The sequence below is a fragment of the Trichogramma pretiosum genome, unplaced genomic scaffold (genome assembly GCF_000599845.2).
Source record: "Trichogramma pretiosum strain Unisexual culture from Peru unplaced genomic scaffold, Tpre_2.0 scaffold32, whole genome shotgun sequence".
NCBI lineage: Eukaryota > Metazoa > Arthropoda > Insecta > Hymenoptera > Trichogrammatidae > Trichogramma > Trichogramma pretiosum.
The window spans coordinates 651,342-915,786 of record NW_019641641.1 but is presented as its reverse complement, the minus strand read 5'-3'; the positions used below and the strand labels follow the sequence as shown (position 1 = coordinate 915,786).

Here is a 264,445-nt window from a genome sequence, read left to right as displayed (position 1 = left end):
ATTTCATGACACCGTAATCATCGTTAAATATTACTTTGGTGGGCTTCTTTTTACTTGGACTGTTAACTTACAATTGCATCTGCCTTAATCATACACCCTCCATCCAACAATTGGCGATTGGGGATTTATAGGAGGGTCTTCAAAATTAATTCATGATTCTCAAAGCCCTATTTATGACTCAGGTTGGGGAATATTACTCTCCCTTTTATCTTCGGCGAGATCATCCTTTTTCTTAGAGCAAATTCTTGAATTAAACAAAAAACATATTCAAGGGTCCAAATGTATGCATTTATTCAGAAGGCCTGCTTTGAGGCTGAGTCTTATGATTCACCATAAACGAAGTGGAAGAAGTTACAGCTACCCAGATTTTGCCTGAGCAAAGTTTCTCCTGTCAATGACAGCTTACGTTCTAGAAACATTCACACTCATACGCAAACCTAGCCCAGAAAGGGACAGATTTTTTTCTTTGATCGGACAGGATGGGAAGTCCACAGATCATAGCGTCCAATTCATTGCAAGTAAAACTTGAATGATCCATAAATCCATTTCCTGGATAAAGCTGATTGGGATAAATACTTTACCTCATAGTGCTCCCGCTAATCTATAATCAGGTAGCAATTTTGCTGTCCACATTCAATTTTTAGCCTAGGAAAATCTCTGCAATTCACCAACGAGAGAGACTACGCCATATTTCTGCTCAATTTTGTTTGTTCTTACGTTTTTTTTTTTCAATTTTCCAGGCTCGTCCATTAATACAGATCCGGGGTACTGTACTCGCAAGGTAATATTATCATTCAAGAAGAATGCGAGTAAATGCAAATTATTTGTTTGAGTAAACAATATTATCTCCAAAATAGGGGAGTTGATTAACCAGAAACGTGTAAATTTGATTTAGCTGTTAATTAAACTTGTTTGGGTATATCAAATATCAAAAACAGGTAATCATTGTTATTTACGGCTCTGAAAATTGAAATAACCCTTGATCGTGGATCGTAACGTATGCACTCGGAATCACTATTTGTTTTAGTTTAAATATGGCTTGAAATAATTTTTTCAAAAGTAATGACTGACGTAAAGAGATGGGGGCACTAAAGATTGTCTTGATTTATGTAATCATCTTCAAAGAACTGTCCTGTTTAACTATATTTATATTCCTGCAAATTTGTTTAGTGGCGCAGTATAGAGCATCTAAGCTACCAGATAAACTAAGGGAAAAAACAAATGTAGCAGTAATGAATTTATATACGGTAAACGTTATGCTGCACGTACTATGACCATAACTGAGATGGTGTGAAAGGCATACAATAAGTGAATGACGCGTTGACCCGAAGCAGAGACTATTCTTAGATCAGCCACCCCAAACAACCGATAATATGTAAGAATGTATATGAATGAATACCTAAAGGGGCGAAAGCAGGAGTCCTTATGTGACCTGAGAACACAATCGACAAAACGGGATGGAAGTATGTTAACATATTTCTCTTCCAGTAATTAGAAAATGTTACGTGTGAGGCGTAATCAGTAATGCAGAAGAAGAAATTTAGCAGGCTGTTGGGTAATTTTTTCCTCGTGAAAAAAAATTAAAAAAAATTTTTATTCATTTAAATCATCTTCAGTGATTTATGGGTTCATAGGATTTTTTTTTTAGTAACTTCAGTTGGTTCGATCAATAATACGATCAAAATTGTAATAAATGAATATTGTCAATTAAAATTGCGTTTGATTTTTTGTACAAATTCAATAAATCCTATACAATACAGTTAGAGAAATTATCAGTATTGTTCGAGCTCAATAATTTGAATTGAATTTTTAAATCTAAATAATTTAAAGTTACTGCCGCAATGAGTGAAATATTTTTTGCCTATGTATAAATTTGATCGTTGGAAAATAAGAAAATAAAAAACTCGAGGCTTAATTAATTTTCTTATAAAAAAGTCATTGATATATTTCGCCTAGATAAACTTTTCAATATTTGATGACCGAATTCTCTATATCTACACGCATTTTCCTTTGTAAATATTAGCTACTTCTCTAATGTCTTGGAAGCTACTTTGACAATACGAAAAAAGTTACGCACTCTCATCGACTCGCGTATCATAAATATAATAGTTTCTTTGCATGCAGCCTCCAGGTCAGTAGTATGTACGAGAAGTAATACTAAACTCTAATTGGGGTGGTGGTGGTGCACGTCGATGAGGTATGATATGCATAAAACACTGGCGCTTGCGCGTTACTTGACTATCCGGGCGTGCGACTTGCACTAAGCGCCACTCCCGAGCGCGGATTTGCGCGGGTGGGACCGTCTGGTGAGAAACTTCTCGTTGACTCTCACACACTTTCGGTCAATACGTCATTTTTTGCACTTAGATAACGCATCATTTATCTTTATTAAATAAGGGTGAGGATAGGGAAACGTGATTACTAATCAACATTATGTAACTGTAAGTGTGGAATGATTTTAACAGTGTGTTATGAAGAGATTTGCCAGAAGTGACCGGGTAATCAGAGACCAGCCGAAAGAAGATGCTGCTACTATGCGATTGTTGCGCAAGAACGAAAAGTCGTAACGGATAGCCGAGGCCTCGTAAAAATTAGTCGGGGCTAGTGTATGTCCTATTATTGATTTCCTGTTAACATTTTCACTATAACTGATAATATTAGTCCTGGTTGAAAGTTTTTTTTTAATTTATCCGATAGCTTTTTGGTATGTTCATGATAATTTAAAAAAAAATCAATTGATTCAAGCTTGAATTTCTTTATAAATCAGACCGAGTTCTAGATTAAATTGCCACTATTTTTTCGAGGGTTAACATTCTCGTAGAATCACTACTAACTGACGAGAAAGAATAATTGAAAGCATATCAATTTTTTACAGAATTTTTATTTACATTTAGTGCCAAGAAAAGTAGAATTGACCCATGATAACGAGAAATCGCTCGGATTGTATAAATAAGATGTGCGGTTGATTACGAAAAGTGGAAAATAAAAATGGTTAGTGATTAATGAAAAAGAGTGGCTGGCCAATAACCCACTCTTCGCCAAGTGGCAAAGTGCAAAAATACAAAACAGAAACTTAAATTAACGTCATTAAAATAAAACTTCATGGGAGATTGCACGAACTGTGAACTGTTTGTCGCAGCCTCTGGTGAGATGATTAAATATCCTTCGCTGTCTGGGCCATTAAGGCTCGCATTTATTGCAGCTGCTGTCATCCTAATCCCACAACGCGTAACCTTTGCACAAACTGCGTAAGTACAGCTTTTATGTTTATAATAATCTTTTCTGATACATTTTTCGGGATCTATAACGTTTATATACATGCTCCATGAAAAGACTCGGTACAATGGCGATCGTCCTATTAGTGGTTATCAAGGCTTTCCCAGCCATTATTGAAGCTAAAAAGTCCGAAAATCCTTTCTCATCATTTCGCGCATTTTTTTTCCTCATCTTGCTTCAGTTATTGCGTTTTCCAAAAGGTGACCGTGCTGTTAATGTACGTTACTGTGGAATTGGTTTCGCATGAATGAGAAGGGGTGACAAGAAGTAGGTCAATCACTGCATAGAGATACCAAGTGCACGAGAACAATAATAACGATCGCCTAAAGCTTATCTTCCTATTAGTCAGGTGTTACTTAAACAAATTTTTATTTTTTTCCCATGAAAAAAATTAATAACAATTTTTTGCCGTAAGTACTTCATCATTTACTTTATGTTACTGCCACCTAGTCCCAGATACACTATTTTTCGTATCTTTCGAGTCCGAATTAGTGAAAGAATAGAAATTGAGTAGACTGTTTACAAACGTATAAAAACAACTTTTACATAATTAGAAAAAAATAATTGGTTCATCTGCAATTTTCTAGAAAATGTAGCATCAAGGGTAAAAAGTAATAATATAATATCCCAGTCTCACGCATGCGCAGTAATTCAAATTTCAACAAAAATACAGCGTTTTCAAGTGACCAGAATAAATATATACTATTATGTTATTTAAAAAAAGTAGTTTTTCATTCAAAAAATGCTAATAATAATAAATACTGAATTTCGTAATAGATGAGAAAATTTTTCATCTTGTATTTTTCAATACAGGTCGTTGTTATTCCAAAAATATTATGAATGATTAATGTTTTGAAAGTAACAAAAATACTTATTTTTTGACTCCTCACATGAACTATTTCCATAAAAAAAGAGCCACTGCAATTTATAAATCGAATTCAACCCTCTTGAAGCAGCTTTCATGGAATAACATTTAATTTTCTAACCTAACAACCATCTGAATTTACTTTCACCCTAATAATAATTCTCTGCACGAGGTACGCATGCAAATAGTTTCCTAGTAAATTATAAAATTAACATTTCAGTTTGCATTATTGAAATAAATATTCATTATAAGTTATTCACTTTCAAAATATTGTGTTTTAGTACATTTTAATTAATTAAGAGCAAAGGTAATTGCAAACAAGAGCAATGACTGTATTTTCAAAATACTTATTTCACCCTAAATAAATTGAATTAATTCTGTAATAATTAAGTCTATGCCCCAGTGGCAATATAAAAATACATTTATTTGAAGAATTTAATTTTTTTTGCAATAGTTTTCTATTGCAAAAAAATATTGCCACTGAAGTGTAACCTTTGTTATTGTATTGTTCGTAAACTACTACATAAACTACGTACATAGAGTAACTTAGAAGGGATATTTCTAATTAGTTTAACGTGCTTCAAATTTATTCACTTCATCACAATGAATAATAAATTTCTGAAATTTTTTAAAACGACTTTCGGATTTTTAAAACTAATGCTTGAATCTGAAATGCGTATAAATTAGATGCAAAAAATGCCCCGAGAATAAGGATCCTAAAGAGAATTGAATTTAAACAAATTTGATTGAAGTAATTTCTTCTTACTACACCTAAAATACACAAATTTGTCACTAATTTTAGGATTTCGTGTAAAAAAATGGTATCATCAACTCGTAATAAAAGGCTTGTATAATGTATATAATCCCTCGTTTTGCTAAAAAAATATAACTGCACCCGTTAGAAAATATAATAATTTTCTGGCCCGCTTTTAAAGCTACTATTTACATATACTATTTGAGCACTCCATGGATAAGACATAGTTTTTCTAACCTCTTAGTGACACAAAAACTATGTTTTACGCACGGAATGTTAAAAAATATCGTATGCAGCTAGTGCGTGAGGAGGATGGCTCATCCAGGAGTCATTTTCTGTTACATAATATAGTACTATGTGATGAACGTTCAGTTGAATGAAATTCCAAATAGCCCTCACAAATATAGTTTTTTTATTCATAAAAGTAGTATTTATTTTTACTACGTTATTTTCACGTGATAAGAAATTGAGCAAAAAGTATTTAGGATTAATCAATGAAAGTACATCAATTATTTCAGAATTCTAAAGATGATTTTCGATTAGTCATAACTAATTATACACCGCAAAAACGAACATTGAAAGTTGAGGTGAAATTATGATTTTTTTGGAATACTGCATTTAGATTAGTTTCTCATCCGTGTTTTATAAGAATATATGGAATTTATCAGTTCTCAGTTTTAAAATTGAATTTAAAGTCACTTTGATGAGCTAAACACGATTTTTTTCAAACTCTTCGCAAATCATACCAAATTATACAGTATGCATTTTGATGTGAAGTAGAACGTTTAAAATTATTTTATTTTGTTTTAGTGCTGGCGGTGGAAGCATGCTAGGTGACGTCAACATCTCAGCAATTCTAGATTCTTTTTCAATCAGCTATGATAAAAGAATAAGGCCAAACTATGGAGGTTTGTACACTAACCTTTAACTATTCAATGATTTAAAAAAGTAAAATCAATAAATGATACGCATTTTTAAATTACGTATTGTACTTTAATTTCTAAGTATTTATACGTAATTGAACGCTTATCGACCGTCCTTCGTTCTAATTACACTTCGAGTATCCGTATGTAGCATTTTATCGAGTTAAATAATTTTAATTTAAAATTCATTTAAAGATTATAACAACAAAGAAATAAAAATAATCGAAACTTATGTTATAGTTTACCATAATAATTGTTCAATTAGAAACCATATTCGATGGCTTATGCCCTACTAGGTAGACAAAATTTACTCTTAGAATATAAAAGTTGTTTATGAAATGAAGTGTAAAATATTTTTAATGCGTGATAAAAAAGATTTAACTAAAATGTTTTTCTGTAAATTCTTTAAGAATTTAAATCCAATTCCATTAAATTAATTTTCTCGATGCAATGATTTTGGATTGAAAAAACTAAAAAATGTGATACCCTGTTCTACCGTAAATATGCCGTACGCTAAAAATAAGACGTGATCGAATTTTCGAGTCTCAAAAGAATATAAGGCGTATTCCTAAAATGAGGCATACTTGTAAACATAATGTCTGATCAAAATGTAAACAAGATCTTATGACATTGGGTTTAAAAAAGAAAATCGTTTAAGAAACGAAAGGAAAAAATATTTTAGCAATTTGCAATAAAAAGATGATGTTTTAACAGTATACGAATAAATATTTTTTAGGAAAACTAATTATAATAAAAATATAAGTCATGTTCCAAAAATAAGGCGTATGTGCTTTTTACAAAAAAATTAATTGAGGGCGTGGCATATTTTAGGAACACGGTACAATCATCACAACATCATGGATATAATAAATTAGAATTAAAAATATTTATATTATCAATCAATTCATACAATTGTTTCAACCATTTTTTACTATTTTTTGGACATTTCGCAGTATGAAATAATTTGAAACTTTTGCAAAATCCTAGTGGACATAATAAAGGTCGTATTTATAAAAATTTAAATCAATTTCATTGACGTATCTTTGGGGCCAAAACATGGCTCGTACTAAAACAGCCATGCTGAACGGTTATTTCTATGAAATCTCTATAAGCACCATTCGATGATATCCCCACTTCAAACACTGTTGTGTAGGAATTGATAACGTTTCTTAAAAAATCGTGAGATGACATAAGATTTGAATATTGTTGTATTACCTAATAAAATAATCAAAACTCGGGATAATTTTTGATAAAAATTTTATTTAATTTATAATTTTTATCGGTAGCTGACTCATGTTTATCAAAAAATATGAAATTTTATTTCTCTTTTTTAAATCGATTGTAAATTTTATTACAAAAATGATAACTTAGTCATTAAAAACTCGATAAAATGCTCTATTGTACATACTAACAAACTCATACACATAAATATATTGAAATTTTTAGACTTCCAAGTGTAAAAAAATGTATTTTAGACTGACAAAATTACTAAAACTGACTATGCTTTCCATCTTTTGATGGGGTTTTTTAAATTCTTTCAAGTCACTTTTGCAAATACTTAAATATGTTATTTTTAATAATTTTTGGCAAAAAAAAAAGAATTGCACTAGTAAATTATCATAAATATTTTTCATTAAAAATTATTTCGACAAAATAGTTTTTAGTTCAGACTTAGATCAACTTTAAATCGAAAGAAAACTACAGAATTACTCTTATTTATGTATATTAAAAAAAGTATTCAACCATAGCTAGTAATAGGAGTTTTTTTTTAATTTTATCAAGTACTTGCATAATATCGATAACAATAAAACTAGAAACTCGCCAATTTCAGCTAACTGTGTAAGTGACTCTAGAGAGTTTAAAAAATGTGCCCAAATTAAGAGAAGCATGTTATTAATTGTTTCTCATCAGTTAGTCTGAAAATACGTTTGCAATTTCGACTCCTCTGAGAGTTACCAATTTACATATGACCATGTATGCGCACCAAATCAATTTTTATTTTTTCGTTATTTGGACTTTGGCATATAGGTTGGTTTGAAAGTCGCAGTATATATAGTGTGTAAATATCATGTCAAAAAATCACAAAATTATAATGCTAATAATTTCAGAAGTGTAAGACTGTGTTTTTAAACATTAGAATTGCAAAGCAGGTAATAAATTATCATTTTCATTATCTTCCATAAGACAAGCAAGTACATTTATTTACATCTATCAATATTTTAATAAGTATAGAATGCAAATCATGTAGAATATTTTTGTTTCTTGCAATTCATATTGAAGCGAAGCTAAAAGTGATTTGAAATATGTATTTGTAACCATCATCATTGCATTTTGTATACACAACCTGTACCTTCCGTTCTTAAAACCATTTTTTGCAAAATAAACAAGACAACAGCATTTTTACAATAATGAGAAAGTAGTTAATTTATGTTGAGAAGAATATCTATTACTCCAAAAGGTCTAATAACTATAATCTACGATCGTAAGATATAAATGAAATTTTTGGATAAAATTAAAACTTATATTAAGTCAGCATATTATAATACAAAGCCATGCCAAGTTATAAGAGTTCTACAGACAATTTAATAGACAATAATTGTTTAGGTCATTTTTTTTTTATTAAAAAATATAATTAAAGTAACATGAAAAATTAGTTTTATGTTCATGTTTACGCAAAGCTTTAAATTTTTTATTGACTTTTATTTGCATAAAAAACATTAAATTGCCATAATTTTTTTTCAAAATTAAGCCGCTCATTAGTGTATAATCCTTTTATATCGATGTTTAGTACATAATCGACATACGCAGTTGTTGGTTTTCCATTGCCTGGGTGGGGTTCGTCCGCTTTTACTAAAGACCCTGCATACAAACTTATTCTTGCGGATCGATGCTGGGAACGTACCCGTTGCTAGGGAAACCATCCTCAGCACCGGTTCCTGTATACATCTGTAAAGTTGCTTTGTGATATTGCTACACGCATGTGCTACCTGAAAACTCTTGGAAATAGCAAAAATATATTTTTTTAATTATAATAAATAAGTTTACATTGGTTTAAAGAAATTATATAATTATAAAATAAATGGTGCTTGTAAAGCGAACTAGATTACATATTATTTGAAAAATCGTCTGGTAGCTACTGCTTTGAACATATAAATATAGAAACTTAAATTAATTTGACAAAATTATAGCTAATAAATGGAAAAATGTGTCAATTATTTCGATCTATTTATTTGAAAAGTCATTTTATCTCTGCGACAACTCGTACAGTATAAACTTCTTTCAAATCATACAATTGAAACTAGAACTCGGCAATTGTTGACTTATAGAATTGAATTTCGATTGAACGAATATGACTACCAAAATGACTCTAGATAGAAAATAAAAACTGAATGAGCTTTATTGAAAACCAATCGATGCATTAAAAATATTTTAGTAAATTAAAAAATAACACGAGGTTTTTAATAATTTTATCAAGAGTAAAAGTAGTTAAACAAAGCTAAAAAAAATTATCGTTTTGGAAAATGCTTTGAGGGTAATTTTTTCGCAATATACGGATAAATTTAAAAACGTATGTTTACAATTAAAAAAATAAACAAGGCGTATTAATTTTTTTTCTATACTAATTTATGGAAAATGGCATGGCTTTGAGGCGGAAGGTACAAATATAAATACTGTCTTGACGCAAAAATAAATGAAGCTTCGAATAGCTTTTTTACATCAAATAGTGAAATAACCATCATTAGTTTCATCATCGAATTCACTGTCAGAAAAGTTGAAATTTGCATAACAAAACGGCCATTAAGGCCGCTTCTGTGAACTTAAACTTACATTTCAGGTCCTCCTGTTGAAGTTGGTGTCACCATGTACGTCTTGAGTATCAGCTCGCTTTCAGAAGTCAAAATGGTACTATAATTAAGGCCTTTTGAAGTTATTTATTTTAGTTAGACGATAAATTTCAAAGCAAATAATAAAAATTTTAAATAATCATAAAAGATGCAAGGATTCATTGTAGTAATGATATGATGAAAAATTCTAATTATCAAAAAATATTAAATAATAAAAAAAACATCTATTAGAGAAGATTGTTAACTTTGCAAGAAAATGCCAAATCTTATTGTAAACTTTGCAGTTTTTAAAGAATATGATGATATGATGATCATAATATAAATGAAATATATTATGAATGAAAAATTATAACGTTCAAAATGAATGCAAAGAATGAAAAAATTTGACTTACTTTTATTTGCATGCATTTTTAAATGTTTCAAATAAATAATACAATTCCGAAAAAATAATTGCATTTATTATTTATAATTAATATTATTAAAAAATGGTATTATTTTGCAGTAACCCCTTGTCTTAATAAAAAATTTGTATGGCATATTATTCGAATTTTTTAAATTTATCTCTTCTTATCACGGAAGAATGGTCAAATTATTGACGTAAAAGCTGATATTTATTTATAGAAAGCAATCTAAATTTATACCTTCAAACCTCGAACAAATTTTCTTATTGACTATCCCATGAAAAAAGCATCGATGCACCTCGAGTTCATTTATAAATTAATTTTTTCAATATTAAAAAAACCGTGTTTTCAACTAAACCGGTAATGCATGAGGTGTGTGTATTAATATTTTTTTGATACGCATATAATTATTACATGATTTATATTCATTAAATTTCTATTGAAAAAGCTATACTTTTGCCGTAACTTTAATTTTTCTTTGCAATTTTTAAAAAAATAATGAAGTTAATGCAATTATTTTTTTTTAAATTTATGTAGTTTAATACTAGATTTGGCATTTCCTTGGATCGATTGTGTGAGGGTTGTCATTATAATCCACCAATTGCTATCAATGCAACCATTTACTCGAACAATTAGAAACTAGTAGAAATCTTACTTTTTCTTCAAATATTAGTATATTAAAGAAATTTTGAATTTGTATATAAATAATGTGAAAATAATGAATTTTAATTAATTGTTTGAGCTTCTACCAGTTCAAAAGTTTATATTATCACATATTTGTTTTTTTTACATAATAAGAAAATCAGAATTTTCTGCATGCATCTGTTCACATTATATAGTTAAGTTAAAGTCAAATGTACCCAACACTTTCACTTACTCAAGTATGACTTATTACAAGTGTAGAAAAAGATTTACAATCATAATAATCGGGATGGGTCTTTATGACTCTTAAAAATGCAGTTTCTACATTATGTCATATGCGTACTTTTTTCTAAGTACTACTCATAAATTTTATAAAACGTAACCGTCAACTCATACGGCACTGAAATAAATTCGAAAAATGTTCTCCGTCTTCTATATTTGAAGATCCTCAACGTATTATTCAATTTTTCATGATATTCGGAGTATCTTAATTAGTTCAGTATTTAGAGAATCTTAAAAATTCAGGGTATTTAGATTTTCAGAAATTTATCACACCTCCCGTGATGTAACTCGAAAAATGAATGTAAACTAGATAGTCAACTAAAATTTGAGACTCTAGGTCATGTCCTTAAGGATGCACAGTAGGTCACAGTTAATGTTTTTAAATTATAAATATCTTAGAAGACTCTTGGGGAAAAGTTGAAAGAATAACGAAAAATTAGCTTTTATTGTAGAGCGTTCTCAGAAACAAGAATTCACAGGGAAATTAATGATTAAAAAATGCATGATATGAAATTAATTTACATGCATTTTTAATTACCCTTTTCACACAGTAATATGAAAAATATTTCTCTTGGTTTCGTTATCTCGGTGATCATCACATTATTTAATTAAATAAGACAATAATTTATATCTAAGATAAATAATTTTATTAATTTAGACGTTTTAGGGCTAATTTTATATCGCCACTGCATGCAAAACTAATATTAGTACATTTTAGATATACTTTTTGAATAGAATCATTAATTCATACCTTCAACTTGAAATCAAAAATATACCCAAAATAAAATTTTCCCTAACTATATTTTAGTCGTCGTCGATGACGTTGTATTCTTTATTTAAAATTTAATGATGAGGTTAAGCTTATAGTAGTGATTTCTGAATAAACAAACATTTTTATAAAAGAGATTTTAAAACCATACATAAAAAAATTGTTTTAAATGCATTCTCTAAACTATCTATCCACCGTTTTCATATTTTGATTATGTCAGTCTTCTAAATTGTATCAATTTTTACAGAGAGGAAACGTTTTTTTCTGAACATTCATTTTATTTGGATTAGGATTTTAGAATGATTTCACTATTATTACACAAATCTTTTAAATAATTGCTATAGTCACTTCTGAAAATAATGATATCACATAAATTTATATAAAATATTTTGCTCTCAATTCAATTGAAAATATTTGATAAAAATAAATCAATTCATTCATAATTAATAGAGTTTAAGTATTTTTGAGACACGTATATAATACGAATTTCAGTACAGTTATCAGGTTTAAATCGATATTCAATACATTTTTGAAATATTTTGTTTTGTAAAGGATTTTTAAATAATTATACTAAAAATAAGTGATACAATTAAATGAAAATTAACTATGAAAGATTAATTTTGTTTTGATTTTTATGAATTACATTTTAATTAATAATTATAAATTGCATTTTAAACTTTCTAAGAAAAAAGATTGACCAAATTTTTACTTGAACACTGAATTCTCATGATGTTGTAAAAATTTGTAGAATAATAAAAAACCCAACACGTCAAAAAATGAAGTAATTTTAAATACCCTTTCATTTGAAATACATTGAATTCCTGTGTTTTACCGTCAGACAATCAAGATTATGTAATATTTTTCAAGCAAAATATAAATCTAAGAAAATTTTTTCGATTCTCGAATTTATTTGAAATTTGAGATGAATTGCTTCTTCTATATATAATAAATGCAAAACAATGAATGATTTCATTGTAAAGTGCGAAAATAAAATGATTAATTGATTAAAAATCTCCAAAGGCACCTGCTTTGAAATGGTGCAAAATACAATGAAGGTTGTCAGAGTTACGTTGATTTGGTTCCGTGCGCAGGGTGATACAGATTGCGAACGTCTTCATGCACATATCCTTATAAATAGCAACTATAATAAATTATAGCGTACAGGACTATAATATCCAACATCATGTTTACAATTATAAAGAAATTTTCTTATGTTAGAAAATGTTATTTAAGAAATTATGTTCTCGGCAAAATTATCACACACAAAAATAAATATTATCTGCCCCCGTTCTCATCAGAATGAAGACAATTTAAATTTTATTTTTAAAATAGTCATTGATACCTTCATACCACACGAATTTTTGAAAAAATTTCTTTTGCTAAATTTAAACCCTCATTATGGCAGTCGATGTTTTAATAACAAAAATAACAAGAATGTTTTAAATTCCATAAGAGGCTATTTTAATTGGATCGAGGCGTACTCCAGTGCGCCTTTATTGGCAAGCACAATGAACTTGCAGGGCTGCACATCAATACCTGACAGTTGGGTTTTACTATGAATATTTATTTTTCTCTTTAATTTGACCAGTTCCTGTTCATGTTTCAAGTTTTTAATCCTGATACCTAAGATGGTTATTTATTAATAACGAGTAATTATAATTTGAAACAATTTTTGCTTCAAGTCAAGTGAAACTATCCTTCGAGTATGACGGTTTTTTCTACATTTATAAAATCAACAATTTTTACTATATTTAATCTATAATTTATTTTTTTCTCTATTTTTTATAGTTATCATAGATTGTAAAGAAATTAAATAAAGTGATCCATTTTAGATCAAATAAGTATGTTTAAAAACATGTTTTTAACAATCGTAAATCTTTCATTTAAAAATTTTTATGATCATTTTCATGATAAATTAAAAAAAACTTGAATCTTTAAGTTATTATGAAGAATCTGGAAACTTTAAGTTAACGCGGTACTGCTTGGAAGAATTTAGGTGTGCGAGTAGGTGTGTGTATATTATACGGCAAATGCTTTGATGAATGTTTCTTGTGGACTATCGAATAAATATAAAAATCTACACTCCGTTCATACACGTTTGGTACAACTTGATGGATTAAAGGCTCGACATGAAGAAGTATGGTATTTTCGACTGATTACAGGTCCACCAGTTGAGGTCGGGGTCACCATGTATGTTCTCAGCATCAGTTCCGTATCTGAAGTGCTAATGGTACAGTGTATCCTAACTTCAAAACGCTCATTACAATATTTCGCTCGTCCGTGCGTTACCTATTGTGTGTGTTTGTTAACCTATGATTGTTTCATTTCTACTATGCATTCTATTTTTTATGAAATAATTTTTTAATCGCCTATGAAGCAATACTTTTTTTCTCCGGGGTTTGACTGATTTTTCTCGTTTTAATGTTACATCTCACATGATACTTTGATACGTAAAGCATTCATGAAACATGCTCTATCAGCTTTTGTACATTAATTTTATTGCTGTACTTCAAAAATATAAATCAATGTGTATTGATGTTTTTTTTTAAATCGAAAATTACTACTTTCTATTATATCATGGCAATTATTATGTACTAGCAGTAATTTTGTATTTTCAAAATTATACCAGCATATCAATGTAATATATCATGACAAATATATGACACGTTATGACTTGGCTTAAATAATTTCACAAATGAAAACATACTACACGATTAATAAATTTGAATAATTATTTGAATAAAGTATAATACTTTTTCGATACGATTTAAATTTATAATACTTCCTGTACAATTTTAGAAAAGACATTATTGAGAATTCACAAATAACGTAAATAATCTCGTTTAATAAACAGCCATCATAGTTCGATAATGATCATTTTTTGATTTCTCTAATTTAACTTTTTTCCATGGATAAAGAGTGCACGCTTCGGGCCTTAACTTAAGATCGGCATTAAAGTTCATCTAGATTAGAACTTTCATATAAACTTAGTAAATCGAACTTTTAGATGTAATACAATTTTATTTTATAGCAGCGTGATACATTTCAGAAAAAATCACTCACTTGTATTGCAAAGAAAGAAAAAAGACTTTGGTGAGTGCAAATCAAAATATTTTAATGAGACTTGATATCACCAATCATGTGACCGATGTGTCATTTTTTCTTATACATTTTTTTTTGTACAAAAAATGTAGAATTATACAACATTTCTCATGTTCAAGTTGATATTAAGTACAGTTTAAAGTACTAAAAACTCATGTATCATGTACAAAGGTGCAGATAATAAGATGCAGAAAAGTAATTTCACTCGTACAAATATAAGATTCAGTTTTCAGGTTATTCATCAGTATTACTAAAAGTGTAGCTTTAATTTTTCATAATCATTTTTGACGGTTTTCTACGTAAATACAATCAGTCAACGTATTCTTTCAATTGTATGAAAATTTTGAAAGGTATAAAAAAAATGTAAAGGCTGAATATGCAAGTCTGAACCCCAGGTGTTGAGCCCTGTGCGGGAACCGAATCAAATCGACACTGTCACCTAGAACGTGACTCAAATTATACTTAAATTTCATATATTTTAATCGATGCATTTCTTACATTTATATAAGCAGGTTAAATGTATAAACCCTTCAGCAGGACATTTATGTAATACTGTAAAATACAAAAACATGTAAAATAAAATTTATAATTTTTTAAGGAATTTCTAATAGTATTTTTAATATTTATGATTTTTATAACAGCGAACTTTTTTAAATATAATCCATTCATGTACAACTAACATCAAAGTTTTTTATGACTAACATTTTCACTGCAACTGAATGTAATCATAAAAGCTCAAAGGATTACCTTCGTAAACAAAATAATAGTATTTATAATATTATGATGATAATAGTGATAACAATAATAATGATAATAATAATAATATTAATAATAATGATGATGATGATAATAACTCCGTAACTTATTAACTTTATAAGCGTTAAACACGTAGAATAATTTTTTCCGCTTACCTTAGTTTCAATTCGACCTATCGATCATTTTCTATGCCAACTTTAACATATTTTTCTATACTACACAATAAAATTTTCTATCTCAATAAATTCGTATATTATAACATATTTCAGATATCTTAATAGCAAGTGTGAAATCTAAGAATTATAGCTAACACTTTCAGAATTATTCGATATAGTAAATGAATTTTTAATCTTACATTACGAGTAAATACGGTGTTCAGTTAATCGTGAATTTTTGGTTTTATTAATAACTTTCCAAAAAAATGTGAAAACTCTAACATTTCAGAATCAACAAAATGACTAAATTACTGATAATTAACGGGTGATAATTCCAATTTGATACCCCCCATTAATTATGTATCGAATGATTTTGCATTCTAATTTTGTAATAGAAACCACGAATGTTTCAGGTTCAAGAATTAAATTATCACTAAAAAATTATGCAAGATTACAATGTTTTTGTTGCTGTTCCGATTTTTTCTCGCCTTTGCAACTCATTTCCAAAAATGGTGATTGCTTATTGCTGAGATTTGGTTTTTTGCGTGAAATTTGTTTGTATTAGATAGTGAAAACATCTTTTCTTTTTTCTACTTTCTCGCAGTTCATATTTATGCTCAAATTCATGAACTTGGTACACTTTTTCTAAAAAATATTTGAACTTCAAATTTACAAGTACACGATATTTTAGGAAATAATAAGATTCAAGGTTTAGGTTTTGTGATTAAACCTTCATATTCCTGCAAAAAATACTTAACGAAAGCTAACGGGAGCGCAGTTTACTATTTTAAATTTTATCTAATAAATCTACTTAAACATTTTTGAACAAACCTCAAGCAGCTTAAAAAAATGTTGAAAATTCATTTTTGTCAAAATTTTGAAAATGAGCTGGGAAGTAAAAACTGGTTCTTGACCTTTAGATGCCCAACACTGTACTACTTTGCGTAGTACATAATTAATGTAGAGTACCTACATTTTCTATGATCTTTGTGCATAAATATATTCTTGTAAAGTATCAAAAAATTTTAAATACCAAGAGTAAACTCTAGAGTACATACATCAGTTTTCTTCTAAGCAGTAAAAGCCGCACTGCGCATTGGAGCAGTGCCAAACGAACAAAACGACTCTTTCGTTTTAAGACACACCATCAAAATGATTCACTCTTTCTTCCTAGCACTCTGAATTATTAAAGCAATAGCTTTACCATACTGTCTGTTGAAAGAAAAAAGGTAGCATCAAGAATGCGCTCGGTGTGTTCATTTTTCACTGCCTCAGTACTTGATTCAGTCTCATCATTTGTTGATTAAAATGCGAATTTTCGATTTTCGATAAAAAAATTCGAATTATTTATGATTTGTTTTTTTTTATCATTTGCGTGCTCTTGATTAAAATAAAAATATATGGTCAATAAGTAAATAAATAAAATTAATAAATGCAAGATAGTAAATGATGAGTACAATTTGATACGAAAAAGGAAATTCTACATACTAACACCATAAATGATGGTTTATTCAAAATATCATTTCTATTTGTAATGTAGTAGATGACTAACGAAGCCATTCCGCATTCAAACAACTGAAAAATTTGATTCGCAAAATATTAGAGGAACAACGTTTTCTTGATACAGACAAATAGAAATATTAAAAAAATAATATTAGAATAGCAGACACATTTTTTCAGTACAATACTAGACTTTACGTTCTTTTTTAAAAATAATTGATTGGCACATTTTAAAATAAAGCAAGGAAAAAAAAATTTCTAATAAAGATTCAAGTTTCCCTACGATCATACACCACTACAGTTATATGAAAAGCAAATTCAGTGCTATTTTAGATGCTGTTATACCATAAAATTCATTGTTAGCAAATAGGATAAATGTTCGAAATTCGAGCAATCACCTGCGGTTTGTGCAACTGATCCCGATCGTTTTAAGTTAAATAATCTACATCCGAATCCGGTGCATTTTGAACTATCAATCACACAGACAGAAGTGATTTAGAAAAATAATTAAATGTTTTTCTTGATCGAAATTCGCTTCCACTCAATTTTCCAATTGAGTGTCTCGACTTTGTTTTTACGAGCTATTTGGAAGTATTTATCACATTGGCTCTTGTAAAAATGCACGTAATATCATTTCTAAGGCGTATATATTTTTATTTACGTTTAATTTTACATCTGTATACGTTGGAAAATAAACTCTCCTGGGAAAGAGAAAATACTAATACTTCAAAAGCAAACAACAAGAAGTATCATTTCAAAGAATTTTTATAACAATTCCTTATATCATAGCATTAAAGTGAAATTAAATAAATTAACGATGCTGTAAAATAAATTTACGAAATAAATAAATGTGAAGCTCGATTAAAAGTAAAATTTATCGTAGCATCATTGATTTATTGTGTCAGTTTCACAAAATAATAAATTGAACAAATGAGTTGACAATAAATTCGTTAATGCTTTTAATAATAAATGTTTGATGTTTTATAGAAATAATCCATTCTTCAAATTTACGTTATGTACTTTTGTAGTAATTTTTAAGAAATTTAGTAATGTGAATACTATATATGAGTAATAATTTAATGAAAGTATTCTCTATTTATTAATATTAAAATAAGCATAACGTAAGTTTGGAAAAATGCACATTAAAATCAAATTTTTCCTAACATTTATTTCTTTTTTCATCAATCAATCTGCTGCCAATTAGGATTTTACCTTGGATTTTTACTTTCGTCAATTTTGGACGGATCCGCGGTTATCCTTTAAAAAGCGACCAGGAGTTGAGATTTTAAAGGTTGGATCAGAATTTATCAAAAATATTTGGGTACCAGACACATTTTTCGTCAATGAAAAGCAGTCATACTTCCACGTTGCCACCACCAGCAATGAGTTCATTCGTATACATCACAGTGGTAGCATTACACGAAGCATACGGTAAGTCGCGAATGATTTTGTCTTCCGTTTCAAAATATAGTAAAAATCCTATTTGAAAAAAAAATTTTAAGATATTTTTCAAGGGAGAAAACAAATTATATATTAGATTATTATCATTACATCATTTTGATGAATGAAAGCCTTTTTTGATATTATTTATTAAAAAATTTTACGTTATTATTGTTGATCTAAAACGTACACATACTAGAATTAAATAGTGTAATTTATCAACAGACTAACAATCACAGCTTCGTGCCCCATGAATCTACAATACTTCCCAATGGATCGACAGTTATGTAACATAGAAATCGAGAGTTGTGAGTATTCATTTTTATAAAATTAAAATCACAACATTTGAAAGTTGAAGTAGCTTTTAATTTATCGAAGGGCGTTCCACTAGTTTTAAAGCGAATAAGTACTGGGATCTCAATTTGTCAATTTTTTGTATCCATTTTCAAATGTTCATGATTTATTATAACTGCAGCATGCTTGAGAGTTCGTTTAATTTACAGTATCTTATATTGAACAATTTCTGAATTTCCAGTCGGCTATACAATGAGGGATATTCGCTACAAATGGAACGAAGGGTTATCTAGCGTTGGCGTCAGTAACGACGTCAGTCTCCCTCAATTTAAAGTTCTTGGTCATAGACAACGAGCTATGGAAATTAGCCTTACTACTGGTAATATAACACTTTTATCCTAATGAGAATAAAATATAAATATGAGTAATTAATCGTCTAAACTGTAATCATTTGATAAATAATCAAGACCATGCATCAAAAAAAATCTATGATGAAATCTTTTTTTAAAACTTGATAGGATTTAAATTCGGTTTAACATATTCTTTTGTAGGTAATTATTCACGTTTGGCGTGTGAAATCCAGTTCGTTAGGTCGATGGGATACTATCTCATCCAAATTTACATACCGTCAGGACTGATCGTCATCATATCGTGGGTGAGCTTTTGGTTAAACCGAAATGCAACCCCCGCTCGGGTCGCCCTCGGAGTAACCACTGTGCTTACCATGACGACACTCATGTCCTCAACAAATGCGGCGCTACCAAAGATCTCCTACGTTAAATCTATTGACGTTTACCTTGGCACCTGTTTCGTGATGGTCTTCGCATCGTTGCTCGGTCAGTAACGACAATGACGTCAGCAATTCCAACTACCTTTTGCACAATTATGAAAAATTATGACCTATAAATTATAACTGTTATTTTACAGAATACGCAACGGTCGGATATATGGCGAAAAGAATTCAAATGAGAAAAAATCGTTTTGCTAAAATAGCAGAAAGTATGAAAGCAGCTCGGGAGACACCTGGTCCACCTGGACCACCGGGTGATCACGGTGATCTGATTCCGAAGCAGACCGTGAGTGAAATTATAACTCTAGTTTACTTAGTTTGCTCGGCTTTAGAGTTTCTGCCTCGCATTTTTAATACTTCAATATGAATTCATCTTCTATTGAAATTATTTATTACACAATTTATAGATAATGCTCATTTCAAGTAACATAATTAATGAGCATAAATGTGTATTACATGGAAGATTAATTGATTTTGAGGTACGATTAAATTCAAGGAAGCATTTTTTTTCTTGATCTGCAAAAACGCTCTGCTTTATGATGCTTGGCGTTACAGAGTAAATTCTTAAATCATCAAGTATTCTATCATTTTAACGTGGAAGTAACTAGAAATGTTTTTCTTGCAGAAATTGATAATAATTACTACACGAATCATCTTTATAATCCAAATTTCGCAATCCCTAATTTATTGAACAATAATAATTTTTTAATCGTATGAATAATTGAAAAATATATATATTTATAAATTGTTGTCAATACTAATTTCAGCATTATGCACAACCAAGTTTAAAATATTTGTTGAGTTCAAAAAAACTTTTTAAATATCGCGCTATTCGTTTCTATTACGTGTGGAATATTGTTTAGTAATATTTTCGCGAGAATTATTATATTTTTACTTTGCGCTTTTAAATTCAAAAAAAGTGTCAAAGGTACAAGAAATTCTATTCCACCTTCATTTTCACAACTTTCTTGTCATTCAGCGAAATCATCTGAATAGAAATATGCTTGGTAGATAGAAAACTCATAAAAAACGAAATAGTGAAATTGATAGAAGTAGTGCCACATATATTATAAAAAAATACAAGATCTAGCATTGCTGCATTGGCTGAAGTTTGGCACGTATTTCGACGCGCTTCAATTGCTCCGTTAGACACGCGCGTACTGCATTTCGCCCATGCTTACTCTGAATCACTGCAAAGACAAACGCTCTGTCTCTCTTGCTCCAACCGCTACAATGGCACGTGTTATAATTTGCATGAAATTTCTGGAAACTTACATACAATTTTTTTCTTGAATAGAACTTAAAACTTCGTGCTTAAAATATCGAAAAGATGTGGATAAATTTCTTTGAATTTTTACCCTGAATAACACGGTTAAATAACTGTTCAAATTCTCTTAAAAATATGGTAGAATGAAAAAATTTGGAAATTTTTATATTTTCTGAAAACAAATGCTTCTAAACAGTCTTCATTCAGTGGAAGTGCAGATTGTGGTTTTTCTATTTAGTTATGAAATTATTTTAAAAATCATTAAATTTCATAATTGAATTATAACTCCAAGAAGTGTTACTTCCATTTAATTAAAAGTCAAATTAAAAAATGTCAATGTCACTCTCTTTCTCTCTCTATCTTTATTCAATATATGTTGTGCACATCTTGTCAATAAAAGTAAGGGTAAACCGACGCATGTCGGTTAAACCCTACGCTAACTGCCGTGTCTCTTGTAAGTGGCCCCGTGTTGTCCAGGAGGTGCGTTTTACGGTCCGGGATCACAAGGCTCACAGCAAAGGTGGCACACTTGAAAATACAATTAATGGACGAGCCGACGAAGAAGCTCCTCCACCACCCCAACATCATATTCATCCTAGCAAAGACATCAGCAAGCTATATGGTGAGTTTGGCATATAAGGGAAACTGTTCATTTATTTTAAACATAAATATGGAATAATTTAAAAAAACAAAAATCATAATTGAGAGTAAAACATTGTATTTTCATGGTTACAATTGATAAAGCAGGAATATTAAGGACCAAACGTGTTTAGCAACGTTTTGAGCGATCCATTTCATAATATTACGTTTAATGGTTCACAATTTAAAGGTGATTATTTCAAACACTTGTATTTTTAGCTCAAGATGATGCCCATGCTGCTCTTCAATCATTGCCAAAGTTACCCAAGCACACAATATTAGGTAAAGTATTCATATCATATTTTTAGATATATTTTTATAGTTGAAAATTGATATTTTCTTATAACAAATGATCAAATTTACATCGTTCATTTTATCTCATTTCAATCGAGGAGCGCGACCGGCGCTCCCGCGTGTCCAAAAACTTTATAGAACATTTCGTTCACAAACGGTACACAAGTAATCGTTGAAAGCCGTAAAAGTAACTCAGAGTCTGACATTTAAAATCGACTTGGATTAATATAATAGAATCTGATCGTTATCTTTACTGAATAATGATTTTCTTTGATTGAATTTCAAAAAAAGGTTCATGCGTGTGTTAGTTTTATATTAAAATATAAGTTATTTAAAAACGTCCAAAAACAAATATGATGTAATTGAAAAGTGTCTTCATTACAGGTTGCTTATCCAGTAAAAAAACATATTCTCGCGAATATTTTTCTTATGCGTCTCATTCGTATAGACCTGCAGTTAATTATATTCACATTACCGTGTTCATCATGCCACAGTTTGCGCATCTACATGCACGGCTATTGTACGAGTTTGCGTAGCAGGGCTTCTGTGAATTCTACCTCCGTCATCGCTGTCTCGCAATCTCGAAGGACTTTTATTTGAAATTCTCTACTTGTCTTGTTTTGGCAAGTTATCTCTGCGATTATCGCTCTTCTCTCCTTTGCACGAGGGAAGGTATTGAAGCTTCCTGTTTTCTTTTGTACTCTGCCACTTTCAAGGTTCAATCTCCTACTATTTTCAGCCCTTTCTTGCTGTTTTCTAAAATGAAATTTTCTAACATTCTCAACGCTATCACTTCTTTTCGGTATGCGTCGTAGGCCTTCTAGTGGGCCAGAAGCAGTGAACTTTCTATTTTCCGCCAGTTCTCGTCCATTGTGAACTAAGCCGAATTTTGTGTTTGGCCCTTCGGTCTGATCTACTTTCAAGAGATCCGATCTTACTAAATGGATTTCTATGATTCTTTCAATTGTGATATTGGCCATTCACCTCTTCAAATTTTTATTGGTTTCACATTTTTCTGGTCAGATCAGCTTCGCTTGCTAAGGCCGAGTGCTCAATTGACTCAAGCATGTTGACGTTCCCTGAAGTTTTCACAGGCAGTAGCTGTTAATACTAACTGCTTGACGTTTTTTACCAAGACTTTCATCATTCCCACCACTTTTAGCATTGGAGACCAAAGACAAACCCCACCAAGTTTCCAGTCAAGTTTATTTTTCTGTTGTAAAATTTTTGTTTATGACCCTTGTACAAGTGCAACATTTTTTTAATTTATTAATAAATTTCTCTTTTCTTTCAAAATCAATGGCCCACTGAAAGGACCATGAAAATTATTGGTAGCTCCTGATCACTCGTTCATTCATAATCTACAAATTGTTTTTGAAAATGAAAATTTTGAATTATCAATAAAATTTATTTTAAGACTCAAATCGAAGTTCTTTAATAAAAATTTTTTTTACAGGAATAACGCCATCAGACATCGACAAGTATTCACGTATTGTATTTCCAGTCTGTTTCGTATGTTTTAATTTGATGTACTGGATAATTTATTTGCACATAAGTGACGTTGTTGCCGATGATCTTGTTCTCCTTGAAGAAGCCAAGTAAAGAAACAATGTCTATTAAATCTTCTTTGGATAAACATTCGCACTTGACTAAAATAAGAAAACTATTTTTGCGTGGAATAATTTGTGCAAGACTATAACTTCCTTAACAAAAACAAAATCTCGATGCCTCAGAGGTATATAAAAGCATGATTTACATTTGGAAGAACAGCGTTCGATTAAGAGTACATAACCTTTCAAGAAAAATTCTCTACTCTAGTTCCGAACACGAAACAAAATTATAAAATAGTGTTAAAAATAAAAGTTTCCTGTGCACGTATCAAAGACTGAATATATGCTACAGGTGCATATATGCTGAAACAGTATGTATAAAGAGCATACAAATGCATGAAGACTCAAATGTTATTCTAAATCATTAAGGTCGCCAAGGAAAGGAGATCACAGAAATTGTAGTATACATTAGTGTCTACAACAAGCGTGATCATGAAATCAAGCAAATAATCGATAACCAAAATGCGTTTATTAGATAAAATATAAAAAAATTAATTAAATTATTCACAAGCCACACATTCAAACATAATCCAGATAAAACCCATACCCATGAAATGGTAGTTATATAAAAAATGTTCAAAAACTTAGCAAATACGATGTAAAACGTCAATTTCGCTGAATTAAAAATAATTTATTTTTAGGGAGATACAACAATGACGGAAAGTTACTACTTATAATTTTCAACTTAAACGAAATATGAAAAAAATTCGCCTTTCGGTACGAAATAAAATAATCATATTAAAATTAAAAAAAAAAACAGCAACAGGTTGTAACTATTAAAAAACATTAAGTAGTAAAATTTTAAGTGCTTTCAAGCGTTTTTTTACTAACTTTTTAACAAAAAAAGAGTGGCGAAAGCATTTAACGAAGCACAATACATTTTAAATATTGATAAAAAAATGATTGTAATACCTGAATTCTTTAAAAAAAAAAATAATAATAATAACTCTTTTTTTTATCGCGTATCTAATATTAACAACATAAAAACTTATGAAAACCCAATAAATAGATATCATCTCAGGCCGTTTCCTAGGATATAATTTTTAAATTTTCAATTAGAACTTTTTTTTGACGAATTGCAATCATCGTTCTTTAAAAAAAAAGATTTATTAAGTTGTTATGTATAATAAACTAAAATTGAATGCACAAGTGAACCAAACAAACGCTTACCTATATTCACCTATCAAAAAAATGTTTAACATTGGTTTAAAAATATAGGTTTGGAAATTTTGATTCAAGTTCAAATTTGAGCTGATTAGGATAACTTGTAAAATAATCATATAAATTAATTAGTTCCAAGCAGGATGTGAGATTTTTAGGTACCTGATTTTATTAGTCCTATAACGATAATTATATTAAAATATTAAGCAATTCTATATAAAATCATTCGTTCTGCAATCAATCAAAGTATAACATTTTTAGCACAAATCTAAAACGTTGAAGTACAATGATAGTTTTTGATTCTATCTTCATAATTTCATGTTTTATATTTAATTCAACAAAGTTACTTTAATTTCGTAAAAGATTAATGATCTAGTATAATTGCTGTAATGTACTTAAAATATATGAAAATATCGTGAACCAAAATACAAATGAAATAATCATACTAATAAAAAAATATATTATTATGAATTCGTAATATATATTGTTATTATTGTAAATATTTTATTATTGCAATGACATGTTCACGTGGAGATATGTTCACACACTAATTACTGCAAATACCAAAGGGTTCGAATATATTACGCAGGTATAAAAGAATGATGTTTTTTTGATAAAACCAAATTAAGTTTTCAGGATTTAAACTTTTTAATTCCTATCCATTCATTAAAAAGTTTTTTTCACTCTATTTCAGATTTCATTATTTATAAAGTCATTAGGAAAATCCGAAATAATATAAATTTTGTTGGGAAATTTTTACAATCAATTTCGTAAAATTGTTTAATTAATCTAAGTTATCCACAGCTATTCTCAAGTCATAATCATAATAAATTTCTTCAAGAATGAATTTTCCATGAAATTAATTATTATTCGAATGCCCCGATTTTTACCACGAAAAAAACTAACGTTACTGAGCCTCAGATGGTTTGTCATGCTAAAACACATTTCTTCAAAAGCCTGTGTAATTATTTTCAAACATAGAAAATATGATTATTATAAACTTAAAAAGAACATCATAACTTTGATTATGAGTATGTTTTTTATTGACATATTTCATGTTTATGTGATACATTTTTTGCCATAAATAAGTTTGAGAGTCAATAAATATATATTAATTTTAGATGACAAAAGAATAAAAAAAATTAATTTATCTTACAATAAATTGCCACATGTTGCACACATTTATAAGTTCGATCAAGAGTTCAGTTAACAGAATATTAACTATCATCAATATCTAATCAATATGTAACAAATAATGTTGAATTTGATTTACAATATAAATATATGTTTTGTATTGTCAATTGACAAAAAAACCTAGGAATGAATATATATTATTATAAAATTGATAAAAACGTTAACAGCATTCAAATTATTGATACTATGTGAATTTTATAAATGAATGTGTACATTTTGTTATTAAATTCGTAAGGTACGTGAAACGTTATTCAAAATCTTTAGTCACAATAGAATTCATACATTATATGACTCAAAAATAAAAGATGCACTGTACAAGTTTGCTAAGCCATTGATAACTAAGCTTAGCACATAAATTAAATAAAAACTCAATGACACTTAGAAGATAGGATTTGAAAAATACATTATTTAAAAATAGAGAGTTATACAAAAAAAAACTTATAAACAAAGAAAGAAAATTGTGGATGAAAGATAGAAAAAATGAATCAATCATCTTGTACATACAAGTTTTATACAGAAATCATATATGTACTTAAATAAATAATATATGGTACATCAAATGGAATAAATGAGTATAATGAAAATAACCAGAAATTAATACAGTTAAAAAACTATGCGCATTGAAAGTCGATGCGTAAACTATTTTAAAATATTAAGGTCCGTAATAGTAGAAAAAGCGCTCCTCGGTTGCAAAATACTATGGATACTCCAAAAACTTATTTAAAATATACAATATTATTGTAAGAGTTTGATTAGCTGCCGAAACGAAATATTGTGATGCAATACGTTTTTAAACAATCGGTGCAAAAAATTATAAATTATGTCAGGTTGATATAATAAAAATAGTTTTTACAATGAAGTTATTCAATTAATTATTTTTAAAGTTGTATTAAGTTGTTACGAAAGTTGGTTATTGTGAATAAAAGGGATTGTTTGCTTTCATTGATTTATGAGAGACCTAATAAAAATAATTCAGAGTAAATTGGAATTTTCTCGTGGATTTTACAGCACATAATATTCACAATAAGTATGCTAAAATATAAACACACATCGATGTGACTAAGGATATATTATTTTACGTTATGAAAAATTTTTTACTATTACTAGGGATATAATTGAACAGTACGTAAAGGGAAAATTTAATAATAATCTATCGTGTATATTTCATACATAAACATAATTATCGCAGAAATTTAATTTTCTCGACACTTTACCACACTTTCATGGTACTTTTTGTAATGAATCTTTTCGATTGCGACACGTAGGAAATTTTTACTCAGAAAAAGTGCACGAAATCTTACATTAATATTATTATTTGTAAGAAATCGATTTATATTTTTTAAAGGTTATCAAAAAGTTCAATTCATTATAGTAATCAAAAAATTTGACGCCAATTCTGCTTAGAATTAGAGGTATTTGTAAACTCTAATAATCTTCTTAAAATAAATAACAACAAACTTGGATTATTGAAAAAAAGAAACTGAAAAAGACAGAAGTGATGCTTGCATTCCATAATCTTTAAAAGTTTCTGCATTGTTTATGTTGCGCACTTGCAGGCCTCAAGTGCTAAAAAAGTGTACATAAATTCGGTGACTATTTTTAGGAAAATCTTTTCGGTCTATTAATATATTAATAATAGTGACAACATATTCTAGTCTCATAATAACGATTAATTTTTACTCGTGAAAATTCATTTTTTTAGTACATATTTAAAATGCCATTTGAAGAAAAAATGTGTTCAATTAATCATCATTCAATTTAATTGATTAATTAATGACTATTATTAATTGATTATACGTCACCATAACAAGTATTGCACAAATCGACCCTAGACAGGCAATCTTAATTCACTTTCTTAATTTCGAAAGGTTTTCTCTCAGGCGTCAAATTTTATAGTACGATGGCCGATAAAATATTGTTTTTAGTGAAAAAAAAAATTGCTAAAAAATATCTTTCTCACTTGCAATAGGTAATTTATGGCAGACCTTCTAATGCAGCCATAAAACATCTAGAAAAATGAATCTGTAGATATATTTTACTCCCATTAACAATATTTTTCTGAATGATGTATATTAATCTTCATAGAGCAAAGCTCATGATTATTACTAGCAAAATTTCAATCAGTTTTGTAAGATTGAGACTGATATAATGGATAGATCCGAATAAACAATTTGAAACAAAAAAAATCAGATAACATGAACGATGCTCACCTAAGTCCCTGTTAGAGGAATTGCAAACCGTTTAGAAAGCAGGAACCGAATTTTGCCGATACATGACTGCGTGTAAGAAAGTATTGAGTTAAAGTCAAATAACTTTCTGAGCTAAAAAGTAAAACAACCGATGTGCGTCTTTTTCCAATTATTTACACGTAATATTTAATGACGATTTAGTGCACAAGATACGTGATTGTTCCACAAATTAATACAATAAAAACTTAGATTTGATATATGCAAGTTCATTTTGGACTACAACTTTAAATATGACTTTATAAACTTCGGGTATGCAATGACTTGAACAATTATAAATACTTCTTTGCAGTGGAAATTCATAACACATTAATGAGATTAATAAGATGGTCATTCATTAAACATTTAACTTCAAATGAAATTGAGGTAATCATACCATCATTAATCACCTAAAAAGTATTAATTTGTAGCAAAAGTTTTTAAATCAGATGACTCACATAAACTGTATTATTAGTATTACATCGATGAAAAGTCGTATAACAAATCCACCGATCAATTCCACATATATATAGGCAAAAATAATTTTTATAGTAAAACGTGTACTTCAAACGAATAAAAATAATTGAAATGGGTTTAATATGGCAAGTTATCATTTCATATTTTGAGCTGCTGCAAAATATTATTATTTTTTGCACTTACTAATCATTCACAATACTGTTTATAAGAAAAGTGAAAACAATGGTAAAAAAAGGAAAGGACTAACTGCCAATTATATAAATTATTATTAACCTGAATATTTTACCTGCTCTAATATTAAGGAGCAAACAATGAAAGATGACCTTCAATTGATTGATCACTATGATTGTTATTGTATAGCTGTTATGATAAATATTGATTTTATAAAAAAAAAGTTATAGTTACACGTTGAATTACTTGTTTCAGCATTAAACTCATTATCGATAAAATCGAATTCACTATTTTATCATTCAACACTAGTTTCGTTAATCAAAGATGACTTTCATAGAAAGAATCTTTTTATTTATATATTATTGCAAAGATTAATTTTTATGACAGTATTTAAAATTTTGTCATAGAAATTTTTTTTTATGCATATATTTAAGTAGTGCATCTACATAAAAATGAAAAAATCTTTTGCACTTTCTTTAATCAAAAAAATGAACACCTTAAATATTATCCAGTTAAAACTTAAATTTTGCTTCATAAATAACTTTTTCCCACAATTAATTGCACTATCTACAGTAATAATTTGTTATTTTTAAATTGTCAGGCAGCAGGAATGAAAAAAGAATAAAAGTAGAAAAATAGTTATCAAATTAAATCGTTCTAATTTAATTGATTACAAAGATATTCCTTTAAATTTGTGTAAATTTTAGTAGAAAAGCTGTTAAAAATCTCTAAGTATGAGCCAATACAACGAGTTTGAAAACCAAAATTATTAGTTCTATAATAAAAACTGAAGAATTATATTTTCAAAAGTAACCTTCCAAAATTTGTTTCAGCATTAATTAATAATGCTAGGTTTAAAATAGTTTATACGCTGTTAAAAGCAAAAATTCTCATCAATAAAATAATCACATTGAGCGATTATAAAATCGACAAATGAAGTTAAAAAATTTTGCATAATTACTCGCACGAAAATTTATATCTTAAATGTAAATAATACCTAACAACAAAATTTTATTAATAAATCATTTAAGCACTTGAAAATATCATTTCACCATAGCCCATAATACAATCAAGCTCATTACGCGTAAATATTAAATATATGTTTATGACGGGTAACTTAAATTAGTAAAACATTAAATGAGAACAAATTAAAATATGTTCAATAATATCAGTATTACCAGCGAAACACGTTAGATTAATTTAAGTAATTTAGGAAAAAGCTTGAAATCATTGAGGGGAGTTTTCACTTTCAGATAGAAGTATTTCTAACATTTTTACACGTAATGAAAAAAGTTTTAGTTTTTAAAATATTTTAACATCTTTTTAAACGGTTTTAATAGGGTATTAAAAAATTTTTACTTATGCAGGTAATTAACTTTAAAATTTATTGCATGAAAAAGTTATAATTCAAAATGTATATTTTCCAATTTCATAAAAGATTTAAAACTTCCATTTCTAATCTTGACCGAAAAATCAAAAAACTATTAAATATTTTTGTTTTAAACTTCGAGAAACATTTAAAAATATGTCACTATTGCTTCTCTGCAGAAGAAGCTCTGTGACAGGCTCTAAATCGAAATTTTGAATCAGGCTTCGTGGGACAATTTTGTTTACATATTTATAAACTGGATTGAATTCCTAACAAATGTGAATAAAAATGAAATGTACTCTTAGTATTTCAATTTTAATTAAAGATTCATAATTAATTTATCAATAATACAGGTTTAGTTTGTTTATATTAGTGGTAATACAAAAAAATAGCTTTTTTTATAAGGAAACTCTTTGCCAATGAATTGGCAGCGGTTTCTTAACTTTTTTCGTTGCATTAAAAAATGCTGAAATATAATTGTTTTCTGTCTGAATGTGAGAACTTCCTGTGGAAAAGATATGGTTTTATACAAATCGGAAATAAATAAAAAAATACCATTCTTTTAAATATAAAATATAAGTACAATTGCGATGCGTGCAATTTTTACTCTGATAATTCGTCAAAGCAATGTCATGGTTATTGCCAAAGTGCCGAAAGGAAGTCATTTGAAACTCATTTTTTTACTCTATTTATAGACAGTTTTTTTATTCATTTTTACAATCATTGAAACAAACAGATTCGTTTTTCTCAGGGCTTCCATTTACTATAAAGTTAATTTAATACGATATGTCATCGTCTACTGATGAGGCGACTGATAACAGATTTCCTTTCTTCATTTTGCAATCCTGTCAAGATTTGACAATTTTATTCTCAGAAAACAACTGAATATGTAATTCAGAAATTTAATTTTACATAAACACTGAGTAATTCGTTTTCGAATTAATATTGAATGATGATTATAATTTTTATGTAATAACTGTTCATTGAATAATATCTTTTAATTGATAATTGATTAATTGAATATATGTCAAAAGTTCCAACAAAGGAATAATTCATTAAATGTTCAGACTGTTACCCCTTGTGATCTTGTTTAATTGTTCAGAGTTAATTTAAAAGTTAGAAATATTAAATTGATAGTGATGGATTTCACTGTACGTGAAAAAAAATGAGCTGCGATTTTTTCTATTATGTCTATGAATAATTATTGATAAACAATCAAATTAACGTTTCTGTAAAAATACATTACTTATATTTGTAATTTACTTTTAAATAATGCTGATACTTATTTATATGAGTTAGCAAATATTTTGAAAGTTCCTTGTTCTTATTTACAAGCAAGAAATAAGCGAATTTTGCTATAAGAAAAAGATTTTATTTATAATTAAGAAAAGTGAAATGTATTGAAATTAACTAAAAATTCTTCAAAAATGAGTCATCATGATTTTTTAATAATTTTTGGTTAATTTTAAATCACCTATGTATTTTTTAACAAGAAAAATGTGTAATATCACGATAAAACTGATTTCATGTAGACTATAACTCAACTACTCTTAAGATAATCTGCACAGTTTTGAAAAAAAAAGCACTCAACCATAACGATGCCATGAAAATACATGTTTTACTATGTGTTGGCACGATCGAGAAATGTACACTGCTCATAACATAATAAACGAAAATTTGTTAAAAAATATTAAATTGTCCCGTTTATTTATGCTGCTTCCTACACGAGGAAGCTCTATGATGCTCTCGAAATTTTTGAACCAGGTGTCGTAGGAAAATGGGTTTACATATTTGTAAACTCGATTGGATTCCCAATTAATGTCTATACGTGTGTGGCTACAACTAACGTCCCTATCATGGCCCAGCGTCCGACAGCTACCAACTTGAGTAGACCATCTGCGTGGGACACTTTGATCACCAAGGAGTCGGGCAAGTTTGGTCATAGTTATAGGAGAAATTTATCCTCATCATTTGATCATCCTTTTTCCGCCCTCAGGAAGCATGATGGAAGAAAGTTGTTTTTCATGTCATAAGCCGACCAAGCTACTTCAAGACACGAAGTAACTTAAGTTTTTGTTGTGTCTTTAATAAGTTTGTTGAATATTTTTCGTGCAAGGAATTATGACTTTTTTCTATTTGTTTTTATTTTCATTAATTATAATTATTAAAAAGAAAAAATTAAATGAAAACTATTTTTGGAGAAAGCTCTTGGTTAATAATTTAGCAGCGGTTTTTTACTTATTAATGAAAAATTGCTTTATTTTTCGCTGAGGACCCGAAACCGTGCCGTGTCGTAAAGTTTTACTAATGGCACTTGTATCATAAAGTACTATTATCACTACTACTCAACGATTCTCAAAACCATCTATTTTTTTATTAACGCTATTATCCGCACGAACTTTTGATAATGATAGGATGAATAGTTTAAAAAAACAGAAACTTTCTGAATTTTGAATTTTAGTTTAAAAAAATTTAAGTTTAAATATATTTTTTTTTTAGCTTTTTTCCTTTTTTATTTACAATCTGTCGTTTTACATAAAAGGGACAATAAGTAAATAGAGTACAGCGAGTTTTCATAAGTAATCGGGAGTCAGAACGGTGGGCCAATACACACCGGTCTGTCTTTAGTTTAAATATATGATCATATACTTCATTTAAATTATTCACAATAGTAGTTGACAATAGTTATGTCCTTTTTCATATATTACTTAACAGTATAGATTCATACGTATCAGTTATTTTAAAATGTTGAGCATTATAAATATTAAGTATATATGCATCAAATTGAAAAATGAAATAATGAGCTTTGTGGATCCAATATTCGTTGTATAAGAAATAAAAAACGACGTTGGCAGCTCTTTAGAATAATTATGTAATATACAAGAATAACACACTTCTATATGTTTTAACATGCATCGGTTTGTCATGAAGATATAAAGTTTTATAAAAATAAACTACTCGCGTATAGCAAAATGGCACATATCAATTGATCCTGTAATGATTTATAAGTATTACGAATAAAATGCACTATTTATCGGAAACTTGACATAATTCGTACTAGCATTTATAAATTAAAACTTATATCAACTGGAATTAAAAAATTAAACTAACACATAAATTGACTCAACAATTCGTCGATTTTTATATTTTCAATCATTTCATCTTGCATAAGTGATTCTGCTAATTCGATATCTTCTAGATCAACGTCAACTTGTTCTATATAACTCAAATCGTTAAATATGAGTGTCAATTCATCTGCGTTTGTTGATGTATCGTTTCCTAAGTTAGAAATGGTCTTCAATCCATGTCTTTTCAAAAATCCCATTAACCAGTCACGTCCTGCCATATAATCTTTTTTCCAGTTGGTCGGTAAATTTAGTCCAAGAGCAGTGGCATATTCATAAGCTAATCTACGAATTTTCACAGATGATAATCGGGATTGTACTCTCAATGACTTTTTGACGTGCTGAGCTAAATTGGACTCTTGTACCATTGAAAACACCTGAAAAGTATATTGAAATTTGTTTACGCATTGAATATTATTTTTATTATACAGGTAAAACAATTTTACATTTGTCACAAACGTCATAAAGTAGTGGACAAGTAATCGGAAGAAAAATAAAAAATGTTCAAAGCCCTTTCAAATTCTTTTTAATTCATTGTTTTATTACGAAAAGGTTTTCTAGAGAACTGTGCTGTTTTGTTGCTATGTTTCCGCTAATACTATGAAACGTATATATAATATAAATAAAGTACATACCGCTCTCGGTCTGCAATATCCAATAGTGATTTCATTTTCTGGAATTTCTTTTTGAGATTTAATATTCATTTGAGCGCAATATCTACTCAAACTACTCAAGGGAATACCAAATTCCGCAGCAGCATGGCGCATAGTGCACCCTTCGAATTTTACTTGCTTCATGGCAAGCACTATAATATTCCGAGGCGTGGAGACCCGATTTGTTTTTCTTTTATACGATCTAACCATTTTATTATGCCACTTGCGCCCGCAAAAAAAATCGAAGTCGTTGTTTTCCGAAAACTTTTTTTAAAACTTTTTTTTTTCAATTTATACATCAAATGCGGGGATTTTAACGTTTTTTCCTCCCGCGAGTGTCCACGCTACTGCTCACAACTGAAACTCTTTTACTCATTATCACTAGAGCTCGAGCTTGTACTAAACATTTTTTGTATAAGAAGTACCTGCTTGGAGCTTATGCCGTGTACTAACGAAACATGTCATCCCTACCATGTATACGACAGTGCTGAGGTAACAACATCACCTACATCCTAGAAAATCAACAAGTCTATCTTTTTATTGTAAAAACGTGCCTCGCCATTAGCACAATGGTGTGTATATCTATTTATACCGGTATTACGAACGAAACGTTAATGAAAAAATGAAATACCGCCGCTGCAATAATCAGTACGTATCTTGCATCTGAATGGCATGACAAAACACTCACACGGTTGAATATTATTATGTACGCGACTTTTCCCACGAGCTATTTGCGTTCCACTTGTATGTTGCATATGCGGCTCACGCTTGCTTTCTAATTCTGCCTTCATTATTACGCAGAAATAAGTCACAAAGTAATAAATGAATAGGTTTTTTTTTGCCTTCTTGTCCAGAGTCAACAGGTGGCAGAAGGATTCATGAAATTTGTAATTTATTCATCTTTTCAAACTTGTCAATGCGCAAATGTCATAACAATAAATAAGTTGCTGATTTTGTTGACTGTTTCTAAGTTGAAAACACTAAAGCATTTGTCCTTTTGTTATCGGTCATTCTCAATTTCAGAAAAATGTTTAACAAATGTAAATGATATTACAAAAAAGATTATTTCCGTCCATACTTTATAATTTTGTACTATTACATGACCGTTTGAAAAAAAGTAAACTCTGAATCAACTAATAGGTTCAAGAATACGCGCTTGTTGGGTGTGTCAACAGAACATTGAACGACTTCAAATACTTCAAATCTCTATTTAATCACAAATAATTTTAAATTAGCAATTTCATTTATTTATTGATTTTGCGTTACAATTGAAATGTAATTAACTTTTCCGTGAAATTGAAACTTTTTGAGATGTTATATACATCGCGTATTTATTTGTGTCTGGCGCTTTTTTTGTATAATTCTTCGGGTGTACAATTTATTTCGTACTTTCAGAAAATGTATTTTTTCAATCGAATTTATTTACTAGTAATTTTTGTTGAGAACCACGATAACAGAATAAAAATATTAATATCCAAAACATAAAAGAAATTCAAGAATAATCTGTAACGATAAAGTTTTAAGCTCAATTGGTAACTATTAGGCTTTGATATCTGCTATTGGTAAAAATTTATGATTTTGTTTGATAAGCTGAACATTAGAGATTTTTAACGTGTACCATTTTTCGTATTAGCCTCATTTTACTCATTCTAAATTTCATGATTTTTATAAACTTACCGTTTGGTTAATAGACACAAAGACACAATTTATATAATCTTTTCTTTTTGTGTTTAAATGTGGCATACAATTAAGAAAGTGCTCATTTCTTACGATAGATGTCTCTTGCAGAGCAACAAAGCAGCATCGGTACTACCAAGGCTATGTGTAAAAATCCATAAATTTTAGTTTTACATTTGCTCATTTATTTTAAAATGTTACATTACCTATGAAAATTTTTATATTATCGATGAATGTTTTTTTCTTTACTCAAAATTTTGTTGCATTGAAATTTTCTGCAGATGTCTTTGGCTGTAAGCCTAAAAATGTTTGTACTAAAAAGTTTTTCAATTTCTATTGAAAATGCTTCAAAATCGTATATACTGAAACTAGGTCGAAACATGCTCGAAAATGAAGAAATCTGTAAAACTGAATATTGATCTATGATTGAGTACTTTCTATAATTTCCAAAATTGTAGGCTTCGTATCAGCAAGGTAATATTAGATCTAAATTGTAAAAGTTTTTCGTTCTCTAAAAAAATGACCTATATGTAAAATTTCAAACATATCTGACCAGAATGTTGCAAGTGAAATATAAAAGGTATGAAATATTTTCTTCATTGGGCGTGAGCCTATTGTATCAACTACGAACCGCTACAGTACTAAAGTGGAATTGTGTCTATGTTTTCTGGATACAATTCATATTTATCGTGCCGTTATAACGGGGTCAACTCTCAAAAATCATTCGAAACGAGAGCTCACTTGCTGGAAATTTAAAAGAGAGCAGATCGGAGCTGAAAAAATAACTCAATATTAAGTAGCTACTAAAATATACTAATATTGATAATTATGTACTCGAGTTCGTCACATTTAGTTCAAAATAACGCAGAAAATTTGAAAAAAAATGTTTTCTTCTCATTTCTGAGATGGCCTCCACCATAATAATTGAAACATTTATTTTATATTAATATAAAAAAATGTATAAAATTGTAGATCGTAAGAATTAATTGCGTTAGACGCAATAAATGCTTAAAAAAATTAAGAGTAAACATTCAAATTAAAAAAAAAAAGTCATCCATGTTCACATTGTTACTATTACATCTATTTGAATATTGATTCCTTCTGTTCTACGCATTACTCTTAGCCAAAATCATTTATAATGAAATAAATAAAAATCTATATTATTGCTAAGTTAAGCTTTCAACAGGTTTTTATATTGAAAAATAAAATCGATATTAATTTTTGATAATTTTGACAGGGTATGAATTAATGAAATGATAAAAAATATCTTTTTACACAAGTTTGCCAATTTAGAGCTCAAGAAGAGTGAAAGTTGCACAGTTATGACTATGAAATCACTTTCCACATAAGTTGCATACAGTTTCTTTTTACAATAGTCTGTAGAAAGTAAAATGTAAATTTCTCATGCATGGGAAAATTCTACATAGAGCAGTAGTATAATGTGAAATAAGTTATTGAGTAAAAATATATCATATACATTTAGTATGTGTACAGTTATGATTCTTCGCTTCCTCTCTTCATGCTGTATTTTGCTATAATTGAAGCAATTTTTCATAAAAGACCGAAAAATGATTTTTTACGAAAATAACGGGAATGATTCCAAAAATATATACTGTATGAGTATGAAGATAAAAACTACATGAAAAAGTATGTTCCTACGGTGTAAGTCACATGATTCAGCGTAATTAGTAAAAATATTTTTTATAGCTCAATCGAAATATCTATTTGGACAGAATAGACCATGAAACAGACACTTACCATTAAATAATAAGCATATAGACACGAGAGGTAATTTATTCGATTAGTATATTATCAGTTTCAATTATTAAACTCGAATCAGACTAATAATATGTCAAATTTTAGAAGTTATTTCGCGGAAGTAGATCAAATATCAACGACGATATAGTTACGTGATAATATAACGCCGAAGAAAACTAGGACAAACGTGTAAGCGTAGTTTTTCGTTAATTTTTTTCGATGATTTTTACGTATCTCAACGATACCTTTTGAAAGATGTATCGTGGCGAAAACATGAAAAAGGTATAAAGCACAGTCGGTGCACTGCAGTTGCGTGTACAATTTTTTTATTTTCATAAAATTTATTTGAAACATTTTCAAACGGATCTTTGTAATCATGCTATGTAGCGTTTAGTTTCGTACCCTCCCCGCCTGTTCTCTCTCTCTCTTTCTGCCACTTTTTTACGCACACAGTCGCATGATCGCGCAGGCATGTACACATTCATATTCGCGTACTCATGGTTGGTACACGCACACATCGAGGCAGGCTACGTGGATGTGCACGAGTGTGCGTGCGTATTCTCATCTATACACGTAAATAAATACCTACATACCCTGCGCAGAAAATAAAGTGGGACAAACTCGTAACGACGTCGACGACGACGACGACGACGTAGCGTCGGGCGTCGAACGGCAACGGCAACGACGACGAGGCTCGCGCGAGCAGTTCGGAGCAGCAGCAGCGGCAGTGCTGCGCACAAAGCTGGGAGAAGCGCAGGCGCTGTCGCGAGCTAACGCGCAGCGCAGCAGCAGCAGCAGCAGCAGAGCAGAGCAAAGCAGCAGCAGCTCTGCAGAGTAGAGTCTCTCAATGTGAGTCAAGGACGACACGTGTGCGCGCGCGCCTCGACCTACATAAACTATTACCGACTGCCTGGCTTGTGTGTACTGTACGTGTACACCGCGCCGCCACCGCCTCATGCTGCTGCTGCTGCTGCTGCGCTATGCCGAGCTGCGAGCGAGCCGAGCTCTCTGGGCTGGTGCTTCCTGCTACCGACCGTCCGACCGACCGACCGACGGACGGACGGACCGATATATATCTACACCTAGCATGAGCTCATGCTGGAAAACAAACGAAAGACTCGGAGCTAGAGGCCTCACTCCAACATTATCTGTCACATAACTCTATTCTCTCGCCAGCGCATACACAACACACGTTTATTAGTATACACGCAGAGAGAACCACTGTGTGTAATACCCATTCTCGGCGCAGCCACCATTTTCTATATAGCTATATATGCGATTTTACGATTCTAAGCAACATTGCTGTGCTCGAAGCTTCGAATGATTGTCGTGCGGCTGAAGGTCTCGTAATTCATAAAAATCCCAGCTCCGCTCGTTGCAGTTTTTTATTCAGCTTTTTTTCCTCCACATTTCTATTGCAATTGAAGCACTCGCGACCTTTAATGTGCGCGAGCTGCATTGATAGTGATTCTATGCGATGAGAGACCAGCTATGCAATTGTCTACTACGTTGAGATACGCAGAAAAATAATTATTTAACGTTGAATTTACGTTGACTCAAAGTTTTGCTGCATTTGAAAGAGACAAATTCAAAGGGAGTTCCAAGTAGTGAAATTAATTCACGATTTGATGTCAAATAGAGCGTGAAATTCGGAGCTAGTGAGCAGCAAAATTTGCGTTTTTCATCCGAGGCAAGTGTATTTATTTTTCACGGAGCAAGGCCATTGCGAAATATCATGGAAAAATGACAAAACTCTCTCGCTCGACGGATAGAAGATGAAGAAAAAAAAAAAGAATCAGAGTCTCGATTTCGTAAAGCAAAATTGTCTACGTAGCGCCGACTCTCCATGCGTATACGCGCGCCCGATGAAAGTGAGAAAACGTTACCTTCTTTAGCGAAATAAATAGTTCAAGCTGGTGAAAGTTAAGAACCGGCCTTTCATATACACATACATCCAATCGTATTTAAATTTTATACTGTTAATTCTCTCATTTCTTTGACGCGTCAACCAAGTAACAGTATTTTTTTTTAATAGAAATTTATTCTTCGTTGCGAAAGAAGAGAGATTTTTTTCTATCGCATCTTAGAAGGCTCTGTTGTTCAACGAAGAAGAAGAAGAAGCAAAAAAGAAAAAATCGCAAGTGAGGCCATTTTTTTGTCGTATAGTATCAGCGATTAGAATTCTGAAAATCTATACTGATATCTTTTACATTGTACATGCGCAATGAGGCACAGTTCGTCGGCAGTTGTAGAGAAGTGTCCTAGTAACGCGGGTAAGCGAAAAATCAATAAAAGAGAAGTAGGTCGCAATGTTGCAGATTTGGCGATTCCTACGTTTCGTTTCGTGAAATTTTACGCGCGACGCGCATCGCTGTGGAGTAAAAAAATTTTTTTTCACGCGCTCGACAGGCGAAAATTTCAAAGAGGCGCAAGAAAATGAAATTATTAGATGTCTAATGAATTAGCCTGAGACCCGTGCGTAATGCGTATGTGTCGTTAAACTAACATTCAAGGGACCCAGTCGCTGTTCGTTGGCACGAGAGATGGGAGAATCACTAGATAAGATACCTTTGTGCAAAGATATAAAAAAAAAGTATATCGCGACGCTTGTCGGGCTGCAGCACGCACTGCCTATGAATGCCGTGAATTCGTATTAACACGAAGCGTTTATCATTTCTCCTTTGCTGGTATACGTGACTTTTTTTTGACAAAATGAAAAAACCATCAAGGTGTATCTCCCAATTCATAATAAAATTTTTCCAATTGTGTGTATAGTACGCGCCACGTTGTCGATGTATGTATAATAATATATATATATATCGACGTTTGTACGTTTATGTATGTGTGTGTGTGTGTGTTTTATCCACACTCCCATTCTGTCCAATACGAGTGGTATATCCACGTTATATGTGCCGTAGGTGGGTATGGGTCTGTGCCTTGTGTGTAATAAGTAGCGCGTTTTAACACAAAGCACAGCCAGTAGGTGTTCAACCACCGGATCGTCTACATCGTGCTCCGAAGTCTCTCTCGCAGTTGTCGCACAGTTACTCTCACACGCTAGCACGCCCTGATATCGGCGGCGCAGCGCAATATATATATCGTGCAGCATACACACACTCACAGTCATCGTTGTCGTCGTCGTCATTCGTTGCCATCCAGCGCGCAGAGTCGTATAGTTGTGCCCCACATAGTGTCGCGCTGGAGAGTACAGTAATATCCCCTTCTCCGCGCCACCGAGCTGCTGCTGCTGCTTTTCTGTGGCTCTCTGCGCCGTGCAGCAGTGTGCAGTACTGTACCGTGTGGCGTTGCCTCTCCTTGGTGCGCGACATCGCCTGCGCAACAAAAAGCAGAGGGAGTAGGTAACTGCTGCCGCTCGGTCAAGAGGCTAAGCAGTAAGCATTAACGTCCTCGTTTTTCTCGAACCATCGTCGGAGTTGGTCGCGCGCAGGTCGTGCTTCACGGATCATCGTGTTCGTGCTCAGCTGCTGCTCTGCTCTGCTCTGCTGCTTACACTTCTACTGCTGCTGCTGTTCCTGTTACTGCTGCTGCTGCTGCTGCTACTACTGCTGCTACTACTTCTACTTCTTCTTTTTCGCCACGGAACGATTCAAGATAGTCGCGAGTGTGGTGACAACTCTGCAGAACTCGGATCTTGATCGTCAGGTTCGAATGGAAAATACTTTCATCTGTTACTTTGTCAAAATTCTATTGATTTTTTTTCGTATGTAGTCTTTGTTGTCCAGTGACGTACGGTTAAAAAAAATATCTCTGCGGCCATATTGAATCGGTCTCGCGCTCGCAACTAGGCCAGCCTTTCTTTCGCTCTTTATTCGCGCCGTACGCTCGTTTTCCGCGATCAATAATACGTTGTTTCGATATCTTATCAGCTGGAAATATTCAGCTTTGAACAACGCGCGTCGTGCGCCCTTTACTTTTCCATTGAATTATTTTCGCTGCTCCGAATTTACTGTGTACACCGAGTCGCGCGGGGCTATATCGATTAAACATTTCGCCACTTCCACATTAATTTCTCGGCTTGTACGCGAAACGCAGAAAAAATGTTTGCCAAACCGAGTGGCAAGCTCTAGGCACCGGAAGTGTGTCTCCTTCTCTTTTCGGGCCGCTTTCCAGATGGAAAGAGAAAGGCAATACTCTATCTACAACTCCACCGACTGAGCTGATCAGAACTCGCGCTTAGGACCGTTCTCAAGATGGCCGAGGCGCGCGCAACCATTGCTGCTGCTGCTGTTGCTGCTGCTGCTGCTGCTGCTGCTACTGCTAATGCTCTAGTGTGGGTACCCGCTAAATGTGACGCAACCATCACGTGACCCGATCGTGCTGGTACTCTCTCGTTGTGTGTTGCCCTGTTGGCGATTCATTCGCATTTCGTGTGCGTGATCGTAGATCTCGTATAAAGGCGAGCTAGCAGCAGCGCACGTCGTCGTCGCCCGTCGTCGTCTCGTCATCATCATCATCATCGTCATCGTCATCGTCGTTGTACTCTCTGTGTGTTCAATTTTTCATTTTCACAATGCGAAAATGTTATAGCTGTTCTATCGTTTGGCCAGTGGGGGTGAGAAACTGACTTAGACTCGTAAATTTCATTGAAGGCCAGTCAGTCTTTTTCTCTCTCCTATTGGCTCTACGAGAATTATTCAACGATATCATCACGAACACACACGAATGAAGCTCATTTTTATATTTATAATATTGATGTGCCTATGCTAAGCGTCGTCGTGTCTACACACTTTACTCCAAAACCAGACTTAGCAGTGAAAATTTGTGTTCCCTTTGACCGTTTTCTTATGAGAAAATTCTTTCATGCAATTTTTCTCATTCGAAATTTCAAATGACAGGCTTTGGGTTCATGGTCGACACTGCGGCGAGTTTGACTGGTTGTTCGACCATATATATGATATATACACACGACTAACTTTCTGTATTTACAGCATTTTCCATGTAAAATTTTATGGTGTCTTTTCTTATGAATTTCCTTTTTATAATGTAATACCCATGTTAAAATATGACTTTCTTATTGTTATGCTCTATGTTTGAATATTTAGATGTGCCATCTTATGAAATTATTTATGTGCATTCTGTCTTTCTATCTACTTATAAAATATTTTTAAATGCTTGGTTCATAATTTTTGGAATTCTTTAAATTTTTAACATAAACATTATGTATTCATCGTCAATAAAATTGTGCAGCATACATCAAATGTCTCCATTCACTCGTTTTCTTTTTTTCCGACGAGAAAAAAAAGCTCTTTTTACCTCCTTTCTCTTTTGCATGAAAGTATATTAATCATCATACATATACGCAGCATACGAATTTTGCGCATATTAGCACGGAGCGCAAAGAGTACCATGTGTAAGAAAAGAAGCTACGAGAAGTTTTAGGTTAATCCTAGTAGGCTCTCTACGATATGTAGAAGTAGAATGTTCCTTTCATTTGGCCTCGCATGCGCGCAACGAGTATACGTTGTTATATACGTGCATATACGAGAGCGAATGGAATATATGCTCGCCAATGAGACACACACGAACACGTATCAATTTGTACAGTAATACGTGTGTGTGTGCGTGAAACTCGTATTACAACTGCACAGCCAGCCGTGGCAGCATTAGATTTATCATCTAACGTTCGCAGATGGATAGATAAATAGCTAGGCGCAGCGATACCAAAGATGAGCTTGACTGATAGATAAATAAATAGATGAGCTCGCGAGAGGAGAGGTGTATATTATTAATGTTTGCGGCCGCGGAGATGAAGACGATGACGACATGAGTTTGCGCTTTCTAAATTCATATATGACTTTCGTAAGAATTTAAGTAAATGCGCGCGTGCGAGTTTGTTATATGCATACGCCGCGCAAATTCCTACATGAATGTGCAATATTTTTAGTCCAGATCAGTTTTGAATCATAGTTGCAAATAGGGAAAAAAAACGCATTAATTGACGCGTCCTTCGACAGCATCCTCGATTCGATAAATACTTTCGGTGGCAATCTCAAAAACACGGGGTTCAATGAAGTTTCGCAAGCTGCTTGAATTTTCCGTTTGGCTAAAGCTTCTGAAAATATTGAATAGACGTTTTTAAAAACTGAAAATTCATCTCTCCGAGAAACCGTTTTCTACGCGAAATTACTAGTACTCGCGCGTTCGCTGACTTATGCTGCGCTCAAAACTCATACAAATGTCATAGTGTTTCTTGTGATGCGCGGACAGGGCCGGTCTGATTACTTTATTGTTCACTAGCGAAATGAGGCTCACATGAACATGTTGAGCATACATATAAATAAATTGGCCACATAATGTGACAACGTTGTAGCATTGAAAAATTGCAAAACTTAAAGGCTAGCCGAATGCTCAGGCATGATCGAGATTTTTGTTTTTCAAAATTTTATATAATAAAAAAATTCATCCGATATGATCTGCCTCAAATTTATAAATAATTCGTAACTCGTGAAAAAACCAACTTTTCATTATGTTTTCGAGCACATTTTGTGTATTTAGTTTTTCGTTTTCCAATATTTTTGTTCATGACGTGAGATTTGAACTAGCCAATTGAGCTACAAATAGTACTTTAAATAAACCCGTAGGTCAATGAAAATATTCTTGGATTTAAATAGTTCACGAAGCAAAGATGTTATTTGAACAGAACGAGAAATAGCATCGTTTTTCATTAGAAAATTTGAACACTTTCCCAACATAAGGGCGTTGTACTACGCGATATGTAAAAACGTCATCGTCCCCTAAATCTTATTGATCAAGTTATTACATCAAAACTAAAATTTATATTACATAATTCGTATTAAAAATTAAATGGTATGATATTCAAGTGAATGTAAAGTTGACAAGAAGACAAATAAAAAATTTATAACATCCTTGATGAATTACTAGATAATGAATTTAAAAAAAAATAAACATTTATGCATCGAGTTATTTACATAGATTATTACACAAATTTACTTGTAAGATCCTAAAGGAAAAAATAAAATTTAAATGACCGTAGCAAATTATAATTTAATATAAAAAAATAAACATGATTATAGTTTTCACTGTAACTCAATTAACCAAAGCTAGAACAGTACAGATTAAAATTGCAAATAACTTAAATTTCGATCCGCTCTATTGTAAACTTATTTCTAATTAAATGTGAAATGTTAAATCATTGCGTTATTTCACGTGACTTTTTTATTTATTATATTTGGATTTCCCTTCAAACAATAAAAAGTATTGAATATTGAAATAAAATCTAGAATTACACTGGGCATTCAGTTTATTCTGTTGTTACCTACAATGCATTTTCATGTAAATGAAAAACCTCATTTTTCATGTCACCTTGAGTGTCATCCTTCAAGCTATAATTATTTTCAATCTTGAGACTAAAGTATCAGTTTGTTTACAAACGAAGGATTTATAAAACGTGTCGTATAAATGATGAATCTATTTCCACAAATATTTGATTTTATTCTATAAGCTGATGTAGCTCATTTTACGGTCACACCTTATTTGAAAAATAATCTGTAGTATTTTTCACAAAATTACTGCGTCAAAACACTTTGCCTTTCACTGAAAGAAATCTTGGTATTCTAAGAACAGGCTTGAACTCATATGTACTCCATCTAGCCTTTAATATTAATTTTTTAATACCACACAAGCATTTTACGGAACAATAAAAAATTGAAATAATTTCTATGATTGTTTCACATACGTGTTTCTCTACAAAAAACTATAATAACATTCGCGTTCATTTATCTAGATTTTTTCACTTCAATTCTGAAAAACTCCCACGCAAACGTGCAAATAATAAACCAGGGATAACTTTAAAAAAGTGGTTTTCTGATTACGCGAGATACTAAAGTAGTCATGGTACAATGAAAATTTTCAAACCCGCTGTCTGAGATTTCTACTGAATATTTTACAATTATTAGATACTAAGATGCTTCCATTTTATTGTTCTCTGCAGCGTAACTTCTTAGAATAACGTTCAGTGGAAATCTCACAAAAAGTGTTTGGAAATTTTCATTTTACCATGATCCGGTATCTCCTCAAGTCATTAAACAATTTTTTCCCATCGTGTTCCAAAATTTTCCTGAAAAATGTTTCGTGCTTATTATTTAAGCTCTTGGTATCCGTTATTTTAGGTATTCTCGTAATTTATTTGATAAATTGAGAAGTTTCAGAAAGTAGGCTTGCATATTTTAAATTTTATCTTGGCTTGGGAATACACTAAATTTCAATAATAAAATGATACAAATAAGCAAGACTTGACAAACTATCGAAAAAGTATTAAAATTGATACATAATTTGACTTATAGTTAAATTCACTATTTATTCTAAGGCTTATAATGCGAAAAATTTGTGAAATATCGTCATGGTACGAATAAAAATTTTAGGTGTATGATTTTCCTAGATGTTATTTTTTGTACAATGTAAAATATAAAGAACAAAACTCGGAAATGGATGCGCATATTAATTTCAAATGTAACGAATTGACAGAGTGCTCGTTATTTTCTAAAATAAGTGCAGCAAATGCTAAAATGTTCTTGCGGCCGTTGCTACGTGCTGAGTGCAGCTCGTCGTTCGCTTGGGCGTATCGTCGTGCTTATTGTCATGCAGTATCAGCAACGAAAGAAAGTCTTGGTCAGCACAATGAACCAACGATATGGCAAAATTAAAACGCGATGCATTATTTCGCATGTTTGATTACGAAAAAAAAAATTATTCAGTTTGTAAGCTGCTGTAAAAGTGGACACCGACATAATTAAAAGCAACTTCAGAGTTGGCAATTTTCGGATCGGTATAAGTCACGATGTATGCGCAACAAAAATGCCACGATACGAGAAAGAAAATTTTTCATCGTAGCATGCAAGAACTTTTAGGCATGATGAGAGACCGAAGGTTTATTGTTTATTAAAATGTAATGAAAATTACGGCGCTTACTTGCACTGAAAAAATAAGTTCAAATAAGAATGGAAAATATGCTGTATAATAATCATTTAATAGAAAAAAAATCGTTGGCTTTCAAAAAGTTTCGCTTTAGTTCCATACCTATAATGCGGATATAATAATAAAATAACCATGACTTATAATTCATAAAGCTTAGGCGAACGGCTCACGCATTCGGATATAGAGAACAATGCAAAATGTAAATAACGAGGCAGCAGCAGCAGCAGCAGCAGTAGTAGCGTCGGAGAGAAAGAAAGAAAAGTAGAGAAACAGAGTGATAGCAAAGGGAGCATTATAAATGCATAGCATGTGCATCTCGCTACAAGTTGAATTGTGTACGAGGCACACACACACGTACACACACGCACATACACACGCACATACACACACACACACATAAATACACAAGCTGCACACTGCACACTGCGCACACATGCAGAGAGCTAGAGCACGAAGCGCAAAGCTCTATATTGATCGCGATTTATCGCGCTCTATAGGGGGGCGACCTATTTAAAAAGAGCGTAGTAGAGTCTCGTATGTAGGTCAGCAGTTGCGGCTACTGCAGCCCTACTGCGACACTTGTGATTTTCACGTAGTGCACTTGTGCACCGCGCACCGAGCTCGAGCTATATCCCAAAAAACTTTTTCCTCGCTTCTCGCGCAAAGATATTATATATTCTGTGGGCCAATCAACGCTTATGTATGTGGAACGCCAGATTTTTCGGCTTGCTTGTACCATTATTAATTTACTTGACTTTTCTCGCTTATTTTACCTTCGCGCGATTTTTGACATCAAATCGAATTTTTTTCGTTCTCTCGATAATTCGCGTTCGTTAATGTGACGATACTCTCTTTTCTTAGAGATATTTATTCAATTTTTATCAAAACGCTTGTAGAGCATTTCACTCTCTCGTTTGTCACTTGCTTCAGTAACTTCATCTTCGCCTGTTTCAAATCTAAACATCAGCTTAGATTCGTGAATATTCATACTTGAATGGATTTAACAAACATAAGATTCACAAAAAACTAATTCAAATTATTCTAACAGCTGTGCTGTTTCTGAAATTGTTCATAAAAGTTTAAAAATTAGATTGAGTTAAAACAGCTACTAAAAGCTCGAAAGCTCTAAGATGCTGACTTCTATATTTAACAATTTTATTTTCATTTCGATATGTGAAAACTAAAGTTTGTCTCAGTCTAAATATTAATATTCATTTTCAAAGATTAGACATTTATCAAAAAACCTTATGCATAATTTCTCTTTAAATTGACTTTTATTAATTAGAATGCGACATTGATGAAATAGTACATGTTTTTATTACTTTAATTTTACGTTTGACAACAAATAACAGTTCATTGACAGTTTCTATAAGTTTTTATTAATAAAATATGAAATTTCCTCGAAAATGAAATAATCAATGGTACATTTTTTCAAGTTTATACAAATTCAAAGCTACAAACGATTTCCAACCCTTATGCAAATAAAATGAATCTCAAAGTTCATCATTCTTAAGTGATTTTAGAATCCGTAATAAATCTATCCTGTGCGTGAAAAATCATTAATATCACGAATGCTTATTGATTTTATTATTAATATCTCTATTCTTTAACTTCTAAAATCTAACAGTAAATGTCAACCAAATTACGATGAAAATATTTATGTTAAAATCGTAGGTAATACCCAGTTCCTCATTAGTTTGTAAAACAGTTCAGTTTATCATCTTTTTATTTTCGATGCAATTGTAAATGGTTTTTACTTACGAAATATTACCTTCCAATACCATAAAAAGTGAGAGATAAATTTATACATTTTATAAATAACATGAATTTTGTTTAATAATCAAAGTAGTTTTTACTACATTATAGAATAATCTGGATTACCTCAAATATTTTTTATAAGAATAACTAGTGTCAAATTTTTTTCAAACCCTGCGGTTTGAAAAAAATATTTTACACTTGAATGGCAATAAAAAAATCATATGAAATTATCTTTAATTTGACAATGAACTGAAACGTAAATTAAAATAAGTAAGAATAATATCTAAGTGAGTTAGTAGAGTTTGTGCTATATTGCAGATTTTTGTGTATGTCTATGTGATTGCTATTACTGGTGATATTAAATTTTGACAGGTGCTTCATAAATTTTAAAATAATTATTGATAAGTCAAATAAAATTCATGAAATGAAGCATAAAATTTAAAATTTATGTAAACTGAAATCTTCTGATATTAAGGGGAGGCTCTCATGAGACTCGATCAAAAAATCGATTTTTTTTTTTGCTTACTTAGATAGCAAATGTCCCGTAGAATACACCCCCGAAACCCATTTTATCAAAATCGATTTAGTTAAAAAATTATAGGCAAAAAACCGAAGCTGTCTTTTTACGAGGGAACGATGTATGTATGTATGTACATTCACTTTCTAAAACTTTAAACGCGTTTTTCTCGAAACTATGTTTTCTGAATCGGGCGGCAACATATCTCGAAAAGTACTGCACTTAGAGATACGCTTTCTTTTTTATTTTAAAGCTAATTAAATTGTCTGGAGGTTGAACCTATAAAATTTAAAATTTTTTCATTATTATTACTTTTTACAGCCCTTAAAAGAGCCAAAAAAGGGCAAAAAAAAGAAATTTTTTTCTGAAGTCCGCCATTTTATTAATTTTTAATTTTTTTGCAATTATTTAGGTTCAACCTCCAGCAAATGTCATCTAGTTTAAGAGGAACTTCGCATTTTTAGTTTCGGGCAAAAACTGAAGGCGCTAGCTTGCCGCCCGTTGAGGTACCTTTTTTTAACATGACCTCCATCAAACGCTGCTAGGCGATAAATAATTCGATATTTTGGTCTGAAAAAATTTGTAAATATAGTTGAATACATACTTTATAAGTACAAAAAAAAATTTGACTGCATTATTCACTTCCTTCCACGAAAAAAAAAATCACGAAAAACATGTCATTTTTGAGGCGCTAGATGAGAGCCTCCCCTTAAATAAAAATCCATTCATAAAATTTAATAAATATAAACCCAACATTCGAGCCAACTTAGTACGTAGCACCAAACTAGGCTTCGCATTGACCTCTAAGAATTTTCGTAAATTGTTCACAGAAACGATAAAATATCGTTAAAAAATAAACTTTGTTACTAGGGATTTGAATTTCTCTTATTCATATTTTCTCATTACCTAATTATCTTGAATAAATTATTTCAATTTTTATAATATCATTTGCCTATTATTGTATTAATCAATTTGTAGAACATTTTTCATTTCAGATAAAAATAATAACTCATAGAGACAATGAAGCATGAATGTAAACGAAAAATGTTCAACTTATTCTCTGAAATTTCTTTTAAATGCTTTGATTTTTTTAACTTTTAAAAATTCTCATAGCTTTCCAAACAAATATTTTCGTGTGTTTGAAAATTTTTCAATTTATTATAACTTTGGTATTTTTATGATAGATGCATTAATTTAATTATAAATTCAATTATAGGCAGAAATTCGCGTGATCCAAACAAATGATGCAAACGGAAAATGGAGATAGCATCAAGTAGCTACTTGGGTTGTGCATTAGTTTCCGAAATTTTATCGTTTTTCGATGCTTTATCGTATTTATATACTCTGGATTATATGGATATTACGAAAGCGTACAAATGCTCGTGCCGCGTGGACACATATATACACATACCATACATATTAGATGTTTATATCTATATGTGTGTATAGGGTCGTGTGCTCATTTGGGGCGAAACGAAAGTATATGAGCGCGTCCAGCATAAGTCGGCCACCCCGCGCGATTACGGCATTTTTGGCCGAAAGTGTCGTATGTTTAGCTCGCTCGGAAACGTTTACCAAGGGTCAGAAAAAAAATCCAAACTCATGGATCGATAGATTTTTTCCTCTTCTTTCTAGTGGTGTAACTCAAAAAATTCTTAAAAATTGATTTTGAGGTTAAAACTCGATTTGAATGTTTAAGTCGATTTATCCAAAAAATGTATCTTCCGATTTCAAAATAAACTGCACCAATGGAAAGAAGAGGCAAAAATCTATCGAAAACCATGTTTTCCAGGATGGAGAAATGATAAGAAGTATTAAAGATATCGAGATGAATAGCGCGGGGTGGCGCGCGCGGACCTGTTTTCCTGCCTATGTCTTTTCGACTCGCTAAAAAAATGCTGAAAAAATGATTTAAACACGTAAATCGATAGATTTTTTCCTCTTGTTTCGATTGGTAATGTTAATTTTGAGGTCAAAATTGAAATACTAGAAGAAATATTGACTTAAAAATTCAAGTCAAGTTTTGACTATGAAAAAATTTTTTAGGAATTTTTTCAATAACACCATCAGAAAGAGGAGAAAAAAATCTATCGAATTACGTGTTGACATTATTTTTCCAGCATTTTTTAAGCGATTACGAGCGAGTCGAAAAGACAAAGACACGGCGCCGCGCGTGTGCCGCCGCTGGTGCACGGAAAACAGGTCCGCGCGCGCCGTCCCGCGCTATTCTTCTCAATATCTTTAATAGTTCTTATCATTTCTCCATCCTGGAAAACATGGTTTTCGATAGATTTTTGCCTCCTCTTTCGATTGGTGCGGTTTAAATTGAAATCGGAGGATACATTTTTTGGATAATTCAACTTAAACATTCAAGTCGAGTTTTAACCTCAAAATCAATTTTTAAGAATTTTTTGAGTTACACCACTAGAAAGAGGAGGAAAAAATCTATCGATCCATGGGTTTGGATTTTTTTTCTGACCCTTGGTAAACGTTTCCGAGCGAGCTAAACATACGACACTTTCGGCCAAAAATGCCGTAATCGCGCGGGGTGGCCGACTTATGCTGGACGCGCTCATATATACTTGATACTGCAGTACGCTGCTCCAAATAAATTTAATAGGACATCTCTTCAAAGGAAAACCTGTATTTTTCAACTTTTATTCTTGGACGAGACTAATTTGCGTAAATATTTTCGGAATGTCAGTTGATTGAAACAAAATTATTTGAAATGGTTTAGTTGAATTATATGAAAAAATATCGATTCCCTTGCGAAATGCAGTCATTTATTGCCTCTAAGAGAAGATTAATAGGACAAATAAAAAACCATACTTTGTAATTTATAAATTTTCCTGATGATGAATCGTATTTTAATCAAAGCAATCGTGTTCGAGTTTTTGTATATTTGTGAATTAATCTGCTTTGAACTTTTTTTTACTTTATATTTTACATAATTCAAAAGAAAAGTGTAAATTTTAAATATCATTTTCTTTGATGAACTTCTTTTTTACCCTGTTGAAAAGTATATATTTTGAATTTGAACATTGAGGCCATAATCCATATATGTTTTAGGCACATGAAAACATGCTTAAGATAATAAATCTACTTTTTCAACCGACTTGGATTGAAATATGACTTTTCCGTTTGTACTTTTTTTTCTTTATACAGGTCTATGTTTTCCAACTAAATTTGTTGAATTTACTTACAAGTAACAACTTTTCAACGAATAATTTAAAAATAACACACGAAGAGAATGAAATGAGTTGAATGTTTTATTTAAATGAAATGTCAAAAGTGGTTAACGAATTAAAATTTTCTGACGCAGTTTCTGAAATGTTCCCTTAATAAAATCCTCCCTCCTCCTTTGTTTCACTTATCTTCACGTCAGCGCAGTAAATCTCTAAAATGCGTTTAAAAACTTCCATTCCGACCCTGATTTCGCCTCCTTCCTTTTTGAAAAAAAAAAATTGCCCGCAATGCAGCACAAAGAGGGATTGAATAATTTTGAATTTCGGCCGAGCTTTGCTGCTATATACGCGTTATGCTCGGCATAAGAAAGTTCAAAGGACGAGGCAGACAGACGCGTTTGCGAGTATACATCGATGCGCCTGTGCACGACATCGTCGTTTCTCTGTGTGCAAGCATTACTGATAAATGATATTGTAACTAGGAAATAAGTAGTGCAAGAGCGACGTGTGTGCATGTATCATGGACAGCAGTAGCAGTAACAGCGGCAGCAGCAGCAGCAGCAGTGGCAGCGGCGGCGTCGGAACGGCATACGCAAGCAGGGTTGGCCATTATAGGGATCGATTTGGTTGCCATGACGACTAGTGTGCGTTATTGGCAAATATATGTGCCATCCTACATTCAGGCACACACAAACTGGCACACAGAGTCGAGCTTTCTCAACTTCTTGTGCTTATTCTCCTTCTTTTTTTTTCTCTTGTCAAAAATACTACTAGTTCGCTGTTTTTGCAGATAAATTCGCTTCTATGCGGCTATGCGCGATGCAGCGCACGAGGCACTTATTATTTGTGTCAAGGATATTTCGCCCACCGCTGCGCTCGGCAGCAGGGAAGACAGAGCTTGCGTTTCGGGACTAAATTTACCGAGAGCTCGGAGCTATGTGCTCCGATAATACGCATTATTATGGCCCAATTATCAATTTAATGCGAATACTCTATCGCGAACAATGAAAGTTATGACGTTTGCCGCGTTATGTTCATTCACTTCATATTTTATAATCCTTAAGCTCCGCGTACAGCCGAGCAGAAAGCTCGATGTCTCCATGAAATTAAATGAAAAAACAAAGGAGCATCTGATATAAGCGCTCAAAACGTGAAAAGCTCGCAAGATTTTTTTGTAGGCTTTTCCTAAACTGCCAGAAATCTAAAAAGCATCGTGAACGCGACACACAGAAGCAGCAGCAGCAGCAGCAGCAGTAATGCCATCGCGAGGGGTAACGCGCCCAATGCGGCTACAGGGCAAGTAATGTCTACATGTATATAACGGCGGAGGCTTTCGACCTAGTTTCTCCCCACCCCGGCTTATCTGGCCTCGACTTTTCAGCAATCAATACTTGGTGCAAGCTACAACTTCAATCTCATCTTCTCTCTTTCTCTCTCTCTCTCTTGCATACACATAGACGCAGACAGCAGCGTACACGGAGTTTGCGAGCGAGCTTTCGTATCCCGACAGCTTTTTAAACTACAGCAACGAACTTACATGTTTTAGGTTAGCCACTGCAGAGATCATCGCTTTGAGTTTATTTATAATTTTTTCAAATGCACGTTTTCAACTGAAAATCTGGGTGTGATACTTTCAATTTTCGGTTAAAAAAAATTCAAATGAACTTATTTATACTCAAAGCTGCAAGTGACTCGATTGTTTTGTTCATTGAGAGATGAGACAAAATAAAGCTTTTGCGACAATAACGTTTGGCGTTTACTAACATAAAATATTTACCCAGTTTGGCAATTTTACTATTTATTCAAAAATCAGAGCTAAACTAAGAGATACTTTTTTACATTTCAAAAATAACTCGGAATAGACTTTGCTGTTAAAAGCATCGTTTTTCGAAACTATAATATGTTATAGTAAATTGTTAATTGTACTTGAGGATTTTTCTGTGACCTGAAAGCCATGTGAAAAATTTGCACGGCCCACTTTTATCTAGCCCATTAACCAAAATCACAACTTATTTAATATTTTGCGTATTTTCAATATATGACAGTTGAGAAATGAATGAACCAAGAAAACGTGACCCACAATACTCGATAGCTGATTTGAATGCATGTCAAACCTGTGCTTGCAACAAATCTGCAAGTCTAACTACTTCTGTAGGTGAAAAATATGAATGATTTTTCCATTTCCTGACTTCAAACCAAGACTGGCTTTACTTTTCAAATTTAGTCAGAAAACTTCTGTTTACTATTATTCAATGCAGAATGGAATAATTATGGTTTAAAATGTATTTTCAGACAAGTTTGCATATTTGTTTAATTACAGCGAAAGAAAATTTATTGAAACAGTAAGTATTAAAATTGGCAGCTTACGAGAAATTATGAATGAAAATTATTTAAACCAAATTTTTTGTGACAAATGAAGGAAATCGTCAATTGCTTTGATCCATCGCTCAAGGTATAAAAAATTATTAGCTCTTATCAATAAATATTAGGTATCAAATTTTCTTACCCTCATCTATTTTTCACGAACCGTTCTTGAAAAATTCATAAAACGAGTCTACGAAAAAAATGTAGCTGTAATTGAATATGGGTTAAAAAACTAGCCGAATTACCTGAAAAATTCTGAAAACCACTTCCAATAGGATTCATGCGTACCAATCTAGAATTCTAGTGAATTGCCCTGAGTGAAAACTTACTTCATTTTTTACGCATAGAATAAGCAACAGAATGAAAATTTGACTTGTGTAAGATATTCGTAATGTCTCATTAATTAAAACATAAAACTTTATCTCATTAAATAAAGAAAAAAGTTATTAAATTTTTTTTTAATTATTAACTAACATATTTCGTTTTTGGGTAAATATGTTTCTTACACTATAATATACAAGGTGAAATAATTGAAAATGATACTTAAGATAATGCATTGTTTTTTTACCATATATCTTTATTTTTTAATTTTAAATACTCATTGTACAATCAAGATGTAATTCTTCTTACATTCTCAATTCATCTTAGTTAACTAATAAATATAAACAAAATTAATGTAGGTTCTACTAAGAATTATATTTAATCAGTTATATGTACAAGGGTAATTCTGAACGTTTAGTACTATTTATACAATTATGGGGGTTTTAACTTAAACAACTCGTGCTCTCGCGCTAAAAAGCAATTTTACGAAATTGCACCCATTGGAATTGATGCATTCTTTGCGTTTCAAAAAAGCAATAACTATTTAGAATTATAAATCAGCATCTCTGCTGGAAAATCTCAACCATACAAGAAAACTTAAGTTTTCAATAAGTCATAGAAACTTTTAGTTAGATCAAAATCATCACATTGTGATTGTGTACATACATGAATAATAATGAAAACATTAGTTTAGCAGAAGTTTAGACTCAGTCTTTCCTTCAAAAAATCATCAAAGCATGAAAATTGATAGCATGTTCATGGTCATTCTAAAAATAGCAATATCATTCTCTTAAAAGACATGTAACTGTCGATTGTCGATATAATTGGCTTTATAACACTAGTGCTTTATTTGCAATATGACAACAGATGCAAAATTTATCTACGTAATTCAAAATTTCGCATAGTTACTTTCAAGAAAATATCCTAATTATGAACTAATTTAAATAGTAATTAGAGACTTATCTTCCTTCTTTTTTTAACGTGATTATATGGATAGATGCATTTCATACATAAAATATACATACATGATAGTTAAGGAAAAAAAGATAAGAAAAAAAATACTAGACAGATAGAGATAGTGAGTGAAGGAAGACCATATGAGCCCACAAAACTCATTTTACTGGTATTGAAAAACTATATCTGACATAGATTATGAGGTATGCGCATTATTGTGACCACCAGCTTTGTCAATAGCGGCAATGTGATCAGGAGATTCTCCTCGCGCATATCGCTCCCACATTTTTCTGTACAACATTTCCATGCCTGTCGCATACATTTTGCAGTTGAAAAGTGGACTGTCAGAGCGGGCTTTCCACACCTTAGCCCGAATGGCTTTCAAGCTGAAATGAATAATTGATTTATTAAAAAATGTGAAAATTAATTACTAGATAAAAAATTATAGTTTTTAATTTTTTAAATCATAGCTTACAATTCTTTATCGGTGCCGAGTCTAATAGCTATATCTTGATATTCTTGTCTAGTTCTAGCAACTAATTCTGAACAACCTAATGTATTAAGTTGACTTGCAGCAACTCTCGATGCGAGAGTTTCTCCTGGCAAAGTAACAACTGGGGTACCAGTCCATAGTACATCCATACTCGTAGTGTGTCCATTGCAAAGAGGGGTATCAAGGCATACATCCGCTAATTGACCTCTTCTTACGTGTTCCTCTTTAGCAGCGACATTACTGAAAAGTATACGTCCAGGTGCTAAGCCCAATTGTTGAGCTGTCGCTTGAAGATTTGGTTCACCAACTGCTGGGAAACGCAGCAGCCATAGTACACTGTTCGGAACGTTCTTGAGGATCTGAAATTTTTTGAAATAGAAAATGAAATCATTGTTATTTGCTTAATTGTATTTGACTAAAAAATATTTGTGTACTAATTTTAGATCAAGGACAAAACTGTCTGACTCATGACTATTATCAATACATAGTTAAATTGATAAAATAACTAGAGTCAATAATAATTTAGCACAGCTTTATAACAAAATGTCGAGTGAAAGATAATTTCTAGACAGCTGTTGATCAAACTGTGCATATTTTGTTAAAAAATTTTAATGCATTAAAGAAACTTACATGAGCCCACATGAGTAAGGTAATTGGATCAATTTTATAAAGCTGATTAAAGTTGCAATAAACAACAGCATCTTCTGGCAATCCGTATTGTTGCCTCGTTGTTATAACAATATTTTGTGGCACTTCTTCGCCAGTAGCTGTTTTATTATTGACTTGTGTTGTGGCCATTCCATTCTGTACAACAACGCCGTTAACAGACATTTGGCACTGTCCAGATGCAATCATTGTTTCTATGGGCGTAGTCGTAGGTAATTCTGCTACTTTCATAGATATCTCTAACGGTTTTATTTTGTTAGCACCTTCGGGTACAATTACTTCTTTAATCTCTTTAATTAAAGTATTCTCAATCATTGGTGAAAGATCTGTTGCGTTAATGACAGCTACATTGTCCGCTAGCTTACTGCCTTTTCCTTTGTCCGTAAGTATTAAGCGTTCTTTAAGATGTGGGAACATTTGTCTGTAAAAATAAAAGATGAAATTATTTTTTGCAAGATTCTTACATTTTAAAACATATGAACGGTCGAGCTTTGTTTTACCTGTGATCTCCAATGAAATATGTATGTGGCATATAAGCTAATTTTTCGCTGTACTGACTGGCAAGTTCAATTGGCGATGTTACTTCGTCTGTAATTAGATAATCCATGAAGCTTGCTCCAGATGTACCAGGGTATCCAAGCCACATTACTTGAATTGGAGCAGGTTTTAGAGCGAAGATTTCATTTCTAGCTCCCTTAGTGTATCCATTCATATTTACTAGAATGTGAATGCCATCCGCATTAATACGATCAGCGGCTTTCCCATTACATGGCAACTGAGAAAGATCTATGAAATGTTCGGCTTCACGAGCTATTTTGCTGCGGAAAGCGGTACCGTCGTCGGCGCTAAGAGCATAACAAAATACTTCGACTGCATTTCGATCGTGTAAACCTGGGATCGATTGCATCAAATGTGATGTGGGATGATTGCCATAATCAGATGATACATAACCAATTCTAAGACGAGGGTTTACTTCTCTTGGGTATTGGTATGGGAGTTTGTGCAAAACCATAATCTGTAAAGCAAATTTCATTGATAAAATTTTAATTCATGTTTATAATTATTGCAATAAATAATAATTTGAGAAATGTATGTAAAATCTTACTTTTTCAATGCATAAATTAGCATGTCTCGCAGCGATAGCTTTCCTAAATTCATGTGATAAAGGATATAGCATTGAATGATGCGGGTGTACACTAGGTAATCTATTTTTATCTAGTTGTTCAGCGACTATCGAAACCAATTTTTTCATTCTGGCTTCATAGTCTGTCCAGTCACATACTATTTGAAGACAATGTGCCAAATTACAGTAAGCATCTGGAAAGTCAGGTTTTAGTTTCAATGCAGTCCTATAACTTTGTATAGCTTCAGGTATATTGCCGGAATCTTTATGAATAGATGCTAAGTTGGAATGAGCATCGGCGAAAGCTGGATTGATTTGAATAGCTCTGGTATAACATTGCAGAGCTCCTTGTACATCTTGCATTTCTTTAAGAGTGTTACCCATGTTCGAATAAGCATCCGCAAATGTTGGTTGTATTCTAATTGCTTCTTTATAATGCATGAGTGCTTCATTAAGTTTTCCTTGCTGTTGAAGAACTGAAGCCAAATTACTATGAGCTGCTGCAAATTCTGGAAATACTTCCAGAGCTTTGAGGTATAGACGCGTAGCTTCTTCAATAAATCCTTGTTCTCGTTTGATGTTAGCCTGATAAGAAAAAACGTTTTATGTTCATTAATTTCAAAAGTTCAATTATTTCATAATATTGTAAAAAGTTCTTGTAATTATAAAATTCAATCACTTCCGATGAGTTCGTTACAGAGTATACATAAGGTATTAAAATTTGAAGTGAAAAAATCTGTACACGACTTTTATAAGTAAAAAATTCTAAAAGATTTCCCCATCCCAAAACCAATACGGTGAACTTATGTTTCAAGAATGTTTTGAAAAAATTATGAAAAAATTTACACGTTTTCATTGACAAATTTTGAGACTCTTTTGTTTTTTTCATTTTTGCAATAAAGTCGTGTTTATTCAGATGAAAAAAATTGCGAAAATTTAAAACGTGATAATAAAATATAATGAAAAACCTTTCGAGAAAATTCGAGCGTAAAAACCATGTTTTTAATTTTGAAAAATTATTTTACAAGAGTTCACAAAAGAGTTGTAGCTACAGCTTTTTCCTGCTTAGATCCTAACAAACATTTAAAATCTCAAGACCGAGATTCCACGCAACTTGGAAATAAGGGAACTTCAATATATTTTAAAAATAAAACTTACCAAACTAAATAAACTTACCAAATTGTTAAGGGAGTCTGCATGTGTGGGACAAAGACGGAGCGCTGTGTTGTAGCACTCTTCTGCCTCCGCCACCTGACCCTTTTCTTTGAGCGCATTTGCCAAATTACAATATGCATCGGGGAAATTTGGTTGCAATTCAATTGCTCTTCGGTAGGTATCGATGGCCAAATCAATAAGCCTACGAAAGATATAATTATTATTATTATACAACTTTTTTCTCAACTAATTATTTGATTTCGCTGGTCTACTCAAAATAGAAAAATAAAAATGTACGTACCCTTGTTCATAGTAGACACAAGCAAGATTACCATGCACAACTGCATTATTTGGGCTAAGATTGAGAGCTCGTAAGTATGCCGCAACAGCCCTGTACATACATTTAAATAACATATGAATACATATAATGGAAGAAAACAATTTTTTTTAATCTAAAATTTACAAGTAGTTGCAACAGAGCAAGATCTATTTTTATTGAAGTCCGAAATTGATATAAATCTTAAAAATTAAGGCAACTATTAAAATAATAATAATAAAAAACTAATGTAAGTTTTATCGTATTTTCATAAACATACGAAAACCTATTTCATAGATTTTACGAGAAAATAGTTAAAAAATTTAAATCGATTATAATTCAATTTTTCGAAAAAAACTGTCTGACTCATGACTATTATCAATACGTAGTTAAATTGATAAAATAACTAGAGTCAAATATAATTTGGCACAGGTTTATAACAAGTTGTCGAATGAAAGATAATTTCTGGACAGCCGTTGATCAAACTGTGCACTTTTTGTAAAAAAAAAAAATTAACTTTCCAAAGGTTTGAATCGCGTATAAAAACTATTATCTTCAAAGATTTTGATTTCGATATGAAAACCATTATTGCATTGATAATTAAGTAAACTTCTTTATACGTGTTTATTGCAATTCATTGAATAGTGTTAATTTGAATTATTATTGACCTGTCGAAGATGCGTGCTTCTTTAAGAACATTTCCCAAGTTTATGTATGCATCAAGGAAGTTTGGATCCAAAGCTACAGCTTTTTCGAAGTGATGAATAGCCAGCCAAATTTCTCCTTGTGCGTTGAATACACAGCCTAGATTGCTCCAAGCAACAGCAAAGTCCGGTCGAGTTTCGATTGCTTTCAAATAACATGCCTAATCGTTGTACGAATGGAAAGTAACGAAAAAAAAAAAACGAAAATTGATAAAGATTAGTTAAAATTTCGTACGAGGTTTTCATATTTTCATTAATCATATCTGTGTATGAATTATCAATATTGTATTTTTCGTGATTATCAAATGATTATTTTAATTTAATTCAGCTCAGTTAGTTTCATATAATATACAACATTTTAAATCTTTGTTACCTCAATTATTAATAACAGTCAAACAATAAAATAAAAATCATTATCTTTATCACTTAAAATTATATATGATCAAAGTTATCCTTTTAAGAACTATTGTTAATTGAGAGATTCAAAGATTTAAAATGTTTGTGATCGAAGGAAAAAAATTATTGATTGCAGCTCCTGTTAATCCTTGAATCAATAAGAAATATTGTGTAACAAAAATGTTTTTACATCGAATCATCAACACTGACCGTGAATGTATTTCTGGAAAGAAAAATTGTTCATTAGTGGTTACGCTACGATCAATAATGTTCTTTCCCACGAAATTAAAAAGCGAAATGAATATATATATAAGCAGAGAATACGATAATAAATAAAATTAAAAAAATGTTCCGAAAATCTGGAAAAGTCGTGAGAGAGAAAGAAGAAAGAAAATATTGATGTAATTTTTATTCTTCGTGTGTTGTAGCGTTCACTAATTCAATGGGATCATCAGCACCAAATTTTGGTAATTCTCGTACGTTTGCTTTTGCCAGACAATAGTTCTAGTTTTACTTTTTCTTTAGATTATTGTATATAAAAATACATTTTTGGTCCAAATATTAATCCGGCGAATATAAATAAACCTAAATGAATTTTTCTTTTGTGAAAATTAAGGCGTTTGATCTTTGATAAAATATTCAATATTGAATTGAAGTATTCTTGACGTCATTAAAATTGAATTACATTTTAACAAAAATTAGAAAAAAGTCAAGGCAATCACAAATGTAACGAATGCAAGCGGATATATTTTGATTGTTTTTATCAGTCAGTATTTTAATACTTAAGAAAGATAAAAAATTTTAACAATCGTTCAAGTCCATTCATGAACAGAACTATTCATCTTTCTGAAAAGTGATCTCTCTTTTCGATGTCGACTTCTCTCCAACATAAAAAAATATTATAATCTTCAATTATTTAGGTAATTTTTAATTATTAGTCTGCCTCGGTGAAAACAGACACCTCTCAGGTTCGTCACACGTACGTTGAAATGCTGAGAATTTTGTCAATTAAGAACAAAAATTTCCCAGCATGTGCCTTGATATCCTCATTTAGTGTAATGCTATCTAAATTTCGAATCATTAGTAAAAAAAGAGAAAAAAACGGTGACGATCCTGTAAAGGATGTTTGTTCGACTCTGCTTAGAATTGCCAAATGGACGCTGTAATGTATAAAAGTTTCAGTGTAATCCGTACCTAAAACATGAAAATAATTTTGGGAGTCTTGGTTGGCCGATCTCTAAGTAATCGAAATTGAATTTCAATTATTTCAGCAAGCCAATCGCGCTATATTGTTCATACAAAGTTATCGTAATGGACGTTTGCACATTGTTTAACAAAAAATGAAAATTTTTTGCCGATGATAACTTAATTCAACGAGACTTGTTGTTCTTATCTACAATGTAGATACGAATAAACCTGTCATCTCGAGGTTGCTCGAAAAATTAAAATTACCAACCATTAACAATTCACAGTTTAAAAACAAAAAAAATAAAAGCCTTAATAATAAAAAAAGGATTATCAAAAATTCTGACTGTAGGAGTCATGAAGAAAGACTAGAGACCGGCCTCGGGTAACTACTTTACCTTCAAAGTACCAGAAGATTGACAGTAGGCACGGCTCTAGATCTGGACTCGAACATACTTAAGCTCTGGATTATTAATCTTTATCGATAATCATGTGTACGAACGCTCACATAATGCGGCTTTAACTGCACCTCGATTCATCTCGAGGAAACAACCGTTGTTCTCAGCCCTGCAGTCGAATTTCTTGAAAATTCCTAGATAGACGTTTGTTGAACCGTCCACAAAAGACAATAAGACACAAACTTGATTAATATTAATTTGATTCAAATCTTTATGTCATTTCTTATTTTCCAGTCTACGATTTCATGTTTAAATAATTGTTATATACCGACGTGCACTTTAAGCAAAGTACTTGAAGGTCCATGACATTTTCAAATCCAAAATTAAGCAAAACTGACTAACAATTTTCTTTATTTGAAGGTACGAAGTTCGCGATGAACGTATCTGAATAAACATTATAAATTCGGAGAAATTTAACCGATTAACAATTGCATTCTATGGGTACTTTTTTGAAACTTTACTATTTCATACAAGAAAAGAAAGAAATTTACATCATATATCAATTACATGGCTGAAAAGTTTAAAAAAATGGATTACGATTAAGAACTAGCTAGCCCAAAGGAATGACTCGAAGAGTAGCAGAAAACTTCCTTCGTCACTGTAGATGCTGAGCCTAAGGATGAAAAATACCCCAAATGCGCCCACGCATCAATCTTAATACAATCAATAACATTTTATTGACTGCCTTTCGAATATTCATTCCCGCTCAAACTTTTTTCAATTTTATCATTGTTCTACAATGAAAAGATACCTGGGACGCATTCGATTTACGATTTCACGACTAAATAGACTACTTGACTACAATCATGACATAAATTTCATCGATTTCTTTTTAAAAAGTTTATTTATTCATTTAAAAAATAGTTTCACTCAAATTTCCTTGTTCAAGATAAAATCCTATCGTATTTAAAAAAAAAGTATGCAATTCAACTTCAATTATTCAAAAATTACACCATCTGCATTTTTTCATTATTCTCAAAAAACAAACATAAGTTTGAAAGTTAAAAACAAAAATACAAGATTAATGGAATTCTTTAAACTAAATTTAATGATGATTAATTTTTATAACTAATTCCTCAAAATAGCCAAATAGTCTTGCATTAATTAAATATTTATGATTTAAAGAACTATAACCTTGGGAATTACAAAAAGGATAAAGGTGCTGTAAAAACTGTCAATGAGAAATGAAAGGGGGTAGCCTACGTGAACTTAAAAGCTATAGCACGTGGCCGATCCTATTTTAGACTAAACAATTCAGCATATTATGAATTTCTTTTTAGCTCAATGCTTGTACCGTTTAAGGTTACAGAAAATTTAAATTATCAAAAAATTTGAGTAAATAAGATCGGCGGAACGTTAATTCGAAAAGCTTGCAACAGGTCAACAATTTTAACAATAAAAAGGACACTGAAGCAAGCTACCCGTAATGCCATTAATGGTTTTTTTGCTGTTTTTAAAATTCATACAGCTTCAAAACCTTATAATTCATTTCCACTATTATGTAAAAGATCAACTTATAAATTTCAAGTGGTTTTATAATGTTAAAAAACCGATTTTGTAAAAACTAAAATTTCAATAGTAAACAAACATTGTAAACTAACAAGTAATGTTAAATAGGCCCACAAATCAGTTGTGGTATTCAAAGAAGAGTTATAAACAACATAAATTAGTTGATCTTTATGCCAAAATAGTGGTAATGAAGTCTAAATCAAGTATTGCATATGATTTTGAATGGTTAAAATTAATAATTTTCTTGTATCTTACTGGATTTACATTGAAATTTAATCCATTAAGTTTTGTTGAATGTTTGTTATATGCAATATACTTGAATATATTCAGAAGAAAAGTTTGATTCTGCAACCCAGAATCAATATCAATGCTGGAATATTATAAATCATTATGGGTATATAATGGCATTAATCACGAGACTGAATGAAAATGATTGTTCGCTACACGTGCTTTAAAAAGTTAACAAAAGGAGCTTTCTGCAGGAACATATTTCATGAACTTTCATACTCTATTCATTCCTTTGAATTATCCCAGTTGTATTACACGATTAGTATGCATCAACATTTTTTAACTCATTTCATTTTGGAAGTACATGAATTTACATATCTAAAAACTTTCAATTGAAAGTACAAAAATTGGCTTTAATTTTTAGAGTTTCAATGTTCATGCATGAATTGATTTGTAGTAAAATATATTTGATATCACTTATATATGATAAAGACATACCTTTGCTTCGTCGAGTCTTGCTAATGCTTTCAAAAGATTACCCAGATCACTTCTGACACAGTAGAGTTCCTAAAAAAAATTAATATCGTTAAGTAAAGTTGAATAACTTTTGAAATTCTAAATAAGTTAAAAAAAATTTAAGTGAAATTTTATTAATGTATTTAATTTTTTGTAGTATTAAAAAAATAAATTTTGAATGCTACTTGATTTGAGTTATAAAAAATATTTTAATATTCCAATATTCTTTTCTTCTAAATAATTTACTTAAGTGAATAATTTAATAATTGTATACTTACTGGATTGTACTGCAATGCAGTAACGTATGCCTGAACTGCTTGTTCCATGTCTCCAGCCGCTACCAATGCTGCAGCCAAGTTAATGTATCCATCAATAAAATCAGGTTTCAATCGTACAGCATGTCGATAATTTTCTAAAGCTTCTGGTAATTGTCCTTTTTCTTTATATACATTTCCCAAGTTGCTATATGCTTCGGCTAGCAATGGATTTTGTTTTATCGCTAAACTACTATAATGAGCAGACCTTTAAGAAAAAAGAAAAATAGTTTTTAATTTGTTTTGACAATAATAAACAATTTGCAATAAAAATTGTTGAATAATTTAACTCACTTATCTAATCTACGACATTGGAAATGTATAGAAGATAGTAAAAGTAACACTCCAGTGTTGTTACTTTCTTGTCTCCATAACTGCATGCAATGCCTTTCGGCATTGTCATAATCTCCGGCTTGATATTCTCTGTGTGCAAGTTCTAGTAACCCTGAAATTTCATGTAATTATTAATAAACAAATCTTAGATAAAACATGTTTAATTTTTGTTGTAGCATAAAAAAGTATCAATAGATTTTGTTTCTGATACTTAAATTTATACAAGTATTTAAAAAGAAAAAAAATTATTACTTGAATAATATTTAATGTCATGTTAACTTTTTTGTAAATGAATTATAAGATATGTATAAAAGATTTTATATATATCATTTGATTAATTTCCTAGCAATAGTTCTATAGTAAGATGAAAAATAACGTTGAAAACTAACAATATGAATCAAGGACAACGTTGACACCATTAACTGACTGCTCATCAGTGACAGTAATAAGTTCTTTCCCCTGGGCATCTTGAGAAACGAGCATGAGATTTTGGGACACCCCATTGGCCGATTGCAATTGGGAGGGTTGCTGGGGCTGCAATTGCTGATGATGGTGATTGGGCTGCTGATGCTGCCAATCAGCGGGACTGTGGTGCTGGTGTTGTTGCTGCTGCTGCTGGTGTTGCAGCGGGGTGGCCGTAGCCTCGACGACCTGGCGGCCGGATGCACCGGCCGTCGTCTTCATGAGACCGTTCGTCTTGTCCATGACGCGTGCGCTCATGCCGCCGTTGCCACTCCTAACCTCGCTCGGCACCGTTGCATACACGACAGCGACCATTCAGCACGGTCGTACGATCGAGCTGTCAAGTTTAAAAAACTTGGATAAACAATATACTAGTCCTTTTGTCACTGCTCGATCCGTCTAGGGAAAATCACTGATAACTGTCTGCCATGCAATCGTTACCGAATGCAATCTCATAAAGACGTTGTTGAACGACCACTGCAACGGTCGGAAGACCAGTGACGGCGGGCTCCCCACGTAGAAGTACTTTACCACGATCCGGGTGAGCGTCAGCGAAAAATCTCACAAAAACACAGACTGTCCAAGGGCGTTCGACTGTTACGGTTGAGCGGGCAGCAGAAAACAGCGTCTCCTTTTCGGAGTCTCTTGCACTCGGGTATAAAAATGCTAATGAGTTCGGAGCGGAGATTGCTCAGCGCGCGCGCGATCAACGTTCAACTCGAACACTGGCGGGACTGGAAATTATACAGCTTTTAACAGCTATACGCTCTGATGAGACTGTAGTCGGAGCGAAGAAAGAACACACGCATTCGGAGCGTATTGCGGCGGCGACCATCGATGCTACGTACTGCTCGCACAGGCACTGTACCGCACAGACACGCATATATATCGTACGTACGGGGGAACGTGAAATAAGGGGAGGGCCAATAGTCGCGGGGCAGAGGCAGCGGCAGCGGTGTACTTCTTTGTGAAGCGCGTCGAGGCAGCAGCAGCTCCGGCTGCTCGCGGCTTTGAGGGGAGAAAGGAGTCGTTTTGTAAGCGAAACTTCTAGAGTATATATGTATTCGTAAGCCCGGTTTTCGTTCTTGTACCAAATACATTTATGCTATACCAGGAACACACACACACACACACACACTCATACAATCAAATGCATAGGTACGGTAGTATCCTTGCCAAGGGGTGGCCATGAGCATCAAAATTCAAGAGCGATAAAATTTATTCTACGGCCATTGCGTCTATGCTACAATTGTTTAAACGTTAATAGAACATAACTCGAAGGACTTGAAAATGTTTAATAAAAAAAAAGAGAGGTACACCCCCAAGGTCTTTGTAGGAATCGATTCAAATCCAACAAAGGACTTTTCGGTGATTTGAATACAGAATCCCACTACCAACTTTGAAACGAGACTATACAGATCAGTACTTTTCCATAGCAGATGCTACGATTTCTAATACCCGTAAGCTAGTACATCAGTTCGCTTCCACACATCATTCTATAAAAATAGTACTGACATGAAAATGAATTGTCTAGGAATGCCAAAAAACTGCTCAACTAAATTACTTAAATTATGGTACAAGCATTCAAATAAGAAAAATTTATCATGATTTTAATTAAAATTCATTGCATTGAAAAGTGGTTAAACGTTTAATTCAAATACAATTTTAGCAGTATCAACGTGAATAAGTAATGTAAGATGAAACTCTTATTTTGAAAAGTTAATTTTCATTCAATGCAAGGACATTCGCGAAAAAATAATATCAATTATTTGTTAGCCTGGCATCGTGCTCAATAATTTTCATTGATGAATTCGAAAATCATAGATTAATGAGATGACTCACAGTTACGATAATATTATATGAAAAATAAAGTGTCTGTAAAGTAAAGGATTGTAGTAACACATATTGTTACAATATACAACAGGTATGTTTTTTCGATAAAACGACGAATCGTGGTTTTTAAAATATTCCCATTTTTTTAAATTTAAAATATCGTTCTTTAATGCATGTCATTTATTATACCGATATTTGTACACTGAAAATATTAAATAAAAACTTTGTGTGGGGATATAAAGAAATTCATTTCTTTCGAACTTGAAGCCTACATTGCGCGCGTGATTTGTGACAAAAATGTGATTTAATCATTCATGCTTATATATTTTTTGTAAAAACTTAATGTCAAATTGAGATGCGTTTGCATAGATACGGAGTTCGAATGACTACGCCAAGAGAACGAATCGATTTTGTTTCAAGTACTCGATTGTTTTTTATTTAATCTAACTTGTCTAAAAAAAGACCACAGGTGATAAATATGTTATTATTATTAATTCAATTGCAATTTTAATTCGACAGTAAATAAAAAACTGGATATAGAAAAATCTAAAAACTTGACCTTACAAAATTTAATATGATGTGTAAGCGCAAACGAAAAATATCGTAGTTGTCACTTTCATACAAATAATTGTCTGGGTATTACCATATTTTTGTTGATGTTAAACTCACGAACGATGCCTTTTTTTATTTCACAAATACGCTATATATCAAGGGGTGTTACATCATGAAAAATAACACTTCAGATCAACAGGTATCAATATGGAAGTAAGCCTAATAAATCATAGTACTTGTTTTGATGCGGTTCGCGAAGTACAATGAAAGAAAATCGTATTTGTAAAATATACTAACTTGACATGAATAATCAAGCTATTTGAGCACATTTGACGAGTTTAAGAGAAACAAAAACTATTCGATTCATCGTCGTCCCGAATTATTTAGCAATTATACGCCATCATGCACATGTAACCGTATGCGTTGATATTGATAAAGTTGAAGAGCAAATAAAAAATGATCGACGAAAGGTTATGTTTTGCTATATTACATCTTGATGCGCAAATGCATAATACAAAAAGTAGGTAGCATATCGATCGCTTAACTATTATTTGTTACTCGAGGGGGGTTTTGTAATTAACGAAACTCATATACGTGCAGGTGAACAAAAAAAAAAACAATGTCAACGCTCGTTATGCAAAGAAGGGTCGAAAATACACTGGAAAAAAACATTCGTGTACGTTCTGGTGCAACAGCGAGTCATGAATTTCATCAGCGAGAAACAATTATTGTGCATAAGTGTAAGGGTTGTTTTTTTACCGCTTATGGTTTTGCTCTTTGGTGGTTTACTATCTTCCGTCTGCTGCTTTTCCCCCATCGGCACGAAGGCTAATAATACCAGCAGCGGTTCATATAGCAAAATTTTGCCGTAAAAGCTCAAGTCGCGAGCTTAAACACAATGAGTTTATCGAGCTTCATTACACACTTTGGGTTGTCTGGTCGCGCGATACGCTGTGCTCGACGTGCGACTATAATGAATTCACTGCGGACACACGGAGCCGAGCACTATGAGCGAGCTGCGAAGTGCAGCAGTGCAGTGTGTATGCGAGTCGCCCTATCTTTTGTCACTTATAAGCAGAAATGCATGTGTAATACATGCACCTATCTATACATACGTAAACACTCCGACACGCATATGCATTCGTATATGTTTACTTATGCATGCACTCGTATGTGTGGCTGCATGATGTAAGTGTATAACATGTCTATATGACTTGTACGTCGACAACACGGTGGTGCGCAATCTCCGCATGAGTCAGTATTGAAAAGAGATAGCCCATCAAGAGCAACCGAACGTTAAATTAGAAAATAAAATCGATCGATGAGATGCAGCGTAGACCTTTTTAACATTATCTCGCTCTATGCAGTTGGGCATCGACTGCATTTTCCATCTGTACCTATCGGAATCATATTTTTGAAATCGACCTCGTTATTAGAGATCGACGAGCGGAAATTTCGAAAGTGATGCGCGTAAAAGTCGTAGAAAAAATTGTATCTTATTCTACAAGCTTCGATGCACGATCAAAGATTTCTCCTTTTTCGCTCCTCAAAAACTTCCACAGAATTCGGGCTACTCATGTCTCGAAGCATATTATACGATCAGCTGATCATACACGTATGTATTACGATACACCTAAGTGCAGACGCACACTGCTCTCTTGGATCGCACATCCGTACGGTACACACACACACACACTTGCGCAGTGCACACGTATTCCCTCTCACACAGAGACGAGGCTCGAGCACACAGCCACAAGGCGATGAGCGGATTGCGCGCATGGAAAAATTTCAAGCGCCGCAGAGCAGCACCGAAATAAGAACGGCGCGAGGCAGAGACGTCGAAGCTCAAGGCAGGCGTGTTACACAAATATATACAGGTCGCGATGATTTTTGGCCATTTTATGAGACGACAATAACAAAGACTCACCGATCGTTGATAATTGTTGCACGACCGTGTCGTTCATTTTGATGACGACACCGGTATCGGTCACGGCGATTTGTTGCATCTGTCCTGTCGAAAGCTGCTGCTGCTGCGACTGCATATTGACTTCCTTGAAGTTGCACTCGATCGCGCACAGCGAGTCCTCTCGTTACTTTTATGCAAAAAGTCCCGTCAAATGGAGGTTATAGTGAATCGACACAGATGTACTCTCCCGTCAGTTTTCCAATGATCAACTCGAGAAGCTTCGAGCTTTTTATAGAAAAAAAAATCACTCGCTCGGAAACTATTATAATAATCCTTACTTTGTAATTCAGACTCGCTCAGAGGACGAGGCGAGCTAGCGCTAACGAGCGAGACAACTGTTTACTACTGAATCTCTTCTCTCTCGCTCACATCGTGTGCTGCGATTGTTATCGCGTGCGGAGTTCAACGTGGGTCGCGCATCTAGTCAGTTGCACGGACTCTCGCGTGTGGTGGTGGACCTTACTTTGCGACGGCGGTGCGATCGCAAATTGTGCGATTTCTCGCTAAGCGGTAAGAGAGGAGCCTATGATATTCTGCAAGAATTCGCTCGAGAGAGGCAAGACGCGCACGCGTGATTCTAAACAGTTCGCTTTTGACTCGCCGCCTGACCGATGGCACTAGTCGTCGGCAAAGCTCGTCGATCGAGTGGAAATTTACCAGAAACAAATGCGATAATGTTATGCGGGGTTTTCTACAAAACAATACTTCAAGTTAACGTGTAAAAATAAATTTGTGACATCTAATTGAGAGGTCGCAATAAATGAAGAATATGATTTTTTTAAGGCGAGATTTACGCCAATTCTGACCGAAACCGGACTTTTTTGTAATCAGTTTTGATTGCTTGACGAGTCAAGACTGAAATGAAAATTTTTAAGCACGTTTCCCAATATTTCCTTTCAATAATTTCTAAAAAATGTGTAAATATCTGGAAAATCATAAAATAAAGACATTTGCGTTGTTTCTACGACAATTATTCAGTGACAGTCCTGGTAAACGTGATTGAACACTTCCGATTTAACTTTGGTTTCGGTATTTAATGCAAATTTCTTATTTTGTTGATTTTGGAAATTTTAGTATTCACCACATTTTCTTTTACTGTATTCTCACGGTATTTCGAAACCTCTGAAAAAATAGCTTAATTCTCCGTTCTTTATGAGTAAAACATCAGTTTAGCATAGGAAAATCTTTATAGACGTTTTTAAATAACTTTTATGAGTAATTTTCGTTGGGAGGTGGAAGTTTTTTCGTCGAAATCGGAAGAGAAAATATAGCTCATAATGGTCAAACAACGTTGCTGATGAGTATGACAAAGAGCTTTGATTGGTCTAAGATAAATCTTATTTATCCAAGTTTCAGATACTCGATATATCTGACTTTGATAGATTATTTACTACAAGCTCGATTCATATCGTTTTCTATGTGTCAATGGAAAGATTTCAAAGAAAATTTTGGCTTTTTCTAATTTTTCAAACTCTTCAATATGAAATTCTTTAATAATTTAAATTATTAAAATGTTATTTTCCTAAATCTTAAATATACGCTTTAGTGAATAATTTGAAATATTATTGTTTTTTATGAGTTCAAATTGCTATTTTAGTTTCTCCTTCGACAATCAGTAATTTTGTTCGTGTTACAGCATTTTATTACGGATAGATACACTCGATGCGTTATCTGCACTACTTGCAGTAAAGCTAATTCAATATAATTGGATATTCGAGTTATGCAGCTCCCCAGGGACTAGAGAGAGCAGATATAGACCGACATTTTACGCGCCATGTCTAAGAAACGAAAACCTTCGTCACGAAACGTGACCGCACGTGCTGTAAATGTAATATTACTTGCAGAGCCACGCTCAGCGAACTAACATACTTTTCCGTTTCCGTTTGCTTCTTCGGCCAGTTCACGCTAGCCGGCATCTGCTAACGCATCTCCTCAATCTAACTTGTCACAAGTAAAAATCCTTAATTTTCCAAAATGACTGACAACAAAGAGCGTACCTTCATCATGATCAAGCCTGATGGCGTCCAACGTGGACTCGTTGGTCAAATTATCCAAAGATTTGAAAATAAAGGCTTCAAGCTCGTCGCCATGAAGATGGTTTGGGTACGTACCGAAATGAACTCCCTACCCCCATGAAAACCATTGCCACGTATCTGGACGTAAATGTTCATAAATATGCACTATTCTCTTTTCGGCGGTTTTTTCAGTTTATCTATATAAGACTGGTGTTTATTTCAGAAATTGAAGTATTCATAGACAAGACCCTTCAATATGCTTTTCAATAAATAATCATTATTTATAAATTTTGTTTATATTTTAGCCAACTGAATCCCTTCTGAAAGAGCACTATGCTGATCTTTCTTCAAAACCATTCTTCGGAGGTCTCATCAAGTACATGAGCTCTGGTCCAGTCGTACCCATGGTAAGAAAATGTTTAAGTATTTAAAAACGAAGCTCTCACACTCATTTACAATGTATATTTTCTCAAGGTAAACTTGAATTGATCTTCAATGTTGAGAAGAAGCCCTTTAAAAATCTCTGTTATGTAATAGCCTATCAAATGTACTGAATTTAAAATCAATGTTATTGTATACACGTATACAAATTTTTTCCAAGTAATGTTATTTGAGTGCTGAGATATGTTGAAACTAATACTTAATCAAATACTAATTCTTTAAAAATAATTTGTTTTACAGGTTTGGGAAGGTTTGAACGCTGTCAAAACTGGCCGTGTTATGCTTGGTGAAACCAACCCTAAAGACTCAGCTCCAGGTACCATCCGTGGAGATTTCTGCATCCAGGTTGGACGCAACATTATTCATGGATCAGACTCTGTTGATTCAGCAAACAAGGAAATCAAATTGTGGTTCGGTGATGAGAAGAAGAAGGAGGTTGTTGACTGGGCTTCGTGGGCCGAGAAATGGATCTACGAATAAGCAAAAGATCGAATATTAATTTTTCATTCCATTTTAAAAAAATGAATTGATCAAAGATCATTTATACTGCCTTTGAGGTGGTTAGTGATAAATGTACATACTCAAACCATGTGGCAAATAAAAAATGTTCAATTTTATTCCATGGCTACTTTGAGTTTTATTTACTTTAAACAAAGAGTTGAATTAATTTTTATAAGCCAATAAGTTAAAGTTAATTGTGAAATTTTCCTTACTTTGGTCATAAATAATTCTGGAGTATAGAAATAATCTATATAAAAGAGTCCTTTAATAATTTCAAAGTTTTCACCAATTGCAGAAAGACGTCTTCAACTAATTAGTTAATGATCTGTAGTAACATTACATTGTTGCTTTATTAAGTTCATTTTTACAAATCTTATCTTAAAATAGTTTCTCACAAGTAATCACAGATTCAAAAATACATAAATTTCTGATTTTGCGTAGGTGTTGCGAATGTTTTATTATTTTATTGTAATCACAAGTAGAGAGTAAGAAAAAGAAGCGAAACACAAGTTTATTGTCTTAACGATTATTCACTATCGCGTAACCGGCTTATCGGATGCCGTGATTGAATTATGATTTTGACGCAGGTGAAAAGTGAACGAAGTTCGTAGATGCAATTTCCATTAGATAATTGTCTAGAACTCTAATGTGTTAACAAAAAATTATTTTAAAACGCTAGTACTAATTGATAGATGAAATCGTTGTAATTTTAAGTAGTATTACTGAAGTTAAGTGCGCCTTTAAATCTTGCTATAAATTTTAATTGAAGCAAAAGGTTGTTTTATTATTTAATTAAAAAGTGTAAACAATGTGGAAATTAGGAGCATCCATTCAAATTTTAATCGGAGTTAGTACTGGTGTTGTTCTGGGATTCACGCTCAAAATGTTTACAGCACAACCTTGGACGGAACGAAATATGATGTATTTACTATTTCCTGGGGAACTTTTTTTAAGAATTGTCAATTGTCTTATATTACCACTGGTTTTATCGAGTATCATAAGTGCAAGTTCAAATTTGGAACAATCCGGAGGTATGCATGAAATTAAAGTGTATATTATCTGTTAAAAAAAAACGTACTATAATTGCAGGGAAAATTGGCTCAAAAACATTGCTCTATTACATCGTCACCTCCACAGTAGGAATACTTCTGAGCATTACTTTAACTTTGTCAATTCGGCCGGGTGAATGGGGCTCCGAAATCGATTACCTGGGCAACTTTGATTATACGGACGATGACGAAGAGCAAGAAAATTCGTTCGTCCGGGTCAATTTTACAACTGCGGATGCATTTCTTGATTTGGCAAGGTCCTTTTGACTGAATACCTAAAATTAATTTTTTACACTGATATGAGAACTTAATTTTTTTTAGAAATTTGTTACCAGAAAATTTAATTCAAGCGTGCTTATATCAAGTGAGTATCGATCTGTAGAAATTCTGACAACCGAAAATCACAGCTAAAAGTTTATTATTTCATTCAGTTTCAAACAGTTTTGATTGATCTCAAGAAAAACACAACTGATCAAAATGGTAAAATAGTTACATGAATTTTTGAATTTTTTTATTGCCATCTGCAATTCGCAACTTTCAGAATAAAAAATAAATAATTGCATTTTTTACCAAACACGTAAAATATTTATGAGCTTTTATTATGGCAATCTGAAAATTCAAATTTATTACAAAGGATGGACATAATAAATCCCATAGAATTGAAAATTGTTTGAATTTTAAATTCTTATGTTATATTTATTATTATAAAAACGGCATTGCAGTATACGATTTGCCCATATCTCACGAATATACATCGGGCACGAATGTCTTGGGTTTGGTATTCTTCAGCTTAGTATTCGGATTGGCCTTGAGCAAAATGCCGGCCGAACAAAAGCTACCCTTGCAAAACTTCTTCCAAAGCTTAGCGGCCGCCACAGGCGAAATCGTCGATGCCGTCATCAAGTATGTTCAATAAATTTTCATCTCGTCCGACAAAAAGCGGAGCATAAATGAAAAATCGGCCAACGTCTTGCAGAAGCGCACCAATCGCCGTTGTGTTCCTGATCTCGAGCAAATTGTTACGCACCGAAGAAACTCAAACGGAATTGACGCGGTTGCTCGTGTTCGTGGCGACGGTCCTGCTGGGCCTCGCCATACAGGCCCTGCTACTTTTGCCGCTGATTTACTTCATCTGGATGGCGCGCTGGCCTTACAAAATTATAAAGAACCTTGGCCCGGCCCTCGTTACGGCCTTTGGTACTTCTTCGAGGTATACGTCATAGTTTAGGAGAATAATGACCCATATGTAATATTATGTTGATGAAAATGTCATTTTTCAGCACTGCGACGGTTCCTACTACAATAAGATGCTTGGACAAACTTGGAGTCGATCCGAAAGTCTCGCGCTTCGTTGCTCCGATCGGTGCTTCCATAAACTTGGATGGCATAGCTTTATACGAGACCGTTGGTGCTATTTTCATCATGCAGATGAGAGGGTTTCATTTATCGCTAATTCAAACTGCAGCCGTCAGGTATGCATCGTCAAAATTAATTTTTTATTAATGTTACAAGTGTATCGAACTCTTGACAAATGTTGGAAAGCATTTTTTGAAATTTTTAAGTAACGATTTTCTCGAAAATTTTCCCACTTGACGTTTTATCGTCATTCCTTAAACGTAGAAAAACTACTTTAGAAAATTATTGTCAATAATTTCAGAAAACACGATTAATACAAATAATTTTATTTCATTTTTAGTATTACTTGCACATTGTCATGTATTGGTGCTGCAGGAATACCTAGTGGTGGTTATCCAATGCTAATTATGGTATTAAATGCTTATGGAATACCTGCTGAAGATGTTGCACTCATAATTGCAGTTGATAGCTTCATGTAGAGTGCTTTTTTAATATTAAATAATTTCCTACTATTTTTAAAATATGAAAAAATAATTATAAACTATTTTGTAGCGATCGGTTTAGAACTATGGTAAATATTATAGCTGACAGTCTAGGATCAGCAATCATCAGTCGTTTGATCAGAAAAGAGAAGATAGATGCAGAGCATGCCTTCCAAGATTTTGATGAAATAATTTCTTAAAAATTATTATTAATTTGAATAATTTTTATTTTACAACAATGCAATGTATCAAAAAAGTTAGATACAAAAATTATTTGATAAATCTCTTACCAGTAAGAGAATATTATTACAAATTTACAATAGATTAAAAGTATTTATATTTCTAAAAATATATCTAGCTTATAGTGTAACCAGTTAATATGTACCCTCCACAATTATTTGTGTTTATTTCTGGATGTGTCCTTTCTTCTAAAACTTGATAGGAGCGCAAAAAGCTTGAAAATAATCTTAAATTAATAGTACTGCTATTTTGTTTCAAAGCAATGTATGTTTCTTGCAATGGTTCTCGACTAGCATGATAAATTATAAAAGGTCTTGAAGACTTGACAAATGGTAATAGTTTAGTTACAATGTTCAATGGATGTTCTTTGGCAATAACAACCAAACTATCAGCTTTGGATTTTGATATAAGATCCATAGATTGCTCTAAGTCAAGAATTTTTTTAGATTTTTTCAAAACTGGTTCTTCACTTGATAAATTATCCTCATTTTTTCTTTTCAAATCATTGATGTTTTCCGTATTAACTTTGTCTTGTTCACTTTCAACTTTATTTTCACTTTTCAATATTGGTGTTTCAGTCATTTCAACTTCATTGTTACCGTTACTACAATTTTCATGAATTGTATCATTTATCACAATAGGATTTTTGGATTCATTATTTCCAAAAGTTCTTAAAAAGTCAAATATGCTCACTGTCGTCATTCTGTCAGACTGTTCTTGAGGAAAATTCATGGCTCTGATAATTGGCATTTGCGGAAGATGATCTCCAGAATGAAGATAAATTAAATTACCAGATGTGTTCTGACCGATTCTTGATAACATACCAGCAGGTACAAGACCAGCTGTTCCACTGTCATATAACATGTACATACCATCAGCCTGGATATTGCAGTATGAAAAAATCTGGGCTAGTGTATCCATTCGGAGATGGTAAATTTTTTGTGGATCTTGCCTTTGATATATTTCTTGAAGAGCAGCTAATGTGGGCCTATGAACAGACAAAAATTGACAATACTTTTTTTCTTTTTTCTTAATATATTTTTCTTGTGAGTATTCTGTTTTTTCTGCAAACGATGCATTATTTTCAATCAAGGAGCTAACAATTTCTCGTCCGGATTTGCCGGCGTCTTTCAATTCGAGGATGTCACATTTCGAAAGCTTTTGTGACTTGCCATCATCATTAATCGATCTATTATCTCTACCACTTTCTATGGCATTTTTCAAATCATGAAGGGAATCTGATTTTTCTGCAAGTTCCAAGTAGCACACCGTCCTTTTTGCCTTTTTAAATTGTTTATCTTCTTCAATAATTTTGAAAGTACTCCAGTACGGTTTGCCAATGATAGCATTCATCTTGATTTCTTCTCTGCCTAAAGCTAACGAGCCGGTTTCCGTAACTCGATAAACTTTTTTAAAATTTAACTTTTGAATGATGACATGGCTTCCCACTGTCACTGTGTAATTAGGTCCTGCTAACTCCTTCATGATTGTTGCAAAACTGGCACGAAAAACAAGTGAAACTGACAATAACTAATTTTGAGGTTAATGAAAATAATACACATACACCACACGTGCTTAAGTTTACAACGACTCGACAGTCGGTAGACGCTGCACGTTCACCAACACTGTGGCAACTGGCAGACGTCAAGCAAGTCCACCATGAATTTGGATAACCGCAGAAGGTGGTGTCGCCATCTACATTAGGAGACTCGAATGCGGGCAATCTACGAAATGATAGTTTTTAATGTGGTTTACACTTCCAAGGTTTGAAGATGACGAATTTGACCTGTGTTTTTTTTACTCGAGTCTAAAAGTAGAAGTTAATGGATTTATATACCTTTAGTTGTAAGTATATTTATTAATAAGAAATATATTGATTCTACTTTTTAAACATTTTTTTTATTTTAACGTTTATTGTATCATTAAGATTGTTGTGGGTCCTGACGTTGGGGCATTTAATTACCAATTGTAAAAAAGAGCTTAATCGGAAAAATTCTTTGTTCAGTAACGAAATTTACTCAATTCATATCGGAGCGTCACAGTGGCCACTATATGACTACCAATAAATTTTCTGTCTGAAGGACTAATTTTAGCTGATAACCATTAGGACTTTTCGATTGCCTCAAACTATTCATTTCAACCCGAAGGAATTTCAAGGTAATATTTAGAAAGATATTTTAGATTATACTCGACGAAAAACGCATTTGAAAGTCTTATGTGTTAATCAAATGAGTTTAAATTTTAGAATATTGTCAGTAAATCATTAAATAAATAAAAAATTGTGCGAGTTCTCTTTTCAAAAATAAAATAATATCGCGTTAAACTCGTTATAAGGTTCATAAACTGTTAAAGTAAAATGTATATTTACATTCCATGTACGTAACAAGTTGAGCTGTAAGCGAGTTTTTAGAATTTACTGCACTAGTTCATTCGCGAATGATGACAGTAAATGAGAAAAACGTTATTTGAGTGCAATATAGTTGCACGTCCATCAGTGCAGCTAAGACAAGACATTGCGAAATTCTAAAAAAAATGACGAGCATTTTTTCACCAAACTTGCTTCACAGTCGGCGCTTCATTCCAAATGTGGTAAAAAACACGATCTAATCGCCATTCACGAGAACGTTAAGGTTTTCAAAAATATTTAAAAAACAAGTAATTTGATTCAGGAGTTGGGAGTTTTAAAAAAGTTATATAAATACCGGTGATTTGTCATAATGATAGGCCAAAGTTAAAAAGGATGATAAGTACAAGTCTCATGGAGGACGCTTTCTAAACAAGCTCGCGTAAAGCTCATGGCGATCGGCGAATTAGACGTTTCAGCTGAGTCAGTTAATTATATAGCCATTCTCTCTCTCCTGATGAATTATGAATGTATCCGCGAGGATCGTCGCCGGCGCTCGTTTCCGAGTCATGGCATTCGTCGCGAGTTGCACAAACTACGCCCGAGTCTCCGATTCGCGCGTGGGTCGCTGCTCGCAATTCGACCTTGCTTGTCGCCAGCAGCGGCGCATATCCTCGCTCCATAATTCAAAATATGTTAATGCAAAAAAAAAAGAGAAAAAGACGCTTATGTAAGATATTCGCGCAGCGACTGTGTGTTGGTACATCCGCGCGACAATCGCCTACTTTTTCCAACATCCACAACTCCGCAGCGAGCGAGTGTACATTTACGATATATAGTCTGCGAGTTCCGAATGAAGCACTCGGCAGGTATTTCGTAACGAGCGCTCCATTTGTTTTCACGTGCCGCTCGAAATTCCGGTCACGCCTCGCTCTCGAGTCTCTCTCGACTTTGTTCAACCACGACGTTTTGTCCTTTAGCTTGTATTCTTTCGTTTTTATACGCGCAAATATAAAGCGGACCGAAACCTTTTCGAATCTTACAACTTGGTATTTTGTCTATACTGAATCTTTCCCCGACTTCCTGCAGATTATTTTATTTATTCGCTCATCCTTCTACTCCGGAGGTTCCAATAGTATAAGACTAGATAAAAATACAATGTATTTGACGATGCAGATTGCAGTACACGCGATGCGCTTACCAGCCGTGAAATCGTTCGGCGGAAATCACACGCGCGCACACAATGGCTCACGAGGATACGAATTAGCGGCTAGTGTATAGTAAAGTCGTTATCGGCAGCGGCTCGCGATCGCTCGAAAAATATGACAATCATCGATGCGCGCTGTAAGTGCGCATTTTTACATGCAAAAAAAGGCAGTCGCTAAGTATAAGTAGCGACTGCGAAATGGGTCGTGCTCGCGCGCAGCCGCCTTCTCGTTAATTGTACACTGTGTACACACGGAGCGAGCGCATATTATACGATGTCGCATAGCGCGCCTGCGAGAGAGAGACACGCGTGATTGCCATCGCTCCTTCTTCTCGCCACATAGCAACGCAGGCAGTTGTCGCATTTGCTGCAGTGTATACGCATCGCTATACATAGAAATCAAAAAGGACCTTGGTCGAGTGAAACAGCGACTTTTCATTAGTAATTTTTCTCGTCGGCTTGATCGATCGGCGATTAAATCGACGATCAGTCCGACGAAACGATTCCGACAGCGAGATCGGTACTACAAAAGAGAGCTTTTTTTGTCAAGACTCTATTTACTCTTTTATTTGTTCGACTCGACCGCGCGTTTGTTTGAATTTCGCTGCGTGTTTTTTGCGAGCTATATGTATACTCGAGTACGTCGGATTCGCTGGATAATGTGTCAGCAGGACGAGGGTAATCGAGGCGAACGAATAATTGAAACGTTATCCAGGGCAGGGAAAATTGAAAACGTTATCAATTGGTCGTACGTATATATATGGGATTAGGCGCTCGAGTCGGAGAAGCCGATAAGAGCTGGTTGTTGCTCGAGTCGAGATTACACAAATTATAAACTTTCACGTTAAGCGCCGAGGTGGATGCACAAGGATAGAGGCTCGGGCTGCTGCACCGGAAGGGAGCCATCAATGGCTGCGCTCTATTATATACATATCGTGCGCGCAACGAGCTCGCGCTAGCGTTTATCAGCTCGGTATTTCGTAAGAATGCGCGCGTTTATGTGTACTGCATATATACACGGTGCAGTGCGCGGAGCGGCCGTAACGGTACCCATAAACCGCCGCCGCCGCCGCCGTTGCAGTCGACGATCCTTGCACACTTACTCGTGGAGCGAAAATATATACAAGTCGCGCAGGACGACGATCGGGGGACGACGCATGGCCATGATATAATATCGTCACGCCACCAAGAACGTAGTGTGTAAAAATAGCAGGCTCGCCGACTTGCAGCTAACGAGGCTCAATTTGGCCAAATAATAAAAGCGTTCGGTATCGCAGCTGTAGTGCACGCGAGCCGCTGGTATATACTAAGGGCCGGCCCGCGTGCAGTACCGTCCGCGAGGAAGAGATTAGCGCGAGTGTCAGCGGTACGTATGGTAGCGAGTCGAATAGCAGAGCGGCTATTATATGGTTTAGCTGGGCCTACGGGGCAGCCGTGTAGAGTGCAGTAGCGAGACGCACGAGAGCTGGACGGAACGCCGTACAGGTATATAGGATATAGCATACTAGGCGCTTAGCAGCAGCAGCAACACAGGCTCGCGGAGGAATGGAGAAATCGGTTGGAGGTGGGAGCTCCTCCACCGCGTAGCCGTAGTCGTAGTATATTCGCGCGCGGCGCGCCTTCTCTCCCCGTCCCATGCCTTATGCTCTGTTCTGTGTGTTATATGCCAGATAGAAGCGCGAGGCCCTCGAGGCGCACCAGTCGGCGTTCGCTCTCCTGCACGCTACATATATTCGCACTGCCACCGTCGAGCCAGCAGCACCGCAAGGACTATACACTTTCGTGCGCGCCTGTGTGTGTTTTTGTTTCTCCAAGTGCATACGAGTGTGCAAGTGTGTGTGTTGTGCACGAATATACATAGCAAAATACATAGACGAGATCGCAGTTAGCACGCGCTGCAGCTGCGCGCACCAGAGAGCCAGCCAGCCAGCCACCAGTCGCAAGATCGCCGTTATGGCCTCTGCATGTCTCGCGATCGCGAGCAGCGCTGCACATTGTTGTTTCGCGACCGTAGAGTGCTAGTGTAAGCGGTGTCTTTCGTTATACCTGTATAACGAGCTCGCTCGCTTGGACTCGAGTTCCTCGCGCTGTGTCCAGTGACAAAATGTGATCGGTGCCTCTCTGCTGCTGTCTCGTATAATTTACAATCGACTCCGAATCTGAAAGACCTGTCAGAGCCGCAGACGCGCAGACATCGTCTCGGAAAATAAAAGCAACGAGGATCACATCGGCGAGTCCTTGACTCGTCTTCTCTCTCTCTCTCTCGTTCTCCTCTTTCTCGGCGGCCGCCCGTATATACGTATACGCACGTCTCTCTCTCTCTCTCGCTGCCGCTGCAACAGCGAAATTCCCGAGCCTCTAAATGGTGAGTAATCGTGCGGGACCATTTACCATGGTGGTGCACACGGCACGGCGTGGCTGGCTCGCAGCTGCCGATTGCGATACGCATCGCTTCTCTCTCTCTCTCTCTCTCTCTTCTCCTCTCTCGCCAGCGAATAACTCCGAGGATCGCGAGGATCGTTCCGTATATTGTATATAATATATATTTGCTAAAAGGCAGATCGGAGAAGGCGCGAGCCTCCGTACCGTTTGGCTTATACCGTAAGCGTTTACTTGACGCCTCCTTTCTGCATGGCCAGTGCGCCAGCGCGTCACGCCGCATTAAATTGCCACTTTTCAACATCGCAGCCGATGTACGTGTATGAAAAGTCTCCGATTCGCATGGACCATATAGCTCTCGAGCCCATACATATACCGCGGTACCTGTGTATGTATGAATACCGATCTTGAACTTGGCATGTCGCTCGCGTTGCAACACATTGTCTTGTACATGCCTACATCTATATAGACAAGCTGAAAAAGTCTGAGAGGGACTGAGAGAGGGAAAAAGAGAGAGCTACAATCGAGCTTATTGTCAGTCTCTCTCTCTTTCGAGCAGCTCGGGCTATGTGCATCATGCGTGTATATGCGCGACTATCCTGTATATATACCTTGTGTGCGTATCTCTACGTATATAACATGCGCTCGCCAACTACATGTATATGTGCGTATGTGTGGGTGAATATGTGCGAGTGTGTAGGGGGCGCGCCAAATAAAAATCATCGTCCTGCTCTACTGCTGCGTGTACGTACGTATGTACCGCGGATCGTGCAGCAGGCTGCAACGCGTACCGAGAGCCGCGCGCTGCAGCGAGGATGACGTTGAATTTACGCATCGAAAATCTCCTTATCTCGAATCTTCGCGCATACCCATTATACCTTTTTTGCTAAAAACTTGTACGTATTTTGCTGCTCTCCGCGCGAGGCGGCTCTTTCTTTTTTTTCTTCGTGCCTGTTCTTCCTCTCGTTCGGGGCTATCTCAAGCTGTGAAGAATTATAATATTTTTACCGTTCTTTGGGTGGTTTTTTTTTTTTTTTGGAGTAAATGTTGGTGCTTCGGAGATAAAACTGCATTCCGATCGCTTGTGAGCCTCCTAGTTTCATGAAAAATATACCTTCGATTAATTCATTTGTTTATTAATCGATTTTCTTTTCGTTGCTACTCCTTTAATTGGAAAGGCGATTTTGTGGAAAATTTCTCAAATTCAATTCAAACATTAGCCTAATGTTTACTTTTTATTTTATACAATTACTGGACATTTCTCTTTCTCTCGGTGAATAGAGAAAACAATGCACCTCGATAGCATCACGATGAAAGTCGTGTACTTTTTCCTACTTTTATCTTAATTCGCATCATATACATTAGCGCTGTTTCTTTCAATTCAACAGGTTCCATTGATTTCTTTCGCTGTAAAAGTTATTTGTTACGAATACCGCGAGTTGATTGGAATTTCACGAAGGTCGTCGCGATCAAATTTTGCATTCATTCGTTATTCCTTTGAAACTGTCTTACCAGTACTACAGTTTAAAAGTATTCGGAACACTGTTATACTCATTTAAATAATATTATTCACGGCGAGTTGTTATCGTACAGTCGTAATTTGCACAAAAGGAGGGCGTTGTTAATGGCTAGAAATAACTGGAAACTAAAAAAAACATCGATTCAAGGATTCAAATCGATATATTTTTTGAAAAGATGAAGAATGGCTTGTCGCTATTGTAGCACAATCACCAACGCTTTAAAAATAACTTTACAGCGTACAATAACGCACGTGTGTTTTTTTTTCTTTTTCGTTCAAAATATATCTTTCGAAAATGACGTTTACGAGCGATTTTAAAAAAGCGAAAGGGAGAGAAGAGAACGGATCATAATTCATATGCTCGCAACTAACGCGAGAATGTATTTTTCATTTGTATTTTTTAGGTTTTATGGTCGAGATACTGTGACCGAAGTCAGAGTCAGTGAGACAAAGGGAAAAAGAAATAGGAGATAAAAGGGCCGAGGAGAAGCAGGATGGCGACGATGACGAACAGAATGTTACCCTGGAGGATAACGATGCTGAACTTGGATAAATTATGGCTGCTATACGGCTGCATATTTCTCGTGGCTTTTGGAATTCAAGAGGTAAGTCGAATCTTCGCTTATTATAACTACGAGTATATATACATTTTGTAATTTTCAACCGAACAGACCTCTCTAATCCCAGTGGCATTAAAATAAAAGCAAATAAAACGAGCGAATAATTGCGAAAATTGCCAAGTAGCCTGTATGCTCTCGGATCCGAGAATTAATTTCTTCGGCATACTTCGATACACTTCTTTATGCATACACGCCGCAGTGTTTCACAAGCGCAATTCAAGAGACTCATCAAGAGACTCTCTTGGAGGTAGGCCGAAACCTTCGCGACACCTTCTCGACGTATTAAGCTAACGAAGGTTAACTGCGAAGTCGCGCGCGTTCATTGTGCCAACTAGTGTACTAATTATGAGCGAGTAGAGAAAAGAGCGTGCGAGCAAATTCGTGCTTATAAAAAAGAATAAATACGCATCTCCGCTGCGGAATCGCATACTTTGCATGAAAGTTTTTTTCTTTCTTCTCATTTCTAAAATGCCTCGAGGCGTATTATAATGCCGCCTCCGCTCGTAAATACGTTTTGCATGTTGAAATCATTCTCGCGAATCCACCTAGAATCTTTTTTTATATAGTGATAATTGACTCGATCGAAAGCTCTCTTCGCTTTTCAACCGAATAACTCAAAGCCAGTCGATTCGCGACGAGCTCTATTAATTTACTTTTCGGCTATGATTCGATGCAATAAATTAATCAAAGAAACTGGATTTCATTTATCCTTATCTCAATTTGCTAAAACGGCCCAAGCCTCGTGACTAGCTACGAAAAATGTACGAAACATTTGTTCTCGTTTAATTTTCATGAATGCGATATCGTTGCCACACATAAATGCATAATATACGCGCCGGCTTCATTGCTGCGAAACTGTTTTCCTCGAGGCGTACGTCCATAAATGGGCCCTGCAGCAGTCGTCGCTTTTAGACATATGTACATGCAGGTTATCGTGAACCTATATACATATATACATTCACGACGAAGTCACAATTTGCGTAACCCATGTCTCTGCTCTCCTGCACACGCAGCTGAAGAGAAAGTTATTTGCGTTGCTTACAAACATTCACGCGTATTATATACTTACATATGTATAAAACAAGCCGGTTTCCGACCAGTTTTTCTCTCGCTCCTCTACATCTTCTAATACGTTATAATGTCGTGACCCGATAGCGAGTTTCGATTAACTCGTAAATAACGACGCATATTGAGATAATAGTCACATGTTACAATGACATCGACTGCAACTGGTATATTTGAACGAAATACGCAGTCTTTTATTGATACACGGGGTATATATAATGTATGTGTGTGATACATTTGCAGACAAAGTCACAGCTGCTGGAATCGGAGTTCCAGCCGACGGTCACAGCCATGTGCAAGCCCGGCTTCATGAACATCCGCGTGAACTTCAATCAGAGCTTCGTGGGGACGGTGCACTCGCGCGGCTACAACAAGGATTACCGCAGGCCGCCCTGCATGGCCACGGGCAACGCCTCCAACTCCATCAATCTCAAGATCGATCTTTTCGCCATACCGGATTCACCCGAGTACTGCGGCATCGTCGTTAACAACGTAAGCCACCTGAATATTTTCTCGGGATGATTCACTTTTTGTAACGATATTACACGAGCTTGTACAACGCGGCCTGTGCTCTTATATAGTCGCTATTGCGACAACAATTTTTTTTTCGCTCACCATCTCTTTTTATCCGATCGTTACTTCGATTTGTGAATTTTAAAACTTCCGCTTACTTCCGCTCAATGACACGAACCGAATTGCCAAATCGATTTCAGTCAGATATGCTTTTGTAATTTCCTCGATCGCATTCGATTATTAAATCGGAAACGTTCTACATCGGTAAAAATAAATCATATTTTCATAGAATAACATTAATTCATTATTCAGGTAACATAGTCATGAATGTGTAATATTTATGTTTTTACTAACATATTTTTATCGTATTTTCTTCATTAGAGAACAGACGAGAGATCTATCTCGTTGGCGGTGAGAATACACAAAACTCTAGAGCTCGCAGATGACAAATTTTACGTGATAACGTGTGGAAATACCAAGTACAGAAATGCAAGGTAAATTTTTTATGATTATTATTGTTTTTGTCTTGTGTCTTTTGTTTTTCAAAATAAAAAAAAATATACAAAAGAATATTGGATCGCTAGACTATAGCATTCAGAAACCAATACTATATTAAATAATGTACTCATCGAATGTCTTTCAAGTAAATTATGAAATTATGCTATAAGTTGAAGAAATCTGCAAGCTTATTGACTAAGTAAACGCCTGTGTCAAGAATAATTTAAAAGATATTCTTCATTTTTGAGCTTAAAGTTTTTTTATTAGTATGCTTTAAAACATAAATCGCTGTGATGCAACAGCAAATATTTAATACGTTTTAGTTTTTTTTTTATTTTAATATAAATTCTAAATTTTTATTGCAATTGAGCGTACTTTTTTTTTTAATTTATTTCTATGTAGGAACGAGACGTCTTTGGTGTCCTTACGACTTTTGGATAGTGCAACCAATAGGCGAGTACAAGAGGCCATTTTTGGGCATAATTACACTCTTCGAGCCGAAATTTCACCCGTCGACCGTGAGTATTCAAATTTTTCGAAATAGATTTTTCACAATTAACAATATGATTTCCTTTAATAATGCTTTTTCTGTTATTACAACAGTTACATACGGCTTCAAAGTGAAATCTTGTCTCGGGTTCGATACGGACAATCACAACGTAACTATCGTCGATGAACGAGGGTAAGCTAAACTTCATTTTTTTCACTGTTTCCGAAAAAACAAGTTTAACTATTCGAATATTTAAATGAATGCACTCATTGATTGCACTATAACGATCGTATAACCAAGAAAAAAATATTACATTCAAAAGTAATAAACATATTCAAATCAAGTGCAGCAGTAAAATGTTGCCTGTCATAAAAAACGACATTTTTCATCTATATGATAATTCACGCGTTGTCTTGCTTATTTTGCAGATGTCCGGATAAATCGAGATTCATCTCGAAATTCGTTTACGACAGGCATGCAGGAACTGCCGAGGCGACACTGTCCGCGTTTCGCTTTTCCGATACGCAGAAGCAGTTACATCTCCAATGCGAAATAGTTTTATGCAAAGGTGAGACCAAAGTTCATTAGAGCTAGATACCCCGCAGTTGAAAATCGCAGAATGTAATCGATACGTGAACATCGATACCACGGCATCTCGATGCAATATTATATAGCAATGATGTAATGTTTTGATCGACAGAAACGTGCGGCGAGCCCGTTTGCGACGGCGACGACAATGCACTTGCCATCAAGGGTCAAGCTAATCCCCGCGAAGAGGAGGCCTTGTTGCACGCCGGTACGAGCGTATACGTGCTGAATCCCGGCGATACTCCCAGTAAGTGCACAATTTTTCGATCGTAAAAAATTAAAAAAAGAGTCTCTCGGTATATTAACGATGAAAAATTTTGCCACAGTGCTGCAGCCCCTGTGCGAGGACGGCATCATACACCCGAGCTGGCTGCTCTGGCTGGCGATAGCCCTGGGCATTTTGCTGCTCATCATGTTCATCATCAACGTGTTCCTTTGCTCGGCGATGACGTGCAGCTGTGCGCGCACCGAGATCATCGAGAAGGAGCCGTCGATCATCGAAGATTACGATCCTTACCGAAGCTGGCACGGCTCTCAATACGGATCGAGGTAAGCGCGCTTCAATCATTCACGATCTCGCAGCTGCAACTTTTTAAGATGAAAATGGTTACACACGATTATATTTACGAAGGATTTTTGCCTTTTCTTCTGGCTGATTTATTACTGTTTGTTTTTATCGTAGACGTAGTTGAAATAGCTGTTGTTGTTATGGTTGTTGATGTTGTTATTTTTATTGATTTTCTTAGATATTAGTTATTATTTTGTGTATTCTATAAGCTCACTTTGTCGGGACTTGTATTTTTTTGTAGCACGTACAGTACACAAGAAGTAGCCCGCGGTCGCGCCTAGAGCACGGTAGGATTGTGTTTTTTTATTTATATACCTTTCAACATAACTTGAGTGTCGATTTTGACACTTTCATTTTTCACGTAACCGATCATACTTAATTTTTTCCTTATAAATTATTCGACTTATTTGCTTCTTGCCTTTCGCACGTATAATTGCTCTTGTTGTTTGTATTAATTTATTTATATAATGCGTAACAAAAAGCACAAATGCACTGCTCATCATCTTCAGTTTCTGTCTTGACTAATATCGACAATATTATATAAATAGCTCGTAATATTAAAACAAAAAACATAAAATGAAAATTTACTGCGTTCATCAATGCTTTTAATATTACTTATGACATTTGCCGTACATGGAGTACTCGAAAATATATACTCCCATAAAAGACGAATTATTGAACGCGCGATAAAAAAATCAAAGTCGAACATGAAAATTAAACTTTCAAATTGAGTCTGAACTTTGGAAGTATATGTTTTTGAGCTCGCGCAGAGAGAGTTGAGCGATTTTAAAATGTCGTTATGTCTAGGTACTCGCTGAACGGAAAGCCAGGCTACACGTCGGGAGGCTCGACGATGAACTCGACGCGCTCGATCTCGACCAACAGCGACCACTACGCTATCGTTCATTCGCGACCCGGCAGCCGTTACTCGGGTCCACACAACAAGCAACACCACCATCATCGGGGACCCTCGTCCAATCTCGGCTCCCATTATTCTGCCAAGTGATGCGATGCATTGCTTTTTAGAAAATTTTAGTCTATTTTTATTTTTTATAATTCTAAGAAAAATCTCCGTATTGTATTATATAAAGTATCGTTACAGCATTTCATATTATATTCTAATCGCGAGCATTCGAGTTATATGATTTCCTTAATTTATCTAAATCCGATGAGCTATGCTAGAGGGCTAAGAAAAGTCAGTGCTTTATTTCTTTTATCTTATAAGTTGAAGCAAACTATACTTAAAATTAACAAGTACTGTTTTACGCTTGTTATTAATGGCTAGTAATGTTTGTTGCGTGCACAAAAGACCCCGGTTTAATGTCAATAGCAGTATCTGTACGATTAATGTAGTGTATATCTTATTAATGGATAGTGGATACCTAAAAGTCGATAAACCATTCGTCACACCATTTTTCAGAAAATCGAATAAAATTTCTTAATTTCTCCAAATACTGAATGAAAAAATTGTTTATATCAACATTTGTACATTTAAAATCTCAAAAAAGTTGACGATTCCGATAATTAATGTCATTATCTTAGAAATTTGACCTACTCAAAGCATTTTATGTTACTTATTTTTAGATGTAGTTGGAACGGAGAAATAAAACTTAAAAAAATTTAATGGTCAAGTTGCAGTATGTTTATGAAGTCATTAAATAAATAGTAAATAATATTTAATGTTAGCAATCGTGCAATAATATTTAAACATGTAATATGATTTCAACCCAATATTAATGAAGATCAACTAAAATTATTGACAACTTTATTAAATATATACATCGCATATGAATAATTTTTGTAGCATTTTTAATAATAAGGTTTTATTGTAAAAAGCTTTTATACTTGTAAAATTTATAAATATTATATTACATACTAAGTAGAGAGTCATAGTTTTCACGAGTATTTACATGAATTACTTATATATCATGAAGCTCATCAAATTAACATAAAAAAAATAAACGAAATACAATACTGTCGAGTGGTAATGTGAGGATATACAAATTTAACGATTCAAAATGATGAGGACTTATTACTTAACGCAATGCAATTGCACACCTAACAAATAATAGACTGAATTTGAAAAATATTGTAAAAAATATCATATTATTGTATATTGTAGTTTAACAGATGATTAAATTAAATATCAAATTTATATCCACTGGGTACATTTTTTTAATATTAACCTTTTTTGATTGAATTTCATTTAACCGATATTGAAATTTGATTACTTTTGACGTTGATAAATATTCACATTTGTATCTGAATTTTTGAATACTTGGACTAGGAAGTTCCATTGTAGCTGCATTCTAGTCGTATTTTGCGTTCTATTTGAATTTTGAAAACTGATCTAAATTACTTTAATCATAATTTTTACAGCAAATACAAATAATACTATTGTTTGACAAAAATTTAATCATCGAAACATGCATCCTTCGTGAATAAAACGCTGATAAAGAAAATATCGCCTGTTCGGGTTTAAAAGTAACACAAGAAAGCATTTGTCATAGAAGAGCTCAATTTGATCGAATTTCCCGCAATTTTATTTCGAAAATTGTCTGTCTTGAACGAAGGATTAAACTTATATTGACTTTCTAAAACATACATAAAATACATGATAAATGGCCCGCAAAGTGACCACCTTCTTATTCTGTATACATGTACTGCAAAGAGTTTGAGAAATTCGTAGAAGCAACAAATAATTCACAAAAAGTCTTTATTAAAGACTGCAATTGCTCATATTTTAGGTAATAAGAAAAAAGCGCATTTATCACATACGTAATCTTTGTAAACATCGAGAATTGTTCGATAGGTAGTTTTTGAGAATTTTATGGACTGTTTTTCGGTTTCAATTCCAATTCGGTGAAGGTACACAAAATCTTAATGATCATCTTCGTGAACTGTCATCTGGTGATTAAAAAAATCGGATTTACTTCCGAATTTCTTAACGCACTTTTCACATGCATAGTTTTTATGGATCATTGTGCACTGTCTTCTGGTGCAAAAGCAGATATGGTTTTCGTCCAAATTTTTTCTCGCATTTTTCGCATGCGTAATCTTTTTGACCTTCATGGACTAACTTTTGGTGTTTTGTTAAATTGCCTAAAAGCCCAAATTTTTTCTCGCACTTATCACAAGCATAATTTCGGTGACCCTCGTGTATTGCTTTTTGGTGTCTGAACCAGTCCGTTTTTTGTCCAAATTTTTTTTCGCACTTGTCGCATGGATAATCTTTTCGACCTTCGTGAGTTGTTTTTTGGTGTTTGTTTAAATTACTTCGACTTCCAAATGTATTTTCACACTTATTACATACAAAATTTCTGCGACTTTTATGGACTGCTTCTTGGTGCTTCCATAAATCTGATTTTCTTTCAAATTTCTGCTCACACTTGTCGCATGCGTAATCTTTGCGACATTCATGTACTGTCTTTTGATGAATAAGCAAATGACATTTTTGCCCAAATTTCTTCTCGCAATGGTCGCATGCAAAATCTCTGCGACCTTCATGGACTGTCTTTTGGTGCTGAATCATAACCCATTTTAGTCCAAATTTCTTCTCACATTTGTCACATGCATATTCTTTGCGGCCTTCATGGACTATTTTTTGATGTCTCATCAAATTACTTGGACCCTTGAATTTTTTCCCACACTTCTCGCATACGTAGTCTCTAAGTTCTTCGTGTACTTTTTTTTTATGTTTTATTAATTTGCTCCGAGTCCCAAATTTTTTCTCGCGTTTATCACAAGCATAATCTCGGTGATCTTCGTGGATTATATTTTGGTGCTTGATCAAACTCGATTTGAGCCCAAATTTCTGTTCGCACTTGTCACATGCGTAATCTTTGCGACCCTCGTGGACTGTTTTTTGGTGCCTAAACAAATCACGTTTTCGTGCAAATTTTTTCTCGCAATTGTCGCATGCATAATCTTTGCGACCTTCGTGGACTGCACTTTGGTGTTGGAGTAAATGATGTTTATAACCAAATTTCTTCTCGCACTTGTCACATGCAAAATCTCTGCGATCTTCGTGGACTGTTATTTCGTGGTAGAGCATATGCCATTTTCGTCTGAATTTTTTTTCGCATCGATCACATGTATAATCTTTCTTACCTTCATGAATTCTTTTTATGTTTAAGAGCAAATGAAATTTATGTCCGAATTTCTTCCCAAAATTGTCACCTAAGTAATTTTTGAAGTCATCGTGTACTGCCTTTAGATGGAAGAGCAATTGTGATTTTTGAGTAAATTTCTCCCCGCACTTATCACATGCAAAATCTTTGGGACCCTCATGAATTGTCTTTATATGTATGAGCAAACTATGTTTATTTCCAAATCTCTTGGCGCACATTTCACATAAGTACTTTTTGAATGCTTCGTGGAATATTTTGTTGTGCTTGAGTAAAGTTGATTTATTTTCAAATTTTTTGTGGCATTTGTTGCAAGTGAAATTTTCGCGATCTTTGTGTACTAATTTTTTGTGCGTAAATAAACTCGATTGTTTCACAAATTTCTTCTCACATCTGTCGCATACAAAATCTTTGTGGTCTTTGTGTACTGATATTTGGTGTCTACTCAAATGACTTCGAAACTCGAATGTCTTTTCGCACTTGTCGCATGCGTAATCTTTTAGTTTATTGTGTATTGTATCTCGGTGTGTGATCATGATTAATTCTAGTGTAAATATCTCCTGGCAAACGTCACAAATGTATTTTTTGTCGTCTGAAACAACATTGTCGTTTTCACTTATATTATCTTGTGAGATAACTTCTTCGGATTTCTTCTCACTTTTATTCATTTTGGTTCCTAAATTAAACGATGGATCCTTTGATTTAGTGGCCCGGAAATTGAATCAAGATTTATCTTTTGGTATTATGGCTTGTTTCATTGGGAAATATACGATTCAAACTAATTTGTTTTTACTATAAACATGATCGGTACTATGTCGAGGGACGATGTCAAGATCGCTCAAAATCATATTGTTTACAATTAAGGTACCGATTTATCTGTTAATACATTCTCCTTCCAAATTTTAATCAGTTTAAAATTGTTACTTGGCGACGATTTCATCGAGAATTTTTTTTTATCTTCTATATAACTACATACACATCAAAAAAACTCTTAGCAATAAATCATAGCTTATAAAAAAATGGTTAATATCGATTCCAAAATTCACCGCCCCTATCCGCTGCTATTTCCACGTCATGGCGTGGTAGGCGTGCTCCACAATCCGCCACTGGTGATCAGGTATATATCGTCCGACACGACACGTGAGATGTAGCTGAGCAAAGCTGCAGCACTCGGGCACTTCGATGTCGAGCACTTAAACCATCTAACATGGACTGCAAGCTGTCGGGGCCGCATCACCGCGTAACTCATCTAGTACCTTTATGGGCTCGCAATACTCCTAATACTCGTAACGTTCGATGGGAAGTTCACAGCCTCGTCATTTTTACTGTATTCCTTACGACGACTGAATAATAAAGCTAGAGAAGATAGAAAACGAACGAGAAAAATAATTTTTTTGTGAAAATTAAATTCTTTTCAAAAATGATCGTACGCCGTCTCATCACTGAAAGCGAATAGATAGAACCTCAGTCCCATTCACCGGGATTTTTGCCCACAAATGCATAATGGTGAATAAAAGAATTTTTTCGCCGTGTTTATGGGATTTATTGTACCAAATCAGCAACAGTAACAGGATTTTTCTGTAATTTCTGCTTATCAATGTACTTGACTTTTCGCCTTCTATTGTGTACATCGTCTATTCAACTGTCCATTGATTTTGCTTTTTTTTTTATCAAATTTGTCTACTATCTAATTCTGTGAAATTCACTGCTTATTATGTTGGTCGGATGAAAATACAATTCCTTATTTGTAATATTCTCCTCAAGATCAAACCTACTATACAATTGAAAACTTACTTCAATGAAAAACTCTTGAAAAGATTTCAAAATATTACGTCGGTCATGATCTTTTTCCACTATCACATCAACAAATAAAGAGTCATGCGTAAGCTTTCTTATATCGTCCAAAATTGCAATATCGCGATATTGGCGCAGCACTGGTCCTGTACTAGCAGTATACTAATACTGCGATATTCACCTGATATTGGTCCAGTAGTTGCACTATATTGTCACTCAAATTCGGGAGCGATATATGAATAAATGTGTCAAAATAATAAGCTAACTACACCACCATACATTAATATTATTATTTAAAACTATCGAAAAATGCATTGCAATTCACCGTAATTCTTCTTTCCCAAGGAGAGAATTATATTCTATTAAAACTGCTTAAATTATATTAGTATTATAATTTAAGCAGCTTGAAAAAAAATTTCACCAAATAAAGAAGTAAAATTTAATATTTTTCTTACTTTTGGAAGTTTCTTTATTGGCATTTAAAAAATAAAATTTGAGGTGTATAGAAAAATGAAATACGCTCCATGTATATAAATAAGACTATTATGAAAAAATTGCACATTTACACTTCTTGATAGTTCGTACTTTCAAAATTTCAATGAAAATTATCATTGTTTTGAATAAGCAAAAACTTACCTTACACTAGATACCTATTAAGTATAGAAATTATATCATTTTGAAGTATTTATTCATACGTTAAAGCGTTGTGTTTATTTTTTAAACTTTTACAAGCAATAATTTTTTTAAATTATTGGAAAATTTCAAAATAGAGTTTTTTGGACTTTTTATGCAAAAGTTGAGAATTCAATAAAGTATGGTCAATGATCTTGGTTCTCATTCATATCCACATCTTAGTTGTTATTTATTTAATTATTATACTATTGACACAATTATAACTAAGAACAATTTTTGACTGCACATAGAAAGTTTCATGAAGATGGACTACCCAAAAAATATTTTTTAATCTATTTTTAATACATAATATAACCACGCACATATGTATTCACACAATTCATTTCTAATCAATCATTTAATTAAAGTTGTCAAGTTAATTTTACACATTCGTTCTTTTTACAATACTACTATTTAGCTATTTAAAGTCTTATGTGAATTCTGACTTTTCAAAATTGTAATTACGATTTTAAACGACCTGCTGCTTAGCTATTTTATGTACAAATAGGCCTGTTATGAATAAAATCGTTCAAAATATTTTGAAATTTACCTTTTGAAGTTAGAGCTCTTGATTAAATAGATATATAGAATGTGATGGTTAAATTATTCATATCTATTCCAATTTTTTAAGTTAACGTTTATTCATACATTTTGAAAACATCAACATTTTTCATCTATAGTGTTCAATTTTTGGAAATTTTTGTTAGCCCTCACCCATTTCAAATTTGAGTTAGTTATGATTAACTAATTTGATTTAGTTAAAGACATTCTTTCAGTTATATATGTATATATATTATGAGTTTTTTAATAATATAAATGCTGGTAAATTTACATAATTGTCACCTCGACTTTAATTTATACAAATGACTGATTTCGTATGGTATAAGTTAAACGCAGTTTGCTTTCTTAAATTTAAAATTTGTTTATAATTTACACATGTGAATAACAGGAATTATTCTTCAATTTAAAAGTATTAATAAGATTTTTTGAAAGTAACACGAGAATCGACCTCGACTTGAGAATGTATTTTCTTTCGATTTGAATTCTGATGGTTTTGAAAAATTTGTTTTTAAATACCTGCATTGTATGATAACATTTCTACTTATTTGACGAGCACTAATTAAAAATACTCAGTGGGTTACACAGTATGAAAAAATGAGCCAAGTTTTTGAGAAAATAAATTTTTCTAAATTATTGCGCATCCTTTTAAATATTTTTACAAAACAATTTCATATTGTTTTATTACAATTTCGTATCGTATTATAACAGTCGCATTACACATACAATTTTACTATTTTTAATTTATACCAAAAGTGTTTCGAAAAATTTCGAATTTTGAACAAAATTAACCGCTTACAAATAATTTATCCAATGTAGCTTATTTTTTTCACTGGTCCTAAAGAAATATTCTTACAATATTCTTCTAATGAATTTCAAGCATTCATCATTACTAATAAAAATTGTGACTACACCACTATTAGTGATTACATCTACCCTCTACGTAAATAAAAATGCGTGGCAATGTATATTACTAACTTAGGATGAAACAACAAAAAAGTAGAAAGTTATTGCACGGATGACTGAATATATTTAGTAAATAGTGCTCATGAAAAATTAAATAGTTATATATAGCGCAAACTCTTTACCTACGATTCTGTACTCGTCCTAATATATTTTTCTTCATTTATATGATTATATAATATAATTTAAACATTTGTACTTGAAGAAGTTTTTCCATTGATTCAGTCATTTTTGAGAATTTGTCTGATGGAGGTTTAATAAAATTCATTAAGTACCGATTTTAAAATTCATACAAATGGTTATAAAAAGCTTTACCATCAAAAGTTTAAAGTTCCTACAAAGAAAACATTTCTTAAAAAAAGAAATACATAAGCAAACGTTCCGACCTCTTTTTATGAAAAAGCCACCTCATGAAAATGTCACTCCTGTTCGAATCTTATATCTTTGGTCTCAAATTCAGAGAAATAATCGTTTCTCAATTTTTGATTCTCACTTTCATAACGGCAAAAATAATAGAAAAAATATAAATACGCCTATCAAAAAAGTGTAAATCACTTATCAATTTTCAAAATATGAACTGATTGCTCTACAAAATGAAAAGTTGCCCCCAAAAGATTACTCCTCGATCTTATTACCATGGCAAAACTACCTCATATCGATTATTTTATCGCACACTCACAATTGCTTTTCCCATATTTACACCATTTCAATGCACTATTATAAACGCGCGTAGCCTATCGAATACTTGTGAAAAGATTTAGCACAGACTTATTTTCTTTCTGACTACGTGCTTTGCTAAAGACATTCCAAAAGCGCAGTGTTTCGTCGCCTGCACCAGTAACAATTGCTTCGCCGTCTGGAGACATCGCAAGATAAAGCACGCGATATGAATGCCCAGTAAGTTTCGCAACTTGTGTGAGACTTGGATATTTCCACACCAAAATTTGATTTTGTGAATATCCATGTGTGCTAACTAGCTCTGAGCTGTGTTTACTCCATGCCAAGTTGCAAACCTGAAAATGAATAAGTTTATATTTTTAATTTTTGTATATTAAATCTATCAGTTTAATCGGAATTAGTGAATCGAATTTATTTCTTGTATTTTAGTCTTTCGTTTCATGCATGAAAAGAGTGAAGAAAATTGGGACCAAGTTTTTTGAAGAGCCTATAGCTTTGATTATAACTAACCTGGGAGCCCGTATCAACGCATTGCATCGGTTGCCCCGTCAACGTATTCCAGAATCGGATACATCTGTCGGCAGTTCCACCGCCCGAAGCTAATAAACCATGATGATGCGGTGACCAAGCGATAGCTTTGACGGCCGCCAAATGCTCTGTGTAAGTTTGTACCGGTGATAGTGAGTGCATATTCCAAACGTAGAGGCGATTATCGTTACCGCCACTGGCGAGATATTGATTATCCGGCGACCATTTTAAACCACATACTTCTTGTCTATGAGCACCAAGTTTACGATCTGGCGTGATACAGGGTGTCCGCACATCGCGTTGGAATATTAATCGATCGCGAGAACCTGAAGACAATACTTCGCCATTCCAAGCTAACGCTCCAACTCGCGCACTGTGACCTGTTATTTTGTGAATCTGGAAAATAATAAATAATTAGAATATGCATTATAAAAAATAATTTATCTGAAAAAGATTTTTTTGTATCCCAAGTACCTGCTTATTTGTTGCTACATCCCATATTTGTATGTAACCAACATGTGTACCGACAGCAACAAGGTTTCCTCTTTCGTTCCATGCAACAGATGTTATTGTATTTCCGTCACTTGAAAGGTCACACAGTCTTGTTACCTGACTAGTGCATGCAGACCATAGGTACACACAACTGCCCAAACCAACGCTTAAAACATTTTGTGATGACCAGTCAACAAGATTTAAATAGAAATCATCCTGTAATTCTGGGGCATCAAGAACTTTGAACGGTATTCTGGATATTTTTCGGGTTGCTTTTCGCGGTGAACGTAAAAGTTTTTGGCTCTTTGCACTTAATGGAGAAAGTGAATATGGGGAACTATGATCTAAAAGAGATCGGTCTTTTGTAGGAGTAGTGTATTTGAATAGATTCTTGCCAGCCAGAGGAGAAAGGATGCGTCGTTCTTCACATTGTCCTTTAACATCTTCAATGCTTGCACCTTGAAGAATATTATGTTTTAGTTTTTGTATTTTGTAAGTTTGAACAAACATTAAATAAGTGATCTTTACCTAATAATTCATTTTTTAATAAACAAGAGTAAGCTATTCCATCTCGATTACCCTCAGCATTATTTTCTCTAGCTTTTTTATTTATCATACTTTTATTACTATCGGAAATCATGGAAAACGTTGTATGCCAATTGTTTCCCAAGCGTGTTGGAATGAAACGATCAAAGCTATTGTTTGATACTTTTGTTGGTGAATAAAACATAGGAGCTGCAACTGGACCGTAATCTCTTTCTTGTTCATGATCAACCCCTTTATAAGGTTCACTATTTGTGGGTTTTAATCGCCTTTTATCGAAATCTTGGTTATACATCTTGTTGCTTTGGTTGTGACTTCAGTTGTAAATAATTATCTAAAACTTAATTGCATATCCAAATATCTGAAATGATAAATTAGTATTGTTTAGATTATAATTTAAAAAATGTTACATAATATTAGTCAGTTATGTTAGAAATATGAATTTTACTATAAAGACAGTTGGCTCAAAGCAAATAATGGTTGATACTAAATGCAATAATATTAGAATTTTGAACTGGACAGAGTAGAAATAACTATTGAATGCAAAATTGCATTTTATTGAGTAAATTTAAAATTATATTGAATTACAAGATAATTTAGCAAAGAAATAAAAAGCTTATAAGTGAAAATAAGTTTTGGTAGCCATGCAGGTATGACACAATATTTTCAAAATTTTTAAATACCCTGCCGAATTGTCACTCGATGTGTATTACGAATAAGTATCCCCAATTAAAGAATTCAAAGGTGAATTTAGAGACTAGCCGACGAGATAGAATAGATGGAAAAATTTCAGATCACAATGCGTGGTGTAATTAGCGTATAGACCTAAAAATAATACGATGATTTTGCACTCGATTCGCGGGATTTTCTAACCTCGTCTCGCACTGAATTGCTCCCCCGCATTGCTCGCAGGCGTATATAACGTATACACTACACAGAGTAAGCTTGGCAGTTGGCACGGACAGCGTACGAATTGCACGACCTCGAACTCATGACTCTCTCTCGAAATGAGCAACTGCATACATTGCTTGCGTGTGCATTCGAGCGCAAGAGAGGTAGATTGCAAGCGAAAAAAAGCGAGTGAGAAAGAGAGAAAGAGCAAGCGAGAGAGAGAGAGAGAGAGAGGGATAGAATGTGACACACACAAACACAGATTAAAGACAGACGATCAGAAAGTTTGCAAGAGCTGGATAAAAAGTATCAATCGAGCGATAGAGAGTCGATCTCGAGAAGCTAAGGGCGTTGATAAAAAGGGCAAAGCCGAGCAACGTAAAGCACACAAATGTATAGTAGGAGCGCAGCAGCAGGGGTCACGGAGAGAAAAGAGAGATAACATGATATATACACGAATTTACCGTTGGATTGTTTGAGCAGAAGATGATGTTGTGTTGCAGTCGATCGGTGTGTGTGTATATATATCCTGCGTAATATATAAGTAGTCTCGAACAAATCAATGGCTGTGAGCTTTTGGCGACAAACGCAGTTGTTGTTGGCCTTTACACGATGAGAGCTGTTGCAGCAACGTCACACACGCGCGCAAGTTTTTGGGCAAAATCGTAACAACTGCTCGTTGTTGAGGTGACTTTATTATGCGACGAGGCGTGATGCCAAAGTATGTATATGTATAGATATATAGATTTATATACACAATTTTACACTTTTATATATTCAACTGTATGGTACATATATATATGCTGTATATATATCAGTTTGTTGTATATATATGTTGAGCTGAGCGCGACTCGTTGCGAGTGTCTTAAAAGTCCGTGTGCACGATGATATTTGTTGACTGTTCCGTGTCGCGCGTCGAGCCCAACTCAATTGCGAGTCCCAAAGCAGCTCTTCCGAGAGCGAATCTCTGCGTCCCGTGCGTGTGTGTGTATGTGTTGGCGGCGGCGGCGCTGCTCGCTTCGTCGTCTCTCTCTAGCACACTTTTGGCACTCGGGTCGAGAGAGTCGGAGTCACTACGGGGACTACGCAGAGCGGACTGAGGCACCCGTACGCTTTAGCGGGGCCGATTCTCCTCCAAGCGTCTATACCACTCCGCCAGTGCAGCAGCAGCACCAGCACCAGCACCAGCACGCCACAAGGAGAGGAGTATTGGAGTTAGGAGTAGGATACAATGCCTACAGAACATACACACACATACAAGTTCAGAATTTACGTTCTACGCACACTTGCGCCTATCGTGTACAATATATGCAGGCGACGCTCACACACACGCACACCTACGATACATTTAACATTTGACTGTGTTAGTACACGTTGTAAGTAAAGAGTATAACGTACGCCACGAATATATGAGGCTCGACGCACACGATACACGATGTAGGGACTGCAGACTCGACTGCGCATGTGCGGCTTCCCGAGTTTGCTGCAGTTGAATGTTATGCGCACACTGCCGTGTTAAAGTACATCGACGAGCGCATACGATGCACCCAGCAGCTGTATACGTAGCTGACATACGTATATGGAAGCCCATGGAAGGTGAGCAATGTACGTTTGTTACGTCGGCGTCATGGGGGTCGCGGGGGGCCTCGCCTATGTACGGGGGGGGACTCGCTCGACAATTCAAAAAGCATACACATCGCCCCTCGACTCTCGTTCCACGCGTTATCCGTTTAAATGTACGAGTCGATTGTAGTACGACGCGTCCGTGTGTCGCCTGTCGTATACACGTGTGAGTGGAAATTTAAACACCCATACGGGTTTGGAAGTTGGGAGCACAGGCCGTGCGCTGCAGGATTGCATTATGGGTCGACGTACGAGGACGCATTCGTCGGCTCGACGTTGGCGCTGTTCGCGCTTGTGCATTATAATATGCGTGTACGTGTCGCGTATGACTCTATGTAGAGTAACAACCTATGCACTTGCAATTGCCACGTCTACAAAGCGTATATGTATACTGCAGAAACCTGTACTGTCTTGGCGCTGCGCTGCGATTTCTTCCCACTCGCGCGACGACGACGAAGACTCGGCGAATTTGAAATCGGTAACCGTCGATTTCGTTCGAGACAGCACTTGCATTCTATACGAATGCCATCCAACGTACACGAATCGATTGTTTTACCATTTTCCACCTTCCTTTACGTTATCTTTCTCTTTAACAGTTGGCGTATCTTGCACAAGCTGTCGTTTTGGTGAGCGATCGATAAGAACCGAATGAAATTCGCGACTGTTTATCGGTCAACTCCATTGAAATTTTCTCACGTGTACATTCACCATTCGAACTTTTGTACGTTCGAGACTCGCGATTTCTTCAGTCATAACGAATATTTATAGAAGCGATGCGCGAGAATAATATTTCTCGCTTTAATTTATGCTACGAGCTATTTACGTGACTTCTTCATTTTTTTTTTATTTTTTAAAGAGACAAATTCGAATCACTGAAGTGAAAAAAAAAACTATTGACTAATTTTTTATCGATTAAGCAATCATCAAAACTTCGCTACCGTGTCTCTTCGTAGTTCGAGCTGTAATCATGCGAAGTATAATGCGAGTTTAATGGTAAATTTCCGTCTTTGGCAATTGACTATCCAACTTGGCAACTTCTTGACGAGTTTTATATTAAAAAAAAAAATGTTGAATAATGATTCGAAAAAATTTTAATTAAATTTTCAATAACAAATGAGTACGACATTTTTGCACACTCGAATTCAAATAATTTATTAATCACTCGAATCTTGAATCATACACCCAACACGTGAAACCAAAAAGCATAAACTGTCAAAGAGTTTAAATGCTGACCATTTTTGATAAGAAGGTATTAAGACAAATTCCCCCATTAACGTCTCGATCTCAATTGGATTTTCAAGTATTTCATGGATGATTAACAGGACTAATGACCGGTTCGAATATGAATTATAAATTTTTTTCCGTAATCCGTTTCATTTTCATGAAATTACAGAAAAAGAAAGGAAACGCTTTCATAATCGTCGATAATCAGTGAAACTACATCAATTTCCTGGCTACGCGGGTCGTTCTCTAAGGTGAGCACGAAAATTTAGCAGTATCTGCCTAATTAGTCGTTAGCTCGGAGAGCTCTTGAACTCGAGGAATGCTGCGCGCGTATCGATACTCGACTTTCCATGAAACTAACGAGAAGCATCGTCGGTGGCGGAGGTGAAAATAACGATCGATATGTGTGCCTCTCTCGACTGCTCGCGCGAACTGGGTCGACCACGAGCAGCAGGTATACCGCCCCGATCGACATTTCTCGACCTTCGTGCGCCGATTCTCGTACGAAGGGCTAAGTACACTTCGTATAAGCGTCGATCCACCTTACGCGCCCTGTGGGTGCCGTATAATATGCGTCTACATATGTGCGTATGTATGCGGCGCCGGAGCACGTGTAAATATTTGGACGCGATAAAAATATACACGCAAGTTGACTGGAGCAGGTAGGCGTTATAGGTAGGCAAGCCTGTGTGTAATGTATATTCGTTTAGAGGCACTGCTCAAATTCCAGCCGTATCAATATTGAGATAAGTTAACTTATCGTAAGGTGAGTTTTCAGGCGCTAAATAATGTACGATCGACTCCTAAATAATCCCGATTTGCTGCTATAGATAGGTTTTATCTTCTGAATTTCCCATTTAGAGTAAAACGAGACTCTTTCGTCTCAAGACTACGATCAGGAGCATCCTTCTCTGTATTAATTATTTTACGAGCGTCAGTAGACAAGTGAAAATTGTCGGTGAATTTAAATTTTAATAAAAAGAGTTAGATCTAAAAATAATCTTCGATCCATCTATCTGTGCACGTGTGTGTGTTTGTGTATCATCGTGCGCCGTGGCTGTGCTTCCTGTCAGCTAGAAGAAAAAAAACAATGGAAATAAAACTGAAGCCGAACCATAGCTATTGAAATTGTCGAATATTATTTCAATGATACGAAATAGCCACGGTGTATATGAACTGTCGCGTGAAAAAGTTGAATAAGGAGGAAAAAGGCGAGAACACGATTTACCGGGAGTACGCGAGCGACCGGTCAAAGCCTGCACGTTATGGCTTTCGCAACAATGATCATACGTCGTCATCCAACGCCTCCGCGCTCGGCCGAGCTTGTATACAGCAGCGAAAGGCCCAAGTTTTTTTTTTTGCAGAAGCGACGCATCGTATTATTATGCGAAATACCGCGTGCGGCATAGCACACAGCAGAGATACGGCCGGGATCGCCTATATGTAATTGCTGCGTGTGGGTATTTAAATTTTACTCCAAGCCGTATAGCGTCGTATTATATTTGTTGTATTTACACAGGCATGGGTGTGTGTGTGCGCGCGCAGTCCCAACTTCTCTCTCTCTTTCTCTCTCTGGCTCTATACGAAGCGTCACGCGACTTTTAAACTACTCGAGGCCTCGGAAACTTCGCTACTACTGGCTGCGCCGAAGCGTACGCATTGGCCGTAGCTGCTGCGCCGCTGTGATTTTTGAATTTGTACGTTAGACCGCGCGCCGATCCACGCGCTGCAAGCTTGCTCGCTTCGTATAATATACAGAGCTGTATTATGGCTGCATGACTCGGCATCGGCTATCTTTTACTCATTACGCTCGAGTGCACTTGAAGTACAAAAATAGTTGTGGATACGCAGCCTACGAAGAAAGGAGAACGTACATTTAGACAAAGAGCCGCTGCAAGCGTTTATTCGATTAAGTCGCGAATCTCGTTGCAATCTTGTGCACAGAGCATTGGTCGGGATCGGTTGGGATCTCAAGAGGATCGAGCGAGCTCGAGCTCGAGTCCCTTCGAGATAATGTATATGCACACATGCAGGCGGTGGCGGCGCGCACAAAGTCTATTAAGACAGGCCGTTGAAACAATCAAAGCGGAACTCGAGACTCGGCAATCGAGGATTTACAATACACATCGTCCTATATAATGTGAGAGTAAGTCGCGAGTTGCGGGTGCGGCCTAGCCGAACGGATCCGAATTGCCGATGCGCGACTTTGCCGTCATCGTCGACATTGGCACATTTTTCGTACACTGCGGCTAAGGTATATATAGACATACAGATGCGCCTCGTTCATCAGTCGAGTCTCGAGACGCGGCCGATGCCTGTGTATACGATTCGTCAATCGGCGCCGTCTTCCGACTCCATCCCACTGTATAATATTATCGCGTATTTTCTTGCCTCTTTTTTTTTGCTTTTTCTTCAGAAATATCGTTGTATACACACACATCGCTCGGCCACTTCTTAGCACGCGAGCACTTCTTTCTTCGATGTATATAGGCGCGCGTCTACTGCATTGTATTATTAGAACGATCGCTTACTTCCCGAATTGCTCGCGGAACCCCCTTCGAGCCCGAGCCCCTTGGATTTCGCGTCTTCTTTTACTTCGATCGTGGAAGATCTCGATTTAGCTACAACGCAATTTCGCTCTCGCGAATTCGATCAAAGCGTATCTTTTTGCCGAATAGAAGCTTGTAAAATAGTCTTATGCTCGTGACGATCGTTAAAAGGATAATTAGAAGCGAGCTTTCGAGTGCAATTTGGCGAACAACAAAATTGAAATTGTCGAGACGTCAGCGCGAATCCTCGTACAGAGTCTCGACTCGCTCGGAGTCTTACTCATGCAAAGAAGAAACACACGTACGGAACCTCTCGGCGCGTCAATTTACAGTTTTCAAACGCACGCGAGGCTTTGAAACGACTCGGCTTTGCTGCTACCGGGCATGACTAACATCTAAATATTCTCCGTCTTTATAAAGCAATAGCAGCTTCAAACTTCCGGACGTTTTTTTTTTCTTACTTTCTCGCTCGTACGCGCGCTCCGTCTTGTACACTTTGACAAAATGTGACTCCGGAATCGCACAAAGAGAGCCTCGACGTACTACACGATCGTGCAATAATGGGCCTTTTCGTTTTTAATGTACGCACGCGAGCAAATAAACGTACGCGATGATCCAAGCAGAAAATCTTGAAATATCTAATCAGCCAAATGAATAATTCCTATACGGACTTGCGGAGCCTAGACACGCTCGGACCGATATGATCTTGGCTTCTAGTTTAAATATATACGCTATGGGGCTATCTTGTGGATTGAGATTGAGTATCTCTCTTCGAGCCTCGATTTGGAACTTATTCTTCTTCTTTTTCCTCCTCTTCTTCTTCTTTTTCTTTGGCTTTTTTCACGTTACGAGTAACTCTCGAAGCGTGAAAAGTACGTTAGATAGTAGGTATATGGCGTGTATATTGAAAAGATCGAAGTGCGGCTAGATAGGCGCTATCGAATTGACGCAAGACTTCGTATACCTATGTGTGTATTACGGAATATTTACTCGACGAGAAAAGAGTGTCGATCCTCCAGTTGTGCCAACAAGTGTCTAATATTAAGGTTTTTGCCCTTAGAGAGTCTCCCGAGCATAGTTCAACATCCAACACTCGTGTCCTGCAAATCACTTCTACTTCAATTCGAACTTCAGCACGAAAGGCACTGAAGAGTCAGCTTGTACAAGAGCAGAAAGCAGGTAGAGTCAATTATGTCTATGTAAACTAATTATCTTTGAGTAGTGAATGTCTGTTACTATAATTATTTTATTTCAGATTAATTGTCGCGTTAAACTTCTCGAGAATTGGAAAGACCCTCGATGCCTTTGTTGAAGCAGTAACATCGGGGCACCTACGTGAGATGCTAAAAACAGAAGCAGCCTCTACTTGTTTAATTTTGGTCGAAAATCCAAAAGTCAAGTGTGTGTGTGTGCGCGTACCGAGTGCTGTATGAAACTACGATAATATGTTGATTTAAATGCCCGCGATTTTAAATGTCTCATGGCCTTATTTTTTGGAAAACGAGTTTAAATCGACAAGTCGTGTCTCACGACGAGCCGTTATCAGTTTCAAAGCTGCGGTTATATTCTAATAAGCCTATTGTCACAGCTATAAGATAGGCACAATAGGCCCCCGAGCGCGATGTTTTTCGAAAAAAACAGTGTGTTTGTAATAACGTAATGGTTTTGGCTGCTCAAGCCTGATACATCATGCTATATAGACTTTCTTACACACACATACACACACACGCTGTGAAGAGGAGATCTCTCGAAATGCTTCTCTCGCGAATAACGTCGAGTTTATGTATGCGCGAAGCCAATCCAACTGCCTACACAGTGACGCGAATTACATGCACACATACGTTTAGGTTGGGTGAAAAATAAGACGCGTCGAGAGAAAGGGAAAGCGATATCAAATAATTGACATGGTAGCACGACTCTGAGTACTTGGCAAAATGTACACGGAAAAGGATCCCGCATATCCTAAAACGCGACGTACGGGAGCCTATGTGCAAGGCCCTTTGTACTTTGCCCGTGGCCGCGATTTATTAGAGACTCCGAAGTAACGAACGAGCACTACGCAATTTTTCATCAAAAGTCGCTGTCGGGGGCTGCGACAAAGATTTCAATTTTGCAGACTAGCCTGCTCCGGGCTGAACGTTCATTCTTGCTGCGAGCGAGATGAGCGACGCCAGCAGATGCTACGTTAATTTCTCCTCCTTCGAATACATAATATCGATGATTAGCGAAGCCTCGAAGATTAGCATCGCGTCGATCTTCGGCTTCTTCCTCTCCCTACATAGTACATATACAATATCTACTACGAGGCTCGAGGTATATACCTTTGCCGCGCAGCGAAGAACGAGCTCGATAATGGGCAGCGCATATTGGCAACGGCTCTCGAATCGTCACAAACGACTGCCAATTCTTCGCGCTATCAGCTGGCATTGTACCTATAATACCGTATCTAGACGAGCTCGGTGATGTGCCAATGTCAACGTTGACTTTGGCCGCGTTGCTATTTTTCGTCGATCGCATTCGAATGGCACTTGCGCCAGCTCGCTCGAGTGTTTAACCGCTACATAAATCGAGTAATAGCCGCAGCAATAAATCGATAAATCTATAAAATGGCTCTCGAGTACGGAGCTCGACGTAATAAGATTTTTTACGAGAGACTCGTTGTCAATTGTAAATTATTGACCCGATCCAGGATCGAAAGTGAAAAGGTGTACGGATGATTATTGATGGCGAGGTGTTGTGCGTGCAAAAGTAAAAGGCCCCGACAGCAAGAGAGGCAGGTTGGAGCTTCTCCGAAAGGCCCATAAGAATTAGTTTGTTGAAAATATTTGCGGCCTCGCAGTGGGGCAGGCAGAGGCGGTGGAGACGAGAGAGAGGAAGGATTCCCAGCAATTGAGAATATATCGTAACCTAACTACGAGTCCCTGTCTCGTTATACACGAGTACATACACACAAGCTCTGATATATCTGGCCTCTGTTCCCTATATACGTAAATATTCGCACACATGGATCGAAGCCTCGACGAGACGTCGGTTTCTCTCTTTTTTCGCGTAGTACTATACTACTACGCCAAGTCGTAGTAGTAGTAGTAAATCCCTCCCGGTCTCCTCTACGCCTCTTTTACTACGAGCCGTAGTAGTAGTACTACTACGAATACTACGATGAGTCGTAGTAAAAGGAAGACCGGTCCAGCCGGCCACGCCACAGGCTGCTCCGCAAATTTGTGGGAGTTGACTAAGCGTAGAGGAGCACGTGCTTTTGGCGCGCAAACGTCCCCCGACCGAGAGAGCTTGGCTTCACTCTTTCTTTCTCTCGGGCTTTTGTGTGTGCTATGTATGTTATATTATGTACGTGTGCGTATTCCGAATTTCGACTGCGAAACTGCCGAAAGAACGAGCGAGCGAGAAAGAATCCGAGGCCCTGGCGCAACGGCCTGAGCCGTCCATGCGGGGCCTAATATATGCATGCGCGAGCTTGCTTATATTAATGTGGCACACACACACACACATGCGTGTAGCAGTGGAGCAGTGGAGGCGCGATACACGACGCCGGCAGCATTTAACTTTTTTACTACGTTTACTACGAGGGTCAGCCCCCACCCGAGGTCCGGGCGCAAATTTACTACGATTACTACGAACGTACGATCGTGCGTAAGACGCTCGAAATGCCGCAGCGTAAGCGAGCAAAGCATCTGCAGATCTGCCGCGCCAACGAACCGAGCAGCTCGTCCGATTGGTCGCTTCGTGATTTTCGATCGTTGACCTACCTTTTTCAAACTCTTTCTCGGCCGCAGAGATCGGCGCGAACACATGCACAAAGAACGACACACGGATCGGCTCGACTTTTTGGCCCGACTATTTTTCTTTTTTTTTTTTTTTGCAATTTAGAATCCTCTCGAGGTCCAGCTGCGTAACGATCCTTACATAATCCGTGAATCTATATCATGGCCCGTGGATGAGAATATTCGGTCGTGTTGTTGTTGCTTCGGCAACGATCGTCGTCGGGTCTTGGCTCGGTTATACACATACATCGTGTGCATGGCAGCATGCGATATAATCGGATCGCTCGAGCCGAAGCAACCAGATAAGATATTATAATTATACTCGTATATGAGTCTGTTGCTGATCAGTCGAGCAGTCGCAAACGAGTTGGCCTCTTGGCGTATTATACGCCAATTCCCTTTTTACTCTCCTCTCCTCGGCTTGTGTTTCTCCTCCAAGTCGGTCGCCACACACGCGATCTTTGCGTACTATATACTACGAGACGAGGCGATCGTTTCATTGTAGTAAACAGCCCGTAGTAGTGGTAGTATTTTCGTAGTGGTATTCGTAGTAACGGCCGTAGTAGGACGTAGTAAAAATGCCAGAGAGCCGATATAACGTGGAAGATTTTGCCAAGGCTGCAGCACACACGCTCGTGCGTGTACTTTGATGGTCCTCCTCTCTCGAAACTCGATTGCGACTTTATGTATATACATACATGTATATACAGCAGCAGATCTCGATGACGGGACGCAGCAGCACAGCAACGGCCGTTGACGATTGCTCTCGGCCTCTCTCGTGTACAGGCCACCTTATTACGAGCCCACAGCCACATATATACGTGCTCGGCTCGTTCTCAGGCTAATTCGTATAAACGCGCGACTTACAACGGCTCCAAGGGCATAAACCAGCATTTCTATCTCCTACATACATGCTCCAAGCCGCGAATGTAACTTCTATCGTTGTACTTTATAATATTAATGTTTGTCTATGAAATAGCTGCCGCTCGACACGACCCTCGGCATATCGATTTTGATAGCCTAGATGCGATACGCGACCCAATCGCGCTCTCTAAGGCCCCCACGGGCGCTCACCAAATAACGATAAGCATTATTAGAAAAAGCCGTTGCGTCTACGTTAATGAATGTGCCATCGAACAGAGAAAACCAAAACAACCGCATCTCTTTTCCTGCCTTAATTTGTCCGTTCGACGAGCCGATGATAGCGTCGTCCATCTAAAATTGAATTTCTGCGGGATCCTCGACTCCGTTTTCCAACGGTGCAAGTCTCGCTGTGCCTCGAGAAATATTCACCAAATTATTCCGATCTTCCGAAGAAAAGACTAAGCGATAAGCACGTGCCATGCGCACAATATGGCTGCCTACGTAATGCTCTTTTAACATCGAACTTAATTATTCAAATGAATGCTGCCTCTTTGTACTCGGATCTGGATATTAATTTGGAAATCAGTCAAGTTGTCGAGTCGTCCCACAGTCATCGCGAACAGTTACAATGGGCGCACATAAACGTTAGCCGTCAACAATAACGATGCAATTAATTAATTTCCTCGTGTGAAAAGCGCCCTCCGCAGTAATGTCGTGAAAAAGAATGAAAATCATTTGAATAGCAGGTCGACTCTCGAGCACTCTTTATTGCGTTAAACGCGCGAGCGACTTGAAATAGCTCGCGTACGCGACGACGATAAAGATAAGCTCGATTACGGTTTTCATAACTATATTGCAATTACGTAATATTGTCTTTTGTTGACTTTTTCGTGACTGTATATGTGCATTTGACGATAGAAGTGGCGAACGACTCGATCGTTACCACATTCGTTGTCGGTGGGTTCCATATACATCGAAAAATTGGGTCAAAAAAACGTATTCATATGTATATTGGAGCGAACGAGGATCGATATAATTTGCAATTTATTAGGTGCGGAAAAGAAAACTAATTGGATCCAATTGTATTGGTTTTAATGAGCTTACAATAAAAGTCGAGATGTTTTTATTGGCGCGAAATCTCGGAAATATTGAAAAATCTCGAGAGTCGCTCGGTAGCCCGGACTCGATAGGCTCTCGTTACTTATGCTCATAAGCAGCAGAAGCTACGAGCAATTAAACGAAGAAAAAAGAAAAAAGCCACAGTACTGCTATGTGTAATATGTTCGACTGGAGATCGTTGGGGACTCTTTGCATTGCTAAAGGCCTCGCGCCAGCTCATTGTGAGCTGTATTTTATATATACGCACTGCCTCGACGACTCGACCTATACAGCCACTGCGGAGCTGTGTATAGTCTTCTTTATATAAAAGCACATGATGTATTCGCTATAAGTCTCTCGCGCAACTACTCACAATACGAGAAAAATCATATTGTATACACGTGAGTAAGTGGCTTTGTATTCGTGCCAGTTTTTTCTTCGGGGCCTTTTAAAAAATACATTACTTTATCGACGATGTCTATCGAGGTGTGTATTCAACGTTGACTTTTCAAGATAGCAGCAGGAAAAAGCAAAATAGAGAGAGCGATGCCGGCCACGATGCGTATAGGTATGAGTTTGGTAATTGTACCGCAATGTCGGATGTGCCTTATCATTTCCAGAATAATGTGAGAAAACGAAACCGTGCAGGATCTCGCGTCGAGTAGTAGTGCGACCGCATCGAGCAATACAAACGGACGCTCGCGGCCACACATACGCAGTCACGATATTATTATTCGGTAAAAATTCCAAAGTCCATGGGCCTAGCCGAGCTCTAGCTGCGCGCAGCCATCCGGCACGAATCGGGCCGAAAGGAGAAGGAGCTATATAGCGTATATCGTACACGAGCAGCAGGTAACAGGTGTATCGTTTTCGCGTGCCCCAACACTTTGGAGCATTGATTTCGAGCCGGAGTTTCTTTTTTGGCCCTTGCGTAGTGTATAATGGCCACGAGCCGCTGCCGCCCGATTCTTTTTCATCCGAGCCGAGTCAAAAGTAGGTATAAAATAACGCGTAGAACTACTGACATGGCCGCGCGCTGAAAATCGAGTCCCTCGCTGGTGAAAAGGATAGCCCCGTAAAGGCTCGCTCATTGTCATAATAGCTGCTGCGGGTCGGGCGATCGTTGGACTCGGAATCGATTTAATTTCGCATCATTGGCTAGTTTTGCCTCCTGCGTATACGCATATAGAACATTGCGTACCGTCCATGTAACTGCTCTCCTCGCGGAGGCGTCGAAGCATGAAAATCCGAGCACGCGATCGCGTCCAACTGCTCGTGCGTAATGTTCCTCACGATCATCGTCGGCTCGATTGGGCAACGCCGCTTACTCGTATACGTTTAAACGTCGTATCCTTATTGCCGTATCCACGTCGAGATCTCTTCGATTGTATAATGCGTAATTATGCGCGAATCTCGCGCGTACGCGTGAGTAGCCCGGCTCTCTGCTTTGCCTCGCCAACGGATCACTGGACGAATTTCGTGTATAGGGAGGTAATCGAGTGGTATATATCGGCAATTTTCCATTTCATACCTCCGCGACACGATAATCTTACATGTGTATCTAGACAACGCGCGTACGCCGGCATTTAAATAATTGCTCGTGTTGGCTTAATCCGTCCGTCACTGAGATTTGTCTACGCGGCCAACAAGTACAGCACGCGTAAAAGTAGTGCTGCCTCGGCTCACACGTCTTCGATCGCTATAAAGGTAAACATCCACCGGCCGTCCAGTCGTATCTAGCGCATACATCTTCGTCGGTATATATCTGTATCTAACGGCTCGAGATGCAGGACTTATTTAGACGAGGCCAGAGTGCGTGAGAAATTTCGAGTGGACGCATTCCGCATTGGCGATCTTGACATTTTATCAGCCTTTGACTTTTTAAAATTGTAGTGAAAACTGTACGTGGGCGTGCTCGCGCCATCGTATATTTTACGTAATCAACTTGCGTCCACATAGATTAATAGACTCTCGCGCGCGGGTCACTTTCGCTTCAAGACGGTCCCCGCGTGCATAGTGCGTGCGTGAACAATTTTTTGTCGTCACTCCTTTCGCGTATCAGCCGATTTTTTAAATGGCAAAATCATCGGCCACAAATAGCTGCGTTGCTCGATCGCCGAAATATTTAATACATAGCTACTGAATTATTATCCAACTTCACCTCTCGACTTCACGCAAAAATTTAAATGCCCGTGCCTGTACTGATAAAGCAGCAGACGCGCTACGTCGTTCCTCTTTCTCTCTCGCTGTCCATAACCGAATTATTTATCGTTAATTAAGCGATTCTTCGTCGCAAAATATGTCACTCGGCAGCTCGTATAACGTGTCACAATCCTCAAAGTGTCCTGACCACTCGTGGAGGAAAACATCGATGATTCTCGTTGTTGGCTGCGTTTTTGTAGCTCGACGGCTTAAATACATCGAATGTTTCGCGAAACGATATTTATTATCAATATGTATTTATGCAATGTTCGCGGAGCTGAATCGGTGGGTCCCCTCTTGCGAACGGTGTATATACGGGACGAATCGATGATGATTGACCCACGTCACTTAAGCTTATTTTCGTATGCAAGGAGATAAGGCTTTTAAAAGCCTCTTTCTCTTTTTTTTTCGCGCGCTGTGGTCGTCATTATCGGAGAACTGCGATGCGGCCAGTTGGTATCATGAATAATACATTATGCATAAAAATTGGCGAATTAACAGTTGAAAGCGCGAAAGTGAAGCGTAATAAGGCGAAGAAAGACCAGTAGCTACCAGGCAGTGATATCATTATTGCAGTAATTAACTTTTCTCCGATAATAGCGAATAACAAGAAGAAGCTCGATCGCGTCACATCGAGAGAAATGAAGTAAACCGATTCGATGCGCAATTTACAGTATCGCAAACGAAGTGAAGCGAAAGAAATTCGTCGCGCGATCCTTACGACCGAGCGAAGTAACGGGGGCCAGCCGCGCGCTGGCGCAGGTCAAAGACACGATGGCTCGAAGTTTGTTATGGTTCGAAGTAAAGCGGGGCCGATACATGTTTATTTTGACGCGAGACACTATAACTTCATGGACTTGTGCTGGTCCCCGAAGCGTGGAGAGGCGATAATGACGCGGTGATTTAATCTCGCCATATAATATTTCACTTGGCTCGTTACTTCACTCGATGTGTGTACATGTATACAGGCAGGCGGCTCGAACTTCACACGAGGCGTGAAGTATTTCGATTATGGTGAAGGCAGGCCATTATCCAATGGCGGTATTTAACTTCACATCACATGTGTCGACGGGCACGCGACCCATCCTCGCGTGCCTTATGAGATTTAGGCGCCTCCCCCATCCCACATCGTGAAGTTACACTTCACTGTATATAACGAAGTTCGGTCGGAGGCTGCCGCGGCGCGTGCCATTGGCTGCTGTAGTGGCTAGGAGCTTCTCCCGCGCGCGCGCCCACGCCAGTTCTGATTCCTTCCTGTATACTTCATTCATAACTTCACTGTGTATACTTTATATTCCATTTAGCTCGCAGCACCATAAAAAAAACTTCCCGTTCGAGCGTGCAGTCAAAGCCGGACGGCATTAGTCGTCATTGTGGTCTCTTTGGTGCTTTAAATCCAGCCACCTACGTAATTCTCTCTCTCGTTTCTTTTCCGAGCGGACGTTTGACTGGACTCAAGGATAGCAAGCTTAGTCTGTCTTTCGTCGACACCGCTGCAATTACGTGACCAGGCTAAACTTGAGAATTGTGTACGCTTATACGGAGCGTACCATTGTCCAGAGTCAAAGCCGAGTCAAAATAATCCGAGACACTTGGCTTGTTTAGCGTCGATTCGCGATCTTCACTCTTCGCAATACTTCACCGAGATAGAATTCTCAAGAGCTCTGTAGCACCTTCCGTATTTGGTGGCGATTCATAACCGTGGCTTTTGTTTTTTGCCTGGGAACGCGATCGAGTTTTCGGTCTGTACCTAACTCTTCATCGAGAAAGAAAATAAAACTTCACCATCATCGACGCGAGTGTTATTGTTATTGTTCCGATCAGAGCTATCCTTTACTTTCGACAGGTGTATCATTACAAAAAAATAACAACTCATTAAATCCAATATAGATTTTCATTTCTCCAATTCGTCGGCAATCAAAATCCAATGAAAGTTCAATTGTGCCCGTGTCCACACGGCTTTGTCTCTTTTTCCACGTACGACAAAAAAAAACGTTCGATCGCGCCCGGAGAGAAATAATTCAGGTTGTATATGTCGCCTACACTTTGTTGGCTTGGCATCGAATTTAATCGATAGCTACATTGCGAGAGCGGCTATACAGAGACGCGCATCCAACCCACGCCGTTTCTCGCTCGGCCACAGCGGCGGACGTCAAGGAAAAACACTCGAGCGAATTATTACAAATGCTTATGGTGCTGCGGAGAAAAGAAGAAAAATAGTTAGGGCGTGCGAACTAGCCCCCGAATGTTTTCTCCATTCGAATGTAATTGGATTATTCGGCGAGTTGTCCTTTTAATAAATCAACTCTCGCGGTCAGGAGCTCTCGAGTGGCTCGCTCATTAACATAAATAGCACAGGTGTCACCGTCTAATGAATTCTAACGAGCTCGACTTTTTACACCACGAGTGCTTCTGTACTCGTATAAAGAATTATTAACACATTCTTTCGGATCACGCCTACCCCGATCGAATTGATATTTGGACGTTTCGATGGATAAATCACTATCTTGAAAGGGAAATTGCTTCATTATCATTTTGTTCAACAGCTCGATAATCGAGTCAGCATGGTTTACCATGCCATTGAGCGTGCCGCAGTTTCTCTCTATTCGATCGAGAAAAGTCATGGCACGAATGTGCAATATCACACAGATATAAGTATTATATATTTAAGTCATAAGGGCCACGCACACATGGACTCGCCGATCTGTGAAAAAAGGCCTATGTCTGCAGTGTCCATGTACGCGTGCGTTGTGCGTAATAAAGTCTCGAAACGAGGGGCCAAGCTACATGTGTGGTGTACGATACAGACCGAGCTATCACTTATCGCCTCGTCTTTCTCCTCTGCGTGTATATTTATACCAGGACGTTTTCAGACGGCTCTCGACAAAATCTACAAAATCGAGGCGTCCTGATCGATATTGGCGCTCGTGCTCGGATTATTATTTTTCGTATCGCACGCCGGGGCGCATATTTGGCTCGATGTACTTTCTCGAAAGTTTCGCAACTCGCATAGAGATATACGAACGCTCGTGGAAAAATAATTGACCAAAAAAAGCAACATTCGCGTGTGCTTTTCACACGACGATCAACGCCTACGTAAGAGAAATATAATTTGGCTCGGAGTGGCCGTAATGATCGATCAAAAAAATTATATGCTACATAAAGAGAAATAATTGCTCCGCGGCGTCGCGCGATTCAGACTATTTGTTTAAGGTATAGTCGCGAGGCCTAAAAAACATTGCAAAGTATATGGATCGCGGGCTCCGAAATTTCGATTGCGAAGGTCAGAACGACGACGACGGCGGCGGCGGCGGTGGCTCTCGGGAGACGACTATATAGCTGCACGATCGTCTCTCGCAAATGTATATAAAAATGAGTGGCTGGGAAGGCGAGCCAGCCGAGCACGAGCCGTTGTCGAAACCTGCCTGAAACGAAGCTCCGAATTTTGACGCCAAGATAAAAAAAAAAGAAAGACGGAGTGAAACGTTCGAACCGTATACGTCCTATCGTATCTGTATAATGTGTAACATAGACTCGCGTACACACGTGCCCCATTAGCTGCATCATACTATACACTACGGCCTTATCGCCAAGGGCCATCGATTCGCCCTGCATCATCGAGTATAATATAACAGACGCCTGTGTCTGTATCAGCTATATCCTGCCAACGCCTAAAATCTTCCGTGGGTGACACGATTATTGATCACCATGAAAAAGAGACGCTCTCGGGAAAAATATATTGTCTCCTTTTTCAACGAGCAACCTCGCTTCCTCTGCATGTGTACTCGTACGTTATCGGCTGAGCAAGACGAGAATCTAGTAATCGCACGATCGTTGTCATTGTTTTTGTTGTTGTTATTGTTGGTACCATGGAGGCAGTCGCAGTAAAACGACTCTCGAGCGCACCGTTGCCGATTTGCCTGATATACGAGACTGTACCACAAGTGCAGCTGCACACGTGCATCATCGACTCGACTTGTATGACCAATCGCATTATTGAAATATTTCCAGTCGCAACAAAAACCAAAACGTTTTACAATTCATATAAACAAAAAATGATTCGTAATAATGTAATCATGTCGATTCGATCTTCGTACGTCGGGAAATTCGCTCGCACAAGCTCGAAACATGAACCCACCTCCGACGCTGAATCGACTCTTTTCGACTCCAAACTTTGCTTTGCGCGGGCTCGCGAAAATCCGTTAAAATTTGAAATTACGCACACGAGCACACACGTGCATGTGTGTGCTTTATTTTTGGATATGCTAGCCTATGCTGTCCACTAATGTATCTCAAAGTAATAAGATCTCGACAGTTGGTAAAATACCTACTTTGGGTTACAGTCATAGTCGCCGCCGCATAAATCTCGCATTCGTTTTATTTGTAGCAGCTGACGTTAAAACGATTACTTTCATTCATTTTTTTGGATTTTGGGTGACTTACCGATGCGGAAAATAAAAGCTCTTATTCGTGCCGATTGCGATAAATCGAGATTTACACGTGTGATTGATTTTTACAGGGTAAACGCCGCTTGCCCTTTTACCTGTTTTTCGTCATTTTATTGCTTCCTCATAGAGGAAGCTTTTTTTTTTTCAAGGATTTACTTAATCGAATAATTCAAGTCTTGATGGTCAATTCAATTTTTGATAAAGTTTTAAAATAAAACAGTATCGATTGCAGTGGTCTGAAAGCTAAGTTAAATTTTTAAATCCCAACATTTTCACTCGGTAACAAATATTAAGAAAAAACTAGAGTAACTTCGTTGAAATTTAGTATTTTATTAATACTATTGTGAATAACGCAACGCTTTTACAAACTTGACATTTACAGTATTACAGAATAATTTATAAAACAAATTGAGTTCAAATACTCATAAGAGTGCGGGTATTTTCTGCAAGCTGCGCGTGCTCTGTCTGCGCAGTACAGTTTGCCTTTTAAAATAACCTCAATATGCCATAGCGCAAAACACTGTAGTCTGTACTACCAAGTTTACCACCGGTGGCGTCCTTGCGAATCGTAAACAAATCACAAGTATCGCACGCAATTTTCTGTGTCATTCTAATATAAGCAAAAATTATTATGAATAATTACAGACTTCCCAACAGGTAATAATATTTTCTTATTGACCAATCATACGATTGACATTTTACCATCACCAGTTTCCTCTGTTTATGCTTGATTTAAACCGTTGTTGTAAGCTCATCATAGAAAATCATTTCACATACACAATCTCTCATATGAAACCGAATTGTAAACTGACAGATCTCTACTTGCTAAATATCATTCATTATAAACTAAGTATAGTTTTTTACTTTATTAATTAATAATAATAATCTATACGTTTGGAACACAATTTAAAATGCAGTAGTAAAATGCTTTATTTACCAAAAATGGCACTGTTCAACTGTTTTATAAATCTTCATTTATTTTCAGTTCCAAAATGAAAGGTGTCATAGATGTCTTAGCCATGCAGAGGGAAAAAAGGTTGAGTGTACAGAAATCTGTTACGCTAGATTATACTAAAGCAAGTGACAGTTTTACAGTGGCCAGATTTATATTCGAGTGTGGTAAATAGTCTTCTATTAAAATTATTCTTTTTCTTTAGTAATTGTAATCTTTTTAATGTTATAGTTATCATTACAATTAATTTTTTACTTTGTTGTAACAAACTTTAATTAATATAAATACTTAACTTATTTTTATTCTTTCAAGGTCTTAAATTAGAAGCCCATCCTCTGACGCTTTCTACAGCAGCAATATTGTATCATAGATTTATGAGAGAAGCTACACCTCAAGGATATGATCCATATGTAATAAACTGTAGTTGAAAAGATTCATAGTTTTGATCTCATCTAATGTTATTAATACTTACTTTTTCAGTTAATTGGATCAACATGTTTATATTTAGCTGGCAAAATGAAGGATAATAATCTGAAAATTAGAGATGTTATGAATGTAGCCTACAGTACCTTACATCGAGGAGCTCCACCACTAGAGTTAGGAGATCAATATTGGGCCATGCGTGATGCTATTGTTCAAGCAGAATTATTATTAATGAGAATGCTTAAATTTCAAGTCATGCCTGAACATCCTCACAAAGTGAGTTGAAATTATAATAAGAAATTATTTTAATGAAATCATTCACACATTAACCACTTTGTTTGATTTTCAGTATATGCTGCACTTTTTGAGATCATTGCAAGCATGGTTTGGGGAAGAAGAATGGGCAAAGTATCCAGTAGCAAAAACTAGTATGGCACTATTACAAGATTTTCATCACGTTCCAGCAGTTCTAGATTATCCACCTAAATTGGTGGCTATAGCCTGCATTAATTTAGCCCTACAAATTTATGGTGTTGTAGTACCTTTAATGGATGAGTGTGATCAACATCCCTGGTTTAATGTGAGTGATGATTACACAATAATGTTTTTCATGTTTAAAGTATAACATTTCCCATAATAGATAAAATACTGACATCTATTTTTTTTCTTTTAGGTATTTTGCAAAGAATTAACAAGAGATAAATTATGGGAAATAATGGAAAAAATTATGGGAGCTTATGATGAAGAACCAGAAACGAAAGATCACTGATTGTTTGTCATTTTACTTCAAGTTAATAATAAAATGAATTTTTTATAAGCTTCGATTCTGACACATATAGTAATATATTATTATGTGAGGATGTAAATATTATAAATTTGAATAAAAAAACATTTTCAGTCGAAGATTACGATTCATTAGATCATTTAAAATCTTAATTGTCAATAACTTTGTTCACAGTCTCATTTATTTTGGTCAAATTTGTATAAATAGACATTATATATTTATACTGTGTTAAAAATTACATTGAAGTATAATTTTTGTTACTATAATTTTTTAGTTTTTTTGTGTTTTTATGAACCAGAATACATTATTAACATGGAGTAAACTTACAGGAAACAACAATTTTTAAACGAACCTCAGATGCTTTCTTACAGAATACTTTCTTCAATTTTTTTTGTAAGAAGTATTTTTATAAATTTTACGTTATGGTTGACATCAAGTATTCCATTTCATTTTGCAAAAATTTTTCAAGCATAAATGATAAATCTTCTTGAATAATAAAGGTTTCTGTGCACATTTATGGAATGAATAGTTAGGATGGTGATTAAACTGTAGAGTTGCAACGGATAGTTGAGCTCTCTTTTTATGACAAATTGATTGTAATTGATTCTTATTTTTCAAAATGACGGGATTTAACAAGAATATTTAGTTTTTTTTCTATTAACAGTTCATTTTGATGGAAATATAACTAATAATTATAATAAAAAAATCGTCTCGATTTAATTACAAGTGCATTTCATATATTACATAATATGATTAATACTATTAATGCAGTCTAAATATGAACCAAGAAAATAAGTTGTATAAGTTTGAATTAAAACAATATCACTTATTTCGTTTAACATACAAAATCGTATGATCACTCGTATTTTCAATCATTCTTTTAAAAAATGATCATTTGGGTTAAAATATTTATTTTTACATTTTTTTATTACTTGATAAAATTAGAATTTTTTTAATCTAGTGATTTGTTGTAGAATAGCATAAAATCAATTGACATTATTATTTTGACTAGTATTAAAATTGTTGATCCCTTTTTTTTAATTTTGTCCTTTTTTTTTAAGATCTTTTACTAAGAGCTTCTTTACAAACGCAATTCAAGGTGAAAAAATCAAATTGGAGTAAAAAAATACAGATTCTGATTTCTGACTAGATAAGTAGAAAATTTTCCTGAAGGGGATTCTGCAATTGAGGTAAAAATGGAAAGTTTCAAATAAGTTTTGTGAGATTTTTAATTAAAATTCTAATAAAACTATGTCGATATTCAAACAATACAGAAAAGTCAAAATATCTGAGCATTACTCTACAGAAAAAAATTCACTTGGAAGTTAAAAAAACGCATGTGTAACTTTGAATTTTTGGCCTGATTCTAATATCCCCTTCAGGTAATATTATTGAGTACTCATATGATTAGCATCAAGTACTTAATATACATATGAAATAATTTGTATTGTTTGGTTATTTATATTTGGTATATGAAGCGTATCCGAAGTTGGACGCAAGATTGAATGGATAAATGACTCGCCGACAAGTAGTAGTAGTATAGATAAATAAAGGGTCATTGGCAGATGTTGAAATAGTATCATTATGTAGTCGATAAGGTCGCTGCGCGTGTAAAGAGAAGAAACGCGTTTGAGCCAAAATCGTACGCAATTCGAGCTTGCACTGCTTACGACTCTCTCGCCTTCATGAAGTAGGTGAGCATATCGATCGGCAACGGAAAAACGATCGTCGAATTTTTCTCGGCCGAGATGGTGTTAAGCGTCTGGAAAAAAATCAATCATCAGTAATCAAGAAGTATATCAATGACAGAGGTATGGTATCTTACCTGTAGATAGCGAAGTTGCAGGGCGGCCGGGGAATCACCGATTACCTCGGATGCCTCGCGAAGGGCTCGACTCGCTTTCTGCTCGCCTTCAGCGGCAATCACCTGAAAGTTTAAGAAGCATAAAGTGTAAGAGAAAAGTGAAAAAAAACAATAGACATTAGTTAAAAAATGTCCGAGTTTAATAACCTTGGCTCGAGCTTCACGAGCAGCTTCGGCTTCGGCCGCCATAGCTCGCTGGAGTTGTACCGGAAGTCGGACGTCTTTGCTGCAATAGGATTTAATAAGAATGGTAAATTATCAGACAAGTAAAATAAAGGATGAATGAGGAACTTACATTTCTACGCGTTCAACTTTGATTCCCCATGAATCGGTAGCCTCGTCCAACGAAGCCTAGGCAAAAGAAGCGAATGAAACGATCGAAAGAAAAAGTGAGCAGTTGACAGAACGAGGAGGCAATTACCTGCATCGTGCCGGATATGGTCTCTCGCTCGCTGAGGATCTCGTGAAGCGGCCTCGTGCCCATGGTGTTTCGGAGCGTAGTCTGGGCCAGCAAGCGAGTACTGTGGTGGGCGTTCTCGACGTTGGCGATCGAGATGGTGGCGTTGTTGACTCGATAGTAGACGACCGCGTCCACCGACACAGTCACGCTGTCCTTGGTCAACACCTGCGTACACGCATACGAAAGCCGATCCGATTACGCGCGCTCAACAAAAAATCGGTTGAAGAGCATACCGATTGCGGCCACTTACCTCTTGAGGTGGTACGTCGTAGGTCCTCGTTCTCAGGTCGACGCGAGCGTAGCTGTCAACGCACGGCAGGATGAAAAACATTCCTAGAAAAGAAATAATCCGAGGTCAAGCCAGTGAAAATAAGTCGATGTTTCATTCGTGCTGCGTACCTGGTCCCTTGGCTCCGCCGGAGAGAAGTCGGCCGAGCCTGAATATGACGGCTCTCTCGTATTCCTGCACCACCTGCGACACGAGCGACAAAAGACAAAGCTCAGTTTACCTTTGCAATTATATACGTGCAAATTTACATAGGTACGCGGTGCACACAATACGCGTGTAGCATACGCGAGTGTAACTATCGATTGACCGAGTCGTCAGCCAAGCCCTCTGCGAGTGCAGGCGTATTATTGTCAATGGTGCGCACTGCACACTCGTTACTCATTACTCGTTACAAGATCCGATATAAATATGCAGTGCGACCGCATGAATAATAATAACAATAAAGTTATCATTACTTGGAATACAATGCACTTCGGTGCTGTCACGAAATTAACAGAATCAGTCGACGATTCATTTGTTTTTTTTTTTTTTTTATATCTCGCGTTTTTAATTAGATGTAGAGTGCGTTTAAAATTAATTGACAATTACCTTGAAACAGACGAAGAGAGAAAACGGCATCGTTATGACAACGAGCATCCAAGAGAGATAAATGAGGGCTTTGCCACACGTGCCCGAATCGTTATCATCCTTATTCGCATCGTCAGCTGTAAGGTTGATTTCGTCTTAATGGGGTGTAACATTCATCATTATCATTAGTTTTTTATTTTTTGCATATTATTTTTTATAGCGATATGTATCATAAGCGAAGCGCAGCAATGACTTGGAGCCTTAAATCAACTGAATACAGACGAAATCTCGATCTTTCATTAACGATATGACGTCGCGAAGTGCGCGTAAGCATCATCGTGCATATGGATCTGCTTCAAAAAAGTAAGCTATGATATAATCGATCATGATCGAAGAGAAAAACGATTTATCGCTTAGTGACTATAAATAATTAAACATCGAGCCTCACTGCGTGCTTTGGCCGATTGCACGAATCAAGTGCAAGGGATTCCATTCATTTTACGAGATCGTGCCTTCGCGAAATTCATCAACCGATCCGTAAAAAAGTAACCAGTTAATCTTAATTCTAAAAAGTTATTATCTGATAGAAAAATTATTTGCAAAACTGACGATTCATTTTTATCTATAGAAAAAATCAGAGTTATCGGATTTTTTCGACTCCGTTCAAGCAGTGCTTATTAGCTTCGGTTTGTATGACACTCGAACTCTGATCGCGTTATGGATTATACTATTTCCATACCTACATTAGCTATTTGAGAAGGGGACATTGTCATGCTAAATATTTAAATGCAATTTTGATCTAAAAATAGATCTTTTTTACTCAATGTAATAAGATCCACTATAGATGGCTTATAGATTTTTCTATAAAGCTCATGAGGTCAGCTTGAACATACAACTGTCAATGAAACAAATATCCCATCATTGACTATTGTTTCTGTGTCATTTGAACTAATCTGCTTATTAGAAATAAATTATGATAATGTCATTTTTTTTCACTACGCTATCATATAATTTAAAAATAGACGATAAATTTTTGATATTTGTAGACAATAGTAGAATAACTTTTTTAAATCCGCAAATTCAATTCGGTTTTAATAAAAAATGAATTTTTCGGCAATTAAAAAAAAACATTGAAAATTATAAGTTTCTTTAAAAAACTATTCTAATATCATTTTGGTATAAAGTATTTTTAAATTCGATATTTATTACATTTATTGCCACATTAGGTGAATTAAAAAACATGTAATTAATGTTTTCTAATTCAATTTAGAGAGAAATTGACTAGTTAGTCATACAAAGTTAAAAATTAAATTTTTTTTGTAATTTCTCTTTGTTTTTCTCGATAAATTCAGAGTTTACTTTGTCTAATAAATGTATGAACAAAATCAACATAATTTTAGCCCTTAAAGCCCTTCAATTTTTTTTGTATTATTTTCAATTGGAAATGCATGATTTAATATTTAAAATATCGATATGTTTGATGATAAATTACTTAATGTTATGAAAATCATATGAGAATTCATCGAAAAATACTTAATGAAGAAGCATTAACAGAAATAAATATATTATATCGAAGATTTTCATTAATTGGACACAAAGTTAACTTCGTCGAATACTCATTGAATGATTAACAAATATCAATTATAAGTAGAGTAATATGTAAAAACCATCCAGATTTGATGATCAGACATAGTAGAATTGAACGGTTTAATTGTACTAATAAAGATATAAATATAACAGAAATTAAGACTACATTTGAAATTATGCTCCACTGTTTACGAAACTGCGTTACTGAACCTAACCTTTGGGAAGTATAAAATCTTCAGCATAATCATAAAAACTAATTTAAAGGAAAAAAAACTTCGCAAGTTGTATAACAATAAAATTATTTAGGAATATTTGAATTAATTAAAATTTACAAAATAACAGAATCACATTGTAAGGTTGAAAAAAAAATTATCAAGCCGGGATAAAGAGAGAAAGAGAGAGAAACAGTTTTTAAGCGATGCTGGAAAATTCCCATGCCTGGGGATATGTAAGCCTAAAATACTTGAGCATTGCATTTGATTTAAACGAAAGAAATATTTAAGAAAGGAATCATCTTCGCTAATTTAATTAATTAATGAAAGTCGAAAGTCTGAGTACACTTTATGACTCACCTTTGTCCATGTGATCGAAATTCATCGTTCAAAGCTTAGCAGCCAGTGTTCTGGCCACTCTGAATTCAATTACAATTGTCTTAATCACCGAACGATTACTACTGGCTCGAAAGAGAAATTATTACTCGAACATGCAGGACAGGTACACGAGAGAGCGTCTCCGGTGGACTGTTGCAGGAAATTTCCCCAGGGAAAATAGGCGGCTTGGCCGTGTACCTACGCGTTGTTGTAACGAAGTCGGCTCGTGCGCGCGCTTCGGTCCTTTGGCAATGCAGCTATATACCTATACAACAAGTGTACGCGATACACACAGGGCTCGCGAAGGAGAGGGATGTGTGTATCCTCAGCTTGCGGCCACTGCCGGCTTCCCTCTCTCCGTCTCCGTCGCACGGGCTCTCTCTCTCTCTCTCTCTCTCTCTCGCGATTATCGACTCGGGCGCATCGGCGAGCTTGCACACGTCTCGCGCAACTTGTTGAAGCTTTTATGAATCGTACCGTGCACCGATGCCGACGATACGGATAATTAGCCAATGTTTGACTTGGAATGGAAAACATATGTAAAGGAATTGATCAACGATCGACTAGCTTGAAATTCCCTTCGCTGACGCTAATCATACGCTATACGTTAGACACGCCGAACAGAGGGCACATTTCCCTGCGTTGAAATGCGCACGCAACTTCGACGGTGACGCATTTTGCGAGCGATGCAGCCAACTCACGTATTTGCTATTCGATTCCCTGATTCATGTCAACAAACACTATGCATATAAAATGAAGAAAATATATAGGATTCTACAATCACGGATGAAAAAATCGTTGTTCGGAAAATTGCATATTTATTTGGAAAAGCTTATGAGCCCTAATTGGCATTGTATTTTAACATAGTTCATGTTTGCTTGGCAATGATTCGAAAAAAGATACACTCCTAAATTTTATGGGAATAAATTCAATTCGAAACGTGAGAAACAATCGAGGTTCAGACCAAACCAAACAGCCATTGAATTTGTTTTTAATCTCAACTGTTTTCTACTTTTTTTCAAAATAGAAATCATTGTCAAGAATCCTTTGTTTCTCTTTCATTTATATTCAATTTTGGTGCAGCATTATCGAACGCTATATACGTTTAGAGCCCTTAAGCGTTGCGCAAATAGAATTTAATGTTTCGGGCAAAATGGAATACACGAACAATAAGCCGGCCACAATAACAGGCAATCTCATTTGCACGACAAACAATAGAAAGCATAAAATGACCAGGTGGGCATGCACAGGCTAAATAAACATTTCATATTTTTCAAATATAACAAATGAAACTCGGGTAAAAAAATTATTTTTAGAGTTTTTAAAAAATTAAAATAAATTAGTCGATGATGTGAAGTACATTAGCAAATAATATAACATGAGAGTATTCTATAGTCCTCATCGCTATTCAAGAGTCTCTTTGCACCTAACAGTAGTTCTCTATAGTCGCTGAGTGACTTCTGGTAGCTCTTGACCGTATTCTTCTGTACACACGTTCATACACGCTACGAGCACTACAAGCTCTATCTAGCAAACGACATTTACATGACAATAGTCTATTTAATCATTATTAATAATTGATTAAATTAATATGAATACTCGTTTAATAGGTACAAGATAATGTTTAGACATGAGTCATAGCATTTAAAAGCTCCCAGTAGCCAACTAGTTTTAAAACAACAATTTCTCTAAGACTTGCGCAATTCATTCTCTATTTAAACAATTAGTAAGTCAGGAATTAAGGATATTCGTTTTCCTAAAAAGTCGTCTTAAAATGAGAGTAGTTTTTCATTTTGAGATAAGGCATAGAAATTGAATAAATCCAATTATGATAATTAAAAATAATTGAATAAGATTTATTGGCGAAAAAAAATTAATGAATTCGTGCAATCAAAGTTTGAAACACAATCAAGTTTTTTTTCTATTGTTTTGTACCATTTAAGCCTTTGAACAATTAGCAAATGACGAAAACTTGATTTAAAAAGAAGGCTCGCCAGCAAAATTATTTTTTACAAGGACGATCGGTTAAAAAGTACGAAAGATTCTCACAACAGTTTACGACTTGAAACGAAAGCTCATACGGAGGCGCTGTGGAAGCCCATAAGTGGCATCGACCAGTGTATATTATGATAGTTTGCGCTGTCTCTCTCTCGCACAGGCCTAACTGCGCACCGACACATTCACGAAAGCGTCCAGTAAGTCCGCAGTCGATGCGTCACAAACACACGCGCGAGCGAATCGCGACCTTCCAGTTCCTGCCCCGGCTGCGCCGCTGCTGTTAAATAATTCACCGATGACAAGCTTTGCGGTGGCTACTTCGCACTACAAATCCATATACGCGCACACATACCACGACGCTGTCTTACCTACGTACTCGTGTCGCGCGCGCGGCATGCGTCGAGTGCCCAATCGATGCCGAATGCACATGCATCGTGCCGCACGGGCTTCAATAGGCCGCTCGACGCATTTTTTTAAAAATCCAACACCCACGAATCGACCATACGACTCTGTTCGCGTCGATACTTTTTACTTTTTTAATTTGATTTTTTAATTATTCAAGGAATTAAAGCTCCAAGCTTATGCTTTGCGTGAAAATTTTATGGCTCAATTTTAAGCCAACGGGATCGACAGTTTTTTCTTTTTAATTTTTATTTTAAAGTCGTACCCGTAAAAGCAACTGACAAAATTGAATAATTGACGTGTACCTTGTTGGTTCATACGATTCCGGATTTGAATATCATCTGGTCTTGAATTGATAACTGTAGATTGGGTTCCATTCATATTTGTCAAGGGAACTGACATCCCTATTGGACTGACACGTCTTGTGGATGACGCCAGCGACTGAAATTATAAAAATGAGACGCTATTAAATAAATTGCACTAAAACTGAATTTAAAATTTTATAAATATAATAAATTAAATTAAATACAGTTAATTGGTGTAAGTTACTTTGATAAACAAATCAATTTTATGTATCAGAATGAATTACGAATTATGCATAATCTGCCAATGGCCAGTTTAAAGTATCTTATTTTTTAAGAAACTACTCCTTGGCAATCATTAAAATACCCTTATACTATATTCTAACTATAGCAACTCGAACTGACGTCTTACACCTTAATGTTACAACATTTTCTGCAAAAGCAGGCAAATAATTGCACATTCGTGTCAACAAAATGTACAAAGTCGACGACAGTTAAAATTAAAACTTGGCATACATCTTTTGCTCTTTAAAAAGTTGACGAGCTTGATGAGTATCACTCGATTAATTAATAACGAACTACAAGCAAGCCAATAGAGGTCACTCCGTAAGACTAATCGACGTTGCTTAAAGAATTTAAACGTAATTTGAAAAACGAAAAAACGTTGAAACAAGATGAAGATAAAATATGGAAACGCAACAATGTGGTTTATGTTAATATTAATTGTATATGGATACGTACTGGAGGCACACGCACTCAGCGTCAATTTCGTCACCTGCCGCGGCTGAACTTTATAGGTACGGCGGCGGCGTCGCTCGTCGTCGACGGCCAACGTAACAATAAGCGCGCTATAATGATTTAAAACGTCTGGAAGCGGCCACGGTCGCTTATAGACCTTTTTTACCTATAGAGAATCGATCTACATTTTCACATCTCCTTGTTGCTATGTGCCACGGCATGGCTTAGCTATACACGATATAAATCATTGTTTGCCTCATCCAGCTGTTGCACTTCAATTTAATACATCGTAATTGCTGTGTACGCCACGTTGTATGCGCGTCTAATAACTCGTGCTCGATAATATTTTATGAAGATTCCGCGCTGCTTTCGCATTGTTTTGCAAAAATACACGCCATGTAATGCTTCGCCGGGATGAAAAAAAAAAGTTTTATAAATTGCACTGCATAATTATAGAACCTATATACGAAGGCATGCTGTACATATTTCTTTTGACATAATGATACATTGGGCTATATAAAAGCAACAAAAGCTACGCAACGCTGAAAGTCGTAAAGTAAACCCTCGTTCGAGATCGACAACCTCTGTCCCAAGTTTATTGGAATATTCCCAAATTTACGTGAGACTGGTTATGAAAAATTTGATTGTTTTATTTTATTCGTATAATATTGAACGGTGTCTTGGTCATTCTCTGGCTTTTTTATACAATATATCGTCGTAGACGTTATTGTCATTCGCCAATCGAGTAATTCAAATACGAAACAGTCTCCACAAATATCGAAAATCATTGACAGTGAATTTAAAACATGGCTCAAAGTGAGCTTGAACATATCGAAAATCTGGGAATTAAACTCCAAGAATCCAGTGCAGGAGTTGAACACGCTAAGACAATTTTTACTAACGTAAAAAATAATGCGTCATTGAAAAAAGTAAACAAATCAACTCTCGCAGCCGTGTGCTTAGCGTTAGGCTCCAGGATAGCGGAATATCCATTGACATGTACTTGAACAGAGAGTACGAATTCCTAGTACAGAAAGTTTTATTAATAGAATCAGTAGGAAACTAAACTTCGATCTAGAATTGATCAACTGCGCGAAGCAAATTGACACAACCTTAATTGGAAAAAATGTAGTATTCAGCAATGAGCCGAACACCGTGGCAACTACAATGATTTGGCTGGCTAGCATACATCTTAATCGTGCAAACCACCTACAAGAAATTGCAAACGCATCTAATCTATCAAAAGAGACGATTAAAACGTTAGGTGAGAAATTAGTATTTAAACTTGTGTCTGAGTTTCCAGTTCTTACAACTATACTTCTTGCTTAAAGCGTCAACGAAAAACGCCAAGCCAAGAAAAAGTTTGACTTCAAAAATATGTCAGCCAAAAACAAGTGATCACATGATTACAACAGAATTTTTTTAGATATAATTTATGATTGAACATATTAAATTTTTGCATATGTATCAATTGACATTTAATTTATTGTAATTTTATAACATTTAATTTTAATTTTATGTAATTTTATTTTATGTACAATTCAGTCTTACATTAGTATACTGTGATAAAATCTGTTCAAATTTATACTCATTCCAAAGAAAGCAATACATTTAAGAAAAAGAAAAAATACCATAGAAAATAAAGATTCCTTGTAAATAAAAACTTCAAATATTTTGTAAAATTTTTGTTCAACCTGCTATTTTCATAAAATTTAAGATTTATGATTTTTTTCTTTTACAAATCGAAACCTCTCAGTATTAGAAGATTGAAAAATATATCAACATCCCTGACGGAAAAAAAATCGTTTAAGAAAAAGTAAAAGTAGTAACTAAAACCATCATACTCAATTGTAAAATGTAATATAATGTAAAAAAATGTAAAATCACTAGCGATTTCGGACAGCCAGTGCATTAAAAAACGCAGCATAAAATCACATTTTTTTACACTTTTTTACATTTTCTTCAACATGCTATCCGCGTGTGATCGCATCGACCGTAGCAAGTGATTTTCGTGAAAAAAATGTATTGATTTTTATGAATAAATTAGGACAAATTATGATGGACAATACGCTTAGCCATCTGCTACTGACATTATAGCATTGTCATAAGCGCGAACGGCCTTCGCTACGCAAGATTTTCGTTTTCTAATCATTACCGAATTCAATATGACTGTAATTGTACATAGTTACTTTGATCTCTTGTAGTTTCACATACGAGTTTTTAATTCTCTATACAGATCGTAGTGCATGTAAAAGATCAGTACAGGTTACGACGCGGCAGCGTGAACATCAGGAGATGTAGCAAGTGATTCTCTTAAAAAAAGAATAAGATACATTTCAAGTTACAAGTGATTGTGAATTGTGTTTAAGCGAGTTGAACGATGGACACATTCGAAGACGGATCCACTGCAGGTTTCGATGGACAAAAAATTTTAGAGACATTGAAGAGTTTAAAAAAAAATACCAACTGGGAGCTCGTAGATGAAAGACGCAAATTTATCTATCAAGTTAATCCTTTAATCAAACAATGTTTCAGACAAATCCCACTACTTCCAAATGTCCAAAACGTTTTAAGTTCCGAAGACGTCGAGCGTCTTGCCATTGATTGCATCAACTTTGAGCATGAGGTAGAATTCGAAGATTTCATTTACTTCCTGTGTATCACCGGCTATAAGGACGAGCCCGAGCTCGATGGAGACGGCAAGCCATCGTCGCGTCGCACAACACCAGTACATATTGCGGCTAAAAAGAATCAATTCAGCTGTAATGATCTTTTTGATATATACAACCGATACGACGTCAATTACACCGACGAATCTGGACTGTCGCATTTCCACGTGGCCTGTATGAATGGCTATTTCGATGACGTCAAGAAATTTCTCGAGCTCGGCCAAGATCCTAATTGCCTCTGGCTAGAAACAGGAGATTCGCCACTACATTTGGTTCTGTCGGGCGACGAGACGTTGTTCGATCACGACGAGTCGGTCGAACCACTGCTGAGAAATGGTGCTGATCTTAATTTGGCTAACAAGGAGGGATTGACTGCTTTGCACATTATTAGCAAGAAATACACTTCCCGGTTTAAAAGAGTTCCTGAAGTGCCGAAAATATTATTCGAAATCAGTGACGAATTGAATCTGCCGTTGCCGATCGATGCTCGTGACAAGTTCGGCAATACACCATTGCATTTAGCAGTGCTCAACAACAGCGTTTATGTTACTCAAATGCTGCTGAGAAGAGGCGCCAATCCGAATCTGGCCAACGACGAGGGATCGACACCTTTGCACCTATTTTACATGAGACGCGATTATTATGACACCGGTTTGGTGGAGATATTTTTCAAAATGTGCGACGAAGTGAATCAGCCGGTGCAAGTCGACGTGGTGGACAAGTTGGGCCGGACACCACTACAGTTGGCCGTGGCGAATCTCTATCCAGATTGCATTGATATTCTCTTTGAACGTGGCGCCGATCTATGTAGATTCGTTTTTCCAAGTGATTATTTTGCCACCAAAATATCTAAATCGAGGCCATCTTCAATTACGTTCAATTGCAGATTGAGAATAGCGTCCGGCGCGTTGGCCGTTGTCGAACGAATTGAGAATAAAGGATATCAATTGAAGCGAAGTGACGCCTTGACGATCATGAAATGTTTTGTCGAGTACAAATTGTTCGAGAATTTAGCAGATCTTCATCAATTTTGGTACGATGATAAGGGCTTCACAGATTTCGCAAAATATATCAGGATCTGTCCGGGCATATCGCATGTACAAAGCTATCTAGATGACGAGAAGAGGATGTACAAAACTGGAAGAGAAATAAGGGGAAGTCCGAGTCTGCCGCTCAATGAAATTGTGCGACTACAACCCGAAGAAGCGGCGAAATTATTCACATACGAGGACTACTGGAAATTTGCTTGCTCGTCCCATTTGAGTTTTCAGTGGGATAAGTATCAGGAAATAAGTGCATTAAATCTGTGCGAGAAACTATCGAGAGGATTTTTCCGGAGCTGGGCTCTGGATCCTTTCATGGAACTGATACACGACCGACTGCCGGTTCTCTGTTGTGAGATGATCATCGAACAACTATCGAACGAAGATTTATGCAATATTTGCTTGGCAGCTGCAGGAAAGAATTCGTGATGACGTTAAACATTTTTTGTATTCATTTTTTGTCTTTTTTCATTAAATTTCTGTAGACTTTTTATAATAATTCAAATAAATACTTTTAAAAAAGTGAGTTCCAATTTTCTTAGTGATAAGCACACGATCATTTGAAGTATAAAATATATATGGGTCAGATTCAGAATTTTAGTTTATGGGTTTGCTATTACTCGAAAAAACTCGACTACATCGAGTTTTCTTTTGAGTTCCCCATTTATAAAAAAAAAACCAATTCGACGATTGATGCGTCGAGTTACGTATAGAAGCAGCCTAGTTGCAGTGTCTCTGTATTATTTCTACTTTCTCTTATGCTTCTCCTACCGACCAACTGAATTAGGGGTCATCGAATTCGGTAAAAAGTGTCAGTCTAGCGAAGTAGGGGCGTTGCTTATGCCAAGTCATGTGCTATATTGGTATTAATTCCTCGAATTTTCGTATGCACGAGTGACCCCCACTATGCTGGATTTAGACTTTCCAATCGTGACTGAATTCAATGACTCTGACTGTCATAACTACTTTAATCTCTTGTAGCTTCACCTACGATTTAATTTCAAAAAAAAATTCGGTTCATCATATGATTTAACATTTACAACTTAATTTAATCATTGAAAAATTGAAATAGTATGTTTTGCACCTAGGGAGTGAAAAACTGAAAAGTCTCAGAGCACGTGTAATTTATCATCCGAGGCGAAGCCGAGGCCGATAAACATGTGCTCTGAGGCTTTCTTTTTCGCTTCATAGGTGCGTATACTATTTTTCATGAATCCCCCAGCAGAAATTAACTTTTTCGTTTTGGCCGCCGGGACGAAAAAGGTTAGTTTCGGCTGGGGTAGCATGAAAAGTAACATTTTAGTTTTCAGCTCAGCTCAACGGGAGTAAAATGTTACTTTAGGTTGGAGTAGCACAAAAACGTTCTTTCGTCTTCGAGTCCGGGGACGAAAGTAACACTTTTGCTCCCTAACAGCTTCACAGCGTGAAAGTAAACTCTCCTTATCAACCGTAACTGAAATATTAAGTTTATTTAGTTAACGTGCGTAGATTGAGTAAAAATATCATGAATCAGAGCAATGTATCATCTTTTGATGAATCAGAAAGTAAAGAAGAAGTCATTAGGAACTTCGATGATGAAGCCGGATTAATAATTGCGAGAGAGACTTTGCCAGAAAAATCAAAAGATCGGTATCAACTAGTGTACGAAAATTATAAAAAGTGGCGTTTTCAGAACAAAAATTGTATATCGGCATCGCATGAAAAAAATCTGGTGGTTTATTTCAAGGAATTGAATTCTAAATTAAAGCCACCCACACTCTGGAATATATGGTCGATGCTCAGAACAACTTTGAATTGTAATGAAAGAATAGATATTACGACATTTCTGAGTTTGAAAGCTCAATTGAAAAAGTATTCAAACGGCTATAAACCTAAAAAGTCTGCTGTGCTAAAATGGGCAGAAATTCAAAATTTTATCGACCCAGCACCAGACCACGTTAATTTGTCTTCAAAGGTAGTACATATATTTTAAATTTTAGCCCAATAATTTTACTTTTCATCTAATTTGTAATTTATAATAATTTCAGTGCGTTCTTATATTTGGCATTTGAGGGGCACTTCAATGTGATGAAATTATAAAATTGTCACCTCAAGATGTTTTAGACATGAGTGATGTACATCGATTCAACATAAGTATCAAAGATACAAAAACATATCTGGATCGTGAGTTTATCATCGGAGAGCCATTTTCTACGTCAAAATCAAACAATACATCTCATTGAGACCGCCAGGAAACTTCAGTGAGAGATTTTTTATTAATTACAACAACGGAAAATGCACACGACAACCTATGGGCAAAAACAAAATAGGAGGAATTCCGGAAACAATAGCTCTGTTTTTGAATTTAAATAATCCAAAATTATACACAGGCCATTTTTTTCGACGAACTGCTGCTACACTTTTATCGGATTCCGGCGCGGGACTGGTGATGGTAAAACAAATGGGAGGTTGGAAGTCGGATTTTGTTGCGCAAGGCTACATCGACATATCAATGCACAACAAAAATAAGATTTTTCAAAGCCTAACTCATGCAGCTGCATCAAAAGCGAGCTCTCGAAGTCGAGAGATGCTCACCGCAGAAAATGAGATGAGGAGCTGTCCAGTACCGTCGACCAGTGCTCAGAAGGAACGTCAGGTGCTCGACGACACTGCTGCTGCTTCAGCACTGCTCGTTGCAGAAGACGAGATTGTTAGCGCTGAAATTTTAAAAGAATTTTTTGTCGATGAAAACAGTTTCGATGCAGTGACGTGCGTGCACGAAAATTTCACGGAAACTTTGCAGCCAGAAGAGTTTACCACGACTCGAGGAAAAAATTTAAACGTTGATGAAAGAAGCACCTCGAAAAAAACACCATTTTTTATTAAAAAACCTGTGAAATTGATTTCCAATGAGGCTAAGAACGAAAATTCATCTGCATCAAAAATTGTAGGCAATTCAGCGAGTAAAAGGAAATCTAATGCGACTGAAGAAAGTGAGCCTGAAATTAAAAAAATTTTCATTAATACAGCCGAATCGAATACACGAGTCATGTTCACATTTCAGAATGATAAATATTAGGAATTATGAATATTCGGAATGTGAACATGACTCGATTCGATGTCGATCCTGAGAACAATTGACGATCGTCAAATTTCTTATTGGAGCACATGTACACTGCTAACCTTAAAAGTTTATTTAACACGTGCGTGCATAGTAATAATATCAACAAATCGGTACATTGAAAATATAATATACAAAGTTTCAACATAAATGTTTGAAGCAATGAGGACAGCTCATGAGAGCAATAAAGTCAAGCGTCTGTTTAGCAGGGTGACTCCGATACCTCGAATCGCTTGCGAATATTTCATGTTATCGGCCAAAGTATCGATGTCAATTCTTCTCGCTGTATTGAGACTACTCGTGCCACCTTCGAAAAAGAGCTTGCTCGGAGAAACTGTTTTGGTATTATCATAATTTTCATTATTTTAACGCGAATAATCCTAGATGATAGCTCCTGTCGTTAGAAAGGAAATTTTTTAACTGGATCAAAAACTGAGTTTCTTGTAACACGATTGACTACAATTATAAGTTCATAGATGATGCCATGCCTACCATATGATATGAATTTAAAAAAATTTTGTAGATCACCAAAGCAGGTCATGGCGTGGGACGCGAACTAGCTCTGCAATTGGCACCTCTGGGTTGCATTGTCATCTGCTGGGACACCGACGTCGACGCTAATCGCTCCACCATGAACTTAATATCGAAGAACGGTGGAGAGGTACGTATAGCTTTACTCCATTACATCTCTTACAAATCGGTCAATATTACAATAAATTTACATCAAAATAAACGTGATAATTGACGGTATATGTACTCGCAGGTGTACGGATTCGCTGTGGACGTATCGAAACGATCGGACATACTGGAAGCCATCCGCATGATGAGAAAAGCCGGCATCGGAGACGTGAGCATACTCATTAACACGGCCGAAGTCGGCGGCGGTGCGCGCCGAGCGCTGCTCGAGCACGACGACAAGGACATACGGAAGATTTTCGACGTCAACGTTATGTCGCAATTCTGGGTGATGATCTATGCGCTAAATTTTTCAACGCGACTTCTGCCTTCTCGTCCTGAACCGAAATCGAATTTATCTTCGTTTGTCGTTTCGCGCCGCAGACCATCCAATCGGTTTTACCATCGATGCTGCTCAACAAAAAAGGACACATTGTCTCGGTCAGTGGCGTGTGTGGGCTATACGGCTTGGCTGATCGAGTGCCTTTCTGCTCGTCCAAGTTTGCTGCCAGAGGTCGTTCTTGTTTTGTATATATATTTTTTTTTTTTCGTAAAAAAATGTGCATCAAGATTCATGTATAATGAGTCATAATTTCTAGATAGGTAACGATAATTTTAGGTTTGATCGAGGCCCTATCCGAGGAGTTAAGATTGACGGGACACCGGTCGATGATTCAATTTACGAACGTATATCCATTCTGCGTGAACGCTAAGCTTTCGGCACAGAATTCGTTCAGGTAATTTACGAGTTATGATTTGATTGCCCGCATGTTTTTGACTAAAATAATTGATTGATTTCGTTGAAAAATTAAGATTTCCATTCGTGTTCGGAATCGTATCACCGGAGTGCGCTGCAAAAGAAATTATCAGAGCAATACAGAGGAATTACGAAGAATGCACGATACCTCGATCTCTTATGTATTTCACTTCAATTGACAAGTTCGTAATTAAAAATGTGATTTATCACAAAATTCCAGTGGCAAACTTGTTATGGAAGCATAATTCAATTTTTTTCCTTTTAGAATATTACCCAAAAAAACAGTAACAATAATGAAAGATTTCATAACGAGAAACGAACGACAATAATTAGACTCAGTAAAGGAAGTTTGTTGTGGATCGACTTTAGAATATTCACCATCTTCATAAGGACGATGACTTATCAGAAATTGTTTTTATAATGTGCATCATGCATCGCATCATCGTGTTTCGTAAGAAGTATTTTTGTTTTCATTATGTTTTTAGCTATTATGCATCGTATGTTATATACAATCATTTCTATCTGATAAAACTATTGGATATTTATACTTATATGAATTTTTATAAATTTAGATTATTTTAATAAATTTATTAATAGTATTTTACCACCGAAGAAAGTTATTTCCCAACGATTACGTACGAATAAGGTTGAAAAAAGTTGAAATTATTACCAAAATCTTGATCAATGCATTTATTACATCAGATATAATATGAATATTGTAAATTAAAAACTTCATAGGCAATTAGAAACGGGGTTTTGTCATTGATGAATCAAGAGTTGCTTACTTGATGGTAACTTTAAACAAGATTTACATATTCAAATGCTATGAAATGCGTGTGATTGGATGCAATCATCCCGGAAAAGAACAATTTTGATAGATGATTTTTTTAGAAAGCCTATTACGGTGTACGCGCGACCGGTTATTTGCGTTGAGCAATGCGTATGCACCCAGCGTTGTAAATTATTTGCGGTCAGAATAAATTCGGCTGCACGCGCATATGCACGTACACACCGTAAATGAGATATGGCAATTGGATAATGCCAAACAAATTTTTCGACAGTTAATTATAATCAGGCCTAAATCGCGAGCGATGCATTTTTCAAAAATCTGTCCTAGTGACCGAACATTTATTTTCCTAGCGACTTATCAAGAAACCGGATCAATTAATAATTTTAGCTCGAAGTGAGTGAGTGCATAAAAATTCAAACTCAACGAGCATAACTCAGGTATTATTATTGAACTTCCCACTTCGAAAGAATAGTTGAAAATCTTCATAAATATTTCGCGTTACAAACTATGCAAATGAAGTTGACAAGCAATCAAACCTCATTTTATCGTTACCAACTCTTTTGGTCGTAATATTTGTACTTTGTAAAAAATCCTCACCAAATTAACGCAGTGTGAAAAAAAAAGACACTAAAAATACCTCGTCATATCTCGTTCTTTACTCACCGCCGAGATGCATTATGTACACGATTCAAACGTCCGACAAGCGCGAAGCATAAAGTCACGACGGCTGCACACCTATATACCTATATACACTTGCCGATGGGAGTGAGCACATGTCGCAGTCGAATCGCGGCACAGAGTCGAGTCCAATCGTTTGTCAGTGGGTCTGAGCGCGCGTGGTCGAGCATGGCTTGCCTCGACGTTTGATTATCATTTTTTGTTTACACTGTTTCATGATCAAGATGAGAGTGAAAATGCCATAATTGAAGGATTCGACTGGTGCAAAAATAAAACAGAGTTCATGTTTCGAAAAGTTGTGCCCCAGTGACAGAAGGATTTGTTTTTTTACTTTTAAAAGTGAAGGAGACTAGACTTCGCATTACGATTTGTCATGACACATGTAGATTACAAAATGATTGAGGTATGAGAATTTAGTGAGTAATTCGAATTTAAATGCTCGCAACAGCAACAAATGCTTGAAAATACAATTTTCAAAAAAATATTGAAACTACTTTTTCTCTTATTGCTAAGTTCAAGATAGGAAATTTTTTTTATATTTGCTCTTTTCACTTTACACAGTAAACATTACCACATTATTGACGTAAAAAATAGTTTTCAAGCTTCATTTTCTTGCTTTGTTGACCGCGAACAATGTAGTCTTTAAAATTTTTATCTATTCTCCCTTATTCTTGGATGTTAAATTTTATTTAAGTATGTAAAACTATAAATACGTTCTCTTCAATTATTATGCCACATTTTTCCAAAAACGTATTAGTTATTTTCAATTCTCTACTGTGACTCTTCAGAAAAATATTTGGTAGAAACCACGAGAAATTTGTTTGAAGTGCAGTTATGGCATCCACTGCAATTAAATGTTAAGTTAATTACAATGTTCTATACCAATGTAACAAGTGAGCGTTAATAAGCGGGAAAGTGGAGTATACAATCGTTAATCAATGAACCGCTTGTATTGATACAATTTCAATTTGAGTCAAAGTGAATATCAATAAAACTTTAGGAATTTATGCACATTCAAAATTCTTTTTATTGAGATATTGAAACTTTTCCATCTTTAAATATTCATCGAGTATACTTGCTACATTTTTTGGGAAAATAAAAGGTGTCGGAGAAAAAATATTATAGCTTTATTTCAATTTGAAATGAGTTACCTCAATAATTTATTTTAATAAAAATGTATAATAACCAGTGTTCGTTGAACTAAATCATTCACATTTGTTATTTGATAAGCATTGAAATAATATAATTAAAAACAAATTATTAAAAATGGCTAATGAGCTCTATTTTATACGGAAGATCTAAAAATTTTACGATACAAACATATTGCATCGAAAAAAATTTCACGGACACCCCGAATTGGCCGTCAGTCGCACTACTCTATCATTAAACATTACGTGCTCTTACACGCGAAGCTTACGTCACATGGCAAAAACATAAAGAATCACTACAGCGGTTATCAATAATAAGCCCCGGAAAACGTACCTGGACAGCGCATGCATTGCGAAAGTTAATACACATTGTCGAATGAAAGTGCTATTTCATGTATGCTTGCCCGCGTTTGGCCTATCACCAGTATTTAAAAAGTTTAGTTTGAATAGATTATTTGATAATGAAAGTAAACGAAAGCGTTGGAAATGTTATGACCAGCAATAATTTCGACAACTCGTACCAACTTTATTGGATTGGTCACCTACAAGGATTTAGGCTTAGCTTTGTTTTATTGATAAGATAATAAAAGAATCGTGAATAACAATAAAATTTATTCTAAAATGTTCATCAAAGCACCGTCACGATTCCAGTATTTTCTAAAACCCGACCAATGCATTAAAATCACTAAATAACATTTCTTTATGAGTAATAACAATGCCTTGGGTAGCTTCGTATAACAGGTTTATATTGCCTTTTACTTTATCTATACTTTAAAAAACTAAACAATACTTTCCATACTTTAATGCACCAAAAGTGGAGATAATTTATAAACATACCTGTAGTTTTTAATGATTCCTTTAAAAATTGTTATTATTTATGAATCAATAATTATTTTAAAATTTTCTACTTTTTCAATTGATATCTAGGAGCTCTAAAAAACTAGAATATCAACTTTCGACTGCATAAAATGATTCTATTCCTAAATTCAGATAATATCGTTCAGTTATGCAAACCCCAATTGAGTTAACGGATTATGAGGCAATACATTATATAACAAAAAATACAAGTATTGAAGTGTACCAAATAGAATTAATTTTTCACCAGTAAATCACATCATTTATGTTTTTATTGATTTGGATTATCATAATAGAAATTTGATCTAATTATTCTTTTTTCATAAATATTAAACTATTTTGTATTAATTATTTGGTAGTAGACAAAAGAATTTATTCGATTATATTTTTTAAATTCTTGATTGACTCTCATTAAAAATTATGACCATGCTGATTAACAGTAGTGATATAACAAGCATATGACTTGTTTAAAATAATCGGAAAAGTATTTATTGTCGATGAATTGATCGCCCTGTATAATTTTCTTGACACCCAAAAAAAGGAATAAAAGCAATTATTTTCTTCGTTTCACTAACGGGTGCAAAAATAAAAATGCAACGATTTGATTTGAAAGTATATTTACAATTGATAAATGCACGTATGACTACTTATAAAACATTAGATTTTCACGATAGTTAAATTCTATTGATTTAGATTAATTTATCAAATTTAAAAAAAACTAAATTTGAAACCCTTTTGTTCATTCTCTCATGACTATTAACAGCACTAATTTTTGTCAACCTCAAAAGTAAAAATCCGATAAAAATAAAATCTTCAATCTTTGAAAAATCATCGTATTGCACATCTTTGAACTGTTCCGAGAAAAAAGATGTATATTTTGCGATAAAAATCAATGTTTTAACTGTATGGTTGATTGAAATAATATTTCGATGCGTTAGTAGATTATGAGTTGGGTTCATTAGTTTATTGAATAATTAAATTTTTTCAACAGATTTTTAATTTTTTGTTTCGTCTGTAAAAGATGACAATGAATACCAGATGAATTGAATTAATTTTTACATTTTAAAGAACAAAATATATAATAATGACATATTTCGCATTGGATTCCATTACATGCATTTGCTAAACAGTGAAAGCAAAATATATATTGATTGAAAAAATGTGACATAATGAGGCAAGATTTTTCCACTAGCACTAAATCTCCTGGTTTAAAATCAGTTTTGGCATATTGTCCTCTGCCCATATTTTCTGTTTGTTTTATTTCAACAAAATCAAATGGATCAACTTTTTCTCTATCTGCAATAATTTTATCACACTGTTTTTTTTGCTCAGAATTAATATCAAAATATGCAAGTGATTTTCAAATCGATCCAATAAAATTGTTCTCTTACAGAAATCCATGCTGACTATGAGAGAAGAATCAATATTGTCAAGTGAAATAATCAAAAGCTCATCTTCGGTAACTTGGTTTTTCCTAAGCTTCGAGTTTCTTCTTGGCCTCGGGATATCCGCATGTCTACTACTATTAAGTTTCGTCAAAACGTTATTACCTAAGCCACCGAGGGATCTAACCGGTGACGTAGTATTGGTACATTGCTTTTTAACGGCGAATCATCTTCATTCATGATTCCAAGCTCATAATCTAATATGAAATACATTATACTCTATACAATACAATACATAACACATTTACTGGAATAGGGTAGCTATACAGGACCTGGCACAGGCTAGCTAGCGCGGACATGGTACAGTGGTACAGTGCAGACCTGTCACAGTCGAACTTACCATAGTCGATCCACCCTCCCCCTCACACCCTCCGCACAGAGTTAAAAAAAAATGGAAAAGCTGACATCGTGTGGAGGTCTGATGATTGAGCACAGGGGTTTGATATGGAACCTCGCAGAGGCTCCGAAGGGTTGACGAGCCCCGCAGGGGCTCCTGAGAGAGAGCTTTGCAGAAGCTCGCAGAGCTCAACCCTCCCTCGTATCTCAAATAGCCAGATATTGAACTCAAACTTTTCAATTTGTTTTTTCAACCCAGCTTCGTGAAGGGTATGAAGAGAAGGGTTACGCTGAAGGGGAGGGTGGTGAATCGACTATGGTAAGTTTGACTGTGATAGGTCCGCACTATACCATGCCTGTGGTATGACAGCTACGCAGTGTATCACCCTGGTAGAAATGCAACATTTTTTGACCGATAGTGTAACGCTTTTTCTTATAAAAAATGGCCATTTAATAGCCATTCATAGCAAACTAAATGGCCATTTTTCATGAGACAAGGCGTTACACTGTCGGTCAAAAAATATTGCATTTCTACCAGAGCAGGTCCGCACTGTATCAAGACCTATATAGCTACCCTACTCACTCAATAACAAATAAAAGGAACACGATAATATGTACAAATTCTGATGTGTGCTCAATCAAGGTGGCCGGGGCAACGTCGAAGATCGGCAACTCCCTCGCCGAGGAGTTTGCCCGAAATGGCTGCCTGGTCATTTGCGTCGACGAAAATGCTCAGGAAGTCGAGAAAACGGCCTCGCGACTATGCCAACGATATCCCAGAGTCGAGTCCACGGGTGCGTCGTGTCGCAAACAGACCGCCGACGATCAAGAGCAGCAGCACCACGAAGATGAAAGATCGACGTCGATGAGATGTCGCAGCCTTGCGTACGCCTGCAATCTGTGCGATCGTCAACAGATCCAGGAATTGGCTAAGAGAGTCAGAGATGAGGTCGGATACCTGGACACTTTGGTCACGTGCGCGGAGAGATCCGAGCGAGAAATTTTCGATGCAGTTAGCAATACTTTAATGAGCCACTATTGGGTTGGTATATTGCAGCTGTTTCCATAAAATGAATAAATTATATTTTTACACGAACGAATTTATAATTTATTATTGTGGTCAATTTTGACCTAAAATATTTAAAAAATTTTCCGTAAAGTCGAAAACACGTTTTATTCTATTTCTTTCTATTTTTTTTATTCTACATCGTTCCTATTCTTAGCCGCTAACTCGATAAATAACTTAAGGGTCTTATCTTAATAGCCCATGAATATTTTTCGAAGGAGATAGTGGAACAAGCGGAACAATAAACTAACGTCTTAATGAATCAATATTAATGACTATTGTGTTGTTTTTTCTTCAACAGACAGTTTTAGCGTTTTTACCATCTATGCTGCTGCAAGAGAAAGCAAGAGTCATTGGAATCACTCCCACAGCTTCTATCAATGACGCATACGAAGGATCAAAAGCAGCTCTTGCAGGTTCGAGTTTTGTTGTTTTAATTTTATACAGATCATTTTAATTCCTTTTGAAGTTATAATTTGACGTTAACATTTTTAGGTTTAATGGGATGTTTGGGCGAACAATTCACTGGACGAAACAATGGACTGACTTTTATGACTGTTGCACCTAAAGCTGAACCAAGGTAAGATCCATTATTGTATGTGTCAATTCAGAGATATCATTAATGTTTTCTTGCAGCTTACTCAAACAAAGCGAGAGTGATATTGCCAAAGAAATAGTACAAGCAGTACAAAGAGATTCATCTTCCATCTCTATGGGTAAACTGTCAAACTTGTTGTACGTCGTGAGGTAATTCAATCTTGGTTTTAGCTGAAAAAAAGCTTTTCGTTGCATATAATACAATTGATTCTTTCAATAGTTGCAGACTGTACGGTGGCATCACGTTAATAACGAAGTGGCTTGAAGCGTGATTTTCTTCTTCTTCAATTTCATAAAACATCGAAAGCTCAGTACGCTGTTTTACAAATAACGTATTGCACGTATTAATCATCACATCATTTAAAATCAAACCGGTGCAATCTATTATGGATTTAAACTACAAATGTTGTTTTTATCACAATTTGTTTTATAATATTTTTTGTACTAAACTATCGAGTATATACAATGTAAAAATGTCTCTGACAAAAATTTTCTTAGAAAAATATAAAAAAAGTTACCAATATTTTTTATAAAAAGCTCACTATCTTATTCTCTGAAAAAATGGAGTTTTCCTAAAATTTCGGTATACATTTTCTCTATATGGGCAAAAGGACGTCGTAGTGTCCATAATCGTTGCGACCGCTGAAGAGCAAGTTGCCAGTTTTGACCCGCGAGCTAAAGTGACTGTAAAGGATTCGCTGAAGCTGCGCGTTGGGCCCTATTCTCCGGTAAATGGCCAGATTCAGCTGATTGAGTTTGGCCGCGACTATGCACTCCAGCTCGCTGGCGAAGGTGCCCTCGTTGCCCATGAACTCGACGTAGCGATCCGCCCTGGTAATGTTCCATTCCGCGAGAACGAACGACTTTACTTCGGGCCACGCCGATCTTATGTGATTTACGACCTTTGGTAGAGGTATATGTAAGACGTATTAAGTGTCATGGAAGTAGATATACAAGTGGAGAGAAAAATAGAAAATAAGTTTCGTTCTACCAACCATCGATCGCAGGTGTTTGTGACGGTTTTCATTGCCCCATAAAATAAAGCTAACAGCTCGAAACATGCAATTTCCATCGCCGTAAATTTCATGCACACGGAATTCTCGATCTGCAGTTTTGAAAAGCCGACCTGTACCTTTATGTGAGCGACAAACGTTTTAGTTTTCATCGAGAGTCAAGTGGCATTGGCAAGAAACTGGACAAGTAATCGCTTTGTACTCACTTTCATCCGGCACGAGCTTTTGGCGCGACGAAGTTTTACCCGCCCGTTTACAGGTCCCGCACGTTTTACGACACTGTGACTGAGCACCCAAAGACGCTTGCGGTGTAAGCCTTCTTGGGCGCTCCTCGCGGACTACCGACGTGCTCGAGCAGTTACAGCTACCGCCTGCATTCTGGCAACCTTTTTGCTCGCCCGGTAAACTTAGCTGCCTCACTTTCTTACGTTGACTTCCTGAATCTGTGCATCGACGCGATCGCCACGCATTGTTGAGCGATATTAGTCAATTTTATACGTATGTGAAATTGAACGATTGAAAGGAACCAACTGTTAAAATCCAAAGTAGCGTTGTAAAAATCGTAGCACCAAAAACATGGCCAGAGCAACGATCTCAGTAAAATTATTTACGCCTCAACACATGAATGCAGTTGTAGCCAAATGATTGATGATGATGAATAGTGCGTTTGCAGACAATCAATAAAATAATCAAAAAACTATCTTTTAATATAAACTCACTACTTGTTAAAAATAGAGACAAACATTTTGTAAGTTCAATTGAAATTTGTTAACCTTACTTCTTTAGACTTAACAAATGAATCACAATGGTCGAGTTATGTGCGTACGAAGACTGATGCATTAGGTGTTGAAATCGATTGGTTTTATGTTTCAAAAAGGTGTAAAAATATATTTATTTCGATACAAAAGTATTTCCATTGAGTAAGACTAAAATAAATTTGAATTATCGATATGTTATTTGCAATTTAGCCTACTTCATGAAATGTTTAACTCTTAAATTGCTGGCATCAGGATTTCTAACAGATCACTATTTCCATAGAAAATTAATTTAAGGCCCCTTGAATTATAAACGAACCCAATTTTCGCAAGCCAGCTCCCTCCCAGGACCAATAAAAAAATATAAATACCTAGTATACTAATAATTCATACGATTTACATAAGATTGGCGCACGGGGATGATAATAACAGAGGGTTGAAATAAAGAAAAGATTTGTTTAAAATTAATTTGCTTTTCACCAGAATATCGCAATTTAAAAAAATGTAAACAAAAGAGCAGAACATACTTACAAAGTATACTTCCGTATGAAAGTTAAAATTTATTTTTTACAAATTTAAAATAAATATTTTACTTGTAAAACCAATTTTATTTATGAAATAAAGTCGATGAAATCTGTGTGTTATCAGATTTATGAGTAGAACAGTTTATGAGTTGTTTAAATGAAAAATAACTAGTTAAGTCTTGTGGCAAAGAAATCTTCAAAGAAAATTCAAAATTCTTTGTAAAATACTTTTTTTGTACGCGTAACATTAGAATATCGTATTTCATATGTTTAGATATAATTGCATGTATCCATTAGGATTAAAATTTTTACGAAAGCGCTGTTACATATTTTTGCACATTAAATGTTAGGAGAATGACGAAGCTAATATTAGAAATAAAAGATTCCAAAAATCGTCTTTAAGCATGTTATTTAAAGGAAATGATAGTGATTAACAAATGAAAAAATTGAATCTTTTTAAAATCACGTGACTTGTGCCTGTAACAAGTGTGTGGAGTAAAAAATTGCTATCGACACTCTGGTGTGACCTCGCTTTCTGAAGCCAATTGATTTCATTTATCAATATTTTATCTGTAATTTAAAAAAAGATTTCCCAGAAAAAAGTCTGAGAATGAGTTGTAAGTAAATATTAACATACGACTCCAAGGAAATTATCATAAAATCGTTTGGATTTGATCCAGGTAATTTATTCTAATATAAATAAATAAATCAGTATAGTTTGGTTTCTTGACCCTTACATGCATTTTCTTGAGAAAACTTTATTAAAAATTTGACAAAAGTGATTTTCATACATTTTAGGCTTGCCTACATCAAGGGTTTAATTCAATCAAAAAATGTCTTAACTTTGCGTGTATTGTATTCAACTTATTTAGGTATAGGTATTTCTTTTACAGGATTTTTCTTTGGGGATGCGATGTCAAGGGAGTTCTGAGAAACTTATTAAAAAAAAAAGGAACAACACAATTTCTTCACTAAAGTTGCACCAGTTTACAATTCGGTCGATCGCTGTGAATTTCCAAGAAACTCGTGTGAGCATAAAAATCGGTTATACTGATCCGGACCACAAGTGCATAAAAATCCATCGGTAGGTTGACGCATGCATGAATTAGCAAAACACTGTGTAAGATCGAGATAAATTAGTTATGACATTATATAAAATCAGCGACAAACGGCGATATCGGTTCAGTAACCGCGCGCGGCGGCGGGCATCACTCCTCGCACGCATGCTAAAGTCGAGTTTTAGATTTTCTCTCTCTCGCTCGCTCGTGTTCCCCAGTTTCCCGGTGCGTACGTACATGCGTGCGAGTGTGCGTGTGTTGTAAAAGTGCTCCTGCCGTGTGCATGTGTGGGTATCACATACGCACGTGTATCCAGCATTAAAGTTATTCAGGAAAGTAGACGTCTTATTTACAATATCTACACGCGCACACGTACACTACCGAGCAACGACTCTACTTTACCTGAGTTACCGGAGAGGTAACTTTCACCCCGCGCTGGCTTTTGCGCGCAAATCTCTCGCTCGACTAATAGTCCGGCGACGTTTACGTGCGAGCACAGAGAGAGCCAAGTGTCAACGACTGTACCTCGCAGCAGCATCGACTTTTATATTCGTCATATTGACAAGTGATTTTCCTCGACTATCTTTCGTATAACGTAGATATGATCCCTACGGAACAATCATCCAACAGTGAGTAAAATTACGAGTTCATTTTTTTTCGTATTAAAAAAGTGTTGAGACTCTTTGTGCTTAGTTTTTTATTTTCATACCGATTGATGCTTACTTAAAAGTCACATCTAATTGAAGAAGCTGAATTAAGCTTCGTGTAGCGTGGACACTGTCTGCTGTGTTGCTACTGTATACAAACATATTGCCCGCCGAGTCGATTATTTATGTATCGCATTATTTATGAAGATAATGTCAAGTATAGGAAGCACGCTGATTTCTTTTAAATTTTTCTACGATCAAAGAATGTCCCATTTTCATTATCACGCCGATTGCTGATTAATTGACAGTTAAAGATGCGAAGTAAAAGGATATCTCATTCATGTAAATGTTTTGTCGTAGAAAACCTTTTTAGACTTTCACAGACTCACAAAATTTAAACCTTTTTCATGTCTAAGAAATTGTTTTTAAATTTATTAAATCTAGAATATTATTTTTAAATAATCAACTCGACAGTTCTGAAGCATGAAAGTAAAATACTGCTGCAGTAAATTTTAATTTTTATCTTGATTATAATACTTCATGACCGTTAATTGATGAATTTTCACCCAAGTAAGCCAAACGATTTTTGCAAGTCAACATATACATCTCAGAGACTATAAAATAAATCACCCACGCAAGTAGAGTATCGAGAGTTCAAACGCCTTCCAGTTGCAACTACGCAGCACGCCACAACACATTAAGATCGAACACTATAAATATAATTTCATGTTTATTTACACGCTATCTGTATCAGTCAACAATATAAATGGATACTTATAATGATATTGTGCGTTCGTAGACAAAATGAGAAGAGGACTAAAAATTGCCATAATCGGCCAGAGCAACTTCGCGGCCGACGTTTACAAATTACTGAAAGCCGACGGGCACGAGATCAGCGGCGTCTTCACCATACCCGACAAAAATAACCGCGAGGATGCGCTAGGTAAGTTAAAAAAAAAATGAAGGGGGTGGAAAAAAGCAGCGAAGGCAGTCGGTGAAGTTATTGGCGCCTGTTGCAGCTCTCGCCGCGAAAGCCGACGGCACGCCCTGCTTCAAAATCAAAGCCTGGCGCAGCAAGGGCGTCATGCTGCCCGAGGTGTTCGACCTCTACCGCAGCATCGAGGTCGATCTCAATGTGCTGCCCTTTTGCACTCAGTTCATACCGATGGATGTGATAAATTATCCCGTGCATAAGAGCATATGCTATCATCCGTCAATACTGCCGAGACATCGCGGTGCTAGCGCTATCAGCTGGTGAGATTTTTTTTTTATTTAAAAATCCATATAATAACACGCTAAATGAGCCGTAAATCGTGCGAATAATGTTACGGCGATAATTTACGATAGCGGCATGGTTTTCTTCCTTTTTTTCTTTTTAATACTTTTTATTAAATTACGTAAAGCTCTCGCGTGTACAATGCGTGATTTTTTTCGTCAAACGTGGTATGATCGTGAGTAGGCGCGAACAACGCCTTATCGAACGTGAAATTGAAAAATGAATTACGCACGAGTCGTGTATGCAGCGAGAATCTCTCTCGCTCGCGCGGGAAAAGCATCGCAATGACGGGAATGTCGAGAGTACGTTTCCAGTGTGCGGCTGAAAAATTTCATCTTAGAAATGACGATAAGAATCGCGCGTTTTACGTTTGTTTTTCACGAAAAAAAAAAGAAAAAAGAAACTATAAAGATCCTCGTGATTACGAATGCTCGACAGGACTCTGATCGAGGGCGACGAGACGGCCGGCTTCACGATCTTCTGGGCCGACGACGGCCTCGACACCGGCCCGATCCTCCTGCAACGCAAGTGCAGCGTCCAGCCGAACGACACACTGGACTCGCTCTACAACAGGTTCATGTATCCCGAGGGCGTGAGAGCCATGGCCGAGGCCGTGAATCTCGTGGCCGAGGACAATGCCCCGATGATCGAGCAGCCCGAGGAAGGCGCCACGTACGACGCCATGCTCAACAAGAAGGAGCTGCAGCGGCTCGTGTGGTCCGGAAAGACGGCCAAGCAGGCGCACGACTTTGTGCGAGCGCTCGACTCTACGCCCGGCGCCTGGACTTTGATCGACGGACAGGAGGCGAGGCTCTACAAAAGCACACTCTGGACCGGTATTGAACAATTTTTTTAACTACAAATTGTATCTAGCTCGTTTCTTTTTTCAACTTGACACTGAATTAACGAACGAAATTGTTTCGACAAAATAGGAAAGATTCCAAGCGAAGTCAGCCAAGTCAACGTCGACGGTCGGGAGGGCTTGGTTCACGATTCCGGATTAATGATCCAGGCCGAGGATGGCAACTGGCTAAACATCGAAGTGATAAAACTCGGAACGAGGACCATCAGCGCTTCCAAGTTCGGTCGAGCAGAGACGAACGGCGTCCACGTGGAGTTTAGCCCGGAGGAAAAGACATCGGTCGAAAAAATACGCGCCATCTGGGAAAGCATCTTGAAAGTGGGCGTCGATGACAATCTTGACTTTTTCATGGCAGGTACGATATTCTACCTCATTTTTCTTACGATTTACTATCTATTCACTATGTATATTAAACCCGAGCTTTATAGTCGGCATATGCTTCTAGAATTGTAATCAATGCATTTGATCGAGATCTCTCGTTTTACAATTACCTGTGGCACACTTATTCAATGATAGTTTTCGAATTTATCGACAGAGTTACAAATATTTTCCATAAATCACCTTGACGTTTTCGATTTTGTAAATCACTTTTATTATCATGGTGTCGCGTGGCATCGACTGTTTGTGTGTACTGCTCGCTTTACAATGCTCAGATATTATGTGTTTTACTTGCGAATTAACCGTCACACGATGACTGCTTGCGTGCGGAATAATTGTACTAACTATTATCACGTATAATACATCCATACGAATAAAACGTTAACTCTGCGTCCAGTCACTTAATTACCCGGGTCACACCCCTACCCACCCAACACCGGCTCTAAATGAAAAACTATTTTACAGATTTCATATTGATAGCATTTCTTAAACGAAATTTTTCATAATTTTACCATAGACTTTAGGTCTCGTCAATTATGAAACTGAATAATAAAATAAATTACGGGAATTTTTAATATCTTTTTTAATTTTAATTTGAAACAGTAACAGTAAAAATAACAACAAAAGACAGTCTTTGGAAAACATCTGTTTAGTATGTGAATGAAGCATAAATCAGCAGGCAACATTAATTATTTAAATTATCATGATGTATCCGGTCCCGAATTTTGATTCTTGGTAAACACGAAAACACATGCAACGCTGCATTTAATTACTGAATCATTCTTCATATTATGGTTCTATCGAATCAGAAATCGATCTTACGACGATCCACTGGAAAAATATGCTTAGAATAGAATTACGTTTGGAAAAGAATAAATGGATCAAAGCTCTGACGAGAAAGAGTAGCTTACATTTAATATTTATAATCAGACTTTTTAATCGTGGATAAACAGTCAAATCATAAATCGAGTCATTAAATCAATGCTGTACAAAACTTAAACGTATGAGAGTAAAAAAGTGTATGACTACAAGAAAAGTTGGAAAACCGAAGAAGACAGGCAAAAAAAGTACAAAAGATAGAAAAGTCCATTGATGCGCGTCGATACATCAACTAGGATCGTCGGGCTCTTTTTTTCTCCTGTGTCCGATCTTGCCCCTGCCGTCCTGGCTGACCTGGCCGTTCTTGTCGAGCTTCTTGCTGACGGTGACGACCCACTGGTCGTTGATGCCCAGCGTATTGAGGAACATGGTCTTGCAGACCCTCAGGTGCTTGCTGTCCTTCTCGAGGAAGTAGTAGCGGGACTTTTCGCGCTTGCTCGAGCCCGACTGGGTGACGCACTGCATCTTGGGCAGCACGACGATGTGATTGGCTATGTAGTCCCACTGGGCCTTGTGGTCGGCCAGCGCCCAGAACTGGCCGAAGAGCTGCTCGCGCAGCGCCCGGTCGAAGCACTTGTAGCAGCGTATGCGGCAGTTGCTCTTGCAGGGCGCGCGCAGCTCGCGCTTCGGCATGGGCTTGCCCCGCAGGGTCGTGTAGGCCTCGCCCCGGTCCTTGGCCATCTTGGCCGCGACGAGGCGCGCCCGATTCGACGTCTCGGTCCTCGGCCTCGCTCGTCTTCGCTTTTCCGCCTTCTTCTTCGGCCAGCCGCTGCTCTTCGGTGCGTCCTTCGGCGTGATCATCTTCTCGATCGAGCCGTCCCAGTCGTCGGTTGGCTCCGCGAGACCTCCCGTCGCGAGACCCGACGTGAGCGCCGGCAGCTCGTCCGAGTACGTCAGGGCTATGCCACCGAGGTCCAAGCTGTCGTTGCTCGAGCCCGCCAAGTCCGGATCGTTGAGCATCATGAGGATCGAATCGAATCGTTCGTCCTCGAGATTGAGATCCATGGGTTGCTCGATGGTCAGCGGCTGTTCAAGGCTCGAAAAGCTCTCCTGTCCGACGATGGCTCGATGCTCGTCGTTCTCCGAGTAAGGTTGCGACGAGATGTGCTGCAAGCTCATGGCATCCAGATAGGCCTCGGGTTGTATGGTGATGGGCTCGAGGCCCTCGGCGTGTATGGTCACGGGCTCGAAGCGCTGCTGCTGCTGCTGGGGCTCCAGCTCCAGTGGGCCAAGAGAAGGAGGAGGAGCTTGCGACAGGACTTCCAGATTCGACATTTCCACTCGGTTTGTCGGGGGCTGCGAGTTCAGCGCTGGTGCGACGACGTTCGCGCAAGACTCGTCGGCGAAGATGCCCAGGGGCACTTGACTGATCGGCTGATAGATTTCGGGCTGAACGGGGAAGACCAGTGGCTTGACCGCCGAGACGCTCTGGACTCCTGCAATTGACGAAACGCTTACATGTGAATGTCGATCGGAATTTTCGATCTGGCGCGGGCAATTCTATGCCGATGTGATTGTACACGTTACCAGTGTGGTATATGGTGCCGACGACGGGAAGTTGGTCGATCCCACGAGCGCATTCCAGTGGCGGGGTCGCTTCGAAGACCAAATATAATGTTCATTATTGCGTTTGTTTACAATTATTTTAGCTGCGTTAATATAATTTCATTATCACGTATAGGCCACAATACATGTACCTACGAGCTCGAGTATCGAATGCGTGAGCCACCGCCGCATAATCTTGACCGATAGGAGGAGTCGAGAGCGCGTACTACATACGCCTCGTAATTGTAATTTATTATTTATCGAGCGCAGCAGTGATAGGAGTTGAATACATTTGAGGAGAAAATAAAGACGAGACGCGCATCGGACGTGTGTCGTAATTTTTGACGTTGCAACTGCGAGAGGCAAAGATTCATTATCGCGAGAGGCGCGTGCTAAAAAAAAGGGAAAACAAGGTAAAGAATTGCTAAATAAACGCGTCGCGAATATATGCCTCGCTCCGTGTTTATTGAGAGAAACTCCATGTCGCGAGTCATTATTTCTCGTCTCCGCGTTGTTTGCGTGCGTATAAGTGAGGCACGGGGCACGCATGCATACAACGATAAAGCACAAGCGCGTAATCCTCGCTCAAATAATGCCGAGCGTTTACGCGAGCAAAGGAAAAGAGGAAAAAAAGAGAGGAAAAAATCGCTCCTCGTTCATGGGAGTGCGTACGTATTATGTACGTTGGAGAGTCGGTTGTCGCAAATTGGTCTCGTCGGCTCTCGTCGGTGCGCGCGCGAATTACGCAATTGCAGCGGCTCGCGATACACACGAAACCGAACGCGATCGGATCGAGGCAAAAAATCACGCATATACTCGGTATATAGAGTCCGCGCGACGAGATTCTCGCGAAAGATCGGGGAAGCTGTGCGCGCGAATCACGTATAGGTACACATATCGAGAGCCAGTATACAAAAATAGCAAGTCATATGGGTATGCCAGTCTTAATGCGATACACAAAGTCGAAACTCACCGTAATCGTATCGGACCTCGAAAGTCAGGGCCAGGACGTTGACCGGAGCCATGGCGAGGTAGTTTCGGAGTTGCCGATCGTCGTTGCCTATCTTACTCTCGTCGTATGCAGGAAGCTCCTACACTGCACAAACGGCGTTCAACGGCGTCGTCGCGAGCGCAGAGCCCCAAGCACGTGTGCAGCTGCCGCCGGCGACGCTGCACTTTCTCTGTTTACAAGCCCAATCGTAGCGGTAGCAGCAGCAGCAGCAACCCGTGGGTGCACAACATGGTATTTAAAGAGACGGTACTATATAGGAGAAAGCACGGCAGAAGCGCTTCCAGTCTCGAGCTTGTGTTTTTCACAATACTACTGCGTGCGTGTTTAGGCGACGACGTTGACAATGTCGGCTGCTAAACTGCCTCATGTAGCGCGCCTACTGCTACTACTCCGGCTGGCTCTGTGGCACTCTATAACGCGACGAGAGAGAAACGCCGAGTCTACGAGTGCGCGGCGGCGTCGGCGTCCACAGAACAAAAAGTAAAAACCCGAGCACGAGCGCACGAGTAGACGAGAAGCCGACCAAGAATACGACGATGAAGAAGAAGAAGAAGTAGTCGTAGTAGGAGAAGGCGGAGAAGATAGCGCGAGAGAAGGAGATGACTACTGTCGTTGACACTCGTTGACTACTTGCGCTTCTTACAATATCTATGTACAACTTGTGCGTATACACTCGCGCCTATCTAGTCGATGGTAGATGTATCGATTTGGACTCTCGCTTTGGTCGGCGCAGCTTTCGAGGCGCCCGCAGCTATGCCCAGATCCGTTAAACGGAAAAGTCGAAAGCTCGCGGCCAAGATCGAGCGTTGCTCCTCTATATAACAACAGTCTCGGGACGAGCGAGATCGTACATAGACTGCGAGAGCCGCCGAGCTTACGAGTCCGCGTGCTCATATAGTGTAGCGCTGGACGGCGCGTCGCGATTACATAATCCTCGAGATACGTCGTCGCGTCGGCGTTTCTGCGTGCACGAGGGCCAAAAAACAAGCCGGCTCGATCATCGTGCGGCGGCCGGCCTCCGACCGCATAGACGTATACGTTATGATTTTAGCGCGTAAGCGCCGCGTCGTTATCGCGTAGTACGTGCCTCGCGTTCCAGCTCTGTACGCGTTATACCCTCGAGTACGCGATGATACACACACGTTAACGCGAGACTGCGTGAGCTAGAGCCGAGCCGCCGAGATCCGATTGTGTGACCACTGCCGAGATTCGCACTTCTCTCGACTGATATCGGGCGCGCGCGGAGAAATTTCAACTACGGGCTCTCTCGCTCAGCGGCAGCTGCTGCCTCGTGCCAATTTTTCAGTCTGTAACGATAACGATTCGCATGTATACATGCTTGCATGCAATTTCGTAACGCGCCGGACTTTTTTTCGTCGAGAAAAGCACGTATATGCTTAAAGCGCTTGGTCTATACAGCCGAGCAATTGTTGTTTTTCGAATTCCTACATATTGGCCGCCGAATGGCAGCTGCCGTCTATATCGCGCCTATATATATACCGCGACAAATCATTGATATTTATCGCGCGCGCGGCTCTTTCACTCTTTTTATCGACGGCCCCTATATAAAGCCAATCGATCGAATTTATTGTTCCATGTGCTCGCGACGTCGTTCGAAGCGCTGCACTTTCAAAAGCGATCCCTCGACTATTTCTTCCTATTGCGGCATTCGACCGCAACGACGTAATTCTCCACTTTGAGCAAATATCGTCCGAGCTATGTATTTTCCGCTTAACGATCTTCTACTTTTTTTGTACCCACAGCGAGCTTTCGACGAGCCGTTCGGCAAATATCTATCGCTCGCTCAATGACCTTATCTCTACATCTAATTACATAATTACTCATATTAAATCTTGCTCTAAATACGAGACAAAAAAATCGATTGGAAATAATATCGAACATCGAGGAAAAAAGCGTCGATACGTCGAGTCTGACTGCTTGTCTGCCGCCGACAGCAACGTAGACACGTCTATAATATCATGTAAATGCGATGGGTAATGCACGTAAACTTTTCTGCCGATGACAATGAACTCGTTCGCTCGTCTCGTATTCTCTAACGGAATAAAATATTCTAATTAGCCTTTTTTCGACTTAATTTAATGGCTTCGGCTAACGTATTCCCCCGTGTCTCGACGCCTCTTATTTTTTTTAAATCAGTCGACTCATTCTGATAAATCAGATTCGCTCGTACGCTTCGACAATATCTAAGCTTTTTACGGACACACAAAACAACCGCACAATTTCTCTTCCTCATAGAAATTTAAATACTGAAATGTACGATAAGAGTTGAAGATGAACAGTCTGCTGCGCCAATTTCATTTAATTATCTGTTCACTATGAGTTGATTATGAACCTTTTTTTTTATTTAAATACATTTTGTGGATATATTACTACTTTTCGCATACAAAAACAAGAATACTTGTTTCTCGGTTTTCAACGAGCATGAATGAAGCAGGAATATTTAAATGGCTCGTTGCTCATGATATTTTCATACGCAGGTTTCAGTTTATTTTATTACAATCTTGATAAAATATTACAAAAAAATCAATATGCCCCAAATAAGCAGAGGGTAGAAAAAAATGAATTAAAAGTAAATTGAAATTGAAGGCGCTGGCAGTATGGACGTAGTCCGGATGATCGAGGAACTGAAAGAGAGCCTCAACGTCGAGCTGCAAAACACGGACGTGTTTATGGCCCCGGTATTCGAAGAGTTCGTCGTCAAGGCCGTACTCGCGATGCGCGGCGCCTCCCAGAGCCAGCAGATCAGCTACGAGGCCGTGGAGATGAAGGCCAACAATCTCGAGCTCAAGTTCCCCAAGCAGCTGTTCGTCGATGGCAAATTCGTCAACGGACGCGCCAAGCCGATCCCGAGCGTGAATCCGCACGACGAGAGCGTCATCTGCCAGGTGGAGTCGGCCTCGGTCGAGGACGTCGACGACGCCGTCCAGGCGGCCAAGAGGGCCTTCGAGACCGGCGAGTGGAGCAAAATCAGCGCCCGGGAACGAGGACGTTTGATGTTCAAGTGAGTATATCCGTTCCATAGTATCTGCTCGCTTCGGAGATGAGTCACCGCGACGAATGCTTCAGGCTGGCCGACCTGATGGAGGAGCACAAGGAGGAGCTGGCCACCCTGGAGAGTCTCGACTCCGGCGCCGTGTACACACTAGCGCTCAAGACCCACGTGGGCATGTCGATCGAGACTTGGCGCTACTTCGCCGGCTGGTGCGACAAGATCCAGGGCGCCGTGGTGCCCATCAGCCACGCCCGACCCAACCGCAATCTCACCATCACCCGCAAGGAGCCGATCGGCGTGTGCGGCCTCGTCACGCCCTGGAACTATCCTCTCATGATGCTGTCCTGGAAAATGGCCGCCTGCCTCGCGGCCGGCAACACCGTGGTCATGAAGCCCGCGCAAACCTCGCCACTGACGGCCCTCAAATTCGCCGAGCTCGCCGCCAGAGCCGGTATTCCTCCGGGTAAGACGAGTCAGCCAAGACCGTTGAGTCTATATGTGGCGAATGTAATTCGTAACAATTACGCTCTCAGGAGTCATCAACATCGTTCCCGGAAGCGGCCGCGTGGCCGGCGAGGCCATCGTCAAGCACCCGCAAGTGCGAAAGTTGGGCTTCACGGGATCGACGGAAATCGGCCAGACGATAATGAAGGACTGCGCCGAGAGCAACATGAAGAAAGTCTCCCTGGAGCTGGGCGGCAAGAGTCCCTTCGTCATATTCGAGGACGCCGACATGCAGCAAGCCGTCAGATTGGCCATGAGCAGCGTGTTTTTCAACAAGGGCGAAAACTGCATCGCCGCGGGTCAGTCCATTGAATTTTTTATCACATTGTATTCGATCCTTGTGTGCGATTATATTTTGTGTGACGCGCAGGTCGAATATTTGTGGAGGAGCGCATCTACGATGAGTTTCTGGAGCGCGTGGTGGCCGAGACGAAGAAGATCGCGATAGGCGACCCGCTGAACCGAGGCACGTCGCACGGGCCCCAGAATCACAAGGCCCACCTGGACAAGCTCGTCGAGTTCGTCGAGATCGGCAAGAGGGAGGGAGCCCGCCTGATCCAGGGCGGCAAGCGGCTGCCCGTGCCCGGCTACTACTTCGAGCCGACCGTGTTCGCCGACGTCGAGGACGGCAGCTTCCTGGCCACCGAGGAGTCCTTCGGCCCGATCATGATCGTGTCGCCGTTCAGCTCCAAGGACGAGGACAAGCTGATAGCCCGGGCCAACGCCACGGAGTACGGCCTGGCCTCCGGAGTCCTGACCAAGGACATCGGTCGAGCGCTTCGATTCGCCGAGAAGATCGACGCCGGCACGGTCTTCGTCAACACGTACAACAAGACCGACGTGGCCGCTCCATTCGGCGGCTTCAAGAGATCCGGATTCGGCAAGGATCTGGGCCAGGAGGCGCTCAACGAGTACCTCAGGACCAAGACCATCACCGTCGAGTACTGATTTGCCACTACGATGTACCATATTGACTTTGTTGCAATTCTCGTCGTTGTTGAATTGTGCTTCATTCTCCTAGACTGTTAAATATATCTCAACCTATTACCTCTTTTTTTCATTTCAAATTGATCTCCATGAAGCATTTTATTAAATTTACGTACAATTAATGAAACAAATAAATCGATTTAATTGCCAATGGAATACATTGTTTTACCTGAGTCGATCGAAGCGTTTCATTTATCACGAACAAAAATTCCATAGTGAATACAGCAGCTTGTATTGTTTATTTTAGAATGGGATATTTGGTATTTAGAATGCCGATTGAGTAATGTATTTATTTTAGACTTCTCGAAATCAGAAACACGTTTCAGAGTTGAAAGTATCGATTAAAATTCTTCATCTGAATTGGAGCACATTTTAATCACGTGCAAGTTTCATTTGCTCATTGCTCTCGAAGCGAGACTCAAAATTGTTCATCGCTTGTTTATTTTTTTTTCTTTTTAAAAACTCGATATTTTCTATTCAGTGCGAGTCAATGTAATGTATGGGCAAACGTAAAGACAGTCAGCGGTAGAATCCATACGTTGCTCGTTATGTATTATCCGTTGCTCCCTGTGAGCGTAATTTTCGCGCGTAAGACCAGATGAAGAAAAAAAAATGATCGAACGAGAGGGGGGAGGGGGCAGGAAAAAAAAAGTAAAGGCTGAATACCTCGAAGGGGGTCCTACGGCACGCAGTGTGAGAAAGTCCACGGTCCAATCGTCGCCGGCGTTGATACGGTTTCTCGAGGCGGCAGATGCAATATATATATTCCTCGTAGACAAACTGCACGACGCGCAATGAGTTATATTTATATATGTGTACGCAGTTGGGGCAGAGCACGGGGGGCAAAGAGAGGAAGGGGTTACTCTCGAGCGCAAAAAAATTATACCGGAGCTCGTCTCTGCATGTGCTCGGCTTACTTGCATTCAGCACGAGTTGCTAAAAAAAAAAGGGAAAAAAAAGAGAAAAAAAGGAATTAGCCGAGCCGAACGAACCTGTTGAGACTTTTCGCATGTGTTTCGGGGCCCAGTCGCGGCCAGAGTCTCGTTCGGGACGGCTCCTCGGACACAGTTCGATCGCGCGTCGGTATACCTTGCACGTGCTCGCGTTATCACGATAGGCAATCGACGAAATTTGCGGACTAGCGCCGAGTGTAACAGCTGCTGCGCTCAGCTATACGCGCGCGTAATGATACACTTTTGCCTGCTTACGCACGGGAGAATGGCAAATGAAAGAATACCTATAACGCCAGAGTGAGAGAGAGAGAGAGAGAGAGGAGAGCGAGCGGGCATTGTAATAGAGGTGCACGTGCTGACTGAGTAGCTTATTTTAGCAGTGCAGCGACGAAATTGCGCCGACGACTCGAGCAATGACAGCCAATGATTCCAACTATAAAGCCGCTGCCACCGCACGATTAGCTTCAAGGTAACGATATCCATCCGCAAAGGTATAACACGTGTTTTCATTCGATTCCTCCTCGTCGCAACGGAGCTGCTGTTGATTGGAAACAATTTGGTCCAAGAGTAGCGTTGAATAAAATCGCCGCAGGATCGTTTTACGAGCGATCTCGCGGGCCTATATTTGAGATACGTTTTGCCGGACACGTATCCTGCTTCTGTTATTGTTAACTCGTACGTCGGGGCGAAGCCGTAGCATAGACTCGATCGGACGAAAGAAAACAATCGATTCAAAACAAAGCCGTCGCATATTAGTTTTTTGCTCCAAATGACGACAATCACTTATATGAAAGTAACTGTGCAGGATGCATCTGAAAAATAGTTCAAGATTTTCACGAAGCTACAGATTCGAGCTCACGGGGCCGTTACTGTGGCCAATGTCAAAATATCTGCCGCACATAAGCCGCAGAAACCGGTCGCGCGCTGCACTTGGGGGTACAGAAACGGTGAAGCTCCGAGTCGTAGGACGTAAACAGGCCCCGAACGACGAGGGTTGCGACTCGAGCCGTGCGAAAGCAAATTGCCTCCTTTTCTGACTCGTGCACGTAGTCTTCGAGCTGCAGCTTCGGGACACAGCGATTGTTTGGTAAACGCAGTTGTTGCTCGAATGCCAATGACCGAAGCTGCCCCGCGTCGGCGACAGTGGAGAGCATTTTTATCGCGTCGCCATCGATGAGCTCGAGGGCGAGGAATCGACACAGGAAGCCCAGCTTTCGAAAGGAAGCAGATACTCGCAATCGCGTGAAAAAAAAAATAAGCGCGCGCCGGGCCGTCGGAAGCTCGTTATAACAAGACCACGCGGAGAGATACGCAGTGACAACGAACTCGAGAGCCATGCAAATTCAGCCGTGCCTCATTTTGTTGTCTCTTCGTGACGGCTCAACAGGCGGCTTTATTTTATAAGTGACACACTGTAAGCTATGTACTTTTTATTTCACCATTTCAATTTCATCAATCGTTATTACACCCAGCTTCTATTTCTCTTTCACGATGTCTCGTTTATTTGTTCGCGATACCTCCATTTAAAGCGTGAATGATACATTTAAACTTTTACGAACTTATTAGGTAATGAAATAATTTAATAAATTTTAGCATTTGTAAAATCTTCAAAATCGTTTTTAAATACAATAAAAATGACTGTTTTCTTTTACTTTTAGATTGAATTGCGAAAAAAATTCAAACGAAACTTTACTGCTCGAAGTGGTAGATTCAAAATTAATTAATTTTTACGGTAATCAATCGAAACAGATCTTTAATCTTTAACAAGATGTCAACATTCAAGAAAAATGCCATTTATTAGTCTTCTCTTTACTACATTTATTGAAGATTCTGTGGCGATAATGTTTTTATTGTTTTTATAGAAGACCATTGAAAGATTTTTTTTAAAAATCCCAGGAAACACAATTGGAGATATTTATTTATAATTGATTTTGTCATTTCTGTAATAGTTAAGAATATATTTCTCAGTTATTATGGATTTACAGTAACCAATATGTTGAACTTCAAAGTTCAACGAGTGAAAATTTTAATCGCCAATTTCTGCTATTTATCAGTAACATATGGATGAAAATCAAGATACTTATATGGACAATGATTTATTAAGTTTTAAACTACTGTGACATTTTCTTCGTAAGTTTTAAACTACATATTATTTTTTGTTGAAATAGAAAAATCTTATAAACGTCATGTACTCGATATCTTTTAATACGAAAATGTATCAAGAGATTTAACAATTCTTTTCTTGCAACAGAAAACAGAATATGAAGAAAGTTTATATAATTAATACATTAAGGGTTCGGCTCGTCATCGGGCAACTTTGCTAACATTCATTAAAATGCCAGCTGCCCCCTGATGGGCTCTATCCTTTATGTAAAAGCTCATCAAAATTGTATGGTTCGTATCATTTAAAAAAATATGATTATTAACTAAACATTTATATTTAAAAGGTTCCATTTAAAATGTCATTGATTCAAAAAGTTTGTAATCTTAGTATTAACCATTAATAACTAAAATAATTTCTTTAGGAAAAAAATCAACGACATTTATATAATAAAACGACTGCAATAATTTTTCTTTTTGTTCGAACAGTGTACCTTTAGCCATTTTTTATTCTGTAATATATTTCATTCATTTTTAATACATTTTTAAAATACTATCAGTTTTAACAATGCGTGACAGTTTGTATCAGTTTATTTAAAGTTATCCGAAATAAATTAATCAATTTTGTAATTTATCACAATTAATAATTATTATCATATTTATTGTGAAATAATATAAGCTTTGAAGCCCTATTTCAGAAACAATAAAGGTTCGTTTTTGATCCTCGAAAAAAGGTACAATGAGAAGATTGTAATTAAAATACATAATTCACAATACAATTTTAATAAAGTAAGCTTACGGCCCGAATTTACTGAAGCAAATCATGTATGGACTTGAATATTCTTTTCAAGCTTAGTTTCCGTAACAAGCGCTTTGAACCGTCAAATGCTCATTCACGAAAGGTGGTTAAATTTATCTATAACTGAAGTTTTTTGAAAATTCATTTTCTTTCATAGGTTTTTGTAAATCATGATTTTTATGTATTATTCATAATGTTCAATAATTCATGTTTAATCTAATAATTTATACTTGAATTAAAAATTCAATTGAAAAAAGTAAATATCAAATTTTCTAACTTCAATAAATGTTTCATCGGGTTGAAAATTAAAATAATATATCAGAAAACAAAATGTTGATAAGTTCATGACGAAGATAAAAAAACAAATAAAATAATTTTTTCGATTTTTTACTGAGAATTTTAATTACAAACGGAAAGACATTATGATTAATTCAGCTTATATAGGATCATATGACTATTAATATATAAACATGAAGAGTAAAAGGTTTTGAACTTATGTATATAACATTGTACATTTACTTCAGTACAGGAAGGACTGTTCTATTGAAAAGCACGTGATAATTTCGTTTTATAAGAAATTTGCATCAACAAAGAGACATTTATATATTATTTAATGTTCCTAACGAGATATAATCTATTTTTTCCATAATTTTAAATGGATTGAGACATGTAGTTAGAATTTTTAACAGTATAATCGAATCAAGATTTTTGTACAATTTTGTGATATTAATAGATTTTCTCTTTAAATTAAAAGTTAAAAGTTAACTCTAAGATATAATATTGCATATTAATATTAAATTATAGAAATAAAAACTTAATATTACGTTTAAACTCATAAAGTGTGATGCTAAAAGACGGTATGCATGCATTAAAGGTTGAATTGTATAACAGATAAATAGCAGTAAGTCTTAAATACTTACAATATTAATATGATTTGAATAAATTTGTTGAAAATAAAACGAATTTCATTAATGAAAAATTGATAGTATCAAATAGTACCAAGAAAATTTTATACATACTACTCAGAGTTTCTTTTAACTATTAATATTTCATTTTCCTATTTCATTAATTTACTAATTGTTATCAAAGTAAAAAATAATTACACAAACAAGTATACAATACACCCACAAAGCAATTTAAATCTCGCAATGCTTGTCTCCAAATAATATGGTAGAAGTACATTTGCGCAGCTTTGCTTTCAGCTCTTATGTTAAGTCAGTCTTGTTTTATTTAAACAATAACACAACATTTTAGGGCGTATAACATATACATTTATATAGTTTAGTATATGTTTATATATTTTTATATTATATAATATAGTTATTTATTTTATATTATATAATATATTCATATATTATACTCATACTTTTCCATGTGTATACTTGTATGTGTTCAGATATCAATTATTTACTCAATTTTTGAGTGCTTTCATTTACTTGATCTATAAAAATTTTTTAAATTTAATAAATGGATAATTAAACAGTGACTCACATTTCGATTTTAAAATAGTAAACTGGACTGCACAAAAACTAACTGCAAAAATGGCGCTTATAAAAAGAAACGAGTTTTGTGAAAGTTTAAATTTTTTGAAAAAAATCTAATTGTATCATCTTTTTCTGTAGTATGGATTAAGATAACATAGATTAAAATTTTTAATTTACAATTTTCTTGTCAGTGTATAATTTACTTATTTATATAGATAAATTATCTATACATTTTCAACAATACTTTTTTCAAATAGCTACTTTAAGAATCGAATCCTTTAAAATTTTTGATCACACAAGCTACATTTTTAAAGCAATTGTATCGTCATTCTGAGAACAGCATGTAATTACTGTTTTATAACACTTATACTATTATAGAGAACGAAGAATTTAATATTAGTTTTTTTGTTAAGAATTTTCATTTGCCAATTAAAATGACTATCATTATTATATGGTTAATTTTAAAGAATTAAAGCTTTTGCAACTGGACAATATATACTATTTGCAATGATCGTTTATGCAACGATTAAAAATTTTCACGAATTTTCAACACTACACATATGAACAAGGAAAGGCATCTAATGAAAGTAGTAACTCAAGTATAAAAATTCTACGTTCAAAACGCTCATTACAAAACGTTTATGTTTGTCTATTAACAGCAGCTGAAAAACTGCTGTTTTTTTACTACGTGTAGAAGAAGCTGTCATTTCCGCGCGCAGTGATAAGATTCAAATCACATTAACTAGAGATGACTGTCACTTAAGAGTATGATCCTTTTTTCAACGCGATTGTACTATGATTTCTTTTGAATTTTTGACGACCAAACTGCAATGAAATGATAAACGTGATTGACTAATCACAAAACATTTTCATTCTTGACAGTTAGCATCCCAGCAAAAGTGTTGTTATCGTTGTTTCAACTGCAGTCATGTCAGTCACGTTTCTGAAAGTTTACATTAGACGAGAATGATTTTTATGACAATTCAACAAAATTTTAAAACAATATTATCGGGTGAATGACCCATTAAGAAAATTGTGTAATTTATTTTTGAAAACCGTATTTATACTTACATGAATTAAAATATTTAAAAATCGAGCTCGAGAGCAACTGGTTGGTCTTCCCCACGTCACCAGAAATGCGGCTGAGCGTAGCCCCCAGCAGCTCCCGCACCCCCAGCTGCGCCCGCAGGTGCTCCACTCATACCAAGAGGATTAAAACGATGAGGATGAAGCTTTTCCATGCGCACTGCGCCAGGTCCGGCTCCAAAGCCGTGTCCTGCGCCCGCACCGGCGCCTCGGCCGCCGAATCCGCCTCGACCTGCGAGCATTGCTGGTGGTCCACCTGCAGCTAGGCCAGCTCCGCCACCAATTCCTATGCCCATTGGTGGGACACCGCCGTAGCCGCCTCTACCTCGACCTACAACACCGCCACCGCCACCTGAAGAGCAATTTTTATATGTAATGGTGTCGTCCTACTAAAATTTTTAAATAAATATATATAAAAATGATACCAATTAATAACACTACGAAATAATTCGACCCATAGCATTAGCAAACCAAAGAAAAACTTAAAATTAATTACTTACTTCTTGTAATACTTTATTCTAGTTAAGAAACAAATTTAGATTGCGTGTAAAATTAATTTGTATTCATCTATCAACTATGTAAACAAAAATGCGTAAAAAATAATAAAAAAGAAATCAAATTCAAAGAATAAAAGAAAAACAATTAAAGTAAGTGACAGAACAGGATTAATGAACAAAGCAATGTGAATATAGAATCAATACTTTTTCTAATGTTCATTAAGTCAAGTGTTTATAAAGATACTAATTTTGATAGAAATATATAATTTAATAAAGATTCACAAATTAATGTGAAAAATTATCCATAAATCATTACATGACTTCACATAATACACTTTGAAAAACGACTTATAAAAGCCTAGTGATAAGCATTGTACTCATAAATTACAAGTTAGCTAAATAGAATATACACTTAATTCTCTAATAATATTCTTGATATAAAAATATTTAATCATTACAATTTTCAACTCGTGTTAAATTTACCGTTTTCAAGTGTTCAAGTATGCATAATGCAAACAAAAGTTGAGATACTAAATTCATCAAAATAAATTAACAAAATTATTTAAAACAAAACAAAAAAAGAATCTAGAAAAGTTACTACTTTTTTTTAGTCATCAAATTTAAATTGTGGGGTATTTTCCCAATATCACATTATTCTTTTGCTTTAAAAACAAAAACGATGAATTACACAGTTATAAAAATACAATCCGCATTATCAATGTTAGCGATTATTTCAATGCCAAAAGTTGTGGAATGGTGACTTTGTTGGAGAAGCAGGTAGTCTAGCTAAGGTAAAACAGAAATACAAGAAGTTATTTTTTGTAGAACAATAAAGGCTTCCTTGAAACATTTGAATTACAATTAAACTCACAATATTTTCTTGAAGATTTTTTTCCATTATACAAGATATGCTCTCTGATTCCTAGATCTCCATATTGTTCCTCAAGCATTGCAATATTAATTTGTTTTTCTAATAAAGCAACTAGTGGAATTCAAAAAGCAAGCATAGCCAAATATTTATAAAAATGCATTCATGTAGACAATTGATATGAAGTTTATTTCACCAACATTTCAATAGAAATTTTCAAGTTGTTTTAATCGTAAATCTAATATTTTTATTAATTGAAATGTTGTTATCTAGAGTCAAAGCTATTCAACTACAAAAGCAAAAAACAACACCATGCACAAGAATGCAAATAAGAAGCTTAATACCCAAATATTACCAAATTGAAAATAAGTAGAACAAAATATGAAAAAAATGTTTAAAAATGTTTAATAATCTTGCTTTTTTCTTTACCGCGACTTTGATTGAATCCTGCTTGCCAACCAGCATAATAAGCTGCCTTTTGTTTCCCATGCTCTTCTGCAATTTTAACACTAAGTGGTTCAGAACCTCCTTCTGGTATTGTACCATGTAAATGATTGATGGCTTCTTGAGCTTCTTCGCGTTTATCATATCTAACACAAACAAGATCAATATTTTTTAATCATTTATAAAATGTTTTTTATCAACTATTTATTATTAACTTTATTATTTATTAAGGTATTGAGTAGAACTTTTTAAATAATAAAAAATAAATTACCTGACAAAGGCTACTCCTCGAGGCAATCCTGTAAGTTTATCTTTTAATATATTTTTTTGAACAATGCGACCAAATCGGTTGAAAATTTCTTCAACTTGTTTTTCTGTGATATTTCTAATAATTAAAAATTTAAACAAAATGCATTAAATTTTTTATAACTATTTTTATAAAATGTACACTAATCTTTTACCTTGGCAAATTAGTAACATATAAGTTTGTTTCTTTAATTTCTTCACCAGAAGGTCTTGCAAATGAAACTTTCAACCTCTTATTTTGAACTTGAAGACCATTGAGAGTATTAATTGCTGTGGCAGCATCTTCAGCTTTGGCATAATTTACAAAACCAAAACCATAACTATAACCAGTCTATATGAATAAAAAAAATTTAAATCAATATTAAAGTATTGATTAATAATAAAAAATATTCAAATATTTAAAATATATTACTTTGTAATCTTTCATAACTCTACAGGACTCAACTGGACCAATTGTGACAAACATACTGTAAAGCTCTTTTTCTGTCATACTTTGAGGCAAATAGTTAATAATTAAATTAGTTCGATCATCTCCACTATTTTTATTTTGTTGAGGTGGTTGTTGCTGTGTTTGTTGCTGTCCTTGCTGTTGTTGATATGTTGGTTGTTGATAATGTTGCTGTTGGTCATTCATTTTGCTATCTTGCTGGATACTTCTTTTTTCTTTTATTTGAGTTTGTGAAAACAATGTTATACTCTCTAGTTGGTTCAACGGCAACAGCTGATGTGTTGGTAAGTTTCCACTGTTTCCATCGATAAAAACCATCCATATGATCGGCAAATACAAAAAATATAAACAAATTTATTACTACTGTTACCACGGATTTGTCCATGATGATCCAGGCAGCTTTTTTACTAAGTTTAATCATATTGAATCAAAAGAAATATTAAAAAAAAGTATATTAGAAAATAAATGGATTATATGCGCTGTCAGACCTGTTTTTCAGAAACAAACAAACAAAAATGTATAAGGGTCAAACTTGCACAATATTATTTGCAAAGTATTAAGTATGAGTTTATTCAACCTGAATTATTTTCAAAATATGGCTACCTAAAACTTTATATTGAATGATCAATTGTTGTCTTATTGAGCAACTTCTTTAAAAATTGGATTTTGTTTGAAATACATGAAAATTCAATGAACCTGAACTTAAATCTCAGGACATGATTTTTGGTATCATGCGAGCTTGATTATTGTAATAAAATTTTGGCAAGAAATTTGAAAATACATTATTAAAGAATTAAATTTGTTTAATAGAAAAGTTATGAAATTTAAAAAAAAAACTTTGGTCTTAGATGTGTCAAAATTTAATTAAAATTAGGTCAAAATAAAAACAGGGCTAACAAATTGTTATTTACAATCAATTTGAATTAAGTAATGAAATTTCTATGTTGAAGCATTATGATTAGTGCAAATTTTCAAATGTGAATAAAAATCAGATAATATTCACTGCAAATTAAAAGTTTTTCCAAATATTTAATAATAATTCATTTTATAGTATGCAATAGTCTGACTTGAAGATTATTTTGAAGTATCCAACATCAACAAAAAAAGCATAATCAAATAATAAAATCAATGATTATTATTGAGATAATGAAATAAGTAAGTTAGATATTTTATTATTTAAATTCTATGAAAATATCCTATTATGAATAATAAATAATTCTCTATTTTGTAGTACTGTAATGCACACAGCTATATTGTTTGGTTCTATTATAAGAAAATTTGTTCTACATCATTAGATTAATGGTCTAATCTATAACTGGTTGATCTAAATTAGAATTTGCTGAAACAGAACTTGTATTATTTTGTACAAAATTAAATCATCAAAGAAAATGTTACATTAATTAAAAAGTAAATATTTTGAGATTTATGTATAAATCAAATAGATTTTTGAATAAATCTTTAATAGTAACAACAATTTCATTTGATAAAAAGTTAAAAATTACTCAAAAAATTTTTTATTTTGTGGCTGTGAATTTGTGTTATAATAATCATTGAAATTAATTAAAGCTGTATTGAAAGTCTAGCAAATGATACAATCTTAAAACTACACTCCATTTATTCAAAAAATTAAGGTAAAGTTGCAAATTTCAATTACAAAATTTTATCAAAACACGGAGAAAATACAAAATAAAAAATACAGTTATTTATAATTATTTGACTATTTTAGAAAACTACAAACGATACTTAGACATTTTTGCTTTTGAGTGAATAAAAAGACTATTCAATTCGATAAAAAGCGCATACTCGAGTTAATTAAAGGAAAGAAAGGGAAAGATGCGTGAGCAGCTGCCGATATATAAATCAACGATAAACATAGAATAGAAAGATGAAAGAAACAAAGCATGCTTGTATGTGCATGAAATAGTGAATCATCAACAGATTCAAGGCATGGGCTCTTGTCGTTATGTAAGTCTCGCGAAATCTCTCCACCTGCATTGATTAGCGTCGGCGACGATTCATCTCTTATTTTGAAGTATCGATATCATGCCAATGAGCAATGATGCACCGTTACGTTGGAGTTAAGCTTAGGAAGACCGAGCAAACGCACTGCACACATACACAAACACCACCACTGGGCATAAACACGACTACATTATACTTCTACAATTACGAAAAGTCACACACGCACACACACAGACACAATGTCGCAGACGCTCAGACAGCATAACACTCGCGAATCGCGATATCATATACGAATCGCGTTACACTCGGCTAAATAACCATTTAATTTTTGCTTGAGCAAAATGAGCACAAAAACGAATTATAAACTGCTTGGTACAGAAACTCGTTACGAGCGTTTCGGACTCATGAAGCTAAAGGAATTTGTATAAAGGGGCAGAGGGGCAGTAACAGTAACAGCAGTATCAGCTATATAGCGGCTATACTTGCAAGGATTAATACATAGATATTTATTTGTTTTATTTGTTTACATTCGCGCACGTAGATGTCAAGTTTCGGTGCCCATAATTAAATGCTAGCGATAAAATAATTATTAATTTAAGTCAGTAAAGTAATAAGCAAGAGTGGGAGTAATAAATTAATTTTAAATAAAAATGGCGATTTCATAGGTAAAGGAGAATGCAAAACAGCAGAATATGCACTAAAGGGGGAGGTGCATACCCCATGAACCGATGGGAAAAGTAGGAGGTGACATTTCGAGTGAATTTAAAATTTCTAATCGATGGGAATGCTTTTTTGTTTGTATGCATACCTTGCGGACAAAACTATATTATCAGGAGCAAGCGACGAGATGCGAATTGCGAATTGTTTGACTGCTGCTCTTGGCGCTTCGCCGCTATACTACCGCTGCTTAGTATCCGCCGTAGATATCTATGTGTATATGTCTATACATTTGTTTGTGTATGTGTGTGTATATCTCGTCGTGGGTCGAGTTGGCTGCAGTAAGTCGATTGATACGGTGTTGTCGGTCGTTGAATATACACACACAGACGCTGGAGAGAGTCAAGAGTCGAGCTGTCCGCACTAACTTCTTACTGCACTTAGAATCACGAACCGACAAACTTTAAAATTTGTGTACTTAACAGATAATCTTTCGTGTGCAAAATCTCCACCATTTGCACACCCGCGGACACTCTCGACTTCGGAGTTTGGACTACTACCGCAAATATTAAGATCCGCCTGAAGTCTAAACTTGGAACTTTTTGCTGCCAGTCGCTAAAATATCGCTGGGCGGGCGGCCCCTGCGTAAGCGTAATTTCAAAACATCAGTCAGCGCCACCTCGTAGCTCGAATAAACGTTTTTATCGGAGTCGTTTGAACAATCGTCTCGATTATCCACTACTAATGAGCGGTAGGCACTGGAAAAGTTGAGTCAATACCCTTCTCTCTTCCCTTTAGGATACGACTAATTACCACGTGCAACTTGTGTATTTACGCGGTCAACAGTCCCAAACGATGTTAGATCAACGGCTTCGTGGAAACACGAGTTAATTGACAACGATCGATGCAAGCGATCATAACAAAAATCGTAAACATATCCCAAATGTATACATACGAAATGACTTACGAGATGCTGAACGCATCAATGAGGTAGACAATGGGTAGGTAGGTCGACGCGATCGTGTTAAAGAAACTACATAACACTACATAAACTGAAATTGATACTGCTACTCAGAATCTTTGTACTTGGAATATATTTTTATTTTTTTCCCTGAAGTTCTGCTAAATTGTACCCGTATCCCAATTTCTATACCTTTCTCGTAAAAGATCTGCTGTCCACAATCTATTCGTTAGTTCTATCATGTGCAAATTAATTCTAGTTTTTGCAAATATGCATTTTCGCGTTATTAAAGTCTATCGTCTGAAACAATAAAAAACTGATAGTTTACAATTTCAGATTACACAATATTTGATAAAAATTGTCTCAGTACCCTTTGAAATTTGATCTATGCAGCTGATGAACGAACAAACCCGAGTTGAGAAACGTCATTTTATGTAAATTGTAAATCCTATTTGAGCACCTTATCGCATAATAATGAATGAACCAAAATGTCAAATGAAGACAGTTCTTAATCAGGCTCCGATTTTACTTTAACGCACGTATCGCGTAGTTTTTATCTTATAATAGTAATAATACTGCATAATATTGAAATTTGTAAACACGAATAAGTACGTACCTTGGTACGAAATTCCAAGTGGTCGCATACATTTCGGTCTATAAATGTTAGGGCAATTCGATATTGTCAAGCACTTGCAGAGTAGACGATTCGTACGATTTTATACTATTATCAAGTACATGAAACGAGCGATAAACACGATAATGCAGAGGCTATTCTTTTGCGATACTCCGTTTAACGGTTATGAGAGGTATAGTCAAGTTATTAATAAATAACAAAACAAAAAACAAACGATGGGAGCAGTCAGTTATTACCTTAAACTAGCTTCACTCTATTTTAGCCATTTTTTTACCATTGGTACATTAATTTTCACAACAGTTTTACTTATTAATACTTGTATAATAATGTTTCTAAAAAATTTTCAATGTATACACTATCAAGTCACACTTGAATAAACTAAACTAGTACTTTCTTGTAAATTAAATGAATCATTGAGTAATGTATTTAACTCTAAAGTATAATACAATAATAATTATAATTTTGTTAACTTATTTCATTATATGTCATGGATATATTAAATAGTTAGACTATTATTTCACCATGATTATAAGTGAATGTAGATTAAAATTAATTATAAATAATATGAATATAACATTCATTATTTTTAAAATTTAAATAATACCCTAATAATGATTACATATTTGTATGAGACATTTATTACTGTTAATAGATAGTAATAAAATTATTAAGTAATGAATAATGAAAATGAATGAGATTTCTAAAAAGTAACAGTAAATCTATTTTATACTTGATTGAAATTTTTTGAGAATTTACTACTCATCTCAAAGCACAAAAATTGTTAACTTTTCTGAAACGAAACAAACGATACGATTTTCGTTCAGCAAACTCGGTGGAGGTAGTACTCGAAGGAGTCATACATTCAGTTTTGCTATCCCAAGCATATCTAGGAGATTCTATACCAAAAGGACTGTAAAGCTTAGTTGGTGTACGACCAAGTAGATCACGTGAACGAGTTTGGGGAGTTTGTGACTTCAGTGCACTGCAGTCTGGAGATTGTTGCTCTTCTAAACGTTGTCTACGACGCGTTGAACTTTTGAATTTCTAAAAAATTTAAATTGATTAATTTAACTGATTTCCAATTATTTTCTTTTTAATACACCACCAAAGAATACAAACTATTGAATATTTTTCAAAATAATTATATCATAAGAAATTTTTTTACCTGTGACATAGAACCAAATGTTGATTTGACTGATGATATTGTTTTAGATATTCTATTTGCCCCATTTCTTAAAACTCGCCTTGAATCCATAGAAACTTGTTCTAAGCTCAAATTTTGCCAAGATTTTTCATTAGAAACTTTGTTTTTTGATTTTCTTTTGTGTTCATCTATATTTTCTTTCTCAAATTTATCTTGAAGTCTTTGCCTGATATTATTTTGAGAACGGCAATTTTGTGGTGAATTTTGAGCATTTGTATTTTCCCGATGAAAAATAAACGATACACTTCTTGAATCTATGGGCATTTTGCTGAATTGAATATCTTTATTTGAATAAAGATTAAAACTGAAATATTAAAGATTTTAGTCATTATTGAGAATTTCCACATAATTCTTGTTAAGAAATTAAAATTAAAGTAAATCTATGATTATTAACAATTGAAATTCAATGATCTCTATAGTATAAGAAAAATAAGGGAAAAGTTAAGTGAAAAATTCGAAAAGGCAAAAATAAATTCGCTATGAATTCATAGAAAATGGATATTGTTATAATTTGATTTTTATTTAATATATTAATTTTAATATTAGGACAGATAAAAACAAAAACAAACGTCAGTTGTCAAGAAGTCACGATTTAGTGATTTTATTTGAAAATAAAAAACTTTTCATGACCAACTGTCTTTTTGTACAGTTACGCTCATTTCAAGTGTAATTAAGTAAACAAAAAAGTAGTTTAAAAACTCGTCCGTTTCAAAACATACCTCAGAATTTCGTCTGTCTTGACAAATTTTCTGTCCGAACACCGTGCTATCAATCTAATAAATTTTAAATGCAGCCAAACTCTACTGTGGCATGACGCAAATTATGTAGTGTCGGTTATTTTTCTTCTCAACTATCACAACGAATGCGTGCGAACTTGTATGTAACTGCACGAACAAGATGCGTCCTTCTATACACCAACGGTCGCACATCTGCCCCTTCTTCCCTCTCCAATCTACTTACTTAGACCCTTTTAACAGTTTTAGCCGGGACTCATGCTATGTATGGGCAAAGTGTTATGAAAGTGCGTGCGGCTTGGGAGTGTGTACACTGTACAGGATACTCGAACCACAGTCATCGAAGGTATGCAAGCCATGAGCGATGTGTTGTAATGGTCGACCGTGATTGTAATGATGATGCATTTTAGCGGATAAATGTATATTTTTCAGATATGTATTTTTTCAAAGGACGACACTCGACAGCCATTGATTTTGTCGGTTGTTATAATCAAAATTTAAAATCGAAAAATTATCTACCGTCAAAGTAATTTCAATCAAGATAAGACTTCTTAAAATTCACGATCCATTTTACCGACAGTGTAAAAATGTTCAAACTAACCGCGCTTTCTACTTGACGCATGACGCACCGATAGTTGCAATTTGTACAGGTTAATATTTTTTTTTTAATGACTGAACTATCGGCGTTGTGCTCGCGGACTGCGTCAAAAATACACAAATCAGAATTCAAATGCTCACGTTGCACAGGTGAACGAACGTATTAATGCAGCGTTATCGCTGTACGCATTCGTTTTCGTCGTAAATATACTTCGATATACAATATATGTGAACTTCAGATTGATGTACACGTTCCTTTTAAAATTCATTCAAAGTACTTCATTGTTTTTATCGAATTGTTTAAAAACTGTATAAGTGATTATAATCATAAAGACAAACTTCAACGTCAGTGGTTTTCATGTTGTAATGTGCGGGTAAATGGTTTAGAGTTTTAAAATACTTAACTCATGAAAGAAACTTTAAAACCAGAAGAAACTTCAATATTTCGTAAACTGCAATCAATAACTCTGTCTATTGAGTAGTTAACAATATAATCTGGTGCTTATACCTTTTGTTTTCTTTGCAACATTATCTGTTGTAAATTTATGGTCTCAGTTCATTGTTATATTTTTCAGTTAGTGTAATTTATTTTTGTATTATTTTCTACCAGTTAAAAAACATAAACATGTCAGGTTATAACAAAAAAGTGTCATACTTTTATAATCCTGATGTGGGGAACTTTCATTATGGGCCAGGACATCCTATGAAGCCACATAGATTGTCAGTTATTCATAGCTTAGTTATTAATTATGGTTTGCACAAAAAGATGGAGATCTATAGGCCATATAAAGCCAGTACCCATGATATGTGCAGATTTCATTCAGATGAATATGTAGAGTTTTTACAACGTGTTACACCACAAAATTTACAAGGTTTCACTAAGTATTTATCCAGTTTCAATGTTGGAGATGATTGTCCAGTTTTTGATGGGCTATTTGATTTTTGCTCTATGTATACTGGAGCTTCCTTAGAAGGTTTGGCTAATTTTTACTGTATAATTTAAATATACTTATGTTTCATTTTAATACATTTATAAATTCTTATTATCAGGTGCAACTAAACTAAACAATAAAAGCTGTGATATTGCTATTAACTGGAGTGGAGGTTTGCATCATGCCAAGAAATTCGAAGCTTCTGGATTTTGCTACATTAACGACATTGTGATTGCTATTCTGGAATTATTAAAGTATCATGCTCGTGTTCTGTATATTGACATTGATGTTCATCATGGCGATGGTGTTCAAGAAGCCTTTTACCTAACAGACCGTGTAATGACAGTATCTTTTCATAAGTATGGAAACTATTTTTTTCCGGGAACTGGGGACATGTATGAAATAGGAGCTGAAAGTGGACGATATTATTCAGTGAATGTACCTCTAAAAGAAGGCATTGATGATGCATCATATATTCAAATATTCAAACCTACAATAACGTCTGTGATGGATTATTTCAGACCTACAGCTATCGTACTTCAGTGTGGAGCTGATTCTTTAGCAAACGACAGACTTGGCTGTTTCAGTCTTAGTACTAAAGGACATGGAGAGTGTGTACGATTTGTTCGTGATTTAAATGTACCTCTGTTAACAGTGGGTGGTGGTGGCTATACTTTGCGAAATGTAGCTAGATGTTGGACTTATGAAACATCTTTACTTGTTGATGAACCAATTAGTAATGATTTACCTATGACTGAGTACATTGAGTACTTTGCTCCAGATTTTTCGTTACATCCAGAAGTTGTAACACGCCAAGATAATGCTAACAGTAAACAATATCTTGATACAATTGCTAAACATGTTAGCGAAAATCTAAAGATGCTTCAGAGTTCACCTAGTGTACAAATGCATGATGTTCCTTGCGATCTTTTACCTCCTGAAGAAGATAGACAGCCTGAACCTGATCCAGATTCAAGACAAAATACTCAAGACTTAGATAAAATAATTGAGCCTGCGAATGAATATTATATGGGTGATAATGATCAAGATAAAATGGATTCTAGTGACACTTGAAAATAAACTCAAATAACTCAATCAGACTATTTGATATTTTTATTGTGCATTGAAGAGTAAGCAGATTTATTAATGTAACTTTTTTACTCAGTCATATATTTTTTTAATTATTAATTTTATTTGGAGCCTCTTTCATAACAAAAATGTCAAATTATAGAAACATTATTGTATGAACTAAAATTTTGAATCAACTAAAATTTGTAAAATATTACTTAATAGAGCTATTTCTATGTTTTAATTTTATATTATGATAATTTTAATACTTAAATGACTCGAAAAATTTAAATGATAAGAAATCCAAATAAAACAGTTATTATAAATTCTAAATGCAATATTATTTATATGATGCATCAAGTGCACATCATGCCGTATAAAATTTGTGAATGCTAGAAAACATATTGTAATTTTATATAGGAAGAGGAGGAGACATGAGTTGTAATAAAAATATAAACAAATTTAAAATTTAGCTTCAAATCGATTTTTAAAATCGTTTTTTCCATATTAAAATTGTATAGAAGATCCATATGAAAATATAATTTTATAAAATCACATTGACTTTTCTTGACGGAAATTTTTTTTTACTAATGTAACTATTTATAGGTAGGAATCGAAGAACATTTCCAAAACACCAATACTTTGAACGAAAAATGATTTTACTAACTTAAAGATTGTACAAATAAATAATTTTCATTGATCGACTTCGTTTATTAAAAGATATAAACATCTCATTTTTTCTTATTTAGCTTTTGTTACATTAAAGCAGTACTTAGTTCTCTGTACAAAGAAAAATATTCATCTAAAAATCTCTACATTAAGCACGATGTTTTTTTTTTTTTTGATACTCGGTTGCAAAATTATTTCATAACAGAAATAATAATGAGTTTAAGAAGCGTTAAAATTTTACCACGCGTATTTATCACGCCACCAGGGCGAAGCAGCTACCAAAAAAAGTTTTAAACACAGATAACTATATGAATTGCTTAATCTGATACATGAGTGCGTCTGCTCCTTGGATTATCTTTGCTATATCACAGAGGACTAAGCTTAAAAAATCTTTAAATTCCAATGTAGGATATTTTATGCAATAGATATTTCAAATTAGGATTTTTAGCATTTCCATGCAGTGGATACAAACATCCACTCATTTTACACAAAAATAGTAATTCTTTGTAAGGTATAGAATTATAGCGCATATAAATACAGCATGGAAAAAACACTTACACAAAAATTAATTATATTATATCAATAAATACACAATAGTACACGTAAAAAAATACTTATATTTTATACTAACATACAACACACTCCATTAAATCATATTCTTACTTCAATTATGTGTCGCACAATTATATATCTGTACGATGACTCGTAAAGTATATTCAATCTTTCTTACGTATTATTATATTATGAACGGTCACGCAACTTTAATTACTTTCACCATATTATTTTCACAACACTTAAACACATTTATAAAAACATATACTGTATTAAATTTTTTTCAGTCTCATAATGTCAACAGAAGGAATCAGACGTCGCCCCGTCTTTACATTTTCACATTTTAATCTTTGTTTAAACACAATATCGGAGAAACATTCAAGCTAATGGAAAAGTTTATGAAAATAAAAGGCTTTACAAATGATATTTTTCGTGCATTGCACAAGCCTCGTGTGTCTATATTTAAATGATCATCTACTTCGCGCTATATATTCTCAACTTTTATTGGATTTTTCACGAAGCTGTGAAAAATCTTTATATTAAAAGTTAAATTGAACTTCAACTTCTAATAGTTATTGTGAGAGTGTGTTTGATTGACTAGATGACGGTTGTTTCACCTCGTTGCCATTTTTATGCGTCGAAACAAAGTTAGGATGACAGAGAGACTAATTCTTTTGCTGAAGAACTCTTCTCGATTCAAGTCCATTATTAGTAACAACGAATATTTTGAATAAAATCAGGTCTCGAAGTGCTTGTAGATACTTGTAACGTAAGTCATTACTTGTTGCCAATCTGGCCGTTCGAGCTGGCACATGTCGCTTATGTTCTGAAATTTATAATTCATATTAAAAATGTAAGATAGGAATTTTCAAAAGTTTTCCTTTATAATTAATATTATACGAGTACTCACAAGAGTTGTAGGTATACCAACGCTCTCAGCTGCAGAAAAAGCTAGCATAAAGTTTCGCCTCTTGTCCGCAGGTGTTAAGGAGTCGTAGGGTACCTTATCTGGTAAATAAGTATGCATGATAGCACACAAAGCTAGTCCATCATTCCAAGAGCTACTGAAATTAGTTATATCTATATTTCGATAGCCAACAGTTTTATTTTGACACCACTTCAACAAAGCGTTTCGCCGGGAACCACCGTTTTTTACAAGTCCGCAAAGAGGATCTTTACGATCAGATATGTCAGAGGCGCTGTTTCTTCGTACAAAATCAATGGTTTTAGAATTAAGTGAGGATGTTTCCAATATTTGACCTGAGTTAAATACGCTAGATACTGCTGATTTAGATTCTACAAAAAAAAAATTATTAGTTCATTTTAAAACATAAAAAATGTAACTTGCTTTCGTCAATTAAGTAAAATTGTAACGGAAAGAATAATTATATATCGTTTAGTTACCTAGCAATGATTTCTTTGCGTTGTTAATTTGAGATTTATTATTATTATTAGATGTGTTGCTGGTACAAATAAGATTATTTATTTGTTGATCCCTGAGCGGAGTTTTAATAGATGTAACGTCATTGGTGCCAATAGAATTTAGAGATGATGTTGAGCTGCTACGACTTCCTGGTCCTAAAATAAAGTATAATGTAAAAAAACCAAAAAACAAGACATCTTTTACACTGTGACTAAAAAAGTACGCACCCGCTTTGGCCTGTTTTGTCGCATTTTCTATACTTTCAATGAGGCATTTTACTGACAATCTCGAGTCCTGACGACTGATATTCGCTTTCCGTCGTGCTGCCATTTCGTTCTGAACACTCGTAATAACTGATTGTTGTGTCTCCGTTGGTGTTGTAATAATTTTCGTAGTCTGTGTATTATTTTTTTGAGGATCTGAAATAAAAAATAGTTGAGTTTTTGATTTTTATACAGGAAAAACAGCCAATTTTCATGAAAATGCAAAGCTACTAAGCAAATGATATAATTTAAACGTATTTTGGACACAAAACAAAATCGAAAAACTGTTCAATCTAAGTATTCAATCTTTTGTAAAATAATCACTTATTTTAACATTTAAAACAAAAACATTAAAATATAAATGAACTTTTAATGTTTAAGGAAATATAAACTGGAAAATGAATGATACATTTGGTAAACCAGTAAAAACCAAGCTAACAAAACAAAACTTTTTTATACCCATTTTTAAATTAAACAAATATATCAAGCATGATGAGAATATTATAATTTGACGTTCTTTTCCGTATGCATGACAGAGACAAAGAGGTCACACAAAAACATTTAAGCTTCGCTAATGTAAATCACATCACAAATGCCATTTCTAATTTTCATCAAAGGGTGGTTGGATCGATGAATATTATTTTTAATGTTAATGGTTGTGAGTAAATATAATACAACTCAAGAAACCATTGATGGTCCTTTAATATTACAAGCCCATAGTGCCAAAATGGATTAACGTTTGTCAAAAAAAACACAGAAAGCCCGCTTTTCACGATGCAATTGTTCTTTAGTCCAGACTATTTTTTGTATTAATTTTTTTAATAAACTTCATCGTCGTCAGTGACGGTGTAACGCTATCACTTACTGCCGAGCAATCTTCGTGGCAGCGGTACAGGCTTAGCCAGCTTGAAGACATCCTCAAAATTTCCAGCATATCGACGACGCGCTACCGACGGACTGCGACTAGAATTAATGCTGCTATTCTCGTCTTTGAGCCTTAGGGTAGGAAGATCTTCAAATTTCTGACGCAGCATGGACACCAGCTTTGGTCCAGGTGGAAAACGACTGGTACTGCCTGAGCCTGGCACGAGCTCCAAAGAATTGCGTAGGAACAAATCCCTGCGTTTTTTATTTTTAATATATTGATTTTCGATTATTGTTTGAAGATTTAACTTTAGATTCAAATAATTTTATAATGAAAGGTTTTTAATTTTTATTTTATTCCAACTATCAAAATGATTACTAGTAATGTTAACCCTCTACTCATCTACTTTTAGATACTTTTTGACAGATGTTGTAAATTTTAAATTAAAATATTTTTACAGTAAAGGGTTAAATGTGAGGTGAAGAAGTAAGAATTAGTTTCAACCTTTCCAAAAATTGTTTCAATTTAGTATATGATTTTAAATCATCAAACAATAGAAAATCAATATGTAAAGGGTACCTTTTAAATGCAAAATTTGTGGGTTGCGATTCATGCATTGAATTTCTCAAGAAGTTTGATCTTGAAACTTGTAAATCTTCTGTTAGGGGTCTTTTTATGTCTGAAATTTTATTTTTCAAAAGTATCTCTGATTTGGCTTCCCTCGAAGTTTTTTCAGAAATATTTGCCAAAGAATCATCGGTTAAATTACTTCTTTCATGTAGATCCTTTCTTCGAAGGCTTATGTCGTTGAAATCAACACAATCAAATGAATTATCATCTGAGTGCAGATTTTCATTAAATATTTGTCGTTCCGATAGCTGTTCCAAACTTTTACTAAAATTCGAGTTTAGATTGGTTTTATAGCTCGATGATGTATCGTAATCCAATATTTTTTCCTCGGGTTCGGTCGTATTAAGTAAATTTTTGGTCTCCTCCGAGTTTTCTGTTAATGCTTCAGGTGTCTGAACATCCGTTTCGATGATCCGATTATCCATTGAATTTACATAATTTGAATAAACACAATTGTTTGGCACAAAAAGTCGGCCATTCGAAACATTCATGCTATGTACACTTTCGTTAACATTTTTATTAATTGAAGTTTTCTCCAATAAATTGATTTGGGTGACATCGTTTTTAGTATCAGATTCGTTACGATCTTTATTATTTTTATGAATTTCTTTATCAATATCTAACTTAACATTTTCATTCACTGTTTCATTCAAATAACTACTTAGCCCATTGATCAATTTTGGGGGGGATTCGATGCTCTTTGGTATAGTGATGTCTTTGGGTAATTGCACTTTTAAGTTATTTAAAGTTTCACTGGATTCACGCAATTGTACACATGACAAGTTGGGTTTATTTTGAATTGAGCTGCAGTGAATTTTAGGAATTGAATCAATAATCTTTGGTGTAGGACTAAGATCAGATTCTATATCAAATGTTTTGTTACAATTTGAAGAATCAGAAATTTCATTTGAATTATCAAAGGTAAGCACTTCAGTTGAATCTTTGACAATATTCAAACTAGACATTGGAGGTTTATCCGAGTCAAACCAAATGCTGTTTTCCTTTTTTGCTAAACTGTGATGTTTTGAAGTGTCTTTTGTTTTTGAAGTCTTTGAATTATTTTTACTTTGTTCACTTTTAACTGATTGTTTTTTCAAATCGAATGGTTTTTTAATTATTGTACGCCCGCGTTTCAACATAGCGTTTCCTTGAATTTGGTCGTCCCTTTCTAGTATACCATTAAAATAAAAAGAATACGAAAATCAGTACTACCATGCAAAATGATAAAAATGTGAATTGTGTTTAAGAGATTCATGACATGAAATTGTTTCTAAAAATGTATGTAGGTTCTCCAAGTTCAAGTTAAGGTACTATCTGATACATTAAATTTATAAACTACATATTTAATTGTTTTTTAAATCAAACTCGAATCAAGAAACATATTTAACTACTTCTAAACAATTTATGTCAGAAAAGTATGAGAATAGTTTACAAAACAATGTAATTCTTTTTTCTTATTATTTATATCCTTTTTTATCCAAACTCACAAATATTGTTTTGAAACTCATTCTCAGTCATTTCATCAAGAACATGTACTTACTCGTGTTATTAAGCTTATCCAGCTGTGTTTCAAGAACTCTAAGTTTTTCTCTTAAAGCTTGATTTTCCATGACCACTCGTTCCAATTCACTCTGTGCTTCTGTTTTAAAATCGTTTGCAACTCTCACAGTCATGAGAAGATCAGTTTGAAATTGTTGCCATTCAGTCGTTTCTTCTCGTCTGTTTTTTCGCTCCTCTGCTAAAACTCGTTCTAATTCAGCCAGCCGACTCAAATTTTCGCGCTCTCGTCGTTGAAGTTCACTTAATACTGTTTTCATTTCACGTTTGTCCTCCAAATGTCGTTGACATTGCGATTGAAGCTCAGAGAGAGAGTCACGAACCAATTGGAGTTCTGCATTCACTGTCATGCGTTCGTCTTTCATTTTTTTGATTCGAAATTCTAGGTCTTCAATGGCACTCTTTGCATTGAAGCGAGCAACCTGTAAAAAATAGGAATATTATTAATGAATAATCTTTTTGATCTCTATTTATTTTTGATACATTGTATTATTATTCTGCTTAGTCAGTTAAAATATTGTCTTTAAGTAAATAAGCCTACTTGGCAATTAAAATTCATATTATTTGCAAGAACTGATCGGAAAAAGACCTATTCAAGTACATTATAGCAAATACATTATCAAATCAAATCAAAAATATTAAAAAATAAATTAAAAATGAATATTAAAATAAAAATATATATTAAAATAAAATAAATATTAAAAAATAATGGGCTGTTTTTCTACTTACACCTACATTTTTCAAATTACAAGATTCACAAACCTTAAATTCATCTTGCAATTGTGAATATTGTTCTCTCATGCGATCATGATCACAATGAGACTTCTCTAATTGTTCTTGCAATACTGCTGCTCTAGTTTCTAGAGTATCTTTTTCTCTTCGAGCTGCATCTAACATTTCATCTGCCTCACTACGATTTTCTAACTGACGTTTTTGCTCGAATTCTGCAATTTTAGCTCTTGCATTTTCTAGTAAAGTGGCCAGTCTGTTGATTTCAATATTACGATTAGCTGATTCTTGCTTGGATTCAGCTAATTCAAGATCTAAAAGCTTTCTTTCAACATTTGAAGCATCAATAGATGTTTCAAGCAAGTGTACACGTTTTGACAATCTTTCTACTTCATTATTACTAGCTTCAGATGTGCTGTGAAGAGCTTTCAATTCCGCAGTAAGCTCTTCTTGTTTACACATAAGGCTCTCACGTTCTTCTTGAGCACTCTGTAAATTATTGCAAGATATAGATTAATGCAATGTAAATTTATTTTAAATGTGTTTTTTTATAAGTACGTTACATATGAATACCTTTAATAAGTCTACAAGTTTTTGTTCTCTCTCTGTGTTGTAACCCTTTACAGTATCTTGAGATGGTTCATCTCTCAACAGTAATCCTTCTAAAGTATAAACTTTTGATCTTGAATCTTCCAATTTCTCTGTTTGTCTACAAAGTGATTCCAACAGAACACCTTTCTCTTCTGACAGCCTATAATTGTCTGCTTGAAGTTCATTTAATTGAGCCTGAAAATAATTAAAAATTGAAGCTATAATTTTTAAATAAAATAGAATCAAACTCTCATAACTAAAAAAATAATTTGGCAAGCATGATCACAAAGATAAAATATATCTGTGTAGCTGATTACATTTTGATTGTAGCATGGAAATTATTTTAAATTTTTTCATTTTAAATTACCTGTAAATCACTTAGTTCTTGAATTGTCGCTTGTAGTTCTTCATTCGTGGAATAATGAGTTTCTTCCATTTGTAGTATTCTGTCCTGTAAACAAGCTACAGATACTTCAGAACTGGTTGATCGCTTATCCCACTCCGGTGTGGTACTTCTGGCATTTTCATGGCTCATGTTATTAATGCCAACACAACTGTCCTCTTGCATTACAGCAATGGAAGCTGGTGCTGAATTGTGCAATCGTGATGCATCTAAAAGCTGCTGTTTTTCTGAATCTGACAAGGGAGAGTGTACAACATCACGGAGTCTACTTCGTAAGGCTTCATTTTCTTTGGCAAGACGCTCCAGTTCTAATGAATGCTGCTCCTTAAAAAATAATGTTTTTTAATGAAAAAAACTGCATTTCACTTGCATTATGCACAATTCATAAAAAAATATTTGATAATTTAAGCAATTGTTAAAAATATAGAAGGTGAAAAATACTTTTTCTACTTTAATTTTTTCCTTACATTATAAAAGAAAAGTTTCATAGTAAAAATTGGAAAATCATTGTTTGAAATCAAGAAAAAAATAAAAACAATTTAAGAGCTTTATTTTTTGTAACAATTGACTTGGAGGTAAAATTTATGTATAAAAAAAATTACTTAATACAGGTTCAAGCAATGATAATTATACAATAAAAATAGTTAAATTCCGATTTTCTATTGCTCTTGAAAAAATGTAAAAAAATTGAATGGTCGAGTGGTATTGTTTTGAAACGTTGAAAAAGTGTCAATTGGGAAACGGGAGTCAAAGCGACGCTACGTTGGAAATCGGACGTACGGGCGGCGATAAGAAAGCAATTAGGCGGACAATTAGAAGAAATAAGTACTACGTTAAAGGTTATGTAACGCGTAGCGGCCCTCTCGGCGTCCATCTCGTTCGAAAACTCAAAAGCCTGCAGATCGGGAATACAGGTATGTGTGTAGGTATGTGCTATATAGCAGTGTACATGTAATGTAGACAACATACCAAGAAGCCGTGAAGTGTGTAAGAATGACATTACTGCGCTCGTTCAGAGACGCATTCGAGGTGTTGGTGTACATGCTTAGAAGTAGTAAATTAAAATGTAAAATGTATAATAAACATAAGTTGTGTGCGGATAAATATAAGAATGATATATACCGTCGGCGACAAGTGCGGTCGTTTAATCATAGCAGGGGGCTGCTGCTACTGCTCTGTAGTTTCAACAAGTCAAAACACATAGCTTATTGCATGTAGAGCGAGAGAGCGAGAGAGAAAGAGAGAAGGTATATTACAATATATAGCGCGCAGCTCCATACGCCTTGTACAGCCAAGAGCAGTACATACACTGGAGATAGGTACAGGACTCGGGCGATTTGCAAGAGGTATATTATACGCGATCGACGTTACCGAAGTATATATATATGTGTACGTGCGCGGCGCGCGCCTAGGCTTATTACAAGCCGCGTTCGCCGTTTTCTCGCTCTGCTCAGCGGACTCGCTATACGAGTCGTACGAGTCTTGCAGCAGCAGAGGCAGGCGCAGAGAGGCGCGTTAGAATAGACTACGGTATATAATACGCGCTCGGCGCGGTGCGAGTCTCTCTCGGCTACTCGCCGAGTAAAGCTACGCCAGCCAGCCAAGCCAAGCCAGGAAGAGGAGGAAGAGGAGCAGAGGGAGTCGCGCGCGGAGGAAATTTCATCTGGCACGGAATACCTCATAGTCGTAGGTATATAAGACATGTACACACACACACACTCTGTGTGTGCCTGCCTATGTATATGCGCTGCACAAAACGGCAGCACTTGGCCAGCCTGCTAAAGCCGTATATATACTGTAGCGTAGCTGCAGCGCACTGCACACGGCTGACGGCGCTCCGGCTCTCTGGCAGACAGCAGCCTACGCCGAGTCTTGTGCCTCTCTCTCTCTCTCCCTACGAATCGCAGCAGTATATATAACTCGGCTATTATACACCTATGCCCAACTGCATACCTATATAGATGCACATACCTTACGTCTCTCTTGCAGTGCATAGGAAGTATATACTGGGCACGTGTATATATATAGAGCTGCAGCGAACAGTAGATCGAGCATTTGTGTATATATACAAGTATACAGGCGCGGGACATATTGTATAATTGTAACTGCTCCGAACGCGTTGCAGCTGTACATATCTTGTAGCCCGAGCCGTTGCATAGTTTTGTTTTATTTGATGTCCGCGTGCCTCTCTACATATGCGTGCGCGCGGCTGCACAGGCTGCATAAGACGGAGCTTTAGGGCCGCCGCCGCTACGATCGAAAATTATATTTTTAGACGCGTCTCGAGCGCGCAGGAGATCGAGCGTTGACTCGCGGCCTGCGATGCAACCGCATAGCGCACACAGATCGGTCCTCTATGTATCTCGCGCGCGCGGTAACGCCGATACAGCAGAGCTTCGATACGCGCGACACGGTATAGGCGCGAGGCGAGCGTGGCAGGTGATGGCTGACTTGATTTGTGGAGCGCGGAGCATGACGCAGAGAGGAAAGCCGAGTAAGCGAGCACCGCCGCTACAAAATGCGCGCAACACCTATCGGCTACCTTATACCTCTTGCACGGTATAGGCCCCCGAGTGTAGCTGCTCGTGTGTACTACGAGAGCTAGCGGCTAGCGGGCGACTTTTCCAACTACGGGGACTCTTGCGCTTCGCGACGATATATTTACGAACCAGTTCCGATATCTGCAATTGTACTCGACGCTGCGAACTAGACGTTTTTTTTATTTAGGCCGCACTTTCGTTACCTAGTCAGCGTCGAGTCCGCGCGTCTTCTAATCCCCCTTAGCGTGTCATTTGCGTTTGATGTATTTTTACGAAAAGCGAACATGTTTGCTTGTTTTCTCCTCGAGTCTCTGATTGCAGTACTTTTTTTGGACAAGCATTCGACAGAAATTGCAGCGAGAAAGAAACTGGCTTCGAAATTTTCCTCGGTCATGGTAAAATACATCGGAATTCACTCACAGAGAGAAATGTGTACTTAATACCCGTTAATTGGCACCGCTACTAACCAGGACATCCTTCGATGTATGAATTTAGCGACATTCGAACTTTACTATCTCAACGATTTTTCAACGTAATCCGATCTTAGAGTCGCCTTACGTAACGCGAATGCCTTCGAAGGAAGATGTGAAAACGAAGCCATTGTCTATTATTGAGCGATTAAATGAGAGCAGAGGCCTACTGTATACATAATACGCTTGCAACTTTTTTTTCAATAAACAAACGAATGCATGTAGCAAATATAAATGCGGGATCATATTTTAATGAATTTTCGTATATTTTATTCGTCTACAACGGGATTGGTAATTTGTTTTTTCTAAAAAATTTCATCAAGTAGTTTAATTACAACAGTGGGAGTATTAATTTTACTTCATGCAGTCACGCAATTGAAGCTAGCTGCTATTACGTTTCTGCGACATGCAATGGAGACGAGGCATGGACTGCACAGCACAATTGGATCTCTCTCTCTTCTCTCGTAAAAAAACGCGTGTTTCATATATATCTCAATGGAGAGACACACGGCGAGAGTTCGATGAAAATTAAATTTTAGCTGCACTAAAAAAAACTACTCGTAAAGTCGTTCGCACGATGAAATTCGTCAACAATGCTTTTTTCTCGATAACTGCCATCGTCGGCGAGAATATTTGCGTGCGTGCGCGCGCGGGCTTTCATAAATACATTATTTGATTGTTCAATACACTTTTGTACTTTTGGTTGTTGTTGCAATGCATACAGTGCACTTCTCTGTTCCACAAAATGAAATTAATCCGTGTTATCGACGGATCATAGAATTTTTTTTATCGATTTACATTTTGTAGAGCAGATGCTTTAATAAACGGTGGCATTAAAAGGACGACTGGATTTTCGGGGAAAGCGTTAGCGAGAGAAAGTGCGACACGGCGGTAGCGGCGCGTTGGATGAATTTGCACAAAGTTATTCGCTAATTCTCTTTAGAAAGTATTTGTGCCGTGACAGTAATGATAATGACGCCGCGAGTGCTCGCTCTCGATCGATTATTAAAACTGCGAAATTTGTAACATAAAATTTTATCTAAATTGAAAATCATGTTTGTATATATTTTAGCTATTTGGCCTGCACTCGATACCCGCGGAACACGATTAAATAATTGTATACTTTGAAAATTCAGCACGATATCGCGCTGCGACTGCTTACTCGCGGTCGATTTCAAATATTTAAAATTCATAACTATTTTTCGATCCTATTAATTAAAATTACTCGATGTATCAATTTGTAAAAAGTACAAATTTTCTTACGATGAAAACGATTTCGATCTGCTAATCAGCTTTCACGCGGGGAAATAAATTATCTCCGATAAACGATAAACTCATTTCAATCAACGAAGATGGTGCAGAATTTAAACGTACAGCGAAGCTATTACGCGCGCGTCAAGCGTTTTATGGTACAGTCTCGGAAATGTAAAACAATTATTTGCCTGTACTTATAATAGACAATTTACAACCTTGAAAGATAATATGGCGAGCGAGCGTATGCCGTGCGCATACGAAGTGCAGCTTCACTTCTAGTGGGCTCGAATTATTGTGCGAGCACTTTTTTATCTCTTGATCTTTGTTGGTCGCGCGCGCGCGCGAGTTAATTATCGAACGAATTCAAAGCGATCGAATTCACTGATTTTACACAATGTAATTTTGGTGTCAGTGGTCCTGCTTTGTTCAAAACAAACGATTGTTACTTTTGTTAGTCATACACACACACAGCTCGATAAAAAAAAGCTCCGAACGCCTCTGCTCGACTTTTCCAGTCGCAATTGTTCACTCCGAAAAGCACGTATTGTTGATTATTATAAAACTTAAAGCTAATGTCAATTATCAGCACAAGGTGGAACTCGTTATTTTTAAAAGCGTGAGTAGTTAGCCGCAATTTTGAATGTAGAAAAGGAGATAAATGTATATATACCTAGGAGCAAGAAAAGAATTATGTATACGCGTGGCGCGTGTCCGCACTTGTCACCGGTTCGAGCGAGTAGTCTGCACTAAACTGCAGCACGTCAAGTCTCGGGCCTCGGGATCGCTCGCGAGTTACAAGTATACGTAAGTAGCGACCCGATTCACGCGCGCTACACAGTAGCGACTCGCCAAAACAGCCGTCCACGCCGCTGCAGCAAGCGAGTCTACTGTATGCGCGCGCGAGCTCCGCTACAGCGTACAAATACGTTATAACGTTCCCGCCATGCTCCGCGCTGCACCGCCTATGCAGTTGTAATCATCATCGGCCGCACTCTCGTGGCTTCCGTCAGCTGACTGATAATTCAACTCGTACTGTACGTTATATACGAGCAAAGAACCCGAGTGCAGACCAGCTTATAATGTGCTTGGCGCGAGTTTGTAGCCGCGATCGGGCACGTGCGCTCGTTCGAGCAAAATTTCGATTTTTCTGTCCTGCGCGTGAGCTCGCTCCTACGTATAACAAGATCAAATCGCGTATGAAAAGCACACGACACTTGTCGTGAGCGCAAAACACGAATACGTGTATGATTGTATGGAGTGGCGAGCGCCAATGATGTTTTTTTTTTCAGCTGTACAACAATACGGATTTCTAAATGACCACACGAGCGAGAACAATGGGAAATCGTAGAAGCAGATCGGTTAGTTCGTCTCTGCTAGTGCTGGCTCGAGCGCGCGCCTCGTATAGTTTTTTAATCTATTTCAAGCAGAACGCGCCTGCTTTTTAATGAGCAACTTAACCGAGCGTCAAGGAAAATAAGACTTTCGATGGCAAATTGGAGAGTATAGGAGTTATAAACAAGGAGCAACGTGGAGTGAGAGCGTAACGGGCCTATCTCCTGCTGTGTACAGTGCACATCTCGACGCACGAAAAATAAATGTAACTGCGGCAGCACACGTTAAAATCTTTATCAGGCTTTTCATCGACGCGCGCCTGCTTTAATTACATTTACGTTTGTCCTGTTAGCTTAACTAGTTAATTACGACCGTAAAAATTACGAGAAATTGAAAACCTTCTTACATCCTTCAAGTGTGCAGAGTTAGTTCTTTTTTCCTTTATTATAAGGGTATGACCGTACCGATAGCCGGCAACTAACGAAAATTTATACTTGAGTTGATTACTACTAAATGAGTATACTTTTTGTTCAATAAAGTGCTCATTGGTACCGTCGTTCTTTATAGAAAATTTTAAGCCTTAGGTTTATGTAAACAATGATCGATTCCATCACCGTAAATATTATTCATTTGACATTAAAGTTTTACGAATAATTCGAAAATCTAATGGCTTCACATGCCCGAACTTCATGTTACTGATTAATTTATTTTCATTGTTCATGTGGGTAGTAGAATTCATAAAAATTGTTTCAGAGTTTTGCTTTAGTTAATAAATGACAATTAGAAATAATTGTGTTTCTCTAAATTGATGTCACACAAGTGGTCAGTGAGTTCAAGACTTTTAGTTGACGTCAATGTTGTTATTAATAAGACTACACATGACGTTTGTAACACTATATACATGTGTACAATGTTTGAACTAATTTAATTATGTACTTCATTGGATAGTACAAACGTTCTATTATTGTAGTTGTCGAATAAACTGACCGAAAATATACTAGCAAAAACAATGTTATCAATTTTTCTCTCATTTAATGTATGTATACTTTTAATACTTCTTATTAATTTTATTTCCCAGTTTTCTATTATTTAGCACAAATAATACGTTTTTATCGTGCATCTTTATTCTGCACTTTTATAAAATCAAAATTTAGAATTAAATAGTTCTCCTCATTCTTTCTTCCCAATACATACTTCATTAAATTTGGTTCATGTGTCACAAACAAATCAAATTTAAATTTATGAAAATTTTGATACATTTCTACAACTTTCAATAATTAATGCAAAGTATATTTGATTACAATTTTTAAAATTTCAATAACCAACTCAAATTAAAAGTTCGTATTACTATATATGAATATTCGTATTATAAAATAAAATTAAAATTTGAACAAACCTTAAGGGTAGTAAGCTCATTATATTGCTCCTCAAAGCGTCTGCTTTCTCTATAACTATTTTCAATTCTGCTTCGCTCAATTCTCAACATCTCATTTTCTTGCTCTAACTCTTGCAGACGATGAATTAAATCTGCAGGTGAAGTTGAAATTCTTGAACCAGTTGAAAGCTTTGACGTTGAAGTTGCAGGGGTACCTGCAGATGAGTTTGCAATCTGCAATAAAAGACATTATTATGCTATACTAAATATTTTACTACTAATTTTTCATAAGAAACTAAAATTTATAATTTTTCTAGAACTTATTGTTAAAAGAATGTGAAGCACGTGTCTTTTTCTATGATGCACACATAAATTTTGTAATAGATAAAAGAGATTTTTGATATTAGTATTTTGAAAAACTGTACTGTAATATTTGTTATTGTTTTATAATAGAATAATATAAATTATTCAATAAATCTAAAAAGAATAAAATAAGGTTTAAATGACAACAATTTTTACATACTTGATTATTTCCTTGATGCTTAGAATTTGTCATGTAAGATTGAGGTCCTAAGCTTCTACTATCACGATAAGTTAAAGAACTGGATGAAGAGGATAGCCAATCATTATTTGATCGTCTAGGTTTCATTTCAGATACAGGAGGCTGGTGAGATCCTTGACTTTGAACAGAAGCAACTTGTTGATGCTGATGTAATGGATACTGATGATGGGTTTGTTGTTGCGCTTGCTGTTGTGGATGTTGTTGTTGATTTGTATGTTGATTTTGCTGTAAATGAGATTGCTGCTGCTGTTGGTGGTGGTGTTGATGCTGTTGTGGTTGTTGTTGCTGTGATTGATGTTGCTGCTGCTGTGACTGATGTTGTTGCTGCTGTTGGATTGGTCTTTGTCTATGTTTCTGATGAGAGGAATGATTTTGTTGTCCTCTTCGGAAAAGTGATTTAAATTTCATCATGATTATGGATGATGATGTACTGCTTGTGCAAAACAGGCAATAATTCCATAAACCCAAAAAATAACTAATACTTTTGATTTTCAATCCAACTTTCTTTTTCAATAATCACAACCAAATGTTCACCTGCAGAAAAAATAATAGTAATCAAATTAGTGATTTTTATTCAAATTCATATGATCAAAATTTTAACTTAGAGAACATAAAAAAACAATTTTTTGTAATATTAATTCAGCAAATTCAAATTTTTGTCCAAAATTGTTTGGTAAACTAGATTCAAAATAATATTTAGAATCATAAACTACAATTTTAAGGAAAATTAAAAAGTTTTTAGTACAATTGTTGCTTCCACTTTTACAGTCATCAAATTTCATTCAAACAGTCAAGAGCAATTTTAAATCACAAAGAAAGATAATTCATAATTCATTTTACACTTAAATCGACATTAACAACGAACTGTGAAAGGAAACTCTATCTCATACAATTTTTGAAGTGATTCATCATTCAAAGCGTCATCGGATCAATCTCACGAAACCAAGCATTCATGTCTCTTTTAGTAAACACATACGTGATGTTCGTTACCTACTTATTGGCATATTAGTAAATTAGACATTGATGCAGGATAGAACTATGAATGTATTAATCCGAAGTGAAATAATAACGCGAACATAATGGACTACACAACACTGCTAGATGTAAACTGATTTTTGAGTCACAAGTTTAAGCGATTTACATGCATTGTGCACTCTACAGGCTGCAGCTGGCAGTAGCTTATTATACCTTTTACTAACAGTGACCAATCCCCACCATCATCAATTCAGCGAACAGGGGGCAAATAAGTAAGTATAACCGAGGATTCAGGACTATAATAACGAACTCAGCGTCCTTACGTACATTTACATGAAGATCAACATTATTTTTTCGTTGATTTGATCCGCATGATTATTTATTGTAAAATTTCGTCCGATCGTTGTCCGGTTGGATTTGTTATTGAGATGTGAAATATCTATATTTTAATATATGTATGTAACCGGTGTAGCTGCTTCTGCAGATACACGACTAAATTTATTATTTTCTTTTAATTGCTTTTATTTGGTCAATTTCAGGTTCAGATTCCAATTTTGAAGATACTTATGGCTAGTGTAGATTAAAATTAAGGTTGTCACCTACGCCATGAGAAAACAATAAATACGGATAAAATTTTTTAGACCCGTGAATATCCCTTGAAAATTGCATGAAAATAATTTAACATCAACTTAATTGTTAGATTGTCATTATAAATTAACAAGCATTTTCCTCAATAAAAATTGAAGTAGTATTTTAAAAAATGACCGGGTTACGTTTATCTACGTTTTTTAGATACCATCAATGAGTCTGTGAGGAAAATTACACAATCGTGTTTTAATCAGATCTCTATGATAAGAGCTTGTTTATATAGTGATTTGTTTTAAATAGACAAGTTATAGTCGATCAACTATGTTTTAAATTAGATAGTGTTCTTTTTTCATTGTCAGTTTTGTTTTGGAGTTTAAAAACGTAATATTTATCGATTTAGACTAAGTTCATGTAAATAAGCTGTAATAGAGCAAGTTCTCTGATACTTCGAATCGACTATTTGTAGCCAGATAATTAAATCCAACGTATCAGCACTCACTGAATCAATATCGCTTGAAAAAATTTAATATCAATAAAAGTTTGATTGGTCATTACTTAAATTTTAATCAAATTAATTATTAGAAACCATTGTTTTATTATTTCCATCGGTGATGTGCAATCGGTAATTTACAGTGAAGGGTACACAGGTAATCAATATCAGAGTATCTCACGCAAGTTTCTAGTATTTTATTTTTTATAATTAACGAGATAATTGTAATGCGGATATATGAATATTCATAATCAAAAGCAAGTAATTAAATGATTTGGAAAAATTTAAGTACCGTAAATTACAAATTGGTACCAATTTGACACCTATTTCAATGGATTTTCAAGAGTTTATACTACTTACAACAAAGTATAGTCGTGTATATAATGAATAAATTTAATTTATTTGATCAGCTGAATCAATATTTTAAGCGATCTTTTGTAAGTTTTAATCTAATGCTTGAATCTTTTGGTAAATTTTTTCGAAAAAAATTTTCACAAACGGTTAACTATTTAAAACCAAAGGTTAAAAGGAATTTTTTCTTAAATTTCAATTATAACAGGTTATTCCAAAAACTTAAAAAAAAGAATAGTTGTATGATGAGTTTCTTTGAAAAGAATCTTCAAGACAATTTAAAATAGCACAGTATTTTATTCGTCAAAATTGGGAACGATCTTATCAAATTCTATTGTTAAAAAGTTGTATTTTTTTCTATATCATCACGCGTATTATAAAGTGAAACGCCAATAGTTTTGCACGTGTAATATTTCAACGATGAAAATCTGATTGGAAAGTGAAGATTGAAATCATGCGTGCATATGTAATACGATAATCGTCATCTCAAGCCTGTATAAGGTAATTTTGAAAAGCTTTTCGACCGACAAATAAATGAATATTTAAAAACGTGTAGCACGAGTACATAAAACATTTCCCTGGTTGTACAAGGTGAAAAGCTGCGACAATCAACACCTACTCGCCGACCAGACCGGAGGTCGTAGCTTTTGCAACGACGTCGCGATTTGTTCACAAAAAATTTCGTAAAAGCGCATGGATTATTCATGCGCTTCGCCCACGAGATAATACTCATAGTGACAATCTGGGTTACAGAATACTGAGCAAATATATGAATATTACGACGCCTGTGCTTTTTTATTAATCGTAATTTAGCATGAATAAGTTACGAAGCTTGGGTGACAAAATGAAAGAAAAAAAACGCAGTTTAAAATCAATAAGCAACTGTAAAAGTACAGCTGTGAAATGTGAAACTTTTTTTATGATCTTTTGTAGATAAAGAATTTGTTGAGGTCCGAACAAATGAACAAATTCAATTTTTGTTTATTTCGACTGTAACACTCATAGTTACACAAAAGTACGTCAGAAAGCTTCTGGAGAATTTCAGTTTGATTCTACTTGAAAATTCAGCCATTTATATTAAATATGGGAACATACAACGAGAACATGTGAGAACAAACCAAAAAAATGTAGGTTAATTTTAATTTATTGTATAAGAAGTGCTTACAATCAACTAGAAAATACAATTATTTGTAAAGCAGCTAAAACCTGGGGCCTTAAAAGTAATTAGCCCTTTCTCGGAACTTGGAGAATATAATCAAAAATTTTTACATAATCGGTTGACATGTTATTACATACATTATGCTAAAAACCTTAAAAGGGTAGGTAGTATGACCTATGCTCAGCATAATTACCACGAGCGAATGACAGCATTTGTTTTTCTTTTTTTTTTCCTCTTTGCTTTGGTTCAACTCGTAATCGTCGTGGGTTCGTCTGACCGATCGCACAGTGAGTTCGGCCGCGGTATTATACGGCGCTCTGTATATATAATAAGCTTGAAAAACGAGTCGCGTCGCTTAATTGCTCCGTGTGCAAGCCGCAGCGATAGGCTTTGCGCCCATTGTTATCATCGGCACGCCGCGATATAGAGTTTATCAGCTCTCGGAGTCTTGTTGCCGCGGTGGCAACAGCATTATATGTATACACGTTTCGCTCGGGCGGGCGGAGCGCTCGATACAATATTTGCACGCGCCTTATTATACGTTACATCGATCGGCGCGGCCGCGATCGGCCTTTTTTTTTGCGCCGCGGTGCACATGCGATTGCGCGACGAGCAATAACACACGCGTCGCGATCGAGCTATGCGCGCAGCTCCATACGCATTTCCACAGCTGATATCGCGGGTGCGCGCTAGAACGCGGCAGCGCAGGGATAAATGTTTGCTAAATTTGTCGCAGGTAACGATAGCTGATACATATACATAGCCTCGATACGATACGCGTCTCGAAGTGCCTCGCGATACAGTACGGCGGTGACATCTTTCAGCACGACGCAAACTTGGACGGCACACCACGGCGAAGTCTCGTGTTATGTGTGTTTGTGCGCGCGCTGCAGTGCGCTGCATGACTCTGTATAACAGTGCACCGCACTCATTTCCTTCGCGAGCCTGCAAAATTGTCATCGTGCATGCACATACGTAAACGTATACGTGTGCGCGCGCCTCTATTCTTAAATATCATTCGCATGCGACAGCGTCGTGCAGCTACGTTCGAGGAAAGCATAATTGAAAAGTCAAGTCGCGCGCGCTGTACAAGGCTCGGAATGGACTTTTTTTTTGTAAGCAGGCAGCCTATAATGAAAGAGCTACTCTCGATCCGTATAGTAGCAGCAGCTACTCTCTATCAATTCATTTTCTCAGAGTCGCAGCGCGAGATCTCTATAGTGCACGCACACATGCACGTGTGCAAGCGCGATTTCTTGTGTGTACATAAGCTCACGTACGCTTAGCACACATAAAAAGTCACCTATACATATATGAGTATAGCACACACATGTATGCATTGGCTTCCTGTGTTACTTCGCTGTAGTAGTAGTCGTTTTGGGAGTGAAAGGATGTGTGAGTGTGCGTGTGCCTGCGCGACTTTTCGATCCGTGTGTGTGTGTGTACTATATAACTGTATATGTCGCTGAGAATCCGTGATCTTTTTACCGCTGATAGCTGTATGACTATGTACTTGTTTGTACACGCGAGCGATCGACGTAGATATTCCGCATAAACTTTCATTCGTACGTATCATTGTGAATGATTAAACCTCGTATTATAAGTGTGTACACGGCATTCCGAGGCATTGGGAGCGCGCACGACACTAAAGTCTCTCGATTACGGAACGAAAAATCAGCCTGATATTTGGCCGATACGAACGACGGCAAAAAAAGCTGCTTTTCAAACTGCATCGCAGCTCTCGCGCGATCGCTGAAAACTCGTATCGTCAGCAATGCGATGGAAAAATTAATTTTCACTTCTCGCGCGACTCCATAATATAATGCTGGATACTTTCATCCGCGACTCGACCTACATGTACAGCGCGACGCACGCCTATTTTTCAAGCGACTTTTTTTTCGCACACTTGTGTGCTTTTACGCATTGTCGATGAGCAAACGATACATTAATGAGCGAACGGCCGCCACGCTGGTGCTTCTTGAATTTTTAGTATTCATTATAAAGATCGCGTAGGCCGATCTTCGCGACTTCGTTAGTTTCACCTGGGCAAAAAATCGAGTTGTTTCGAGCTTTGAGTCATAAACCCAGGATCGAGGTAAAATAACGTTATATCGACGCTACACAAATGTGATAATGATATATACTTACAGCGGTTGCTGTAACTTTTATAGTCATGCCGCACTCGGGGTGTCTCCTTGTACTGGGGCACTGCGAGCGAGGCCAGTATAGTCGATCTGACGGCAAACGTCAAAATTCAGTACGAGCGAGGCCCCACGTCATTCATAGCGAAAAACCTTTTTTTTAGCACTACATTAGGAGCAACATGGAGGCAGTCGCAGATGAAAACAATCTCTAATTGTCCCTGATGCGGAGGCCACGATGGACAAAAACAATATTCCGCACACTGCACGAACACTCACGGATGCTGCGAGACCGCCAGCGTTGGCTCTTGTACTCTGAGAGAGCTGCGGCTATAGATATGTTGCTGCCGTGGTCGCTGCTGCTGCTGCAAAAAGGAACACAAACACACTATATAAATAAGAGAAAGGAGAGAATGCAACAGCAGAGCAGTGAGTTCTTCTTTATCCTCGCTCTGTTGTTGAACTCGAAAATTTAAAGAGAAAGAGAGGCAAGCGAATATAACAACCGCGGCGTACTGCTGTGTAGTAAATGTATCGAAGCTGCGAACGAGAGGAGTGTGCAGCATGAGGCAGCAGAGCAAGAGGAGGCTCACAGCCAGGCAGCAATATACAGTCTGAGAGTAGTAAGGTAGTCTGCGAGAAACGGGAGCGCTCGGCGGCTACGGCACACGACGAGCCTCGAGTCTCTCTCTCTCTCTCTTCGTCTCTGCGCCTCTATCTCTCGAAGCTCGTGAGCTCGACGCTCGCGGAGTCGCGCGCGCGCGTCCAACGAAACCGATACGATCGGCGGCTGTGTAGGTATTGCGAACTCGGCAAGAGTCAACGACGACGACGAGACTTTGTGCGCTCAAGAGGGCACGACGCGCTGTACTGCCTGCGCGGCTTGTCTTGTACTTTGCCGCAGTCTGTGCAGCAGCTCTCGCTACTCGCCTCGACTGCACGATAGCGGCCCCTCTCTTACTTTTCCTATACACTTATAAACGGGCTTTACTTACTTTATTATACACTCGTCAAACTTCTTGCACTGGGTCGCCACCGCAATCTTCTTTTTTTTGCCGCACTCCGCTCTGCCCTCTCCTTCAAAACCGCAAGCAGTTCCACTGAAAATTGCCTATTATATCAATCAGAATCAAAGTTATTTTCGTGAATTTTTCCTATGAGACAAACAGCAAATCCAAAGACATCGCGGACATTTCTCAAGTTCAAACCTCTCAATGTCGTGATCATTATCATTTATGTTCTAACTTTAAATTAAAAATCTCAGATGTACTCGGCAGCTTTCTTAAAAATTGTTTTCTTTTATAACGCCCAACTTATGGTAGTAATTTTCTTATTTTCTATGTCAACTCAAGAAAACAAGAACTGCAATGAATAGGAAGTTGTCAAAATCGTTGAAAGTGATAGTTACAGACGGAAATGCCTTCTTGGGATTGATTGGATTTGAATAAATCAAATAAAATGTAATAATTAATAATTAAATGTAATATTGCAGATCCATCAAATCATTCACTTATAATCTATCACAAATAAAAAGTAAAATATAATCTATCATAGTTCTACGCTTCTTTCGATAGTTCTTGTGGTTACAGAAAAATGAAAAACAAATGAAATAAATAGTAGAAAACTGAAATTAAAAGATGAAATATTTCGTCTCAGGAATTACGAATTACAATGCAAACCATTATTTACATCAAAATATTCGTAAATTACTAAATACGTTTTCATACCAGCGGCCCGAAAGTGACTACTTCCCGGCCGCTGCGCAAAGCGGGAAGAGCGATTTTCGGGCCACTGTGTATGAAAAATAGTATACAGGCCTATGCCGCGAAAAGAGAAAGCCCCAGAGCACGTGTTTATCGGCCTCGGCTTCGCCTCGGTCACTAATTACACGTACTCTGGGACTTTTCTGTTTTTCGCGGCCTAGGGCAGTAATATACTATTAAGTTAAAAAAAACATCAATTATTTCATGCATGATTATCCTATGCGTCAAAATCATCCCTCGAGCTTGAACAAGATTATATACTTACAACGATATTTTTATACACAAGCTAGAATGGAATCCTATCACTGAATAAGTGTTTAGTTACCAAGTTTACATAGAAGATCAATTTGCGTCCAGCGAATGGAAGTTTGACATCAAGGTCTTTTTTTCTAAATCTAATATCGAAAAACAGCTCTGTGGGGACATTTATTTTGTTGCTCTGAATAGCTGGTAAAAATTTTAGCCAATTCCACCGACCAGATTTCCCGGAAAACGTGTTTGAAATTTTCACACGTTTCCCCAGCCTGAAATTTTCAAACACGTTTTCCGGGAAATCTGGTCGGTGGAATTAGCTAAAATTTTTACCAGCTATTTAGAGCAACAAAATGAATGTTCCCATAGAGCCGTTTTTCTTTGGGGTACAGACCTCCTTAAACAAATTTTTCGACTATGTCGGTAAAAAATGTAGGGTACAGACCTCCTATTAATATTAAAAACGTTGAACTATGAACTGAGCCATATATATTCTCTATGTTTGCGACCACGTAAAGAATTTTCGTACCCGTTTATATTTGGTATTTATTTTGCAAGTCTTCATGAACAAATTATCGTTTTTATAATTGCAAATTAACTGGGAGGTCTCTATCTTTCATTTGCGACCTATCTGGTCTTTTTTAATAGACAAATGCAATATCTCGATAAATAATGCACTTAGTGAGATTTTGAAAAATGCATTGGATTCTGTGTAACGAGGGCTACATTTTTACAAGATTTCATTGCCATAGCCTGTTTTAATAAATAATTATAAACAATTGTAAAAACGGCCACTTTAAGGGTTTTCTTTTTGACCTGGAGAATAAATAAATGGACAAAAAAATAAAAAAAAATAACAGAATAAAGGTCTTCAAAATACCTACAACTTTTGTTTGAAACATTTTATCGTAAAACTTCTACTTTAAGAGTTAAAAATTATAATCCGTTTTTTGCATTTTTAAAGGCTTATAAACAAAAACGTAGGAACAAAAAACAGTAGCATTTTATGAAAATTAGTTGTTTAGGGTACCTAGAATAAGAATCCGCTGTGAAATTCTGGTTGCGATTTTTTTTTTTTTTTTTAACATAGGAATAGATTTTCATTGATTGTACTATGGCTGAGAGTTCCGACGCTAGGACAGATCAAAATATTGCAAACGTTTTCTGAGATTTCTACGCAACTTATTTTTTAAAAGCCATGTAAATGTTGAAAACATAATAAAAAGAAAACATCATAACTTTATGAAAAAATATACAATGTATTATACATAGACAATCTTGAAAAAAGTATTGATGTTTTGAAATTAGCTATTTTAGTCTGGTTTCTGTATCTCCTTGAACATAATTTATTAAGATTTTTCATTAAAAATAATTAATTAATAGTTCGTAAAACATTTAAAAATGAACTAAAGCCTTAAAAATTAATCGTTTGCAATAAAACACACGTATTTAATTGTTTGATACAGTTATATTCTGGGATTCCCACTGAATATTTCAACTTCAATTAATTTAAAAATTTTAATTTTAAAATACCTTCATGAGATAATGTTATCAATTTGAATTAGTTAATTTTTGGAGTAGTTTTTAATTTTACCAATAATCTTTTCATTTTATTTCTCTTCTCACTTATTTCATTGTGGTCTAACGAATTTGTCAAGTCTTCAATTAACCTGTTTCTGGCCAAACGGACGAAATTTCCCACATTTTTTCCTGTAACTTTGTGAAAAAAATATCTGAAAATTATGTATTAAGTTAACGAAAAAGGGTTGTACGTTATAAAAGTCTTAGAATATTTCAAAGAACATGTCTGAATTTTTTTTAATTTTTGTGGATCATTTTTGGTATTTTTGATTTCTGACCATTTTCAAAAATCCAATTCTGAGAACTTTTTCTAAGTAAAGTTTTTTCCCTAGATGCTTGGTTAGCATAAAAAAATTGACCAAGTTTATACATGTTTTTTTTACGATGCGCTATTTTGTTGTCCACCATGTTGAATTTCGATATTCGAACTTTTAAACTTTTATGTCTACACCCCATAGACGCAAAAATATGTGTTAGACCCACGGATCAAGTATCTTTTGATTCGAAAATTTGGGTCGAATCAAAATTTTTTTCTAAAAAATCGTGTTTTTTGTTCTTTAATTGTTCATAACTTTTGCTCCTCAACTTTTTTTGACAATTCAGACACCGAATTAGAAAAGTTCATACAATTTCACGTTAGAAATGATTATTTAAACATTTTTTAGATATTTTTTTCACAAAGTTTATAGCACCGGAAAACTGTGGGAAATTTCGTCCGTTTGGCTCGGAAACGGGTTAAAACAAATTTCAACACCATATTTAACAATGTTACTGCACAGAATCACACAACGTGAATGAGCGTACAGTAATAAGAGTAAGTACAGATAGGTAAATAATCTGCTCGGGAGTGAGCTAAGGAAACGAGTGAAAAATTAAATAAAATAAAATTTTTAGTGAGGATGAATAGTCGCCCAGGATGAATTGTCGCGGATAAGTTTTCGTGGATGAGCTGTCGCAGGATGAGTTGTCAAAGGATGACTATAGTCTGGATCCTCTCCTCCTCTATAAACGTCTATTTTCAATTTATATTTATTCTGAAGCTCTGAAGAAATTAAAAAATCTGAAAAAATTCACAAAAGAACATTTTAAAAAAATAAACCACCTCAGATTTTTCGAGTGCTTCAGGCCTTCAGATAAAATAATTAAAAATTTGGAAAATTTATGTACGGCGATACGAGCCGATATCGAACTCAAAAATTCTTTCTCTGTTTAATTGCATTGAAAAAAATGCCCTTAAATTTCTTTGGATTTTTTGAGTTGCCTTATGCACCTTTTGAAGCAAAAGAACCCTATTAGTAAATATAGAAAAGTCCCAGAGCATATGTAATTAGTGGTTGAGCCGAAAAATTATAATAAAAAGTGGGTTATAATTACGCACACTGTGCGCAAAAAGCTGGGCACGTGTTGCAAACAAAATTTTATGCAATAGTAGGCGAAAAATACGTTCATTTAAATGAGGAGTTTTACCGCACACCCGTGCCCAAAATGCTGCATTTTACCGCACACAAGTGTCCAAAAACGCTTTTTGCGCACTAAAAAATGTGCGAAAAAAGACATTTTTCGTCATACTATTGCATAAAACAATTTTTTTTAAAAGAAAATATATAAAAAAAATTATTTGTTGTTTGATTTATTTATTCATAATAAAAAAAAGTTTTGAATGAAAAAAAAATTATTCAAAAATTTTCAAGTGATTAACGTAGGCGCATCCCAATGTTCAATCGAGCGTAGAATTCTTATTACATAAGGAACAGGGTTCTGGTTACGCTCATTTTGTTCGTTTTTTCAAGCATTTTTTTAGAATGGATATGATATAAAAAAACAATATTCCATTATCAAAAATGGAAATATGTAGAAAAAAGCCAAAAGTCCAAGTAATCCAGTACGCGCTGAAAACTTTCTGGGAATTTTCCTATTTAAGAGAAACAAGTTCGGGACAACAATTTCTCTAAAGTATGTGAATGAAGGAAGATTACAAAATTTCAGTTCATTTGGTTAATAATCCATTTTTTAAGAAGCTATCGAAAATTTATTTCTTATGTAGTAAGTTTTTTGACTCAAAAGTAAAATCGATTTTCAAACGGGCGATACAGAAAAGACTTGCCACCAAAACGCTCAAAAATAAAAGTGTAGGTCTCTCAAGTCTTCTTAAAGACCCTGATAAAATTTCAGAACTGTGCCTTATAAATTAACTACTTATACATTAGAACGTACAATTTTAAAAGTTAGTCAGAATTACTCTTATACGCGAGCTTAGATACATTATGTGCGGCATGCTCTAAAGCGTCGGCGCTTACTAGCCGCGCACATTGATATTAAAAATTTACAGAATTACATGAGAATTTGAGGAAAGTTATAAGATACATGCCCCTATTTTCAATCATGTCCCTATATTCGATCAATAATTAATTTTAACAACTTATTGTATGTAAGAAAATTTTTTTTCAATAATTGGCTGAATGAATCAACAGAAATACATTATTCAAAATCAGATATCAAGTTTCAATCCTAAATAAAAAATTGATTTAAATTTGATCGAAAATAGGGGCGTATACCTTAAGTATTATTACAATTCTTTTTCTATTTACATGGACAGTTGTAATATTCACTGTCGAACAAAGAGATTTTGGAGATCCATACGAGTTAAATTACTGTTATTGTTTCTATATATTAAATTATTATGAATCGATGTTGTTATAGGATTTTGAATTCGAGTAATTTGCTACAATTTTAAAATTAGTTACAATTTTTTTAGACTGTTTATAATTTTTCGTTATCTACATAGTCATGATAGCAAAAATAGCGAAACATCACAAGATTTTGCCTATCGCAGGGCTGCCAAGCAAATATTATATAAATCCTCGTTCTTTAGCTTCGCAATAATCATTTCACAGCAGAGAACCGGTAGCTGGTAGCGTTGCAGTTCATAGAACGCATCCAGTGCCCAAGGCCAGAAAAATCCTCTCGACAATTTTTCGCACAGATGCCGAACACAAACATCCCTGTAGCCTTCGGGAAGATCCAACAATTTTTTCGAAAGCGCTAACTCGACATAGTTCTCGTATTTCATTTGTTTTGCCGCCTGTTTGGGCTCCAGTCGGATAAGGTCATGAAGCGAAAGATCGGGATTCACCATTATATCTTTCGATTTGCTCACAAATTCTTCGTCGGCATACCAATTTTCTTCAAGATCCGTCGACTTGTCAAACAATTCGTACTCGGCGAACAAACTCATGATATCCAGGGCGACGCTACGATTAAATTCGTATCCTCTTTTCTCGAGACGCTCTACTATGTCAACAAATAGAGAAGCTAATGATAATTTGTACCCAAGCCGTTTACGTTCGTCTACCTCACTGATCGATTTGAGTATTTCGTCGACGATAAAGCTCTTGCTGGGAAAAACGAAGCTGGATAGATCGGCGCCCTGATCCAGGAGTACATCTACCACTTTCAATGACAGATAAGCTATGGCCCATTGTAAAGGCGTCCAGCCGTTATTGTTTTGGACATCGACCTGCACCGGCCGATCGACCTGTTTGCTGGTGTCGAAGAACAGCTTGAGCAATTTATCGTCGTCGTAACGATTCTGAATGATGAGATGCAACGATGACAATCCGTCCTCGTCTGCCAAGTTGGGGTCAGCGCCTACTTTCAGCAGATACTTGACCACGTTACCGTTTCCTCTGGCCAGGGCCAGGTGTAGCGGCGTCCGGCCCAACTTGTCCCGGGCGTCGACTTCGACCGGCTTATTTTCTTCGTTGCTGATCTCGATTAACATCCTGACGCGGTCCTCGTCAACGGCGTACTTGCAAACCGTGTGCAGAGGAGTCGACCCATTCCACTCGACTAAATTCGTAGCGGCGCCTTTTCTCAGAATCAATTCCGCCACCGCCCTGAGTTCTACTCGAACCAGTGCCATGTGTAGTGGTGTAAAGTCGCACCTGTCCCGAGCATCGATCTGCACCTGACGATTCTTTTCCTCGCTGATTTCAAACAACATCTTCGCCCAGCCGTTATCGTCCTTGGCCATGCAAATCGTGTGCAGAGCTGTCCATCCCTCGTCATCGGCCACATTCGGATCGAAATCTCTTCTCAGCAGTAATTCAAACAGCTTCTTGTGTCGGCGACTTATAGCATGGTGGAGAGGCGTTTTGCCTTCGTTGTCGCGTGCATCGACCTCGACCGGCCGCCTTTGCCCGTCGCTGATCTCGAAAAACGTCTTCAACAAGTCAGCGCAGTCCATCTTTCCCGCGCTAATCAAGTGCAACGGTGTCGATCCTTTCGCGTTGGCTAAATTTATATCCGCTCCTCTTCTCAGCAGCCATTCAGCTATTTGTTCGTGGCCGCGATTCAAAGCCAAGTGCAATGGTGTGCAGTCGGATTTGTCCCGGGCGTCGACCTTGATCGGCTTATTGAATTTGTCACCCATCTCGAATAACATCTTCACCAAGTCAACATCGTCGTCTTCTCTCTGACATATAACATGCAGAGGAGTATGACCCTCTGCGTTGGCCAAGTTTGGATCGGCGTGTCTTTTCAACAGCAATTCGTTGAGTTTTTTGCATCCACGGGACAGAGCCAAGTGTAGCGGCGTCGAGCCCTCCTCATTCTTGGCGTCGACCTCCACCAGCTGATTTAATTCGTCGTTGATCTCGAAAAATCTCTTCGCCAAGCCATCGTCGCTGTTTTTTCTCTCGCATAATGCGTGCAAAGGAGTAAGTTTCTTATTACCAGCTAAATTGGGACGAGCGCCTCTTTTTAGCAAAAATTCGACCAACTTTATGTTTCCATTGTGTATTGCCACGAGCAATGGTGTCCTACCCTCATTGTCTCGAGCGTCGACCGGAACCATCTGATGTTTTTCGTCGCAGATCTGAAATAATATCTTTGCCATGTTTTCGTCGTCATCGTCACTCCTGCAAATAATATGCAAACAAGTCTCCCCTTCGTCAGTAACTAAATTTGGAGCGGAACCTCTATTAAGTAAAATTTCTACCAATTTTATGTTGCCTTTGTTTATTGCCGCGTGCAACGGTGTCCAACCCACATTGTTCCGAGCGTCTACCTCGACGGTCCGATGTTTTTTATCGCACACCTCAAGTAACATCTCCGCCAAGTAATCCGAAGATGTGAGGTGCAGAGGGGTAAATCCTTTCTCGTTGGCCTCATTAGGGTCGGCACCGCTTCTCAGCAACAGTTCAACTGCATTTTTTTTTAGATTCTGCAGATCCAAGAGCGGTGGTGTGTCAACCCGATAGCCGTGACCGATACCGTTGGCCTGGAATATGTTATCGAGTTCGATGTTTGCTTGGTTGTTACTCGGCACAGCCAAAAGAAAGTGCAATGGTGTGTAACCATCTGAATTCCGAGCGTTGACCTGAACCGTGTTACCGAGTTCGTCGTTGATGGCGAAAAATTTCTCCAATAAATCACCCAAGTTAAAGTAATTACATAGCTTGCAAATGAGGTGCAATGAAGCCTCTCCATTATTGTCACGCAAATTTGGATTCGCGCCGTGTCTCAACAGCAATTCCATTAGTTTCTTGTTCCTGCTCAGCAGAGCACGATTTAACGGTGAAAGGCCATAACGGTCTATGGCGTTGACCTGCAACATCAGATGTTTCTTCTCGCCCATCTCGAAAAATGTCTCAAGGAAGGCATCGTTGTGATCGTTCTCGCCAAGCCAGTGCACAGGAGTAAATCCGTCCACAATGGCTCTAAGCAGACCGGCGCCTCTTCTCAGCAGCAATTCGGCTACCGTCTCGTGACCTCTGCGTAGAGCCAGGTATAGCGGTGGGTAAGGATATGTCGCGCCCATGTTTGGAGAAAAGCCGTTGGGATCTTGCCCGAGTTCAAGGAATTTTTCGACGATGGTGTCAAGACCATACTCGCAGGCCACGTGAAGATGCGTGAATCCATCTTCGTCTATGTAATTTACGTCAAGTTTGTCGTAAATTTTAAATAGATTAGAGATTATGGCGAGATTTTTGACGTAACCCTGCCTAACCGCACGATGGACTGGCGTGGTGCGACGCAACAGTGGCTTTCCGTCTTTGTCCATCTCGGGCGCGTCTTTGTAGCCGCTGCGAGCCACAAAATCTATGAATCGTGCCCCTGGTGTCTCGTTGGCGTCTTCATCTGCGTCTGTGGCGGATTCCATTAAAAGCCAATAAATCACTTCTTTCCGGAAGAAGTCTAGAAGATTTGGAAGTTGACCTTTCCAATTACTGATGACGGCAACGAGTTGATGAAGAAATTCACGTCGATCCTCTTGATTCTCCCACGTGGCATTTTTCGACAAGTACCCGTACACTTCTAAATATTTTCTATCATTATAGCTTACACTGGATTCGTTTTTGGACATGTTTATACACACTCACGAACACAAAAAAACACTAAAAATTACAAATTTCAATTTTTTTTCGCTAATTTAAAAGCACGTGTCGATGAGACCTCTTTTAGATTGTGTATTCGTAACGCGATTTGAACGACTCCACATGCGGAGTTAAACTGCTTAGCTGCTATTAGATATTGGAGCTTGAAGCCTTCCCAAGATGAAAGAGAAAGTTAGGCAGGAAGTCGGCGCTGAGTATCGTTCACTACATTCGGTGCATTACACATGCGCAACAAAAGTACCCTAGCCAAACCAGTGATAAATAATTTATTTTTTCTAATAAGCAATTCGTTTAAACGAAAATGGGAGATATACTTTGAAATGACTAGATAACTTTTGTAAGAGTACATTTCCTTATCCGAGAGCTAAAAAAAAAACAAAATACAGCTATTTTTTTAATTGCATGTGAGTTTGCAATAAACAAAGCTACAGGATAAAAAAACTTGTAAAACATGTAGCTTTTTGCAACGAACAAAGGGCCCATTTTATCAATGCATTATTTATCGAGTTATACCATATATTGATTAAAAGCGTCTACGACAAGGTAAACATTGATTGGGTCTAATGGAACTTATGAATACGAAGCACGTGAGAATTCTCGGGTATTTTTAATTCTTTAAATAATTGAAATACTAAAAAATGACAAGAGAAACTTTTGGTTCAGAATAGTCCAAAGAATCTGAAAATATTTTTCATTTCGACAAAATTATATTCAAAATAATTTGTTATCGAAAAAATATAATGAATTTAAAAAAAATAGTTTTTGATTCCTTGGAAGTTTCTAAACAAAAAGTTTTTCTTGCCATTTTTTCGTTTGTCACATATTTAACAAAGTTAAAAACTTTAAAAAAGTTAAAAACTCTAAAACGAACGTGTGGTACGATCCAAAAAATTTATTATAAATCGATATTTTCCTTTGAAAAAATATTATATTTCAAAAAACCAAAAGTTCAATCAATTTGATTCATTTGAAATTTTTTACACTTTTTTAACAGGTAAACTTTATTGCATGGATATGATTGGACTTATGGTTTTTGAAATATTATTTTCATACCAGCGGCCCGAAAGTGACTACTTCCCTGCCGCTGCGCAAAGCGGGAAGAGCGATTTTCGGGCCACTGTGTATGAAAAATAGTGTACAGGCCTATGCCGCGAAAAAAGAAAGCCCCAGAACACGTGTTTATCGGCCTCGGCTTCGCCTCGGCCACTAATTACACGTACTCTGGGACTTTTCTGTTTTTCGCGGCCTAGGGCAGTAATATACTATTGTCAAATATTACCTTAAATACCTTGAAATAAAATAAAAATTCAACTCTTCATGTGTATTGAAAGCAGAAATAGGGTAAATTTTAACAGGGTGTACGATTTTGAAACGCGAGATGTCACTTTTAATACACAAAATACGCAAGAAATTTTTTTGGTGTCAAAATTAAAGAAAAATATTCCGAAAAAATATTCCAGGACTTTTAACGACTTACGTTATGATCTACGTTCACGTGACATTGGTTAAAGTATTGTAGTTTTGGAAATATAGAAAGGAAGCTGCAATGGCTAGAAAGTTTACAAACGAAATTATATATTTTTCACCCTCTGGGATTCGAATATGATATCAGTTTTTTAGTTCTGGTGCTGGCTGTGGTTTCGTTTGCATTAAAAAATTAATGCGGATAATAACTATGCTATGAGTGACCAGTAAAAATTATTAATATATTGAAGCTACACCTAAATCATATGATTGATGTATCTGGAGGGTTAAATAAATCATAAACCAGTTTCATTATCCGTTAACGTATTCAGAAATGTCTTCAGAATTCGTTTAAATTTATAAGATGCTCTAGACCATGTTGGAAGCGCTCACATGAAAAAATGCAAAGAACAAAAAAGATTTATAATGTGTTAAATATTTTTATCATCCCTTAACGTCCCCAAATACGTCTTCAGAAATGTCTTCCGAATTGCGTTTAAATCTATAAGATGCTCTAGATGGGAGCGCGCCAATTCTCCCCCGCGTCAAGTCGACCTTTGATTACTCTGTGCGACTATACTCGCTCTTGACAGCTCAACTTGGTGACAATGGGGACTTCGAAAAAATGTAATTTTTGTTTTCGATCGGTATTACTTGTGTATCGGTATTTAACATTGTATTCATGACAATTATTGTATGTCGTGTAGTGAGTACCACTACTGAGCTTAAAATTATTGTATTATATTATATTCATGTCGTGTTTCAGTTACCATTGCACTTATGAAAATTATATCATATGTCGTGTATTAAGTAACATTACTTTCTTGTTACTCTTTTTTTACACATTCTATTCATACATACATTATAAGTTAGATACATCTGCACATGTTCATGACTCTCAAAGTTGGCTACATGAAGAAAGTCGACGAAGTTGAGTCGATAAAACAGTGAGGCAACCATGTTTGCGGCTCGTTCTAACAACGCTGGTGCGCAGGCGCCTTTCCTCTCTCACCTCCCCCCTCCAGCGATCCCGATCATCACAGAAAAAAAGATGGCGCCCGGGCGCGAAATTCAAAACATTGAAAATTCGAATATAAGAAATTATTAGAAAAAATAGTATGGAAATTTTTAAAAATATTAAAGAATGCAAGCAAATGCCAACCCAAGTAGTCTACCATGTAGCACAGCTCGCCAATGTTTATAAACAATTAAACTGCAAACCAGAGCAGATACCTTCGCGACCGAGCTCGCTAATATTTGAATAATTAATTCAGATATTATTTAAATAATTGAATTGCAACCAGAAGCCGTTACCTTCACTACCTGGCTCGCTATTATTTAAATAATTAAACCGGATATTATTTAAACAATTAAACTGCAAACCAAAGCGGTTAGCGATTTAGCCCAGCCCGTGTATTATTTTAATAATTAGACTGTAAACCAAAGCAGTTATCCTTGTAGACCAGTAACATTTAACAATGTGTTAAACAAAGATAAAGATTTTTTTATAATTTTTATATTGAATAGAATTTATTATAAAAGGAACAATATCATTTTTATTTATTTATCATCATAATTATAGTCATTAAAATAAATAAGTTTCAAGAACATTTAATTCCAAATATTTTTATTGTGCACGTAATCTATCATTCGTTCACTAGGCTTAAATACATTATCAGTGCTGTATAGTTTAATTGCTTGTCGCGATTTCAACAGTCCTGATACTGTCTTAATGGCTAATCTGTTGCGGTTGTTAGTTTTTATAAAATTCAAATCACTAAATCGTCTTTCGGGATCCACATTTGCGTGGGGTACTGATAATATATTTAAAACAAATGACGAAAGATACGTAAAAACTGGCTGATTGCTAGGATAAAATTTAATATTTTGAATATTATTCCAGAATAAAACTATGTTATCTAACGAATCTGGCTCTACTAGACCCTCAGTTTCCGACAAAATTTTCAGAGACCTCCACTCGTTAGATAATATAGATGCATGATCGTCGTCGGTAATAAAAATCTGACATATCTGTATTAAGTCCTCAAAAGTATCCACGTTATCGTTAACGAAATGTTCAATTTCTACAATACTTCTAGGTCGTAAACATGAAACAGCTTTCAAAAATTTCATGTCAAATGCTCTAAAACGTTCAAGCATTTGCAGTGAGGCCCTGATTACAAAGTTAAATGCTACTTTGCAAAAATCTTCCATATCTTTACCGTGCTCCAAAATATTATCTCGTACGCATTCGTGGATCTCAAACATATCGAAAGATAAGTAATTCTTTACCTCAAACAGATTTATGTCGCTCTCGTTGGTATTTACAATATAGTCACGTCGTATAACAATCGACGTGATATCCTTAAAACATTTCACTAAATTATTATAAACGTCGGTTATGATGCAATCATCCCGCTGTAAAAACATGACAAATTTATTAAAAATGTAAGTGACTTTATGAATAAGGTAAAAATAACTTTTACAGTCATTCTTTGACATTGTATCAAAAATTTGACCGGCAAGAACTTCATTCGGATCTTTCTTCAACCGCAAAGTAAATTCATAAAGCGCATCCCATTGTTCTAAAATTCTATCAACACAGAGAAACAATGAGGACCAGCGTACTGGCGTGTAGCGAAGAATGGCGTGGATAGGCACCGATAATTCCTCTTGTACATCCTTGTAATCATGGCTCCTCTTGCCGCTTTTGAACAACGAGTAAGAATTTTTTATGAGCTGCATGATTTCAAAAGGAATACAATCCACTGCATACTTAATGCATAAACTGATTAAATGTGCTGGACAAGGAACGCATAAAATATGTGGTAGCTCTGAACGGAGTTTGCTAATAAATCCGTGTTTGTGCCCTAAGAAAATATAAGAGAGTCGTGTTATAACGATTAATTGAAAAATTAGAAAAAAAACGATCAACAAAAAAGATTAAGCGAAAAGATAAGTACATCTAAAAGCTATCAATCAAAAGTATGTGTGAGAACGAGAGTACGAATGCGTGTGCGAGAGAACATGTGTGAGCGAAAAGACGAATGCGTGGGTGAGCGAGAGACCGATAACATGTGTGAGCGAAAAAACGAATGCGAGAGTAAGCGAAAGGACGAATGAGTCTGTGAGCGAACGAGTGTGCACGAGTGTGTGAGCGAAAGGACGAATGAATCTGTGAGCGAGAGAACGAGAACATGTGTGAGCGAAAGGACGAATGAATCTGTGAGCGAACGAGTGTGCACGAGTATGTGAGCGTGAGTGAAACAACTCAAAAATAATTAGAAAAAGTAATCGACAAGCTCACCAATCATTGTGTTGCAGTTATCCATTGACGCTGAATGAATATTGGTCATCGGTATTTTCATCTCCTCAAACGACTGTTTTGTTACATTGAAAAGAACATCTGCAGTGGCTTTTCCTTCTTTGCCAGCTTCGAATATTGGCAGCATATCCCAGAGCAAACTTTTTACTCTGTTCTCCTCGGTATCAGTGTATCGTATGCTCACACAAAGCACTTTTTGGGCTGAAGTATCTGTAGATTCGTCGACACTTATAGCGAATGGAGTGGTTTGAAGCTTTTCTTGTACCTCCTCTTGGTGTGCGCGACCTGAAACAATTCAAATATTTTCTCATAATTATTAAGGTTTTTCATTATTTCAAAGAAAACTATAATTCTAAATGCAGAAAATTACCAATCCCATTTATTACAATTTTTTGAGCTTTCGTATAGCTTAGTTGCACTTCTTGGATAAGTCCCATTCCTTGTTCATCGAAACTTTGTAAAATCTTTACGAATTTCTTCGTATTCTTGAAGCTTATATTTAAGTCGACCATTGCCGCAACAATAGATGTCTCAATTTTGGCTATAGACCTTTTTCTTTCGTTTTCATTGGGAATATTGAAATCCTCCTCGGTTGGAGGTACAAGCAATCCAGCATTTTTACAGTGCTTTTTTCCTGTGGCATGGGTCTTGATATTGCTCAGTTCGGCTACCAATGATTTTTCACAGGCAGCACACCAGACTGTACCGGGTGTTTGTGGATCTATGGTAAGCCATGGCTGAAAACCTGGAATGAGTTTCCACCTTGAGCAGTGCTTATATTGCCGCGGTTTTGGCTCAGCTTCATCTAGTTCAGATAAAAATACTTCATCTGAACGAATCTCCGATTCATAATCCTTCACAGAGCATAATGAATTCTTATTATTAATAAAGTTAACTATCAATTCGAATGCCTATGTAAGAATTAATGTAAAGATGACAATGAGAATTAGTTTGCAAATTCATGAGGAAACGAGTGAGTGCATTTTTGAACGCAAGAGGAGGAGTGCGTGTGAGGGCACAATAGGGCGAGTGCATGTGACAGCGTTAAAAGACGAGTTTATTTTGTAATATATAAGTTTATCGCGTATATGAATGAACGAAGAAAGAAAAAATGTGAAACCGACAATAACAATGTATAAACGTCAATCAAGCTATAAAATGCGAGTGAGTATTGTTGACAACAATGAGAAACGTTATGAGATGCGAAAACAGTCAAATCAAAAAAATACTTACTTGTAGTAACTCTTCTTCTAAATACTCAATCTCACCGTATTCTGTGCTTTCGATTGAACCATCGATATTGCAGTCTTCGTCCAAATACTCGATCTCGTATTCTGCATCGTTGATACCGTCCATAATGTTATTTTACGCGAATTTACAAATGTGATGACTGATCTGCACCGAGTCTCACTCGAGAATGCAAACAATATTGCTGTTTTTTTATCGCGCGATCTCGTGTAGTGGCGCGAAAATCGTGTTGTTGACGTCGGACACTTGGACCGAGTTCGTGCATGCAGCGGGCGGCAATCATCACATAAGACGGAGCGTCGACGATTTCTTAGAATAATCGATTTTTCGGAAATGTAACTGCCGCCGCTCTTATGCTGCGCCGAAAATTTTGCGATTCGCAAGACAGTCGTATCTCGACATTCATAACACGAGGAGCGTTTGTTTCTCATGGTATCTTGTACGAGTGTAACTATATACATTTATAATACAGCAAATATACGTTGTTTGAATTCTGGTGTAGTGAGTGCCAATAAAAAAGTGTTCTTGGTGCATATTAAGTAGAACGATAAGTAAGACAACGGAAAGTGTTCGTTCTACATTAGCTGTAGACTAAGCTTTTAAAAATAGTAATTAAACTTGAATAATTCTAAAAGTTTTTGAACAATGGATCCAAAAAAAAATACGTTTTCAATTGCATCATGCCCAACACTTGATATGATAGATGAAATAAACAAATTATATATAAAGGAATTGGTGAAAAAAAAAATTCTAAAGGAAGATCCGTTCAAAAACTGTGAGGATGATGTACAGAACGAATTCGATGGAAAAATGGATATCCAAGTATCGGATCTTGATTTGCCAATGCTAGAATTACATTCACAGGTACGTCTCTTTAATAAAATATATGTAGAAGTACGAAGTACAATATTCAGTGCAATAAACAAAATTTTGCATGATCCTTGAATCACGCCTATATTACACGATAAAAATATAGAAATTAAAAAAAAAAAACGTTTGTCTTGTCGTAGGGTGTGTTCGAAGATTCCATTCCTACAATCGACATTTTTTCGAATGTTCATGAAAAAAAAACTGGATCAGTTTCAAGTTATAATTCGTCAGTTGTAACTGTTTCTAGTGGCGTGAAACAGGTTGAAAGGGTAAGCCGATAGATGATGAACAGTGAAATTTAATCATCTTCACCAGTAGTTTGTTGTAATTTTTATGCAAAATAAAAATCAAAGAAGTTGTTATAATTAATATTTAAATAAACAGGAATTTTTCGACAACAATAAAGTGAAACGCAGAAAATTACATCGTACTTCACGTGACGTTCATTCGAATGCAAGCTGCGCTACCAGTCATTCATCGAATAACAGCAAAAAAGTAAAAAATGCACTACTTGATATTGATTTATGTTGTCATTCAAATAAACTTCATTTTTATAAAATAAATTGTAGGATCCAGTATACATAAAAGGGATGCAAGTGGCATGTTTTCGATGCTTGAAAAGATCAAATAATTGTCGGTTCTGCGAATGGTGTTCCCAAAGTTTCCCTAAGAATATTTACTTAAAACCAGCGGCAGTCGAGCCGAAAATAGATGATCATTTAAAAATAAATATGAATGATAATCATAAGGCCAGGATATTAAGGTATGGTATAGCTTCTCTACTACGAATATATAATAAAACTGGCCAAGAAATGATGCTCTCGAACTCAGACTCGTGCCCACTCGTTCGCTCACAGATTCATTCATTCTTTCGCTCTCACACTCGTGCACACTCGTTCGCTCACAGACTCATTTGTGCTTTCGCTCACAGATTCATTCGTGCTTTCGCTCACACATGTTTTCGTTCTCTCGCTCAGAAATTCATTCGTCCTTTCGCTCACACACTCGTGCACACTCGTTCGCTCACAGACTCATTCGTGCTTTCGCTCACACATGTTCTCGTTCTCTCGCTCACAGACTCATTTGTGCTTTCGCTCACAGACTCATTCGTCCTTTCGCTCACACATGTTCTCGTTCTCTCGCTCACAAATTCATTCGTCCTTTCGCTCTCACACTCGTGCACACTCGTTCGCTCACAGACTCATTCGTCCTTTCGCTCACAGATTCATTCGTCCTTTCGCTCACACACTCGTGCACACTCGTTCGCTCACAGATACATATCTTCTTTTGCGCTGATACGTGCACTTCCTTCATGAGAATTGTATGACGAATATAGAGAGTCAAAGAGGGAGGGCCATTGCTTTTTATAGAGAAGAATTGAACGAATAAGAGTGTTTTATAATTAAAAATAAATGCAATCAATTTTATTTTCAGCGAGCCCGTTCTAGCGTTACCCTCTATCACTTTCGATAATGGTTTGTATGACGATGTAAGCTATTACTTACTTGATATTAAGTCGACTAAAGATTCTCTCACTATCGGAAACTATAATGCTCCAAAACATCCAATTTTTACCGATCATTACTTCTATTTATATTCAAACGATTATTCGTCACTGATTTCACCTGAATGGATTTTTGGTGACGTTATCGACAACTTTGGTAAAATGAATTCTACCAATTCATGGAATGCTACGTCCATAATTACCGAAGAGAGCCGTGCTATTATGAGTTTAGGAGCGGACAACACCGACGTAAATTGGCCAATGCACAAACTGAGTAGAAATCAAATTAAGAGATATATATTTTTACCTTATTTGGAGGCCGATCATTGGACTCTGTATATTGTCGATACTTTGGAAAAGAAAGTAATGCATTTGGACCCGAAGAAGTTCGAACGTACAAGGAAAGAATTTTCGAACAGAACTAAAAAAGCTCATAAAAATTTTGCATTATATTTAAAACGCTGCAATGATCGAGGTGGAAATTTTCTTAGCAAAATAAAGTGGAAAATTTCGCCTTTTTCGGAAGAATACCCTCTACAAGAAGATAACGATCACTGCGGCGCTTTTGTAATGCATTTTATGGATGTGATTGGCTCCAATGGACATTTTGATGATAGTGATACACCATTTGATCCAGTTCAATGTAGGAATGATATCGCTCGACAGTTATTAAAATTTTCCTCGAGCATGAGTGATACATGCATTTTTTGCTTCAGAGATAGACCGGATCTTCGTCGCTGTATATCATGCCGTCGTCCATTTCACGCTATGTGTATTTTGCATAGTAAAGATGAAGAATTAGTTCATAATTTTTTAACCAACAAAGATTTGCGATGTATACGCTGTCGTATTTATTTAAAACTATAATTTATATTATTCTACTGTAGCACATTATATAATCTATTTATTATTAACTAATTCAATAAACTTACTATTTGCATAAAAAATCTTTTTTATTATTTATTAAATTGTCGATATTAAATAATCAATATAATTCTCATGATAATTGTTTAAATATTATCCGGTCAAATTAATTGAAATTATAGCAAACGATAACCCAGCTTGTCATATTTGAATGATTGATATGTTTTATGTATAGTTATATCTTTTTATAAAGTTGTTCTTTCACCTACATTTCTGGTTCCTGAGAAATATTTTAATAATTGTTAAAATAAGAACGAGCTAGGCTACCTTGGATATTTAATTATCAGTTTAATTATTTAAACAATAGTGCAGCAATTTGAATAACAGCGAACTGGGTCGTGAAGGTTACGGCTTTTGGTCAGTTTAATTATTTAAATAATATCTGAATTAATTATTCAAATATTAGCGAGCTCGGTCGCGAAGGTATCTGCTCTGGTTTGCAGTTTAATTGTTTATAAACATTGGCGAGCTGTGCTACATGGTAGACTACTTGGGTTGGCATTTGCTTGCATTCTTTAATATTTTTAAAAATTTCCATACTATTTTTTCTAATAATTTCTTATATTCGAATTTTCAATGTTTTGAATTTCGCGCCCGGGCGCCATCTTTTTTTCTGTGATGATCGGGATCGCTGCCCCCCTCTCTCTTTTGCCTGCCCTGATATTTCCTGTATATTAGTGGACTTTCGAGTTTCTCTCGATAGGAGCCTGTGTTGACTGTTAATTTGCAACGGTTGGCGGTGCTGTGTGCTGCACACGATGCCGAATCTTAAAACTGGTGCGATACAAATCGAGCGCTTTATTTATTTGGAAACCCCACCCAGTTTGAATTGCACGAACGCACGAGTTGATTTCAACTACAGAGCTGACGTGCGCGATTGTTGTCATTAAGCGAGAAACAATTGACGAATGACGAAAGAGGGCCAAAGAGTTGCCAGGCACATATTCCTACTACATAGTTCGCATGACTTGTGTTGTGAGTGCGCGGTAAAAGTAAAAACTCTCGCGAACGAAAAAATTGCGATTCGCAGCGAGCGAGTCACTTTGCATGACTAAGTGCACATGACTCTCGAGTGAAAAGACAATCCTGTGTACTCGTACACAATTTCGTTCGACGATACTCCTATGTTATAAAACGAGACGTTAGTGCGAGTACCCAATAATACCCACACATAGGCACACTCGTGTGCACCCATACCATTACCAAGGATCGAGTGCATGTGTGTGTGTGTGTGTTGTGTATACATACAGGCGATACACAACGGACAAGTCGTAACTGTTCGTAACGTCAGTCTTCGTATATACATGCCTATTATATACATATATATTTGAGACTGCGATAGACGTGCGCGAACGTGCGAAAAGTGCTCAACGGCGCACCCAAACGCGCGAAAGCGTTCCGTGCTGCTCTCCGTGTGTGTCTGCTTACTGCGCGCGTATTCGCGCACAAACTGTACATCACTCGATATATAGCCAGAGCTCGCTATTGTAAAACTGTTTTACTCATGGTCGCGAGCCTTACGCTGCCAATTTCGACAGATCGCTCCTGCTATATTGACTGCCGAGTGCAGACGTAGGTTAGGTGTTTATAAACAAAAAGTGCTGTGTTTCGTTTGAACGTCAAAATGCCGCTGAGCATCGGGGTGAATCTGCGAGTCACTGGGCACTGCAACCAGGGCGGTCGCAAATACATGGAGGACATGTTCTCTGTGGCCTACCAGCAGTCGTCCAACGATCGCGAACTCGAATATGCCTTTTTTGGCATTTTCGACGGCCACGGCGGTGGCGAGGCGGCCCTATTCGCCAAAGAGAATCTCATGGACATAATCGTGAAGCAAAAAAACTTCTGGAGTGACAACGATGAGGATGTGCTTAAAGCCATCCGCGATGGATATGTCAACACGCATTACGCTATGTGGCGCGAACTCGGTGAGTGTTGTTTTCACCGTCTGATTTTACTTACCGCGCTCTCGCGCGCATCTTTTTTATTCAACCGTGACTTGTGATAATCCAATTATCTGCTATTACTAAAAGTGCACGATGAATTTCAATTTATAAACATTTATATGTGAATAATGGTCGTCCCGCCTATTTTCTCAGTACCCCCACTCTCGTGCAATACCACATGTACTTATGATTTGTCTGCAAGTAGTATTTCAATTCTCTATATCTAATATCAAATACGGATTCAAGTTCAATTTTCATGCTTAATGATGAAATACTTTTACAGACAATTATAAAATTTATAAAAAACTTTAATTTCTTATTATTTATTGAAAAACTGTTTTCTAATAATGAAATTTCATACCACAGATAAATGGCCTAGAACTGCGGCTGGATTACCTTCTACAGCAGGTACAACAGCCAGTGTTGCATTTATTCGTAAGGGTAAAATTTATATAGGCCACGTTGGAGACTCTGCAATTATTTTGGGTTACCAGCAAGAAGGAGACTCATTCTGGAGATCTAAAGCGCTAACCAAAGACCATAAACCAGAAAGTTTTGATGAATTGACAAGAATCAGGAATTCTGGAGGAAAAGTTGTACCTAAGTCAGGAGTTCCCAGAGTAGTATGGAACAGGCCAAAAATTGGTCATAAAGGTCCGGTACGAAGATCAACTCCTATGGATGAAATTCCTTTTTTGGCTGTTGCCAGATCATTAGGTATATTTCAATAGTTACAGATAAAAACTAAAAAATTTCAACTATTTATTCATTCTATTCATTTTGAAAATTTGTAATTCTTACAGGTGATTTATGGAGTTACAACTCAGAATTAGACACTTTTGTAGTTTCACCAGAACCTGATGTCAGAGTATTAAATATTGATGTAAAAACTCATAGATGTCTTATTTTTGGAACTGATGGTTTATGGAATGTGTTATCAGCTCAAACTGCTGTAGAAACAGTACAGGCTGCTGAAAAACATAATGAAAAACACTTGATTGCATCACAGCAAACTGGTGTTGGTGTACGTTGAAAAATTTCCAAAAACCAATTTTGTTTCTAAAATAGTGTGTACATTATATTTTATTTATTTTTAGAGAGGAGTTGTACAAATGTGGATAAATCCATCCAAAAGTTTAGTTGATAAAGCATTAGAAAGATGGTCTGAGACTCGATTAAGGGCTGACAATACTAGCGTTGTAACTTTAATGCTTGATCCACCTGGACCTACACACAATGAAGTAAATCAATCTTAATAAGAACTAATAATAATTGATTCATTTCTTAATTTTATTCGAAATTCGTATTCTTAACTATTATTTACTTTACAGCTTCTTTTGAGTCAAAAGCGTGAACAGTTAGCTTCCACACAAAACCCTGTGGATCCAACGCCAGATATTCAAGAACAAACTGGTCATTCTCAAGAATCATCAAAATATCAACAACAAATGTCACCTATAAAATCAAATACAAATCCACAGATTTGTCCACGTTCTCCTATGGTTAATCCACCTCCAAGTTATGAAATCCACAAACCACCTGATTCTTCGAATCATTTGCCTCCTGATATGAGTATTAGTACAAGTGATGAATCTCTAGATAATGTATTCAAAGAGCATATACAAGTTGATGAAGTATCATCGAGTGACCTATCTAATTACATACCTTCTAATTTAAATGCTGGTGAATCAACAAACGAAAAAGAGTTAACAACTGTCGAAAGTAGTAGCAATGATAGTGTTTTTGAAACAGACAAAGCTGAGGTAAACTTAAATTAAAATAATTTTCAGTCTACTTTAATTTTTTTCTGCTTGATTATTAATTTTTATTTCTTTTTAGAATGGTCAATCAGACTCGATGTCCCATGAACATGAAAAATATTTGCAAGAAGTTCCAGAACCAGAAAAATATATTGAAAATACTACAGACTTGAAGACAATTGAAAACTCAGAAGCTTCAAATAAATTGAAGCAAAATGAATTGGATTGTTCACTTGGTGTTAAACGAGTTGTTCGTGTCAAACGAAAAAATTCGGATGCACAAGCCACACATTCTTGGTTGAGGCTAGGAACAAAAAGAGGAATAAAAGAAAGAAAATTGCAGCATGCTGATGATAAAGATTTGAAAGTTAACACTGAAAACAAATTTTTTAACACAATAAATAAGTCTCATGAAGTTGATAAAGTAGAACAGTGTTTAAATAGACAGACAAGATCAGAAGTTTTGCGTAGTCATCAAGATGAAAATGAACCAGCTAATCAAAAACACGAACTGCGGCATACTAGCCGCAGATGGTCAGCAAATGAAGCCATCATTACAAAAACGAGTATGCATAAACATAATTTATTGATTTGTATGCATTGAATTATTTTTAATTCTTTTTTTTTCTTTTTTTTTCTTTTTATAAATGTACCAGTATTTGCAACTTTATGCGAAGCTTAGAATTTTTATTATGATTATAATAATTGTAAGCAAGACTTTTTTTTATATTTTTTAATATAATATTTATATTGGATAATGAAGAATTAATTCATTATGGTCTGATCGAAATCTTATCAATTGTGACTGAATTGAAGTTGTACACTTTTTCGTTATATTCCACGCGAAGTTATTGATTATGAAAAGTTTAATTAGAGAGGTAATTGTAAAAACAGCTATATTTAAGTTCAGAAAAACATTGCCCATTTTACTGAATGATTAAATTGTATTATATTATTACTGTTATTTAGCATTATTAAATATTTAATTAAATTTTCTTTACAGACGATACTCTTAACACTTCTGAAAATGTTCAAGAAAGACGATTGTCTTCTCCGAATTGTTTTAAACGAAGAAGTCTAGAGAAAAAAGTATTACCTGTTAAAACTATTAGACGACCGACATCTATCACACGATCAACTGGTACACGATTGCAACAAATGCGAGATAATTTCTATTCGAGAGAGCGCCAATCGATATCAATGACCGGTGATTCTACAACACCTAAACGATGGTTAAGGTCTGACACAATTGCTGCAACGCCTACTAAAACGTTGAGATCACGTAATGTAGATATTACTGGAACACCCATTTTAACTAACAAAAATCTCAGAACAGTTGCGTCTCTTCACAAATTAAAATCCAGTGAAATATCCTCTGTGACAACAATATCGACTTCTGTTGTATCACCACCTTCAGCAAGTTAGTATGAAATTAATTTTTTAACTGATAATATATGAATTTACAACAAAAAAAAGTATTTTTAATTAAGTTATATATAATTTATGTATGCTTAAGTAAAATATAATGTTGTAGCTGTTTCCCGAATGAGATCAAGTTCAGCTGTTAACACACAATCAAGCACGGCAAAACCTATTAAAGCAAAACAATCTTATAATGCAACGCACGGAGTGAGCAGCCCATCAATGAATACGACTACGTCAAGCTCAATGACTAAAAGCAAAAAAACACCGTACAATCCCACTGCAGCATCTTTTTCGACAAGGTCTCGTTTAAAACGTTTTTCATCAAATAAATGAAGAAAGATACTAATTTTACACTCATCTAAGTAAATTACATTTCTATAGTCGTCTTTTGTAGGTCGTGCTAAAAAAATAGTTTTTATCAAGCAACTGAATACTCCCCAATAATATTTTTTGTATTAATGTGCTTTAAAATTTTGAAGACGTTAAATCGTCTTTTTATTACAACAGACCACTCTTTTAATTTTGAATCTTTTAAATTGTACGCATCGGAATAAGCATAATTTCGGATCTTCTCTGAGAGTCTCTATTCTAGATATATCATAAACTAATATGTAAATTACGACAAAACTGTTAAATCATTTTTGTCTAGAATGAAAACGTCTTCGATAAAGTCAATCTTTAATATGTACAGATAGGAACTAGATTGTTTAATTAATTATTTTTTATATTGATAACAACAAGTTCAAAAATCTTCCATTTACTATCGATTATCAGTGAGTTTGATGAATGTAGATTTTTTATTTTTATACCGTGGACTTTTTTGTGGATATTTATTAATCACTGCATAGCTATTAGATAAATGTGAATTGACTAAACGGTCACACTTCAATGTTGTATCTTCTATCATCATTTGTATATTATATCTGTAATTTCAATAATTACCAATTAAAATTTAAGAATTCAATCTTAAACAAGAAACTATGCTTCCCATCCAAGGATAACTTCATATAATTGAAAACCTAGAAAATCCGATAGTCTAAAACGGTCATAACATTGGTTTTGCTGACATTTAAAAGACAACATTTCGATACTTTATGACATTGAAATTTTGCCTTTATAAACTGAAAGATCAAATGGCGATAGCAAAATATTTATTGAATCAATTTCTGGGTTTCCAATGATTAAATGATTAGCGGTAGGAAAGCACAGTTAAGATAATATTAGCCAAAATATTTAAAATAAGAATTTTTTTTAATTTTAACACGTATTTTTCAAATAATGTGTAGGTATTTTTCAATTGAAACGATTACACATTTATCAATGTTCTATTTTAAATATAAAATCAGAAGACTGTAGAGGTTCTATAAATTAAAATATCCGTCTAGGTAATGATGGCTATTTTGATAACTCGAGATATTCATGAATATAATTCATGAGATTTGTATAAATATTTTCTGCGATGTGTAAAATGTAAAAGTAAATACTGGGTTGTTTATTCTTTGTAAATAGCTATATTACTGAATGCATCATCTTCAATTGTTGTAAGTTTTTTATCGTGTAAACGTATCCAGTAAAACTATTGTATTGTACATAGGATCATTTTTGAAGTGTGACTTGATTATTTATGTGATAAAATAAAATATAACATCAAGACATTGCTATCACAGTGTCCATAATGTTGGAAAGGTATTTTAACTCATAAATTTTTCTGAAGACATGTGATAAATGAAAATGCTAGTATCTATAAAAAAACACTAGGTATTGTAAAGTGTATGGATCCGATGCGTACAAAATTATAAATGTTGTGCATTATAATTTAATAGAACTCAAAATTATATATTATTATATATAAATATTCTATTGTGAAAACTGGTAAAATAATTCGTAATCTTACATTTTAGAAGCCACAAAATTGTTAAAAGGTTTCAAGTTATGAAGTCTATGTTCTCAGAGTAAAATATATTTATGTAAAATTGTCAAAGTATATGATAATAGAAAAGTTGGTCGAGTAACTATACTCGTCTATTTATCTAAAGTGAAATGGTTACATAAAAATGATATGTACACCTACAAACTTGTGATTAAATTTCCAACGTTTTTGAAGGCATGTATGAAGCAAAACTAAGTTCTGACTCTAGGTAATCAATCAAGCTTCTAATTCATGTATATTTTTATATACAAAATATTAGAATAAAACAGGAAATTATAAAAAAAAATAAATTAATTTATGTATTGTATTTTATTTTCATTCATAACTAAATAATGAAAAGGAAATTTGATAAACCTTTTCCAACCACAGTTAAATATAGATTGACCTGATATTTGCACGTAGCTGGTTTCAATGTAGAAAAAAGTTCTCAATTTAAAAGATTATCAAAAAATATTACTTAAGATCAATTTTTTATCGCGTTTATATAAATATCATTCTTGGCTCAAATTTTAAATCAACAACTTTTAATCGTTTAATGTAGTCTATCATTATATTCAAATCACGATCTTTTCCTGTCATAATTTTACGATGTTTTTTGACAATAATTGGAAAAGCATCCGAGAGCATATATGTTGGCACAACAATTTTGTACCATTCTTGTTTATCTAAATCCTTGAATTCATTTGACTCTTGATTTCTGAAAAAATATATAATCGTTTCTTAGTCTCAGATGTACGAAAAAAAGGTGTAAACTGATACCTTATTTGCACATTCACTAGTTTTGAATGATCTCTCTTCAAATCGTACGTAACTTTTAGACCTGACCATTGAATCAATTCTGGGTTCATAAAACCCACTTTGCTTAGACCGTTAGATACATTTTCTTCAAGGACCTATGAATGAACAAGAAACGTAGCAATTTTTATTCGTATGATTATATTAAAATGACCTCTTTGAGATGAGATTAATACGTACCTGAAGTAAATCACAACCACGAAGTTCAATTAGATCCCAAGTATTAGCATAAGCCATAGTTGCATAAAGATCTTCGTAGAAAATTGGACCAACTGGAATACTATTAGATATGCTGTTGGCGGTCATAAATCCAATGGTCGCATTTTGTGCAGCATACTATGAATTGATGTTTATAATTAATTAATTTTGATTTAAATTTTGCGACTTTTTGTAAGATCTAGAACTTTTTAATAAAACCATGCAATTTCTTACATAATCGATCATCGCATCTGTAATGAAATCTCCAAAATTACATTCATTAGAATCGCAAGAATTGTTCAAATAAATCATAGTTCGGCCAATCAGCTGCTTGCCAACTTTATCGACCATTATTTTCCATGGCTTTAATTCATTGACGATATTTTCATCTGAAACGTAAAGGAGCAAAACAAAATTCTTTACAAATTCGTCAAAATTAATTACTATTAAACCAACCTTCTTTTATAGATTGATCTAAGTAAATCGGATTTCCTTTCCAGTACTTGACTTCACCAACATCATTAAAAACGATTCGTATATCGCCAATGTACCTTAAATTAAAATCAATACTCCGTTTTAATAAATTACACATCCAAGTAACATAAAAAAAGACTAAAACTAACTTGGTGAAGGGACCAGAATGAACTATAAGGACTTTTCTACCAGTTTCTTGCGTTACTACAATAGGATATTTGTCGTAAGCTTTTTCACCCGATGGTGGAGTACCTGAAACACAAGAAAGCCCCCATATCCTCGTAAGAGAAAAAAAGTAACATCTGAGAGTAGGTAGGTGCATAAATTTACTATACCATTATATAAAAGGATATGAGAATGCCCTCCGACGATGACGTCGATAAGAGGACAATTTTGAGCTATCAATTTATCGTGCTCTATACCACAGTGGCTTAGAACAATAATGATGTCGACCCCGTGGGATTTTAGTCGCGCAGCTTCTAAATTAATCGTTTCGGCCTCCGCCAAGAATTTTACGTTCCCGGTGGTCGTAGACAGTTCCTAGAAGCGTAAATTGTTCTATACATTTTATGTATATACTCGATATAAATAAGCTGAAGTAATTTCGTTTACATCGGTGTCGGAAGCAATCACGCCTATTATGCCGATATTTCTGCCTCCTTTTTCAATGATAGTACTGTTGAATAGGAGACCCTAAAAAGAGAATCCGATTTAATTTCCAAAAGCGTGAGTACTAAACGTGGCGGCGTGCTACCAACCTGCAACGACGGTTCTCCGCTCACGTCGATATTCGTATCCAGAACTGGTGATTTCAACTGCTTCAAGTAAGAAACTAGACCCGATACGTGGTCGTCGAAGTCATGATTTCCTAGAGTCTAAAACAATTTTTTTGTTGTAAATAATGAATTATAGACGTTTTTCAAATTAAACGCGATCTTTCGTACGCACCATTGCATCGTGCGGCAAAAGGTTCATAAAGTGCGCTGTGATGTTTCCACGATACAGCTCATAGTACAGAGTTCCTTGAAAAGAGTCCCCTGCGTTAAGGACTATTGGATTTTTCCTGATGGATGCGAGTCTTTTTATAATCGAACCAAGCCTGGCTACACCACCGACGCATTTGCTTTTCTCGTAGCATAGTCCACCGTTGGGAGCTACCTCGACGTATCTACAATATATTAATGTATCGCGCATAAAACATTTCAATGTACCACGACAATTATGATGACTAAGGAAAACATTCGAAGCTTACCTGGAATGAAAATCGCTGAAATGCACGACGGAGAGCTCGAACGACGAGTCGGTATGAGCTGCATCATGAGCCACGAGGCAAAGCAGCCACAAGCAAAACACTGATTCGCGGAAGCGACTACCGACTTCACGAGTCCACAACATCTTATCGTCTGACAGATCACTTCTGTACTACGTATCTATTGAATGACGGCGTTAACTGAATTTCGATCGATACAAAACCAACTTATGTAAGAGCAGATGTTTCTTCGAGTCTGCTCATGGCGACGATCGACGACGGTCTGAACCGTGTGCTATATGCAATATTTCATGTGTGATAAAACAGAGTCTGTTTATGTACTTGTTCTAAATTACTTGCGCGAGATTGTTATTATTTTCTGGTCATTATCAGTTCTCGCGAAGACAAACGCAACACTTGGATAAAATGCCGCGCTACGAACATGTTTTTATTTAACATTCCTGACTGAAATCAAATTGGATATTCAAAGTACTCATCACTACGGAAATTCCCAATTCATAATTATTAAAAATTATTCTTTCATCTCGTGAAATATTAAGAAGCGAATAAAGTATTCCAATAAAAATACGTTACTTTCAGCATTGTAGTTGATGCACATGTATCGAAGATATCGTTGAAAATTTGAATTTTCCAACGGTCATCGAACACGAAACAAGAGCTCGATAGAAAATGCGCGGGAAAAATGAGACAATGCCGTTGCAGTTAATCGGCTCGCGGCTGCAGCAGCGAGCTTTGACGCTTCGAGTCGCTGAACGAGGACGGGGGGAGTAGAGGGGAGAGGAGGGGAGCTGCCGGCCAATGTGCCCAATCAAGCTCGAGCTCGCCGCTCGGATGTCCGAGGAGCTTCGTTACTCAGAAACGATCTCTTGCATAGGGGTTGATGAATTCTTGGAGACGCATCAGTTGCATGCGCAGTACGTCTAGTCGCTCATCCCTTTTGATAGAGTGAAAAATTCAAGTAACTGAGATAGTGTTGTGAAACAGTTTTTTGCGTTGATTGAATAAATCCAATTTCAAATTGAATACATTTCTTTTACGTAAGCGGTCCATATTTAATTTAATAATTCGATCGCGTAGTGTTTCAAAACATGTTCTACCCAACCACTCTACTGAGAAGAAGTAAGAGGGGCTGCTTGCAAAAATGCCGTATAGCTGCGCTTTCCAAAACTTTCATGGGACAAGGAGCTTTCAAACTGAAGAAAGTTGACATTTTTAAAGCGGAGATTGAAGATTGTTGGTAAGTTTAGATAGAACTTTCAATTTCAAATTAACCGAAAAACTGAAAATTACATCTACGTTGTTTCAATCATAGCGATGAAATAATTGTTGGTGTTAGTGAGCTAGTCGGTGAAAATAGTCTTTGGGAAGCATCTTTGAGTATGTTCGGACTTACAAGAATTTTTGACAAAAAAATGGACTTCATCTTAGGTAAAATCTTAATAATTTTTTCCACACACTTTAAGCTTTGAATACACTAATATGATACCCTTGTAGCCGACGTAAAAACTTTGTACGGGGAATTAACGACACTAGCAAAGCCATCGAAATCCAAGAAAAAGTAAGAGTCTTTTTTTTATATATGTTTTATTTTAATTTTAAAACATATATTTTCAGTAACATGATTTTTTAGGGAAAAATCACAGAAACCCACTCATTTAGACGTTTTAACTGGGGTTCCAGAAAAATCTATTGACATTGATCAACCTGAAATAAATAACGATGATATGTGCATTGACTTTTATCAACATTTCGCAAATGATATCCCAGACACACACCAGATTCGAGACGATGAATATTTGGTTAGTTTGCATAAAAATTATTACCCTGGAACCTTGATTTTTAGACATGAAATGTTTTATTCAGGATCCGATACGTCCCGGTATAATGGATCTCGATTTTTCTAATCCATTTGAGGATTTTTCACCAAGAAGACGGTCGTATTCATCAAATTTTGAGGGTGAGTAGTTTCATTTTCATAATTTCTCAAATTCAACTCAGGAAAAATTCTAATTCATAATTAATATATTTTTTTTATTTTAAGATGCGCCGATACCTAATCAGGCGAATGAAAACAACCAATTCGAATTAGAAACAGAGCCTCCAGAAACTAACGTTTCGGTCAACTTACCACAAACTCCGAAGTATGTAATAATTTACTGAAATTACAACTATCCTCTCTTAAATTTCTGTTACGATGAATTAAAAATAAATTTTTATATTTTGACAGTCAATCAACCGAGCAATTGCGAGCCAATTCCAAACGAAAATCAGATAAAAAACACAATGAAACTCCTTCAAAAAAACAACGAGTAAATTGCATTTTAAATTTCTTAAACTAATATCTAATTTTTTTTAACTTTAATATCTCTTTATTCATTTCAAATAGACTGGTTCTTTTTCATCGCCTTCTCTTCAAGCTAGTAAAGAACATGTAAAAAATCTTTTTATATTTGTATACGTAAAACATCAAAAAAGTGAATTTAATTGTTAAATTATTTCATAGTTACGATTATCAAATTTAACGGAATCAGCAAGAAGTCCACTTCAACCGCCTCCTAAATTCCGAATTTCACTATTTCAAATGGCTACTGATGCACCGGCAATCGAACAAGCTCTACCAGAATCTTCAGCACGACTTTCAATTTCTTCACGTATAATTCTTTTTTAATAATGCAATCGATGGTTCATATCTGTTAAATGAATAAGTAAAAAAAATTTTAAATTAGGGTTAGATGAAGAACGTCCAATTGCCCATTCACCAAATCGCTTGGGCTTATCTGCATTTGAAAATGATATTAGAGAGCCACAATTTGATGCCGGCGTAGAACCCATGAATACAAATGGAGCAGATGCTGAATTTTTAAATTCTCAGGAATTTGTAAACCAAGCTCCTTTCAACGGTCAATCGCAATATTACATTCCGGAATCGTATGAGTATAATTACAATTTTGAAAAATTTTAAAAGTATTTATATGTGTGATGTACTTTAATCAAACAGAGGCGCCATGATGAATGCCCAAGAAATTTACGCTCCACCAAGTACATCAATGTTAGTCGAATCATCACAGCAAGCACCGGCTAGTTCTGAAAATGATAGTCAATCCTCGACTGATAATCGAAGAAAAAGATCTAAAAAAGGAGAAGAAGTTTGTGATAACGTAAAGCAAATTGTACTAAAAAATTTAGGAACCTCAGCATTTACACGGGTAAATTTAGAACTTTATTAAAATTAAAAAAAATGAAGTGCAGATAGTTAAAAAAAAATTTTTTTTATGTATAAGACAATCGGTCATATTGATGAACTAGCTAAAAAACTTCAAACGCTAGCTACTAATAATTTATCAAACGTACCATCGCATAAAAGAGGGGCGATGTTAAATGAAAATACATACTTTTCAAATAAAAAGTTGACAAACCTATTTTCAAAAATAGTTCAGGGACCCATTAAACGTCAGTCACATTCAAGTAAGTATAGTTTTTTATAAGTCAAAACTTAAAACAATCTTTAATCTATTCAAAACTTGAATTGATTAGGTGGAGAACCATCTATTCCGAGAGACAATGGTACAAAAAAAGATGAGCAACTTTCACGTTTAGCAGTAAACAATATAGAATCAAGATTTTCAAATGAAAATAACTTTAATGAACGAACAATTGGTGTTCAACAATCAAATACTTATGAACAAGGTTTCGATAATATAGAACAAGCTCCTCAAATAACAGAAGAAGCAAATGATAATATGGAATTACCACCTGTTCCTCAACTACTAGAAGAGTCAAATGATAATTTAAGGTACTTGAACATTTTACTCATGAAATTTGAAATCTAAAATCCACCAAGTATTAATAAGACGTAAATTTAAATTGCGCAGGAAATCAAATGAAAACGTAACATCACCGGAAAACCGTCAAGAAACTGACTTTAACATACATATTGATGACGTAAACTATGAATATCCGCAGACTGTACCTGTCGATGAAAATAGATCTATTCCAGATAGCTCATCAAAAACGCTCGAAAAATCAGTGAACTCTTGTCCTGATTATTTCATGAATTTTGGAGAATTCGAAAAATTATTAGGGATAATTTTTAGAGCAATGGGTCAAAAAATAGCATACCGACGGGAATTAGAATTGAATATTGACGATATTTTAATTCCAAATGAAACGTCAACCGAAGAATTAATTATTTATCTCAATTTTTTCATTAAATTTTGCGGTAACAAATATATTTTTTTATTGTCTTTAAATATTAATGAACTTTAAATTAAAAATATGTTCCCGTTTTTAGAAGAAAGAAGAAATTTCAACATAAAACAAGACAAACCATACGATCCAGTATTTTTAGTAGGACTATTAAAATATTAACCTTTTGAACACTAGTCACCATTATACAAGTTGAAATTCATTATACTGCATGAAAACATATTTAACATAAGTATTCAAAACTATAATCAAAAGAATTGTATATAAATGTTAATGTATTACAATATTTTTTAAGAATGAACTCGTATACAATAATTTTCAATATGATTTTAAATTTTAGGGGAAATGTAAAACAGTTTAGTATTTATTTTTTTAATAAAAGATTTAAGAAATAAACAACATTGACATAAGCTTTTTTCATCATTAAATGTATTTCGTTAATAATTATTTGGATACGATTATTTACTAACAGACTTCATTTAACTTTTCACGTTATATCAAAAAATAAACATCTTGAAAACAAGTAATCCTCATATGTTTATACGGTAATGTTATTAGCTTTCATTTAACATGAAAATTTGTACAAAACTTTTTCACCATACTTTCAAACACATTAGTTCATGAAATTTCAGTGATAAAACCATTGAATGTAGAAATATTGGATGCGATGCATAGAATTCATATACTCATTAGAAATAAGCTCATTAAGAGCAACCGAATTAACGTTAAAAAAGTTATAATATTCATTTTCAATTGAAAAATTCCCAAATTAACAAACAGATGCTGACTTAGCAGTTATTTAGGGGTTTTCCTGTGTCAATAAAACTTTCACGAGTGGCACGTCGATAAGAGCACAGTATACAATAGAAAAAATTAAATCACACAGATTCGATATTACATAGCTGCAATATTTCTGTATATTTTTTTTATTAATCATCATGTGTGAAATTTTCAGTCAATCAACGAGTAATAAATTTCAAACTCACATACCCACAGATGCATACAATCATCACAAATTCATGAACAACAATTTATAACAAGATGAAAATTTTTCTATACGAGTTGATGCTGGAGAAGAATTAATTTCTTAACTCACTACTTCACATCCACACTTATATAGCTTGTAAACTTTTGTAACTAAGTCCTAAACGGAGATGACATTTTTAAACTTAATGAAAAACATATGGTTGACTATTTCGTTAAAAAGATTTCTCGTGATGTAGTGACACAACATTCATTACAATTTTCTATAAATATTTGAAATATTGCAGAAAAAATCTGAGAAATCTTTCAATGACAATGTAATGGCAACTAAATAAAATTACACTTTGATGGTGAGAACATTAAATAAAAGACTTATGACGATAAATTATAATACATCGAGTGTTGTTTCAGCTTAAATAAAATTATAAAAAAACATAAGTTGTTTTACTTAACTACTAATAGAACCATAAGAATTGAATATACCCATCAATGTTGAACTTTTAAATCATGTGTAAATAAAATACATGGTTTGTTGTTGTACAACATCGTATTTTTGTTGTTTGTTTACATTACATAATTAAAAAATAACTTTACATATAATTTCATACACTCAAACAGAAATGGAGTTTTATGTACATTTTTTTAATCAACTACAAAATTTGAGAATCAACCGTTTTATGCATATTGAAAATACTTTATTTTGCACAATGAATTTATATTATTTCATAAGTCATTTAATCCTATAAAATTTTCTAATAGTTTTATTAAAAAATTGGAATAAATATTTTTGAACAAAAATTTAAGTTTAAAGTAAAAATGTAAAAAATGGTGATTTTCCACAAGGAATATGGGTTTGATCAATAATAACATAATTTAATCGCGTTATCTCACTAAAAATTGTAATTAAAATGTCTATATAATAAAAAATTTCTTTATTTTAATTTACTGGGACGCTAAAGTCAGAGTAGAAATGAAAAATTTCATACCTAATATAGAACCTTCATTTATAAACCGACTTTTTTATCCTCTTAAAATAGTCAAGTGAATAAATTATCATTGATATTATTTAAAAATCATGTTTAAAAATTGTGATAAAATCATATTAAGCAATGAAATAAATTATTCTGTACTTAAGGCACGAAGTATGTTCACGCTAGACGTTTTTACTTATGATTCGTTTAAGTGATTATGATGTTTTATGAAGAGATGTTAATTTTCAACTTTTGGTTTTTACAAAAATTCTATCAAAAGTAAACCATTATTTATTTGCCTATAAACAAAAAAATGCACTAGGAACTCCTGGTTCAATTCATATTCAAGAATAAATCGTGAATCTAAAGTTTCAAATTGCGTTGAACATAGAGTAAAGCAATACAAATATGACTGGAAAACAATTATTAAAAAGCTTACCGATAGTATCTGATATCTTATTTACATTATTGCGTAGTTCGCAAGTACCATTTAAATTTAAATGGTTACACGCACTGGTATAAAAATATGCAGGTTTCAAAGTGATATGTGAATCTATCATTACTTTTACTTTACACATTAAAGCTAATTATAATTTTAACTTTTGTATAATTTGAAATTTTTCAATTTATGAGCTTTTGGATAAAATTTAGAAGTAATCTTTGAAAATGAATCTTTTTTTAAAGCGCTTGAATATTTGATAATCGATTCCAAGAAGCTCGCAAAGTAATGAAATAATATTAAAAACAATAATTCATAAACAAATACCGGTTGGAAAAAGATGATAAAAAGAGCCTTCTCTCGTTATAGGCTTTCTTCAGCATCAGGAATATGTACATTGGTCGTGAAAAATGAGCACATGTTATAGTTTTGAGTGATAATCAACTAAATAGTTTAAATTCGAATATTAAAAGATCAACAGCTCAACTTTCGCCTTTTGGCATTATTTGTATAGGTCCGTTCAACACCTTATCAATAAATCCAATGGATTTCATAGAAAAATATTAATCGTTTCTCCATCTCCATGGATCATTGAATTTTATCACGTAGCATTTTTAGTAATATCTATCATAATATCTAGTTTTACCATTATTTTTTTCTAAGCCTAAATTAAGTGATTGAAGTTACCACAAATCATCGAAAATACAATTTTCTACACTTAAACTATTTACAATAAAATAAAAGAAAAACTTGAAAGTCGATTCAGTCATTATAATATGTATACTGATACTTTGTATAGTCAAAACTTAACAATGTCGTAGTATTTAGTAGTATGGTTCGAACGAAATGCAAATGATCATCACTTGCTAATCTCGCAAAAACCGTATTATGCTCGAAAGCGCATTTGTGTGGCACAAAGGGGGGGGGGAGACGAATTGCGCAGGGTGGCTCCGAAATCGTTTGAAACGACATTCTTCGGGCTCTGGAGCTGCACAATCGAGGGATAATATAATCAAGAACTAACGAACAAGATTCTCAGAATCAGTATAATATAATCGGCTAGGTATGTAAGCGTAGGGCTCACTGCTATAACGCAGTCGAACCGGCGACAAGGAAGAGCAATCATCGTCGTCGTCGTCAGCTCGGATTGTTCTTCGCGACGAGATTGAGCGCTCGGGCATAGACGAGTCGCTCGATGCGTCTCTGCTGCTGCTGATTGTTGCTGTTGCTCGGCACTCGGAGCTGCATCATCGGGCTGCCTCGAGCGCCGGAGTACATGCGCTAGACGGCGCATCCCTTGCGCGTACCGTAGAGAACTTTGAGCTCCGGCACGATGATCTTCTTGATGAGGATGTTGGTCTTGGCTGTGAGCGTGTCACGATAGTTGTCCTTCTTGAAGACTTTGATGCCGGGCCGGTGCACGAGGAAGCCGTTGTCGACGATCATGAAGTCGTAATCCAGCACGCACAGCGCGTAACCCTGCACGAGACGCACACAAGAGGCACAGTTAGGAATGTTACACGCTCGACAGTTTACTCGAAGCAAACGTTTGATTGGCCACGACGTTGATCCCATTACTGGGATTTATAAACGTCAAGGCCAGGATTACGTCGCTCGTCGTCGTTCGGTATAGCGTACAGTCAAAGTGGATGCTGCAAACGTACCTGGGTCATTTTGTCGCTCTTGCCCTCCCAGCTGAGCCGCTCGTCGTAGAAGGGGTCGTCGTTGGTGCCGATGTAGATCGGCTCCCAATGCACGAAGCTGCCGGTGCGCTTGCCAATGTGAAACACGTGCAGTCCCTTGGTCTCGGGCGCCTCCTGCCACTCCTTGCTGCGCGGCACGTTGTGGCAGCCCGAGCAGAGCTTCTTGTGGAACGGAATGGCCGAGCCGGCTTTCAGCATTTGGATCTGCAATCGTAAGACCGTGTTTTAGCCCCGTATAATTATACAATTTTCAAGGCCTATTTTTATACTCGTGTTATAACACGGACGATAGCGCAATAAACATAAATGCTTCCAAGTCATGCGGATATTTCATGCATGTACGCATTCTTTTTTAATTACTCCTTTTATTATTATTTTATACGAACGAACGTCATATTTATATTTACTCGGAAAAGATTATTCGGAAAAAATCTAGCTTTGTTTGAATTGACAAGTTACACGCTCCGGTATAATTATTACACGTTCAAAGAGTTATATCAAGTTATGTTGACCGTATTTGAACCGAAATTTAGTAAAAATTTTCAGTTCGCATTTATACTTTTTTATTCGTTATAAAATCAGCAATCAAATAAACGGGAAAAGCACCAGATATTGCATTACTTTGAATTGAAAAACAGCGGCGAAGCGTGTGGGGAGAAAAAAGTCGAGCTTTTTTTTTTACCGAAGACGAGTTGAGTGCGTATGGCTCGGACGTTTCGATTAAAATCTGAACTATATTTTTTGCCCCGCTGAGCCTTGGTCCATTAACCAAACAAACTATTATGAATACTGCGATCGCTGCGCCGCGACGACGGCTTTTGCGGTTGTATTGCCCGTAGACGACGACGACGACTTTGTTCTATAATGGCCACGAGCCAAGCACTGGAGAGAGAGAGCTATTCTGCATGTGTGCATTATGCACAGCGCGCGGTTGGCCATGAAGTTTATATAGCTCCCGAGCTTTTATAGGAAAAAATGGCTTTTTGTAATATGTACCGCGAAGGAATCGATCGATGCATACTTTTCCCGTCAATAAATTACCGAGCACGCGCGCGCGCGCGCAATGATTTTTAGCACTTGGATTTGCTTTTAAACTAAAATGGTGATGGGCGCGCGATGGAATATCTGAAAATACTCGCAACTGGAACGGTGTTATATTTACAAGTGCGCCTGGGCTCTTCGTGCAGTAAATCAAGAGAGATACGAAATTGACGAACTTCCAGGGGCAATGTGATGCAATACTATAATATGCCGTTGAACGATACGCGATTTAACGGTATTCATTATTAATGATTATTAAATACTGATAATGTTCATTATGCAGCAGTATATAGTTAAATTAGCCGAGAGAAAGTTCAGTTGCAACATATATTTTATGGATTCCATTCGATTAATTACGTACCGTAATTACTTAATTTTTCATTGCGGACGTTTTTGTGAAAGACATCGATGGAAATTACACGAAGCGGGTATAAATATAGACTGACAACGAGCGGTAATGTAAGGTAACTTTAGAGAATATTCTAGTCATCAATTAAAAAAAACCCCGAACGTTCAGTGGCAAGCTCAGAAAAGCTGTTTAAAAATTCTCATTTCCAGCCTTAATGTTGCGACGTCAGCCCTTTAATAAAGAGCACGAGACGGTGTGCTTTTTGAATTCAAAGTGTCCACATTAATGTAATTGTCGAAGGAGCTGCTGCTATCTCAAGTACTTCCGAAACGGTAAAAGTCGGATCTCTCGCTCGGAGGTGGAAGAGAATTTCAGACTCGTTGCGGGCGTAGTAATCGTAAAAAAAGCTCTCTAGCGATCCCCTTACCAGTGCAGTTTTATTCTCCGGCGGCAGGCTCTTCTCGTCGACCTCGAATATCGAGAGCACAAAGACCTTGGGATTGGGCCGGTTGAGCGCCGGCTGGTCGTTTCTGCGCAGCATCTCGAGGAAGGCCTCGGGCAGGCCGGGACTCGGATAGAGCTCGATGTCGCTGGCCAGGATGTAGCGGGTGAGGGCCGCGTCGCGCGCCACGTTCCTGCCGACGTTCACCGGGTAGAGCAGTTTGCGCTCGGACTTGTACATGCGCGCCGGATTGACGTTGAGCCAGGGCGCCGGCTTGCTGCAATTGGCTTTGTCCGCGGCCACCTTTTCGCCCGATGGAATCTGCAATAACAAGAGAAGAAAAAGTTATATTATTGCGAGCTAGGTTTTATACCGGAGCTCGCCTTCTAATAGCCTCGCGCGCACCGATAAATGCGCGGCTATTATTCTCGGAAGTCGCTGCGCTGCGCTATATGCCTTCGATTACACAATCGTTTTGTGTTTATGGATGCGAAAGCTGCGACTCGACTCTCGATATACTTTGCTCGATCTATAAAGCGTTTTCAACGCCTCTCGAGTGTAGCGCATTAGTATAATACATGCATTAGCTTCAGATCCGAGAGTTTATACCCTCTGCGTGCTAAGATCCAACTCCAGTTAGCTATGGCTTAAAAACAATTATTCCTATGTACGGTGCATGACTCAGTAGCAGCAGCCGATAAAACAACAAAAAGGCAATAATAATCCATCACGGTAATTCATAGTGATCGCGAGCAAGTAAAGAAAAAAATTGAAGCTAATGTCACGAGCTGTTCGGTTTGATCCTCGATGATGCGAGCCGACACGATCGCTACTTATACTTTTATTTCTGTAGCGTGTAACGAGCAAAAGAAGCGCACGCCTGCGTGTGTACCTCGACTCTTCCTGTGCGCGATGCAATGCAAAAAAAAAATTGGCCAACTCTCGTAATTTCTTGTGTTGTGCGCGTGCAGCGTGTTCTATTGCGCTTCTCCGGCGCATTATTGTTACAAATATATATGTTTTTTTTTTCGACATCGATAAGCTGGCAATTCTCGTTGGATTGCGCAAAAGCCAGATGAGCGCGATACGCCTCTTATATTGCATGACTACCTGCACACGACTATTTTTATACTTTTTTAACGATGCTCATCGATGCGGGAGTGTGCGTTTCGCGTTTTTGTTACGATCGCGCGGCTCGCGTGGACTCGAGCGCGCAGCAATTTCTTAGAATTTGCCGCGATATGGCTGGTTTTCTCTTGCCGTCCAGCCATTGCAGGCACTGGTATTACGACGTTTGTTTATCGCACTTGAAAATTTATAGATTAAAATACGATCGATAAATTACATTGTCATAAAAACGGCGTTCGATTGAAAACGCGGCTGCCGCGCGCTCGAGTTCGGCCAAGACTATACGGCCGGTTATAGCGTAAACGAGTGCGAGGCCTTACTGAGGCCTCTCGGTGTGCACGCAGTGTGTACATGCATTGCGACACGCGGACTGCCTAATGCCACCGTACTTGCTCTAGATCGTCTTTCCGAAAGGAAAGTCTCAAAGGCACAACTAGCAGTAGCAATGACAAAAAAAAACGAAGAGGGAAAAAAACGGAACGAGTCTCGGCGCGCAAGGATGAGCAGCAGTAGCAGCAGCGCCCGATGTTATAGTTGGCGAATCTATCGAGGCCACGGAAATCGAGCGCGTCTCTGACACGAATTTTTTTTCCTCTCCGCTGATGCTCGATCGCTCGCTCGCTCGCTCGCTGCATCGCTCCGTAGAAATTCTTTCATGCGCCCTTCTACGTGAGAGCGGCACGATTCCGAGAGAGCAAATCCATATAGGAGGAGAGCCGGCCGATAGTGCTTCGTGTAAATACGTCCGAAACGACGACGCCTTTTTTCAAGCTTATGTATTCGCGCGTGTTCATTCGCTCTCTCGATTCAATGCGCACCCACATACACGTACGTACCTATAAGCGAGAGAGAGAGAAAAGCCGAGGTAAGGGTCGAAGCTCGAAATGGTGAAATATTATCATCATCGAACGTACGTGTATAAGCTGGCTGCATCGGAGCGAGATTCTATTTTTAGAAGCGAATCGCGGTATTTTACGTAATGTTCGTGTCAAGTACAGGATCGCGATCTCGCCGAGTACTTATAAATAGACTCGTCGACAGGTATTTGCACGGCGACGAGAGAGCGAGAGATACGGAGGAAGAGAAAGAGAGAGATAGAGAGAAAACGAGCCGGAGCCTGCGGACGATCAGCGCGACGCGCAGCAGCAGCAGCAGCAGCACAAGGGAGAAGAGACGAATAATCCTGCAAGAATATAATTGATGAAAGCCGGAGCGAGTGTATCGACCTTGAGCGATCGAGCATCGGCGCTTGCTGCTGCTCCTGCTGCCTCTTCTCTTGCGGTATATAGTCTTACATGCAACATCATCCGCGACCACAGATGCGATAAACGCACCTTGCTCCGTGCTATATGGCTTTTTCAGCTCAATCAAACCAACGCACGAGTCGACTATTCGAAGCCATAGCCTACAGGAGCCGAGCGACTATAAACCTCTCCGTGTACAATTGAACGATAGGATCCTGCATCGGAGAGGCTGCGCTATGGATTTCTCTGAATTGCACCTGCTGCGCTTACTTATAGCGCGAATCGAACTCGCAGATTTTGCGCGAAAGATAGGCGCGAGACAGTGACACATACCGATGTGTATTTTCTCATTTTATGCTGGCGCGTCTTGCACACTCGACTCGCGAGCGCAACTTTTTTTTCTTCGCGCGACTCGATGTGGGTAATTACGCGGATCTTCCAACAGGAAGATTCTCTTTTGTATCGCGAGTACATAGTTTTATTTCGATGCACTTCTCCGCTCGTGCCGAGTGCGCTGGACAGCTACTCAAGACAAGCTGTGCCTTTTCAGCTCTCTCTCTCTCTCTTTCTCTCTCTTATACCCTTTGCACCGAGAGCGAAATTTCATCCTCGAGTACTGTTCCTAAAAGATAACGAGTCGAGCACGCTTTATTGCCGTCGATGGCGAGGTTTTACCGTTTATTTGGATCATCGAGTAGCTTATTTTTATCCTTCGTTAAGTTTCCCAGCGAGCAACACTACTCCATCTCTCCAATCATTTGCATCCTTTACCAATTTATTCCGAAGCTTCGGTGTTAATAAAATCGAAAATTTCTCCTATTTCTGCTGTCACTTACACTAATCACGAGCTCATTCGATGCGACTAAATACCTCTACCGTTCCGACCGGGGACAGGCATAGGAATTTTTTTCATCTTCCGCATCTATCATTTTTCCCGATGCTGTTGAGATACACCAATATCGCAACGACTACGCACTAACTCGGTAACGAGTTTACTCACCAACTTGGGGACGTGTTTGCTGCTGAAGTAGATGTGGAAGGTGACGAACTGCTTGACCAGCGGACTGCCGCAGGTGCGCGCGTACTTGATGGACTCGATCGTGGGCGCGAGATCCGCGCCAGGAGCGTGTAGCGCTATGGAGACGGGCGCCCGCCAGCGCTCCAGCAGCGGGTCCAGATTGTCCAGGAAAGTGAAGTCCGCGTGGGTGGTGTACGTCACGCTTTCCCAGCAGTGCAGCTGTACGAGGTAAATGAAAAAAAATTACATCTTTTGACTTTGAGACTAATTAATTTAGATTCGTTCAACATAGTCAACTTTTAAACTTTTTTAAACTATTTATTTTCCATTTTTAATTTTTGCTTCTAACAAACTTCATTAAATTATATTTAATTTTGACGTAACAACATTTCTCAAAGCCGAGATTATAATTACTCTTAATTGATGAATCGTTCAAAAAAAGTATAAATTACGAGATTCACGCGTTAACGCTTGATCAATAGAGTGTCATTTAATTTTTTTCCCATTACTACAGGCGCTAAATTGATCGATGACTCTTTATTGATGTTCCACCAATTGGTTAGACATTTATATAAATATTTCGTCAGACCAAATGAATTAGACTTACCTTCGCACTCATAGGCACATAATTATAAAGCACCCAGTAATCGCCTCTCTGAGCTGTTTTTGGTTCCGCGGATTTGTCGTTGCATCCTATGGCTTCTTCCAGCGTCAATTCTTTTTTTAGCGTTTGGTTGCTGGTCTGCAAAAGAAGAGAAAAAAATAATTGCGATAAGCTCGAGCCATAAATATAAATGATGTTTTTACATTCATGCAGAAAAATGCACGGCGCGGAATATAGTAAATAAAGAAGATCAGGCAGGAAAAAAGAAAAATGGAACGAGAGGCGGGGGATTACGAGGAATCCAATTTCCTCAAATAAATTAGCTCTAATTTATTTGTGATTACAGCGAAAAAAACACGCGAATCATAAATTTCCTTCGAGTTCGAAGCACAGATAATGCTGTGTAGGTAGACAAGGATAAAACAATCAACGAGGATCTTCTATTGTTCCCGCATTTCTTTAAGATCGAACAAACACGTAACGGAGATTGGCGAGTTGGCGATCGAATTGATATCGAATTACTCGTCGAAGCTACTTTGAGACGGTATACTCGTGGATACAGCCGCGGCGCAGAAAAATTGTTACGAACGTTCGAGCTCGAGCTCTCGAAAAGCGATTGCTGCGGAGGGAAAAAACTGACCGTAATATTGTTTGGCTTGCTCTCGAGCAGGATCGAATTGCCGAGCGACGAGGACTGCTTGTCCTCCTGCGAGGACGTCTTGGACTCGTTGGCCTTGAACTCGACGGCACCGCTGGCGCTGGCCACGGCGGCGCTCTCGGTCTTCTTGTCCTGCTGCAGGTCGAGCCTCTTGAGGGCGGCGGCGGCGGCCGAGGAGGAGGAGGAAGCCGGTGCCGCGACGGTCGAGTTGGGCTTGGGCGCCGTGCCGTAGAGCATCTCGGCCTGGCCGGCGACGGCCGCGGGACTGGCCCACGAGCCGGAGTTCTCCTCGATCCAGGAGGCGGGCACCGCGCCGAAGTGCAGACACACGTACAGCAGCACGCAGACGTTGATGATGATGGACACGCGGAGGACCCAGTTGCGACGCATTATCAGGGCAAACATCTTGCGGCCGGTTTATAGGCTCGTCCAATTGCTGCAAAGACACACCTATAGTAGAAGTTTTATTCAGTCCAGCTGTGTAGGCAATAAAATGATATTGGCCTGGCTGGATCGTGGCTGGGAATCACTTACCTCTGGAATGTAGCTTTGCGTCGCTTCTTTCGCCACGGGCGCGCTGTTGTTGTAGCCTCGAGGCCCTCGATACCGCAGCTGAACCTCCTCGGGCCTTCCACGGCTTCTTTGTGCGGGTAGCTTTTTGCTTGCACAAAAGCACTGGGGCTGCCTCTCGTCGATTGGCTGCTTTACATCGGTACTCTGCGCGCAAACAGATCAAACGAATTCATTACCACTCACTGACAATTGAATTACCAAATTGTTTTTACTTTTAAATCTATTCTAGCTCGCTGGTATATAATGAACAAATTGACTGGGATACGTATACGAGCTATATCGTGTACGCACTCGTATACACGAATCCAATTAGATGTATCAATGTGAATCGGTCACGAACACGTATTCGTGTATCGCTACTACCGCAGCCACGTATATAAAGATAAACCGTGTCATAAGTTTAGTGCATGTAGGTCAGTCAGAGGCGTTGACTTTAGAAAACACATCGAACGCGCGTTGATGTGCGCGGAAAGCGGAAAGTTTACAAGGATCTCTGACATATGTAAAGCTTCGCCTCGTGTATACATACATATTCTGTGCTGTACAGCGTGCAACTGTACCGATCTCCATACCAATCTGATATTAATCTGAATTATGAATTTCTTTGTCCGGACAATTAAGATGAAAAAGGTATTATCGGAGCTGCTTTCCAATCGCTACGGGAGCTCGAGTACGCACTCGAAATATCTCTGTCGATGAAGTAAGGATTCGATATTGTGTCGCGCACGAATCGTATAATTCACATCGTTATTACTATGTATCGCGGCGCCTTTTGCGCACGAAGCTCGTGCGTCCAATTAAACGCTGGAAGTGAAATATCGATGGACTATTTGTATTTGCATCCCAATCGCGTGCTCTAACGTACCTGACCACCGTTTGACTATTAACGCGCTTTGAAACCTTTCAAGTACACAAATTCCCTCTTTGAACTTTTGATGTAGGCTAAAAGCTCGTTAAAAAGTTGTCGCAACTCGAGAGAGAGAGAGAGATAGAACTAACAGTTGCCTGTAGGCTATATACCGCACACTATCGCCGTTAAAATTCTAATTCGATGTTTTTGATTGTTTTATACTTGCAATGTTAGTACGAGAGAATCAATGAGTCCTAATATAGCGCGTATTTATACGATTATCGCACGAATTGCATGAGTCATTGATAATTGAACGTGTTTGAATTATTAGTTTTTTGTCCGCTAAATGGCGACATTCGTGTGTGCGTCGATGTATCGACTATACTTTGGGACTCGGAATATTCGTTTAATAAGGTAAAAGTTTTTCACTGACATCCGAACGGTCGATGAGAGATGTACTCATTAAGTGGCAAATGCCACAAGTGTCTCTCTCGGAAATTATTCATGCAAACGTCGAAAGCAGAAAAGTTTGTCAAGACTTCATAGTAGCAGTCACGCAGCAATGACTTTTCGAAACTTGGTCTCGAGCGCCTTTCAGACTGTAGCTTTTATATTTATTCATGCCGATTCTTCACTGGCCGAAGTTAATTTGTACAAACTTGACTTCTATGACTTTCGTCAATACAGCCATGCGCTTCGAGCGGAACAAGCCTGAGATTGAAAAAGGGAAAAATAGTTTACCTTTTTTACAAAGCTTATTTTCACATTTTTTACCATAGACATTGCATCGAAATTTTCAATAAAAAAATTTCCCGTAAGAATAGTAAATGAGAGAAGAAATTAAGCCAATGGTCGATAATTAGAAAAAAGTAATCTTATCGAATCAGCCGATATAATGAGTTGACGAATGTATTCGACAATTCGGTCGGCCGTTATTAGGTTTCACGTGGGTTATCTTCATCGACGCCCAGTGCAGTTGCTCAATGCATTTATAAGCAGCACAGAGAGATGTAACGCAAATGCAGAGATGCATCGTCGCGACGGCAGCTAGGTTCAGTTTTGCATCACCCGAGCGGAAATGCTTCCTGCTTCCGACGACATCACGCGAGAGCTGGAGCGATGCGGCGCCCACGTCGTCTTGTTCTCTCTCTCTCTCTCTCTCTCTCTCTCTCTCTTTCGCTCCTTCTCCGGGAGTTCTGCCCTCCCGAGCTGCAACAACCATGCGACCCGACTCGAGTATTTATGCTTGGCATAGCAAAGTTTTTACCTTTCCCTTGGAGGTTTCTTGCAACTTTTGTATCAATGCATCTAATAAATAGCTCAAGAGATCAATGTGAAAATTTTGGAGTACATTCTGTAAGTTCCAAGTTGCTTATGTAATTGTATGCACTTTGATGTACTTTTAATGTAATGCTACGGAATTTCCTCTTTGTCTACATTGACGACGAAAATTAGTCTAATTTCAAAGATATAGTTCAGGAAGTTGCTACAGAAAGTGACATACCAGCAGCATTCGCTATAGCATCGACTCGAAGTGCATAGCCATAAGCCAAGTCTCATTACTTTCTAATAGTCAATTGGTACACGTTCACGCTGCAACGTGAACAACGGAGGAAGATCGCATCGAGCGTAGCAAGTGGTTCTCAAGAAACAAATAATTATTTTGAATTCTAATCGATTGTATATTTGTATAAATACACCATCGATAGACATGAATTCATTAAAGCGATGCAAGAGTGCATTTTCAGGGCTTGATCAGTACAAATCCTGACTGCGGCATCACCTTGATGACTTTAAAAATAAGTTTCTTCTTTCGCTCCATTGTCTAAGCGTCATGATGCCCCCATACAAAATTTCATCTAAAAAAATTCGCGGGTAGTTTTATCGCACTTTCTTTAGCCGCTGCAAAGGGTGTAGCGCTTTTCCATTCAACAGTTGCACAGAAAAGACATCGGCTGCAGCACAGAAGTAGATGCACTCCTCCAGCTACTCATGAAATCGAAGCAGTTCGAGGGCTCTCGTAGGTTCGTGTACAGCTCTAAGACTTGCCAGTGCATATAGTCGAGCAGCGGGGGCGAAGCTAGGCCACTGCGCGCGAGTGTCGTCGCGAGCTATTCAAACCGCCGTCGTACTAGTTCAAGTTGACCAGAAAGCTCGAGTAACCTTGCATTGTTGTTGTCGTTGTGGTGGCTCTGTCGCTGCTGCTAGAGCAGTCATCGAGTGTAGTAGGCTCTTGTGTGCTATATTGCGCTGCACGCGTGTGATTCATACTGCACGACTCGCGCGCGCGTTTCGAAAGATGCGATGCATTCTCGAGAAAAACGAGTTTTTGCTAAATTATTATCGACCATTTTGAATCTCTATTTTTTTGCTGTAATCTTTATTTTCGTCCGTCTAACGTAACACCGAGTTTTTATCTGAATTTTTTTACTCGTCTCTCTCGAAGAATGTACGATAGATCACGGTCTGTTGACTCGCTGCAACATTTTTCGTCCGACTATCAAGAATGCCAAAAATTATTCAAAGAAATCGAGGATAGCTTCGGTAAGATACGTAACTGCGAATGACGCGCCAGTCAGCCAATGAGTGGTCAGCAGCTAATATTATAGTTTTAGACTCACGGGTCTCTTTCAAGCGGAACATGCGGTCACGCGCGAATAAACTATATGATATACAAATGTTAATTTTTACATTCGCTCGAATACGATCGTGCGAGCTTCTACGCGCACATGTGTGCAATGCTCGCCTGCATAGTTCATATAGAGGGCTGTGCACGAATGCATTGCGCGACATGTACGCGAGCTCGTATATAATGTAGAGAAAACACGTTATATAGGTAGTGCGCGACTATATCGTATCGCAGGCAGTGGAGTGCGGCAAGCACGATAAGAGCTAACTCGTGCTACATCGAGTACATACGCAGTAGTTCGGAGTAGTCACAGTGCCCATCAGTCAGGCCTACTCACCTACGGATAGTTACGTACTGCACGCGCGTCTGTCTCTCTATATACGTGCGCAGGGGCGCGTTCGAATGAAAAATTAATTTGTCACTCGGAGCAGCAGAGATTTTAATTGAATTGTAAACGTCGAGCGAGCGAGAGCAAATCTGTCCGCTCCGTCGCCTTTTGGCCGCCGTACTGCGAGGCCTCGCGGCGCATCCTGTCCCCCAGCTATGTCTATGCACACGGTTGTGTGTTGCAAAACTTTTTAATTGAAAACATAACTTTGTGCAGAAACTAGATAACGCCACAAATCAAGTGTACGCCCTTCCCTTTAATTTCCCCCCTTTACACTGTGCTTTTCCTCTCTACTACTGCGCCGCTGCGCTACTGCTGCTGCTGACGCACGACCAACCCGATGAAGCTTGCTGCACAAAAAAAAAAAAAAAATTCAAGTCCGATGGCGAACAAAGCGTAATGAGAGAGATCGTTACGATTTCCGCTTATCGCGTGGTACATCTCTGCGAGAGATAGAGAGAGAAATAGGTCAAAAGCTGCTCGTTCGTTCGCTTCCTGCGCGATCGCGCACTCGAGTTTGCCGAAAAATTTAAATACTCCAGCCAACGACTAATTCATTTTCCAATAATGTATATAAGCCTCTCTGTGTGTACCTTAGCGCTCTCATTCTTGCCTTTTTTCGCTAGCTTCTGCTGCTGCTGCTGGGAAATTATAGCAGCGGCAAATAATCGTGAAAACTTGGAACATCCTAAGAGCAGTCATAGCAGATCGTTACGGCGGTTCACATATATATAGACGAGAGCGAAAGCCCAAGCGAAAGAGAAAATGAGAAAAATAAAAAAGAATCTGCTGCTGCTGCTGCTGCCGATTCTAGCCGAGAGAAGATGCTGGCTTGGAAAGCGCGGCGGCCTCGGCGTCGGTGGCTACAGGGAACCGCCTACTCCTTTGATTACTTTGGAGATGAAATGACGAACGCTACTGCACTATTTCACTCGAGCTCATAACTTTGAACTTTTTTTTTCTCCATCTCTCCTATAACTGAATATATATACGGGCCTGTTCTATCTTCGGATTGAAAATTAAAGAATCGCGATGAATCAGTGCAACAGCTGGAAATAAAGTATAGGGATCGAAGCGTATAGCTCTCTCGCACTCTCTCATCTCCAAGATGGAGCGACAAAGTTATTGGAACCTCCCGAGTGAGTAATAAATGTCTCGCTGTGCAACCTGTGTGTATACCCACATTCGTGGAACGAATCTAAGCCCGACGAGTAGTTCTCGTCGATATACGTATACCACTGTACAAATTTGCAATGCGAGGGATGCTTTTTGACTGATTGATTTTGAGAAAGTCGATAAATTAAAGTTTTTCCGCGTGTACATCGTCCTGTTTGAGGCAAAGAAAAAACAAGCGTGCGGTAGTAGGTGTGAGTCGTATGCGAATTTGTATTCACTAGACGATGTACGTCGATCGAAACTCCAATTTGTATCTCGTCGAAAAAAAGAAGAAGAAGAAACAATCTATCCGTTAGAAAAGTGAATAAATTTTGTAGCGCAAGGCGGCAAATTGCTAGATTGCCTTCATCTCCATATAAACACATTCGTGCATCTTATAATACGAATCCAACACGCGTAGATAGAGAGAGAGAGAGAGAGAGAAGCATAAGGCGTCTGAATTTTTTTCTCTCATTTCCCGCATAGCGTCCAAACGTGCAGCAGTAATATAAGTTTTATAGCGAGAAAAAGAAAGAGCTACTACCGCTGATGCTGCTGCTGCTATATGCTGCGTGCTTGATGTAAAGTAAGCGAAGAAGAACACGCTGGATTAAAATGTTTCTCTCATACGGGATACACGACACGTGTTACTTGTGCTGCGTACACGAGGGTCGTCGTCGTCGTCGTCGCGTCGGATGCGGGGCAATAAAGGCAGCTCGTCGAATCGTCGGCTTGCGGGGAGATCCGCGAAAAAGGGCAAAACGAGCCGATGCCGTGTGTACTGCGCCGTAAGCGCGCGAAGAGGAGAGAAAAATGTCGAGAAAAATTGGAGAAGCATAATTCGCTCACTGGATGCATTATTACATTTTCTCCCCGCTCAGCCTCCCCGACATCAGAAAGCATCGGTGCAATAGCATCAGCAGCAGCAGCAAACTCGTTGTATGTAATTATACGTCTTGGAGGAGATAGATAGAGACAGAGAGCAAAAGAGCGCGTACGTACATGCCATTCGACTGTAATAATAAGAACGTGATTCTCTCCAAAGAGAATCGCTCGCAAACTATATTATAGTCGTCGGTATATGAGCGAGACTGCCTCGCACACACACACGCACGCACGCACGCACACAACTCGAGCGAGCGAGAGATGCGTGCAGTATATGCACGAGGGAAAGGAAAACCAGTTGTACATGCGGCAAATGGAATATCGGAAATATCGTGACGTCGTATTCAAACGCGCGCGGCACGAGTTTTTTACGCGTAGCGCACGGTAGCTCATATAGACGCGGCTCTAATAAAAGCTCCCGTACGGATGTGGTACATAAAGGACTCGCGGCTCGTTTCTAAATTAAGATGCATCGTCGACGGCGGCGGTGGCGGTACGGTACAGATGCACCCGAGCGCTGCGCAGCTTCCCGTGCGAGTTTGGTCGCCGCAGCGCAGCAGCAGCAGCAGCTTCTTCTCGCTCCAAGGCAAATGAGACATGCGTTAAGAATGCATATATACGCTTGCGTATGTACAGGTGTACAGCGCCGCCGCCGCCGCGTTTGCGTACATTAGCACGAGCTCATACACACAGAGAAGACATTATGCATAACGCCAATGACACGGCCGGCCGACGCGCACGCGACTGTCAACGACCTTTGCAGCTACTACAGCAGGTACTATTCGCAGAGTAGATCTCTCTCTCTCTCTATTTCTCGTCCACAAAGGTAGGACACGACAAACTCGAAAGCATACCCCACGGAAAACAGTTAAGTTTCAGTATACTGGCCTGACGACATTGCCCTCGTATTAGAGGCACGAAGCCTCTGCGTGTCCTGCGTGCTACCTGCTACACCACCGCCGCGACTGCCTATACGCGCAACTCGTAAATAAAATATCCTCTCGCATCCAGAGCACGATGCACTCTATGCCTATATACTACGGCCAGTCCTATATAGACTATAGATCGTATACGCATGTGGCTGACACATGTTGCGGCGCGAGCGCGTCTTTTTCTGTCCCGTCGCGCCTCTCTTCCTTCACTCGAAAGCGATCGCCTGCGTTATTTTTTTTTTTTTGCTTTCTTTCCTTTATATATCCTCGCAGTCGCTGCTCTCGGCCACGCTCGCTATTAATTCTTCTTTGCCACACGAACTGCGTGCAGCAACAGCAGCTCAGCTATTGTCCTCCTCGCTTCTTCCTTTTTTTTCCTCCATTCCGACGCTTTGAAATTCATGCTTTAGCTCGGCTGCTATTCGTCAAGATAAGCCCATAAAGCAGCTTCTCAGCTTGTGCGCCTTATAAACTGACGAGACTCCTCGTTGTGAATCGCTGCTAATGCTCTCTCCCTTCCTCTTTTCCCGCATCCACGACGCTTTTTCAAACTCATAAACATTTTTTTTGCCCTCGAGCTCGTGTAGCATATAGTAATATTCCGAGAATTGTGTTCTCCTCCTTTCCATGGCGACTGCGTCGCAGCTTACTTGTTTAATCGTTTAATTATTTATCGATTGAGTATAAAACGAGCATAAAAAAGTTGCTCCTCATTCGATTCATCAATCCTTGATTTCTTAGAGCTCTAGAAAAAGCTCCCCGAACGAGTAAACTCTCGAAAGCTCCGTCAATCAATAACGGTCGATAACTCTCGCGACGTACATGAATATCAAAAATAATCCTTAGGCGATCGTGTCGTCATTTATTTCGCTATTTTTACAGAAAGGACATGTTAAATTCGAGTTTTACAATATCTTATACACGAGTGTGTGTGCACAACGCATACATGGCATCACATATACATTCGCAATTGTTGCATTACCACACAATACCCGGCCGCCCCATCGATCTTGTTTACAATCGACTCGTGAAACAATTCTACATCGCTGCCATGGTGAATACATTTTTATTATTCAACGCCGGTTATATAGAGTAAATGGGATTCTTAAAGGGACGCGTATATTTAATTTATAAGTCACATTTGCAAGTCAATAATATTGGAAATTATTCTCGACTCTCGATAAAACACCATATACTGATTCATATTTTTCACTCCTTTTTTGTTCTGCAAAGATATACATAAATAATATATCGTTTCAAAGCAGTTATTGCATAATTTGACATTTGACGTTGAATAGAAATATTTAGCCGTAAACATCGTTCATTACGATAAACACAAACGGTTTATATAGCGCTACGACGAGAGACTCGCGTGACCATGACTCATTCGAACGAACTCGTTGTTTTGAGCCAAATTTTTTTGTTTTTCACGAAAAATTCAGCGAGCGCGTTGTTGTTGGCTGTTTGCGCAATTAGCTAAAACAGCCGAAAGATCCATTACCCGCGTGGGTAAACTTGCGCACACAGTCGGCGCTAATATTTCATTGCTATCGACGCACGAGCCGGGCGTGCATATTATGCACATCGATCACTGGCGGACGCAGGGTCGTCGCTTATTATAGACAGCCAGCACGCACATACACACACCAACACACACGTTGCATTGACATATTCGTGGAATATCGAATGTAATTTCCTCGCCGTCGATTTGCCGCGTCCGCTCGCGAAAGAGCCAATGTACCGAGATCAAATTAAATTCGCGACTGGCTGCTATAAGTGCGGAATCGTGGAGTCGACGCACAAGTGCGCAGCAGCACGCAAAGAGCCTACGTACTACGTGTGCACTCCACCGAAATAGCATGTACATGCAAGACATGTTATTCCAAAGAAGTCGCGAGGAAGCCTCGCGATGCGCATTTAAATAAACGCGAGCAACTTTTCGTACGGATATCGCTGCTAGTACGTCCGAGTGTCTTTCGAGAAAATGTCGCCAACGAGAGAATAAGCATTTTTCAAACTCGATGTAAGGGCGGCATATGTTCGACCTACATTTGAATTTACATATCCGACACGCGTAGGCGTGGCGTACGGATTACAACAACAAAAAGTCGCCATTTTCTAAGCAAATAATCCAATTAGCTTGAGTGTATATTGCAAATTAATTTGTCTTTGAAACGTAAAGTGCGACTAACTAACTGAGCAACTAATGAACAGCGAGTGGAATTGTGCTTGTATAGCGAGGAGAGCGACTTGATTACAAAATGCTCGCGATGAGTTATAAAAATTCTCCAGCTCGACGATCGATGAACTAAGCTCTTTCAAGCAAAAAACGGCCATCCTTGTGGCGATTAGTTATTTGTCGGTGCGATGAGCAGCACTTGGCAAGCTTCATCATCCTCATCATCATCATCATCATCATCATCGTTGTCGTCGTCGTCGTTACCAGAAATAAAAGAGCATTAAAGCAATACATGGAAGGAAAAAAAGCCTCCGCGTACGGGAGGATAATGAGACACGCCGCCGTCAGAAGGGCATATAATGCAGCGGCACACGCGTTGATTGCGTCGACTTGAAAATGAGTCAGTGCTAAGTTATGTGTGTGCGTGCGTGCCACGAGTGCGTTTATTTACAACACCGACGCGCTGCACGAGGCGGCATAAACCACACGATATATACACCTGCTTATATGTATACGCTGGCAGCAAGAACGACGTCGAAGAATTACGTCGAGTAAAGAGATTCTTACGCGTTATGGTACACAGGTGGACGAGCATCAAAGTTTTCGGACGAGGTTGTTGAGCGAGAAATCGTCGCGATCCAATCGCGGCCACCGCATTGTCCCCCGACTAATGGCTCTTGTTTATGCATGCGCGCCTCCAATTAGATTCGGTGCACAATGAAACAGTGGTGGCGAGGCAGCGTAACGTATAAGCGGCTAGCTACCGTAGGCGCGCACCGCACGCATAAGCGCGAGCCGTATATATACACAATAAAGCGACGAGCTCAACGATCCTCATTTTTTTCCTCGCTCATTAGCAGCGCCACGTACGTATATATGTACGAACGGCTTTATAATACACGCCAACGTCGAATCGCGTTTAATTATCCTCGAGCGAGGCGATTATCGCGTCAAAATTAATGTCGTCGCGTAAAAATATTAAATTTTCTACGCCTGAAATAAATCTTCTTTAGCGCGACGACGAAATCCTATTGTGCATAATTGCCAAAGACATTTTGTCCGTATTATATACATCGCGCAGGTCGTGCATTTTTAGAACGAACGTCAAAGAAAAATGCAAGTATACGCCAGATCGATCGAGTAATATAGCCTCGGGAAATGGTCAACTGCAACTACTTAGCTGTATACGACCTATCCAGTTTTTACTTTGAAAGTGTCGCATACGTGTATGCAGAGGTAAAGCCCATAAAAGTGATCTTTTGAGAAATGTTGATCGGTATTTGACTTTCTATATTCCTAAGCTTGTGTAACGTATTACAAGCGGTACACGCGCGGCTTACGTTATAGGCTGAAAACGAAAAAATGTCCTCGCGTATATAAAGAGATTAATCGCGAACGCGTCGTTGCGGCGCTGGGTCAATGCGCGAGTATGCAGTACAGCAGTAGCAACGAGACCGCAAATGGCCACAATGAGATTCGAGTCCATTGCGCGCATATTATTAATCACGCTATGTATCATAATATATAATATAAAGCGAAACGAGAGGCGGCTAGTCAGAGGATACGCGCCATAACGGGGCCGATGCTGCACCGAATCTAGCTGATTAAATTATGCGACAATTATAATACGCGCATCGCACAACTGCGCGACATATATATACGTATATACACACAATCCCACGCGAATTGACATAATATGTTAATTCGGAGCCGCTCGCGCGCTCGAGCTGCTGCTGCGCTTTCTTGTATTCTTCGCTACTGCACTGCCACTGCAGCTGCGATATCACTCCCGCACGTCACACGATATCATAATGACTTTACGCGCATGCTATATACGAGACCCTATATATATACACATGCTCTCGTATGCTTTTAATCATGCCACATTATATGCCTAAATGGCATACAGACACACACAGACGTAGACAGACGGAGCCGCCTCGAGCGCATTTATCGTTTAGCGAGCATCGCCCTAATGAATTTATGCACTATGCATGTATATATGTATAGCGCACGACTGTTTACATACTTTTGATGTGTGCGACACGAGCAGCAGCAGCAGCGCGGGTTTGATCAAGCATCTGTACTCCGTCGTGCGCGGCACTTAACGCCGAGCAGCGCGCGAATAAATTGCTCGCTGCCATAGACGCCGCTACGCGCGTTTCTGCAACGCACACACACAAGTGCCGAGGATATCGCGCGCGCAAACAATATAATATAAAATATATCACTCGGCCAGGCCGTAATGCGACTGCCGAGCAGCCCTTTAGAGCCGTAAATGTATGTGCTTGCAAAAGTCGCCGACGTTACATGTATATACGTATAACAGCGAGCTTGCGACGTGCACGCGAGGGATGCGAGGAATGCGAAATGTCAATTTGTCAGCGCGGATAACGTCGAGATTGCGAGCTGGCACGCCATCCTGCATATAGATTTTTATACGCTAGCGAGTTGACACTCGAGAGAGCTACTGCTATACTCGCTTACTGCCATGTCTGCGCCGCGCGTCAACAAGTGAAAATGCCTAAATAATGCCGACGACGAATTCGACGAACTTGTGGCCTGCGATGCAACTCGCTATACCTGCCCGCTCGTTTGTTAATCCGCTAATTCAATTTTTTTTCTTTCTCGTCGACTCGAATAATCGGTGCGGTTTTTATGTAACGGCTCGCTCGACGCGATAATGCGCCAAAAGCTATTGCGTATTAGGATCGGCGCAGCGTGGTTTTCAAGAAAATATACGTCGCATACATTAGAACATTGCTCTCATTAATTTTCTTATCCTCGTTCTAGCTTCGGGATTTTTATGCTACTCCGCTGTAGATGATAAAGCCCATGTTGTTCGACGAGTTATTTACGACAAATCTGTTTCGAGTTTATTTTACAAGCTATAAAACTCGAAGCCACGTCCCGCAAATTATATTATTCGAGTTTAAAAATCGATTTATGGGCGTGTTTAAAATAACCTTATACAGTCTCTTACACACGACGCGTTTAATTTCGTTAAATTATACGCGCCCTATTACACGAGTGGGTGTAATTATGTGCCAAATCATCGCACTTATATCTTTCACGTTTGACCGATTTAAGTAATCCCAATTGATATACACGGTGTATATATTCGCATACCGGAGCTTAAACGCGAGCACAGCAGAGGAGTTTCAGCCTTGTCTCGGCGACGAGACGACGCGATTGAATTGCCCCTAATGCCCAACGATAATTTTATATTTTGTCACTGAATCGCGGTAATTTGTCGCGAGTGCAGTAGGATCGTACATTAGACAATTTTACTTGCAGCAAGAGCTATAGCAGTAGGTAGGTTTATACTTTAGACGACGAAAGGATGACGACGACGACGACGATGACGATGATGAAAAAAAGAGAAAATGATGCGCTACCGCATGAATCGCACGCGCAGGGAGTTTCTTCAAAAATAGAGAGAATACGCGGATTACAGCATCGTCAGTCGATGGCCACGTTTGCTAAAAAAAAACTACAAAAGGAGGTCATTGAAAGAAGAGAAGATGTGCATGAGCAACGAGATTTTACAATATTGAAACAAGGATCCGTAAGAGTACGTATGTATTTTCGTAGAAAATTAATGAAGCCCCCTTTCTTGCCTGTCGAGCTATTGACATACGGACACGTGGAAAATAGTTAATGCATTTAAAGAAACTCGAGGAGGAACTTTCTTGACTAGCTGGTTGGCGGAATAAATTCGATTTCGCCGCAGTGCCCCGGAAAGAGAGATGGAGAGGGGCGGGAGGGGACGAACAAGTAAAGAAGCGTCGTGGCGGCTAGAGACAAAGCTAACTAATTAAACATCAACGCCAAGAACAGACGCGCCACCACAGTGGTGGCGATAAGGCGATGATGCTGCACACCGAGTCGACTATCCTCTGCAAAGTGTGCATTTTTCAGCCAGAGAAAGTCGCGCGCACACACAAAGCGAAAGGGGACGACGACGCTTCGATGAGCCAAGTGAAAGCATTTCAGCGACTGCTGGACGTGTGTGGCTGAATTGAAAGTCACTTTGACAACGCATTATATGGCTTTGCTCTGCCCGATGCTGCTGCTACTGTTAATTTGAAAACGTTGCAGGGATGCTGCTGCAAACTCACGGTAATACCGAATTCATAGTCGAGCCGATGTAATCTCAGAAAGATATTATTATTTGTGCAGGTATTACACGCGAGATATGGGTTATCCAGCGGAAAACTGGATAATGTTCATCGATTCTTTTACGACGAAAGTGCACCTGCCAGTCATGGAAATTGCATTTGCCTCGCCATCAAAGAGTCATTTAGTTTGGATTGAAATTAATAAAAACGGATAAAATACGTGGTAGGTCGCTATATATATATCGAGTCATTGTTTGCTCGTTGAGGCTTTGAGTGCTTTACGTAGGCCTCAAGTATTACATGAACTTTGGTCTAGTACTTCAGGATAGTCAAAGTGACTCGAACGATATACACGATCGAGAGTTGGACGAAATCGCGTTGACGAGGACCGCCATCGGATCGCGGCTAACGAGTCTTTCGAAACGAGTCGAGAACAGACGAGGATTCTCTCTCTAACACGACTCACTCGGCTTTATAATCGATGGACTAATGCCGTACAATAAAAGTCGATTTGCCAAAGTCGAGAAATCGGGTATTTGGCACGAGGCGGGGGAGTCGAGCTTTGCCAGGAATGGTATACATGTGTGTGTGTGTACGTGTATAAATCGATCGCGACCAAACTAGCTTCGCGAGTAAACCAACCGCGTGGTTTCTGCTAGCTCGGGCCAATTAGATGGTGGATCCGCACGCACACGACGACGACGACGACGACGACGAGCTTAGCTGGAAAAATCGACGTTAATAGAGAAATTGCGTCGAAGCGGCAACTTTCATCGGGCGAACAATGGCCGTAGTACACCGCCACTGTCGAACATAATGAAAATGAAATTAGAGCCGCAGACGTGAAAACGTCGCAGCCACTGTGCGAGACGTCGATCGAGAATAAAGGGCTCTGCCGTGGCTTATAACAAAGCCTATATATTGGCTATAATACAGCACGCAGCAGCGAGTTCGACGACGCATTATTATGGCGGCTAATGCAGGCCGCTTTCGCTCGTATTGGCCTGCCTGACGCTCGTCAACGAGAGAGAAAAAGAGAAAGAGACAGCGTAATTCATCCGAAGCGATGAAATAAAAAGACAAATGGAATAATCGAAAATTATCGGGTCATCATTCGGGTCCAAGTGGAACGTAAAGCAAGATAAACAATCGCGTCGCTCCATTTTTCTCTCTCTCCATTTCCCTCTCTCAATTGTACCTATGCGCGGTAAAATGTTGCCAAGCAGTAGCTGCTGCAGCGACGCAGTAGGCCAGCAGTATTTGCTACTGCTGCTGCAGCTACTGTACGTATGTACATGTGCGCGGCGTCTGTTGGCTCTGTCAGTTCTATCGGATTCGCTCGATAAGCAGTGACGAGCGAGATGCTACTAGCGGAGGAGTGACGTCGATGTGGAAAACAAAAGCAGCGATGCTCGGTCGCTTGGCTCGGCTCGCTGCAACCGAAACGTATGCGTATATACAGGCCACATAGTACAAAGAGAGCCTCGGCTGCACACGATGCGGCACGCACACACGTACATGATCAGGCCGTGCCGAGCCTCCCACTCGCCCGTGTGTGTGAGTGTGTTTATTATACCGATATATCAGCGCGCGCCTAGTATCCATAGAGACGCAAGCTCGCTCGCGCCAACGCCAGACAGTAAGTTTGCTTTCGTGTTTGCTCGCTCGCGCGACTTTGTGCGCGCGCCTGCACACCCGTTAATGAGCCGGAGCATCTACAGGGACGTTTATTAACCCCCTCGCTCGAGCCATATACATCATTCAAACGGCTCGAGCCAACTTCTGTCCGCCCCCCTTCCCCCGCTTCCTTCCTTTGAGCCTCCTGCATCTTAATGAAATACATGCACACGCGACGCGATGCGTTGTTGCAGTAAATGGATGATAATCCAGCCCCGAACGATGCCCCAAAATTACCCAAGCGGATACCTTAATTTCCATAAAATAACTGATCAAGCGGCATTGCATTTTACCATCTGTATCTGAAAAGATATTATGTTTCTCCAAAAGAATTGAATCATTTTTTTTAATGACAACTAAAAATATAAGTTCGAAATTCAGTTCTTTCATCTGGTTTTTCGATAAATGTACGTATTTTTTGAAAGTCAGCGAAAAAAATTGAAATTCAGCCTTCATCCGCGCGAAAGGTATAAAACTTTGCGCGCAGCGAACATGTTTCCATAAAAAAGGAAAAAATTACGCACAAAACACGTACGCGTTACGATGCAGAAGTTGCTTAGAGTGCATTAAGTATTATAAGGATGTATACGTATATGCGAATGCGCACACGAGCGCGAAAGTGTTGCGAGGGTCGTGTGATTAAAATCCACAGCCTCGGGAGCTTTGAAGTGATGCGAGCGAGCGAGCAGCAGCGAGTCTTTTTAGTATTATCTACTGCGCGCGCTTCAACTACTACGGCGAGCTCTATAGCTAGCTCGGGCGACCTAGCTTGACCTGAAAAAAATCTTTTTCTTTCACCATATTTTTGTACGAGGAACAAAGCCTTCCTTGTTGTCTTGCTTTGATGTGCTACTGTGCACGTACTTCATGCATAGAGCGCGGGCCGCACACGCAAGGCAACACGACAAAGATAACCGGCAAATCTTACTAAGTAGTTGCATTGAATTCTTTTCCTCGACTTGAATATATTCTTGAATGATGAATAAATTTCTTCGTGTCAGGCGTGCCGGATACACGCGCGAGAAGCGATTGAATTTAAATATACAAGTAAAAGTTAATCGCGCGGATAATTGCGCCGAAGAATTTGCAAGTCGAGCTTTTTTGCTCGGAGCTTTTCGACGCGAAAAGAAAACATTTCTCGCACGCTGTCGGTTGACCTTTGCTTTCTTGACGGGAAATAGCGCGAAAGACCCGACGCGTGCAAATAGTCGACCAATTACTCGAATTGGATGTCTCGAAAATCAATGAATTTGCTTACGTTGCTTTTGAATATTAATTCTTGATGGAAAGATCCAAAATCCACTCTAGCTGATCAACCTGCTCCAAAAGCTTGCGCTCAACTAAATTAAGCTCGAGGTGAATTCTTACACGGAATATTTCCTCGCGTACAACAATATAATGGAGTCGGCGTATTCGAAGGCGCTGCACGCGCGCATCGTTCGAGCGAGCTCGCAAAAATGACACATCAAGCCGAATATCGTACGCTGGCTATACGTGCATGTATAAGTCTATATAAGGCACGAGACACTCGCGCGACTATAATAATAAAGGGAGGTAGGAGTTTAACGTTGGCTTTACACAATTCTGTGCTCGCGGCTCTTGAATTCGTAATGCGATTGAATCGGCCGCTTTCAGGGACGCGCTCAATTTGCCCTCTCGGAAGTTTATGCTGCGAACAACGACTAGTAGACGACGACGACGACGACGACTGTGCACTGTGCAGGCGCGTGCAGGGAAAGACGCGCCTAGCTATATATATATACGAGCTACCCACTCAGACAATGTCATTACACGCTTTATTGTGCATTCGGCTGAGCAAACGAGTTATATGTACTCCGTGACACTGACTACAAAATCGTCTCGGTCTCCGGAGTCTTACATATATTGAATTTCGATTTATGTAATATATGTACTCGCGAGTCAATAATATCGTACGCCTGGGCTCATTTGACAATGCTCCAGCCAAGTGGCCCGCTGAGCTTTTCGCTCGAGTCGATACATTTTCCTCTCATTAGCGTAGCTCTGGTATTATAAAGCTTACATTTTTCGTAGTCCCACACAGTCGAGACTGTGCTTGCGGCTTGAGTCTACCTAATCGCATTGGCATTTTGCATTACGTCGCTGTACGACCTGCATACGAGTGTAGTTGCAGCATACAACGCAGCAAACAATTTTTCTTGATAAAAATACATATTTTTGCAAAATTTTCAGAAATTTTTACAAGGCGATATGCACACTTATTAAAAGAAAATTCAATCGATTGACCTTTTGAGCGATTCGAGTTTTTCTCGACTTTTCAATCATACGAAGTTAGAAAAAACGCAAGCTTGAAGGTGAAATGTAAAATAACGAACGCACGTATGTGTCAACATTTTGACATATATTTCTACAGAACGAGTGTCAAGAGCGATTGAAAAGTCGTACGTGCGACGATACTTGATTTATTTATAAAACCTCTTGCATAAAACATAACGAATTGTTTCGAGCCCTTAAGAAATCGCACATTCAAGTCATAAAATCACTGGTACTTTTTCAAAAAGTTAATGTATTTCAATGGTGATGTTACGCGATATTGAATACATGCAAAAGAGACTGCTTTAGAGAAAATCATCTTTGTTAGAAAATTTAAATTTATCCTCGTCAACAGCAATCACTGACATACTTACGCAGGAAAATAGTTACAAAAAGTCGTAAGTTTGTACATTCGAGTAACAGCTATCATGCCAAACACGAAAAGTATCATTGAAACTCTTTCAGATAAATTTTTTTTGTCGACAGCCCCTCATGATCGAGTTATCGTACCTGCATATTGTATTTCATTGTAATAACAGCATCAGCCGATACTTATAATGAGTGCAACGAGCCAAACATTACACTTTGAATAAACAATCAGCTCTAGTAACCTTTAATGTCACAAACGAGACACGAAGAGAGATAAAGAGCAGTGATTTACAAAAAAACAATTATTATGTTAAATAGCGTCAGCACAAAGATAGCATTATCTACAACATAGTACAAATAAATAAATAAATATTTTTTACACTCTTATCTTCTTTGCTTATACTTGAAATGTGAGAATTTTCACTTGTTATCAATGTTTGCTAGTTGTAAAGCGTTCAATTATCCTCGTGATTTATGGGAAGTACTTAAAGTTTACTGTACTCGATACTAATGCCTACACGTTTATACATTAATTACGTTTAGTGAATGAAAATCGAATTTTAATTTCATAAAAACTAACTTGATGGAAAGCAAAGTAAATAAAAAACTTTGTGATGAAAGAAAAATATAAGCAAGCGAGGCAGGCGCGAGAAATAAAAAAAAACCTCGTCTCCGTGGAGTAAAAAGTCGAATTTCGTGTATTGCAAAGGACAAGCCAGACTCTTGTACTTGTGTACACTTCAATTTTCTTCGCAGCTCTGCACGTTCCTCTTTTTCTCTCTTATTCTTTTTCTCTCATCTTTATCATCGGTCATGGTAACGGGAGGATATTGAACTCTCTCGTGTGCAAGTATAAGTGAACGCGTTCCCGAGGTCCAAACATTTTTCGGGCGAGATATTTGCAGCGCGTTGAAGGCATGGCAGGGTCTCGTCGTCGTTGTCGTCTCATCTTTTTTGCCCTCGCGCGCGCGTTTGAATTGAGAATGAGGGGGCCAACATACGTCAAGTTTTTAGCACGTTTTCAGAATGGAATTCATTTACAATGAAGCCAAGGAGTGCGAGGCTTTTTGACAGGCATTCAGCGATAAAGGTGCGAGTCCCAAAGTAAACAACTAAGGAACAATTTTCAGTCGTTGTTTGCTCCCACGTATAATTCAGTTTATTTCCATCTTTTAAAAAGATTCAATTTTTAGACCAGGCAAATTTAGATTTTCTTGTCGCGCGTGGCTCATTGTATTGCAAGTCGCGCGTTCGCAGCTATTCGATCTCGAATATCGAGGCGTATACGCTTTTTTTAAATATGTATGTACGTTCGAGAACGAGTATTTACAGACATTTTCAAACCCTTTTGCGCTAATAAGTAAAAATGTTTAAAAAGGAAAATTCCACACAATTCCTTACAGGTCAATTTCGAAATAATGCTTGACCCAGTTTTTTTTTCCTCGCCTGGTGTACAAGGCATCTATTCACGCTTACGTTTATTCGTATTTGCGTTTATTCGCGCTTACGTATATACGTAATAATAACAATAATAATATATATGCACACGAGCATTTGAAATAAACGTATGTCTGAGAATGTATTGTGCGAGGGAGTGTATATAACAACGATACAGGGTTTGGGTCGCGTTCATTATTATTAGCTGCATGAATAGTGACACGGTGTTATGTATATACTTGCGCGCGAGCAACGAAAAGATTTTTTATTCTCTCTCTCTGGGTTGTATTTGGTAGAGAAATTTTTCTCTCACAAACGTTAAATCGTGGACAGAGGGTTGCAAACAAACGCGCGCAGCAAGCGCAAGCTTGGTACACAACGCAAACGTGAGAATTGTTTTTCAGCCTTAATTCTACAGGCTTTATGGCGCACGCTTCATTTCCCAAAGCTAAAGTATATAAGGGTTACTATGCGCGCTGCGGAAAAAGGAAAAAAGGCCTTTGAAGTTATTTTCGTCGTTAAAAAAACGCGAAAAGAGCTTTAAAAGCGAGACGCGCACAAGGAGAGAGGGCTCTGTCATAATTTAGTCTGGTATTTTATGCAATTTTCTGAAGCGTATTCAAAACAATGACGATACGAGGCGAATCAATTACGTTATGCTCGTTATGCATACACAGTAAAAGTTTTAAATACCACTCGATAATCTCGCAGGCGCATAATGAAACGGCCAATAAAGTTGAGAAATATAGACCCCCTCGCGCGCTCCTTCAAGGATCGAGTTTGTTGAATCGGAGAGTTGACGGCGGTACATTACTCGAATGTATATAGTATGTAGTTTTTACATGGGAAAGGTCGAGTGCTTTTTGCGGAGCTCGAGCTGATGCGAGTAAATTTTTGATGGGGCCTTTTAGTAGATGATGCATTGTGTAGCGTTGTAATAAAAGATTGACGACCTCATTTAGAAAGTTGCTTTTAATCGAGCAGAAAAAAAGAAAGCACCCACATAGAGGTACAGGTAAATATTTTGGATTATAACATTTGAATCATGGCTGTGTATTCGTTCATTATATTGGCCGGGCGGCATGTATGTGTACATGCATTAATTGAAGGTGAATAAATTGTTGGAATTTTCAGGCGTATCTTCTCACTCTCTCTCTCTCTGCAAGCGAACGAATAGAGGTTTTTTTATGGGGCGCCGAGGCATCCCAAGAAAACATCGTTTGTCGAGAGAAAGAGAGAGAGAGAGAGAGCCAAGTTATTCCGGTCAAGTGCATGCATGGGCGTTAAAATAAGCGGCGTGCAAAGACGACACATCTCTCTCGAGGCGTCATTCCGAGAAACAAGCTCAATTTCTCAGCACTAGCCGCGGTTATACGGCTGCTATAATACAGCGAGCTAATATTAATGTAGCAGCGCTCGGAGAGCTCGCGGATATGGGAGGGAATTCGGGCCCCTGGGAGCATGACTGGTCAAGCCTTTTTTCGGAGTCGCTGGACGATTTCGCGCGGCCAGAAAATTGCGGATTCGATCGTTCGTACGCGATACGCGCGCGTTGCCTCATGCTCGTTCGCAGCGAGGAAGTGTGTGTGCAAAAGTATATACCGAAAAAAGCGAATAACAAGCTGCTGCTGCTGCTGCTGCGCTCGAGTATCCGCAGACGCAGACTTTGGCAGCAAGCAGCGTATCGTGTATAAAGAGTCATCGTGCCGATTCAGGATGTAAGTATACACACGACGACGACGACGACTGGCCCGAGTCCATGTGTAAGTGAGTGAGTGAGTGAGTGAGTGTATGTATGTATACGCACGCATTCCGTTGACTGCTAACTCTCGCTCGTTGTCTGTCTCGCGCGTTCATGCTTATATATGCTACTACTATATGGTTTGTAGCGGCGGTGGTGGCGGCGGCGGCACTCGGCAGCGAATATATACACGAGCATGCCATGCGAGAGCAGCGACGAAGAAAGAGGGAAAGAGATACCTACGCGAGTCGAGCTTGTACATCTATAATATAGACAGCGAGAGAGAAAGAGAGAACCCGTCCGTCTGCTTTTTCGGCTCTGCGAATACATCAAGCATACGCGCACATGTAATAGAGCGACACATGACTAAATAACAACTCTGGACCGTCGAATCGAGGATAGACAAATAAAACGTCGCATGTAGTTTTTCATATACGGTGTGCGGAAAGAATTAGAGCTCGACGACTTGGTCAATAAGTACTGTACCGATTCACTGATCACGCGAGCAATTAACGCGAAACCCGCTCGAAGCTCTGCAAGATCTCGAGAACAGCGATGCTGTCGATACTTGGTAAGCGTCAACTGACAGCCAGCTGTCAAAATCTTTTTTTTCTCTCTCCCTCGAGACTCTCGAGAGATGAAACTATACAAAGCTACGGAAGGAGCCGGGCTTATAACGGGGGATGCACGCGTAAAGCATAATCAGCTGACGAGCAGCACTACTGTGCGTCGTCGTTTTCGCTATATACTTTGAAAGTTGTGCGCTGCGGTTGTGTGCGTGTATACACAGTCGGTGCACTACTCACCTCGAAGGTCAGAGAGCCAAGATGATGCGGGTGGGCGGCGGGGGCGAGCTTGGCCCGGAGCCTGAGCAGCTCGCTACAAATTCGGCAAACTCGTCGGTCGTTTCTGACTGCTGCTGCTGCTGCGTCGACTGCTGCTGTTGGAGCATCACACGCGTAACACGGCGCTCTGCACTTTGCAGCATTACCGAATGCAGCACACGTGCACCATTTCAAAATTGCACGACCTAGACTCGTTGCGGAGCAGCTCGATGTTATCGTTGTCGTGATATGTCGCGAGGGAGCAATAGACGCTGCAGTTGACGGCCGAGCAGCAGACGAGTGTCGCAGCTGCAAGACGAAACGAGGAAGCTGGCGTGGAGGGCAATCGTCCCAGTTGGCGGTGGCTCGCTCCAGGGCCCAGGGGCCGTTGGCGCTTCTGCGAGGGAGTCCGGGGGCTCCGACAGATGACAGATAGCTATCCGCGTAGGCTTACGCACACGCTTGAAATCGATATAGGACAGCTCCTCGGCTCGTATATCAGCACGAGTTCATCGGCTGGAGCAGCTAGTTGCTCGAGAGCTCGACGACGGGGTCTTTTTCAGGCTCAGGCGCGCGCATACACTGCACGACGAGCGAGATCGGGACGCGCACAGATTCACGCACTCGCGCACTCGTATTATCACGCACGATAGTGTGCTGCTGGGCGACAGCTGCCAGAGCACCGCGTGTGCACACGAACTGGCTTGTAGGGCAACTACACTGAGATGCTGCACACGCAGCTACTATGCACCGCTGTGCAGAACGTCAACGGAAGGGAGGAGAGTCGAGGCTGCAGCGAATGCAGCAGCGCGAGCGTCGACTCGGTCAACGGTTGCGGCGTTACTGCCGCTCGATCCGTCCGAGCACGTACATCTGACACTGACTCGCTCCGTGCTGCGTGCACACAGCACAGCCGCGCGAGTAGTGCCACTCGTGCGCCTCACACACGCGCACACCTACACATGTGCTGGCAGCATATCGCGTTGGTAGTAGTAGTCGTGCTGTTGGGGCAGAGCTCGATCTAGCAGACCAGAGTAGGCAGCGCGAGCGACCGGGGCCGCCGGTGCCTGCCTTTAAGGTAGTCGTGGTAGTAGAGTGCGCGCGCGAGGCTATGTAATTCCACGCTGCTGCTGCTACTGATCGGAGTCGGAGCTGCCTTGCCAACGAGAGAGGCGCTGCTCGATAGACACACACCGAGTCTTCTTTCTCTCCCCTATATGCGCTGCTGCGGCTGCTGCTGCTGTCCCCGCTCTCTTACTTCTGGTCGTCTCTTTACTCTCGGATGGCTCGCTCTGCGCCCCGCGTGAGATGCGCGCACGCGAAAAACCCCGCAGCTCTTCTTGGAGTTTGGACGCTACCTGTATAGCTATATATAACGAAACGAGCACATGCTCCGCTTTTCCGACTAGCGAACACATGCCATACGCTCGAAATGTGAACACGCGCACAAACTGACAATAACACCGTCGACATATTTCGAATGCCATTGACACGTGCTTCGAAGGCCCAGCGATTCGAGAAAAACGTCAAGCGAGCCTCTGCTGCTTCGTATGAACTCGAGACGGATCTATACACTGCGTAACCGACTACTCTGATATGGCTTCGAACGTTCGAATCACATTTCGAAGTACATCACATCACATTTCTAATGCACGTTAACAGTAGAAGCTAAAATTTTGTAATTTTTCCAGCTTTTTCCAGATAATTATCAAAGTACGAATCGACGCATGATGTACGCAAGTGACTGTCGCAGCAAGTAAATGATTAAGCTTAAGGATCAATTGGTAGATGTACTTACCGAGTCGATCGAAGCTCGGCCCGAAAACAGTTGACAGATCGAGAGGACGAAAATATTATTGTTGGTCGAACAAGAGCAGCGACACCTCAGCTGACACGGATCGGTTCAAAATATCGATATACACAAAGAGCCACGAAACTTGCCAAGATCGTCGACACTACGCATAAGTCGCGAGTCGCTCGACTACTCGTACTGTCTCTCGAGTCATTCGCGCGCGAGTTACTTACGTGCCGTATAATACACAAGCCTGTATCGAGTACACATTAAATGGCACGTGATCGCGTCCCGAGATAACGACTGACCCGATACGTTTTTCCGAGCCCGATTCTCCCGTCGTCGTTTTTTTTTATCGTCGAACTACGAAATTCGAGGATTTGCCAGCAGAAACGAGCCGTATAAGAATAACTTTGGCGAAATCTTTATGTACAACCTTATGTATACACGTCGTTGACAACCTTATACTTCGATAACTCGACATAATGCGAAGACAGTGATTAAGTCGATTGGTCGCGCTGATAATGTTTGTACAGTTTTTCAGCATGTTATCGATGTTACTTCACCATTTGTTTGCTCGTGTACCAGCAACGACTGCACGCGCGCATTTACATAAACTTCCAAAATTGCCAACGCGATTTGCGCCATTCGTATGCATTATTTTTTTATGTAATATACACCGGGATGTACGACGTTAAAAGTTGAAACAAAGAATAAATGAACAATGCGACGCTAAAAATAGACCGTTTTGAGTAGCCTTAGTCGCAGCAGCGAGAAGAAAGGGGGGCGGCGACTTTTCTCAGCGAGGAGAAAAGTGTGAGGGCCTCTTTCGGAAGCACTCCAGAGCCTCGGTTCAGTGTCATCTTAATGAGCTTTTTCAC

At 36.8% G+C, this 264,445-nt stretch overlaps 24 protein-coding genes across 57 annotated transcripts; 11 read left to right on the top strand and 13 right to left on the bottom strand.

Moving 5' to 3' along the window:
- Positions 1 to 2,286: 2,286 nt before the first annotated feature.
- On the top strand, positions 2,287 to 24,349 carry LOC106652593 (gamma-aminobutyric acid receptor subunit beta). 10 transcript variants are annotated; one of them, XM_014371638.2, is made up of 12 exons: positions 2,287 to 2,606; positions 2,895 to 3,248; positions 5,706 to 5,803; positions 9,654 to 9,721; positions 18,475 to 18,701; positions 18,936 to 19,018; positions 19,246 to 19,383; positions 19,556 to 19,840; positions 19,932 to 20,080; positions 21,521 to 21,683; positions 21,920 to 21,982; positions 23,451 to 24,349. In XM_014371638.2, the coding sequence occupies exons 2-12, from the start codon at positions 3,103 to 3,105 to the stop codon at positions 23,594 to 23,596; spliced, it is 1,566 nt and encodes a 521-aa protein (XP_014227124.1). In that variant the 5' UTR covers positions 2,287 to 2,606; positions 2,895 to 3,102; the 3' UTR covers positions 23,597 to 24,349. The 10 variants fall into 10 exon arrangements, with proteins under 10 accessions (XP_014227124.1, XP_014227123.1, XP_023315485.1 ...); XM_014371637.2 differs by having other exon boundaries at positions 2,876 to 3,248; XM_023459717.1 differs by lacking the exon at positions 9,654 to 9,721 and adding an exon at positions 13,920 to 13,987 and having other exon boundaries at positions 2,287 to 3,248; positions 21,542 to 21,683.
- An 8,374-nt stretch (positions 24,350 to 32,723) lies between these two features.
- On the bottom strand, positions 32,724 to 36,560 carry LOC106652548. Of its 2 annotated transcripts, none has more exons than XM_023459680.1 (3): positions 35,863 to 36,560; positions 33,962 to 35,797; positions 32,724 to 33,703 (listed from the first exon to the last, which is right to left on the bottom strand). In XM_023459680.1, exons 2-3 carry the CDS (start codon positions 34,187 to 34,189, stop codon positions 33,308 to 33,310), a joined length of 624 nt encoding a protein of 207 aa, XP_023315448.1. In that variant the 5' UTR covers positions 34,190 to 35,797; positions 35,863 to 36,560; the 3' UTR covers positions 32,724 to 33,307. The 2 variants fall into 2 exon arrangements, with proteins under 2 accessions (XP_023315448.1, XP_014227043.1); XM_014371557.2 differs by having other exon boundaries at positions 33,962 to 34,491; positions 35,657 to 35,890.
- An 18,189-nt stretch (positions 36,561 to 54,749) lies between these two features.
- On the bottom strand, positions 54,750 to 70,229 carry LOC106652430 (UDP-N-acetylglucosamine--peptide N-acetylglucosaminyltransferase 110 kDa subunit). Of its 3 annotated transcripts, none has more exons than XM_014371366.2 (12): positions 69,639 to 70,229; positions 64,826 to 64,976; positions 64,496 to 64,739; positions 64,200 to 64,268; positions 59,890 to 60,086; positions 59,207 to 59,296; positions 58,927 to 59,107; positions 57,733 to 58,335; positions 57,128 to 57,642; positions 56,592 to 57,048; positions 55,944 to 56,320; positions 54,750 to 55,854 (listed from the first exon to the last, which is right to left on the bottom strand). In XM_014371366.2, exons 1-12 carry the CDS (start codon positions 69,751 to 69,753, stop codon positions 55,665 to 55,667), a joined length of 3,189 nt encoding a protein of 1,062 aa, XP_014226852.1. In that variant the 5' UTR covers positions 69,754 to 70,229; the 3' UTR covers positions 54,750 to 55,664. The 3 variants fall into 3 exon arrangements, with proteins under 3 accessions (XP_014226852.1, XP_014226853.1, XP_014226850.1); XM_014371367.2 differs by lacking the exon at positions 69,639 to 70,229 and adding an exon at positions 68,471 to 68,758; XM_014371364.2 differs by lacking the exon at positions 69,639 to 70,229 and adding an exon at positions 65,254 to 66,457.
- Positions 70,230 to 71,651: 1,422 nt separating this feature from the next.
- Positions 71,652 to 72,750, top strand: LOC106652460 (nucleoside diphosphate kinase). Its single transcript, XM_014371434.1, has 3 exons — positions 71,652 to 71,780; positions 71,998 to 72,099; positions 72,374 to 72,750. Exons 1-3 carry the CDS (start codon positions 71,652 to 71,654, stop codon positions 72,611 to 72,613), a joined length of 471 nt encoding a protein of 156 aa, XP_014226920.1. The 3' UTR covers positions 72,614 to 72,750.
- Positions 72,751 to 73,283: 533 nt separating this feature from the next.
- LOC106652373 (excitatory amino acid transporter 3-like) lies at positions 73,284 to 75,721 on the top strand. The gene is made up of 9 exons (XM_014371302.2): positions 73,284 to 73,665; positions 73,724 to 73,940; positions 74,005 to 74,047; positions 74,115 to 74,163; positions 74,406 to 74,586; positions 74,660 to 74,893; positions 74,964 to 75,155; positions 75,380 to 75,514; positions 75,592 to 75,721. The coding sequence occupies exons 1-9, from the start codon at positions 73,443 to 73,445 to the stop codon at positions 75,719 to 75,721; spliced, it is 1,404 nt and encodes a 467-aa protein (XP_014226788.1). The 5' UTR covers positions 73,284 to 73,442.
- A 141-nt stretch (positions 75,722 to 75,862) lies between these two features.
- Positions 75,863 to 77,404, bottom strand: LOC106652447 (tRNA (adenine(58)-N(1))-methyltransferase non-catalytic subunit TRM6). The gene has a single exon (XM_014371406.2). It carries the CDS (start codon positions 77,244 to 77,246, stop codon positions 75,876 to 75,878), a length of 1,371 nt encoding a protein of 456 aa, XP_014226892.1. The 5' UTR covers positions 77,247 to 77,404; the 3' UTR covers positions 75,863 to 75,875.
- Positions 77,405 to 77,873: 469 nt separating this feature from the next.
- Positions 77,874 to 89,176, top strand: LOC106652449. Of its 4 annotated transcripts, XM_014371409.2 has the most exons (11): positions 81,018 to 81,677; positions 83,615 to 83,815; positions 85,139 to 85,387; positions 85,790 to 85,902; positions 86,309 to 86,424; positions 86,510 to 86,588; positions 86,825 to 86,964; positions 87,097 to 87,231; positions 87,311 to 87,533; positions 87,794 to 87,839; positions 88,360 to 88,448. In XM_014371409.2, the coding sequence occupies exons 2-10, from the start codon at positions 83,705 to 83,707 to the stop codon at positions 87,831 to 87,833; spliced, it is 1,206 nt and encodes a 401-aa protein (XP_014226895.1). In that variant the 5' UTR covers positions 81,018 to 81,677; positions 83,615 to 83,704; the 3' UTR covers positions 87,834 to 87,839; positions 88,360 to 88,448. The 4 variants fall into 4 exon arrangements, with proteins under 4 accessions (XP_014226894.1, XP_014226895.1, XP_014226893.1 ...); XM_014371408.2 differs by lacking the exons at positions 81,018 to 81,677; positions 87,794 to 87,839 and adding an exon at positions 77,874 to 77,918 and having other exon boundaries at positions 88,360 to 89,176; XM_014371407.2 differs by lacking the exon at positions 87,794 to 87,839 and having other exon boundaries at positions 88,360 to 89,176.
- Positions 89,177 to 94,297: 5,121 nt separating this feature from the next.
- Positions 94,298 to 100,081, bottom strand: LOC106652446 (fizzy-related protein homolog). 3 transcript variants are annotated; one of them, XM_014371401.2, is made up of 5 exons: positions 99,263 to 100,081; positions 97,893 to 98,268; positions 97,347 to 97,822; positions 96,855 to 97,268; positions 94,298 to 96,679 (listed from the first exon to the last, which is right to left on the bottom strand). In XM_014371401.2, exons 2-5 carry the CDS (start codon positions 98,200 to 98,202, stop codon positions 96,401 to 96,403), a joined length of 1,479 nt encoding a protein of 492 aa, XP_014226887.1. In that variant the 5' UTR covers positions 98,203 to 98,268; positions 99,263 to 100,081; the 3' UTR covers positions 94,298 to 96,400. The 3 variants fall into 3 exon arrangements, with proteins under 3 accessions (XP_014226887.1, XP_014226889.1, XP_014226888.1); XM_014371403.2 differs by lacking the exon at positions 99,263 to 100,081 and adding an exon at positions 98,781 to 99,210; XM_014371402.2 differs by lacking the exon at positions 99,263 to 100,081 and adding an exon at positions 98,591 to 98,712.
- A 17,020-nt stretch (positions 100,082 to 117,101) lies between these two features.
- LOC106652456 (cyclin-Q) lies at positions 117,102 to 118,863 on the top strand. Of its 5 annotated transcripts, none has more exons than XM_014371427.2 (6): positions 117,102 to 117,242; positions 117,571 to 117,704; positions 117,850 to 117,947; positions 118,018 to 118,236; positions 118,310 to 118,540; positions 118,634 to 118,863. In XM_014371427.2, exons 1-6 carry the CDS (start codon positions 117,217 to 117,219, stop codon positions 118,727 to 118,729), a joined length of 804 nt encoding a protein of 267 aa, XP_014226913.1. In that variant the 5' UTR covers positions 117,102 to 117,216; the 3' UTR covers positions 118,730 to 118,863. The 5 variants fall into 5 exon arrangements, with proteins under 5 accessions (XP_014226913.1, XP_023315476.1, XP_014226916.1 ...); XM_023459708.1 differs by lacking the exon at positions 117,102 to 117,242 and adding an exon at positions 117,309 to 117,330; XM_014371430.2 differs by lacking the exon at positions 117,102 to 117,242 and adding an exon at positions 117,345 to 117,435.
- Positions 118,864 to 118,903: 40 nt separating this feature from the next.
- LOC106652455 (band 7 protein AGAP004871) lies at positions 118,904 to 127,628 on the bottom strand. 2 transcript variants are annotated; one of them, XM_014371425.2, is made up of 10 exons: positions 127,545 to 127,628; positions 126,807 to 126,942; positions 121,946 to 122,079; positions 121,468 to 121,540; positions 121,319 to 121,401; positions 121,030 to 121,233; positions 120,904 to 120,959; positions 120,756 to 120,834; positions 120,570 to 120,671; positions 118,904 to 120,506 (listed from the first exon to the last, which is right to left on the bottom strand). In XM_014371425.2, exons 2-10 carry the CDS (start codon positions 126,901 to 126,903, stop codon positions 120,411 to 120,413), a joined length of 924 nt encoding a protein of 307 aa, XP_014226911.1. In that variant the 5' UTR covers positions 126,904 to 126,942; positions 127,545 to 127,628; the 3' UTR covers positions 118,904 to 120,410. The 2 variants fall into 2 exon arrangements, with proteins under 2 accessions (XP_014226911.1, XP_014226912.1); XM_014371426.2 differs by having other exon boundaries at positions 121,946 to 122,061.
- A 6,053-nt stretch (positions 127,629 to 133,681) lies between these two features.
- LOC106652372 (17-beta-hydroxysteroid dehydrogenase 13-like) lies at positions 133,682 to 136,137 on the top strand. Its single transcript, XM_014371301.2, has 8 exons — positions 133,682 to 134,225; positions 134,514 to 134,695; positions 134,877 to 135,014; positions 135,117 to 135,317; positions 135,413 to 135,542; positions 135,648 to 135,765; positions 135,842 to 135,967; positions 136,051 to 136,137. Exons 1-8 carry the CDS (start codon positions 133,682 to 133,684, stop codon positions 136,112 to 136,114), a joined length of 1,503 nt encoding a protein of 500 aa, XP_014226787.2. The 3' UTR covers positions 136,115 to 136,137.
- A 1,231-nt stretch (positions 136,138 to 137,368) lies between these two features.
- On the top strand, positions 137,369 to 143,187 carry LOC106652454 (epidermal retinol dehydrogenase 2-like). Its single transcript, XM_014371423.2, has 7 exons — positions 137,369 to 137,656; positions 140,650 to 140,844; positions 141,681 to 142,079; positions 142,405 to 142,519; positions 142,599 to 142,683; positions 142,740 to 142,850; positions 142,921 to 143,187. Exons 1-7 carry the CDS (start codon positions 137,627 to 137,629, stop codon positions 142,970 to 142,972), a joined length of 987 nt encoding a protein of 328 aa, XP_014226909.1. The 5' UTR covers positions 137,369 to 137,626; the 3' UTR covers positions 142,973 to 143,187.
- A 109-nt stretch (positions 143,188 to 143,296) lies between these two features.
- On the bottom strand, positions 143,297 to 143,830 carry LOC106652371. Its single transcript, XM_014371299.1, has 2 exons — positions 143,696 to 143,830; positions 143,297 to 143,602 (listed from the first exon to the last, which is right to left on the bottom strand). The coding sequence occupies exons 1-2, from the start codon at positions 143,759 to 143,761 to the stop codon at positions 143,297 to 143,299; spliced, it is 372 nt and encodes a 123-aa protein (XP_014226785.1). The 5' UTR covers positions 143,762 to 143,830.
- Positions 143,831 to 146,188: 2,358 nt separating this feature from the next.
- Positions 146,189 to 157,288, top strand: LOC106652434 (cytosolic 10-formyltetrahydrofolate dehydrogenase). Its single transcript, XM_014371372.2, has 9 exons — positions 146,189 to 146,679; positions 147,497 to 147,640; positions 147,717 to 147,951; positions 148,412 to 148,809; positions 148,906 to 149,190; positions 155,257 to 155,671; positions 155,737 to 156,125; positions 156,196 to 156,465; positions 156,537 to 157,288. The coding sequence occupies exons 1-9, from the start codon at positions 146,652 to 146,654 to the stop codon at positions 157,112 to 157,114; spliced, it is 2,742 nt and encodes a 913-aa protein (XP_014226858.1). The 5' UTR covers positions 146,189 to 146,651; the 3' UTR covers positions 157,115 to 157,288.
- On the bottom strand, positions 149,871 to 153,491 carry LOC111693840. Its single transcript, XM_023459681.1, has 3 exons — positions 152,611 to 153,491; positions 151,620 to 151,688; positions 149,871 to 151,528 (listed from the first exon to the last, which is right to left on the bottom strand). Exons 1-3 carry the CDS (start codon positions 152,660 to 152,662, stop codon positions 150,321 to 150,323), a joined length of 1,329 nt encoding a protein of 442 aa, XP_023315449.1. The 5' UTR covers positions 152,663 to 153,491; the 3' UTR covers positions 149,871 to 150,320.
- A 5,812-nt stretch (positions 157,289 to 163,100) lies between the features above and the next one.
- On the bottom strand, positions 163,101 to 169,556 carry LOC106652453 (sex-lethal homolog). Of its 4 annotated transcripts, XM_014371422.2 has the most exons (8): positions 168,909 to 169,556; positions 166,103 to 166,626; positions 165,846 to 166,021; positions 165,656 to 165,769; positions 165,370 to 165,530; positions 164,944 to 165,054; positions 164,761 to 164,858; positions 163,880 to 163,927 (listed from the first exon to the last, which is right to left on the bottom strand). In XM_014371422.2, the coding sequence occupies exons 2-7, from the start codon at positions 166,454 to 166,456 to the stop codon at positions 164,806 to 164,808; spliced, it is 969 nt and encodes a 322-aa protein (XP_014226908.1). In that variant the 5' UTR covers positions 166,457 to 166,626; positions 168,909 to 169,556; the 3' UTR covers positions 163,880 to 163,927; positions 164,761 to 164,805. The 4 variants fall into 4 exon arrangements, with proteins under 4 accessions (XP_014226904.1, XP_014226905.1, XP_014226908.1 ...); XM_014371418.2 differs by lacking the exons at positions 164,761 to 164,858; positions 164,944 to 165,054 and adding an exon at positions 163,101 to 163,432 and having other exon boundaries at positions 163,561 to 163,927; XM_014371419.2 differs by lacking the exons at positions 164,761 to 164,858; positions 164,944 to 165,054; positions 168,909 to 169,556 and adding exons at positions 163,101 to 163,432; positions 168,128 to 168,854 and having other exon boundaries at positions 163,561 to 163,927; positions 166,103 to 166,433.
- Positions 169,557 to 170,581: 1,025 nt separating this feature from the next.
- On the bottom strand, positions 170,582 to 172,576 carry LOC106652459. Its single transcript, XM_014371433.2, has 3 exons — positions 172,276 to 172,576; positions 171,518 to 171,860; positions 170,582 to 171,396 (listed from the first exon to the last, which is right to left on the bottom strand). The coding sequence occupies exons 2-3, from the start codon at positions 171,818 to 171,820 to the stop codon at positions 171,112 to 171,114; spliced, it is 588 nt and encodes a 195-aa protein (XP_014226919.1). The 5' UTR covers positions 171,821 to 171,860; positions 172,276 to 172,576; the 3' UTR covers positions 170,582 to 171,111.
- A 216-nt stretch (positions 172,577 to 172,792) lies between these two features.
- LOC106652450 (histone deacetylase 3) lies at positions 172,793 to 175,354 on the top strand. The gene is made up of 2 exons (XM_014371411.2): positions 172,793 to 173,861; positions 173,938 to 175,354. The coding sequence occupies exons 1-2, from the start codon at positions 173,513 to 173,515 to the stop codon at positions 174,891 to 174,893; spliced, it is 1,305 nt and encodes a 434-aa protein (XP_014226897.1). The 5' UTR covers positions 172,793 to 173,512; the 3' UTR covers positions 174,894 to 175,354.
- A 171-nt stretch (positions 175,355 to 175,525) lies between these two features.
- Positions 175,526 to 190,636, bottom strand: LOC106652429 (cytospin-A). Of its 7 annotated transcripts, none has more exons than XM_023459657.1 (12): positions 190,064 to 190,636; positions 189,562 to 189,774; positions 182,534 to 182,893; positions 182,149 to 182,361; positions 181,576 to 182,064; positions 180,830 to 181,268; positions 179,239 to 180,457; positions 178,660 to 178,913; positions 177,759 to 177,950; positions 177,513 to 177,686; positions 177,019 to 177,404; positions 175,526 to 176,934 (listed from the first exon to the last, which is right to left on the bottom strand). In XM_023459657.1, exons 1-12 carry the CDS (start codon positions 190,511 to 190,513, stop codon positions 176,845 to 176,847), a joined length of 4,479 nt encoding a protein of 1,492 aa, XP_023315425.1. In that variant the 5' UTR covers positions 190,514 to 190,636; the 3' UTR covers positions 175,526 to 176,844. The 7 variants fall into 7 exon arrangements, with proteins under 7 accessions (XP_023315425.1, XP_023315426.1, XP_023315427.1 ...); XM_023459658.1 differs by having other exon boundaries at positions 181,582 to 182,064; XM_023459659.1 differs by having other exon boundaries at positions 181,609 to 182,064.
- Positions 190,637 to 202,226: 11,590 nt separating this feature from the next.
- LOC106652370 (ankyrin-3-like) lies at positions 202,227 to 205,769 on the bottom strand. Its single transcript, XM_014371298.2, has one exon. It carries the CDS (start codon positions 205,767 to 205,769, stop codon positions 202,227 to 202,229), a length of 3,543 nt encoding a protein of 1,180 aa, XP_014226784.2.
- A 10,058-nt stretch (positions 205,770 to 215,827) lies between these two features.
- On the top strand, positions 215,828 to 221,033 carry LOC106652435. Its single transcript, XM_014371373.2, has 8 exons — positions 215,828 to 217,063; positions 217,448 to 217,798; positions 217,885 to 218,105; positions 218,179 to 218,322; positions 218,413 to 218,844; positions 218,921 to 219,407; positions 219,845 to 220,261; positions 220,376 to 221,033. Exons 1-8 carry the CDS (start codon positions 216,760 to 216,762, stop codon positions 220,597 to 220,599), a joined length of 2,580 nt encoding a protein of 859 aa, XP_014226859.1. The 5' UTR covers positions 215,828 to 216,759; the 3' UTR covers positions 220,600 to 221,033.
- A 1,177-nt stretch (positions 221,034 to 222,210) lies between these two features.
- On the bottom strand, positions 222,211 to 225,173 carry LOC106652444 (apyrase-like). Its single transcript, XM_014371396.2, has 11 exons — positions 224,916 to 225,173; positions 224,612 to 224,831; positions 224,422 to 224,538; positions 224,276 to 224,356; positions 223,999 to 224,203; positions 223,813 to 223,915; positions 223,646 to 223,740; positions 223,424 to 223,578; positions 223,172 to 223,327; positions 222,956 to 223,089; positions 222,211 to 222,893 (listed from the first exon to the last, which is right to left on the bottom strand). Exons 1-11 carry the CDS (start codon positions 225,056 to 225,058, stop codon positions 222,677 to 222,679), a joined length of 1,626 nt encoding a protein of 541 aa, XP_014226882.1. The 5' UTR covers positions 225,059 to 225,173; the 3' UTR covers positions 222,211 to 222,676.
- A 567-nt stretch (positions 225,174 to 225,740) lies between these two features.
- LOC111693843 lies at positions 225,741 to 229,313 on the top strand. Its single transcript, XM_023459704.1, has 15 exons — positions 225,741 to 226,170; positions 226,246 to 226,361; positions 226,428 to 226,491; positions 226,564 to 226,732; positions 226,797 to 226,890; positions 226,975 to 227,074; positions 227,161 to 227,242; positions 227,320 to 227,364; positions 227,437 to 227,584; positions 227,660 to 227,861; positions 227,932 to 228,139; positions 228,215 to 228,398; positions 228,468 to 228,726; positions 228,806 to 229,152; positions 229,225 to 229,313. Exons 1-15 carry the CDS (start codon positions 226,022 to 226,024, stop codon positions 229,299 to 229,301), a joined length of 2,244 nt encoding a protein of 747 aa, XP_023315472.1. The 5' UTR covers positions 225,741 to 226,021; the 3' UTR covers positions 229,302 to 229,313.
- Positions 229,314 to 230,891: 1,578 nt separating this feature from the next.
- LOC106652445 (beta-1,4-glucuronyltransferase 1) lies at positions 230,892 to 263,798 on the bottom strand. Of its 3 annotated transcripts, none has more exons than XM_014371399.2 (8): positions 263,571 to 263,798; positions 240,255 to 240,437; positions 239,703 to 240,170; positions 239,066 to 239,200; positions 238,441 to 238,677; positions 235,054 to 235,389; positions 233,198 to 233,440; positions 230,892 to 233,012 (listed from the first exon to the last, which is right to left on the bottom strand). In XM_014371399.2, exons 3-8 carry the CDS (start codon positions 240,123 to 240,125, stop codon positions 232,815 to 232,817), a joined length of 1,572 nt encoding a protein of 523 aa, XP_014226885.1. In that variant the 5' UTR covers positions 240,126 to 240,170; positions 240,255 to 240,437; positions 263,571 to 263,798; the 3' UTR covers positions 230,892 to 232,814. The 3 variants fall into 3 exon arrangements, with proteins under 3 accessions (XP_014226885.1, XP_014226884.1, XP_014226886.1); XM_014371398.2 differs by having other exon boundaries at positions 239,703 to 240,156; positions 263,571 to 263,781; XM_014371400.2 differs by lacking the exon at positions 263,571 to 263,798 and adding an exon at positions 261,755 to 262,664 and having other exon boundaries at positions 239,703 to 240,156.
- Positions 263,799 to 264,445: the final 647 nt, after the last annotated feature.

Excerpts from the sequence above, each read along its gene's own strand:
- LOC106652593 (XM_014371638.2), top strand. The coding sequence starts at position 3,103 with ATGGGAGATTGCACGAACTGTGAACTGTTTGTCGCAGCCTCTGGTGAG. Across the intron at positions 9,722-18,474 it reads CGCTTTCAGAAGTCAAAATG|GATTTTACCTTGGATTTTTA; the intron begins GTACTATAATTA and ends GCTGCCAATTAG. Across the intron at positions 21,983-23,450 it reads ACCCAAGCACACAATATTAG|GAATAACGCCATCAGACATC; the intron begins GTAAAGTATTCA and ends TTTTTTTTACAG.
- LOC106652548 (XM_023459680.1), bottom strand. The coding sequence starts at position 34,189 with ATGGTTAGATCGTATAAAAGAAAAACAAATCGGGTCTCCACGCCTCGG. Across the intron at positions 33,704-33,961 it reads GATATTGCAGACCGAGAGCG|GTGTTTTCAATGGTACAAGA; the intron begins GTATGTACTTTA and ends TATACTTTTCAG.
- LOC106652430 (XM_014371364.2), bottom strand. The coding sequence starts at position 65,641 with ATGGTCGCTGTCGTGTATGCAACGGTGCCGAGCGAGGTTAGGAGTGGC. Across the intron at positions 64,977-65,253 it reads CGTTGTCCTTGATTCATATT|GGTTACTAGAACTTGCACAC; the intron begins GTTAGTTTTCAA and ends ATGAAATTTCAG. Across the intron at positions 56,321-56,591 it reads CCTTACTCATGTGGGCTCAT|ATCCTCAAGAACGTTCCGAA; the intron begins GTAAGTTTCTTT and ends AAAAAATTTCAG.
- LOC106652460 (XM_014371434.1), top strand. The coding sequence starts at position 71,652 with ATGACTGACAACAAAGAGCGTACCTTCATCATGATCAAGCCTGATGGC. Across the intron at positions 71,781-71,997 it reads TCGCCATGAAGATGGTTTGG|CCAACTGAATCCCTTCTGAA; the intron begins GTACGTACCGAA and ends TTTATATTTTAG. Across the intron at positions 72,100-72,373 it reads CTGGTCCAGTCGTACCCATG|GTTTGGGAAGGTTTGAACGC; the intron begins GTAAGAAAATGT and ends TTTGTTTTACAG.
- LOC106652373 (XM_014371302.2), top strand. The coding sequence starts at position 73,443 with ATGTGGAAATTAGGAGCATCCATTCAAATTTTAATCGGAGTTAGTACT. Across the intron at positions 73,666-73,723 it reads AAATTTGGAACAATCCGGAG|GGAAAATTGGCTCAAAAACA; the intron begins GTATGCATGAAA and ends CTATAATTGCAG. Across the intron at positions 74,048-74,114 it reads TTCAAGCGTGCTTATATCAA|TTTCAAACAGTTTTGATTGA; the intron begins GTGAGTATCGAT and ends TATTTCATTCAG.
- LOC106652447 (XM_014371406.2), bottom strand. The coding sequence starts at position 77,246 with ATGAAGGAGTTAGCAGGACCTAATTACACAGTGACAGTGGGAAGCCAT.
- LOC106652449 (XM_014371408.2), top strand. The coding sequence starts at position 83,705 with ATGGCGACGATGACGAACAGAATGTTACCCTGGAGGATAACGATGCTG. Across the intron at positions 83,816-85,138 it reads TGGCTTTTGGAATTCAAGAG|ACAAAGTCACAGCTGCTGGA; the intron begins GTAAGTCGAATC and ends ATACATTTGCAG. Across the intron at positions 85,388-85,789 it reads GCGGCATCGTCGTTAACAAC|AGAACAGACGAGAGATCTAT; the intron begins GTAAGCCACCTG and ends TTTCTTCATTAG.
- LOC106652446 (XM_014371401.2), bottom strand. The coding sequence starts at position 98,202 with ATGTATAACCAAGATTTCGATAAAAGGCGATTAAAACCCACAAATAGT. Across the intron at positions 97,823-97,892 it reads ATTAAAAAATGAATTATTAG|GTGCAAGCATTGAAGATGTT; the intron begins GTAAAGATCACT and ends ATATTCTTCAAG. Across the intron at positions 97,269-97,346 it reads ATGTAGCAACAAATAAGCAG|ATTCACAAAATAACAGGTCA; the intron begins GTACTTGGGATA and ends ATTATTTTCCAG.
- LOC106652456 (XM_014371427.2), top strand. The coding sequence starts at position 117,217 with ATGAATAATTACAGACTTCCCAACAG. Across the intron at positions 117,705-117,849 it reads CAGATTTATATTCGAGTGTG|GTCTTAAATTAGAAGCCCAT; the intron begins GTAAATAGTCTT and ends TATTCTTTCAAG. Across the intron at positions 117,948-118,017 it reads CTCAAGGATATGATCCATAT|TTAATTGGATCAACATGTTT; the intron begins GTAATAAACTGT and ends TTACTTTTTCAG.
- LOC106652455 (XM_014371425.2), bottom strand. The coding sequence starts at position 126,903 with ATGTCAGTTCCCTTGACAAATATGAATGGAACCCAATCTACAGTTATC. Across the intron at positions 121,234-121,318 it reads ACGACGTACCACCTCAAGAG|GTGTTGACCAAGGACAGCGT; the intron begins GTAAGTGGCCGC and ends GCGTGTACGCAG. Across the intron at positions 120,507-120,569 it reads TGCAACTTCGCTATCTACAG|ACGCTTAACACCATCTCGGC; the intron begins GTAAGATACCAT and ends ATTTTTTTCCAG.
- LOC106652372 (XM_014371301.2), top strand. The coding sequence starts at position 133,682 with ATGGTAAAACAAATGGGAGGTTGGAAGTCGGATTTTGTTGCGCAAGGC. Across the intron at positions 134,696-134,876 it reads TGCTCGGAGAAACTGTTTTG|ATCACCAAAGCAGGTCATGG; the intron begins GTATTATCATAA and ends AAAATTTTGTAG. Across the intron at positions 135,015-135,116 it reads TATCGAAGAACGGTGGAGAG|GTGTACGGATTCGCTGTGGA; the intron begins GTACGTATAGCT and ends ATGTACTCGCAG.
- LOC106652454 (XM_014371423.2), top strand. The coding sequence starts at position 137,627 with ATGACACATGTAGATTACAAAATGATTGAG. Across the intron at positions 137,657-140,649 it reads TAGATTACAAAATGATTGAG|AAATCCATGCTGACTATGAG; the intron begins GTATGAGAATTT and ends GTTCTCTTACAG. Across the intron at positions 140,845-141,680 it reads TAACCGGTGACGTAGTATTG|GTGGCCGGGGCAACGTCGAA; the intron begins GTACATTGCTTT and ends TGCTCAATCAAG.
- LOC106652371 (XM_014371299.1), bottom strand. The coding sequence starts at position 143,761 with ATGTTTCGAGCTGTTAGCTTTATTTTATGGGGCAATGAAAACCGTCAC. Across the intron at positions 143,603-143,695 it reads ACAAACACCTGCGATCGATG|GTCGTAAATCACATAAGATC; the intron begins GTTGGTAGAACG and ends CCTCTACCAAAG.
- LOC106652434 (XM_014371372.2), top strand. The coding sequence starts at position 146,652 with ATGATCCCTACGGAACAATCATCCAACA. Across the intron at positions 148,810-148,905 it reads CAAAAGCACACTCTGGACCG|GAAAGATTCCAAGCGAAGTC; the intron begins GTATTGAACAAT and ends TCGACAAAATAG. Across the intron at positions 156,466-156,536 it reads CGAAAACTGCATCGCCGCGG|GTCGAATATTTGTGGAGGAG; the intron begins GTCAGTCCATTG and ends TGTGACGCGCAG.
- LOC111693840 (XM_023459681.1), bottom strand. The coding sequence starts at position 152,662 with ATGGCTCCGGTCAACGTCCTGGCCCTGACTTTCGAGGTCCGATACGAT. Across the intron at positions 151,689-152,610 it reads CGAGGTCCGATACGATTACG|CGACCCCGCCACTGGAATGC; the intron begins GTGAGTTTCGAC and ends TGGTCTTCGAAG. Across the intron at positions 151,529-151,619 it reads CGGCACCATATACCACACTG|GAGTCCAGAGCGTCTCGGCG; the intron begins GTAACGTGTACA and ends CGTCAATTGCAG.
- LOC106652453 (XM_014371418.2), bottom strand. The coding sequence starts at position 166,456 with ATGGTTTTTATCGATGGAAACAGTGGAAACTTACCAACACATCAGCTG. Across the intron at positions 166,022-166,102 it reads GAGTTATGAAAGATTACAAA|ACTGGTTATAGTTATGGTTT; the intron begins GTAATATATTTT and ends TTATTCATATAG. Across the intron at positions 165,531-165,655 it reads CGAGGAGTAGCCTTTGTCAG|ATATGATAAACGCGAAGAAG; the intron begins GTAATTTATTTT and ends TGTTTGTGTTAG.
- LOC106652459 (XM_014371433.2), bottom strand. The coding sequence starts at position 171,820 with ATGCCCATAGATTCAAGAAGTGTATCGTTTATTTTTCATCGGGAAAAT. Across the intron at positions 171,397-171,517 it reads CATTTGGTTCTATGTCACAG|AAATTCAAAAGTTCAACGCG; the intron begins GTAAAAAAATTT and ends TAAATTTTTTAG.
- LOC106652450 (XM_014371411.2), top strand. The coding sequence starts at position 173,513 with ATGTCAGGTTATAACAAAAAAGTGTCATACTTTTATAATCCTGATGTG. Across the intron at positions 173,862-173,937 it reads TACTGGAGCTTCCTTAGAAG|GTGCAACTAAACTAAACAAT; the intron begins GTTTGGCTAATT and ends TCTTATTATCAG.
- LOC106652429 (XM_023459657.1), bottom strand. The coding sequence starts at position 190,513 with ATGATGAAATTTAAATCACTTTTCCGAAGAGGACAACAAAATCATTCC. Across the intron at positions 182,362-182,533 it reads AAGAACTAAGTGATTTACAG|GCTCAATTAAATGAACTTCA; the intron begins GTAATTTAAAAT and ends AATTATTTTCAG. Across the intron at positions 176,935-177,018 it reads TTGGTATACCTACAACTCTT|AACATAAGCGACATGTGCCA; the intron begins GTGAGTACTCGT and ends TATAAATTTCAG.
- LOC106652370 (XM_014371298.2), bottom strand. The coding sequence starts at position 205,769 with ATGTCCAAAAACGAATCCAGTGTAAGCTATAATGATAGAAAATATTTA.
- LOC106652435 (XM_014371373.2), top strand. The coding sequence starts at position 216,760 with ATGCCGCTGAGCATCGGGGTGAATCTGCGAGTCACTGGGCACTGCAAC. Across the intron at positions 218,106-218,178 it reads CACAGCAAACTGGTGTTGGT|AGAGGAGTTGTACAAATGTG; the intron begins GTACGTTGAAAA and ends ATTTATTTTTAG. Across the intron at positions 220,262-220,375 it reads TGTATCACCACCTTCAGCAA|CTGTTTCCCGAATGAGATCA; the intron begins GTTAGTATGAAA and ends ATAATGTTGTAG.
- LOC106652444 (XM_014371396.2), bottom strand. The coding sequence starts at position 225,058 with ATGTTGTGGACTCGTGAAGTCGGTAGTCGCTTCCGCGAATCAGTGTTT. Across the intron at positions 224,357-224,421 it reads GCGGAGAACCGTCGTTGCAG|GGTCTCCTATTCAACAGTAC; the intron begins GTTGGTAGCACG and ends TTCTCTTTTTAG. Across the intron at positions 223,328-223,423 it reads CAGATGCGATGATCGATTAT|TATGCTGCACAAAATGCGAC; the intron begins GTAAGAAATTGC and ends ATCAATTCATAG.
- LOC111693843 (XM_023459704.1), top strand. The coding sequence starts at position 226,022 with ATGTTCTACCCAACCACTCTACTGAGAAGAAGTAAGAGGGGCTGCTTG. Across the intron at positions 226,733-226,796 it reads TTCGAGACGATGAATATTTG|GATCCGATACGTCCCGGTAT; the intron begins GTTAGTTTGCAT and ends TGTTTTATTCAG. Across the intron at positions 229,153-229,224 it reads TTTTTTCATTAAATTTTGCG|AAGAAAGAAGAAATTTCAAC; the intron begins GTAACAAATATA and ends TCCCGTTTTTAG.
- LOC106652445 (XM_014371399.2), bottom strand. The coding sequence starts at position 240,125 with ATGTTTGCCCTGATAATGCGTCGCAACTGGGTCCTCCGCGTGTCCATC. Across the intron at positions 238,678-239,065 it reads ATGTGCCTATGAGTGCGAAG|CTGCACTGCTGGGAAAGCGT; the intron begins GTAAGTCTAATT and ends TACCTCGTACAG. Across the intron at positions 235,390-238,440 it reads GCAAACACGTCCCCAAGTTG|ATTCCATCGGGCGAAAAGGT; the intron begins GTGAGTAAACTC and ends TTGTTATTGCAG.